Genomic DNA, 288358 nt, shown 5'->3' on the forward strand with positions numbered 1-288358 from the left:
TTCCAGAAGTAACTACGGCTGACTTTGTCAAAGGCTTTTGTCACACTGATACTGATTGTTATAGACAGGAACCTTAAATCGATTCAGCATAATGCTGGCATGGATTTTTCCTGATATTGACAGCATGGACATACACTGATGGCTGTCACAGTATTGTCTGTTGCCAATCCGTTTGTACAAGTGGACAATCATTGTACTCCTGGGGTATAGTACATTGAGCCTATTTTGAATGAAAGAGTTCAAACAGTTTATGTACCATCTACAAGACTTCAAATTTCTATACTTCTGCTGGTATAGTACCTGTTTCAGGTGCTTTGGTATTTTGACAGAAGGTCATTTGCTTTCTCACTTTCAGTTAACGTTGGCGGATCAAGGGATATATTGATCTGCACTTGGGGCAGTCGATCATTTGGATCTCCACTGATATATAATGTCGATTGAGGATGCTATTCAAGTGTTCTGCTCATCTTTGTGTTATATTTTCTTGGTCAGTGAACATCCTGATGCAGTCTGCACTCAGCAGAGGAGATCTGCATTGAGTTAGAACTGGAGAGTTCTCGTGATGCTGCAGAATTTAACCTTCATAGGTGATGAGGTATTAGCTTCTAAACATGACTTTTGGTGCTGACGTTTCTTGTTACATAGTATCTGCATGGCAGTATCGTTGTCATCAAACTAATCTTGATGTTTATGCGAGTTGGGAGTGAGTGTTTTCAATGCAGCTGAATACACATTGTCTCTGAAGGATGCATATTTTTCCATAGTGTTCTCGGAGTTCACATCAGTTGTTTCTAGTTGGTTATACAGTTCTTCAACAAATACCTGTTTCTCATTATCCAGTTTTAATTAGGACACATTGAGGTTTTACGGACACTTTTTTGCCTCCTGGTCGTCTGGAGCTGAATTCTATTAGTGAGCTCGGAGGCTATGAGCCTGTGGTAAGTTCAGCATTCTGTATTTCTCGTGACCTTCGCAACTCAAACATGCTGCCTGTCTATTCTTCTCACAACGATCTAGTCAGTGTGATGCCAGTGCTTCGAGCGTGGGTGCATCCAAGACTTCTTGTTGATGATCTACGCCAAATCTAGTACTGAATTCATAAATGATGATGAGCTTGTAATACTTCTTTGATATAAAAAACGCAGGGTCTTCATAAAGGTTATCCTTGATCTCCTCTGGATTGGTCGTGATGGGTGCATAGCCGCTGATGATAATTTCATGTCTTTTTCCTGGCGGTAGGATTCTGTGATTCACGCTCATTGGGACATTTGTCATCTTCTTGATTAGCTATAATTTGATGGCAAACCCAACATCAGCTTCATGCTGATTTTCTTTATTTTGGCCACTCCGGAAGAGGATGTAGCTGTCTCCTACTTCAGTGAGTTGTCCTCCTTCAGCTAAACGAGTTTTGCTCAGGAGTATTATCTAGATGTTGATTCTGGTCAGTTCTCTAGCAAATATATCTGTCTTTCTCTCAGGTCTCTGTAAATGTACAGTTTATTTGTATGCACATTCCAAACACCGACACTGAATGACATCACTTTTATCTTCTTATTATATTTTCAGCCTCTAAGTTGGGATCAACGTCATCCATGAGACGTTGAACAGAGTTAAGGTGAAACAATATTTAGGGCACCGTCTCTGGTCCCTTCCTTGTGCCACAGAGGTGAGCAGTACAATCCTAGATAGTGCTTCTCAGTCGCTCAGAGAGCTACCGAGTTCCTCTAAGGCTATTGGTCCAGCGAAAGCAAGCATATACATTGAACCTCCCTTGTGCAGGGCTTCAGCTGCTGCTCACGGTGTATCCAAAACTGCTGTTTTGCCGGTCCTCGCCACTGGATTTGATGGTATCTGGTGGTGGTGGTGAAGTTATAATGTAATGATTTGTGTGAAAGTTAGATTTAGTTGAAGGGAAATTGCATATTCACCATCCAGCTCTCATCCAAGCATGCCTGAATCCAGTGGCATCAGGTTGTACTACACCTGCAATGTCTACACAGCTCTTACTATTTACTTTCGCAGCCACTGATTCATCAGAGAATACTTTCCATAGTGAATCAAGTGTAGGTGCCCACTCTGGGTCACCATTCACAATTAGTACTGTCCACTGTTACTTAATTTTGATATTTGATGTTTAGAACGCCTCTTTGTATTTTTTATATAGACTCTTAAAATTGCATAAGATATCATAGTGAAAAAGATTCTAATCAGGTAGGGACTCCCATAGAATAGGGTATGACCTGTTATAATAATTCATTGTGTTGTTAGCTGATCAAAGAAAAAAATAAAAAGTTCATACACATAACAGAACCAGGATACCAAATCATTACTTTTCACAATTGTGATCAGTAGACTCTCATCCAGTGGTCCCTGCTTATGTCCGATGATATAATTACTTCCTCCATGTAGTATCTTAAAATCTACAGAACACACTGCATCCTCAGGATCTTTGCTGTTTTTAAATTCCCCTCTTAAAAAGTAAAATACATATTGAAGTGTTTCAGCTGAAACCATTTTATTTTGGCAGTCAGTCATTTGATCTTATCTCCCCATAAGGTTGGCCGATTTTTATTAGAAGACTCAAAACCATCATGCAGCAACTTTAATCCCTTTCTTACTTATAACACATAAAAAAAACTGCCTTTGGCTTTAAATTATCTTACTTAGAACCATATTTATTCACTTTACAGCTTCTTGTTTGTGCATGTAAATTGTTGAACAATTCGTAAACTGATTTCTAAGCATGTATGATTACACATCATTCCACTTGTGGAACAGTTTTGCTTCCCAGTAGACTGGTTTCTCTAATGCTGGATATAACGCAAAAAAATATAATTTTCTTTTTCTTTGATTAGTTTAATTTTAAATTTTTAATTTTTAAAAGCGGCTTATTAAAATTATAAAACAGTATGTGCAACAGATGGCATTTAAAACTGCATTTTTGTCGTTCAGATGGAAGAATAACCTGCACTAAAGTTTTCAGGCTTCAAAAACCCACAAATTGTCTCGGATTACATAGATGGATTTGCAGATCTCACAATATTAAAGCGTTTTTTATATTTACATTTGTAAATATTATACTGAATTATTGAAACTTTAGAACCATGATATTATCATTCAATATATATATATATGCTTTCATTATTGCTGCTATTGGCAGTCATTCACTCTTACTCTTACAGTTTATCATTTCTGTACCAATCAGGTATTGATATGATCTTAGTTTACTTTTATCAATCATATACTAAAATATATTGTTGCTGCTTTCTTAGATCATTTGAAATATTGTAATAACCAACTACAATATTATTTCTCTTGAATGAAATTGATAAATTGTTGTTTGTTGTTTTGGGTTTAACGCCATTTTTTCGGTGTATGTTAGGCTATACATGGTGGCTTGTGTATCTGGTGGAGGAAGAACCTAGGAAACCCCAGCAAAAACCATCAATCGCTGGGAAGTTACAGACGTGTTTTCTCACATAACCACACTGGCCAAGCCCGAGAATAGAACCCACATGGACAGATGGTAGTGATCAGTAAAGGTGAGCACTTTAGACGACATAGCCACCCTGGCGTCATTTAATTTATAATTTGCTATCTTTGTTATCAATGGGATTTTAAAAATATATTGCTTTCTCATAATGTTGTTCCACATTAATGGTATTATGTAACTTGGCTTCACCATTTATATAACAACAATCATTATTATACAATCCTGGCTTAAAGCATTAAATCTAGACAGATTAATTCGTTGAAGGATATTTTGGATTATATTATTGTGATAATTCAAGACTGCAGTCACATTAGAACATTCCAATTTATTGAATTAAATCCAAAATAGTCACAAATTGTTAAATCACAAGTCCAAAAGTATGCATTATTCTGAATGAATTCATAATGTCTTCTGAACAAATTCCAATTCTGAATGTGCTGATGTTTCAATAAGTTGGAATGTTCTTCAATGAATTCATAATAATTCCAAAGTAATTTTTAAGTCCTTAATCAATTAGCACTTTGTGATTCCAACAAATAATTTAAATAAATAAAATTAAATTCTCTCAAATGAACGCGACTAAAAGACTGATTCCTCTAGACAGATCTTAAGATCAGTAATGTGTAATTCTGAAGTAAACAACATTTATAGAAAATGGTATAACACAATAACAGGACCATGATGAAGTTCTGTTTCCATTACATTTGTAAACAATTTGCTTCTAGAACATCATTAATTTCTAAAAGCAAAAGAGACCTTGAACTCAATATTCATAAACAATCTATTTATAGTTTACAAACAAGACAAAAAGATGTCAGTAGTCAGGTGGGCCTCAACCACAATTACTAACCAAGCTCCACCACTCAGCATAGATACGCATATCATTAGGTGCTTTTTGTGAGAGAGATAACATATACTCCTGTAACAGCAACTGCACCAGCTATCAAGTAATAAATGGTGTAGCCTATTTTGACACCAAGTAAGTGATGTTAAGATTATGTTTTCTTCACAGTAGCTACACTTTTTCTGTTTTGGCTTTTTAAAATTCTTATAGTCATTTTCACAGATGTTTCAGCTTTACACAAATCTTTATTCTTTTGTGAAGTTACGTTTTCTGGCGATGTAGAAACCTTTTACTTTTCTTCAGTTTTACTTTCTTCATCTTCTGTTTTCTTGCAATAAAATTTTAGTTTGCTGTAAAGGTTATTTGAAGTTATTTTCAACTTCCTTCAAGACTTTTTTTTAGGATTAACTAGATTTTGGGATGAATGTGTGTGTGTGTGTAAAGTTTGATGGCAATCCTAGATTAAAACTTTTAGCAATAACAAACTTTTGCTAATGGATGGATATACCATGGACAACTTACCATCCCATTAACTCTTCTGGTCTATGACAAGTAGAGATACTAATTGTATCTTTGATGGTTCATACCTACTTACAAAGTCTCATTAAAATACATCCATAAACATGTCCAGCCAATCAGAGGCAAGACAAAGTAATAAATATGGGTGGATCAAGTTCATAATTTTACCTATCAAATGTCTTTGAAAAAAAAAAAACCCACTTGCCAAGTTAAAAAAATATCAGATCAGATATACGACCTCACAAGTCTCAAGAAGTTCAACCAATCAGATGGAAGATTACCCTGATATAGTAATATGTATGTATGTAGGGTTGGATGTATAATATTATATGATAAGGGGTTGCTAATGAAGTAGGGTTTACCTGTATGCATTGTATCATTAGACGTTGCTACAGAGCTTTGATATTATGTCTGCAATCATTGTTTGCAACATTACGACATCAGCATTATGAAACACACATACAATTCTATGAACAGAAAATCTGAACCAAAGAATCTTCATCAAAATGTCCCTATCCTAAACACTATGCTTTCTGCAACAAGGTAAGAAATGTTGTTGTTGTTGTTGTAGGGTTTAACGCCATTTTTCAGCACGTAATAGGCTATACATGGCAGCCAGTATTAATGGTGGAAGAAGAACGCAGGAAAACCCTGGAAAGAACCACAGAACCACGAGAAACTACTGGCAAGCCTTCTCACATACCCACATTAGCCGAAAGGTACGAAATGAAAATGATCACTGTTATTTTCAGAAATCAAATAAAGAACTAGCATAGTGCCTGAACAAATGAATTACTTTTTCTTTATGTGATTTGAATAATTTGAGGTAGCGATAAAGGCCCATGGAGGTTAGTTATGGCCTACAAGTACAAGCAGCTCCTTTGCAATGATCTACTGCTTCTCTAAACTACATTCTGCAATTGTCAGTCAAAAAGAAATACACAAAAGCGAACTTTATAAAATAATTTATTTTGTTGAAATATACTTCTTTCTCAAAATATCTATTTACAAATAAATATGAATTCAGATGCACCTGAAGTGAATAGCAGCACAAACAAATTCAAATGCTTAAGTTTGCATTTAAGAAATGAGGTGACAAAGGGCCTTCCTGCTGAACTGCTCTTCTGAAATGTAATTATGGTGACAAACAATTCTTCAAACCACACAGTATACATGTCACAGTGAAAAATCTTGTTAATAACACAATGAAACATGAACATTTATTTGTTACCAAAGTATAGTAGTCAGAAAAGAAAATGAAACTTGTTTCATGAATAAATTATATGTAAAGATGATTTTGCACCGAATGTAGTTACATATAACCCAATTGGATTAGGGTGAATAGACATGACACATGGAACATTAGTGACTTGTGAAATAAATAAATAACCTCTGAAGTCAATCTGATGTCACACCCACTGCCCGCATTTTTCCTATGTTCAATCAAATACAACTAAAAGTGCCATTGCCATAGTGTATTTCATGGTGAAGCCATGGATATGTGGGGACTTTTAAAAAAATTAGACTTGGGTAAAAGATGCAATAAAGTTGTCAACAGAGTATTTTTTATGTTAGAAACTTTCATCCATGCCATAGATAATGTTCTTCTAAATTCCGTGTCTTCTAACATGGCGAAAGTTTGCATAAAAACAACTGTTACAGGACAAATTCTAAATTTAGGTATTCTGTGCTGATCTCATACTGAGCAATCCTTTAGAAGATTTATCAAATTTCAGATCTTATTTTGTAGCACAGACCTTTATTATATGCCTAATTATGTTCTTCCTTTGATATAATTCAATCATGTGTTCTTGAAGAAAAATATATATACTCTCTTTTTATAAGTTTAGTCAAACTGCACACAACCAAGATCCTGACCTGCCACAGCATAATGCACCTGAAGATCTGTGTCTATGTTTGTTTTACTAAAACTCCCAACAAACTAAACAGACCCAAATCTGCTGATGCACCATACAATGACAGACCTGGTTCTGTGCAGTCTGCAGTTCAGCTTGACTTATAAGCGAGTATTTGCAGTACTTTGGTTGATTATTTAGGTATTTAGTATTTAAACCTCAATTTTTTTTTAAATTTTGTTTTTAAATTGTTGTGTGCCAAGCAGAAAAGACTGAATCAAATTAGGCATCCCTTGTAAGTGATCCAGCTAACAATGGCTGATAACATAACACAGCTGTACCAACAGCAGTAGCCATGGTTAACTTTTGATGAACAAAAGATACAAAACTGTTTTGCAACAAGTCAATAGATCAAGCATCTAACTGGACTTCAAAAGAGGCAAAACAATATAAATATAAATATAAAATAAATGAATAGGATTAAAATAATGCTTAATATGCTGCTCATTTTCATTTAACATCAATTTTACAAGAAGACATCCTAGAATATTGTAATAGTTCATACATTTGTCCACACTCCTCATGATGGGTTACCTCCCCTTTGGTAGGATAATAACACTGCCACAATGCTGTAAATTTGCTGATAAAATGCCTCCTGGATAAACCTTACTCTTTGATAACTTTAAGATATTTAAGAAAACAAACATTGTATAACATGCCAGATAAATAAATCTGAAGGTTTGTAACTTTCAATGGAATACAAGGTCACATGAACAAACATAATTTACCTCTGACATCACTATGTATAGACCGGTCAACTGTCATTCTTCGGCTAAAGTAGGGAGACACAGAAGTGTCAGAGACCAGGCTACACAATGTAATACATCTGAGTCACCATATTTAATCTGGTTCCACGTTCTTCATAAAACTTCAATTCATGGATAGGGAAGAACAGTAGGAACCAGTCAATCTTCTTTCAATGAACAGTCATGTCTAAAGCTCTTTAAGTGGAAAGTAGGTCACAATCTTTCCTTCTATGTGATATGTTTAAAAGAAAAAAACAACATAAAGGCAGCAAATCACACTACTGTGTGAAAATGAGTTTCAAAAACATTTAGCATACAAATATGAGTAGCTAATATAAAAAGCAAATTTTTCCTTTATAAGTACAAAACAGATGCAGCATTGCCTTTTCAAGAAGCGGTGAGAATAACTAGGAATGATGCCACAAATTCCACGAGTTCATTTATTTTCATGGGTATCAGTTTTAAATTGGTGCAAAAATGATTTTGTTTGCTCGGTAATTTATGGACTGAGAAAGGTGTCTTATTTGTTTTGTTAAAAGAACCACTTGCTTTTTAATTCTTTAATTTCATGGTTTGTAATGAAAATAGGTACCAAAGTGAAGAAAAAAATATGAATTCATTTAGGTTTCAATGCATGAAAGATTTTAAAATCCATTTTAGATATTGAATCCATCCTTTACTTTGTAAATTAAAGTAAAAGTAAAGATCTCATCACGGAACCAAGACTGTTATATGGCAAGAACTCACTAGATACCCCAACCTCTGGGGGTAACAGTAAGTCTTTCTAAGCTATTTTGTATGAACACTTAAAGAATGTCAAAGTTTTGGTGCATGACACATTTTGATTCCAAGACACACTCACATTGCAACTTTGGTGGGAAAACGTGAGAAATTTTGGAAACCCAAAGAAAAATATTAACACTGACAATATTCAAATCAGTGGACACAATTCTGAAGCTATTGTGAAATAAACCTCACAAGTAGGCTGTGATGATCTAGTTACAATGTAAAACACACCTCTACCCCAAAAGGGCAAACTTACAACCCTGAAAGGATGAGCTGACAGATGTATGAAGGGAATGGCAACAAGAATCATACATACCACTGGCCTATAGAAGTGGGGATATAGTTTATGAAGGATACATCACATGTGTTTAAAGTCCTTATGCCAGACTAACAACAAACACATGGTCAGATACAACCAGTTCATTTGATAAAATATATATTTCTACTGACAATTAGGAATTTTCTCCATGCAAAAAGGTATGCAAAATACAATACTCCCTCACTATAATGCCCCTCATTATAACATGGTTCCTTTATAATACATGTATGATCATGTGGTAGTAGAATAATCAGTATCATGTACTTCATTATAAGGCAATCTCACTATAAGACAGTATACTCTATGCCTCCCGTGGACAGTGTTATAATGATGGAGTATTGTATTTCTGTCAATATATATCACAGATTGCTTGTAACAAACAATTTAACAAGGATTTTATAAAAGAACTTAAAAAATATCATAAAATAAATCCAATGTGTACTTTTACATTAATCCTTTATCAAATTTTATCTAAATCTCCATGCAGGCTATTCTTGTAATAATTAAAAAAGAAAACAAGTTGTAACTTGTGTTTGACAAATCTTCATAATTACAGAAAATGACAATCACAAGAGATTCTATCACATCTAATACATTTCAATGACTGAAAACAGGGACAATTCATTTTGAAGCATGCAGTTTTTTTGTTGCTTTTAACCTGCAGTTTTAGTAAATTATACTTCTATATTGTGCTCAGGAAACGGAAGCTAAGTGCTGTTCTCAGAGAAAGACAGAAGCAGTCAACCTTGACTGGCCCGGGCAGGTATCGAACCTGTGATCCTTGGATTATGAATCGGACACTATACCAATGTGCTACTGCAGCTCTCTTGAGGTACGCAGACACTTGTCTTTACGAATCACCCGTGCATGAATTAAATTATGAAACTCAAAAGTTTGGATTTTAATCTACTAAAAGTCTATTTAAGACCAAAGGTTATTCAAACATTTTTAATACTGACCATTTATACTCATGTACAAGTTGGATTCAACTACAAACTGCACAGACCTAGATCTACTATCACATAATGCATCACAACATCTGGGTCTGCTGGTGCATAAGGGCCAATGTTAAAGGGTCAATGTTATTTGAAGTTAGACTGGACTTACTTAAATGAGTTTAGATTGTAAGTATGTGGAAGATTGGATCATAGTATGCTACGAATATAGTGGGGGTGGGGGGCTCTCAACTTGTTTTACTACTTTACATATCATTCTAATATGACCCTCTCGATCGGATTTTATTCAAGACTCAATGGGATTATGTACCGGCTTAAATCTTCTTGAAATTTTATCTCTTTAGGAGATATAAATTTTCAAATACTTTGCAGGGATATTTTAAATGACAGCTACTTTAAAAAATGAGAAAATTGACATATTACTGTGATTAAAATAAACCAGTCATAACTTTGTCTTGCAGGATCTAAAACAAAATGCACTGAATGCAAGAAGTTGAAAAAATCTCTTAACTGTGGCAGGTACACATGACCATGATTAATTATAAGTTAAAAATGAACCAACTTTGCAAATAAATTGGCAAACTGCCTCCATATGATTGGATAGTGAATACTTTTGTGTTAAATCAATGAATTAGTCTCAAACATACTCATTTTAGACCATTTTATGTTTGACTTGCCAATTAAATTCATGTTTAATATTGGTTAATACTTAATTTTAGTCTACAACAGCAGCCATGGGCAATGCTGCTTTAAAATGCACCATTATTTATGTGGTAAATAAATATGAATTAACTGAACTTCAAGGTGGAAAAACATACTGAAATACTGTATTTACTTGCTCACATGTTCAGTCTACAAAACACTGCACAGACCCAGGTCTGGGTTTGTGTAATTTGTTAGGAATAATTAGCATAACAAACAATATAGACCCTGAACTACTACTGCATTATGTGATATTTGATTAGGGTCAATGCTGTTTTTGCCATCTGCCTTGACTTGTGAGTACATAGTGGTTGATGTTGTTGTAGTTGTAGGGTTTACAACAACAACAAACATAATTAGCACCAGTTAATAGTAGCTTTACATCAGGAAACTGCACAATTAATTAGCCTCAATTAACAGCAGTTTTTCATTGGGAGACTACAAAATTAACATGTCTAAATTAAGAGTCTGAAACTGGGAAACTAAAAAATTCATTAACCTAAATTAACACTAGTTTTATAATTTAAAAATACAAAATTAATGAGCCTGGATGAATAGTAGTCTGACACTGGGAAACTACAAAATTAATGAGCCTGGATGAATAGTAGTCTGACACTGGAAACTACAAAATTAATGAGCCTAGATGAATAGCAGTCTGACACTGGGAAACTACAAAATTAATTTGCCTGAATTAACACTAGCTTAGACTGAAAAACTACAAAATTAAGTAGCCTCAAGTAATTTTTACAACATTCATGAAGAAATTTAGGCAATATTTAACCATTTTCATGATTTTTTTCTAAAAACACAAAAATCATTTTTAATTAGAAGCAGTATTGATTTATTCTGACAACAATGAATTTAAATCACACCTCTGTACCTAATTCTTCAGCCAGTTTATGCAAGATTGAAATGTAAAAGTTTGATTAAATCTCTTTTTCAAAGATGAGTTGTATGCTACAAATGGTATATAAAATGTACATGAGGATGAATACGGACAGAAGGAAACATGAAAGAAACATGCTCAATACATTCTCAATGAGTAAATATTTACTCATACACAAAAATTTACACTTTACAATAATAATCTCAAATAAATGCTTAATTAGGTAATATATTTTCTAAAATATGTGAAACACACTATACAGCAAATGTACGTGAGCACCAAAAAGAAAATTTCTTAAGAGTTCCACGGAATCTTGTTTCTCACCCACATCCATAAGAGTCTCAGTATTAACCCTGTATCCAACTTTTGTATACTTTCACACAACTCTTAAACACTGTTGATCGTAAAGCTTAATTTGGCAAGACAGGAACTCCTCACATATCAGTGCATAAACTTAGGGCCTACAGTAATAATAAACTCACGTTTCAGTTGAATACAGTAGCTAAGGTTTACGATATACAACTTCTAAAATAATTTAACACAATACAACACAAAAAAAATGTTTTCCACTTAAATAAGCATTTCAGTGTATAAACTTCAGACCAGTTGTAATAGTAGAACTAAATGTCAGTTGAATGCAGCAACAAATGTAGAAGACAATGACTGTCAAACGTTTAACACAAAAATTTAAAAGTGTTGACCATGAAGCTTAAGCAGGTGAAATAGGCACAACAGGAACTTCTAGAATAATGTTGCATAAATTTATACCTATATTTATATTATCAAAGTTTCATTTGAATCCAGCAATTAAAATGAAGCCAGATAGACTCTGAAAACCTGAATGCATATATTATAATATATTGCCATTCTTATGCAAGATAGACTAAAATGTAATTTGTTTGCGACTCCCGTAATACAACATGACGGCATGTCAGGCCCACCCACCCACCCCCGATATATTCCCAATCCAAAAAGGTAAAATAAAAGGATACTGAAATAAATGGAAAGCAAAAAACATCTAGAGTGTGGAAGGATGTATGGACATGAGGCCACTACTCCTTTAAATTATCAAGTTAATATGTGAAAATATGACTTAGCATAACTGCGGCTCTCCCTAAAAAAAAACTGAACAATGGTATAAATAATGGAAGACATAAACTGCTATGCCCATTCTGATATTTAACTGCTTAACTTCAAAATGCCTCACCACTACCAAAGTACCTTTAGTTGCCTTGATTACTGTGAATAAATGATTGTGGGTCGAAATTTAAGTAATGGATAATACTCCTCTGCATGATATTTATCTTTTTCCCCTTTTAGGTTCCAAAATATACTGCTGTAAGTAACGGATGAAAATTTATTGCATAATACATCAATATCTATTTGATTATTACCACAGAGAGTCAAATATAAACCGAGTTAAAGTGAGAAGAAAAAAAACCCCGAGAATCTGATGTACTATTTCAAAATGCAATGTCAGATCTGGGTCTATCTTGCTTATTCTCATTACTCCAAACATCTTGTACAGAGTCAGACTTACAATGAGTGCATATGGAGCAAAAAAGTTTTAACTAATGAAACAATTCTCAATGAAAATGATACAACAAGCAAATAACGAGTCATATTGTCCTATTTCCTCACCACACTTTTACATATAAATGATAAATTAATAAAAGCAGGTTCAGGAACCAAATTAGATAGAATAGATTTAAAGAAGAGGACAAAGTGGGCATGATTTTGCTCACCTAGCTTATTTAACTTAATATGCACAGTCTATTGCTCATAATCTAAGATCTTAAGGAGAATAAACAAAATGGATAGAAAATATGGCTTCAGGAATGGTAATAACCCCAGTCAGATGCAAGATCGCTGTTTTTAATATGCATCAATCTCACTCACTGATGATAAAGGCGTGTATTCCAAGTTTGATCAAAATCAGATCACAAAGCAGTAACAAGCTCAGTAAATTAGATGCAAGATGACCCCATTAATATACACTGAACTCATTACAGAACCAATCTGAGATCCTGATGAGATAATCATATATTCCAAAATTGAATTTTTTATAAAAAAATCTGGTCTCCAGAGTGGTAACAAAGTCAAACAATAATATGTGAGGATCTTGCTCATTATCCAGGAACTTAATGATATAAACCTGCATTGCAAGTTTGATCAAAGTTGGATCCAAAATGCTGCTTCCTGATGGTTAACAATCTGCCAGTTACATGCAGCATCCCCTTATTAGTATACATGAATCTCACTCATATTCAAACTTATCAGAGACCTTAATGATACAAGCAAACAATACAACTCTGATGAAAGTTGTATCAGATATAAGGCCTTCTGAGTGGTAACAGACACAGTAAATCAGATGCAAGATTCCCTAATTAATATGCATAGGTTGTGCTCATTATTAAACCCAACTATGATCTTAATGATATAAGCATGTATTCCAAGCATGATCAAAATTAGATCAGAATATGGCCCCCAGATTGGCAACAAGGTCAACAATCAGAATATGGCCCCCAGATTGGTAACAAGTCAACAGATCAGAATATGGCCCCCAGATTGGTAAGAAGGTCAACAGATCAGAATACGGCCCCCATAATAGTAACAAGGTCAGCAGATCAGAATATGGCCCCCAGATTGGTAACAAGGTCAACAGATCAGAATATGGCCCCCAGATTGGTAACAAGGTCAGCAGATCAGAAGCAAAATCACCTTATTATTATGCATGGATTGTTCTTAATTATCAAACTCATCCGAGACTATGATGATATAAACTCATATTTTAAGTTGGACTGAAATCGAAGCAGAAATATGGCCATTTAACAATGGATACAGGACCATACTAAAATCTTTCAGGCCTTATGGCAAGGTGAACTAAAAAATGTAAGGACGATCAATTTTCATGAAGAGATTAAATCTGTCCTAAAATTATTTCAGTCATGAACTAGGTCTGCCATCGACAAATAGTTTCTTTCTCTCAAGGCTTGTACAGTGTTGCCTAGAGTGTCACCGCGAGTTGCTCATGAACATGTGACAGCAGATCTGGGTCTGTGCATTTTGCAGTTGGACTCACAAGAATATACATACATATATTTTTTTGTTGGTCTGAACATATTAAAGCTAACCAACAACATTTGGTAATGTAGTACTATCATCTGCCATGTATCGCACTCCTTCAACTGTGAAATACATAGACCCAGATATGGTACTGAATGATGTGCCGGGAGACAAAGTTATGTGTTATTAGCTTCAAAATGAAATTAGAATGAATGACACAATCATTCATCCTCTGGCAAATAGAACAACACAGATTTGTGTGTATAACGTGCAAAAAGACACACATGATATAGCAGCAAAAAGGCTAGCTTCTCAAAAACGTTTCCTCCTGCTGATGTTATCATGTCAATTTTTAATTGGCTAAGTTGCTTAAATATAAGACTTGAATTTTTTTTCAAGTTTTCTGAAAAAAATATCCAATGTACTCTCTACTAAATGATTGCAAACTTGAACAATTTTAAAAGGTATTCTAATTCCATTAAACTAGGATTTTAATTTGAAGTTTAACAATAAATGTGACCAAATGCCACAATGTCAATGATAATATGGTACCAAATTATAGAACATCAATGGCAATATGGTGCAACTGGTGAACAGTGTTCCAAGTTAAACTGGGGCCATAACTCCCTAAAATTAGCCAGAAATCATCCAAAGTAAAATATGACCCATGTGTTGTTAATATAAATCCTTATATCAAATTTGGTTTCAATCCATTAAGTCCTTCAAAAATTACAGACTGGAAACTGATGAGCAGTTAGTTATAAGTCAAACTAGAAGCCATGCTGGAAAATGGTGAAATTGCTTGTCCATAGTTCTTTTGTTTTTAACTCAAGTCACATACTAAAACTGATTGAGTCTACTGAGTTCTGTAAAAGTTCCTGAGTGGGACCAGAACTGAAAAGCCAAGACTTAAAATTTGCCGAAAAATGTGATAACTGAGCCAGGTCTTCCTAAAGTAAAGCCTCATACCAATATGTACTTTAAATCCATACAATTCTGAAGTAGAAATGAAATTGAAGCTGCAAATCAAAAAGCAGCCAAATTTCCATTAAAGTTTGGCAGAAAAAGGTAAAATAAAACTTGATCTAGGTCTTTCTAATGCAAAGCCTAATATCAAATTTCATACTGATCCATTTAGACCATCAAAAGTTCTTGAAACAAGACAAATTTTACTTTTTAATGTGATCTGACAAGATATAATGTACATACTCACATACAAGTTGAGTCAAACTGCAAACAGCACAGACTCTGATCAGCAGGGTCATAAAAACATTACAAATATTACTTTCTATAATTATTACTAAGTTACACTTCACTGATTTAATGTGATGTAACTTGATGATGATCTGTGGTGTGTGTTGTTTTTTCCACTGATAACTCCTAACAAAATGCATAGTCCCCAACCTACTGGGACATTATGTGATGGCAGATCTGGGTCAATGCAGTTTGCAATTGGATCAAACTTATATGCAAGAATAACTGCTAACAGGACGCTAGGGACTGGGATGGACAGATGTGTAACAAACAATACATACATTGAATATAGATAGATATGACAGGCTCATAAAAACATTCATACCTTCTATATTCATTTGAAGGTCATAGTCCACTGATATATTTAAAAAATGTTCGATATTACAGCTTGTGTGAAGATAAAAATGTTGACATAATTTGGCTAAAACCTGATGTTTGTATGTGTGGTAGGGAATAAGGTCTGATATAATGAAGGGGGAGAAACAAACAAAATTAATATGGTATATATTAATGAACAAACTTAAGTTTTCACAATACCTGACAAATGGTAATTGTGAAATATGAAGTTACAACAGAAAAAATTCATAACAAAGCTGATTTTAGGTTAAAAATATATATGAGACTGACCAATTTTTAGACAAATGTTTTCTCACTTTTACACAAACCTGGTCAAATGCATATCATCAGATGTTGGCAATTATATGCCCCAGTGTACCTCTACCACAGTCATAACAAGCACCTGACAAAAGCCATGTGAGAAGAATGATATGTTTTAAAATATGGAATACAGTACAAAAGCCTTCAACTGTTAGTAGATTTTTCAACAAGATTTGTATTTTGCTTTGGTTAATACTTCTATTCAAGTTGTGTTGATTAACTCCCAACGATGTGTTACATCATCTGTGGAGGAATCTGACTCATTGCGGTCATGTGGTGAAACAGGGCTTACAAGGGGAGCATCTCCCTGTGGGGAAATAGGATTCGTTGTCAGATCCAGGGGACAGTCTTGAGATTTCTCATCAGGGTCCAGTCTAGCACCATCATGAACACTTCCCCCATTTCTATCTGTCCTTTGAGAATGGGGTGGTGGTGAATGGTGGCTGATCACAATGTCACCCTCAGTCTGTGTAGATATTGTCTGTGTTGGTACTGGTGTCAGCAACGCAGATGACAGGAGTGGATTTGATGTCAGTCCAGGCATGTGAATAATACTATTGATGCTTCCATTTAAAAGTGGGCTGGATGCAATTGTACTTAATAAACTTCCACTCCCTAACCCTCCTGGCATTGGGATCATGTGTGGATGGTGTAGTGGGAGAGTTGGTAAAGGGGATGGCATAGGTGGAGGATGAAATCCGTTTGGAGATGGCAACATCCTGGAACAAAATCCTGAATCTATACTGTGTGGGGAACTATGTGAGGAAATGGAAATAGTAGAATTCGTTCGAGTTTTACTGTCTGATGAACTCTCATGAAAGTAATGGCCATGTGTGCGGACATGTTTCCGTAGAGAACTTGGATCTGTATAACGTTTGTTACAGCCAGGCTTCTTACACACATAGGGCTTATCTTCCTGATGTGTCCTCACATGTTTAAACCTGTCACTGGAATTGGAATATGCCTTGCCACAACCATCAAATGGACATATATATGGTTTCTCTCCTGTAAAGAGGATAAACTAGTTAGTCAACTGTTAATCACCTTGTTTACATATCAACCAGAATTCTGCAGTTTACAAGAAAGGTAATCTATATTTTCAACAAAATCTTGTCGCAAATGAACTTATTTTGCTTTATCTAATGACTTAAAGTATTTAGAAAATAATATGAATTTCTGTGGCTATTTCCGGACACCGATAATCTGCTACCATTTACTTATCACACTTTCCAAATTAGATGTTGCTGTTTTGAGTTTTTAACACCATTTCTCAGCACAAGATAGGCTATACATGGTGGCCAGTATATATGGTGGAGAAAGAAGATGGATAAATCTGGGAAAAACCACCAACACATCAGAAGCTACTGCCAAGTTTTCTAACATATCCCCCATTATCTGAGCCCAAGACTCAAACCCACACAGACAGAGGTGTTGATAAAGGTGAGTGCTTTAGACCACTCGGCCACCTGGGGCCACCCTAGTTAGATGTGAGAAAAAACAACATAAGTGTTTGCATTTTTGTTGTTGTTGTAGGGTTTAATGCCATTTTTCAGCACATGATGGGCTATATATGGTGGCCAGTATAAATATTGGAGGAAGAACCTGGGAAAAGCCCCAGAAAGAACCACTGCCCCATGAGAAGCTACTGGCAAGCTTTCTCACATACCTTCATTGGCCAAACCTGAGACTTGAACCCACACAGACAGAGGTGAGATGGCAGTGACCATAACAGTAAGCACTTTAAACCACTTGGCCACTCGGGGCCCCAAGTGTTGGCATGTAATAGGGAAATCCCATCCTCTGATTCAGAATTTATGGACAGGAACTTAGCAAAGCCAGATTTTCATGTACCATATATACTTGTGCAAAAGTTGAATCAAACTTCTAACTGCATAGACCCAGATCTACTGTTGCATAAGGTGCCAGCAGATCTTGGTCTATGCAGTTTGTTAGAGTAATCAGTATATCAAACAAGCCAGACCCTGATCTACTGGCACATTAAGCAATGTCAGATCATGGTTTATGTTGTTTGCAGTTGGTCCAGTTATTAGCGAGTATATATGGTACCAATTTTTGGGGATCTCTGGTGGAATTTCCATATTACAGACAAGCAAGTATGAAAGATTCTATCAGTCACTCCAATACTAAAGCAGTTAAGATAATACACCTTTTACAGGTTTATAGTGCATTTGTTTCGAGTATGGTATGCAATATAATAATTACATCAATCCATGCATACTAATGCATTATGGTCAGTTCGACATTATACTCATATCCTACTTTCCAGGAAAGTACAGGTATAATAAGTAAATCAAACCATTTAAAGATGCTATAAGAAAAATCTGGTCTAATGTATAATATGTAAGAAACTGATACAATTAATTTTATTTATTACAGATGAATAATATTCATAAAATCAGCAAACCAGTTTAAGTTAAATCAGCTTTTAATTTCTTAGTTTTTACAATACAGCAGTTTCATCATTTTCTCTGAGAGAGCTGCATTCCAGTTAATGCTCTGTTAGTACTGTCAGTCTACTGAACATGACCTGATGAATGTGTGTGTGCATGTGTTCAAGAGAGACAGACAGACAGAAAAACAGAGGTGTGCATACTAGTATTGAAAGTGTGTGTAAGTGAGCTTGCTGCATTTTCATTCATAAATTATCGAATATATATGGTTTTATAAAATAAATGTGATTTAAATGAGCAACTGTTATCCACAAATTTCCCCTAATTCATAATGCATAGTCATTACAATTATTGCTCACCTGGGAAGTTGACATGTCATCTTGTGAATTCAAATTCAAACATGTATTCAAACTGTTGAGGGGAACACAAACCTTGGAGCACACAGTTGTCTAATATTGTTTGGTGACATTTATCTTCTTTCCTTGACTGTATATATATATATATATATATATATATATATATATATATATATATATATATATATATATATATATATATATATATATATATATATCCCTACCCTTGAAATATATACACATATTTGACATTACAAGGGAAATTAATCAGCAGAGGTCAGCATGGACTCCTGGGCTGTCATTATCCCCCCTTTGATCATAACTTGGAAACCACTGAGATCTGTACTCTTTCAGTGGTTAATTAAGTGGGTACATGACCATATGTTTTGCAGGTTTAAGTGCCACCAGCTCTTATTTAAGATCATGGTTTTCATTGTTCTACGTAACTATATCTGGAAGTGTTTCAGGAGGAAAATATTTAGGTATTGTAATGTTTTATTACTACATAAAAAATTTAAAAATCCAAAACATACAATAAATTTGTGAGTAATGGCAATGAATATATGAAATGCCTAAAAATAATACATTTGTATTAACCGTTTAAAAGACACAAAAGCTATGCTTTGTGAAATTTACAGTAAAAACATTTCCCAGTCTGGTCATAAGGGATAATACCAAAGGTATTCAAATAAGTGTGATGAAATGAAGGATTAGAACAATTATTAATGCTCAGTTTTCCCCCAAAAATAATTACATATGTAAAAATGAAACACTTAACAGTAAAAAGTAAAATATGTACAAAATATAAGGGCTCTTAAAGGGCTGTCAAAGCCCATTTAAGGCGTTTTCAAGGGCTGTTTAGACTTTTCCCAAGTTTCAAGGGTTATTCAAGACCAGTCATTACATTTAGGCAAGACCTGTGTGGACCGTGAATGACCTTGTAGCCAGTTGAACTAACAAGAGTTGCCAAATGCTGTCTCAACTACAAACAGCATTATAACAATGACCCCATCTGCCAACACAGACAAGAAACACAGAAAAGACACAAATCCTAGCATAACAGGTCTAGGGTGGCACTACAGATGACCAAAATGCCAACAGCAATCCAAATTCTTTGATAGAATTTCATTTTAATAACAAAAAGCTGGCAAAGGTCTCAATACTGAATCTGCCCCCACCCCCCGTTTTAGTTAACTGGTGCATTAGTTAACTGGTGCATTACACATTAAGACAAATGTATAGACTTGTGCTGTTGTCTTCTGCTTTTCACCTTTTCCACTTGCATCATGTACTATTAAGACTATACAAATTGGTCATCCCAGTGATATATTATGATAATAGATTTAAATATATAATATACTGGTTGATGCTGTTTAAACAAGGCTATTCCTTTTTTTCTAACGTTACAGTTGCATATAATAAGTGTTGTTATAGCTTTCATTGTTCTTGCTTTCTATGCATTTTGATCTTTCAAAAGCAAAATTGTGTCCATTTTTAGTGAGATCCATTTCTTGACATATGACCCTGACCTTTAATAACATCCAATGAAACATTGTTGAAGCAAAATGCAATAATTTCTGACAATTCAGCCCTGTCAAACACTATCTTTGGCAAAAGGACTGAGGGTTGAAATGCAGGAATGACTGTAATTACATTGTTTTAACTTCTAATGGGTGAATTTAATCAAAGGGGTGCACATTTTGGTTGGAAATCACAAAGATGGGTGGGTGGGTTTGTTGTTATGATTATGGTGTAAGACATTGGAACAGATAAAGCTTCACATTAAATTACCTGGAAACTTGGAACCAAAAGGAGTCAATAGAAGTTAGCAATGTATTAAAAAATTCGTCATCAGTATCATGTGACCATTTATATCCAATCAGATTGCAGAAAATTCAGTTGATTCATAACAATTGGAATTATTACCACTTAATGGAGTCATGACCATATAACAGGAAGCATGTGATACTGAGGGGCCTATCATTTAGTGACTGATGAACTAAGGTATCAACCTCTGTAATACTGAGCCAAAGTTGCAGTTGAACAGAGCAAATGATGTTGAAATTTAGCATACCTAGACCATTATTGCACCCACTGCCAGAAAATGACAACAAAAATGATGTTATTGCCATCTTCTAAATGCAGGAAATGTCCGACTATGACATTCTGTCAGTAATTTCTCATGATGCTAAAAAGGAGCGACTTGATGGTTAGTATGCCAGACTCCCAACCAGAAAGGATATGAGTTTGATCCGCCATGGGATCAATCTGAATCACTTGCTATGGCATGGTTTTGGACTAAACACTACCCAAATTGCCCAGCACTAAAAAAAAACCTGTGTTTGCTGCTGTGCTATACAATACCCATCCTCCCCAATACCCACTCACCCACCCCACAAAAAACCCCAATGAAATTACAACTCCAAATTATAGTATATAAATGCTTACAAGTCGGTTCTCCAACGCATAATGCATTGGCATATCAGGGTCTATGCTGATTGCACTCATGATTACTCATAACAAACTACATATACCTAGATGTACTGGTGCATTACGAAACAGCAAATCTGGGTCTATGTATTTTGCAGCTGGACATGACTTGTAGGCAAGTAGTTCTGGTTCATCAAATATTTACCAAAACATTACAGTAACAATAAGTAAAATATTAAAACTCTGACAAAGCATACCTGTGTGAGATCTGTTATGTATCTTTAAATTCTCCAGTCGAGAAAAAGATTTCCCACACAAGTTGCACTTATGGGGTTTCTCATTTGTATGTGTCCTGATGTGGATCAGCATTTTGTACCTGTAATTCAAACAGGATCACGTATGTAATTCAAATAAAAGCATGTAAAATCAATATATGGAATACCATAAACTAAAATCATTTTCAAAGATGTAACTAATTATCATGCTAGAATTCTTCTGTATCATATTTTAACTGACAACCATGGAATGCTTTGCCACAATGCAAAATGCAACGATCATTGAAAGCATGAAAAGTAGGTCACTAGGTCAAACTGTCTTTAGTGGATTGTACCCTACAAGATGGATACACTCATCAAGTATCATGACTGTACAGACTGTAGTGTCAGAAAAACTAAGCTAAATGCAAAGCTTAAACCTGATGTCTAACCAACAAAAAAATTAACTTAGAAGGCCAGTACATTAAAGAACCATACTTCTCTCATTAATATACATGAGCAATACACTTATCGCACCCTGTGTGTGCTCACTGACACCACCTATCCCACCCACGTGTGTACTCACTGACACCACCTATCCCACCCATGTGTGTGCTCAATGAACCACCTATCCCACCCCCATGTGCTTACTGACACCACCTATCCCACCCAATGTCCTCACTGACACCACCTATCCCACCCACAAGTGCTCACTGAACCACCTATCCCACCCACATGTGTGCTCACCGACACCACCTATCCCACCTGCATGTGTGCTCATTGACACCACCTATCCTACCCACATGTGCTCACTGAACCACCTATCCCACCCACATGTGTGCTCACTGACACCACCTATCCCACCTGCATGTATGCTCAATGACACCACCTATCCCACCCATGTGTGTACTCACTGACACCAAAGACGATGTCATTATGCTTATGATGCTAAGAACATAATTAATGTTTCTTGCATGTTTAGTGCTGAAAAATAAACCAAGACAAACTTTCCCTGAAAACAGCAATCCTTGTTTACAACGAATCTTATTTGTTGTAAACTAAACTTTTTATGCTCTTTCTAATGACATAAAATCTTTTAGAAAATACTCCATATTTCAAAAGCTTATATCTGAACTGATGATATGCCATCTTTCTTTTTCCGACACTATTTCCTAGTGAGAAATGAAAGCAAAGTAATCCATGATGTGTATTAGTGTGGGATTTCGGAATTTGTGGTCCTGAACAATGCCAAGGCAAAGTCTGACGTTGGGTGGGATTTCCGTATCCCACATCAATGCAAATGACTGATTCTCTCTCACCTATGCTTTCTAGGTGGGACAAAAAAGTCTCTAAAATGTACAACAGATTAAGTTAGAGATCTTCCTTATTAACTGTGAAAAAAATGAGTGTATTAGGATGGTAAGGAATTTGTACACATGCCAATTATAACAAGAGTCCTTCAAAGGGACTAATGCCCTAATGACTGAAATAATTTCCAAGAATCCAGAATAAGACCATTTCTTACTTGTCTTGTTAATAACAAGACCACCAAATCAGCTGATGTGGTGGACATACTGGACATCTGATTGGCACCATTTTTATTTAGAAGCAACAAAACATTATAATAAAGTCTCACTGTGGAAAACCCATACTGAGGTGACTGTTCATATTGGAGGAGTAATGGTAACAAGATTTTTAAGTTGGTTGCTATAATTTGTTTTCCAAATTTGCTTTGTAATAGCATTGCGTGTGTGTTGCCATGAGTCCTTCTCTATAATAATAAACAGAGGAGCTTCATTTGGAAAACAAAGTCTGGAGATGGGCAATCAGTGGATCTGGATTATGTCAAATGCTGGAAATCCAATTAATTCTATGTCTCATCAACATGTGTACAATAACTTTGGCTTATCATATACACTTGTTTATAAGATGTGTCCAACTGCAAACTGCACAGACAAGATCAGGCACTGCATAATGCGCTGATAGATCAGGGTCTGCATAGTTTATTAGGAGCAATCAGTTGAATAAACAATATTGACATTGATCTGTATTATGTTACAGTAATTTGCAGTTTGACTTGATTATTAGCGAGAACATATGGCAAATGTAATATTCCTTTGCAAGTTATGCCATGCAACACTTGAAATTTGAATTCATGGAAAGTCTGATCAGTACCAAGTCACATGCTAAATCTGGTTGAAATCCAACAAAGCTTAGTCAAATAATGCTGTTGAACCAAAGTCAGGATGATGACCAATCCTAACAAAACCTTCCTCGTAAGGCTTTCAATAATTTTTTTTAAGTTAGACTAACTTTCATTTTGCTGTAGTGAAATATGTATTGCCATTGTCAAACTGGAAAATATGTTTTTGAAAAGTTCAAAAGTGATCTGATACAACAAAGGCAACAATATGTTCAACGAATAGTTTGTAATATACACTCAGAAACTGCAGTTCCAAACTCCATGAAGGTTAATGTCTTCTTGCAAGACTTCTCAAGCCGATATAACATTCATTTTTTTGTTTAAATTTCATAAGGCAGCAGCAATCATCTCTCCCACCATGAGTAATACTCACAATGACAAGACATGATGCCTAATAAATATAACTGGGATAAGTGTTTTCTTTCCTGCTTTTTCCCCCCAACAAGCTGATTATTCCTTTTTACACACCTGTATTGATTGTTTGAACTTTTTAAGAAGCTGATTGTCCATTTCAGCATCAACATATTTTCCTTTGTTGGATGACATGTTTAGATTATGCTGTAAGTCAATGCCTGATCATGCAGGTATTCTGCATCAGAACATGGGCAGATTAAAACATATGATATAATCTACTTACTAGATTATGCTGCAAGTCAATGCCTGATCATGCAGGTATTCTGCATCAGAACATGGGCAGATTAAAACATATGATATAATCTACTTACTAGATTCCTGATCATGCAGGTATTCTGCATCAGAACATGGGCAGATTAAAACATATGATATAATCTCTTACTAGATTATGCTGTAAGTCAATGCCTGATCATGCAGGTATTCTGCATCAGAACATGGGCAGATTAAAACATATGATATAATCTACTTACTAGATTATGCTGTAAGTCAATGCCTGATCATGCAGGTATTCTGCATCAGAACATGGGCAGATTAAAACATATGATATAATCTACTTACTAGATTCCTGATCATGCAGGTATTCTGCATCAGAACATGGGCAGATTAAAACATATGATATAATCTACTTACTAGATTATGCTATAAGTCAATGCCTGATCATGCAGGTATTCTGCATCAGAACATGGGCAGATTAAAACATATGATATAATCTACTTACTAGATTCCTGATCATGCAGGTATTCTGCATCAGAACATGGGCAGATTAAAACATATGATATAATCTACTTACTAGATTATGCTGTAAGTCAATGCCTGATCATGCAGGTATTCTGCATCAGAACATGGGCAGATTAAAACATATGATATAATCTACTTACTAGATTATGCTGTAAGTCAATGCCTGATCATGCAGGTATTCTGCATCAGAACATGGGCAGATTAAAACATGATATAATCTACTTACTAGATTATGCTGTAAGTCAATGCCTGATCATGCAGGTATTCTGCATCAGAACATGGGCAGATTAAAACATATGATATAATCTACTTACTAGATTATGCTGCAAGTCAATGCCTGATCATGCAGGTATTCTGCATCAGAACATGGGCAGATTAAAACATGATATAATCTACTTACTAGATTATGCTGCAAGTCAATGCCTGATCATGCAGGTATTCTGCATCAGAACATGGGCAGATTAAAACATATGATATAATCTACTTACTAGATTATGCTATAAGTCAATGCCTGATCATGCAGGTATTCTGCATCAGAACATGGGCAGATTAAAACATATGATATAATCTACTTACTAGATTATGCTGTAAGTCAATGCCTGATCATGCAGGTATTCTGCATCAGAACATGGGCAGATTAAAACATATGATATAATCTACTTACTAGATTATGCTGTAAGTCAATGCCTGATCATGCAGGTATTCTGCATCAGAACATGGGCAGATTAAAACATACGATATAATCTACTTACTAGAAGTGTGATATCTGTGTTGTAATCAAGTCCATATTACTATTCACTGAAGTACATTAAGTTAGTCAAGGCCATTTTAATACAACTACAGTAGTCCCCCTCTTGAACGGCCCCCCGACCAGCGGCCACCCACTCCTTACGGCCAGAATCCGTTGGCACTGACGAGTTTGTGTTCAAAAGTACCCCTCGCGAAAGGCCACCCGGCTAATGCGACCAGCGGCCAGCATATTAGTGCAAAATTATAAAATTTACCTCTCACAAGTGGCCGCATTTTATATGAATATGTATCCAGAACCAGTATTTTATTCATAACGTGTGTTAAGTAATCCAATTTCTGTTTCCCGATGTCAGGTTTTCGTTACTGAAAGAAGTGTTGAGTAAAGTACATTTACCACTAAGGTTAATATTATATCATTTACGCCTCACGAGAAGCCAAATTTATTCCATAAAAACTGAGAAAGACTCAAATTTTAATCCATACAAAAGGGTATGTACATGTAATCCAATTAGCCTTACCGCTGTGTTATCATAAGATGTCCGGTTTAATCACTCTGATAATTGTTAAGATTACAATTATCGAACAGTAGTAACAGCTGAGAAGTGGCAGTATCGATGTACAATACCCAAGTCAGCAGGAAAATAGTTTAATAGCTTTTATGGCTTCCCTTAGTAAGATGTTGAGCTTGTTCACTTTGGTAATCAGTGGCTATTACTACTGACAATAATTGTCAAAATTACGAATACTAGTGGCTGCGAGGTCAAATCTGCGTGATGTTAATGGTACATATCGAAGCCATTTTGGCTTCTCTCACTTAGTTTCAAGAAATGTATAAAAACAATACGGTACCAGACTGCAACTAACGAATCACGTGCCAAGATCACTTCCTTTAAAAACACATGGCAATTTGTTTAGATGCATACAAGATTGTTTTATCAGTATTGTAGTTGGCAACATGAATAACTTACTGCAAAAAGATCAACGTCATTGAGGAAATTAAAAATTCTCAGTTTAGAGGAGAACGTGAAAGTAATTTAACTGACCGGGGTGTGTGTGTGTGTGTGTGTGTGTGTGTGTGTGTGGTTAGGGATCCTTGCAGAAACTAACGTCGGGAAGACTCAGATAAACAATATCGTGAAAGATAATGAAAATTCTGCAGAAGTGGAAAGGTGAAATGGACGGAGAAAGGAAGACTGTTTGAGCCAAGAGACGTTTGTATCCTGATTTGAAAGACAAGAAAAAGCAAAAAGTTTGTTTGTTGAACTGGGATATGACGACTTTACCGCAAGTAACGGATGGTTGCACAGATTTCAAGTGCGACACAATATCAAGTGTTCTGTCATCAGCGGCGAATCAGCTGATGTTAATAATGAAGTTGTCGAAGATTGGAACAAAAGACTAAACGATATATGCAGGGGATATGACAGCAAGGATATTTTTAATGTGACGAGACTGGTTTGTTTTTTTAGACTGTTACCAACAAATTGACAGATGATGTGAACTGTAACATAATTATAAAGACAGTTTTAAAACTATATCAATGGTTATTCATAGCATTCTTTTGAAAATGATGACAAAGTTTGTTTTACATTTATTTCACATCATGCATGTGATTTTTTAATTAAAATATTAAATATTTAAAATTAAATGTACTTGTGACTTTTTTCATATGTATTTACTATTCGCATTTGTCATCCTCCTCTAGAAAGACCACCTGCATTATAAGGCCACTTCCCTGCTGCAATAGGGGTGGCCTTATAAGAGGGGGACTACTGTATATCAACTACTCGCTAGAAGTTGGATTTCAGCATGGTGGTCAAACCCAGACAACTTCTAAACTTTTCTTTCAATGGACATTACTTGCAATTTTTTAAACTGCATCAGCATCTTTCTTTCTCCTGATTTTGCATGAGATACTTCATTTTACATCAATTTTTGACACCTCCCCCACAGAGCACTAGTGATACACTTAGGTAACCAATAAGATAATATTACTCATGTAATAATGTAATAGGCATATCATTTTGAGTAGAATAGTAAGCAGTTTGGCATATCATTTTGAGTAGAATAGTAAGCAGTTTGGCATATCATTTTGAGTAGAATAGTAAGCAGTTTGGCATATCATTTTGAGTAGAATAGTGAGCAGTTTGGCATATCATTTTAAGTAGAATAGTGAGCAGTTTGGCATATCATTTTGAGTAGAATAGTGTGCAGTTTGGCATATCATTTTTTGAGTAGAATAGTGTGCAGTTTGGCATATCATTTTGAGTAGAATAGTAAGCAGTTTGGCATATCATTTTGAGTAGAATAGTAAGCAGTTTGTAAAGTGAACATCCCTATAATATGCCAACTAAATCCTAATGTTGCAAAAACAGGCAACATTTATTAACAATTCACTTCAAATTTTATTACATACCTATTTAATCTTATATGCTTGGTCTGGCATTCAATCCATATTTCTGTATCACCCACCCAGATTCTAATTACCCAGGTGTCTTCTCTGATGTCTGTATGTTGATACTTTTAGACTCGAAGAATCAAACGTATATAAATCCTAGTTTGTTCTGAAGTTCATTCTTACAGTTGAGCTAAAATTATTTTAAAAGTGTAAAAGAGGGTGTTATGTAATATATACAAGATTACATTCAAGTGTTTTGTTCTGCAATGGGGAAAATAAATTGTTTGATATGGCTCGTGAATACGCCTCCCTTTGCCACAACCCATTCTTTCCACTGACTCGGAACAAAGCATATAATAAATGAAGTTAGACTGAGGAGACTGTAAACAGTTAAACTTTCCTATCATCCCACCTTGCATTGAATCCCTTCCCTCGTCTGGGACAGCCATTCCATTTACACTGATAGTCGACATCTGGTCGTTCCACCTTGACATGCTGGTCGTTAACATGATTGACTAGATCCTCCATGCTTACAAACTTCTGATCACAGTTCATCCAGCGACAGTCTTGAAGTTCAATCCCTGCAGACATGGCTCTCTCCTTCAGTTCACTAGGTAGCAGATGAAAATGTGACAGGCCTGAGCTGGACAAAAGAGTACGATGTCTTGTCTGGAAAAGGAAAAAAAAGTCTGAAGTTCCCCTGTCACGACTTTTCTACCTCACATGCCTTTCAGTGACTGTTAACATTTGCAACCAACAGATCACATGGTATGTCTCATGTCCCCTTCCAAATCAGAGTACAAATCCCAATAATGATTGCCAAACAAGACAGACTGTCATCTAAAACTTTAAACAAAAATAAAAACCCTAACCCAATACAATGTTGGCTAATGAGACCAAATTACACTGATGTGTACTTATATATCAGCACATACTTACAGCATCCAAAATTAACCATATTTAAGCATATTAAAAATGAACAAACATCGATTACAAGTTTTAGTATGTTTCTTACCTAGTTACAATGATTATGGCAGTGGTGTTGCTTTGTGCAGCTCACAGTTGTGTTTTTTATGTATACGTATTTCTGGAATTTTGAAATAATGAACCCTTTTTTTTGTTGGTTCTTATGGCACTTTTTACACATTGGCCATATTATGTTTAAAAAATGACATATATGTGCCCAGGCTAGCCTGGGCTGTGTTGAACCTGTGACTCGTGGATTAGTACCATTATTATTATTGTTATTATTATTATAAAATTAAATATCATGGTTGGGTATTTATCTATGTGTAAATTTTACTTAATCATTCACAAAGTAAATAAGTCCAGAGGACTTTATGTTAAGTTGGTGAGTCATTAGGTAATAATTTACAAACCGATAAATACCCATCCATGATCATTTAATTCTTACAATTCTGTCATCATATCAGTAGTTTTCATCCAAAAAACATTCACATTTAGGTAGCGTGAAGTTTTCTTTCATTAGCCTCCAAACTGTGACAGAATATGTAGCCCGATTTTCGCTAGCCAAGAGTCACCAATTCTTTACATAGTAATATAGGGTAGTGTCAGAGTGGATCATGCCAGTGATATAAGTAGCTTGTCATGAGCATTATATTAATAAATTAAAAAAATGATTGATGTTGTTTAATCCTTTTTTTCTAACATTATGCTTACAAATGGCACACATTATAGTATTCGTTGTTCTTTCTTTTCATGGATTTCGATCTTTCAAAAGCAAGATCGTGTACATTTTTAGTGAGATCCCTTTTGCGACATATGACCCTGACCTTTAATAACAGACTGCAAAACACTGTTCAAGTAAACTACAGTTCTGAAGATTAAATTGTCAGATGCTTTCTTTGGCAAAATAGCTGAGTGTTGGAATGCAGGAATGACTGTGCAATTACATTGTTTTAACTTTAAATGGGCAATTTTAATCAGAGGGTTGCACATTTTGATCGGAAATCACAATGACAGGTGGGTGGGACTTGTTGTTCTTATTATGTGTGAACCAGTGTATAGTGTGCCCTTGGCATAGGTAAGGTTTGTCTTAGTTATGCTGACTCCCTGCATAGTCTTGTATGAGTTGCATATAACGGAGAAAACAAGTCTGATGTATAATGGATGTTTTGGCTGAAAGTGGGAAAAATGAGACTTAGTCACTGGATGGCCAGGAGTGTATAAGAACTCACATGAGGCAAGAATATCAGTGACATGCTTAGATTCTTGGCACTGACTATACTGCAATGTAACAATGTTAAGTGGTGCATTTTTAATAACTTACCCTGAGCAATGGATAATCCAATATTTAAGATTTTAGTGGTCAAATTCTTAAGTCAACAATGCAGGAAGACTTATATTCATGAGTGAATTTTTTTACTTAGTTGTTCTTGAAAATTACTTGTTCATTTCTGATTATGTAAGAGTAAGGATCAAACATTGTGTACACAGTGCAACTGTCTGACGGTGACCTCGGGAATGACATCAAGTTTTCTCTTGTGCTCTGGCAAGCATTCCCACACAGCCAATCATCTACATTATTATATTAATCACAACCATTAGAAAGGATACTGCACATTATTGAGGTAATCTAGGCCTGTCACAATTACTCATAAGCATGTTTTATCTTCAGTAGCAATACTGTGGAGATTCCGACCTGTATCAATGCCTCTTCTGGAAGTCCTGATACATGGCTTCCCAAAATGCTGTGTGACAATAAGGGTGCTGTGGTGATGGTCTCAGAAAGGCAGACTGGGGGCAGGGTGAAGGTCAAGGCCTCTGTCACTCCAGGTATAGATCCGTGTGGTAGGCCATCTCTGTGAATGATAATGCTGTTACTAAAAGAAACGGGGAATGGGAGAGACACTTGGGCACCTGTGGGTAAAACTGGAGATGTTCCAAACGGCACATGAGTAATATGTTCCTCTGCATTGTTGTTCTCAGTATGGGTTTTTGTAGGAGAGTGTGTCATCGTTTTGTCTGGAATGTTTCAGAAAAATAGTATATGCATATAAAATTAAGGTAATCTTCCAGATGTGAACTATGTAAAAATGTGCATTATCAGCATTATATCAAACTGAACAATATCCGAGATACTTGTCAATCAGAAATACTACTGCAGAAATACTACAGTAAATGCATTCGCATACACATGAATCATGTGCACATATCAAACCATCATAACATTCATTACTGTGACTAAATTCAATCTACTGTTAACAAACAATGGGTCATGCATTCACAAGGCATTGAGATGACAGCATGGAAAATGACAATCACTGATTTGACATTTAGATGATGCACTGTTTCAAACTGTCACAAAAGAAATTGACTGCAGTTGACATTAAGACAGCCTGACATTCAATACACTGATAGATATGATTTTATGTACCTTTACACAGATCTATACTGGAAATAAAAAAAAAATTGAGTTGGAGACTTTTTGTCAGTCAATCACAAAAGGGCTTTAATTTTAGAACTTCTCTTTTGACTGGCTGAGAGTGACAACTCAAATCTCACACACACTTCAAGTTTTATAGCTATAATTTGAAATAGACCATATCATTTCACACCTGCCCACCTCCCAGACAATATTGGGGTGGGGGTGGGGATGGGAGCTAAAACAGTACATTCTAAGGTCCCAAGGGATTGTGTGTTAGATTGTGTGACCCCACAAATGTGACACTTTACAATGTGACACTGTACAATTGAGAAAAAGTTATCTACTCATATAAGCCTATAGAAATTGACTGGAAATTCAAATCTGAATAAAAGAAAATAATATATGTGTTTTTTGAAGCAATTAATACAATAGCAAACAACAAATAGCTGGTAAACATAGCTATGTCAAATATCAACACACACCTACACACATATGTACACACACTCACATAATCATAACCACGCTGTCATTAAATATAAAAAAATACAAAGTTTCTGTCCTTAAAATCCACTGGACTGTGGAATACAGTCTTATTAGATGCAGTCTGTACTGCTCTCATTAGTTCAGTAGATACTTTGAAGATAATGCATGTGTCATCTTTGTACTCATTTCAGACTGGACAGAACTGCTATCAAAATCGGTCTTTTCCTCAGGATTGTTAATAATCTTTTTGCATCTGATGCGAGGGAGTCTCATGTTGATCTGAAAAATGATCTTCAACTGCAAACGTCACATTGTTTTCTCTTGTGACTGGGACTGATTATCTGTGAAATGGTTTATCTCAGACTGCCTCTATCGCAATCAACTGAATCAACTGCCACTGTGTTTCAATTCTGTGATTGTGTCATCCATTGTTTTGTGGTACTGTGTCTTTAGCCTGACACATTTTAATCAATGAAAGTTTCAAATAACTGATTAGACATTTGACTTTGAATCTTTCATGAGTTTTTCTTATCCACTTTTCAGCAAGTAACTTCAAACAAAATTAATTAAACTGTGGTTATAAGGGGAAGCAACTACATAAGTCACTACTTTATAAAATCCAAAATGAAAATCTGAGTTATATCCCCTACACAAAGTTGCTATATTACCTTGTATGTGATATCACAGGCTACATACAGTATAGTACTAATACATTTTTTGGTTTCTGGAGGTTTTAAAGGCAATTTTAAAACCTTACTGGCTATATCATACCAAGGAAATGGGAGCTATAAAGCATCTTTCCAAAAGAGATGCCGGCAGCCGACCCAGGCTGGAAGCAACCATATGTGAAAATAAATACCAAAGGCATGGAAAGATAAAAAATTGCATTCACCAACTGTTAATATTTAGGAAGCTCACAAACTGAATAAATAATGTTATTAGATATCACTTCCTATTCTCAAACTATCTGTAAGGTCTTTCATTATTCTCAATTGGATCTCTGTAGAAAATGGACTGCATCTTAATTAGGTATTTAGTATTACATAAAAAATATTTTTATATTAAAACTCGTTTCTGTATCATTTGATTAATACTAATTAATTTTCTAATTATGAAAATCTTTTAACTTTTTCACCTATGATTTTCACTTTTAAAATGATACTCCTGTTACACTGTGGACTATATAGAAGCAAATAACATTTCCCTATCAGACAATTAAAAATCAACAGCAAGCAAGAGTATTTTTGTAAAGTTTCCTTAAGTTTGACTTTTTGGAGGCCAACAAATACAAATGCCATTCTGTCCATTTTCTTTTAAATAATACAGGGAAAATCAATGCACCTGTATCATAGAAATTTTGGAAACAAGTTAGCTTACTATGATTGTCTGGTTTGTCATGCAAAATTTACAAGTTATTTTGTGTGCTTGGAGGGATTGCACAATGTCTTTTTTAAGTGAATGTCAGTTTATCTCCCACATGAACTCAAAAGTTGATAAATCTTGCAAAAAAAAAGACAAGTCTTGATCATTATCATGTGCGTGCATGTACTGATGTGTCTCATTTAACTGCACGCCATGTTGAGAGAGCTTTATTTAAGGTCAAAAGTATGAAATATCATTTGTCATTAATTGAGAATATCCTTGTCAATCCAATCAAAACAGTATTTTTATCCTTACTTGTTTCTATTGCATAAGTCTGTTCCATTTAAACATACATGGTAACCAGGGAAGGCAGTTTTTCAAAAAAATATATGCCGTGGTACTTTGATTTCAAAGACTTCATTTTAAAATGATAAGAAAATTCTAAAATGTACTAATGAGTGAGTACCCCACATTAAAAGTGCCTTCCCTGGGTCCCAGGTATGTTTCAGTAGAAAAGCCTTAATTGCAAAGTCATCTAAACAAACAAGAGACCCTGGAAGAGACTGATGCTTTACTGCAGGCATGTGTAACATTCATCAGGCCATATACCTGACAGGCAATTTTAAAGTCAAACACTATGATGAAAATAAGCAAATAAAATCAGATCATGAGACAGATCTGGCCTGCAGGCTGTAGGTTGCACATGCCCCCTCTACTATCCAAAAAGAATGTCCAGAAATTTGACAGAAGAACAAATCCTTCTTTTTAACTAGTGAGAGTTGAATCCATCTAAGATATTCTTGAGTGATAGGCTTTTCAAGATTAGCCACTTCTGAAGCCATACTGGATGTAAGACTGATATCATTTTCATTTATGACAAACCAGACACCATTAGAAGATTTTCAATGAAAATTCCATGCCAGTAGGACCATTCATTTGAAGGAATTAGTGACAAGATTTTCAATATATTCATTGTGGCAGCCATATTGGATATCTGAGGGACACCATTTTCATTTAGGACCAGCCTGATATCACGAGAAGTCTTCTGGTGAAACACTATGTCAATATGACCAACAATTCTGAAGAAGTACCTGTACTGGGATTTTCAAGATGGCTGCTGTGATGGCCATACTGATGTCAGATGGGCATCATTTTCATTCTGGACCAGCTACACATTATAAAAGTCGTCTGGTGTAAGCGCTGTGTCAGGATGATTTTCCGTTTAGGAGTAGCAACAAGATTTTCAAGATGGCTGCCATCAGATTAGTACCATTTTCATTCAGGACCAACTAGATACCATAATTTGTCATCTGGTGAAACCCCAATGTCAATAAGATTTTCCATTTCGGAGGAGCAATGGCAAACTTTTCATGATGGCTGCCATTGTGGCTATCATACATAACAGATAGGTGCCATTTTCATGTACTAAAAACAAGACATCTTCTTCTGAGTCAATATGACTTTCCATCGAGAAGTAGTGACAAGATTTTCAAAATGGCAATGGCAGTGGCCATATGTAATATTAGATCAGTTCAACTGTAAAAAAGACCAATCAGACACGACAGGAAATTTTCTGGTGAAAAGTCTATGATGATTTTCAAGATGGCCACTATCTTCAATAGTGTCCAAACTGGATGAAAGATCTGCTCCACTCTCAAAAATATATTTTAAGAAGTTTTTTCATTAAAACCCCAAGGTGATATAAGGCCCATCCATTCAGGAGGAGTAGAGATAACTAGATTTCCAAGATGGCCACTGTGGTGGACAACACTGCATATCTGGGTACCATTTGCATTTAACATCAACTAGACAATATAAGTGGTCTTCTGGTAAAAATTCCATGTCAATATGACTTCTGTTCAGGATGAGTTGAGATTACCAGATTTTCATAAGGTCTGCCATGGCAGCCATACTGAAATCAGCACCATTTTCCTTCAAGACTAACTGACTATATAAAAAATAATAGGGCCATCCATACTGGAGAAGTAACAATACCAAGATTTCAAGAAACTGGATGTACCATTTTCAATCAGGACCAACTAGACCTTGGGATGAATGTGTGTGTAAAGTTTCAGTGGCAATCCTCCAGGTAATTTAAGAGATGTAGCAATAGCAATCTTGTATTAATGAATGGATAAACATAGGACTGACAACAGCAGATGGAAAACAGACCATCCCATTGTTTTAAGTCTATGATCAGTGGAGCTACAAACTGAAAGATAATGATTAACAAAATTAACAATATTTTGGAAATACTGATACCTACCATTTCTACCCAGCTTTTCTTTTACAGTCTGATTTATAAACTCTAAGGGAGACAACCTTTCCCTGGCTTCTTTGCTTTTTCTTTCTTCCTCTATTTTCCTTTCTTCTTCTTCTTTCTCTGCTTTGGCAGCCAATTTACGTGCAGAGATGTTGAGAATCACCTGTCATAATAACCAAAGAACAAATTAGGCATTGTAGTTATAAAAAAAATACAGTTCTAGGTCTTGTATACAGATCCAGAAAAAAAAATTGCCAATGAAATTGACTTTGCATCCTGTGAACAAATATTGTATCCCAAACTTCAGTATGCTGAATAACATACATATCAGGTTTACTCTTTATGAACAGTCGAAACTTTATCTTTCAAATCAGAAGATCAGAGATCACTGCCTGTAATTTCACTGAATATGCAACGAAAGCATAGCTACCTTGTCTTTTATAGAGTCAATGTTTTCACACCCTGTATTCCCATTATTAATTTTACGCCACAATATTCCAAGTACAATATCTGTTCTTGTGTCTTTTTTTCTAGTCACTTTGAAATGTAAAACAGTTTCTACACAGCATTTTTTGCTTTAAGTTTTTTGATCAAATGAAGGAGTTATGTTTGTGATTACATATTTACAAAATAAAGCTCAAAATTAAAAAAGGATGCTCAAAAATTGTGTAAAATTGTGCATAAAAAACCCCTTCTAACTCAATACATGTATCTGTCAAACATTTACAATAGAAACTTTTTTTTCAGGTTACAATCTTTAGAAATAATAAAGTCACAAAACAATTTTCCTGAAACAAACCAAGATTTTTTTTGGATATTATTAGAAAGCTGAATGAGTCTTTATCTTTTGTTATGTTTTATCTGAGTTTTAGTACAATGGCTGTTTTAAGCAACTGTTGTTAATATCATAAATTTGTATCACTCCACACTCAATATTCCTGATTTTCCAATGATTCTAGTGGAGGAGAACAATCAATTTGTTCACAAACTGAATTCCAGTGTGGAGAATGGACATCAATTATAAAATCAAAGACATAAGTTGTGTACATAAATAAAGAATTTAGCATGCACAGCATTTTCATAAAGTTTAAAGAAAATAAAATTATATTGTGAAAATGTAAACAGACAAATTCATATTCACTAACTACTCATGCCATGAATATGCTGAGTTGACAGTATTTGAAAACCTCAAACAAAGTTCAGATAGAATGATTGATACCACATGTATCTGATTTCAATAAGAAATACTGAAGTTTTGGTAATGAGTACAATCCAAAGAAAAAGACATACCTACAAAAACCCCAAAGTAATTACAGGTCCTGATCAGAGACTGCAGGAAGAATGAGTTTGGAATGGCATAGGGATATGTTGAGAGTGTAAGATTCAAACATATTCATACAGGTTATAAAAGTGAGTTCTATCCTTCAACTTTGAATAAAACATGAATGCTGTGTTGTGTTTATTAACTATATCTTGATTATGCTTTCCAAATAAACAGTGTGAATGGAATTCAAATCAAACTAAATGTGAAAAATACACAAATTCTGATTTGACACATCTCAGAATAGTGACACTTAGACATCAGTGGAAACAGTTCCAGCCTTGATGTGCTAAGAAGAAATATGGATTTAACATTCATAACAAATGCCACACCATCCATGTAAGATGAGAAATTATGGATTTATACCACCAAATGAGTCTAGATAAAGTAAATTGGTAGTGCTTTGTAAAAGGTGTGCAAAAAAAGGCTATATCATTTGTTTAAGCTCGTGCTCTGTTGCCCGGCTATTTGTAAAGTCCATATGTAATCAAGACCCTTGATTTTTTTAATTCATGCCATGTGGCAAGCTTCTCAGTGATTGTGATCACCTCATGCTCTTATGGAACTTTAAGCTGGCATCATAAAGAAGTGACGAATATCTGACTTTATCATGCATAATATTTTTTTAAGCCAGTGAAGATAATAATGACTGATGGTCTGACACAAATGCAAGTACAATAGATTTTGAGACTATGCAATGACTGATGGTCTGACACAAATGCAAGTACAATGGATTTTGAGACTGAGCTGAAACTAATGATGATGGCAGCATTGTAACAGAATCTGAAACCAGTAAGAAGTGATAGTTCAGAAAAGTGAAAAGAGCACATAATAAAAGGAAACATAAAAGCTTAATAATTTAATTTTAACAAGAAATGCTACTCAAATGATAAATGCAGTAATTTTCGGAAGTTTAATGCAAATATTCAACATTTTGGAGATGCAGTAGTTACATATATTCATTGTAAATGACAGGACATTTTTTATTCAAACAAATAAATAAATGTAAAAAACAATTCCAATTAATGAAGAAATTAATTTAATCTACAACCCTTGCTTAATGAAGTATGATAACAAAAACTGAACATAGTTTTAATTGTAATTTTCACCTTTTAGATAGGATAATGATTTTTATGTAAGACACACTCTATTACTTATACCTAAATAAAGGTTGGACCATAAATGTGGTAAGTCCTCCCCCCTGCCCCAACATGAGGTAAATGTATACTGATATTTACCTCATTTTTTCAATCCATTTAGAGTGGGCACATGGCAGCTAGTTGGTGTTTTATGGTACATTAACACATGAAGATTTATTTGTTCTAAGACACTAAGATTAATGGGCCTCGCCCAGGAACACTCCATGGCACCCAAGGTGGACTAATCCAATGGAAGGATTTGAACCCACACCCTTCTGGGTGCAAATCTGGTATGTTAACCAAATGGCATAAGGTCAGGGCCGGCGCTACCATATAGGCAAACTAGGCAGCCACCTACGGCGCTGATTTCAGGGGGTGCATTTCTCCAAATCAACAAGAGTTTTGAAAAATAAATAAATTTCAGTTTTATTGACGGTCATTTTTTTATCCTGGTTTATTTCATACAGGGACAAATAATCGGGTAGATTCAGTCTGACCAAAACACCAGGCTGACCGGAACAAGCAAAATGAGTGAAAATCGCGTGTATACGAAACTTTCTGGACGTAATTATGTTTGCGTGTTTTTATAGGTCACGAGTTTTTCCGTGGAATCACGCGTATACGAAACCTTCAGTTTGCCGCATAAACCAAATTGAGGGGGGTAACTCCTTATTTTAATGGTATAAACAAGGAAAGAAATGGCCTGTGTGGGGTGTGCTTCAGGAACTTGACAGGAAGAAAGGTCTGGGAACATTTGGTAAGTTTTGTATCATCATTTTGACCCCATTAAACTGTCCAAGTACTGTAAATTGCAGACTTATTTTGTCAAGCGTTTCACTGGTTAATAAAAGTCAGTAGCCAGAGAAAAGCCTGTCACAAGTACATGCATTGTGCTTAGCGAAGTCAGTGATGCCAAAATGATCATCTAATCACTTATCGTTAAAGCACCCTGCACAGTCGAGCATGTAAACATAGTTAATATGTTTCGGTCAGCTTGAATGTGGTAGAATCAGTGGAATTTATTGTTTATAAATTTTGAAATTGATATTTTCCAGGGGTGGGGTGGGGGGGCGCAAGAATCTAACCTTACCTAGGGCGCCAGATAGTCTGGCGCCAGCCCCGCATAAGGTAGACTAAAATGTATTAAGGGAGAGGGACTAATTTTAATTATGTACTAGTTACCCATTGCTACTGTGTAGCTGACTATTTTCCAAGTTGAAAGTGGAGAATTATCAATAAGACACAGTCCACTCATGCACCTCACATACTCTCATAGGCTTTTCATTTCTTGAAAGGTTTCTTTTATTAACTGATATGCTCTTTTGATGGCTGTGACAATCTATCAGGAGGTCTGGAAGACTGATGAACCACGATCATTGGCGTCACAGTGGGTAGTTCTCACCTTTGTAGAACTTTAGGTAGCAGTTAGAATGGTGGGAAGGAAAATATATGAACAGACTATCCCACCAGAAGTTGAATGCATCCATTGCCCATGCAGCGTAGAAACCATTCCATAAGCACAGTTTTGCCTGTCATGGACCAACTGTCCATTAATACATTCTTCTTTCCCTAAACTCACAGACTGGTGTTCTCAAAGGTTGTGGGTCCAGTAATCCATGGAGTCATAAAAGACCAATTATCAATTCCCTTGAGGCAGAGGGCCCAATATCCCATAAGTCAGTGCTGTCCAACCTTTTTGACATCATGGGCCACTGAAAAATGTTTTTCTTGAAGCCGAGGGCCACAGCAGAAAACTGAAAAGCAATGACTATATAGCTACTTGAGCTCTGGCGAGCCATTTAAAATCAGCAGGTTGAACAGCACTGCCATAAGGATTCACAGGGATAATAGAGAAGGGGTGGATGCTGATCAAATCCCCTTCCCTAATCAGACCAAGGTGGGCAGACTCTTTTCTTACATAAGATGTGATAGAAGAGTGAGGAACTTGATTTGAAACCTATCCCCATACTGTAAAGTCTCTGAATATGACCGATGAATAGTTGGAGATTGGAATGAGATGACCTGTGGCTAGTGACAGGCATGATCTGATTGGTCACGGGGATGAACTGACCAGTGACTGGTAGCCAGTCAAGAGACACTGAAAGGTTACCTAGTTGAACTGACCAGTGACCAGTACCATGTGCCTGGTCACCAGACATAGACCAGTGCCCCAACTGGTCACTGTCATGTGACTGGACTGGTCACAAGCCAGCAACCAGTTAAGAAACAGAGATGTGCCTAAATCTTGTTTGCCTGAGTTATCACTATAAAGGGTTCAGTACTGTTCCTGCCACTCAAGACGACCAGTGGCTGGTACAATCTGACCGGCCACTGGGATCAATTACCATCAAGTCTGATGAACTGACTGGTGCCCAGACAATGACCAGACACTGATCAGAGACTGGTCAGGAAACACAGATGTGTCAGAACCTTGTTCATCTAATTCATTATTATAAAGTTGCAGTGCTGCTCCTCCAACTCAGGAGGGCATGACATGGAAGTGCTCAATTCACTGCAGATCCTCGCTTGTAGGAGGAGGCTTGTAGGAGGAGGCTAACCAAAATATGAGGTGTGTGCTGCTTCTTTTCTCTCATGACAGGGTCAACATGCTACTTTGAAACTGAGATGTGTGATCTTGAAAATATGATGGAATGTGGTACCTGATAAATCCTCTAGTAGTGGTATGAAAACCTGGAGTCATGTCTCCATCTCAAAGGGTTTATGCTTTACAGAGTAGAATGGAGCAGTTACCTTGACATGTGATCTTGAGCTTGGAGGTAAGCTCCCAAATGTGACATGTCTCACACCTTTGATCAAGACACATTGAAGAACCAAGTTTCATCTCTCTCTCAAACAACTTTAATGTTATACAGTGGAAATGAAAGTGGTAGACAGAAGATTGATAGACAGATGGTGAGACAGACAAAAATTATATCTCCCATATATTTAGAAATGGTGTTGACAAAACATCTGCAGACGTAAATAGACCAAAAAATAAAAAACTGAGTTTACTGAATTTCACTTAATCTAAGCTTGATTTTTAACTAACTTAAAAAAAAGTGTTGACTGTCAGAAGGTCAGGAGCACAAATCTTACCTCAGATTTCATTGTTGCTACAGATGCTGAAGAGTGTACTCACATCCCAAGATTTATAGGTCTTTATGGAACTGCCATGTGGATCTACATCTTCGCAGACTGGTTATTTGCCAGAATCAAGGTTTCCCTAAAAATATATAGATATATAGTAATATTAGGATATTTTGAATTGGCCCTTGTACCACAGTAATACAGCATTGTTGTCTTTGTACTTCTGATGAATCACTGTCACTTCCTGTATTCTTTATGTTTCAACCTTGAAGCCACCATTTTAATGGGCTAGTTACCCTTCATGGACCTTTTTTGTTAAGCATGCACTGTGGTTTCCCTCAGCCCAAATACCGCTCCATACAAACATCAATTTCTCTGTAAACAAGTTAGTACAGCCATACTTTAAAAAAACCAAACAATATTTTATTTGCTATCTTCAATCTCAGATGTTTAAAAATGGGTAAAGTATAGACCAGAGAGGTTTTTCTGTTTGTTTAATTGTTTGCTTGCTGCATAATTTGAAACAAATTTAAACATTCTGCATTAGTGATTATGCACAAGTAAACCTCTAGAATTGAAGGGTGAAAAGTCAGACTACACAGTCACAGCAAGTTGTAGGAAGATGGCAAACAAATATTTTATTTAATGAATTATGTTAAGTTTCAGATGTAACTGAATTGATTCCATAAATGCTCTTCCAAGAACAGTATCCTTTTCATGATATACTTTAAGGTCTAATTAGGACCTAATCCCAATATAAACATATATACATGTATGTCAGAATCAGTGTTGTACATAGTATCCCAAGGGCACGGAACTATGTCATCCACCCTCCAAATATGGGGGACAGGTACAGGTACCATTTTAGAGGGACGAATGTTGTTGTTGTTGTTGTTCTAGGGTTTAACGCCATTTTTCAGCACAAGACAGGCTATACATGGCGGCCAGTATAACTGGTGGAGGAAGAACCCTGGAAAACCCAGGGAAGAACCACCAACCCACGAGAAGCTACTGGCAGGCTTTCCCACGTACCCACGCTAGCAGAGCACTGGACTAGAACCCACGCAGACAAAGGTGAGATGGCAGTGATCCGGAACGGTGAGCACCTTAGACCACTCAGCCACTCGGGGCCCCGAGGGACGAATGAAAACTGTACATAATTCACTCACAATGCTATAAATGAAATCATCTTGTTTGCTTCGACAGTTTTGCCATTTTAGCTGTGTCATCTTCACTGTATTAACATACTTTCCCCAAATACTTTCATTGTTGCAGACTGCTCCAGTGGCATATGTGGTTAAAGCATCTGCCTCAGATGTGGGAGGTTGCAAGTTTGAACCCCCACCAAGTCATACCAAAGATTTATTAAAACAAATGGTACAGGCAGCTGCCTCACTTGGTGCTAAGCATTAAGAAGTTAGTGTTAGGACTGGTCAACCTGGTGTCAGCAATATGTGACTGGGTCAGACATGCTGCTATGTCTGCGGCATGATGCCCCAGTGCTAGACATCACTATAAACTGTCACAATGCAGACATCATAGCAGTATGACTGAAATTTGGTTACAGATAGGTTAAAAATTCAAATAACACACACACTCACACAGACACACAAACAGACATACACACTCTCACACACACTGTTACAATAAAAGTTTAATCTTATTCTTAAGTAACTCATTAACCTTATGTGATCTGCACCATTTAATTTTCCATTCTGAATCCTGCCCACATTTAGTGTACACTCTTTATCTACCTGCATTTATTATAATACAAACTTTTGTATTTGTATAACTTTTTCTATTATCACCTCAACTTCAAAATATAGTAAATCTTCCTCATCATCGGGGTGACTTTAAACTAATCTTCCTCATCATCGGGGTGACTTTAAACTAATCTTCCTCATCATCAGGGTGACTTTAAACTAATCTTCCTCATTATCGGGGTAACTTTAAACTAATCTTCCTCGTCATCGGGGTGACTTTAAACTAATCTTCCTCATCATCGGGGTGACTTTAAACTAATCTTCCTCATCATCAGGACGACTTTAAACTAATCTTCCTCATTATCGGGGTAACTTTAAACTAATCTTCCTCGTCATCGGGGTGACTTTAAACTAAAAATTACACATACTTTACACTAACTGCTGTAAAATATCTTACACTGCAACACAGCTGACTACCACAAACCTTGAATATTTTCAATACCAGATGCATTTTTTTAAAATGGATATTCTCTGTCATCTTATAGTTTTATCTCAAGTGACTTTGGTCTTTCTTAGTCCCATATCATGTCATACACATGACACACCAGTATGATACTGCTGCCCCATATCATGTCACATACAACACACCCATTTTTTTTATTGAGGCCACATATCATGTTATGCACATAACACACCAATTTTGTATTGAGGCCACATATCATGCCATACACATAACACACCAATTCTGTATTGAGGCCACATATCATGCCATACACATAACACACCAATATTGTATTGCTGCCCCTTATTATGTCATGTGACACCAATACTGTATTGCTGCCACATATTGTGCCCTACAAATGACACACCATACAATATAAGACCGAAATTTAATTACCAATATGTAATTTTGTTATAATGTTTACACTTCCTCATAGATAAAGGTATTTAGTTTACACAGCAATTTATTTGTTTGTATCTTGCATTTTGGAAATCTATGTCTACTTCTTGCACGATTTATACAGCATAAACTTATTCCATCGACTGCAAGGTCTGTACTATCACTGCTATATAATAATAAACTGTAATGATAACGTCAAGCTCATAACAAGTGCCCATAAAGAAATTAGGGGTTGTATCACGATTCAAAGCATATAAAACTTCTGCATGTGGCTTGCAGAATACCAGAATTATACTATATCTAAAATATATGTACGGCTACCCTGCCCAACATTAAAATAGTATAATGTAGTATGGAGAAGGGGTGTCTCTCAAGAGGAGGACCATTACCGGTATACAACACAAATCTATACATTTTCAGGCAAGAGGACTATGTGGGTTTCATATTGCTCATGTGGCTTATATAACTCAACAGTACTGCAAGAATGCAGCCTATGCAAACTACCTACAAACTTTATAGCATGCCGATTTTTATCTATTTTAGCGGGTCTGAACAAAATTGTTTCCAAGATACAGGCATAAAAATATGAAAAACCTCTTCCTCATAATCAAACTCTTCCAAAATCTTGAAACCATTACAAACCTCTTTTTTTTATTGAAACTAGATGAGAAATATGTTCTCTACATCAAGAGAGGTGACAAGTTCAGTCAGACAGATGCAACATCATCTAACTGATATGCAGGTCTCACTTATTACAGAACCTAACACAATGATAAAATAAGCGTATTTACCAAGCTGGCACAAAATGCAATCAATAACTGGTCTTCGATGTAGTAAAAAGCCCAACCAAGCTAATACATGATTATCTCATAAATCTTACTCATAATGGACCTCTTCTACATTCTTATGATATAAGACTATTTAACAAGTCTGAAATCTAATCAGAACTATAGCTGCTAGTGTTGACAAACACAGCTAATCAAAATCAAGATCACCTCTTTAATAACCAATCATATTTAACATAGCTCCTGATGGTATAAACCTATCTACCAAGTTTGACCAAAATTCTCGAGAACGTAAGAAGCTTAGAAAATCAGATGGCCAGACCACTTCATAAATATACATAGGTCTCATTCATGATAAAACTTAAAGAGTTTGATTTCATTAGCCTATTTGCCAAATTTGCTACAATCTAATTAGAAATAGTGAATATATAGTATTTGTGGGTGTAAAACTTATTTTAATCATTTTGCACAGCTTTTACTTTTCGTGTCCAAAATCTTCTATGTTTGATAAGATTACACCCTCCCACAAAGTGCAAAATTGTCAACAAGCATGGTCCACTCATGCACCTCACATGCCCATGCAATGAAGTAATCTTTTCATACACTACAATTATGCCAGGACATCAGAGTGGGGTGGGTGGGGGGTGTAAGGAATTCAACATTTGCAATAGGTAAGTATTTGATAAGTAAAATTAGTTGTACATGTACACACCCAAAAAAATGCATTTCGATAGCAGAAATATCTTGCGCATCTTACTCATCACTGTTAGGTGGGTAGGCTGTTAAGTTAATTGATCCAAATCAGAGAAAAAAAAAACAGAATATACACGCCAGCAGAGGGAGATATCCACTCACAGCATATTGGTGTTCTTCAAGGTCCGAGGTTCTGCCACATCTATGGGTCCAAGAGACATAAAATGACTGCACTTTGGTGTGCTAACAAGCAGAGGCAGAAGAAGGTAGTATGGAACTGCCAAATTGCAGCTTTCATGATGATTTCAAATTAAATACATTCACTGTTCATATTAAACTGGTGACAGCCAGTGTCGACAGACGATGCATGCAGCTTGCTGTGTGTTCTTGCAGATGCACAAGTGAGAAAAAATAGTCTTGCAAGTGAGGTCCTGAAAAGAAGCCCCACTCAATAGTTCATACAGAGTTAAAGACCATCAAGAAACAAGATGGATTCAATATGGGTGTACGAGAGTTGAAGACAGGTCTCTGCACTCAAAATGCTAAAGGAGATCAGCAAGGTGTGAGTCTGAACTGATTGCCGTGCTCAGAGAGAATTTAAGTTCGTTGTAAATGGCAGCTCTACAGCCCTTAATACATGCAGTCAGTACAGAACATCTTTTGCTCTCAAATTGGAACAAAAAAGGAAATCAGCAGCGGAAGTTACAGAAAGGCAACTAGGATCGATGTGTTTCCTACTGCACCAACCATAGAAGATTCTCCACCTGGCATCAAAGACCTTGGTTGTTGGAGCCCTCCTGGCCTGAATGATGTAACTGGCAACCAGGCCTGAAAATTTGTTTCGGTGGGTAGGTGGGTAGATCGCTTGAGATGAGCCAAGAATGAAGGTGGCGAATGTTGTGTTGGAGGGAGTTCTGACTGAAGATCCCTCTTGTGAGGCAGAGATCTGGGTTGATCTACCAACAGGTCTAGGAAATCACTGCGCCATGATAGTTGGTGCTACAGTGGGGCTATAAGAATATAAGTTCTGACATCACCGGAACTGAGGCAGCATACAGAATGGTGGGAAGGCATATGCAAACAGATGGTCCCCCTGGAAGCTGAATACATCCACTGCCCATGTGCTCTAGTCCGGGAATGGAGAAACAAAAATGTGAAGTCTGCTGTTGCAAACAAGTCCACCAAAGACTTTCCCCAAAGTAAGACTCTTTACAAGAAGAGACCATTTCAAGAGGACTGTCTTTCTCGACTTGGACAAACTGTCTGCTAATATGTTCTTCCTCTGAAATGTCTTTTTTGAGGAATATGGCTGGTTCAGAGGGCAATTTCTTCCTAGGTACCCAGCAAAGAAGGTAACACAACCTCCAAAGAGAATGTGCATGTGAACCATCTTAATGTCAGAGATACAGTCGGACAAAATGGGTGGATGATGGACACATCAAGCCCTTCATCTCTTGATGCACTTTTGCAAAGCTAGAAATACACCCTCCATTTCTAGACTGTTGATGTGGAGGGACAATTTCATCAAAAGTCCAATGACCCTGGAGAATTCTGCCCTATGGCTTGAAGAGGTGCCCCAACCAGAATCTGATGGATCAGCAACAGATACGAGCTGGGGATTGGGTGCAAGCATGGGAACATCCTGTCAAGATTCTGTCCCAATTCATGCACCAGTGCAAATGGTGATGAAAATTTGGTCCTAGAGGAAAGAGAGCTGATAGAGAACATGTGTGGTTTCCACCTTGCAAGGAGAAACTGCAGATATCCTACAGGAACCAGATTGACTGAAGCCTTCAAGGTTCCCAGATAACTATGTTTTGCTAGTAGCACTTCTTATATTCAATCTATGAGATCCCATGGGACAAAGTTCTGGTTGATGAGGACATTCATTCCCAAATAAACAAATTCTTGAGAAGGAAAGAGCTCTGCCTTTTCGAGGTTGGGTCAGAGACCCAACTCATTACTGTTAACCAATAATGGAACAGATCCTGATGGAGAGCTTGAACCTGAACATTGTGGAGCAGTCAGTACCTGCGGTTTCCATTAATCAAAGGTAATGTGCTAATATTCCCATGATTCAGGTGATTACTCTGTGTGTGGAAGAGCAGTGCTTGGAATTTAAAACTTCCTGGTCCATGCAAAAGCAAAGCTATTTTGATGTGGAGGACATATTGAGATGTGCAAATAGTCAATGGAGATCCCTCAAACCAACAGACTAAATGAAGTCAGTCACCCTCACTCACAATACAAAGGACCCTCTCATTGTCCATGATGCTTGACCAAACCTTTGAAAAGAGACCTAGACAAGTATCTATTGGCGAATTCGGGACAGGAGTGCATGGCAGGAGAGGGTACAAGTCTCAAGGGCTGTCCTTCTTCCTGGTGAAAAGGAAGGTGGGTTAAGAGAACTTCCATCCAGTGAACCAGTCTGATGATGTCTCTTTTGATGTTACGCATTGGACTGCAGCTGCATCTGTTTGGAAATTTTTTGTGGATGGCCCCTGTGGGGTAATGTGCATTAGTATGCTTAGTGGCAGATTGTGATGGACCAGAAGTAGGTATAAAGGTGTGATGCTGATAATCTTTTAAATCTTGAAAATCCTTTGTAGGGATGAGCCCTCCTAAGATGATGTAGATAAGATCTTTACTGCAGTTAAGACCTTTGAGAAGTCCTGCACGTGTTAGCAGATCTGCAGAGGTTCCACTGATAAAACCATTGTGACTGAAAGTAAATGTTGGGACTTGGTCAAAGCTTTCATCATGTACTGTAAGATCTGCAGAAGTTCCACTGAAAAAACCATTGTGACTGAAAGTAAATGCGGGGACTTGGTCACAGCTTTCACCATGTACTGTAATGCAACTGGGTTCATAGTGGCCATCTCAAGCAGATTAAACAAAGTAGCTGAGAAGCAGTCAGCATGGGAAGCTATCATGACCAGAAGCTGTACTTTCTGCTCCATAGCATCAGTTGTTTTAAATGAGAAGGCATGCCTGGGCTCAAGCTCAAATACCTACTAGGGGCAAACCTGTGTCCAACTGCGGAGGTTTAATGGGCTACTTCAGGCAATGAACCTTGTAATGTGATGCTGAAAAAATATGTCTCAAGGTAGAGGGAGAAGCAAACCACCCTCTACACCACTAAGTAATGCCTTGGTCTGACCAAAATCTCTGTGATATGTCTTCAATTCTAGAGAGATGAGGAAGAAGCTGGAGATCTAGATGTGGCTGAGCCTCTGATATTTTTTTTCAAAATGGAAAATATCTTCTTGGTTTGCACACTGTTTGGTTTGCGGCACAATTCTGTGGTAATAGTCTGTAAACTTCATTTACCATGGGACCAGATCTCCTCCTACTCATCTAACTGAGAGGAGCTGGTATGCTGGGTAGGAGAAATCATTTAACTGTTTCTAACTCAATGACTCACTGAGTACATGAAGATAGATAAAGCAACACTCTGAGCAGGAAAGTGGCAGGACATTGGTTTTTTGGTGGAAATGACGTAGCAGCCATAACCTGCACTTGTTCATCATGATGAGTAGGGGCTCTATGCATTCTAGCAGTTCCAGAATGAAGACGAGTCTGTTTGTCTTTCCTGGATGATGCTATGCTTTCAGCCTTTGAAGTGAATGCCACCTGATGAGGAAGTGATGGTTGAACAGTGCCATAGCATCACCTCTACTCTGTACACAGGAACCAAGAGGGCATAAGGGACCAAATAAATTGAGGTGGAGGGCCCAACATCCTGTGTGGATTCGTTGTAATAATAAGAAAAAGACAGGAGGGCCAATCCAACCACTAACTCATGTCTGGACCCACACGAAATTCAAATGCTGGTATGTAGTGTGTGCTATATACACCCTAGTGTATTTGCACAAGGTAAACAAACATTGATTCACTCATAAGGCATTTGCTGTGGTTTCTAAAATAAGGAAGCTGTTCAATTGTTGAACTTTTACTCTTCTCTAGGAGCAAAGCAGACACACACATACAATAACAATAGAATGCGAGTCATGTGAATCATAGTACAATACAATGGTGAAATAGGGAAAACATCAAATTGATGTTTATTCAGTTACTTAATTAAAGGAATTATAAATTAAATGAGGTAGGGCCTATGCAGCATTTTACACTAAAGACTTACCCATAAACAACTGTATTTCTGAAAATAAGTATACCATAACCCCTAATGGGTGGGATGTAACCTATGGGTTTAGATAGAGGGGGTTACCAACATAACCCCTAATGGGTGGGATGTAACTAATGGGTTTAGATAGAGGGGATTACCAACATAACCCCTAATGGGTGGGATGTAACCTATGGGTTTAGATAGAGATGGTTACCAACATAACCCCTAATGGGTGGGATGTAATCTATGGGTTTAGATAGAGATGGTTACCATCATAACACCTAATGGGTGGGATGTAACCTATGGGTTCAGTAGAGATGGTTACCAACATAACCCCTAATGGGTGGGATGTAACCTATGGGTTTAGATAGAGAGGGTTACCAACAAACCCCAAATGGGTGGGATGTAACCTATGGGTTTAGTAGAGATGGTTACCAACATAACCCCTAATGGGTAGGATGGAACCTATGGGTTTAGAGGGGGTTACCAACATAACCCTTAATGGGTGGTATTTAACCTATGGGTTTAGATAGAGATGGTTACCAACATAACCCCTAATGGGTGGGATGGAACCTATGGGTTTAGAGGGGGTTACCAACATAACCCCTAATGGGTGGGATGGAACCTATGGGTTTAGATAGAGAGGGTTACCAACATAACCCCTAATGGGTGGGATGTAACCAATGGGTTTAGATAAAGGGGGTTAACAACATAACCCCTAATGGGTGGGATGTAACCAATGGGTTTAGATAGAGGGGGTTACCAACATAACCCCTAATGGGTGGGATGTAACCAATGGGTTTAGATAGAGGAGGTTACCAACATGTTAAATGGAGATGATACATTTAATATCATGAAAATGTTTGTTGAAGGAAAACCACAATGTGGTTAAGCATTAGCAACATCACTGATGATTCTCCACTCTTTGGGATGTATTTACATCAAATGGACAAGGTTTTTCAACATGAAAAACTGAAAGCTACACAACAGTAACAGGTAAGTTATTGCTGCTATTACAATGCCTAAAGGGGCCCCGAGTGGCCGAGTGGTCTAAAGAGCTCTCCGTTATGGATCACTGCCATCTCACCTTTGTCTGCATAGGTTCGAGTCTTGGATTCAGCCAATGTGGGTATGTGAGAAAGTTTGCCAGTAGCTTCTCATGGGTCAGTTGTTCTTTCCGGGGTTTTCCTGGGTTCTTCCTCCACCATTAATACTGGCTGCCATGTATAGCCTATTGTGTGCTCAAAAATGGCGTTAAACCCAACAACAACAATAACAACAACAACAATGCCTGGATCTTGGTCATTATTGGTGAGACCTTGATGAGTTAAGCCGATTTAGAAAGTTTTTTCAAAATCAGGTCAGAAATAGTTTCCAAGGTGATAATAAGCTCAGCCATTCAGACACAAGATCACATTATTAACGTTTCAATCTCACTCATTATCAAATTCATTTCAGATTTTGATGACACAAGCCCAAATTCCAAATCTGATCAACACTGGATCTGAAATATGGCTTCTAGAGTGGCATTAAAAAATATGGATAGGTGCATAATTGACGGATGACAATGGACCACACCTGACCTAAGCTCTCTTGACCTCATCGCCTGATGAGCTATATAAAATTTGCATAACTAATTACTGCCAGTGGTCCTAAACAAATTACAAAATTGAAACAACTTGGAAGAAGAAACCAATTCCTACAAACTGAAATGTTCTAATTATAAAAGATATAAAATTAAATCTTTCTTCATTACTTATTATAATATTGTATTGATAGATGAATGAAAAACCTGCTTAAATCTGATATGTATCATTTTCAATTAAGACTCATAAGCAAGAGTTATTCCAATGAGAAATGCATACTGCCTTTCGAAAAAATGTGATTCAAGAGAGACATAACAGTCTATCTATCTAGAAATCTAGAAAGAAAGAAAGAAAATGATAAAAAGATAAGAGAAAAATAATGACAGACAGACAGAAGCACAGACAGAACTGAGAACCTGGCCGAGAGAAAAAAATGAAAAAATGTTCAGATACCTTCAGTGAAGAAATACTGCATATCCCAAGTTTTCAGTACAGAATTATGGACAGGATGATCTTAGCACATTTATCATATACCAATCATTATTTACCAACTGATAACATCCAAAAATCACAAAATGCCTTGAATACACATATACACATCATTGACAAACTGTCACCTGCTTAATACATTGTAAAAGATATACAAACACACATACAATACATAATCAATACCCAATCCAACATATGGGATGTCCCTCTATTGTCCTAGCCTCAATTCATTAACCCTACTAAAATCACTAATGGTGCCTATATGATATGGGTGATAACTGCTTATTCCTGTGACGTTATCATGTAAAGAAGTGTGATCAAATAATAAAGATATCCTGATAACATCTCCCTGAGCTGTAAATGAACACCACCATACCTGACTTGTATGCAAAATAATCTATAGATTTCATTAGCTATTCGTTTTGCTGCCAGGATTATTACTTAAAATAATCATATCATTTATATCAAGGTAATTTTGTTCTTATGCTTCTGTGTTCTCCAGTTATTTTGTTTCACCAGAAAGAATGTGGTAAATTATTTGTTTTTCTGGACAAATATTTTCATGTATTTGCAAACAATGTTATTTTATTGGCACTTAAAGTGTGGATTGGAGAAGGGCTCCATAGAAGAACAAATGTCTGCTGGGAACTTACAGTCATGATTAAGAGCTACCGCAAACTCCAAGGGACCGATCCATCCCCCATCATGACAAAATAGTGAATTCAAAGTTTATCAGAAGGCATTGGAAATCAGACAATCCAGTGAAATAATGAAATTTTAAAAAGGAAACCATAACAAAACTATAAGATGACATGATTTTAAGACAACAACAGATTTTAGTCTGTACAGTGTCTACCCCTATCAACATCTAAATACAAGCACTATATTATTAAACTCTGCATGAAAATGAATCATTTCTTTAAACCATTAAAAAATTTTTTAACCCAACCTTCCACATCTTAATTTGAACTATATCATATATATTTCCACTCAAAGTAAATAGCTTGAATAATGTAAATGAATTTGAAGTATTACCAAAAATCAAGGTCACTTGTCAAGTTTTTGAAATTTCTGTACTTGTAAGAAATAACGAAATGCAATATTTTACTCAGGACTAAAGCGTTTCTCTCCTGAAGGTCAGGATCATTGATGTTACTTTTTGTTCTTTTTCTTCACCCCTGAACTACTCTGAAAACATGAGAGATACAGTAACACTTGATGCAATTTCATCTACATAGCAAAGGGCACTGCTACAAATGTAGAAACTTTGTCAAACAAATGGGAACATGTCCCATATTATGGGATTCTAATTCTATAAAATGAAGCAAATGATGGAAATCAAACTTGTGCAAGAGTCCAACAGTGTAAGATGCACACAAAATTTGCTTGAAATCTTGGATGACCCTGATGCAAAAAAAAAAAAAATATGGAAAAAATATGGACAATTATTCTGTTAACAAATGATTTCTGAACCAATAATTATTTAACAGGAAACAGATGCCGCAATTCGAGGTAAAGTTATGATGTACAGCTAAATGTTTCATAGGAAAAGTAAAGAAAGGCCATAATTCCTCTAAATGATCTCATGGAATGCTGGAAATTAATCATTCCTGATCTCATTAACATAGTGCTATATACCAAATTGAGTTGAACTCATACAATCCTTAATAAAAATTACCACAGATAAAGAACAAAATTGGCATAACGGGCAAGCAAAGGCTTTAACTCCTGTAAATGATGTGGAATGCTTGAAGTAAAACTCGTACAAAGCCACATCAATATAAGGCTGCATAAAAATAAAAAATAAAAAAAATGATATCTGACCTGGAGAGAGACAAATAAATGTTGTGAAATGCTGGAAACTGAACAGTTTCAAGTTCTCATTAATATATAGCTGAATGAAAAATTTGGTTAAAATCCAACCAGGATCTATAACTCCAATAAATGACATGCAATAATGACTTCTTTCAAGGCCTCGTTAATGAAACATTTTATCAAAATCTGTTCAAATTCCTAAGGAAATTGGTAAATTAATGGTGGCAAGACAATCTGGGTCTCTGCTACAAACCAAATTTGATTAAAACCAAACTATTCCCACTAAATCCTCAACTAGGAAGAAAAAAAATGCTGACTGCCAGATACCTGGCTGAATTCACAATGTGATCACTATATGGCTCCAAAACCTTAACAGAGCCACAGAGCATGAACTTAATTATAAGACATGGCTACATGAAAGTGCATATCAGATACCTGATTTTCAGTTGTATCTTTACAATCATTGCAACTCTGCTCAAGATAATGACATGCATGTACCATGAACTGCACATTCTATGCCCAGTTGTGTTTGCTGGTCCTCTGTGCAGATAAATTTGTGTGCAGAAACAATTTGACTTCTTTATTCTCCCAGAAGAAAGTCATCCACAAAGTCTCGTAGCTGTAAATGGTGAATAACTCAAGTTCTTTTGCAGGAATGATGTTTCTTCTTTCAGTCACAGTAACCCTGACCTTTGGAACCCAAAGATCTGTAGCATTCTTCCTACCCTAGTGTGAAACTCCTCCTAAGTTTGTCAGCTCTAGATGGCAGACAACTTGAGTTACTGAGCAGAAATGAAGCTGGTAACAGATGGATTGATGGACAGGCATCTTAACAAAATGCGCTTTGCCTCATGGCAGTGTAAAAGGTATATCCACCAAAAGAATGTCACACCCCACCCACCCCATCAATGACCAGAGCTATTACAGATGTAAAATTTTCATTATTTGGAATATTATGTCATATTACTTTGAACTTTAATATATCCATCACAAATAGGGAGCTGTGCTTTATCGAACATAATGCAATTATGAAGCTGATGAAAGTCTGGCTGAGGAAAACTTGGACTGACTTTTCATGTGGAACATTTGGGAACAGTAAAATTAAGTAGCCAAAAATAGCACTAAGTGCATTAACAGTATTTGAAAACTGAGTAGCTAAAAATAGCACTAAGTGCATTAACAGTATTTAAAAACTGAGTAGCTAAAAATAGCACTAAGTGCATTAACAGTATTTGAAAACTGAGTAGCTAAAAATAGCACTAAGTACATTAACAGTATTTGAAAACTGAATAGCTAAAAATAGCACTAAGCACATTAACAGGGATGTTCTTAAACATTTTGTGAACATAGACAAGCAAGAAAAAGTTAAACTAAATAAATATGGGATAAATGCCTTAAAATCTTGAGGACTTGGCGCATATACAAATCTATCAAGTTTGTCCAACCTTCCCTCCACAAAGCTCAAGCTTCAGTGTTTCAAAACTAACAAATATTCTTCAACGATCAAAATGAATCCAGAAAAGTCATAAAAGCTATCCGTTGTTGTTATGAGGTTTAACAACACTTTTCAGCACATGATATGTGCTATACATGACAGCCAGTATATTTGATGGAGAAAGAACCCAGGGAAACCTCAAGAAGAACCACATACCCAATGAAGCTATTTTCAGGCTTTCTCACATACCCATGTCAGCTGAGCCTGAGACTCAAACCCACAAGGACAGAAGTGAGATGTCAGTGATCTGTAAAGGCGAGTGCCACAGACCACTAGGCCACCCAGTGCCACAGACCACTAGGCCCTAGACCCAGAGCCCCTAAAAGCAATGTGAATTTTGAGTATTTGTTGTTAACTATGAAACAATAAACCAAAAAATCAACATTTTAAACAGAACTAAGATTCAGCAATTTTTGGAGCATATATATATATATATATATATATATATATATATATATATATATATATATATATATATATATATATATATATACACACACACACAGATAGAGAGAGAGAGAGATACACCAAACTGAGCAGAAAGTGCTATCCCTGGACTGCACAAGAGACTGCTAGATAACATGAACAGAATTTTGTTTATGATGGGTGTCTCATTGTATTTCTCTAAATGGACCTATGTATACCTTGATTTCTGTTGTAGGAAACTGGAGTGACTGTGTATTTAGACAAGAATTAATTTCAAGGTTCATATGTAAGTGTGTCTGCTATGTATGAATACCTATAACCAATGACTTTGTATCATCAGTTTTGGTGATGCATGCATGGTCGGTGCATGCAGGCAAAGCGAAAGGTGTTGCAACCCCATTACCCATTGATCAGTGTTTGAATCTCAGTGGAGTATTGACGGAAAGTTTTCTAACCTGTATAATATTTGTGTGTGTGTGTATGTGTGTGTGTGTATATATATATATATATATATATATATATATATAGAGAGAGAGAGAGAGAGAGAGAGATTGAGAGAAAATGTAGCCCCCAATAGAGCCTCAAAAATTCTTTGTAGGAGAGCATTTGATGATATTAAAGTAGGTATCAAGGACAATCATTAGCTTTGGGTAATCAAAAAAATGTGTCAAAACCATTCACCAATCTAATGCAATTTTCCAATAGAATTAGACTAAACACAGATTCTGCCATGTAGGGTTGCCCCTCCTTTAATACTAAAAACGTTTTGGAATGTCTAATGATAATTCCAATTCACACTGCTAACACTTTTTTTTATGTTCTGTATTGTACAACATTATCAAAAGTCAAATATCAATACAATAGGTGTGTCATGGTAAATACAATCTTCCCAAAATGTAGTAGTAATTAAAAAGTAAATATTTGATGTTTACAATATGTAGATCTGTGTGCACTAGAAAGCATGTATTACCTTACCTGAGATGGAATTCTATATAATTGCAACTTCACTCTGACATGATCAATTTTTCAGTCCAAATCCATGTTAATCATTTGAAACCAAATTAAAGTGAACATCATATATAACTTTTCCAGCCCATCAAAAACTTATTTAATCATAGTAGGGGACCCATGGAGAGTCTACTTAAATGCAGTTTAATTGTTTCTTATATATAAATGATCCCAAAAAGTTAGAACAACATTAGAAATCCTAAAGTCAATTAGCAATTAATGTCCCCCCCAGTCACTTATGTAATTGTCAAACTTACAAGACTGTTATTAAAGTATTTTGGTTTCTCTGATGAATACAGATACAGAGGAATGTCCAATCACAAAAACCATGTTCGAATCCTAAAATGTTTTGTTTTCAAGATAACTGATTACTAGTGAAGTTTAATAACATCGGGACAACTTTCCTTAGTCATGTATGTCATTTATATTCGTTTCATTTTTCATTCTCATGGCTCTTGTTGCATGGATAAATTAATATACTTCTATATGTAACATGATAGCTCATCTCTGTAAAATATTATATTGGTAAAGAGTTCAAGCGATTTATGTCAAAGGAAATTCCAAGCCCTTCAATTTAATCAGTGAAGACCTCTGAACATGATGACTCGGCACATTTAGTGTCTCTGATTGATAAACTAGATAGCTAAACTGATGTGTCACAATTAAAAACAAAAATATGAGATCATTAATAATTCCTTTTTATAATTTGTCCATACAAAGGATATACTAATGGTTATCATACTAACTACCATGATATATTTTTTTTTATTAGGTCTCACAACAACATTTTATTCTCATTTCCTACCGTTCCTGTTGGACTTAACTGAAAAACTTTATACTACTGTATGTAAGGAATGATACTGAGAGATGTCTACTTATCTGTCTGATTCCAACATATGATACAAGCATTTATGCCTATAAATAACTGACAGTACTCTTTTGGAAAATTATGCACAAACAACAACTTCTACATTTTACAATAATATGAAATGGATACAGTCATAATGGCAAAATGTATCCATCTTATGGATACAATAATATTGGCAGAATGTATCCACGTTACTGTTTAAAATGAATCTGAATATGCCACTCATTGGAGACAAATAACAGAATGTGTGTGCCTGATGTCATTACTCTATATCAAGGTTCGAGGCATTAATATTTAAAAAATGTCAGACTTGTTGCAAACACAAGGATTATCATATATACCTTATACCTTTAATGCCCAAAAGGAGCGTAATTCTAACATTATGTATCCGATAACAGAAAGAGATGTGCATGTTGACTTCATATCAATACTTCTGTATCTGTCAAGTTTTGAGACTGTCCATGAAAAAATGCAAGAATTGTGCGACATAATACAGTATACAGTAGAAAGACAGACATGCTGCATGCCACTCCCATATTCATACTCAGGACATAAATATTCAGGTTGCTTCACTCAACTGTACAATTATAAAGTTGCCAAGGCCATGATCTGCATGTCAAGCCAAGATTAAAACACTGCTGTAAAACACATGACCTTGATCCCATGATCAAAAGGTTGAGTACACATGTTGCTGTCCTTGTTATCATAATGATTCATTCCAAATTTACTATGTGACCTTGGTCTCAAGATCAAAGGGGTGGGTGAGCATTCTGCAGATGAAATTGTCTTAGCTACATAATGATTCATTGCAAGCATGAATAAAATTCATCAAGAAGTTTAGGAAATATAAGCAAATGAACAAACATTAAAACCTTCAAGAAAACAGGTTACCTTGACCCCCCAAGTCAAAGAGGCAAGTGAGTGCAGAATGAATTTTCTTAACTCCATAATGACTCGAATGTTAAAAGAAAATCCATAAAGGTGCTTAGGTAATATAAGCACATGAAAAGTTTTTTTTAACCAAAACCTTGAAGGCAAATGTTTTATGACTGACTTTCATCTAGATGTGAAAGTGGTGAGTGCAATTGTCCCTGATTGAATTGTCATAACTTCATGATGAACCATGCCTAGTATGGTACCTATCAAGGAAATATGCAAATAAAAAGCTTAACAAAATCTTCACAAACTACTGATGAGGATGATAATGCCAGCAGTAAAAAACTGATTGCTGTATCCTACTTGTAACTGGCCACCTTAACAATGATAACATGTACATTGCCAGTGTGTGTGTATATATATATATATATATATATATATATATATATATATATATATATATATATATATATATATATATATATATATATATATATATATATATATGCACACACACATGCATACACACACTGTATATAACTTTTCATGTTCAATGTGCAATGAATGCAAATTATTTAAACACTTTTGCATTTACACTTTGACATAATTATTCAAACAGCTTGTTGAGTATAATGCATTTTTTCCCCAAACTAAATGTCTTTTGTTTGGCTTTTATGTGTTTAATGTCATGTTTAAGTACATGATAGGCTATATTTATATATGGCAGCCACAATATTTGAGAGGAAGAACCCAGGAAGACCTTGGGAAGAACCACTGACCCATGGGAAGACACTGTCAAACTTTCTCAAAGTCACACTGGCGGTGCAAAGACTCAACCCACATGGAAAGAGGTGACTGTGTGAGTGATCAGCAAAACCACTCATCAACATGCTGCCCTTTTAATGACTTACCTACTACATATAATGTAAATGAATGTAAGTTGTACGTCTCTGAGAAACTGTTAGCTGGGGTACTTCGTACAAATTTTAACAACTTGTTAAAAAATGTTTACAATACTGTATTTTGCAGGTGTCTAAACCATAATTAACTGTAAAATCCTGACCCATGAAAAATCACCAGCAGATTGGGGTCTACACTGTTCACAAGAAGGCATTCATGGTTCTTATAACCCCAGAGTTTTTGTTCAAGAATTTTTCAACAAATATTCAAGAACTATCAGCTTTTCAAGATTTTTTTAAATACAAAAATAAAATTTTCTCCATCGTCCATGTTACTTTGTTTATCACTGCATTAATATGTACAGTACTAAAGTTGAAAAAACAAAATTTGCGTGCCACTTCAGGGAAGGGACACTACTTCATCTGGTAAATTACCACGTTGTGTGTCGTTTGATTCATCCAATTTGATCTCCCTTTATTTATTCATTATTTTGAAAAATATATAAATATAAAACATTCTGAATTAAAAAAAGCCATATATTTAATTCAGTTTTAAGTTTCTATATTCCATCGTAAAAATTCAAGGAACGTTTGGCAAAATTAACAGAACTGATGAACATTTCCAGGCAACTATTTAAATTCAAGGATTCAGAAGGTTACGCAAACTATGTCATTAGCAAAATGAACAGAACATATATGGGTGCAAGCAGTTCACACACCTGCACACAATTTATAGAAAGGCAAATACAGGCCCAACGCTGGAAATGTATAATCACAGAAATCTGGAGAATAACTTACATCAGCAACAAGAGAAATATAATAACTCTATCATGCCGAATCTTACTGAGGCTTATTTATTGTCATAATAAAAACAATTAGCAAGTCCACCATAATGTTAATAAATTAATAATTAATTACTGTTATAACTATTATGATTCTCTAGTATTATAGTATTATCACAGACATGGGGTATTCCAATTCTGGCATTTTTTGAGAAAAGAATAGACCTCCTCAAAGTAGCTTCAAAAAATGTGTGATAAATAACTTTTACTGAATCAAGATAAGATGTAGTTGTTTATTATCTTCATTATTGGCAGAGCAATTGAGATCATGTGTCATGACAATGGCACTACAATGCAAGCCTTAGAACCGCATGTAATAGCAAACAGAGACACTACCAATAAATACCAACAATTTCATGTCTGCCATTGCACAAACTCACAACACACTTTTAATAATTATATAACGAAAGTACTTGACTGCTCGATTGCCAAAAGTCACTTAGTTATCTTTTTATTAGAGCACTTACATTATCAGATTGTGTTTTTTAATATTAATATTTGATACAGGTTTCATTATGATTAAAGAAAATCAACTATGCAAAATTTCACCACTCTTGTTCACTTTCAAGGAAGGATTATCTTATTTACTCTTTTTTGGGGGGAAAATATTTATTTAAATAAAAATACAAATGTGCATCCAGGAGAAAACACTTTTAAAGCACAAATGAGTTGAGGTTTCCTCCACTGACGTAGAAAGTTACAGTAAATACGGTATTTTCTTTAACAGTTATGGAAGTCATTTTTTTTATTAATGTCTTTACTGGTGTCAAATGCCTGTATTATTAATAGGGACTGCAGGGGGTAATATCAGTTGTTAGATGACAGCAAAGAAAATCACCTGTATTACAGTGGTCCACCCCCCTGCAAACAAGATTTCAGACAGAATCAATTCCTTCAAGCTGATCCAGAAATGTCAAGTAGCTTAAATAGAAATCTTTGTTATGAAAGAAAATATGACCATAAATACAATACATAACCACTTTCTAAATATATGGAGACTTTGGCTCTCTACCCTGAAAGCCTAGATGAAAGAGATCTTTGAACATTGTGGCAAGTTATTCTTTTGGTTTGACAAAGGAATAGGTTATTCAATACATGAATGTCAAATGAAATCTACTGCTTTCACATAATACCACATTTTTGTATCAGAAAAAAATATCACATCATAGGCATAGAATTTTGTTCAAATAATTGGTACTGATGGCCAAAATAGAATTTAGCCTGTCTGTCTGTCTTCAAGCCTGTATCCATTTATATACCTACTGCATGCACCCACTCTGATGCTGGACTGTTGATCTTAGAGTGACAGGATATTATTTAATGTATGAACTGATAGTTGTTGTTGTTGTGGGGTTTAACGCCATTTTTCAGCACGATAGGCTATACATGGCGGCCAGTATTAATGGTGGAGGAAGAACCCGGAAAACCCCGGAAAGAACCACCGACCCATGAGAAGCTACTGGCAAGCTTTCTCACATGCCCACATTGGCTGAATCTTAGACTCGAACCGCCGCAGACAGAGGTGAGATGGCAGTGATCCGTAACGAAGAGCGCTTTAGACCACTCGGCCACTCGGGGCCCCGCTATATGAACTGATAGAGAGCATGTTTTATCAAAAATATTTGTAAGAATTACATACTTACCTAAAACTCTACTCATGTATCATGAGTGACCTTGCTGTGAGTTTTGAGAAACATATCTCAATATGGTGCATGACATTCAAAAAGCACCCCAACCCCCATGTGTGTGTCTGCAAACTGAGGGAATAAAAAAGGATAAGATAGTTGGATCCTTTTTTTTTACATTTTTATCTAATATTATTTCACAAAACAATCTAAAGTATTAAAGGTTATTATAACTGAGCAGATGACAGATTTTTTTATTGCATGCATTATAAAAAGTTCCAATCTAAAATTACCATTTTGGATGTGAAAAAACTGAGCACAGATGGTACAGATTTTTGCTTTCTTTTCTGCATCATACAAAGTTATAGGGTAGGTTGGGATACCGGAACAACGTATATTTTTTTCCCCTTATGATGAATGCCTTGTGTAAATTTTCATTAAATTATTGGCAAAGGTTAAAAAGTCACAGAACACACAACACTTGATCTCTGAGTACACCAGGTATATGATTGGTGTATGTAAGCGATTTTGATTGTTGTTGTTGTGGGGATTAACGCCATTTTCCAGCACAAGATAGGCTCTACATGGCAGCCAGTATTAATGGTGGAGGAAGAACCTGGAAAACTCCGGAAAGAACCACTGACCCACGAGAAGCTACTGGCAAACTTTCTCACGTACCCACATAGGCCGAATCTGAGACTCGAACCCACGCAGACAGAGGTGAGATGTCAGTGATCCGTAACGGAGAGCACTTTAAGACCACTCAGCCACTCGGGGCCTCCTAGTGATTTTGATGGATACCTTAGTAAACTTTCAAGAAAATATCAAATGTTTCACAGATAGACACATCATTAGCTAACATGTATCATCTTTGACCATTCTTTAACGCTGAAAATCCAAATGGGCATCCAATTTCGCACAAGACTCACCATGTAGTAATGATTTACAATGTATATGCTGGAGAAAATTTTCATTAAAATATAAAAATGGATTTGCGTCTTGAACTCATTGAGCTCCCAGCTGTATGAAATAGCACAACAGTAACTTAAAACCCAAGTATTGTTTAAAACATAATGAAACATTATACCTGACATGCAACAAAACACAATGCCAGAGGAGAATGTATAAATAATTTTATATCTGACATTAGAGTCATTATAATTACCACACACTTTGGCTAACAAACAAAGAAATATTTATACCTAGAATGACCCAGCTTCTATAATTTTTTTCACACACTGCACACCAGTAGTAGCCATTCCCACAGGGCATAAACTAAAAACAGAAGTGGTACCCAATGTATCCTCCTATAACTTAGGGAATTACTGTAAATAAGGCTACGTAGGGAATTACTGTAAATAAGGCTACTTAGGGAGTTACTGTAAATAAGGCTACGTAGGGAATTACTGTAAATAAGGCTACGTAGGGAATTACTGTAAATAAGGCTACTTAGGGAATTACTGTAAATAAGGCTACTTAGGGAGTTAATGTAAATAAGGCTACTTAGGGAGTTACTGTAAATAAGGCTAAATTGGTGACTCAGTGCCCCAAATAAAGGTGTAAAGCCACTCTGACGCTAATGAGATACAAAGACAATGGTGACACATAATAGGCTGTATCGGAATTCATTAAAATGAAATGATCACACATTTAGTCCATTCAAAAATAACTTATTTGCTGACAAACTTGTTCTTTTGTTTTCACCCCACAAATCATTGTATCTAATCTGATTTGATTATTTAATCATTTTACTCAAAGTGAAATTTTACTTAACATAAAGATAAAATATCTGTAAATAAATCATACATTTCACTTTTGTAACCTGCACATGGCTACTATTACAACAGTTAATCAACGGAGAGTGCATTCATATTGCCAGTCACATCAAAGACTATCATCACTGTCTTACTCAAAGCAATCAGCTTTCATTTCACATTTCCAAATTCCTTCTTTATTCCATTCCAGTCTTTGAATATCTACTTGCAGAACTGATAGAAAATCTAAATTTCTCATGGCAAACACCCCAATATTTTTCCTAAACATATTCATGCAACCCAAATTGATCAAACAGTCGATCAAGTTACGGCATAAAAACAGGATCTGACAAACAATGAAATGTAGAAAGTAAATGCTACATAACATGCCTGTAAGTCACAGCAGCTCAGCTGGTAGAGCATTGGAGTCATAATCCAAGAGTTGCGGGTTGAATACCCACCCTGGCCAGCTCAGGTCAGCAGCATTGATGAGTCCCTGAGGCAAGCACAAATAGCTCCCATTCCTCAGACAGAAATGTGTTAAAAGTGCCATTAAAACTCACAAAAACAATCAATATAACCTACCTTATCTGAGAAAAATATGCAACTGTCAAGAAGTACATCTCACGAATGCAAGATGACGTAGAATCGGCATTTCCAAGCATGGATTTGCAGAGATTTAATTTCCCCCCTACTGATTTCAATAATAAATCAAAAAGGTCATCTGGTAAGTACTCCATGGAGGTTTTCAATTAAAGATGATAATCTACAGATCAATTTAATACCGGGCACAAAATAGATGATAGGGTATGATATCAACTACCCCCTCCCCTCAACAAAGACCACCACAAAACTAGCACCTCTATTATGTTTTTAAAAAACCCACAGGTTATTATATTTCATCTACCCAAACAAAAGCAATATATAAATAAATAAATCCATTAATACCAGCAAACTGAGCTGCAAGGAACAGAATTCAAAAATTATCTACATCAAACAATAATTAATTATATGATATTGACAAATATTAAAGCAAATCTTTGTGAAAAATAAAATGGTACTACCAGTAACAATGAACAAGAAAAAATAAATCAAACTATTAATTTGAAAATCATTTTCAATTAGAAACTGATACAACCCTGCTGTACCTTCTGTACAAGCCACTGTTCATATAAAAAAGACCCCAATTATAACCTGTTTTAAATGCACAGTGTCAAAGGTCTGGAGAATTCATTGTTCACACCACAATCAGTCTGATAATTAACCCAGTGAAAATTTAAGGCCAAGAGAAATTCGATATTGAAAAGTAAGCCAAATGTTCATTATACCTGCACTGATATCAAATCCGTTCATTAGCAATTGTACAACCAAGCAAAATGTTATGAAAGGCTTAAAGAAAGGATAAGTGTTAGTTGATAAGGACGTTCTTTACAACTCTTTACAATACACACTTTATATTACATCAATGTATACTTTCTCTATCACTTGAGACCCTTGTATTCTACCATAGTGAAATGCTGCATTTTATGCCTATCTATGCTTTGGCTATGATAGGTAGGGGAAGCTACTGTATGTACTAGCTTTTAAGATGGGTCCAACTGCAAACTACACAGACCCAGATCTGCCATTGCATAATGCACCAGCAGATCTGGGTCTGTGCAGTTTGTAAGGAGTAATCAGTAGAAAAAAACCCTGATCTGCAGGCACATTATGATACGCAGATCAGTATCTATGTTAGTTTGCTGTTGTGGTACACAGGATTTTGCATTCAGTTTAAACTTGTTTCTCTGGCCAAGACTGTCACATCCTCTATTATCTTTCATCCCTCTTTTAACTTGTTTTTCTTTTTTTTTTTTTAAACAGGTATGGCAGAACCATTATTCCTTCATCAAGAAAGATCACATCCAAAGTAAGGGTGACAGAGTCAGTCTCAGTCAATTATCTGTTGCTCACGTTCACTTCTAAATGATTGGATCATAATTTTGGAGTTGATCCATATATGTATGACTCGCAAGTTTATCACCATGAAACTGATATGATGAAACTTGCCTACACCAGCCTCTTTGTAAACAATTTACCTCTGAAGACCAGACACAGCATTCCCTCACAATAATACACCACAGCACAACTCTACATTTCTGTGGCCTAAGTGCTTGGAGCATCTGCCTTGGATGTAATTGGTCATGGGTTCGAATCTGGCCAAGTCATACCAAAGACTTGTAAAAATGATAACAGCAGCTGCCTCTCTTGGCTCTCAGCATTAACAGGTTAGTGACAGAATTGATCGGTCATGTGTCAGGATAATGTGACTGGGTGGGAAACAATGTTACATGTCTGTGGCATGATGCCCCAGTGCTACACATCACTATAAACTGCCACTGCAGACATCATAGCAATATGACTGGAAAATTGTTAAAGCTATGTTAAAAGTCCAAGTCACACACACACACACACACACACACACATTTCTATGGATCCCATTTCATTATTTAATAGTAATATTACCGTAAGTACTCACTTATTAGTTGCGTCGAACTGAAAACAACAAAGATACTGATCATAATGTGCTTGCAGATCAGGGTCTATGTTACTTTTTATAGTTAATAATTCTATTAAAATGCACAGATCCAGATCAGCTGGCACACTGTGTGCCAGCAGAACTGGGTCTGTGCAGTTTGCAGTTGGACTCATACAGTATATATCAAATACCTCAGTTTTAGGTGACTTCACCAATTTGGCAGTCTACTTTAATGGCTTCCATGCATATTGTTATAGCAGTTTTAGGTGACTTCACCAATTTGGCAGTCTACTTTAATGGCTTCCATGCATATTGTTATAGCAGTTTTAGGTGACTTCACCAATTTGGCAGTCTACTTTAATGGCTTCCATGCATATTGTTATAGCAGTTTTAGGTGACTTCACCAATTTGGCAGTCTACTTTAATGGCTTCCATGCATATTGTTATAGCAGCGATTCTTAACCTTTTTGTCTGGCGACTCAGATTAGATTTGGTGTTAGCCTCGTGACCCATCAAACACCACAAATTCAAATCAGTAAGAGATTTCAAATTATTATGGTTGATCTCAGTGACCCGCTCAAAACAGGATGGTGACTCAGGTTTGGGTCATGACCCATGGGTTAAGAACCACTGAGTATTATATTTTAATCTCGGTATGGTCATTTTTTTTCTCGGTTCTACCTGAAACTTCACAAGTTTTCCAACAAAACATCTTAGGGCACACATGAAGTTTTCCTGGTGCCAGTTCACTAAATATCCCAGAACTTATTAAAATAATTGGCATTTTTTAATATCTTTCTTATTGTTTAGCTGGTAATGAAGCTTTTCTCACAAAACATTCAGCAAGGATCTGGGCTTAAATAATGTCAGAATATTACATTTTCCTTGAAAAAGTGTTGCATTATTATTGAGAAAAGTTTGACGATTTCCTCAACTTTTTTTCCTCAAGAATATAAACATTTCAATGTATAAACTTTTAAAACTAAACATAATTCTGAATCCTTTTCATTGTCTCAACCTTACAAAAATACTAAGAGTGTAGAGTATCATATAACACAAGTCATGACCTATAGCTGGCTAAAATTTCATGAAAATATCTCTTCTGTTTCAAACGTTTTAGCTTAATGAAGGAAATGGGTCAATGAGTAAAACTTTTCCTTGCCATGTCGTAGACTTCAAAGTAGGACAGGTAACTGGTGTGTGTGTGTCTATATATATATATATATATATATATATATATATATATATATATATATATATATATATATATATATATATATATATATATATATACACACACACACACACACACACACACACACACACTGGTAATTTGTAAATCAAAACATATCCAAGAGCAGATAAATTAAATGAGGACTATATTTTCTGCAAATATTTTTAACCTGACAACTTACTTGGTTTAATGGCAATATTTTCATACAATGTTTTACAAAATAATACATTAAGAAAATTTTCTTTTGCGAATTTTGAATGTTCAAATTAATCAATTCATGAAACCTGTATGATGCAAAAGATGTAAAATTTCACCATTTGTAAAATCCAAAATTGGTACTAAAGCTGACAAGGAAAGAAGTGCTATCCAAAATCAACACCCATACCTTGCCAAAGTAAAAGATTCATGGGCTGGACAAAAATACATGTACTTCTGTGAAAAAATGTCTATAAAAGTATCTTCCAAAATCTTAGGTTAAGTAAAGAATCAAGACCGACTGTTCTCTGCAAACGTAGCACAGAGATGACTGAACTTCTTGCACAGTATACTGTACATGTAATTTTCTAATTATATGCCAAAGATTAATGTTAATCCCATTCTTTCATAAAAATTTTGAAAATTTTCATTTTATGAAACACTGTCCAATGATAAATTAACCCCCAGCATTTCAATAAACTTACATGTGAGGTCCCCTGGTTTTTTCATGGGAGAAACCCATCTATGCACACCTATACTGCATTTACCATGCCTTTTCTGTACGTATCTTAAGACTTACCATCATTCCATGTCCTCAAGTAGTTCCATTTTGCCTCAACATTTATTTTTTCAACAACTAAATCTGTTAATAAGTACTCTGTTTCCTCATATGACCTGTATAATTGTACTAAGCTGCCTAATGGCTGAGAAATTGGGCAAGTAATGTCAGAATGGGGCCATTATTGGGTTACAATAGACGTCATACATCAATTTCTCATTCTTTGTGTGTATACTGCATTTGAATTTACCTCAATAAAATAAACCATTCTGATATTAACTTCAAGTATTACACCTTGAGTATACAATATGTATCGTATCCATGTCATAGCATCAATATATTAATCTCTACCAAGACATGTGCACAGTGACACTAATTTTGATCAATCGCAGACTTTATCTCTCTTACAAGACTGGACTCGAATAATCAAGACTTAAATTTAAGCGTGCAAGTTACATAGGAAAGGCAATCAAGGTGTTCACTGCAATGTATGGGTCTATATGCATGCCAATATATATGGTATAAGTGTAGGAAAGGCAATCAAGGTGTTCACTGCAATGTATGGGTCTATATGCATGCCAATATATAGGGTATAAGTGTAGGAAAGGCAATCAAGGTGTTCACTGCAATGTATGGGTCTATATGCATGCCAATATATATGGTATAAGTGTAGGAAAGGCAATCAAGGTGTTCACTGCAATGTATGTTTTCTATATGCATGCCAATATATAGGGTATAAGTGTAGGAAAGGCAATCAAGGTGTTCACTGCAATGTATGGGTCTATATGCATGCCAATATATATGGTATAAGTGTAGGAAAGGCAATCAAGGTGTTCACTGCAATGTATGGGTCTATATGCATGCCAATATATAGGGTATAAGTGTAGGAAAGGCAATCAAGGTGTTCACTGCAATGTATGGGTCTATATGCATGCCAATATATATGGTATAAGTGTAGGAAAGGCAATCAAGGTGTTCACTGCAATGTATGGGTCTATATGCATGCCAATATATACGGTATAAGTGTACTAATACACATACAATCTTGTTGAGACTTGCTTATCAAAAGTATGTAGTTGACAGAATGAACAATTAGCAGCACTTTTATTTTGCAAAGTTGAGGGTCTTGAGTCCAAAAGAAATTCATTTTTGATTAGCAGCATACAAATAGCACGTAAATCCATTTTAAATGAATAAAGCTTCCAATTGTAGTCTATCGTTCTCACAATTTTTTTTTTACAGGAGATAAAAGAAAAGTGAATTAAGTGCTGTGGTTGGTTATATATGGAGATTAATTGGCATCAAATACAACACACTATTTCTTGCATCTTTAGACAAAATATCCAGACCAATGAACTCGAGACTTTTTGGATTAAATGAGCTCTGCTCACAGATATTGAAGAAGACAAAAATAATACAAACCAAAAATGAAATGTATGTAAATATTGTCACTTGTTATGGTGCAGTTATTAGCTTTCTCAAATAAAGAGACTAAAGACAGATGGTATTACTCACCTAAATGTTCATTAGATGTACATGCAAAGATGGATACTGTACATCAAAGGGAACCAATTACATTACAGGAAATTAGCCTAATGGGATCAGACAGTCTGCAAGATAAGAAACTGAAGTTAATATTTCAAATGATTATATAAAAAGGTAGCTATGAGTAAGAACTCTTCTTTCTGACCCTCCCTTTCATTATTTCACTGTTATACTTTGTTTGCCAACTTCATTTGAATAAATAATGATTCAAGTTTGACATATTTGCATAAAGACACTTACACACATAGTAAATAAATACATAATGCTTGCTAAAGTCATGAAATTTCAACTTGTAAAACTTAATTTAAATTTATAAATTTTATCAATTTATGATGTCTTATTTCTAAATACCTTATCCAAGAATATGTATATACAAACTTGCACAAAAGCTTCAGTTATATGCAAGGCACAATTTAAAACTGTGAATTATAAAGTCCAACCTGTCTGACATAACACTGCTGCTATCTTTTGCAAAACTGAACTATAACTTACATTATCCTGAAGGTGTGGCTTTGTATAAAGAATGGAAGCAAATAACATACATGTAGTTCAAAATAAAAAGGCAGCTTTTTTTAATCTATCATTGCAAATCCAAGGAACATCAATGTCAAACATTAAGAATCAACACTGACAAGGAGTTTGCTCTCACTCTGAAATTCAAATGAGAATTTACACATTTTTAAATATGATTAAAAGATTTATTTGAGTGTGCACAAGGGTATTATTGTTTCATCAATTACCATACAGTATATACTCATTTATTACTTGAGTCAAACTGCAAACAACAAAAAGCCTAATCTGCTGCAGCATAATACACCTGCAGCTCTGGGTCTATGTTCTTTGTTCTACTGATTACCCCTAACAAACTGCACAAACCCAAAACTGCTGGCATATTATGCTCTGGCAGATCTGGGTCTGTGCAGTTTACAGTCAAGCTCAACTTAAAAACAAGTACTGACGGTATGTACAAGTGACTCCATGTTAAACATTTATTACATTTACCTCAAAGGAAAATCCTGCAAACTGCAATAGACTATAAAGAAGTATAGTTGTTAATTATGTTAGTAGGTCACTATTCACATTGTCTGCTTAGCAGGTACTTGTGAATGGGTGAAGAAAATGGTCACCTATTATGGATCGTTCAGGAGAATAAATATGGGTATTACGTTCTCCATTGTACTGGGATATCCCACATTTAAAATAATAGATTTGTCTTAAAAATAACTTGTGTGTGTGTGTGTGTGTGTGTGTCTGTGTGTGTGTGTGTGTGTGTGTGTGTGCATGTACATTAGATTTTTCAGTCATATTGCTATAATGTCTGCAGTGTGGCAGTTTATAGTGATGTATAAGCACCTGGGTATCATGGTGTAGACATGGTGTAGACATGTAGCATGATGTCCCACCCAGTCTCATTATCCTGACACCAAGCCAACTAGTCCTAACATTACCCTATTAATGCTGAGCACCAAATGAGGCAGCCCTGTTAATACCATTTGTGTAAGTCCTTTGGTATGACTTGGCTGAGGTTCGAACCAGCAACCTCCTGCATCAGAGGTGGAAGTGCTAACCACTTAGGCCACCAGAGTGGTTATTAAAACTAACAAACAAGCAAATTTCTCCATTTTACAAGGATATCCCATACTAATAAGATGATACTCATAAATGTATTAAACATAACATATAAGCAACACTTCTTTGCAAATTAAACCTGCACTAACATTCAACTTTGGTACTTAATTTCTGGAAACATTTGCATTTTCTAATGAATGTTCTTAATTCATGTCATTCTGCATTTTGGGGGTTTGAATTTAATTATTTCTGTTTCAGCCAAGAAAATTTTGAAAATTAAACTCATCATCCAAACTAATATCCATATACATACTTATCACTACAAAGCTGAAATCCAATTGTTTCAAGTTAAAATTAGGAAATCAAATCAATGATGGATGGGCAGACAAGTACAGCTATGATGTGATTATCATCAACAATAAAGTTCTTTTGCAATTATTAAATGGACACTATGCACTTGATATTGATCGTGTTTGCAATGTCCTAGCTTTTCTGTGTGCATCACATTGGTCATATTGATTCCTAATAATTGTGCAAAGTGAACATGGATATATTGTCACTAATATCCATCAATGGACTGTTGACTTAAACATGTACATCATTTCCTCCTCTTCAGATACGACTAATATAGATGTTTCGATATCACTGATCCATCAATATTTTTCTCTGGCGATGGTGTATCATGATAACCATTCAAAGAAAAATGAACTAACTGATACAAACTGTCTAAAAATTCAAATGTCCTTGTAATCTTCTCTCCTTTTAAATGAAGTAAATATAAAGTCAAACTATGTAAACCAGTCTCCTTATACCTATAATAAACTGCTACACAAACTTGTTTAAAATTCCATTTTGACTATCATGAGACAGCAGTAATCAGTCTAAGTTTCAAGATGTTTTGAAGTATTTTAAAAAAATACCATTTCTTGTTCTGGATAAACATGTATTTCATCTGTATTTTTATAGAGATTAGTACAACTGTGCTTTTCTGGGGGAAAGGCAAGAATTATGCAACACTGTCAACTTTTGTTTATTTGTAAGTACTGTATATACTCACTTATAAGACAAGTCCAACTGTAAACTGCACAGGCCCAGATCTGGTGGAAGATAATGCACCAGCAGATCTGGGTCTGTGCAGTTTGTTAAGAGTAATCAGGAGAACAAACAACACAGACTCAGATCTGCAGGTGCATTATGTTATGGAAGATCATGATCTTCATTGCAGTTTGACTCGACTTATAAGCTATTATATACTGTATGCATGCATGCATTTATTTATAATGTTATACAACTCTTCCTGCACTGTTCAGGATAGCCACTTCTGACTTTGGAAAATGATTGGGCATGTCTGTACAGCAGCTTTAGGATTTGATCCAACCCATGGTGGGGGGGGGGGGGGCTGGGGGGGGGAGGGAGGGATGATTTTACAAGCATTATAAAAAACCCAAATTATCAGACAAATATGTCTGAGAATGTTACTTACCCAAATGTTAACAAATGTCAGACGGGGTTAGAATAAGGACTCTGGGTCATACCTTGGGAGTACACAGTTGTGGACCCAGTGTCACAACTTACTAAACATTGACATCCAGACCCTGTGACCATACAGATACTTTTTGTGTATAATGAGATTAATTTAGACGTGCAATTAACAGTTGCCCTGGGGTCTGTTCTTAGACCATGGAAATGTAGCCCCAGGTACATAACACCTACTGAGATCCCCAATGTATACTTAGTGAGCATGAAAAAAGTAATTTTCACACTGACCCTAGGGTCTAACTCTATCCCTACAGACTTAGCCATATGTCATAACTTGGAAACTCCGTTACAAATGATGAGTAGCCTAAGTGGTATAAGTATCTGCCTCGGATGTGGAGGTCGCAGGTTCGAGCCCTGGCAAAAACGGTACTAGTAGCTGCCTCTCTTGGTGCTCAGCATTAAGGGGCTGGTGTTAGGAGTGATCAGCCTGGTGTCAGGATAATGTGACTGGGTGGGACATCATGCTACATGTCTGAAGCATGATGCCCCATTGCTAAACATCACTATAAACTGTCATTCTACAGACATCATAGCAACATGACCAAGATATTGTTACAGATACATTAAAAATCCAAATCACATACAAATATTGAGCAAATTTATATCTGCTAAATGACAAGTATATGTATACATGGTAAATGATTTGCCATATATATATATATATATATATATATATATATATATATATATATATATATATATATATATATATACATACATGTATATATACATGATAGCAGATCATAATCTTTGTTGTTTGACTCAGCATATAAATGAGTATATACAGTACTGTATAAACTCTCTGCTTTTTATTTATTACATACACCCTTCTCCCTTCCTTTTTATCAACAAAGTGTGAATAAAATTCAAACAAAATTAGAATTTACATGAGTCAGATTTGGTGCAACCAAGAATATCAAGGTAAGGACATTAGTGAAAACACGTGAAGAATTCCAGACTACCAATCAGAAATATGGCTCAAACATCTGTACTGGACACAAAAACAACCATGCAACATTAAAAAAGACCCGACTGTACATAACTTTCCAATCTACTTGAAGTAAAAAGCTTCATAATTATTTCCCTGCCAATCCCTATCTAATACCTTTAGGGTTGGTCTCTGATTCAAAACTAAAGCAACTGCAATATCTCACCACTGCAAATCCTCATGCTTTCCACTGTATATCCATCCCCTAAATCATGCTGATCCCCAGGGACTACAGGGAGACCAGGTCATAATGCAAACTACATCACATATCTGACACATCTACCAGTACTCAGGACTGCATATACATGTACAAAGTTTAGTTAGAAATTATTTTAAAATGTAATTTTAATTACAGTTTGTATATATCTAACCATCACTCCCTATCAGGAACCCCAGGGGAAGAAACCTGGGATGTTGCCCTTCTTACAGATAATCACAAGGGCAACATACATATACAATATAACAATAATACTTTGTGAAATTCCACCAGCTGGCTTTGGTGGTTTAGGAAATGTGGAACCTGTGAAACAGACAGACAGACAGAAAGAGGGTATCAAGTGTGTGTGTGTGTGTGTGTGATTAGGATATTTAATGTAGCTTTAACAATTTTTCAGTCATATCACTACAATGTCTGCAGTGTAGCAGTTTATAGTGATGTCCAGCACTGGGGCATCATGCCACATACACGTTGCACGATGTCCCACCCAGTCACATTATCCTGAGACCAGGCCGAAAAGTTCTAACACTAACCTCTTAATGCTCAGTGCCAAGCGAGGTAGCTGTCAGTACCATTTCTGTAAGTCTTTGGTATGACTCGGCCGGGGATCGAACCCACGGCCTCCCGCTTCAGAGGGTATCAATATAACCCCTATGTTTTCTTTACACAAATAGAAAACTAAAGTGTTTGTAAAATATTTACCACCTACCCCTCCTTTTGTTCCACTCCCTAGTCCATTGTTAGCTGCACATCTGAATGTATCTTTCCACGCACACACACACCCATGCATGCATATCAGTGATCCTTAAATTCTGAGGTTTCTTTGTTAAATCAGCTTATTCTGTCAAATATACAGGACACATGGCTTATTTGATTCTTTGGGGTTGAACACAGTTTTTCAGCACATGTTAGGCTATACTTAGCAGCCAGTATATCTGGTGGAGGAAAAAGCCTGGAAGAACCACTGACCCATGCAAAACTAATGAGAAATTTCTAACAAATTCACTTTAGCTGAGACACAGAGACATAGGTGAGATGTGAGAGTGATCTGTATGTAAAGGCTAGCACTTTAGACCACATGGCCACCCAGGGCCCCTAACATCTGGATTAGGCAAAATGTTATTATATATAAATCATTGTACTGAATCTGCATTCCATTAATGGGGTATATTTATTCTAAGATAACAATGTGAACCTAAATTGTAGAAAACAATCTTTGTTTATACCTCCTAAAGAGATGTGTAATTCTTTAAAATCTTTTATTTTCATGTTATCTACCAACAATACCTTTGACAGTTTAATTTATTAAAGACGTTAAATTTTTAAAACCCCTCTTGTAAGGGTGTGTATGACGAGTGCCATGTTAAACTAGCTATGTCAGATTAAGACAATACTTCACAACTACTTTGCCTCAAGTTTATTAACGCAGCTGTGTGTCACTGACAAGCATGTATATTTTACCTTTTACCTTATGTCACTTTGATCATGCTGTACAATTTCAATGTGAGTTTAGAAATGCCATTTGTTTTCATTATTTTTCTACCAAAACTGCATGGCCAGTATTTTGTTTTAATAGGCATAGAGTCTAGTTTGCTTCTTAATTTTATCTGGCAGTAGGGTTATCACTATTGAAACAAATGCATTTGTAAAGTCAATATTCAGTGTTTGTCCTTCAAAAAAAAAAAAATATCATGATCAACTCGACTACTTAATGAAAATATTTGTACCACATATATAAGGCCTTTTCTGGGTAAATACATTTAAATATGACATTTCAAAATATTGGGACAGGAACATAAAAACAGAAGATTTCACAAAATTACATTAATAAAATAAAAAAAGAAAGATTTTGTTTCTGCCGCAGTAGTTAACATGCCAGAATCATGACCGAAAAGGGTGCGAGTTTGAATCCTACCTTCAGACCAGCATGGATCAGCTATCAAGGTGTGTCATTGGGCATGGTACTTTATTCCAATAGCCTCAGCAAAAAAAAAAAAAACCTACTTGTGTTGCTGTGCTGCAAAAGCACCAAACCAACGATGAAACAGGAAACTTAATAATTTTCCAGGAGACTCCTGGAAGTTCAGGAGATATGAAAAGTATGTATGCAGGAAATGTATCTCAGTTGGTTAAATCAGTCTAAACAACAGTACAGTACCAAAAATACAAGATACCCTGTGGGATATAAGGTTAGCTGTCTATTCTTTGTATGCATAAAATATGTCTGAAGAAATATGTACTGTACTAACTATAACCCAAGGTCTGTTTTCAACCTTCTGGGATTTGTTCCTTTTGATTTCCAAACTATTATCCACTAAATACAGTAGCTGCAACACAAAATAACACAGACATTTTACCTGAGTTCTTTTGACTATGGGAATGGTTCAGAAAATATCAACAAAAACTTAAGTTATCATAGGAAAAACACAGTGTATCGCACAAGTCTATTCGTAGTCAAGCTGACCTTGAACTTGCTACCATCAAAATCAATAGCAGTATTCATTGAGCTAAACTGATCTCTCTCTCACCCACACACACACATGCACACACTGAAATCCATACACAAGAATTCACACACACACACTGAAATCCATACACATGAATTTCAGTTTCTGTATGATTCCAAGTGCAAAACCAGAAGTCTATACAAGTGATAGTGACCTTGAACTTCAAGTTATTGACTGAATAAATTCGATTCTTTCATAGGCTGAAAGGAATGTGTATCAGGTTTAACTTTAATACACAGAAATGGCTGAAAATATTGCACAGTGCAAGTATTGTTCAGAACTCAACATGTCCGAGTAGACATTCGCCCAAGATCACACTTTATTAATGCATAATAAAATATAAAATTATTGAAATATGATTGGTCAATTATGGAAGATATATAAAGTTATGAAGTAATTCTGTTAAAAATTATTCTAGCAGGGTTTCAGAATTCCAACAAATGCCATAAAAAGGTCATATGACTTGCATGCTGAGTGCCAATAAGTATCAAAATGAATGGCAACACAAAAAGTGGTAAAAGAAAATGGTGGATAGCCTCTACTCAAGAAGTTACAATGAAAATATAAAATTTATGATAAAAATACATGACATTATTATATATAAAAATTAGTTACTGTGTGGTATTCAACAAATAAGTTTATGAGGTAATAAATTACTGGAGTGTTCAGAATAATTTTATGACCATCTTGAACCTTTGGCTCCAAGTGTAAGGTGTTTGAGATTTTCATAACATTCTGTACACCCTGGAAACTAAGAGCTACCTAACAGCATGCATCTGTATATAAGGTGTACCCAACTGCCACCAGCAAAAGACCCAGACGTGCTATTACATCATGTGCTATCTGATCAGAGTTCATGTACTCTGCTAAAAACTGTGAGCTGTGCAAACAGGATAAACCCCAACTTGCTCGGATGTTATGCTACAACATATCCGAGTGACATTGGTGTTTGTAGTTACATCCATGTTATACAGTACTCTCTCATTATAAGTGTCTATGTGAGCCATGCAAGATACCATCTTATGATCAGACTGCCTTATACTGAAGCACATGATAACAATACTTCATTATAATGCTGTCCGAAATGACCATAGTGTACTTCCCTATTACAGTCAAACCCGGTTATCTCGATTACGTCGGGGGTGTAAAAAAATCGTTGACATAACCAGGTCCCGAGATATCCGGGTTCATAAAAACCGGTAATTTTAAAAATGTCCTTGAGCATTACTCCTGTCTCTTGCTGGTGTTTACTGGAATCCCCTCCCACTGCATGTTACAATAAAATAAACAAAACGCTTAACTGATAATAAAATGAAATGAACTAACCTGGTGTTGTTATCATTTATTCCTTTTTTATCATCATAAGTAATTTATTAAAGAAAAAATATATCTATGAACTCCTTATATCACATGTAGCGTATGCATCCATTACTGTAGTGTGCATCACTTATGTCAGATAACACACAACGCATTTTTATAATTGATGTGAATATTGAAAAACAAATCATGTTTGGTTGTACTCAGAGGTTTGAATATGTTATCAGATTGAAAAATGGATCAAAGAAAATCACAAACGAGAGAGTGAGAGAGAAACATCCACCGATTGCTTTCAGGCACCCGCCATTCACGCATAACGCAGTGTTAGGTGCAAAATAACCAAGATTGTATTATATCCAGGTTAATATATGACAGTATCTCGCAGATAAAGATCAATAAATGTTTTTGAAAATACATGTACATGTACATTGACTGTGAGTGCAAATGAGGAAAACCGATCCTATAAACCAACTCTGCTAGACGCCATCATGTATGCCCGTGCAGCTTGGAACAGTGTATCGCCGAAAACCATTCAAAACTGCTGGTTCCATTGTATTTTTCCGGAAATTTCTGATGAAGAATTTCACCAGCAGTGTTTAATTGCACAAGAAATTAAAGAGCCTCAATCAGAAATAGGTCTTGAAGCGATGGCTGATGAGATTGCGGACTCCATAGGCATTGCTCGGGATGAATTTTCTAATTATGTTCACGTGGATGATGATGCCAATGCCTATGGTGAACTTACTAATGAGGAAATAATCCAATCGGTGACAACGAAGCAGATACAATCATGCAAGCAAGATGATGATGATCAGCCTATCACTATCCCAAGCTACAGTGAAATGGCTGAATGCATTAAAAAAATGAAATTGTTTGTGGCAAGTGTCGACGGTGCCGAGCATATGTATGAAAACGTAAGTGCTTTTGAATCGTTCGTTACAGATCAGCACCGGAGTAAACAAAAGCAGACTGATATTACTTCATATTTTCTACAAATCGATCGCTTTTGCTGACTATTTCTTGTACAATTTCTGTGAGATTGACGTTAAAAAGTTGCATTTCGTCGAATTAAGTGGGTCCACATGTTACTTCGGACCGAAACTTATGCCCGACATAACCAGGTTATCGACTTAACAGAGGTCGAGATAAGCGGGTAAAAAATAGCATAACAAAGAAGAATTTTTTTGGGACCGGACCAAAACGCTCGACATAAGCGGGTTGTCGAGATAACCGAGGTCGAGATAAGTGGGTTTGACTGTAAGTACATGATCAGTACTCATTCATTATAACACTGTCCATGTGAGCCATGGAGGAAACACCTTATAATAAGGCTACCTTACATTGAAGTACATGATATAACACTTCCTTGTTATACTTTCCTATTAAGTACATGATACAGTACTCCCTCATTATAATATTATAACAGCCACGATGGACAGCACTCTCTCATTATAATGCAGTCCATGAGAGCCATGGAACATATCTCCTTATAGTGAATCACCTAATAATGAAGCACTATACACTTACAATACTCCATCTTTACAATTCTGCTCATGGGAGCCATTATTTACCACCTATAATAAAGTACTACAAACATACAGTACACCCTCATTAAAATGCTGTCCATAGTACCATAGTAAGACCACCTTTTATATATATATATATATATATATATATATATATATATATATATATATATATATACACACACATACACCCTCTTTATAATGCTATCCATGGCACCTATAAAGTATAATGCCTCATAGCAAGACCAACTTATAATTAAGTACATAATATATATATATAATTCAACTACAGAATATAATCAAATAGGATCAATCATCATACCGGTCTTATAACAAGAACCATATTATAATGAATTGCCCTATAGTGAGGGAGTGCCAAACTGATATATTACTGTAGGTGTACTATGATATCTCAGTAGATCAGTTGTTTGGCATGATGCCAACAAACCTGTGAGCTGGTTACACCAAAAACAGCAAGTCCATCAGCGATATTGAACTTGACATTTACAATGATCTGCGCTTCACAACTGAAAATTAGCATTAACGGATCTCTCCTAATTACTTTTAGAAATACGTTGCTATTATTCAAATGAATACACTCTTTTTCCTCTATCAAGCATTATTTAGTTTCATTCATGACGCAAATGATCATATCAGGGCAAACTGGATGACGTCATAATGTAAAAAGTTCTTTGATAATATATCATTACGCACATCTTTATCAGCAATGGATAAGCCAGCAGGCAACATATACATGAAACAGGATGATACTGGTACAAAATCAGAGGAAATAAAAAATATAACAATGATATTATACATCTCCAAAACTTTTAAGACTCTGAGAAATGTGAAATTTTGCAACAGCATTTATTTTATGAGAAAGAATGTTTACAAATTTGATATAATCAAAACTATGTACAAGCTAACTGCTTTCTATCCTGTACTCATTGTAATTTGATCATATTTGTACAGGAAGGCTTCATCCGCAAATTTGACACAACCAGCCAAGGATCAGGTCATTATATAAAGCAAACTAAACAAATTCACCTGGGCAAATTTCCAAGTGATTTCATGACCAGGCAGCTACAGGTGAGTAAAGTATACCTGGAGAATTTCAACCACACCTACCTGAACAAAGACCCCCTGTCATGCAAAAGTTGTCTGCTAACATATAGAATGAAATTGTTTTGTCAAGGCAGAGACCCCCAATGAACCCAAATCAATATCTGCATGAAGGAAAATACACATCCTTGAAACGGCCTAGAATTGGCCTAGGATTTTTATTTTAGATTGTTTTATCTGAACAAAATGTGAAGCTAATCTAAGTGAAACTTCTTAACTTGACCCCTCTGTAAAGCTGCATCCTCTGCATATGTTGATTCAAAATTGAGCCATTTTAATACTAATTCAACCTTATTAAACTGGCCACCTGCATAAAGTGGTCAAATCATAAAGTCTCATTACAGTATCCATTTTTGGGGAGTTTTAATGATCACATATTTAAGTATTTAAAAAAATAATTAAAGTGACTACTGTTCTAACGGCTGAAAAGGATTTTCAGAAATCCAATGTAAGACCAGGACTTTCTGAAGTTCAATACAAGACCAGGATTTTCAGAAATCCAATACAAGACCATTTCTTATTTTCACTAAAGAGTGCTAAACCACCTCTGGTATGTGTGACTGATTTTCAATATGACCGCTGTGGCAACCACATACGATGATGTCAGTACGATTGTCAGTTATGATCATGTAGACATCACTTGGAGTATTTTGGTAAAATCCTGTCAATAAGAAAACTCATTCATGAGGGAATGCTGTCATGGCAGCTGTTATGGATGTAAGGTTGGCACCATTTTCATAATACCAGCTAGGCATTCTTTTGGTGAAAACACCATGCATGTGCGGTTGGTCATCCATGTAGGAGGAATAGAAATGAGATTTTAAAGCTGGCAGCTGTAGCAACCATATTGGACACCAAGTAGATATAAGTATCAGTGATAATAAGATATTCAAGATGACAAACTAGATGTCTGAGTGGTACTATTTTCATTTAGGACTAACTATACCTTGAGACGAATGCATGTTTAAAGTTTAATGGAAATCCTCACAGTAGTTTAGGAAAAGCAATAAAACTAATGCAGTGCTAACGGATGGATGAAAGATGATGGACAACAGGTCATCCCATCATTTGGTTTTTGACCAGCAGTGCTAAAAACAGCTACTTTTTTGTCACAAGAAGCCATCGTTCCCACTCCAAACTCTCTGAATAATATGATGATCAAAATGAAAGTTAAATAGGGATTCAAGTTTACTTTTCATGAGATTTTTAAAAAATTTGCATTTGATTAATATTTTTTTAGTGATCAATATAAAAATGCCAAGTTGAAGCATTATATGGCAGGTATATGGTAACTTAAACACCTTGCCTATATTAACAAAACTCAACTTGAGTGCCAACTCAAATTCAAAATTACCTTTACTAAAGTGATATATTTGTTATGCAAATTTATAGTGTTCACTTGTCATGAGATTTAAAAAAATGTATTTGATTGCTTTTTTACAAAAAACTGGTCCATAAAAAATACCATGCTGCAAAAAATATATTAAACACCTTGCCTTTATTCGTAAAACTCAACCTGAGTGCTAACACAAATTCAAAATAACCTTTGTCAAAGGTACATATATTTGTCAGATTGATACAATATAAAATATACACATTAGACAGACATCTGTATCTAAATGCATTACTACTTTCAAGTCTTGTATTTCAATTAATTTATTAATTGTAAGATATATAAATATAAGCTTGAGTATGCCCTAAAATTGAGGAATTTTGCAAATACAGGGCCTGTATGACGTCTCTATCTGAAATAGACTGGTATTGTGTTCTACAGTAATAGACTGGTATTGTGTTCTACAGCACAGCAACGTAAGTAGGTTATTCAGTTTCAAGGCAATTGGTAGCTGACCCAGACTGATTCAATGGTAGGTGTGTGTGTGTGTGTGTGTGTGTGTGTGATTTGGAGTTTTAACATAGCTTTAACAATTTTTCAGTCATATCGCTATGATGTCTGCAATGTGGCAGTTTATAGTGATGTCTACCACTGGGGCATCATGCTGCAGACATGTAACATGATGTCCCACCCAGTCAAATTATCTGACAACGGGCCAACCAGTTCTAACACTAACCTCTTAATGCTGAGCACCAAGCGAGGCAGCTGTTAGTACCATTTTTGTAGGTCTTTGGTATGACTCTGCCAGGGATCGAACCCATGACCTCCCGCATCCGAGGCGGACGCTTTAGCCACTAAGCCACTGGAGCGGTCGATCCAATGGTTGGATCAGAACCTTTTGCAATATGGTCACGAGTCATTTATGCTAACCATTGTACCACTGTGACAGCCGAGTCTGGAGCAACATTCGCTAAACAGGCAACAAACATCTTTTGCTGTAGCTGACTGTGGAACTAGACTTTCTGTCAAACAAGTGCTTTTATGAATTCAATTTATATTTAAAACTGTGTCACTTCCTTCAAAATGCAAATGAAATTGATGAATCACCAAATCCGAGATAACATCACCTACAAATCAGCATAGAAATTTCTATAAAATGAGAGATTTTCTATCAGAAATAACCACTTTATTACAAAGTGATTCTCAGTGAAACTTTCTTGAAATTTGGTTCAAAGATAGTGAAGTTCTTACAGTGTGAATTTGTACATATTATACAGTAATATCAGTCATGGTGACATACTACTATGTAATCAGGCCACAATATGGAATTGGGTCACAATTATTAATTCTGGGTAAGCATCCTCGCCTGTAATCGATGTCTATTTTTAACTGATATTTTTTTCTCATTTAGATGGCAACAGAAGAGGTAGATTTAGGCATTCTTGGTATTAATCTAAAGGTAAATGTTTATGGTGTGGTTGTCTATGTGTATTTTTGGTAACAGTGCACAGTGAGTAGTGGGGCATTGTTGCTTGTCCAGAAATGAAATCTGACCTACTGCATGTTGTTTTGTTTCCAGTCCAACCTCTCAAACAAATACTGGATAACCTACAAGAATTTCAGCTCAAGTTCACCTCTGAATATTTGGTAGATTAACATATGATATATAAGGGTTGGGACACAATGTCAAGTTCAGTACTGAATGGAGAGAAAACATAGGAAAAAACAATTGTTCTGTCATTGTTTGGACATAAAAATTTAAATTGAAATCCCAAGTTTATTATTAAGGACAGACACATGAAATTTTTAAACTTTGTGTGTACTGACTTTAAAAATAGAACATTCAAATTAAAAATGTTTCTCCTAAATATATTAACATTAAAATTTGTTAAATTTTACAAGTATGTTTATATTTATAGTCTCTTTGGGGTCGATGCTCATTATCATCACCATTCCTGTATTACTAAACCATATCAAAGTTAAAATTCTGGATAATGCTCAACTTCTATCAGAGAAACTAGCTTCCCATGTCAAAGTGAGGACTATTAAAAACACAGAAAGACATCCTTCTAGTTGATATTGTACCTTCGATTCATTTACAGTATCTAATCAGTCCAATCAGTTAACTGATGTGCTTATGATGGGAGTCATTATATAAGTAACACATATTTACTTGTATGGCTTTCAGTAATTGCTTATAAACATATTTATATAATACCGAATGAGATGAAAACTCTACAGTACAACCCACACAGGCTGTCTACCTAAGCCATTTTAAACTTTCAGAGAATGTAAAATGTCAAAAGAAATACAGATCAAATGGATAAAATATACCTTCTCCAGGTCTGTTTATCCTGGATGTAGGAAAACAGCAAATGAAGCAAGTCTAACACAAAATGCATTCCTTTTTATCTGTAATTGTGGTTAGGACACTGACTGACAATGTGCAGCCGTGTAGCATAAGCTGAAATTCCATTCTTACGAACCAAATTATTTTTGCATTATTAATTACCAATAATAATTTTTAACCGACATTGATCATTACACCAGAAATGTTCAAACATAATCATTTGAACTTTGTACAACTGATCTTAACAAATGGCCAATTTTTTTTAATAGAATGTTTGTGAGCAGAATTTCACATTCAATAAATACATCATAAATAGGATATACCTGTATCCCAGAGCTGATCTGTCTGGCATCTGTTTGACTGTATGCACTTTAAATAATCCAAAACGTGCGTGATTTGGATTTTGAACATACCTTTAACAATTTTTCAGTCATATCGCTATCATGTCTGCAGTGCGGCAGTTTATAACACTGAGGCATCATGCTGCAGACATGTAGCATGATGTCCCACCAAGTCACATTATCCTGACACCAGGCCAACCAGTCCTAACACTAACCTCTTTTACTGCTGCCTAGTGAGGCAGCTGTTAGTACCTTTTTTATAAATCTTTGGTAAGACTCGGCCAGGATTCTAACCCGCGACTTCCCAAATCCGAGAAAGATACTCTAACCACTAGGCCACTGAAGCAGTCATTCCAAAATGTTATTCGCATCATGAATTTGTTTATGTATGGCAATATATCTGAATGTAGTACTTTGACAGAGTGCAGCATGGTAGATATCACATTCTAATAAAACATTCTACTTAATAATTGTTAACCGACATTCTTTTAACAATAAATCTGAAATGTTCAATCAGAATTATGTTTGTACAGTTGATTTTAATAAGTACATGGTACATGTCCCACATGGGCAAATCTCAATCCTAGTTTACAAGTTTTGGGGATTAGAATTTTACATCTAGTTGATGATATAGAGTCTGTTTGCACCTATAACTGACCACAACTGGCTGTATGAGCTTGAAACACAGAGAAATAAAAATTATTTATATCTCTGAATTTAGCATATATATATTGTTACCAGTCTTCCCTATATACTGGTATGTACTAAATTTTGCACCAATAATGAAACATCACCATCCGTACAACAATGCCTTGAACTTTATGACAGCCAATGTAATTTATTAGTTATTTATCCTGTAAATTGCTAAATATTATCTGATAATCATACTTCTAGAAGCCTCTTAAATTTTGGGATAATCAATGGAATACATGTCCATTGCTACACAATTCTGACTGTCATAATGTCAGGCTTAATGGTTTTTTTTTCCTGTGCCTGCATCCTTATTGTCATTTTGCAAACTCCATATCTAGCACATTTCACTTCAGGTGGAAGAGTTGAATTATCTTGGAAGTTCTCAAGCAATAAGATGGTGATACCAAGATCTCATTAAGATATGTCCAATGTACCAGCCATAAGTTACCTGGATTAGTTCATACTACCATACAGATATTATGTACCTCAAAGACCTGGCTCAAGTCTTCACAAGAGAGATCAGCACCAAGGTTCAGTAAGGTAGAGCCTCCCTGGAGTTGTATTTTCCTATTACACTGTTGCCATTTGTGATTACTGAGATTGAAACACAATCTAGATTTGCTATAAAACATGGTTCTGGTCCCATAAAAATGGGAAATTTGAGCTTTGCTATTATTTATATTCCAATCTGCTGCAAAAATCACTGAGAGCTACCTTGGTGAACTATACCTGGACAAAATGTTATAAGATGTACAGAACCAAGCTGTCAACTGTTTCAAATCTCATTCACTGGTCAACTTTGTTGTCTAAAGTTTAGTCAGAGATAAACTCACAGTAAATATCTTTTCATTGATTCTTAACTTAAAAATGTAATGTTTTTTATTTGAACCATTAAAGGAAAACAGTGTGCAATGGGGTGTCACCAATTTCAGTTCCAGACCAGCACAGTGCCTCATTACTCACTGTGTCACTGTTGCCAAACAGTGAGTAATGAGGCACTGTTGCTGGTCTGGAACTGAAATTGGTGACCCATTGCACACTGTTTTCTTTATGGTTCAGTCTCTCAAAAGATAATCAATGAAAAGATATTTACTGTGAGTTTATCTCTGACTAAACTTTAGATTGACATATGATTTATTTGGATTGGAACACAGCAGTAAGTACAGAACTGACAAACAAATGTAGGGACTATGAATGAAAAATAATCATAATCAGAGTCCATATAGTCTCCCTAGCTTATCAACTTCGATTATAATTAGATAATAAATGAAACAAAGCAGGCTTGAGAGTAGATGGGGACTGAACAGAATGTTGAATAAACAACACTTGTGTGACAGCTGGTGGTAGGTGAGCTTGGGGCATCATCAATTCAGATGAATTATATTTCATAAATTGGCACGGCTAAGAGGAATTTTATTTAATGTTCAGAGTAGAAATAGGTTTTTGCTAATGTTTCACAGCATAAAGTGAGATGGATATTTCTTCACTCATACCTGTATCTGCTTACCTTAAAGGTACTGCATATACCTGCATACAAGTGGAGGCCAAGTACAAACAACACAGACCCTCATTTTCCATTGCATCATGTGCTGACAGATCAGCATATATATATATATATATATATATATATATATATATATATATATATATATATATATATATATATATATATATATATAGTTTAATCTACAGATTATTATTAATAAACTTCATAGACCTAGATCTGCTTCTGCATTACGTGACAGATCTGAAATCTGAAGTTATAGTCAAGAAAGGCATTTTTAGTATATATACTGGAGCTGAAAGGGGATACAACTCTGAAGAATGGACAGGTAATCAAGACAGCATTCAAAAACCCTATGTATTTTATCAGAGTAGGTTGCATAGGAAATCACATACAAAAAATGTAATTTTTAACATAAAGGCATCAACTCTGCAACAATGGCAGCCAAACTTAAAAAGATCTTTAACTTACACATCAAAATATTAATGTAAATGAAAAAATGTTTGAAGTAATGGCTGTAACCTGTGGGGTGCCTTAGAGCAGCATTCTGGGACCCCTTCTCTTTCTTTGTTACATAAATGATATGATTATAAGCATCAAGTCTGACTGTACATTATGTTTCTATGCATAGGATAATTTAATGCTATTTTCACACCATGATCCTAATCCTGTCATATCTCAAAGGCTGGGATAAGAGCTCCTTCATTTACAGTGCTTGGCTGATAATAAGCCTTCACTTCCTTGTGGTAAAACACTTTCTTTTGGTTAAAATACAAACTTCAAAAGATCCAATACTTCATTGCTGAATAAAATGGTCAAATCATTGAATAAAAAAAAATCAGTAAAATATTAGGTCTTTTTTATAATTGAAACTTGTCTGGAGAGGTTATAACAAACAGCATTGCACAGAAAGTTGATAATACATCTAAGGTTTCATAATAGACAAAGTAATATTCAGAATGAAACTACTGAAAAATCTCTGTGCTCTTCATTAATTCAATGTCATTAAGACTATTCATGTTCCTCATGATTTTCTAGACTGGATATTGGAAAACAAAATATAAAAGATTTGTAACAATTACCGTATTTCATACAATACATATGCATGCCTTAACAATCACATACTCAGTTTTTGGCAAAAATTACTATTATATCTTGATCTGGAAATGTCTTTCAGAATGAAACTGGCTAATAAAACCTTACATGAACATCATTATTTTCATGAAACATATGACCAATATACCCTAACACTCTAATCCATATTGTGACAATTACCTACCCATTAACAGTTTAATCCACACTGTGACAATTACTTGCTCAATTTACACTATAATCCACACTGTGTCAATTACATACCCAGTTAACACCATAATCCACATTGTTACAATTAATTACACAATTAATACCATAATACACCTTGTGACAATTACTTACCCAATTAATACTTTAATCCACATTGTAATAATTACTTACCCAATTAACACTATAATCCACACTGGGACAATGACCCAATTAACACTACAATCCACATCATGACAATTACCTGCTCAATTACACTACAATCCACATTGTGAAAATTACTCACCCAATTAACACTACAATCCACATAGTGACAATTAATTACCCAATTAACACTATAATCCACATTATGACAATTACTTACCCACTTAACTCTATAATCCACACTGTGAAATTACTTACCCAGTTAAAACCATAATCAACATAATTACTCACCCACTTAACTCTATGATCCACATTGTGACAATTACTCACCCAATTAACACTACAATCCATACTGTGACAATTACTTACCCAATTAACACTACAATCCATATTGGGACAATTACTTACCCACTTAACTCTATAATCCACAGTGTGACAATTACTTACTCAATTAACACTATAATCCATATTTCATACTATCACATCAAATAGTTCATGTGGTTTAACTGTGTAACCTGTTCTGAGCTATGTACTTGATTATCAGGAATTATGTATCTTGTTTATATGATTTGTAATCTTTTAAGTACAGTGTCGATGTAACTTATTCTTTTAATCTGCTTATTTTCTTACATATTGATCTTAAAGTTTTTACTCCCCAAATATTGAACTGCAAGCTAGGAAGCCATATTATGGGTAATCCCAGGTTTAATCAACATGTCTTGTCTTGACATTGAGAGCAAGTGGGAGAGAAAGTGAAATATACTTAAAATTAAGTCATCGCCTTTCTTAGTGGACAGAAATGTTTAACTACAAATATAGCTTTATTAAATCTTTGTTTCATACATTTATGGTCAAGAAAGAGCAACAAGCAGAACATTGTGAAACATTATGTTCAGAGAAAAGGAGTTGCATTTAAAGGGGGTGGGTAATCCATAGTTTTACTGCATGGATCATCCTATTTTCTGTTAGTGAAAATATCTGTTTACTTGGACCTTATCCCACATCTTGTACAATGTATTCAAAAATCAAACTCAATATCAATTTCTAATTTTTTAATCCATGAATAATGCCAATGACATAATTATTGTAAACAATGCAACAAAAATGTGTAGTAACAACGAAAGAGGTTTTCAAGTATAGAAGATTGCAAAATATATTTAAACAGAAACTTTCATATTTCACCTTCAAAAAGGAGTACATGAGACACCACCTTCAAACAGGAGTACAAGATACACCACCTCTCCCAAGTTTAATGCTCTTCTGTCAAACAAGCAATTTTTCTTCTTTCTGTCAGAGCTACCTTAACCTTTGCCCTTAGGACTCCAAAGTCAATTGACTTTCTTCTGACTCTAAATGCATGCCATCCACAAAGCTTGGTTAAGTCCATGACCTTGACCTTTGAATCCACAAATCAATAGCATCCTCCTAACCCTAAGTGCAGGCAATGCATAAATTTTGTTGAGGTACATCAAACTAATATCACTGTACATAAATAGTTTGTTATTATTTCAGTCACAATGACCTTGACCTTTACCTTTTGACTGAAAAAAATCATTAGGGTTCTTCCTTATACCAACTGTAAACCATCTACAAAGTTTGGTAACAACAGATAATGGAGAACTGTTCCATGGAGACCATTTTTCTTCTCTCAGTCAGAATGACTTTGACTTCATCTTTTTAACCCGAAATCAATATTACTTTCTTGGGCCAGTTGGATTTTACAAAGATAACTTATATGTAATGACCTTCCATGGTTGATAATTACAGCCGAGTATAACTCTCATCAGCTGCTTGACTTGCTCATAGACAGGAAATGAGAATATAGTTTTTTTTAAAAAGCAGTGGTATTTTATGTGAGGAACTGTGATTTTCTATCAATTCTTGAACATCAACTTGCGTGTGATAAAGAAGGGATATAAAAAATTAGAATTGTTTAAATGGAAAAGTCATTGCCTAAAGAAAACGTAAGAAATACAGAATGATCATCATATTTGAAACTTGCAATATACTGTATAAATCTAAGTTTGTCTTCCACTGCTCTCAGACAGTGGTCTCACATCTTGAACCTTGTTTTTGATACATGGCTAGCATAGGAGACAACTCTTGGTTAGCACAAGAGATAACTCTTACATGTAATTCTGAAAAGGATCGATTAATCTTGAAAGCTGTAACTTCATCCAAGTGCCAAGTTGTTGACAATGACCATAATCTGTGACAGTATATGTGCCAGGATATTAGCCTATTGTTCATAATGGCCATAATCTGTGCCAGTGTATGTGCCAGACTATGTTGATAATGGCCATAATTTGTGCCAGAGTATATGCCAAGCTATTATCCTATTGCTGACACTGGCCAACATATGTGCCAGGCTATCATGACTGACCATTTTGAAGATATGGACCAATGTCTAACACTATGCTTGGTAAATTTTGAAGAATATATTCTAAAGCAAGCTAATGAATGCTTGAAAACACTGAAATTACATTATGACTGACCATTTTGAAGATATGGATCAAAGAACCTTTCCTTTATGTTCAGTTGCCTACATTATTGAGTTGTCAGTTGTCTACTACTGTCACTGCTGCTCCCTTCAGTTTGGCTTCTTTCCAAAGTAAGCCATCTACAAAGCACAACTAAGGAATGTGATGAAGAACTAATGTTACTGTGCAAAAGTAATTCTTTTCTTTCAGTCACAGTGACCTTGGCTTTTGACTTCTGACATGAATATCAACAGGTTTCCTTCTGACCCCAAGTGCAAGCCATCCATGAAGTTTGGTCCAGGTATGTGATCCCCAAGTACAAGCCACCCACGAAGTTTGATCCAGGTATGTGATGTAGAACAAATAAATACTGTGCTGAAATCATTATTACTAACTCAAAGTTAACTTGATCTTTGACCTTTTAACCCTGAAAATGATTTGCATCTTCCTTACTCCATATATATTCCATCCACAAAGTTTGGCAACTGCAAATGATGGAGAACTCAAGTTATTGTGCAGAAACCATTTTTCTTCTTTCAGTCACTTTGACAATGAACTCAGACCATTTGAAAATCAAATTGATAGGATCTTTTCTCATCTCAAGTGCAAGCCACCCCTAATTTTTTCAGTTGTAAATGGTATTGTCTGGAAACCATGTTTCTTCTTTCAGTTACAGTGACCTTGACCTCAGATCTTTAAATTTCAAAATCGACTGGCTTCTTCACTTCATGCGCAAGCCTGTACATGGTCGTAAACTAGTCACTACACAGAAACCATTTTTCTTCAACCAGTCACAGAGATCCTGACTTTTGAGCTTTTCTTGCTAAAATTGACTGGGATATTTCCTATCCCAAGAGCAAGCAATTCACAAAGTCAGCAAACTGTAGATGCAAAACAACACAAATTATTATATGGTAACAAAAAGCTGGAAACGGACTAAAGAATGTACAGAGAACAGACACCAAAATATGCTCCACCTTATAACATCATATAAAAAGGATCCCTCTATTTTAAATCAAAATATCAGGACCAGTGATTTTGAAACTCCTTATATAAAAATTAATTCAACTGATTATGAATTCACTATTACTTGCAGGGTTCTAGTTTTTACAGACTTTGTGGCTCTTATAAGCCACAAATTTGAAGATTCAACCAACAACAAACTTCTTGCAGAAATAAAAGGACTTCATTCCCACTCCACAAATTTAAGTACTAATGAAATGTCACATTCTGAAAAAAAAATGACTGCTGATAAGCATGAAAATAAATGAATTCACAGTAATTCTCTAAGCTAAGTGGAATATCGATATACCATATTTCAACACATTCTATTCTCTAGAATTACATTCTTTTGAGAAAAATGAAATTCAGAAGCAAAATCAATATTTAATAACAGTGACCTTTACTTCAAGTGAAAAGGCTTTCAATGGCAGAGGATAATTATCAAAGTTACATTAAAACCTGTCCACACTATTAGGCAAACACGCAAAGGACATGTACAAAGTGATTCTGTAAATTCCTTGCCTGTTATAGTTTCAAGAGTTCAATAGAAACCCCACACACCTTTCCAGTAAGAAGAACCCAGCTATGCTTGTGGAGGCTGTCCCCCAATCCCCCAGTGGTTTTGATAATGACAGCATTGATTTAGCTAGAAAATACATCACATACTTCGTACAAGCCAAGACTCTATCATCTTCCCAAAGGCCAACCACTGATACTCATATGTGATAGAAATGTCACTGATGCATGAAATACAGGTTCAAATAACCAACTTTTTCCATAATGTTGGTGATCTCACTCAAGTGCATGCTCAACTTAAGTTGCATGGCACTGTAACAAAAGCTGACTTAAAACTGACAGAAGTCAAAGAACCATGAAGTATAGGTCATATAGACCTACTTTTAGTGGAAAGGTGTTGTAACCACCAAGACATACTGGCATTAATTTCCATTACTTGTGGCTAACAGTAACAAGAAAGTGACCAAAATGCAAAACTTAACTCAATGAAAAATGAAATCTGGGTTAAACAGACCTACTTTTGATGATTTTGTATTTTACCCAAGATGTATCCACAAAATTGAATGACTCCCTAACCTACAGTGCAAAAGAAACTGTTTAGTGAAAAACTTTACACAAGTCAGAAAAATGTGAAATGCTGGTCCCGCTGACCAACTTTTGGAAAACAGATGTGTCCATGTAAAAAGTAACATTACTCTGACCAACTGTATCTGACCACATTACTGAAGTAACAAAAAACAAACTTAGAAGCTTTAACATGAGGATTAATTGGAATTCAAAATGAAACTTGTTTGTCTGGAGTACTGTAGTTATCAAACAGCTTCCCTATAGCTAACTGTGCATCCTGCCACCATCAAACCCAACCATATTTTGTTCATCTGTGTGATAACCCACCATTTAAACAAAATAACATGGTAACATCACTGACATGTGAAACGGCTAATTTGAATGTGAGACTGTCTTCTACCAGTTTTGAAATGCGAGTTGACAACCTAACTACTGGAAAAACAAAAAAATCTTCCTTAGTAGCTGAGAACAGGAGCTGACCAGTCACATGACCTATTCATCATCTCATGTGGTCCCTTACTGTACAAAAGGTTCAATGAAATTCAGCATTTATTTTGGGGGTATCACTCATTACACATTACTACCACTGCTGACAAAACAAGATTTCCTGACTTGCCCAACAGCATGCTGAATGGCACTAAATTGACAAGACATCAAGACATATTTAAACCTTGATCATACAAATTTTAACATCTTGAACAAAACACAACAATGGATGAATCTATTCAGGAACTACTTCTGCTTGGGACTGGCTTAAGCCTTCTATACCTGACATACTACAGCCGTATTGTCATTCTAATAATATAAAATTTGGAAACACGACCCAGATCTGTTGGCACCTTATGTGACGGCTGATCTCTGGGTCTGAACAGTTTGCAGCTGGATTTATCTTATTGGTGAGTATATATGGTAACACACATTCTTCCATTAACTGTCAAATATGGAGGTTTCTGTTCAGACTTAGTTTTTAATTTTCAATACTCGAAAACACAGTATTCATTGCTATTATAAATTTCTATTGCATCATTTACAAATGCTAGTAAAAGTATAACCCTCACAAAAATTGACAGATGCATTACCTGCCCTGGATATATATATATATGCAGAAATACATATCACCAGAACATAAAGTGTGTTAATGTAGAGACTACTGTGTAGGGAATTTTTGTAGACTACTGTATAGGGAATTTGCAATAAAGTATGTCAATGTAGAGACTACTGTGTAGGGAATTTGCAATGAAGTATGTTAATGTAGAGACTACTGTGTAGGGAATTTGCAATGAAGTATGTTAATGTAGAGACTACTGTGTAGGGAATTTGCAATAAAGTATGTTAACATAGAGACTACTGTGTAAGGAATTTGTAAAGACTACTGTGTATGAAATTTGTGTAAACTACTGTGTAGGGAATTTGTGTAGACTACTGTGTAGGGAATTTGCAATAAATTATGAAATGAGCACTAATCCTGTGGGAATTTAACAAACTGAAACAACAAATGCTACAGGTATGGTCAACATGTCTATCTAGCAACAAAAAAAAGAAAACATAATGACTTTTGAGCATACTGTACATGAAAATATAGAAGCATGATCTTGGGTGTGTTTTGCCGCTCTGAAAAAATAAATAATGACATCCTAATTTTCTGTCACAATTAGCAACACTACTCTCTGAGAATAATTACAGTTCTTTAACATGGGTGACCCTGACCTCCCTCCTTTTTATTAAATGGAACACCTTATCCCCTAATATCTTTAATCATGTTTGATGAAGATTTGTGCTTGCCATTAGAATTTTCTGTATCCTAGGAAACATTCTTCTTCTTTACCCCATCTGTCTCTTATTTCCCCAAATAGCTGCCTAAATGATATCTCAAAAAATTTCTTCTTCTATCTTTAGATAGATTTGCAATGATATGTTATAACTGCTAATGGCTTGGAAAATAATTTAGAACCAGCACTGGAATCTCCCAATACTTCCTGGTTTGACAAACTATAATTAGGATATCTCTATTTTTGGCATTATTCCTCATTTACAAATTAAAACAAAGAAAAGCAATATCTTTTTACTGTTTTTTTATCACAATTTGTGACTGAATACTGCACAAAATCCATTATATTGACTTGAAATGACCATTCAATCTGTAGACATTGGCATTAGTGCCTTATAGGGCTTATTCTACAGTGATGTCAAAACATAATACCAAACTGTGCCTGAAGTCAAAAAAGGTTAATACAAGATTATCAGTCTAACTCTTCTATTACAGTATTTAAAAGTATATGGTTTGGACAACTCAAGTGGAGTAAAGTTTCCCGGTGAAAATGACTTTTAATCAACATATGATTTTGGGAACTCAACTGAAGTAAAGTTTCCCAGTGAACATGATTTTTGATCAACATATGATTTTGGGAACTCAAATGGAATAAATTTTCGCAGTGAAAATAATTTTTGATCTTCACATAATGTACTACAAAAAGCATGAAAAATTAACATTTTGAAGATTTTTCTTTTATTACAACATATCAAATTTTATTCCTTGTACCTAGATTATAATGGAAAATTTGATCTTTATGAATATTAAATGTATTTCTTGCTACATGTAATATATTTAGTTACCTATTTATTTGCTGCCAAAAAATTTAAAATGACATGGACTTTTCAAAGAGCTTATAAAATGACTGACTAAAGTACATGTATTATCTATGATTTCTGAAATATGAAATTTCAAAACCAACAACAAAATTCAAATGTTAAACATACTCATAGGTCTCATATATATATATATATATATATATATATATATATATATATATATATATATATATATATATATATATATATATATATATATATATATATATATTTCCATTTTGATTTTCTTAATATATTATTGAAAATATACAATACAATTTTGGTTGCTACATAAAACACATTGCCAAAATCACAATATGTGACTTGTTCACATTTCTGCATTATGATGGACATTTGGTTTGTAGATTTTTAATCTTTCTAAAGCTATAATAAATTATTAATATTGGTATTTTGCTCTTTTCAAAACTTTCCATCAAACTCTTAAGATAACATTTAGAACACATAACCCTATTTTTCCAAGTTAACAAATCCAAATAAACAGATGTCTACAAGTCACAATACATGATTTTGTATTTGTTAACCCTCATGCATGATGGATTAAGAAAGTTTTTCAAGTTGAGGCCATTACATATTTGTTCCTGGAAATAAAAGGACCTAGTACCTATTTGTCTGTATTGACATCACACAGGGTCAATCAAGTCATCATTTAAATAAAATACAAATGTCTTACCTGGAAGAGAATGAACTTAGAATCAGAGAAAGAGGCAATTGTTCTTTTACCTGTGCTGTCCGATCGTCTACATCAATATGGAAATCTTTCCCACTTGCTTCCGGTGCCTGCAGATCAAGTTTGTGTGGGCGATGTCATAATAACCTATAAATACATAAACACCAATCAATTCTAGCAAGTTAAAGCTTGAACACTATTAAGAGTCAGACCTGACAAAATGACAACACAATACACTAGTGGGCTGAAGTCGAATGTTCACTCTTACTGACGTAGATTTTAATTAAAGTAGCTCTACAATCTGGGTTCAAATAAGAACTGAAAACAATAGATGCCTTGTGATAGGTGGGTATAAATTTCATGGGTTGATGACCTTGAAAAAGACAAGAATGCACTTATCGCCATGCATAATTTGCCTCATTTATGAGGTCAGCATTACTTTATACAGCAAAATCCTATCAGCCCTTCCATCATTATCAGTAACATACCAGTGTATTGGTGTAAAACTACTCATAATAATACTGCTTATCAAGTCAACATATAGTCAACTAAGGTAATAACTAACACACATGCACACACACACACAAAACATAACAGACTGAGGAAAGACCCTAACCAGTTGGCAGGAAAAACTTACAAGTTGTTATCTTAGCTGTCCATACAGTTTATATCTCTTGTATACATGTAGTTTAAATAGTTTAAGAATGGTTTCAATATTATATTAAATAATGCATTAAAAAAAATTGTTCACAAGGATGAACGAAGACTGTGGAATTGAAAGAAATTTATTTTACGTCAAGGTGCATGCAGAAAATATACATTATGTGATGGCCTACAATCCCCAATCTCCTAAAGCCTTTGAAATAAAATGAAAGTAAATGTTTATCAAGGATAATCAACAGTGACTGTACAATACAGAGGTAAGTTCTATTGGACTTGGAGCACAAAGAAGTATTCATGCAACTTTTCTACTCAATCTAAAATCAATACTTCAAGTCACCAAAGAAGGATCTCATTATAAATAACTTATTTTTACTTCTTCTTCTGGAATTATGTAAGAGTATTACAATTTAGTTTATTTTAATTCTATAAAATAATTAGAGAAATAAACCTGAAGCATTCAAAACATGAAATATGAATGTAATCCATCCATCCATCCATCCATCCAATCTAAATGCACCCAATAAGTTTCAAGACTGTACTTGCCACACAAAAAGTAACAGCACCAATGAAGTATGTGGAATAGGCCATTGTGACATACTTTCCTAACAGTGAGAAGCAATCAACAAGGTAATGGCAAAAATGTTTCATGCCTGCACATATAACAGTGTCAGAGAAATCGAGCTTTAAAAAACACAGACTCAAGAAAAACATTGCCAGACTTGTTATATTGATGTTGTGTCCGATTTCTCTGCAAGCAAGAATAAGAAAAATAAGACATGAGTATCATGACAGGGATCCTTCATAGTACAGTGGCCTTACTTCTTTTTTGGTGGGATTTTTTCCATAAGAAAACTGGGGCTTGCAGTTCCGGAAAAATGAACCACTGTCAAACTAACTCTTACATATGATTCTAATGTTATTTAGATCTTTTGGAAATTAAATCTTTTATAATTTGACTTGAAGGGTTCTAGAAAAATTCCTGGCTTTGGCAATAAGTGGACAAATCAATTAATAATTGATCAATAATCCCATGCAGCTCTGGATTGTAGTATAGGCTCAGTAAGATGAGGCAGAAATCATAGTATCTTGGTGGTTTGCATGCCAGACTTGCAACCAAAAGGGTGTGGGTTTGAATCCTACAATCCAATCAGCCTGGGTCAGCTACAATGGTGTGTCCTTGCACAGGGCACATCACTGAAACATCTGCATGGGCACTAAATAACCTACTTGTGTTGCTGCACGATAAAACACCAAACCAAACCTGATCAGTAAGCACCATAAAACACCAACCCAAACCTGACCATTATGCACCATAAAACACCAAACCAAACCTGATCAGTAAGCACCATAAAACACCGACCCAAACCTGACCATTATGCACCATAAAACACCAAACCAAACCTGACCATTATGCACCATAAAACACCAACCCAAACCTGGCCATTATGCACCATAAAACACCAATCCATACCTGACCATTATGCACCATAAAACACCAACCCAAACCTGATCGGTAAGCACAATAAAATACCAACCCAAACCTGACCATTATGCACCATAAAACACCAAACCAAACCAACTATTAATCAATCATTAATCATTTAGAAGAACTAATCAATGATTATGTACTCTTAACAGATTCCTGACTCCAACACACACACACACACACACACACACACACACACGCACACCAATGGACAGTCTGGATAAAAAAAATCCCATAATACATTAAATAAAGCATGTGCAGGAAATGACAAAAATACTGTAACCCAGCAATATCGTTCATCCTCATGAATAGCCTTATTAAATTTTATCTACATTAGGATAAAACTGATGTCAGTGAGTACAAAAATTTTAAAGTCTGACTTTATACACTAAAAAAAATGGACTATGGATCACAAAACTATTAATTTACAATACCTTATAAACTTGCTAATACATGTTTGTCAAGTCCAACTGCAAACTGCACTGACCCTGATCTGCTTCTGCATAATTAGCCTGCAGCTCGGATCTACAAAATTTTTGTAGCAACCAATAGAAATAGCAACATAAATCCTTCCTGGTGCATGATCTGACGGCAGACCAGGGTCTATGTTCTTTGCAGCTGGACTCAACTTGTAAGCCAATATATGTGGTACCTTCAAATTTATCTTGAAGGAGATACACTTTACGATTTAATCTAAAGATATATATGGACTTCCTTAATGTCTCTCATCTAAGCTATATATAAAAGGCAAACTATGGGTGGAGTACCCTGCTGAAATACTTGTCCCTCCTTATCAAGATTTGATCTGATTTCAAATTTGATTTGAAGAAAAAAAAAGCCTGTTTAACTCTGAGACATACAAGCAGGTTGGCACAGTGTAAATGATGTATTGATATAGAGAATCTTCAACAAGTGCTCATTTGAAATGGAATTTATAAGTAGGAATAATTTTGATCTTCTGAAAGCCTTGTTGGAGAAAAGTCTGAAATTATTCTATGAGTTTCATAAATTAGATTTGAAACATACATGAAATGTTAGATTCTAGTTATCGCATGATGAAAACTACCTACAGATTTTATTTTACTAATGCAGAAAAGTATAATGAAAAGATTTTGAAATAAATTTGGATGCCAGTCATTACACCTTTCCTTTGCATAATGTTATGATGTTATGATGTCATGGGCTTTTGTTATTACATGTTGCGTGTAAGAAAATTATGACAAGTACGTTGACATAAACAACATTGCAGTCATGTGATAAATATACCCATGAACACAGTACAGTACTAGCAATCTAACTGTAAAAAAGTCAATTGTTTTTAATTTGGTACTATCCGAGTTTTCATCGATTAATATCCATATAATATTTCAAGGCATTTCACTGTACAGAAAACAAATGTCCTTTTCAAAGTTTGCACATTTTCTTACCCAAAATGAGCTGAAAATAATAATTAATTTTAATAATTTGACTTTTTACACCCAAATTATTAATGAGATGTGCAGATAATATTATAAATATTGTCCTGAAAGGTGAACCTGAATTGGGGTTTTATAACTTAATACAGTCCTGCATCAGAAAGAAGTGTGGTGGAGCAGTGGTTAGAACTCTAAACCCCATATCTAATTAGGTGTGGATTAGAATCCTACCATCGGCTCAGTCCTGGCCAGCTACCTTAGTGTGTCCCTGACTATTGCATAACTAAACAACCTACCTGAGTTGTTGTGCTGTACAACACCAAACCAAACCAATCTTAAAGTGACAAAGTCACTAAAAGCATAATAAACTGCTTCAAGATGGTTTTGTATTAAAAATCTAACAATATTTCCATCAATAAAAAACTCGAAACTGTCCGTTTTTTTCATTTAAAGTACTTATTTGTAAAAACAAACAAACACGAACAGACTTTTCTTGCAACAAACAAACACTCTTTACTTGATCTCTGCCATCTAGGCTTGTAGCAATTACGGATAGCATGACAACAATATATAAAACAAACACTATAACAACCACATGCATAAAAAAACAATTATAAACTCAAATACGACTGGTTATATATATATATATATATATATATATATATATATATATATATATATATATATATATATATGCACACAAACATACATGTATACAAAATATCATATCTTCACAAAGGCACTTCTAGCTTCAAGTGCCCCAAGTAGTTACATATACAAAGGTATACACGTATATGTGTGTGTTTGTGTGTAGGGGGGTAGGTACACTATGTATGTGTGTGGGGGGGGTAGGTTCACTATGTATGTTGGGGGGGGTAGGTACACTATGTATGTGGGGGGTAGGTTCACTATGTATGTGGGGGGGTAGGTACACTATGTATGTGGGGGGTAGGTACACTATGTCTGTATTAGATGTATTAAAGCTCGGTACCACTACAAGTTTGTACTGCAATATTTTTGAAAGTACAATATGTCAATATGTATGAAGGTATACAGCAATTATATATATATCAGGGAATATTCTTGAGCAGGGGTATGACACTTTTCTGTTTAATTTTCTGTCTGTTAGAAGCTGGAAAAATATCTTAACTCTTAAGACAAAATTAAAACACTATATTATATCCATGATATTTGGAAAAATATTAATTCCTCGAGATAAAAAAAGAAAATATTTCAGCTCAGAAGAAAATCACATCCCCTCCCACCCCTAAAAATTAAATGGCCAGTGCCTTATAGTAAATGATATTGCTAAGTTTATGTAAAAATTTGTTGTTTTATAAGCTGCAATCTAAAAGCTGTAACTAATGTGGGATTATTAAGCTTACACTATAGTCTATTTAGTGGTTCCTTGACTTACGAGTTTAATTCGTTCCGTGACGGAGCTCGTGACTTAAATTACTTGTATGTCAAATCAATTTTCCCCATTGAAATGAATTGAAATGCCATTAATCCGTTCCGGATCCCCCAAAAACACCGCAATTTTTTTGTTACATGTTTTTAAATAAGAAAAATGTACTTATAAATAATAAATATTGTATAAAAACACAATGCAATAGAATGTACTGCAATAAACTGGTTTTATTAAGTATAATGTACAGCATTTACCTTGGAGATCAGACGAAGATACTGACGGAGGTGGAGGAGAAAGGCTGAAGTGAATAACTGAATCTTATTCGCTGATATTTGCCCTTTTTGCCACGCTTTTCTCACTTTCATCTGCAGGGGTTTTCGATAAAAACCTGTCCAATGAGGTCTGTTTCATCTTCTGTTTCATAATGTTTCTGAAATGAGTTAGGCAAGTGTCATTAAACAGCGCCGTTGCACGCCCAGTTGCAACTGTTTCTGGGTGTTTCTTTTGAATAAAGTCTGAAAGTTTCTCCCACATTCCCAACATTTCCTTTATCTCACTTGTAGAGATAACCTCCTCCACGTCACCTATTTCCTGCAAAACCTCCGTGAGCTGCTGCATCTGTAGCTCCTTTAGCTCCTCCGTTGTCAGTCCGTCGGAGTGCTCCTCGATGAGCTCGTTGATGTCACCTTCATCCATGTCCAGGCCCATGGACTTGCTGAGGGATACAATCTCCTCCACCACTGCCGCTTCGGGTTCGAGTCTTTCAAAGTCCGTTTCAGACACAACCTCAGGCCACAGCTTCTTCCACGCAGAGGTCAAGGTCCTCTTTGTAACACCCTGCCAGGCCATATTGATAATTCTGAGGCATATCACGATGTTATAGTGGTCCTTCCAAAACTCTCGAAGGGTGAGGTTTGTGCTCTCCATCACCTCAAAACAGCGGCAGAACAGGTGTTTGGTGAAGAGCTTCTTGAAATTAGAAATCACCTGCTGGTCCATGGGCTGCAGGATAGGGGTGGTGTTGGGTGGAAGGTAGAGAACCTTTATAAACTTGAACTCTTCGAGGATGTCATCTTCGAGGTTTGGTGGGTGAGCAGGTACATTGTCCAGGATGAGAAGGGCTTGCAGGGGTAGGTTATTTTCCTGGAGATATTTCTTAATGTCAGGACTAAAGACCAAATTCACCCACTCCACAAAGAACTGCCTGGTGACCTACGCCCTCGGGTTTGCCCTCCACATAACCTGCAGTTTTTCTTTCAGGACCTTATGTGACTTAAAGTCTCTGGGGTTTTCCGAATGATAAACAAGCAGCGGCTTAATCTTGCAGTCGCCGCTCGCATTGGCACACAGTGCGAGGGTTAGCCTATCCTTCATGGGTTTGTGGCCTGGCATCCTCTTCTCCTCTGCCGTTATATAAGTCCTCCTTGGCATCTTCTTCCAGAAGAGTCCTGTCTCGTCACAGTTGAAGACTTGCTGGGGGATGTATCCTTCTACTGCTATAATTCCAGCAAAAGTTTTGAGGTAATCCTCAGCTGCCTTCATATCCACGCTCGCTGCCTCACCATGCCTGACAACGGAGTGAATACCGGTCCTCTTTTTAAAATTCTCAAACCAGCCCCAACTAGCTTTAAACGGCTTGCCTGATGCCTCGTCTGTCGAAGTGCCTGGGGTCTGCTGCAGCAAATCAGCATAAATAGCTCGTGCCTTCTCGCAGATTATAGCCTCCGTCACGGTATCTCCTACAAGCTGTTTCTCCGTCAGCCACACCATCAGCAGCTTCTCCATATTTTCATGGATAGATGTCCGCTGTTTAGAAATTATTTTAACACCCTTGGCTGGCGTTATAGCCTTTATCGACTCCTTTTGCTTCAGTATGGTGCAGATCGTAGAAGTGCTCGCTCGTACTGCTTCGCCAAGTCGACTACACGCACACCTTGGTCATATTTTTCGATAATTTCTTTCTTTAATTCAATGCACATCATCCACTTCTTCTTCTCAGCACTGTCCTTCGCACTCACTTTCTTTGGATCCATGGTTGGAAAAACGAAGTTTTGCAAAATAACTGCAAGCACAACACTGATGCTTCCACTGCGAGCTAACTGCTTAAAGTGAATGAGTGAGACACGAAATGCTGGGTGGGTGTTGCCATGTTCACTGTGGCGTTCGCTGCGCCAACTAGCGGTGGGGTATCTGAAGCTGGCTCGTAACCCAAATTTTTGCTCTCAACTCAAAGCAAAAAATCGGCCGAGAGACAGCTCATATCTCGAAAAACTCGTTAGTTGGGACACTCGTAAGTCAAGGAACCACTGTATTGTGAAAACATCATGCTGCCATTAGAGAAGCTTTTAATGCAAACAGGAAGTGTTGATACAAACTACAAGCCTACAATTCTCTTACAAGCCTAATTCTCTTACAAGCCTACAATTCTCTAGCTACACTATTGATATAATAAGCATAGAAAATCTTAATGAGATGCCAACACCCAGGCAAGATATTTATCAGAGAGGTCCAGTAAACATAAAATACATTTCCTCAACTCTCAAGAAAATATTGAGTGGAATTAAGAAATAACATAAAATTTGGACAGAAAACATGTGCAGTCTCTAAAAGGTAAACATAAACTTAACAAATTCACATACTCTAGATAAAATAATTAAAATATTGTATGTGTTTGGTGGTGGTGGGGTGTCTTTTTATTTTTAATAATCCCAAAAATTTCTGAAAGTTGAATTTGGCCCAAATATGTTTCACAACATTCCATTTCACCACCGCTTTGGCATATATACAAATCTGACACATGTAATATTCACCATCATTTGTGAAAAATACAATCGTTTCGTAAAAACATGGAATCTTTTGAACTATTTTGTCATGAATAATGAAAACAATCTGTTACTATCATTAAAGTCATAACAAAATTTCTTGGGAATTTCTGTACATTCCTTACTAAAGGAAAACACCAATATACAGGTACAGGTATAGGTGGGTGGGTGGGTAGTTTTGTATGTATGTATGTATGTATGTATGTTGTTGTTGCTATTGTGGGGTTTAACGCCATTTTTCAGCACAAGATAGGCTATGCATGCCGGCCAGTATTAATGGTGGAGGAAGAACCCAGGAAAACCACAGGAAGAACCACTGACTCACGAGAAGCTACTGGCAAGCTTTCTCACATACCCACATTAGCTGAATCCTAGACTCGAACCCACGCAGACAGAGGTGAGATGGCAGTGATCCGTAACAGAGAGCTCTTTAGACCACTCGGGGCTATGTATGTATGTATGTATGTATGTATGTATGTATGTATGTATGTATGTATGTACGTACGTATAGGTTTCAATGGCAAATGAGCATAATACTAAGTTCAAGTATCACAAAAAGGCACAAAACAAGAATAAAAGCAAACCAAAGGTAAAGAAGATCCTTAAAATACAAAGTCAATTTTTAAATGTGACCAGCAGGGGGACAAAATTTAAAAAGCTTACTCAATAGACAACTTCTACATAAAGTTAAGAATTCACCCTAACTTGCTGACAAAAAGGGTGAGAAAGAGATTGGTACATTTTATCCTGGCCCTTTCTGCAGGATGTACATGTTACTTTAAGGCACAGAATTTAATCAATTCCCATAGAGTATAATGTTAATGTATGACAAAATTACCATACTTCTGTGGCAAGACCGGCATATCATACCTACATCCTATGAACACTCACTCTAAGACAAAACTTTTAAAATCATGAAAATTATGTGCTGCACATACTGATTTTGAGTCTACTATTGCAAACAATTTACCCATATGCAAGTTTCTTCAGAACAATTTATATTTTTTCTCCAATTATTTTCAGCCAATCTCTTATATATAATTATCACACATATGCTCTTCCGTAACTCAAAAATAATTGGACCACATTTGATGCCACTAGAACAGTTTTCTGATAGATTTTACCAAAATATATACAAACATGGGACCCAAGTGGGCCAAAGATTGCTCATCCATCTGCTATATGCTTAATACCAATATGTACAAGCTATATGCTTAATACCAATATGTACAAGCCATTAACCAAGAAACCTAAGTCAGTTGAATATTGACTTTAGAAGTTTCTTCCAATTCTATTGAAAGCATGTCATAAAAAGAAATGTTTTAAAGTTTCTCTATTTTTTTTTTACCTTCATCCATAATTTGTTGGCATATCAGTATCATTTGTTTAGTACTGACAACCATATTTTCATTACAAATAATTATCACTTGTACAAATTTAAAAGGCAATGAAACTAATGGGCTCTTTTTCAATTTGGTCAAATTATGCTGAATGATTTCTGTGATCAGGTCATTAGACGGTTTTACCATTTTCAATAAAAGCAGCCTTATTTGAGAATTCAAAAAGCTTGATTTGCAAAATCCTGAAGGAACCTCATGACTGAGTGTATTGTTGTTGTTGTTGTAGGGTTTAATGACATTTTTCACCACATGATAGGCTATACATGGCGGCCAGTATTAATGGTGGAGGAAGAACCCAGGAAAACCCCGGAAAGAACCACTGACCCACGAGAAGATACTGGCAAGCTTTCTCACATACCCACATTAGCCAAATCTGAGACTCGAACCCACGCAGACAGAGGTGAGATGGCAGTGATCCATAACGGAGAGCGCATTAGACCACTCGGCCACTGAGTGCATTGTTGTCAAATTTGGTCAAGTTCTTTTTCAAGATTTTCAAGAGGAATGTTTTTAAAAAAATTTGAAATTTTGTAATGATGACCATATTTATTAGTAGACTGGAATCATTTATATAAACATGAAGGCCTCGTGCCATTGGTTCTGTCAAATTTATTTAAATCTTGTTCTGAGGGAATATTTTGGAAGTCCTTTACTGGTCTATTTTTAGTAAGACCCACCATATCTGAACATAGATTTGCAACACTTATAAAATAAAAAAATGAAAGGCCTTTGTTCCACAATTCTTCCTGTCAAATTTGGTCAACATTTGTTGACCAGATCTTGAGAAGGAATTGTTTCAAGATTTTTCTATTTTTAGAAATGGCACTCAAATTGGATGAAAGACTGGATTTCTTTGTATCCAGGACCAGCCTGACCATATAGGCAAACTAAGCAGTCACCAGGGGCACCAAGATTTAAAGAATGCCAAAAATTGGATGGAAATTAATTTTTTCTCTCTATGGAGGTAGGACCAAAGTGATAGTCTGCCTAGGCTGTTAAAGGCTGGCCCTGAGCTGTTACTGTTTGTATCAAAAAAAAAGGTCTCACAGTCCTCCTTCCTGGACGCTTTCTGTCATATCTGGTCTACTTCTGTTCATTAGTTTTTGAGAAGTCTTTTTAATTTTTAGTAATGGCAACCATATTTGTAACACAGCCTTTAAAAAATAGCCTACATGCTTTCTGTCTAATCTGACTGAGATTGGTCCAATGGCTTTTGAGAAGTCAGCAAAAGCAATTACTGACAGATATATCAAACACAATGGACAACTCGTAATGGATGCTGGGCCATACCACAAGGCCAGGCGAGCTAAAAAATAAGGAAAAATCTGATTAATTTTGACCAAATTTCCAGTTTTCTTATTTTTTCCACCAAAACTTTAGTCTGAATCAATATGTTTCCATGACAATCAGGTAAGTAAGAGTTTATAATTAATAGACAATCAAGGAAAAGTTGCAAGACAAAAATAATTTATCCAACAATCGTCCGACACTAACCACAGGAACACAGGACTTCGTCAAAAAAGATGCAAATATAAATCTTATTGGTTCTAAACATGTGTTCCCTAAAATGAATGAAATGTAAAAGATCTGTAAAAGAAGGTCACATCTCATTTAAATCTATCAGTGAAAACTTTAACAATGATTATACCTGCATTTTCCAATCTGTACTGTCCACTGATATGTTAAGTGTGAACAGACACTATAATACCTATGTATATACCTGTAATGATATGTTCATAAAACACTTATCACCTACATAAGATTGCCAAGTTTTGCCAAGCCACACCTTCAGTAGACATTTCAATACCTACCTTTACTTATGTACCAAATACAGGTGAGCAACAGCTGATTACTTGTAGACTTCACAAACCCTGCAGTATCAGGCAAGCCTTACCCGACACAGTAAGGTTCATTCTATTAATAACACGGGCTAGAAATGTCTTTTAGCATTCAGACCAAGCTGCAGAGTAACTACAAGAGGCCTTAGTGGGTCTTATCTCACTTATCTGTTCATTTTGAGGTGAAGCATTCAGCTACATCCATCATGATCAAAGTAAATAAGGATTCCAAGCAACACTATTATACAACCTGCATGAAATTCTATGCATAATTTATGTTGGAAACAATTGTGTACACCACTGCTGCCATTGATATTACTGTAGTAAAAGCAAAACCCTTGGGTCATACAAATATGTCATGTCCTTACTGAAGATTTTTCAAGGACTTGCTTAAAATTACTTGCCCACTTTTATAGTCAAATTCTAAACTTTTCTTATTGCATATGTGTTTAGTCCATCTTCCAAAATATAAATTAAAATGTAAAACTTTTGTGTCCTGAAATATAAACATCAACACAAATATATATAATAATGGCAGTGTCACCCATAGTTACACATTACTAACTTTCATTTGCATGTGTACTTTATTATATCATTGTATTTTATATGCCAAATATAAGTTTAATCTACACATCTGACTTCCTTGATTTTACCATATTATCATAGATACTCACTTATAAGTCAAGTCAAAATGCAAACAACAAAGATCCTGATCTGCCATAGCATAATGTGCCTGCAGATCAGGGTCTATGTTGCCTGTTCTACTGATTACTCCTAACAAATTGCACAGACCCAGATCTGCCAGAGCATTATGTAATGACAGATATGGGTCTACGCAGTTTGTAGTTGGATTTGTCATATAAGCGAGCACATATGGTATTCACTTTTCTTTGAAATCCTGGGCTTTATCTTAAGGTCGTTTCTTAAGACAGTTTGACTGTTCATCAAATGTTTGTTGCCCTGTGACTTTTGCCTTCCAACTTAGGTTGTGGGCATTAACTGTAATTGCTTGAGAGGGAGCTTTGGCCATAATATGGTTTATTACCCACCAGCTATATCAGGAAAGGAAAAGGGGTGTGGTCATAGCTGACTGAAGTAAATGTCTGTTTTATAATCCATCTTTAAAAGGGTTATCAATGATTATTGAGGGGATTCCAAAGTACTTGCTAACAACTGGGAATTTTTCACTTCTAATAGTGAAGGAAATGGCATATTCCATCATTTTTCCACAAATCTATTAGTTTCTTACCCAAGGCATACATTGCTATGGACTTGTCTCTTTGAAGTATCTAATCCATCATCCATTTTCAACTGAACATGCATGACCCGATCACTAAAGCAGACAACAAAGCTGACATTCACCATGCTTCACCCAACATCTGCACTGCCTGGATTACAGAGACACCTAAACTATGCTTTGGGAAAACTAAGTATATGTGTATGTGTGTGTGTGATTCGGATTTTTAACGTAGCTTTAAAAATTTTTAACTCATATTGCTACGATGTCTGCAGTGTGACACTTTATAGTGATTTCTAGCACTGGGGCATCATGCCGCAGACATGTAGCATGATGACCCACCCAGTCACATTATCCTGACACCAGGCTGACCAGTCCTAACACTAACCTCTTAATGCTGAGCGCCAAGCGAGGCAGCTGTTAGCACAATTTTTGTAACTCTCTGGTATGACTTGGTCAGGGAATGGAACCCACAACATCCCGCATCCGAGGCAGACGCTCTAATCACTAGGCCACCGAGGCGGTCAAAGAAGTAAAAACATCTCACAGTCTAGCCATTAGACATGGGATAATGCCAAAGGTTTAAGAATAAACAATGAGTGGTTAAATGTAGGATCAGAATGAAAGTTAAGTCTCCCTTTTTCCAGCCGAAGAATTTTTAATGGGTAAAATAAAATAATAAGCAAATCTGTAACAAAATTCATGGGCTTTTAAAGGGATGTCAATGCAAATTTAAGGACTTTTCAAGAGCTTTTACCACTTTTTCCAACTTTCTGGGATTTTTCAAGACCTGAAATCCAATTCAAGGATTTTTTTTTTAAAAACATATGCTAACCAAAGATGCCTACATGAGACAATAATACACCAGATGTAACAGACACAAACAGGTCTCAACACATTCATGTGTGGAATTATGGTGGGTATAACAGTCAAATATAACAGAAATCTGGTCAAGCGATTGAGATGAATTAAATCAAATATCTTCTCTTAGCAAACTGTATGATTTTGAGTGGAATCTCAGCCTGAAGTAAAATGAGAAAAAAAACCCCACCAATTTAGGTGTTCAAATCTAACCAGTGAGGACTTCGATAAAGAAGCAGTATGTGTAATGATTTAAAGATACTTTGCAATGTGACTGGTCAGCGGTTCACTAAGATGAATAATAATTTATCAACCAAAAGATGGAAATTAAGTATAATTGACAAAAATGTGAATCTACATGATTGTGTGTGTACGTGCATGCACACACTTGTGTGCATGCATGTGTATTAGACCGGTATCATATTAAATTTTGTCACCTTTGTTTTAGGAAGAAATATATGGTTCCTTCTCGGCTACAACAGATCAGATATGGCTTCTTCATACTTCTACATAATTTGCACAAATTCAAATGACCACATCTCGTGGAACAGGAGGAAAAATGTTTAACTTTTCCCAAAACTCCTAAAAATTATACTGACCAGCATGCCTAATGTTGCACCCAATATGGAAGCAATTCTTCAAACATTAATCAGAATGTTATCATTCCCTTTATGGCTCATTTTTACTTTATGCATTTGTACAAATAAATCCAAAGGAATCGATAAAAGATCAAAATTGTGGTCTTCTCACTGATGCAGATATCTCAGTAACTCGGCTTTCCAATATTATGCTTAGAAAATATTTACTCTAAAGTGATATATAAATTTAAAGTAGGTCACTTTGTGAGTTGAAAAAGTTGTTGAGTGTTGATTGACATGTTTATGGCAGTTACTACTCTGCAGGCCATGTCAGTAAATGTCCTTCTTATTGTTTAAGAGACATTTTCATTGATATAAGCAGTCTTGATTACATACAGTATATGAGTAATGCAACAGAATTTTCCTGCCTTATTTTCTCTCTCTAGCTGATAAAATACAATCAAGTTTTTTACTTAAATAGTCACTGTGCATTTAATATAAGTATGCTTAGTTGGATGGGAAACCCTAATGTTTACTCAACCATTGGATGGGAATTTCGGTCCAGCAGTTCCAAAAATCCCATTTTTGCAGAGTAACAGAGGAAACTATATCGAATTGGACTAAAGCATAAGCTAAAAATGTCCCTAAAACCAGCAGAGTGCTCTACCACATGAACTATGTAAACTGACAACTATCCAGTTCCATTAACATATTCCCATAAACACAAGAACTGTTGAGAAACAGTAAAAGTTGATCAGTTATATAGTGGTATATCAAGGGTCTATAAAATTTAGTTTCTTTGGTGGAGGGTAAAACCAAAATTTTGACTAGGCAAAACTTACTGTATATACTCGATTATAAATCTAGTCAAATTGCAAACAACAACAATCCTGATCTGCCATAGCATAATGTGCCTGTAGATTAGGGTCTATGTTTGTTCTATTGATTACTCCTAACAAACTGCATAATGCACAAGCAGGTCTGGGTCTGTGCAGTTTGCCTCATCTTGTAAGTGAGTATATATAGTACCTGTCGCTGCTGCACAGATTTACTTTTTCTTACCAAAAGGCCACAGTCGGATTGATGCAACTATATCCTCCCACATAATGGATGATTGTCAGTATGATGCAATCCACTTGTGCACCTGGCATGGCACATGCATAGAATGGTCATCTTTTTCATAGACAATGATGGGTGGGAGGAGGGCATTCAGCAATAGTAACAAGTATTGCATAATTAAAATTAGTTTACTCCCGAAAAACAAGATTTTACAGAAGCAATAACTTAACCACTGCTATCGAGCAGGCGAGCAGGCTTAATTTGTCAGGTAGGTATGTAGGCTATAGCTAATAAGAAATTGGAATATACTCACTCTTAAGGGAGAGGCCAATAATATTGGCATCTCTTTACCACGTTGTATAGGTCCCAGAGAAAAAATGCATGCTATCTGTTGTGCTAACAAGTGGAAATCTAAGAAGGTAGTATGGTAACACCAAAATGCTTCTTTATGATGTCCTCCAATAAGGAGTGATTAAGGTCAATCCTTGAGTCAGCAATGGTTCAAACTTCATAGGTTCTTAGTTTCATAAAGAGGAGATCTTGATCAGTAAGCATATGATATCCTCTTTTGATTATGATTACAATCCACTGTGAGATAACGACAGCTGAAATGTCTATGCAGCCATTAAGAACAAATGTTTCATACCCTTCCCTTTTCTTATGGAGGCCTTAACTCATTAACCCTGTGTGCCATTTTTACACATCATGAGGTTATACCCTACTTATGAGCTATGTACTGTCAACATCATTTAAGATACACCAAAAAGTGTGTCGTATTACAGAACAGTAGACAGATTTAGCTCTATGTCTTTTATATACCTAGGCATATGGCTAAATGAAAATTTATTGGAAGCAGATGCATTTCAGTGTATTCTGCAGTAAACCCCACAAAATGCATTTCCTACCCCCATTTCTGGCAAAAATGAAAAGAGTCTCCAGGGGTTAATTAGTGATGATAGAAACAGAGGGTCCCCACCGGGCATACGAGTCTATCCTGCTTATCTCCAGAACATATTTGACTGAGACTGGGAATCTCTATAGGTAGTGAAACTAATAAAGGTAATTAATTTTTAGCTAAAAAATCCCATTTGACAAAGAGAGACAGACAGACAGACAGAATCATAATATCCATTCAACTGGAGACAACCAGTGTGAACAGACATTGCAAGTATCTCACTGTCTTCTTGTATACGCTAGAATGGCTAAAAACTGTCTTGAGCGCGAGTCCCTCGCTCAATAGTACATAGGGTGTTTTGGGTAAAGACCATTAAAACAAATGAAAGATTCAATCTGGGCATAACAGAGTGGAAGACAGCTCATAATACTTAATAAGTATCATGAAAGTATGAATCTCAACCAATTACCATGCTCGCAGAATTTAAGTGTGTTGGAAATATCACCTCCATAACTCTTAATAGAGGATACTGAATGTTTTTCTTAAAAAGGAACAAGAAAAATTAGCAACATAACTGTTATTTATGTTTAGTTTGTATTGTGTGTTTAACCTTTGTTAATGATTGAGGATATAGTTTTAGTGTGTACCTAATTTTTGTCTTGTTTGCAAGTTATGAAAAGATGTTTATTTGGGTTTGAGTTCAAGAGCTAGCCTTGATTATGGCCTTGGAAGTTTCATGAAGTGAAGCTGTTTACAGTTTGGGGTAATTTTCCTTTCAGATGAGTTTTTTTTTTCCTTCAGAAAATGCTATTGCAACTTATGTTAAATGAGAATGTATATACAGTTCAGATCAACAAGATTGTTCATTCCTCCTTTAATTTCAGTCTGTAAAACTATTTAATGTTGTGTTCAGATATTATTTGAAAGGAATCATTTTTGTAAAAATTTTATTCACTGCAATCTAAAACACTATTTTGGGATTAATGAGGACTCATTTCAAGATATTCTGGATAATATCATTGTGATACATCAAGACCATTGGTACATCAACACATTCAAGATTAAATTACATTCGAAACAACCCTGGAATTCATTCAGAACACTCCAAACTTTTTGACTTGTGATAGAACTTTTAGGACTATTTGGGACTTAACTCCAAATACTGCAAGTCCCTTTTAAATGTTCACTTTTTTATTCTAGGAAATAAATCATTTTGTTGAATTTTACTAAAATTATTAGTTTTATCTGTTTCTTAGTTCAAGACCACAGAGTCATAACAAATGATAGAAAGGTACAGACCTTAGTTGATTGATCATTTGAACCATGATTGCTGGGGTGACAGCTGGGCAATGAGAATCAAAGCAGTGGATGTTCTGACTTAATGCAGAACTTCTGGAAGCAAAGAGAATGGTGGGATTGGTAAAGATGAGCAAGAAACCTTTGCTATTAATGCCAGAACTTGATCTACCAGATCAGACCAAACAAGAGAACAGATCCTGATGAATGAACCTGAATACTATGGATCAGAGAGTCATCAAAATATCGACAGATAGCTGAGAGCAATTCACATTAACACATTTCATGGCTGATTGTGATGGGCCAAGAGGGGTTGTGAAGGATTGATGCTGATGATCCTCCAAGTCTTAAGAAACTACTTCAGGGACAAATCCCCCATAGATGGTCTTGGCTACTAATGGTGCAGCCCTTGGAAGATTTTCATTGCGGTAAAGAAAGACCTTCGAGGAATCCAATACAACAGCATGGCAGATGTGCAGTAATTTCACAAATAATGCCATTTTGACAGAAAGTACATGTTGGGAGGTCTTGGTCACAGCTTCCAGCATGTTAAACATAGTGGTTGAGACTGAGGTCAGTATGAGAGGTCTGGTTCAGGTTATGTCAGAGATATTTACCAAAAGGATCTTCTTTGTGCACCAGATGGTTTCTGACACGTCTAGTGGTGACAGGTGGCAGACATTGTTACTGCCTTATCAAAGTTGTGGTGGGGTCATAGAAGAACTCTACGCCATAGGCTGTAATTAGGTGAGGTAAGTAGATGCCATAATGCCATGAGTTGAAGAGGGCAACAAGAGTGTCTGTCTGTCCTGAATGATGTGATGCCTCTTGCCTTCTGGGCTGATGTCCCCTGTTGCGGAGGTTATTGTGGGATGTGAGCATTGTCATCAAATCTACACTGTGAGCATGGTTCAGTAGCACACAGGGGCATAGAGGACCAAGGACCCTTAGGTAAAGGATTCCACATCCCATAATGTTTCGTTGGGATTACAGGGAGGGGGTACCAATTTGAACACCTTCCATAACCTGCGCCTGGTTTGCAGACCCACAATCCGAAACAGGCTCGGAATATTGGCCTTGCACCACCTCTCATGTGGGAGGAAGCAACATACTTCCCTGGACATGAGATGTGTGGTGCACCACCTCCCTGATGAGAAGTAGCAAAACGCTGCCATGGGCACAAAGTGTGCAATACATACCAACTCAAACAGTAGGGAGCATCACCGCCCTGAACATGAGTAGTCTCCAACTTCTTTCATGTGGGGTGGGGTGGGGGAGTGAGAGGCAATCATCTTGAAATCCCAGTCCCTCCATCTTGAGGGGTCTCACGGGATACGGAAGAGGTTGGTCAAATAAACTCCTGGACCCTTAAGTGGTCTTCTGAGCTGAAGAGCTAAGCCTCATGCAAAGCCTTGTGGGGTCTACAAGAGTAAAAAACTGAAATTATGAAGATGAGATGGAGGGAAGATTGGAAATTTACAGTGCCCCCCATAGGTGAAGCTGGAATCATCCAGATTCCAAATTTCAGAAGGTCGTAATCTGCAATGTACACAATAATTTTTCATCAGCATTAAAAAAAATAGATGTAGTATCAGCATGCATCTTGTGGCATTTTGTGATGATAGATCGCAATCTGTGCTATACACCTCTCCCTCGATAACTCACACACAACGGGGTCCACATACACCGCACTTTAAGCGAGGTGCAAGTTACAGAGGGACCTCCAAAAATCAAAACAAAAAAAATCACGCTGACATCGAGAAAACTGTAGTGAGCAACGTTAAGGAACTGGGCCATTTACTGACTGAATCCTAATTTTACAATCACGTCGATAATAATTTTTAATAACGTTCTTTTTCTAATAAGTTGTTCATTATTCTGTTTAAATAACATTTATTTTCAAACTGTCCAACATACGAAAGATTGTTCCAACTGATTTCAACAACCATCACATGTACATGTAAAAAAATATGTCTATTACATCACTGCTTTTTGTTTTCTTGATGTGTCTGGTTCCTGTAATGGTGTTTAACATTAACCTGCAAAATCGGGAGTCCCCACAGCAGGGAACTAGGCTAACTGTTGATACACCACCAAACAAGATTCCTTTCTTGTTAAAAACAGGTGACATTTATTTCGTGAGACAATCGTCTACGTTGAAACTCAATTTTTGTATTGCTTAGTAAGTACAGTATTGATGTCATGAATTAAATTAATTGTTATTAAAAATGAAACTTCTTATCATCCTTGAGGATATCTCCAAGTGTCAGTTCAAGAATTCTCTGAAACTCGCTTGCCATCAATGGTCCATATTTGTGAAATCAAACTCTTTATTTTACGAAGTATTCATTTCACTTGGCTGCCCTATTATCTTTGATCACAGTTGTGAAAGAGTCAGTTAATTTAAGGTAGTTTATGTTACATACACAATCACATTTATAAGTGTTCGATTGAATAAATGAAGTGAGTTCACCCAACATACGACAGGAGCCGCTAGATTTTAAGTTTGTATGATTTTCATGCCTTTTAACTTTTCTTTTATTCTACCTCCTTTATTTGATTCAAAAGATATAATTAGCGTGATAATACAAAGGAGGCCAGCTTTTAATTCAATGCAACAATACAACCAATACTTCTGGTAGTCAGTTATCAAAACACGGTATGCACCTAATTAGTTTCTCAGCGAAACGCTCGCGGACATAGCTGTTATGGTAGATTGATGCATTTTACGTTTAATTCAAAGAGGACACATTGCATTTTTGATGATTACACTTAAAAGGAACTAAAAGATAGAACTAGAACACAAATTTCAATTGATAATTTTTTTTATTTAATTTGTACTTATTTATTAAAGTACTGCCTCCACTCGGTGTGAGTGACATTTTCATTGATTGAAATTTCCATACATATCGTTAATTGCGGTGTACTAGGAATGTCGTTTGAAAATAAAATGTAAAAAAATTGTATGACCTATTTTTAAATTTTGATATTTCAAAGTGTTATTAAAATGTCCAGGTCCTATCTACCATTTTCGATGATAAAACGAACAATACATCAAAGTTTCAATTACCAATTTTGATTGTGATTTTCTTAAAGTTCAACAAATAGGGATCAATTTTTTGGGTATTTCCTGGTTTAAAAGATGGGATCCATGCCTGACCCCACATTATAAGCGGGTTTACGAGTGATCAGGGCGCGAGTTATCAAGAGAGTGGTGTACACAATTGGTTGGTATTCTACAGGGATAAATATGGTCTTCAAAGATGCACCTACACTTGACAAAATGGCCAGTAAATGCAGGACCACAAGACTACGGCCCTTTGGCCTGATAAGCTTACAACAGATATCTTCTTGCATATCAATTGACTGATTACCGTACATACTCGCCTGTAAGTCAAGCTCAACTGCACAGACCCAGATCCATCAACATAAAAAGCACCTGCAGATTAAGTCTGTGTAGTGTGATAGGATTAATCAGTAGAACAAACAACATAGACGCAGATCGGCAGGTGCACTATGCTACAGAACTTGATCTTTGTTGACTGCAGTCCGACTAGAGTTATAAGCAAGTACAATTATATATGTTTGTTATTTGAATGAACAGTATTTTCACTACTTATTGTAAAAGTAGACTTTATTGCTGTTTATATAAGAATACATAACTTTGTATTTTATGAATTATATCCATTGTCTCATTGTTTCTTAAAACTTTTTTGAATACTTAAAATTACACAGCACTAAATAGCATGGATTCTTCAGATGTGCTAGTAAATCATATACATGCATGCATCTATACATACATACATACTAGCAGCTTCTTTATTAGAAAACATGTATGCTAGTTCTTCTACCACCTAACTGCCACAATACAAACCTGGCCCAAATCTGTTAAATATCAGCTAATCTCAACTTATCAGCTCCCTGATCAGATAATATGATAGCTCTATTTTTTCCACCCCCCACCATAGCAGACCAACCAAGTAGACCCCCTGTTATTGAAGATTCTTGACCATTATTTAGCAGTAGGATTAATGCTTTGAAATAAAATCATTCAACAGCTCACATTCTTGTTAACCAATGTAAATGCAGTGCATGATAAATTGTCCATTTTTAGCAACTGTAAATCTGAAAAGCAGATTTGTAAAATACTGTATATACATGTGTACCAGGCAAATCCAACTGTAAATCTGAAAAGCAGATTTGTAAAATACTGTATAAACATGTGTACAATGCAAATCCAACTGCAAACTGCACATACCTAGAAGTGTTGTCACATAGTTCACAGGCAGATCTGGGTCTGTGTAGTTAGGAGTAACCAGCAGAACAAACAACATAGACCCTGATCAGCAGGCTACTACTGATCAGGATCTGTTTTTTTTAGTCTGAACTAACCTTTAAACGTGTATATACAGTAGTTTTTCTTTAAAACATGTACTAGATACATACATACATACATACATACACACACACACATACATACATAAACACACACATACAAAAGCACACACACACATACATATGTACATACACAAACACACACACATACATATCATTGGTGTTAAATCAACAAATTTAATATTTAGTCCCTCAACAAGAATTTGAACAAATTTGACACTGTTTACTGCATATCTCACACACACACACACACATTCCCAACTCATCCAATTCTGACAGCAACCCAAAGACTGAAATGCAAAATCTGCCACATACATGATGCATCTACCTCCTATGACGAAAATAAAACAAAACTGTTTCAGACTTAAATTTGTGTACCTCTGAATTCTAATCCCCTTCAAAGCCAACAATGATACCCATCTTACTGATTGCTACCACCATGGCAACAAAACTAGTCTCCACTCAATGTCAACAGAAAGACAGATAGTTTGGTTGGTACCATAATAATACCCAATAACGTTTTAAAATAGCACTGGGATAAAAACATTTCAATACCAGAACCAGTGGAAGCCTATGTCATAGGGTCAGGCTGGTTGCATCTATCTAGTTCAGATAACATCACCGGCAAAGGATCCATGAGGAGTTATGCGGTACATGGTTTTAACCTGACTGGTTACACATTTTTATCACTATAACATATGACTTATTCTGTGGAACCAAGTATCAACCAGAAGGCACAAACGGAGTTTGATTCTTTGGAGGTCTGTATGGAGAATCAATGAGAAGTCAGGACACAACTTTAAAGCAGGTGGGAGTAGGGAACAACATCAACATGTTTCTATCCACCAAGGGAAACATCTATGAGATCAGATGATGTTATCATAATCATGCATAAACCTTTTGGGACTGAAACTTAATCTTTTTTGTTACTTACATTTCTTTGTATGTGGAGAAACACGCAAAATGCTAAATCCTACTGTCTATTTTTTTTAAATAAAAATGTTATTGGACCTGTACTGTAATACCATTACAACTTTCAAAATAAAAAGAAACTACTTTTCTTTCAATAAAATTTGATATCATTTCATGAACAAAATGCTAAAGGTGCATGTGAATTGTTTGTTTATTACATGTACATGTACTAGGGTCTGATTACACATGCAAAAGTTCATATATTTTAACATTGAAAGGTGATCGGAAATCAATGGACAATAAAATATTCCACTAAAATGCAGCTTCAGCAACATTTAAATTAGTTAAGAGCCACTTTGTTTTCAGGAGTCAGTCAGTATAGTATTCCATACAAATATCTGAGACTGACCATCCTTAAAAAAAAATACAAACATTACAAGTCTTGAAAATAGACAATTTCTCTAACAACCAATTATGCCTACAAGCAGGTATTATTTTATGCTCATCTTTTTCTCCGTTAACTTTACATTATCAGAATCATTAAATATTTCATGGTATTGCACACCTTCATATTGCTACCATGCGCAGGACATGTGTGCCCCATAGTGTATTAGGAACTACTTTGTAAACAAATCATGTACATTCGCATAGTAGGCGCAATACGTTTTGGTTGATTAATTTTGTTTCTGAATGAACAAAGCAGATCTTTCGTGGACTGCAACATAACAACTGTTTTGCTACATTCCACGTTAACTTTTTGATACACTGGTTCAGATTTTGTGATAGACACCAGATTTCATAAAATTGCTTGGTACCTACAAATAACATGCAAGCTATAAAGGCATCAACCATTTCCTTTAGCTGTAATGGCAAACAAATATACATACTTAACAGTTTTACATCCAGAATTTCCTCAAAATGTACTTTCTTAGTTCTGCAAATCCGAATTACATAAGCCATGTCATGAGTTCTCAAGCTTGATTACACATTTCGGAATTGTACTGTAATTTTGACTATATTCCAAGTGCAATTACATCTTCCTTACTGTCCTCAAAATGAAATAAACATTAAATTCAGAAAGGTATTTTGATAATTGCAATTGAAACACTTCATATTTTTCCCACATTATGATTTCAAATAGTCAATGACAGAACAAACACACTTGCAGATGTAAACAAGCTTCTCCCGCGCCACTTCAATCTGATGTATATCATGTACAATTTGCACAGATGAATCCAGTCCAAAATCACAAACTTTTGTCGAATCGAAACAAAATACCAAAATCTATTCATTCTAGATCAATGGAAAAGTTGTTGCAATGCGCATTCATTCACAATATGACTGCAAATTTAAATTTCAACTAAACGCGCCATTTTCTTTCGAAAGTTATGTTGAGCACGCAACGAAGTTCAAATTTTTCTGGGCGGAGTTATGTGCGCATTAATAATGTTCTTGTGTAATAATAATAATAATAATGAGGACTTTGTATAGCGCCTAATCTTTAGAAGCTCTAAGCGCTTTACAACATTAGACAACACCTATAACATAAAAAACATATAATGATATTACAAAAACAAACACCATGAAATTAGAAAACATACAAAACAGGCTGAGAACATTTTAGGTAGGAAACATTATTAGGTCTTTAAGTTTGTTCTTGCAGTCAGAATAAGTGAGTTTTGAGAGCACTCTTGAATGTGATCACTGTGTCTTTGTGTCTAAGTTCAGTGAGCAATTCATTCCATGTTGCTGGGCCCTGGTATGCAAAAGAACTCTGTCCATATGACTTTGTTTTTATAGTAGGAATAATGAGTATATGAATGTCGTAAGAGGAGCGTAAGTATCTTGCTGGTGTGTACACATTGGTGAGGTCGAATAGGTATATTGGACTAGAGTCCGTCAGTGAAACATAGCACAAATTTTGTGTTTGATTCTGGATCGAATGGATAGCCAGTGTAGGGTACAAAGCAGTGGGGAGGTGTGCTCTGATCAGCTGTGTTTTGAACTTCTTGAAGTTTCTGAAGTAGATATTGAGATGAACCAGACAGAACTGAGTAAGAGTTACAATAGTCCAGTCTAGAAAGTACTAATGAATACATGTGTTTTAGTGGCATCAACTGAAAGATATTTGCAAATGGAGCTGATGCGTCTCAGCTCAAGATACGCAGCCTTGCATATATTCATGACATGTTGGTGCGGTGTGAGAGTACTATCCAGAGTAACACCTAGGTTTCGTACTGATTGTGTGAATTTAATGTTGGTGTTGCTGATATTTATTGTTTGAGGTAAAGGATGTGAATGAGAAAGTCTTTGTGTTGTGATCAGAATGACCTCAGTTTTATCATCATTCATCTGCAGCTTGTTACATGTCAGCCATGATTTCACATCAGAAATGCACCTCTACACCTTGGATGGTAGCATCAACTTCAGTTGGGAGGGGCTAGATTTGTATATTTGGGTGTCATCAGCATACAAGTGGTGAGACACTGGATGATGATCTATGACACTTGAGAGTGGCTGAGTGTATAGAATGAAGAGAACAGGTCCAATAACCGACCCCTGTGGAACACCACAACATTGATCAACTGGGCTGGAGTGTATTCCATTTGCAGACACAATTTGTGTCCTGTTGGCTAAGTAGGACTTGAACCACAGTAAGGCAGTATCATGAATGCCAAATACATGCTGGAGATGGTGAAGTAATAAATCATGGTCTATTGTGTCAAATGCTGCAGACAAATCAAGGAGGGTGAGGACTGTAATCTTTCCGCTATCCAAAGCAGAGAGAATGTCATTAACTACTTTTAGAAGGGTAGTTTCAGTACTGTAGCAAGGGCGATATACAGAATGTACACTGCTAAAAAGACTGTTTGAATTCAGATGAGATATAAGCTGGGATAGAACAACCTTTTCTTAGATTTTTTATATGAATGGGAGATTAGAAACTGGGCGATAGTTCTTTAAATCGTTATAGTAGTTAATGGGGATCTTATAGGGTCTATGGGATTTATCATTACAGACCCCCTTGGGAACATATAGGGTCTATGTAAATTTAACATGGAGAAAAATCGTGGGAACATATAGGGTCTATGGGAATTAACATGGCCAAAAACCCTGGGACAATATAGGGTCTATGTAAATTTAACATGGAGAAAAATCATGGGAACATATAGGGTCTATGGGAATTAACATGGCCAAAAACCCTGGGACAATATAGGGTCTATGTAAATTTAACATGGACATAAACCCTTGGGACTGTATAGGGTCTATGTAAAATTGAAACAGGGAGGGTCTCTATTTTTTTTTAAAAAAAATAAAATAAAAAAAGGGGTAGGCAATTCAAAGACTATCTCTTTTCGAGAAATATGGCTGGCCCTGAAAAGGGCCTTTGGTTTATGTTAATATGCCCTTAACATAAAGGGCATTTGCGACATCTTCTTGTCCTCAAACTTCGTCTTACAGCAGGGCCATACATCAGAGTCCTCTTGAGGCAACCTTGTCTCTCTATATAGACTCTTCTTATCCACAGGCTGCTGCTGGTCCTGTGGACAACGGTCCACTTGGATCGGACATACATGAGCATGTCCGTCCTGAACATCATTGTTGACACAAGGGTTGAAGATTCAACGTCGGTCCACATGTTGAGGCTCCGAGAATAGGTGAATCAATGCACTGAACTGCGCTTATTTATAGGGACAGGTAGGATTGAAACGGATTGAGTTCATTCACCAATCCGAACACGCGTTACAAAATTCAGCCAGCTGCATCCAATCCGAAGAGAGCAGTCTGTGACGTCACGTAGTCAATATAGATCTGCTAGCGCTTGTGTGCAGTCAATCTATGCGACAGTCATTCAACATGACGGAAACTCAGAAAACGATCCAATGGGGTGCACCAGCAGCGGAGACCGCCCAAGGGAACCCGGACTTACTTTCAGAAGAGGTGAATTGGGATTTTGTGGATTTTCTCTCCTCGCAAGAATTTGTTCCGGAACCTTCGTTACCTTCTTCATTACCGCAAGTGGAGAATTTTAGACAGAGACAGAAAGAAGAATTGGAGAAATTTATGCAACGACAAAAAGAAGCGGAACAGGCTTTTCTCCTACAGCAACAGCAACAAGAAGAAGAGGTAAGAAAAAAACAACAGCAAGAAGAAGTAGCAGCAAAGAAACAAGAGGGTGAGAATCAAATGGTCACGGTACTGTTGGATATTTTAGCGGAGTTAAGAAGTCTGAAACAAATGTATCAGACTTCTTTATCACGACCGAAGAGAATACGACCTTCCCGAGCTAAACACGTCAACCCTGTGACTAAGCCTACCGTACCACCCTTAGTGATTTCAACCCAATCATTATCATCATCATCAACATTACGCAGTCCAGAAGTAGGCCTTGGCCGTGGCAAAGGCATAAGGCAGTTAAAGTTGATTGCTTAAACTCACCCCTACATCGTAAAGAAAAAAGGCCCTTTTCAGGGCCACCCACATATCTCGAAAAGAAATACAATTTCAATTTGCCAATAACTCAAAAAAAAAAATAAACCCCACCCATTTTTACCCTTATAGTACGTGTCTTTGTATGAGTGCGTGAGTGTAGCTTCTTATTTTAAAATCAAAACTCAAAGACTCTTACCTTATATCATTCATTTATTCTTTTCTCCATTTTTTACAATCCAATTCACAATTCACAACACAACACTTTAATAAAAAGTTCATTGATTTCTTCTTTTCTCCTTGTTTAGTCTCTCTGTTTTTTGAATTTCTTCACCGTCACACTCTTTTCCTCTTCTTCCTCCTCGCTTTCTTCCCTTCTTTTTTTCGTCTCCTGTTTCTTTTTCTTCACCTGTCTGCTTTCTTCCTCTGAAGAATCCCTCTCTTCTTCTGAAGAATCCTTCTTTTCTTCTGACTCCTCTTGTTTCTTTTTTGGGCAATCTGGAGACCAATGTCCTTTTTCTTTACAATAATAACAGGTATCTTGACTTTTGTCTTTTTTAGCTCCTGTTTTTTGACGGTCTGGACACTCTGAAGACCAATGCCCTTTCTTCTGACAGATATAGCAAGTATCTTGACTTTTATCTCGAAAGGAAGGAGAGTAGTCCGTAGGATGGTCTGAAGAGAATTTTCTAATGACCCCTCGCAAAGCTCTGACGAAACGTTCCATCTGGTTAGTCTCTTCCATCGTTGTGCTCGGCTTGAGAGTGAAATGAATAGTGAAAGGACAAGACACACACCCTTTTATATACGCTGGTCTGCTATGACTATAAAGTAGTTCATGGTGTTTGAACTTGAGTCATTTGACTTTTTGCTTTCAAGATGAAACGATCCCATTCATTCGAGAAGAAAGAAGAAGAAAGTAAGAGGCAGAAACGTGATCTATCGCCTCGTACCAGGGCTGAAATATTGACACAAATTCATGCCAGTGATTTTGAAGAGGACATGAGTGAACCAGAATCCGAACCCTCTAAACCAAGTCCACCACCCTTTGTCAACCCTGAAAAGTACTATTCCATTCGAGAGACGGAAAAGCGCTCCTCTAGAAAATTTAGAACCACGGCTTACAAATACACGGTGAAGTTTAAAGATTTCAAGTCCGAAGTACCGTTAGAGAAAGCAGAAGGGTTCATCACCGGAGTGTGGGATTCTCTGCTCACTGCACTCAAGCGACAATGTCAACCCAAAGAAGACGATCGCTTGAGACTTTCCATACAACACGACGGTTTGAAATCCCCTGTTTGGATCGAGTTTAGCACCCCTGCAGAATTGACCGCTTCCAAAGTCATAGACAAGATTCAACACGTGCAACAATCTAATGACCAGTTTGACATCACCGATGGAAAAGCCACATTGGACATGACCCACGTCTCTCCTCCTCAAGGGACCGGACGCAAAAAGATGTTATTGGTGAACGACCTTCGCAGCATTAAGCGTAGCCTTGTCCAAATTCACAATCCTCATGACCAGATGTGTTTAGCCCGTGCCATCGTGGTGGGACGAACCTATGCCAACAAGAACGACACGGTAGAATGGAAAAGAGACTGGGAGAACATTCGACAATCGGACCGAGCCAAACAACGAAGTGAAGCAGAACTCCTGTTACGAAAAGCTGGCATGTCCAAAGACAGACCCTGTGGCATTCCTGAGATGCAAAAATTGCAAGATGCCCTAGCTCCACGATACACTTTGAAAGTGCACCCTCAAGAAGTGCGCGGGTCTCTGTTGTTTCGAGGGCAAGATTTTAAGGACGGAAAATACATTCACGTTTATCATCACGATGACCATTTCGATACCATTACCAGTATCACCGGATTCCTGGGATACGGTTATTACTGTGAGAAATGTGACCATGGTTATAATAATCGAGAGCAACACAAGCATTGTGGATCGAAATGCTCAGGATGTTTGGCCTCTTCACCCTGTCTGAGCGAAGAACCAGTGCCTTGTTCAACTTGTCTGCGCACGTTTGTCAGCCCTACCTGTTACCAACAACATCTGAAAACGCAAGGTTCACAGCAGAAATGTGCTTGTCAACTCCTGAGATTGTGCCCTACGTGTGGACAAGGCATACGTACCAATAGTACCAAGGCACACGTATGTTCAGGAAAAAAGAAATGTCACATTTGTCACCACATCGTGGACTTGGAACACCAATGTTACGTGCAAAAATACCAACCCCTACCAGAGAAAGAGGACGGTCACAAGAAGAAAGGCAATTTCATCTTTTTCGATTTCGAATGCATGCAAGAGACTGGCATTCACATTCCTAATTTCTGCGTGGCTCATCGAGCGTGCGAGAAGTGCATTCAAGAACCTATCTTCAGTCATTGCCCTCACTGCAGCAAGATTCCTGGAGGGCGTGAAAAAATCTTTCGGGGGCCAAACACGTTAGCCGATTTTGCCCAATGGGTCTTAGACCCCATCGACAAGACGTGGAGCCAAGAGGACATCGGACTTTACGGAGATTGTCATCGTCATGCCACGGTGATGGCTCACAATTTCTCCGGATACGATGGACAGTTTCTTCTCAGATACTATACGGAACATGGCACCGAACGTCCTAAAGTGACTTTGAACGGAGCCAAAATCATTTTCATGCAAGTGGGACAAGTACAGTTTAAAGATTCGATGAGCTATTTGGCCATGCCTTTGAGTCGAATGCCTAAAACGTTTGGAATGACAGAAATGGCTAAAGGGTACTTTCCACACTTTTTCAATACGGAAGCCAATCAACACGCCGTTCTACCCCATTTACCTGAGGCTCACTATTACGACCCCGACAACATGCGTACCGAACAACGAGAAGCTTTCTACGCTTGGTACCAGGCTCATGCCTCTGACCCCTTCGACTTTCAGGAAGAAATGCTAAAGTATTGTCGTTCCGACGTGGACATTTTACGGCGTTGCTGTGGAAAATTTCGAGAACTGTTCATGGAACACGGAGGGGTCGATCCTTTGAAAGAAGCTTGCACCATTGCCAAAGCGTGTTCCTTAGTGTATCGACAACGATTCATGCCTGAAAACACCGTGGCTGTCATCAGTCCTCAAACGACCCACTATGTCAAGCGTCAATACTCGGTCAAAGCCCTACGTTGGTTACATTACTTGTGCGACAAGGAAGACAAGTGGATTCAGCATGCCCGCAACGGAGGGGGCGAAAAGACCATCGGAACGTATTCGGTCGATGGCTGGGACTTAGAAAACCCCAAGATCGTGTACGAGTTTAACGGTTGCTTATTTCACGGATGTCCCGTTTGTTATCCTGACCGTGGCACTAAAAATCAGTTTTTGCAACGAACCATGGAAGACTTGTACCAGGACACTTGTCAGCGACGCCTAAAGTTAGAACAGCAAGGATACCAAGTGGTGGAAATGTGGGAACACGAGTACGATCACCGTATGAAAACCGATCCCGAGTTTAAACGCCTCGTGGAAAGTTACCAGTTCATGGACCCGCTGAACCCGAGGGATAGTTTGTACGGAGGAAGGACCAATGCCACCTGTTTGCTGTACCAAGCCGACGAAGAGAACGGAGAAGAAATCAAATACTTGGACGTGTGTTCGCTGTATCCCTACGTGTGCAAATATTGTCGCTTTCCTGTAGGGCACCCGCAATTGTTCACGGAACACATCGACCTGGTCAACATTCGACAATACGAAGGCTTGATCAAGTGTAAAGTTTTGCCTCCCACGAACCTATACCATCCCGTCTTACCTCACCATTGTCAAGGCAAACTGATGTTTCCTTTGTGCCGTACTTGTGCCGAAACGTGCAACCAAGACCAGCCTTGTCATCACAGCCAGGAAGAACGGGTCTTGACGGGAACCTGGGTCAGCGTAGAATTGTTCAAAGCTATGGACATGGGATACCAACTGTTAGAAGTGTACGAAATTTGCCACTTTCCCAAGACACAACAATACCACAAGGGTGACCCTACTCAGAAAAGCATTTTCGCAGACTACGTGGATGCCTTTTTGAAACTGAAGCAAGAAGCCAGCGGCTATCCTTCCTGGTGTCACACTTCCGAAGACCAAATACAATTCAAAGAGAAATACTACGAACAAGAAGGCATCACTTTAGACCACATCGAGAAAAACGAAGGCAGGCGATCGTTTGCCAAAGTGATGTTAAATTGCTTGTGGGGTAAAATGGCACAACGACCGTGTTTACCCAAGACGGAATATTTGACAGAACCTTCCCGCTACTTTCAGATGATTCACGACAAAACCAAATTCATGAAACATGTGGACGTCGTTCGCGAGGATTTGATCTTAGTCAATTACGAAGAAGATCTGGACTTTGTACAAGACGACCCCTTTGGAAATGTCATCATTGCGGCTTACGTGACAGCCCATGCTCGCTTAAAATTGTACGAAGCTTTAGAACTGTTAGAAGAACGCGTCCTGTACTTTGACACGGACAGTTGCATTTACATCCATCACCCGAGTCAACATCACCCTGACATCGAAGGAGACCGTTTAGGAGCCTGGACAGACGAGCATCCCGATGACAAGATTCTAAGTTTCGTCAGTGGCGGTCCCAAAAATTACGGCTACGAATACCGGGACAAACAAGGAGAAGTGCACACGACGTGCAAAGTGAAAGGACTGACTCTGAATCATCGTACCAGTCGTGTGGTCAACTTTGGGGTATTGAAAGAAGCCTTGCAATCGGAAGAGGATGGAAACTTTAAAGTGACCACTTACCAACCGAACAAGATTGTACGTTTACCCACTCACCACATCGTCAGTCGACCTTTGGAAAAAGTTTATCAAATCGTGTACCAGAAGCGAGTTCGACTTCCCAATCATTTCACCTTACCGTACGGTCACGTCGGTATTGGTCTGTATATAAAAAGGAACCCTAGGCAAGATCGATAGTTCATTGTGACTACCAAGACCGAGCAAACAAGATGAATACTTTGAAAGAGACATCGTTCCAGTTTGGGGATTGTAAAAAAGTTGTATCTTCCTCTAGTGTGACTAATACTGGATGGATAAGACCCAGGCATTGCGACGGAAAATGTCCGGAAGGAAACTGCGATTGTCCATGTGGTTACCATTGTAATTGTGTAACGGAGTTTGCAGACGAGTGCGATTGTGAGCCTTGCGATGGATACGATGCTGTACGTTGTGACCTGAGCGATGCCGTAAAGCATCATGGGAACTTTAGTGCCCCTACCCCTATCATGGAAAGTGATGCTGTGCGTGTCAAACCTGTCGGATGCGAAAGTGATGCCGCTCGTCCTCTTGGACATTTTACTGGGTTTCGTTTTAAAGGGGAATGTTCACCTTCACGTCTACCCCCCTACGGATGTCATCCAGCCTTGAGCAAACTCCTACCCATGTCACTCAACCCTCATCGAAACGAACCTGTGAAAAACGAATATTCGTTTCCTGTGCGTTTGTCGGAATACTGCGACTTTGAAAATCGTCTTCAATCGTTCAAAGGAAAATGGCCAAAGTATCTGGGAGGACCGACCCCCGAAGAATTAGCCAGAGCCGGATTTTTCTACTTGGGCGAAGGAGATAAAGTCAGGTGCTTCAGTTGCGATGTGACACTTCACCACTGGGAACCGCAAGATTCGGCCTACGTAGAACATGCTCGATGGTCACCGAATTGTCATTACTTACCCTTAGTGGGACCGAGACATTGAAGTAACTTCTTACCATAATAATCTGTTCATGGATACTTTACAAGAGAACATTCGTGCTTTGCCTGTGGAGTTGAGAGAACGCATTTACCGAGAGCTGGTCAAAATACAAGTGAAACGTAAAGAACAATTGCATCCGTTACGTCACCGGTGTTTGAACCACTGGTACCTGAAGGCTATACAAGGATTGATTCAATTGAAAGTGTTCCATCGGACAGACATTGATCAACGATCCTCTAGTTTTAAAAAGGATTGGTTTGGTATGGACGATTCTACCTACATCATTGTAAACGTACTGCATCGAATTCCAGAGGAAGAGTTAACGAATTACCAACATCTTGAACACAATGTCAACTTAGTGAAAGAGGAAACTTCTGAACGAATTGTCATGTGTAGATTAGTGACTCAACGATTTAAATTTGACACTGAAGTGAAACCATGTTTGTGCAAAGAGTACATTTCTTGTGTCAGACCAAAGAGGATTTAGTATGACCTATTCATGGATACTTTGCTAGAGAACATTCGTGCTTTGCCTGTGGAGTTGAGAGAACGCATTTACCGAGAGCTGGTGAAAATACAAGTCAAACGTAAAGAACAATTGCATCCGTTACGTCACCAGATCTTTAACCACTGGTACCTGAATGGTATAAGAGAACTGATTCGTCAGAAATTGTTTCAGTGGTCAGACCTTGTTCAACACTTTGAGTTAGTGAATGATCGAAATGTTCATTATTTTGGTTACTTCGAGACTCACCTACAGCAATACATTGAGGAAGACAAGTTAAAGGATTATCAACATATTTTACGTGGAATCTACTTAGAGGAAGAGGAAACTTCTAAACGAACTCTGAAGTTTCGGTTACAGTATGCAAGATTTAGATTCCCTACTGGAGAACGAAGATCTCTGGCTAGAAAGTACGTGTATTGTTTCCGAAACAAAGAGACTATAAAAACAGGCTGCCATGCCACGACTTATGTCACATGTCATCCAACAGATTCCGTGGAAGGAACTCAATGACCATATTCAAACCGTGGATCATTACCATCGATTATTACAAGAACTGTATCCATTCAATTTGGGACGACAAGTGGTGTGTGTCTTAGTGACTTGTTTTTTGGGATTTCGTTTACCAGCCGATTCTTTGTGGACTCTTTACGATCAGTACTTACCACCTCCATGGCCTTAAATGGTCACGAAAAACTCCTTTTGCTCAAAGCCTTGCGTTTTCATCTGGATACTTCTCGACCTCTACGGGAAAAAAAGATTCGTCAACTTTTAGCTACCCAAGACGTGTATGACGATGTGTGTGTAGCTTGTGACTTACATCCCCATTGGACAGATGTCCGTGCCTGGAAAGAATGGGATTTTGAGGCTTGGACCCAAGAAGTGGCCCAGTATGCACGAGAGTTGTTCAAGGAAAAAAGTTACTTTTCAACCCGTGTTAGTGACGGTGCCAGAAGAACCCGTCACCCAGGACAGGACTGTCGTGGACAGACCTGAAAGACCCTTTCGGGAGGACACTTGTGTGACCTTACCCCCTGTTGAACTGGTTAGAACATTACCCAAAAGATGTGATTGTTGTACAGACACTTGTGTTTATTCCACGTTCATCGTTATCATGTGCCTTTTATCCTTGTACTTAAGCCTTTGGCTTTTATGTATTTTTGTCTTTCGTATTCATGTTTGATAAAAAACATTCAATAAACGTGTTCTGAAAAAGTATATAAACTCTTGTCTTGTTCGTTTTCGTGTCACAAGTGACATTTCTCACACCATGGCTACCTCTGCTGTCTCTGCTCCCTCTTCCTCTACTGTCAAAGTCATCGACGAACACTTAGATCGTGCCAGTTGGGAGGCTTTGTATCTTCGCCATCCCTTTAACATGCTCATTGCTGGACCTAGCGGTTCAGGCAAAACCGAATTCGTCAAACGTTTGATCGAACATAAACATCATTTGATCGATCGGCCACCTCAACGGATCGTGTGGTGTTACAAAGAGTGGCAATCGGCGTACAGCCTCTTGCGAGAAAGTCAAGGCGATTCCATCGTGTTTGTGGAAGGCATTCCTAAAGAAGACGACGGCATCGTCTCTGACTCCCGTCAAACCCATTTGGTCATTTTCGACGACATGTTAGGAGAAGACGAAGAAGAAATTAAATTGTGGTTCACGCGCAAAGGGCATCACCGTAATGCCAGTGTCATTTACATCACCCAAAATTTGTTTCAACAAAGTAAAGCCCATCGCACCATCAGTCTCAATGCGCATTACGTGGTCTTGTTTAAAAGCCCTCGAGATAAATCGCAAGTGCAAGTCTTAGCCAAACAGTTAGGAACGCCTTGGCTGACTCAGGCGTACGACGATGCCACTCAAACGCCACACGCCTATTTACTCGTCGATTTGAAACCTACGACCCCCGAGGATTTGCGATTTCGTACCCACTTGTTTCACCATTGGTGCCAAGATGGAGGGCCTGTCCTGTACACGTCTCCGTCCTCGACTTCATTTCACTCCCCATCAAAAAATCTATAAAAACCTCAGACCCTTTTTCGTCTGTCTCACACAGTGTGAACATGACGTCCCTTCAGTCGCATCTTCCCGTCAAATTGATTCGTGCCTTGTATGGCATCAGTCGAGAAAAAAATCCACAAACACGAGCCCGTGTCTTAGAAGCTAGTCTCAAAGAAGTCTTACGATGGTTCACGGTGACGGCACGTCAATTACTCCAAGGAATCATTCAGATTCCTCATCAAACCCAACGCTTTTTCGATCGAAACAAAGTCGCTTTGGTCCAACTGGCCGATCCCCGCATCGACACTCAAACCAAAAAACAAATCATTTTGAAACCTGGAGGGAGCGGTACTCTAGGAGGGGTCATCATTCGCTCACTCTTAAGATGGGATCCTAATGCCCCCAAAGTTATCCCCAAGACAAAAGTCCAACGAAGTCCCAAGAAGAAAAAGAAAAAGACCAGGTCCCCAAGAAGAATAACTTCTCCAGTGGCAGGACCCTCCTCTTACCAGACACCACCACCCCGGAAAAAGAAAAGAAGCCCCCAGAAAAAGAAACAGAGAAAAAGCCCCCAGAAAAAGAAAAGTCCACAGAAGAAAACTAGTCGCAAGAGAGGCACTTCGGCCAGGACGCAACCTTACACTCGCAAACCACGACCTGCCACGGCAGTGACTGCGTCTCCGGCATCCTCACGTTCATCCACTTCTCCGTTGATGACACCCAGAACTGAAGAGTACTTGGAGACGTTGATCACACCAAGAACTTCTCCGTTGATGACCCCCAAAAGAACTTCCCCAGTGGCAGGACCCTCCAATTTAGTGGCAGTGGCTGCTGCTCACAAAGTACCTTCTCCCAAAATCAAAGTCCAAGAAAGATCGGGCATGTTACAAAGTTTACTGGATTTGTCCAAGCAAGAACTGGCTCGATTTAGTCCGTTGCGTACCCCTGCACGACGTGTCATGCCTGTCCTCAAACTGATAAAACGTAAAGACAATCAGTGGCGACGCGTTCCAGTATAAAAAGAGCCTGTGACCAAGTCGGGGTATCAGTGAACTTGTAAAAAAGATGTCACCTCCAAGAAGCCACAAAAGAAAGAGACAAAGGCAGACGCGTCATCCGACAAAGCGCTTAGCCAAGCATCGACATTACCCTAAGAAAAGACACAGTCGTTCCAAGAAAAAGAGGCGTCAACAAAGGGGAGGATTCCTTGGTGATTTTGGGAAAAACATTGTCACCTTTATGACAAAGCGATAGTCCCAAAAAAAAGATAAAAGGGTGTGCGTTAAGTCATCGATGTTAGTGTCTGTTCGGTGAATGTCCCGGAACCACAAGCAAAAAATGTCACCCTCCAGAAAACCCCAAGGAAAGAAAAGGAAAGGACTGCCACCACGTTTAGCTAAACATGGGGACATGTTATCTGTCCTGTCCAAAGCTTCTTCACCCCTACGAAAAAAACTCATTCAAACGGCCTCCAAAGAGGTCATCGATACCGTGTGCGAATGTTGTTTGAACGTTTTGAAAGGCACGATCCCTTTGTCCAAACACCAGAAACAATGCTTAGGAAAACATCGTCACGTTCTTCGCCAAATGGTTCGAAAGAAAATTCCCATTCGTCAAAAAAAGAAGATGTTGGTCCAACGTGGAGGCATTTTACCTCTCTTGTTAGGCCCCATACTGAAAGGAGTCTTGGGGACCATGTTGGGAGGACTGGTGGGAGCAAGATAAAAAGGCCTTCGGAAGTCCCAAGATCTCAGAATCAACCCCTGACAACCCCATGGAAGGACGAAAACTAGCTTTAGTGCCTTACAAACGATGGATGGAATACCATCGGTGGCAAGAACAACGCACCCCTCATTTACCTCCCAATCCCCATTTGAGCGAGATGTCCCAGTTACAACACGAATTGCAATCCTTGATGGATCGCCAAGATTTGTCCGAAACAGAAAAATCGCAAAAGTACGGTCAACTCTTGCAACGACTACAACTCTTTCACCAGAAAGCTTTAGACGAAACAGCTCTACCCACTTTGAAAGATTTTAAGGCCTTGATGAAAAGTCCAGCACCATCACCAGTACCGGTACCAGTTCCACCACTACCCGTGACCAAGACAGAAAAAGGAAAAGAAGAAGAAGAAGAAGGGTTTCAAACTCCACCAGAAAAAGTACGCAAGTTAACAACACCACCTACCTCCAGAATTGGATGGATTAAAAAGATGATGGCCACCCCTTCTTCCTCACAAGAGAAAAAGAAAGTGAAGACAGAAGTGAAACAAGAACCGATATCCCCTGCTCAGACATCCTCCTCTTCAACACCTATTGCCGGTCGCACACGCAAAGCCTTGCAATCCAAGAAAATACCCCAAGAGAAAAAGAGTAGCCTCTTCCAAGAGTGGGTGCCTTATTAAGACACCAATCAACACAAAAAAATGGAAAAAGTCTTAGCTAGCATTTACTACGATCCCTCGCATCCTGCAGGTTACGCAGGAGTTCAAAAATTGTATCGTGCTGCCAAAACGCGACTGAAAAGTCTCCGTTTACCTCAAGTGCAACGATGGTTACAAGAACAAGCTACCTACACTTTGCACAAACCCATTCGACGCAAGTTTGCCAGAAGTCGCACCCGAGTGGAAGGCATCGATCATCAATGGCAAGCCGATTTAGCCGATGTCTCTCATTTGGCCAGCTACAATCGTGGCTACAAATATCTGTTTTGTGTCATCGACGTCTTTTCCAAATTTGCCTGGGTCGTGCCCTTGACTTCCAAATCCAGCAGCGAGTTAGTGCGAGCCCTGCAACGAGTGTTGAAACAAAGTGGCCGTCACCCTCTTCGATGGCAAACGGACAAAGGCACCGAATTTCTGAACCAAGCTTTCCAAAAAGAATTAAAGAAACGTGACATTCATTTTTTTACCACCGAGAATCCCGAAACCAAAGCCAGCATCGTGGAGCGTTTTCAACGCACTTTGAAAGAACGCATGTGGAAATATTTTACGCATCACCACACTCTGAAGTACATCGACATCTTACCGCACCTGGTGCAAGCGTACAACCAATCTTACCATCGAAGCATCGGACGTGCCCCGCAAGACGTGACTCCCGACAATGAAGTGTTGGTGTTTGAGCGTCTGTTCGGTACGTCCCCGACGAGGGCTGTCCCCAAGAAAAGTGGAGAGTTGGCCGTATGAGATTGGGTGCGCATTGGCAAAACCAAACGCACTTTCGACAAAGGTTACTTACCTAACTGGACGACCGAATTGTTTCGCGTCACTGGACGAGTGCATGGCCGTCATCCTGCCGTCTATAAATTGGAAGACATGAACGGAGAAGTGCTCAAAGGAACGTTTTATTTGCCCGAGTTACAACGTGTCACCAAAAAAGAAGACGACGTGTACGACATCGAAAGCATTCTCGAACGCAGAACCCGTAAAGTGGGCAAACGACATGTCAAAGAAGTCAAAGTACGTTGGAAAGGATATCCACCCAGTTTCGATTCTTGGATCGACGCTTCGCAAGTCATCGACTATAAAAAGAAGTGACCATCATGCCCTTTCACACATCAGACGCAGCTACGTCGACCAATCCTCCTTCACCTAGTTCTTCTGTGCAAGATTTACAAAAACAACCCTTGTGGGTGTGGTGTGGAGAACGTGTGCCTAAAACGCAAATCGTCTTTTTCTGCCAAATCTTCGTGGTGTATTGTGTCATCGGGGCAGCCATCGCCAATTTGAGTTTGCAACAAGGAGACAAACAATTGTGGACCATTTTATTGAGCAGTTGCATCGGTTACCTGCTTCCCAATCCCTCCCTGAAATTCTCCTCGAACGGGAACGTTGTGTCCAGTGCCAGTGCCAGTCACCACTCCAACAACAACCACAACCAGAACCCCATTTTGGGCGGAGACACACCTCTGACGTCCAGTAATATCCCCTCGGACAGCCACAGAACTCTGGAATTATGAGTCACCAAAACCAATTTTACTTGACCTTACCCAGTGACAGTTCCATGGAGGTGTTTCCCAATAACACATTGTGCTGTTACACGGCCAAATTACCTCAAGCCATCCCCTTAGATCACGAAGCCCATTGGGAAGTGGCTTTAGTAGAAATGATTCACCCTACACAAATCCAAAACATCACCGAAAAACAAAACTTTTTTGAGGTCGAAATCCTGAACCAACAATTACAAGAAGCCATGACTGACATCGGGTTTTCAGGGATCACAAGACCAGCCAGCAAACCAGCCTTCAGTATCTACACCTTGAAAATTCCAGCAGGGTTTTATTTTAGTGGCCAACATTTGGTGGACACTATTGTGGACAGGTTCGAGTTCGCCTTTGGCAAAGCCCTGAACAGAGCCAAAAAAAGTGTCACCCTGGAGTACCATAAAGTGGCTCGTCGCTTACTGATGAAATTTTCAGATACGGACACATTGTCCTTCAGGTTCAATGGTAGTTTGTTTGAAATTTTGGGTGGACATTCAACAATGGTCACAAACAATTGGAGCCCCAAGATCAACAGTAATATGGATTTTTACAGAGCTTTTGGAAAACCGGTAGAACTGAACCAAGGACTGAATTTAATGTTCGTGTACTCCGATGTGGTGGAGTACAACGTGGTGGGACACACCTCTGTGCCATTACTGCGTGTCATTCCTTTCAAAGTGGATTCTACCACGAACACTGACGAGGAAGGTGGAAACACTTACCACGTCCACCGCGAATTTGTACATCCTCATTATTTACCCGTCAGCAAGTCGTATTTGGACACGGTCAACATTACTATAAAAGGAGATTTGGGACAAAATATTCCATTCACCAAAGGAAAAGTCACGGTGAAACTCCATTTTCGAAAACGGTTCTCTCACGACTCGTAAGTAAGTCATGTATCCAGTGTACCGAGGGGTTGCACGACAGCGAGGACACGGTTTAGGAGATATGTTAAAATCGGCCTTTCGTTCGGTGGTCCCGGTGTTGAAACCGATGGTGACACACGGATTGCACGCCTTGAAAGATGCGGCACTGACGCAAGGCAAAGAATTTCTCCAAAATGTCATCATCGACAAACAAAACCCTAAAGAAGCCTTCATGAGGGCAGGCAAAAATGTCTTGATGCAAACGGGCAAAGACATTTTAGGCCGATGAGACACACCTATAAATGCCCTGCACGCTACCGAGTCAGGCATTCAGCAAGGACAAGGCAGAAAGAGACGACGAAGAAAACACCCTTTCACCAGACTTCAAGCAAGAAAGGCCAAGAAAAGAAGAACCGTTCGAGACTTAGACGTTTTCGATTATTGAAACACAGAAAAAATGATGCACCGAGAGTCTTGCGCCTGTTCCAAGACGGAACTGGATCTGTTTGCCATGCCCCCCACCATGATGACGATGCAAGAATCCCAGTGGGTGGAATTTCATCCCGTCTCCTCATTGGCCGATTCCGCTCCCATCGAGTTTGAAATCAAAGGACAACCCGAAGATTACATCGATCTGAATAGCAGTTACTTGTACTTGAAAGTCAAAGTTCTAGATAAGGATGGAAATGATATAGACACTGAGCCAGTAGCTCCCGTCAACAATTTCATGCATTCCTTGTTCAGCTCAGTGGACTTGTACTTGAATAACAAACTAGTCAGTAGCAGCATGGATACTTACCCTTACCGTGCCTACCTGGAAAATCTCTTGACGTACGGAATAGATGCCAAGGATAGTCATCTCAATGCTTGCGTGCTATGGAAACCTGACGAAGCGGGCGAATTTGATAAAACAGGTCTTGAAGCTGACCCCAAATCAAAAACAACCACCAATGAGGGATTTGTAGAACGAAGAAAGAGAATCATGGGAGTCAACCAAAGTTTAGAACTGATGGATCGTTTGCATTTGGACATGTGGTTGCAAGAAAAATATTTGCTGAACGGGGTGAATGTTCGCCTGAGACTGAATCGTAGCAGTACCGCTTTCCATTTAATAGCTGACAGTGCCGATTACAAAACCAAAATCGAAGAAGCCAGACTCTACGTACGCCGTGTGGAAGTGTTACCTAAAGTAGGTAACGACATCAGTCAGACGTTGAGCAGAACGACCGCCTGTATGCAGAATTTGATAATACCATAGAAATCAACAGTTTGAGAGAAGTCATTCTAGATTATTAGAAACCATGGAAGACTGTTATCCCTCTTTACAAAGTGGAGAAACTTTGGAGACAGAATGTGAGGAGATCGTGGAAGAAGGATCCCAAGACAAAGACTAAGAAGTTGTCATGATGAAGTCAAGATGGCCAGAACAAGAAGCCCATTTAGTCTCCTGTTTTGCCAAACACTTGGTCGACAAAATGACGGAATTGATCAAGAAAAATTGCTATGGATGTCAAAACGATCATCCCAGTCAAATTCAACACGATAAATGCCTGATGTTAAGTCAAGAAGAAAAATTAGACGAGTATCTGGACGAAGCTTGGAGTCTCATCTCAAACAAAGACGTGTTGCACCAGTGGTATAAAGACTTGCGTGAGCATTCTTGTCCACCATTAACCACTCAAGAGATCCATCGTATCGAAGCTCTCCTGAATCAGAGTGAGGAAACAGAACGAATAACCGTTTATTCGTCAGACATTTTCAAGCAAAAAGTCAGGATCGAATTGACGACTTATTATTACCTGTGAAGAAGAAAAAACACAAATAAATGGATACCTGGGAACTTTATTACCTTTTGAACCACAGTTCGTATACGGCTTCTTGGAATCCTGTCGTCTGTGCTAAAGATGAACTCCCTCATCGCAAACCTAAAGACCATCAAGCTTACGTGATCAACACGGACGACAGTCATCTCCCAGGAACCCACTGGGTAGCCGTCTACTTTCCTCAAGAAGGCTGTGTGGAATATTTTGATTCGTACGGATTGCCCCCTTTGGAAGACGATATCATCGACTTTATGAGAAGAAATGCTCAAACCACCCGATTCAATAATGTGAAATTACAAGGCACAGATTCCTTGGTGTGTGGACAGTACTGTGTGTATTTTCTGCATCATCGCAGCCTGGGCTATTCCTTAGAACATTTAGTGACTCATTTCGATCCTCGTTCTTCTGCTAGAAACGATGTGAAAGTAGATCGATGGTTTTGTGACCATTATGCTTATCTTTTGTCTCAAGCTAGGAAACGTAGTGTCCATCAATGGCCTAATGATTTCCAACAGTGGAAATCACAATTTCATTCACAACGTTGTCAACCCTGTTTAAAGTAGATTGTTAATTGAGAAAAAAATGTTAGTGATTTGAAAAAATATGGTTTGATGTTATAGTGTTGGATTATTGTTAAAAATGTTAGAGTTGTTGTTTAGTGTTAAGTGATTTTTGAATAAAAAATGTTGTGTTTTGAAAAAATGCTTTTGTCTTTTGTTTAGCTATAAGAATGTTGAATTGATGCTCTTTCATTTCTTACTATCCCTCTCATGACAATCACTGAACGTTGCGAATCGAAAATCGTGTTATTAGGGGGATGTTTTCCTTCACGTCCGCGCTTTCACTATAATAACCGGGGTTGTTTCAAGTCTAGCCATCCATTGTCGACTCATCCTCCTAAGAAGATGTGCTCCAAACTAGCTAAGCTCAACGAAGCCTACGTGAATTTGCATAGGGTCAGACACAGTCTGATACCGAAGCCAGAAGAAATAGAGAATGTGAGAATGTTAAAAATCACTGAAGACCTGATAGAAGAGCTCTTCAGAGAAGAAGTGAACAGGGAAAAAGAAGAATGGACGGAGAAGTACAGACTTCAGAGACAGCAGCAACAGCAGCAACAACAGCAACAGCAGCAACAACCTGAAGCTGACAGAGGCTTTGTCGATTGTCGTATCGACACCAAAGAGTTCTTCTTCTCTTTCCGAAGAAGCAGACCTATCGCCAGAAAGTCTATCCTCAGAGGACATCGCATTCTTAGAAACTAAAAAAGAATGCCATAGCAAACAAAAAAACAGCCCTTTTCAGGGCTACCCCAATACTCTAGAAAAGAAGTAACGATCGATTTGCCAATGTGTGTGTAGGTAGAGTAGTGTGAAAATAAACACTAACTCTTTATTGATAGTGAAAGTGTATGTGTTGGTGTGTTAGTGTTTGTAAGAGCTCAAGTAAGTTGGTGTGGATAGTAGATTAAAATGATATCTTTTCTTAGTGTTTGAGGTGTATATTTGGAGTTAGATTGAATTGCTTTGCGTATGTGGATAGTCTATTGAAGTGATTTATAAAAAATTTTAAAATAGTGATGGGTAGCATAAAAAGTGAGTGAGTGTTTCTTTTAGGTCCGCGCGTTGTTGTTTTTTTTGGTCATGATCAAGGTAAGATGAATTTTATGTTATTAGGGGGATGTTTTCCTTCATGTCCGCGCTTTCAGTATAAATTGAAACTCGTTCGGCAGTCCAGCTACCCTTGTTGATTGATCAACACCAAAAAATGAACACGAGACTTGAGAAACTGTTGGAGCTTCATGTGCATCTGGAATATGCCAGGCGCATATTAAATGAACTGGCCGCGGAAGCCATTGTCGAGGAGGGAAGGATAAGAGAGGAGGAAAGAAGAAACAAAGAAGAGGAGGAGAGAAGATATAAAGAAGAAGAAGAAAGAAGATATAAAGAGGAAAGAAGAAACAAAGAAGAGGAGGAGGAAAAGGAGAGAAGAAATTTCAAAATCCCAGAGAGCGAAAATTGGGATTCTGAAGCGACATATCCTGTCTCTGCTCTCTCCCCCCAAAAGGTAAAAAGTAACTGGGGGATAAGATGTGTATGTGGCGCCAGGCCTGGAAGGTGCCACCATTAACCAGGTGTCCATGAAGTTCCAAACAAAACAGCCCTTTTCAGGGCTACCCAATACTCTAGAAAAGAAATAACGATCGATTTGCCAATGTGTGTAGGTAGAGTAGTGTGAAAATAAACACTAACTCTTTATTAATAGTGGGAGTGTATGTGATTGTGTGTTTGTGTTAGTAACTAATAAAGTAAGTTTGTGTGAATAGTAGATTATGGGTTTCTTTATTGTTTCTTAGCGTATGTGGAGAGTATAGTTTGGGTTATATTATATGAAATGAGAAAAGTGGGGATGTTTTCCTTCACGTTCGCGCGTTGTTGGGTCATGATCTAGGTAAGATCGATTTTATGTTTTTTAGGGGGATGTTTTCCATCACGTCCGCGCTTTCACTATAATAACCCACAGTGTTCGTTGTTCAAACCATTCTGCAAAGAATAAAAAGAAGATGGCGTCAAACCAAATCGACAAAATTCAAACCTTGCAAGACGTTTTAGACAACTTAGGAATAATGGAACAGATGCTATTAAGACTGGTTGAAGACCATTATTCCTATAGTCCCCATCGTGTGAAGATGGAAATTAATAACTTAAGGAAAGCAAAGGACAAGATTAGTGGTGTCATGAAAGAGATCAAGGAGGAGAAGGAGGATGAAGAGGAAAGAATAAGAATACGCAAATGGAACGAAAAGATTGAAAAAGAAGAAGAAAATGAAAAGAGGAAGAAAGAAGAGGAGGAAGAGAAGAAGAAAGAAGAGGAGGAGAAGAAAAAAAAGAAAGAGAAGAAGAGTGTAGGAGATAAAATAAGAACTTGGTGGAGGAAAAGAAGAAATTAGAAGAAGAAGAAGAAGAAGAAGAAAACCCAAAGGCCCTTTTCAGGGCCAGCCATATTTCTCGAAAAGAGATAGTCTTTGAATTGCCTACCCCTTTTTTTATTTTATTTTTTTTAAAAAAAAATAGAGACCCTCCCTGTTTCAATTTTACATAGACCCTATACAGTCCCAAGGGTTTATGTCCATGTTAAATTTACATAGACCCTATATTGTCCCAGGGTTTTTGGCCATGTTAATTCCCATAGACCCTATATGTTCCCACGATTTTTCTCCATGTTAAATTTACATAGACCCTATATTGTCCCAGGGTTTTTGGCCATGTTAATTCCCATAGACCCTATATGTTCCCACGATTTTTCTCCATGTTAAATTTACATAGACCCTATATGTTCCCAAGGGGGTCTGTAATGATAAATCCCATAGACCCTATAAGATCCCCATTAACTACTCGTTATGGTCTAGTGTTGGTAATGATAAATCTGCGCGTGTGTATTTAGTTTGGAATACAGCATACATTCATTTACGTTGTTTCTTGTAGTGCATTTTGTTTATATAATTAAGCCTTAGGTAGAATAAGAACATGAGCATATAATAAAAAGTTTACTGCATTTGTATGGGAAAATATGAACTCGTTTTTCGGATGGATATACTGCACTCCCAAGGTCGTGCATTATTCCATCCCAAAAACTCATTCATATTTTCCCATACAAATGCAGTAGCCTATAAATATTTAAGAAATAATTTCAAATTTGGTGAATGAAAGGATTTGACATGCAAGAGATAAGGATGCACCTTAAAAATAAAATGGATTTAGCCTGGTCCACTCACTAATTGCTACAGTAACAGTGAAAGAACAATGCATTTAATGGATGGATTTCACTAAAAAGGAATCAATGCAAAAATAAGCTTTCTTTTAGGCTGTAGAATTACACAAGTTTTTGCTGAAATATTGGATACTTTTGCATAAAAAAGCAAGAGCTTAAAATTTCACCTAGCATTATCCATAATTAACATACATTTTGTGAGTATGGCATTATTAAATTCGAGTCCCACCTTTGTTGCACCATACCAACATTGAGACTTGACCTGTAAATAAATCATGAGGCACAAGAGGGACTTTAATTGCTCACCTGAATTACATAACAAATAACCATTTATCAACAGAGTTGTATATACAGCAGTAAAAACACAACCTTCATCTATCTCCCAAACATTATATTAAGTTGATTTTGTCTGAGGTAGCCTGATACAATTTTTTCCCACATATACACATATATACATTCTCTTGCACATAACTAAACTCGTTCAAGACCATCACATTATAAATGTACTTTACCGAGTTTTACTGAAACTGGATAATAAATAAAGCCTCTTGATCAAGGGAGATAACATCAGCTGATCAGATGCATGATCATTCCATTAGTATGATGGAAAATAAGTATTAATTGTTGGTTTCTGAAAGAGTTGCTATGTAAGCACAAAAAGAAAACTTTATGAAGTTTCTAGTTCTAACAAAATAGTATGATGCTATGAAATCTACAAGTACGGTCTGGTCTTTGTGAATTAGTGAGTATCATTGACTATAATACTATTGATGGTTGTTAAATTTTTTAGTTCAAGGTCTTCTCTAACTCTGTCTTGTTTAAAAATCAAGCTATTTCCAAACCCTTTTATATCTATCCATTTACCTGTCTGTATAGATGTACATGTCTGTTTCAGATAACAAGAAAACAAAAATTGCAATAAATATGACACCACTCTGATGGCCTAGTGGTTAGAGCATCCGCCTCAGGTGCAGGGGATCGTGGATTCAAACCCCGGTGATACCAAAAACTAACAGCTGCCTCTCTAGGTGTTAGGACTGGTTGGCCTGGTGTCATGATAATGTGGCTGGGTGGAACATGATGCTACATGTCTGCGGCATGATGCCCTAGTGCTAGACATCATGATAAACTGCCACGCTGCAGACATTGTAGCTTTATGACTGAAAAATTGTTAAAGCTATGTTAAAATTCCAAATCAAACACACACACAACAAATATGATTTCCATAATATATAACATATCTTTTTTTTTATTCATGCTGGGATATTATGTTTGTGACAAGAACAAATTTCCCTGGGACAAATTCAATTTTCCTGCCTGGAGAAGCTGACATTGATTAACTCTGTAAATCCCTACTAAGCTACAGTACATATTGTGACCGTAGACAGCCATTCTGACCTTAGACAGCCATTCTCACCATAGTGATATGAAAAACTTAACCTTCATGACACAATCTGACCTTAGATAGCCATTTTCTAGCCATTCATATCTTAGGGATAGGAGCATGTAAAATGTAACCCTCTTGACCCAATGTGACCTTAGACAGGCATTCACACCTTAGGGACAAGAGCAAGTAAAACTTAAACTTAAAAATCCAATCTGACCTTATACAGTCATTTACATGATAGTGATAAGTGAGTGTAAAATTTAAACTGGTATGTGTAATAGCAATTAAGAATTATTTCAATTTTGGCTGGTTTTCTGTGCCATTTTATTTACAAATATCTGTTAATACTTCCTCACATATGTCCAACTCATATCTGATTCATTAATAAAGGTGGGAAACCAACAGCAGAGATAACACCTACAGACAACAGCTGACTTGCATTGTAAGATGTCACGTAATAATGTGAGAGTTGTTGCAATATGGCATGTATGCAATCTAAGGAATACTTAGAGTGACTGGGTTCTTTCTTTTTCTCCAAGTGACTTGCTTCTCTTGGCTAAACAGGTTTCCAAAAGCAGTTGTAAAACATCAGGGGTTTTTTTCTCCCTAAAACACAGCAATATTTTGGAAATGTTTCTTGATTTTCATCACATTCTGAGCCACCTATCATTCAATCATTTTGTTTCAAATCAACGTTTTGAAATTGTATATTCATATTCTGATCATTTGTAAATGCGTGATCATTTTAAACACAGTGGTCTGCATACTTACAAGTAATTTTATGCTACACCTACATTTATGACAATCTAATGAATGATGCCATTGGTAACTGTTCCGATTTTGGGAAAATGTAAACAGATATAGCACATCACAGCAGCAACTAGCTTTGCCATACCCCCAGCAGCCTCTGACATGTGATTTGACACAGAAAATTGCTATTTTTCAGGTTACTTTGATAAAACTATAAAGTAAAAACAGGAAAAGCTTGTAGGGACATACATGATAGACTGCATCTATGCTGTGAAATTTGGTTTGATGTTTAATGGCAATGCAACACGTGATCGTTCATTACTGCCAAAACAATTCAGCTGATACAATGGTAGGATTCAAACCTGTTCCCTTTCAATCATGAGTCCAGCACTCTAACCATAGCACCACTGTAGCTACCTCTATGAGTCAATAAACAATTGGGTGTACTGCTTCAAAATGCACTATCATGTGTTCTTAGAGTTGCCACATACAGGGACAAATCCATACAATCAAAAGTTATATACATTTTTTTGTCCACAAATGCCAAAACCCTCTAAATGGTTGATGTACATGTATATTTATCATTCAGTTTTTAAAGTATTAATAAAGGTATTTATTGTTCAAAATGTTGCCATAACAATACAATTAGGCAGTAATCAGAAATTAATTGTAGAACTGAGCCATTTCGCAGAGTGGTACTATTCTATAATTACCACCATGTTGTCCTATTCTGTGTGTCGGGTAACTCTTCAAACAATATGTCATTTCTGTAAACACTGGATCACATGTTATTTTTGGACGAAAATCCAGTTTGAACCAAGAAAGAACAATCGTCCTTTAATTAAGGAAAGTGATATTCACAAAATGTACAAAAATATCCTACATTTCTACTCTAAATGCATATAAAAATGTGATTTCTAAATGTCAACATGAAGACCCACTCCATGACCTTCTTGAACTTGTAATCCAGAAAAACCTATTTAATATTTATTTTAGAATCATACAAATAAATACATTATTTAAAAGACAGAAATGTTCACCTTAGAACAATACTGCATCTTAATCCAAGTTTCTAATTTTGCAAGAAGTTGTCCCACACCTACTTTATCATCTGCTATCCAACATGTCAACTTGCCACTAGAACAGGATTCTCAAGAAATCTAAATTTTAGCAATTTTTTCCTCATAAACGAGATGTTGTAAACATATTACATCCAATTCATTGTTGTTTCTCTTCTACATAATTCTTTATTTTTATAAAATGTTGAACTTTTACTAAATATTTTTACAGGATCAGTTTAATTTGCTTAATATCTCTTGCCATTTAGTGGCATTGTGACATTGAATTTTGTAAAACCAGCATAATCCTAATTACTTGACTGAAATGCTGACAAAGTTCAAAGTAACGTATTTCATTTCCATAACCTGATGCATAAATATAGAATAGGATAACATATTGTGAGTCATGAATAAACAGGGGTGGTATCCCCCCCCATGTCCAAAATTAATATTATTTTGAACAGAATAGTCTGCTTACAACTGCTTCTTCTCAAACGGTAAGCACTGCTGTATTTTACTTTTGTCAATATGTCAAATTCGGTATACGTTCTACGTAAGTATTGGTGACAGAAGCCTTACATGTGCAGAAAAGCTCGACAGCAGTGTAGTACAACGCTGTTAGGCATTTCTGCACACTTAAGGTTTCTGTCACCAATAATTGAAGCAAAACGCACACCGAATTCGAATGATTAGCAAAAATAAAATACTGCAATGCTTACCATTCGAAAAGAGGCAATTGTCACCAGAATATTGTTTTAACAAATATTAATTTTGGACACACGGGATAACACCCCTGTGTTTTCATGACTTGTGATATGTTAGCCTATTCTGTGCATAGCTTTGAAAATATGTAGTACTTATCCACAAGGCTATGGAAATTAAATACTTTATTTTGGACTGTTTCTGTCAGCATTTCAGTCAAGTAAGAAAGTCAGGTTTATAGCTAGTTTTACAAAATTTAACGTAACAATGTCAATAAATGGCAAGAGATAATAAGCAAACTAAACTGATCTTGTAAAAAATTTAGTAAAGTTCAACATTTTTTAAAAAAAGAAGCTATTATGTTGAAGAGAAACAACAATGAATAGGATGTAATAAGTTTACAACATCTGGTTTATGGGAAAAAAAATACCAGAAAATTTAGAAACTGACTATATGCACTGGAATTTCTTGAGAATCCCATTCTAGCGGCAAGTTGACATTTTGAACAGTAGATGATTTTGTATGTGTGTGGCAACTGCTTGCAAATTTGGAAATTTGGATTAAAATGCAGTTTTGTTTTAAGGTAAATATTTCCATCTTTTATATAATATATTTATCTGTACGATTCTAATAGATATATAGCAAATAGGATTTTCTGGGTTAAAAGTTCAAAAAGGTCATGGAGTGGGTCTTCATGTTGACATTTAGAACTTATATTTCATATGCGTATTAGTCCGATAAATCAACCCAACAAATCTGTGTCGATACTGATGGATGATCTTGTGGGTATGATGTCACCTGTTCATTAAAATATGCAATTCTGCTGCATGCAAATCATTCCGGAACAAACCCATGTACACTTTAGACACATATCGGTAACTAGTAACAGCCATATCAAGCGCAAAATTCAAAATAGCCACAGGACAGATGGTTGTGCTATTCCAGGTGGACTTACAAGTCACCAAACATATGATTTGCTAAGGAAATATAATCTACATGTCACCAAAAGAACCCTTCAACCAACAGTAGATCCACAGCCGCGAGAATTACCGGTAAGTGTATAAAATATACATCGATGTGTGCAGCCAAATTTGAATGCAGATAATTGCAGCTTTTAATGAATAGGTGATATCAGCCCCTCACCCGAAAATAAAACTATCATGGGTGAAGGGTAGTCCTACATGTAAGACCTCGACACCGATATTTATGTTGTGGGCGTCAAGGGCTTACAGCCTAACTAACGGCAATGTGTAGCGTGTTTTGATGTCAACTAACATCGTTATGAAAGTCAAATTTTCAGGAATATTTCACACAACTGACAACCAATATAGCGATGCTTTTCTACAAAGTAATGTCATAATGTTTTAGTCAGACTTTACTTACTCTGATGTCTTTTCTCTAATAAATTCAAATTCTCACAAAAGAAGTGGACCTGTTTTCAAGTTTCGTTGGGTTAAGTTGAAATATTATTCTTTAACGAAACCAATAAAAATATATAATACCTATTGGAACTGTAAGCAATGGTTCGTTTCGTTCAAGAAACTTACTTCGGCATACCTCAACTACTGTCGCATTGCAACAAATTCAAATGTATGTCAACAGAACATGAAAATGCGTCCATTTGCTAGTATCATATTTTCATTCCCCCAGGATAAAGACAGCACAGTAAGTATATTAATTACACAAAAATTAGTAGAAGTGTGTCGATATAGGCTGCCAAGTGTGTGAGATGTTCCTGAAACTTTGATTACTCATTCCAATGTTAACGGCATCGGAACATGTTATACAAGGCCGTTATTTGGATGTAAGACATAGCACTAAAACAAAAACAACATGTGCTGTGTCTTACATTGTAGGACTAGGGTGAAGGACTGATTTATCGGCCTAATGCGTTTAGGGTAGAAATGTGGGATATTTTTGTAAAATTTATGAAAAACATTTTCCTGGATTAGAGGACGATCGTTCTTTCTTGGTACGAACTGGATTTTCGACCAGAACCAACACGTGGTCCAATGTTTACAGTTATGTAGTATCGTTGCGCAGAATTACCCGACGCGCAGATTTGGCCGACATGGTGGTATATTTGTGTTATCTTTCAAAAAGATCCTAAACAAAGCATAAAAGAAACCTGAAGATTTGTAAAACTCATTTCCAAATTGTTATTGTGACTTTCGATTTTAAAAAAGGAAAAATACAAACGCTGGTAGATGGTAGGCACATCCTGAGCGTACTAAAACTGTCTAGGTATACAAAATAGTGGATACCCGAGTTGTAGGTCTACCCGGCAGTGCTCTTCGCATTACATGTTCGTGCCAAGATAGTTCTCCAGTGACTTTCAGCATTGTATTGGTCATGACAATATTATTATCTTCTAACTCACACCTGTCAAAATAGAAGGAATTTTGAACAAGCATATAAAACCTACTATTTTGAAGTTTAAAGTTGCTTTCACATCGAGACGTGCACATGCTGGACCCCCTGCAAGCCAAATAAATGACGTCAAATCCTTATTTGCCAATGGCCGAAGAAAGCAAATTGATTCCGAATCTATGTTCTGGATCTTTGTGGAAAATATAGGCAGTTTTCCGAGTTTTCGACCCACGGGACATAACTCGTAAACGTTCCGCAAACACAAACTACATTTTCCTATCTATTTGAACAAATTATGTAAGATGATGCGATGCTACCATTCTCATGGACCTTTTCGTGCATGAAGATCAAAAAGCATATGACATCTGCAACAAAAACACGAAACGCAATATTTTTTTCTTTTCTACCCGAATATGTAGTTTGTCCACATCGGGTATAGCTCATAGCTCGTGCGTTGATATTTTAGTCTTAGAATCGTTTGGAATTTCGTTTTCGCATGCACACGTTACATGAGCATGAAGAAGAGTGATAGACAGACAGACAGCTTTTGCACTGAGCAAAATATTTATGGGATCTTGATTTAATCACAAGAGGGCTCGTATCGTTGTTTACAATTTAACTGTCACTCGTACATATAGTATAAAATAATACTGGCAGTTAAATTGTAAGCAACGATACGAGCCCCTGTGGATTTAATAATGTATAAATCTTATAAGACAATCAACTTGTTTTATATTCCATTGAAAAAGTATAAGTAGTGAATGGGGATCCTATAGGGTCTATGGGACTTATCATTAAAAACACCCTTGGGAACATATAGGGTCTATGTAAATTTAACATGGAGAAAAATCGTGGGACAATATAGGGTCTATGGGAATTAACATGGACAAAAACCCTGGGACAATATAGGGTCTATGGGAATTAACATGGCCAAAAACCCTGGGACAATATAGGGTCTATGTAAATTTAACATGGCCAAAAACCCCTGGGACTGTATAGGGTCTATGTAAAATTGAAACAGGGAGGGTCTCTATTTTTTTTTAAAAAAAAATAAAAAAAGGGGTAGGCAATTCAAAGGCTATCTCTTTTCGAGAAATATGGGGGGCCCTGAAAAGGGCCTTTGGGTTTTCTTCTTCTTCTAATTTCTTCTTTTTCTCCACCAAGTTCTTATTTTATCTCCTACACTCTTCTTCCCTTTCTTTTTTTTCTTCTCCTCCTCTTCTTTCTTCTTCTCTTCCTCCTCTTCTTTCTTCCTCTTTTCATTTTCTTCTTCTTTTTCAATTTTTTCGTTCCATTTGCGTATTCTTATTCTTTCCTCTTCATCCTCCTTCTCCTCCTTTATCTCTTTCATGACACCACTAATCTTGTCCTTTGCTTTTCTTAAGTTATTAATTTCCATCTTTACACGATGGGGACTATAGGAATAATGGTCTTCAACGAGTCTTATTAGCATCTGTTCCATTATTCCTAAGTTGTCTAAAACGTCTTGCAAGGTTTGTATTTTGTCCATTTGGTTTGACGCCATCTTCTTTGCAGAATGGTTTGAACAACGAACACTGTGGGTTCTTATAGTGAAAGCGCGGACGTGAAGGAAAACATCCCCCTAAAAAACATAAAATGGATCTTACCTAGATCATGACCAAACATCGCGCGTACGTGAAGGAAAACATCCCCCTACTTTCTCATTTCATATAATATAACCCTAACTATACTCTCTACATACACTAAGAATCAATAAATAAACCCTTAATCTACTATTCACACAAACTTACTTCAGCATTTACAAACACAAACACACACTTCCACTATTCATAAAGAGTTAGTGTTTATATTCACACTACTCTACCTACACACATTGGCAAATCGATAGTTATTTCTTTTCTAGAGTATTGGGTAGCCCTTAAAAGGGCTGTTTTTTTAACTCCTGATGCACCTATCTAATGGTTGCACCTTCCTGGCCTGGCGCCACACACGCATCTTCTTCCCCAGTCTTCTTTCACCTTTCTTCTGGGGAGCGCAGAGGGAGGATGATTCGCTTCAACACCCCAATCCTCTGTCTCGGGAATATTGAACGACATCCTCTCTTCTCTTTTCTTTTCCTCTTCTTCCCTCTCTCTTCTCTCCTCCTCTTCTTTTTTCATTCTTGCTTCTTCTATGATAGCCTCCGCTGATAGTTCGTTTACTATGCGCCTGGCATATTCCAGGTGCATCTGGAGTTCTAACAGTTTCACTATTCTGCTATTCATTCTTCTCGCTGTGTTGATCAATCAACAAGGGTAGCTAGACTGCCCAGTGAGTTTCAATTTATAGTGAAAGCGCGGACGTGAAGGAAAACATCCCCCAATAACATAAAATTGATCTTACCTAGATCATGACCAAAAAAACAACGCGCGGACCTAAAAGAAACACTCACTTACTTTTTTATGCTACCCATCACTATTGTAAAATTTTTATAAATCACTTCAATAGACTATCCACATACGCAAAGCAATCCAATCTAACTCCAAATATACACCTCAAACACCAAAAAAACAAACATCATTTTAATCTACTATCCATACCAACTTACCTAAGCACTTACAAACACTATCACACAAACACATACCCTCACATTTTTTTTATAAAAGAGTTAGTGTTTATTTTCACACTACTCTACCTACACACACACACACATTGGCAAATTAATAGTTATTTCTTTTCTAGAGTATTGGGTAGCCCTGAAAAGGGCTGTTTTTTGTTTGCTATGGCATTCTTTTTTTAGTTTCTAAGAATGCGATGTCCTCTGAGGATAGACTTTCTGGCGATAGGTCTGCTTCTTCGGAAAGAGAAGAAGAACTCTTTGGTGTCGATACGACAATCGACAAAGCCTCTGTCAGCTTCAGGTTGTTGCTGCTGCTGCTGCTGCTGTTGCTATTGTTGCTGCTGTTGCTGCTGTCTCTGAAGTCTGTACTTCTCTGTCCATTCTTCTTTTTCCCTGTTCATTTCTTCTCTGAAGAGCTCTTCTATCAGGTCTTCAGTGATTTTTAACATTCTCAATCCAACATTCTTATAGCTAAACAAAAGACAAAGGCATTTTTTTTCTAAACACAACATTTTTTATTCAAAAATCACTTAACACTAAACAACAACATTTCTAACATTTTTTAACAATAATCCAAGACTATAACATCAAACATTTTTTCAAATCACAAACATTTTTTTCTCAATGGACAATCTACTTTAAACAGGGCTGACAACGTTGTGAATGAAATTGTGATTTCCACTGTTGGAAATCATTAGGCCATTGATGGACACTACGTTTCCTAGCTTGAGACAAAAGATAAGCATAATGGTCACAAAACCATCGATCTACTTTCACATCGTTTCTTGAAGAAGAACGAGGATCGAAATGAGTCACTAAATGTTCTAAGGAATAGCCCAGGCTGCGATGATGCAGAAAATACACACAGTACTGTCCACACACCAAGGAATCTGTGCCTTGTAATTTCACATTATTGAATCGGGTGGTCTGAGCATTTCTTCTCATAAAGTCAATGATATCGTCTTCCAAAGGGGGCAATCCGTACGAATCGAAATATTCCACACATCCTTCTCGAGGAAAGTAGACGGCTACCCAGTGGGTTCCTGGGAGATGACTGTCGTCCGTGTTGATCACGTAAGCTTGATGGTCTTTAGGTTTGCGATGAGGGAGTTCATCTTTAGCACAGACGACAGGATTCCAAGAAGCCGTATACGAACTGTGGTTCAAAAGGTAATAAAGTTCCCAGGTATCCATGTTTTTTTCTTCTTCACAGGTAATAATAAGTCGTCAATTCGATCCTGACTTTTTGCTTGAAAATGTCTGACGAATAAATGGTTATTCGTTTTGTTTCCTCACTCTGATTCAGGAGAGCGTCGATACGATGGATCTCTTGAGTGGTTAATGGTGGACAAGAATGTTCACGCAAGTCTTTATACCACTGGTGCAACACGTCTTTGTTCGAGATGAGACTCCAAGCTTCGTCCAGATACTCGTCCAATTTTTCTTCTTGACTTAACATCATGCATTTATCGTGTTGAATTTGACTGGGATGATCGTTTTGACATCCATAACAATTTTTCTTGATCAATTCCGTCATTTTGTCGACCAAGTGTTTGGCAAAACAGGAGACCAAATGGGCTTCTTGTTCTGGCCATCTCGACTTCATCACGATCACTTCTTCGTCTTTGTCTTGAGATTCTTCTCCTTCCACGGTCTCCTCACATTCCATGTCCAAAGTTTCTCCACTAGGTAAAGAGGGATAACAATCTTCCATGGTTTCTAGTAATCTAGAATGACTTCTCTCAAACTGTTGATTTCTATGGTATTATCGAATTCTGCATACAGGATGACGTTCAACGTTGGATTAGCATTAGCGGGGTCTGGTTGGATTGTAAACTGAATTTCCACACGAATCTGGCCGGATTTTATAGGGTGGAAATGTCCCTCGTCGCTGCCTTGGTCTGGAGTGAAATCGAAAGCCCACAAAGCGTAGCCTCCTGCATAATCGTCGTACGTAATGCCGTGACTGGTGTTGGTTCCTAACTGTCCCGTGGCTTCGTACAGGGACAAGTACGATCTCAAGTAATTCTTGTTTTTAAAGTCAGGTTCAAAAGGTCGGGTACACAAGGTCTTGCCATCGCGACTGACTTCGATCTTGGTCACGTCAAAGTGTTTAAAGTTAAACGGATTTTTATTGATAGCTCCGTTGAAGGCTTCATTCTCGACGATACCAAGGATTAAACGTTTGGGTAGCTGTCCTTGGAACAGATGATCTTGGATCATGGATCACTTCCACGCGTCGTATGGGATACTTGGCAGTTGTTCTGCTCAACGTCTGACTGATGTCGTTTCCCACTTTAGGTAACACTTCCACACGGCGTACGTAGAGTCTGGCTTCTAGGATTTTGGTTTTGTACTCGTCAGCATTAGCCAATAAGTGGAAAGTGGTACTGCTTCGATTCAGTCTCAGGCGGACATCCACTCCGTTCAGCAAATACTTTTCTTGCAACCACATGTCCAAATGCAAACGATCCATCAGTTCTAAACTCTGTCCATCTTTGATTCTGTTTCTTCGTTCTGTAAATCCCTCATTGTATGGTTTATCTTTTTTAGTTGTATCAATTTCGAAATTTTCAAACTCGTTAGCATCGTCAGCTTCCCATACCACACAGGCATTGAGATGAGTGTTCTTGGCGTCTATTCCGTACGTCAAGAGATTTTCCAGGTAGGCACGATAAGGGTAAGTATCCATGCTGCTGCTGACCAGTTTGTTATTCAAGTACAAGTCCACTCCACTGAACAAGGAATGCATGAAATTGTTGACGGGAGTTACCGGCTCAGTGTCTATAGCACCTCCAGTCTTATCTTGAACTTGGACTTTCAGGTACAAGTAACTGCTATTCAGATCGATGTAATCTTCGGGTTGTCCTTTGATTTAAAACTCGATGGGAGCGGAATCGGTCAATGAGGAGACGGGATGAAATTCCACCCACTGGGATTCTTGCATGGTCATCATGGTGGGGGGCATGGCAAACAGATCCAGTTCCGTCTTGGAACAAGCGCAAGACTCTCGGTGCATCATTTTGTTCTGTTCTTTCTCAATAATCGAAAACGTCTAAGTCTCGAACGGTTCTTTTTCTTTTCTTGGCCTTTCTCGCTTGAAGTCTGGTGAAAGGGTGTTTTCTTCGTCGTCGTCTCTTTCTGCCTTGTCCTTGCTGAATGCTTGACTCGGTAGCGTGCAGGGCATTTATAGGTGTCTCTCGTCGGCCCAAAAGGTCTTTGCCCGTTTGCAGCAAGACATTTTTGCCAGCCCTCATGAAGGCTTCTTTAGGGTTTTGTTTGTCGATGATGACATTTTGGAGAAATTCTTTGCCTTGCGTCAATGCCGCATCTTTCAAGGCGTGCAATCCGCGTGTCACCATCGGTTTCAACACCGGGGCCACCGAACGAAAGGCTGATTTTAACATGTCTCCTAAACCGTGTCCTCGCTGTCGTGCAACCCCTCGGTACACTGGATACATGACTTACTTACTTACGAGTCGTGAGAGAACCGTTTTCGAAAATGGAGTTTCACCGTGACTTTTCCTTTGGTGAATGGAATATTTTGTCCCAGATCTCCTTTTATAGCAATGTTGACCGTGTCCAAATACGACTTGCTGACAGGTAAATAGTGAGGATGGACAAATTCGCGGTGGACGTGGTAAGTGTTTCCACCTTCCTCGTCAGTGACCGTGGCAGAATTTACTTTGAAAGGAATGACACGCAGTAATGGTACGGAGGTGTGTCCCACCACGTTGTACTCCACCACATCGGAGTACACGAAGATCAAATTCAGTCCTTGGTTCAGTTCTACCGGGTAACGAAAATACCTTGCAAAATGCATGTCGTTGTCAATCTCTGCCCTTTTAATCTTTTTGGTGTCCTTATCCGTGACCATTTTGAGGTCTCCACCCAAAATGTCATACAATTCAGGGCAAAATTTAATACGTATACTTCTTTCCTCACTTTCAAATCTGATGAGTAGACGGTGAGACTGTTTGTGGTACTCGATGGTGACACGTTTTTTTGCTGCGGTCAGAACTTTGTCAAAGGTTGCATAGAATTTGTCAGCGATGGCTTCCACCAGATGTTGACCACTAAAATAATGGCCTGAGTTAATTTTAAAGTGATAAACGAAAAGAGGAGGAGGAGGAGGAGAAGAAGAGTCACTGCTGCGGGGTAATAGGTCCTTTGCAGAATCTGAGGTATGTTGGGGACTGCCCGTCATCTTTTGCTGCAGTGCTGGGTCCAGAATTTCGACGTCAAAAGTGTTTTGACCTTCAATGATGTTTTGGATTTGTGTTGGGTGAATCATTTCTACCAAAGCCACTTCCCAATGGGCTTCGTGATCTAAGGGGATGGCCTGAGGTAATTTGGCCGTGTAACAGCACAACGTGTTGTGGGGAAACACCTCCATGGAACTGTCACTGGGTAAAGTTAAGTAAAATTGGTTTTGGTGACTCATAATTCCAGAGTTCTGTGGCTGTCCGAGGGGTTAGTGGATGTCAGAGGCGTGTCTCCGTCTAAAATGGGGTTCTGATTGTTGGAGTGGTGACTGACACTGGCACTGGACACAAGGTTCCCGTTCGGGGAGAATTTTAGGGAGGGATTAGGAAGCAGGTAACCGATGCAACTGCTCAATAAAATGGTCCACAATTGTTTGTCTCCTTGTTGCAAACTCAGATTGGCGATGGCTGCCCCGATGACACAATACACCACGAAGATTTGGCAGAAAAAGACGATTTGCGTTTTAGGCACACGTTCTCCACACCACACCCACAAGGGTTGTTTTTGTAAATCTTGCACAGAAGAACTGGGTGAAGAAGGAGTGGTCGACGTAGCTGCGTCTGATGTGTGAAAGGGCATGATGGTCACTTCTTCTTTTTATAGTCGATGACTTGCGAAGCGTCGATCCAAGAATCAAAACTGGGTGGATATCCTTTCCAACGTACTTTGACTTCTTTGACACGTCGTTTACCCACTTTACGGGTTCTGCGTTCGAGAATGCTTTCGATGTCGTACACGTCGTCTTCTTTTTTGGTCACACGTTGTAACTCGGGAAAATAAAACGTTCCTTTGAGTACTTCTCCGTTCATGTCTTCCAATTTATAGACGGCAGGATGACGGCCATGCACTCGTCCAGTGACGCGAAACAATTCGGTCGTCCAGTTAGGTAAGTAACCTTTGTCGAAAGTGCGTTTGGTTTTGCCAATGCGCACCCAATCTCCTACGACCAACTCTCCACTTTTCTTGGGGACAGCCCTCGTCGGGGACGTACCGAACAGGCGCTCAAACACAAGCACTTCGTTCTCGGGAGTCACGTCTTGCGGGGCACGTCCGATGCTTCGATGGTAAGATTGGTTGTACGCTTGCACCAGGTGCGGTAAGATGTCGATGTACTTCAGAGTGTGGTGATGCGTAAAATATTTCCACATGCGTTCTTTCAAAGTGCGTTGAAAACGTTCCACGATGCTGGCTTTGGTTTCGGGATTCTCGGTGGTAAAAAAATGAATGTCACGTTTCTTTAATTCTTTTTGGAAAGCTTGGTTCAGAAATTCGGTGCCTTTGTCCGTTTGCCATCGAAGAGGGTGACGACCACTTTGTTTCAACACCCGTTGTAAGGCTCGCACTAACTCGCTGCTCGATTTGGAAGTCAAGGGCACGACCCAGGCAAATTTGGAAAAGACGTCGATGACACAAAACAAATATTTGTAGCCACGATTGTAGCTGGCCAAATGAGAGACATCGGCTAAATCGGCTTGCCATTGATGATCGATGCCTTCCACTCGGGTGCGACTTCTGGCAAACTTGCGTCGAATGGGTTTGTGTAAAGTGTAGGTAGCTTGTTCTTGTAACCATCGTTGCACTTGAGGTAAACGGAGACTTTTCAGTCGCGTTTTGGCAGCACGATACAATTTTTGAACTCCTGCGTAACCTGCAGGATGCGAGGGATCGTAGTAAATGCTGGCTAAGACTTTTTCCATTTTTTTGTGTTTATGTGTTAATAAGGCACCCACTCTTGGAAGAGGCTACTCTTTTTCTCTTGGGGTATTTTCTTGGATTGCAATGCTTTGCGTGTGCGGCCAGCAATAGGTGTTGAAGAGGAGGAGGATGTCTGAGCGGGGGATATCGGTTCTTGTTTCACTTCTGTCTTCACTTCTGTCTTCACTTTCTTTATCTCTTGTGAGGAAGAAGGGGTGGCCATCATCTTTTTAATCCATCCAATTCTGGAGGTAGGTGGTGTTGTTAACTTGCGTACTTTTTCTGGTGGAGTTTGAAACCCTTCCTCTTCTTCTTCTCCTTTTCCTTTTTCTGTCTTGGTCACGGGTACTGGTGGTACTGGTACTGGTACTGGTGATGGTGCTGGACTTTTCATCAAGGTCTTAAAATCTTTCAGAGTGGGTAGAGCTGTTTCGTCTAAAGCTTTCTGGTGAAAGAGTTGTAGTCGTTGCTAGAGTTGACCGTACTTTTGCGATTTTTCTGTTTCGGACAAATCTTGGCGATCCATCAAGGACTGCAATTCGTGTTGTAACTGGGACACCTCGCTCAAATTGGGATTGGGAGGTAAATGCGGGGTGCGTTGTTCTTGCCACCGATGGTATTCCATCCATCGTTTGTAAGGCACTAAAGCTAGTTTTCGTCCTTCCATGGGGTTGTCAGGGGTCAATTCTGAGATCTTGGGACTTCCGAAGGCCTTTTTATCTTGCTCCCACCAGTCCTCCCAACATGGTTCCCAAGACTCCTTTCAGTATGGGACCTAACAAGAGAGGCAAAATGCCTCCACGTTGGACCAACATCTTTTTTTGACGAATGGGAATTTTCTTTCGAACCATTTGGCGAAGAACGTGAGGATGCTTGCTTAAGCATTGTTTCTGGTGTTTGGACAAAGGGATCGTGCCTTTCAAGACGTTCAAACAACATTCGCACACGGTATCGATGACCTCTTTGGAGGCCGTTTGAATGAGTTTTTTTCGTAGGGGTGGAGAAGCTTTGGACAGGACAGATAACAGGTCCCCATGTTTGGCTAAACGTGGTGGCAGTCCTTTCCTTTTCTTTCCTTGGGGTTTTCTGGAGGGTGACATCTTTGAGTCTTTAGGAGCACCTAAAAACACTGATACCCTACTCGGTCACAGGCCTTTTTTATACTGGAACGCGTCGCCACTGATTGTCTTTACGGCGTATCAGTTTGAGGACAGGCATGACACGTCGTGCAGGGGTACGTAACGGACTAAATCGAGCCAGTTCTTGCTTGGACAAATCCAGTAAACTTTGTAACATGCCCGATCTTTCATGGACTTTGATTTTGGGAGAAGGTACTTTGTGAGCAGCAGCCACTGCCGCTAAATTGGAGGGTCCTGCCACTGGGGAAGTTCTTTTGGGAGTCATCAACGGAGAAGTTCTTGGTGTGATCAACGTCTCCAAGTACTCTTCAGTTCCTGGTGACATCAACGGAGAAGTGGATAAACGTGAGGTTGCCGGAGACGCAGTCACTGCCGTGGCAGGTCGTGGTTTGCGAGTGTAAGGTTGCGTCCTGGCCGAAGTGCCTCTCTTGCGACTAGTTTTCTTCTGTGGACTTTTCTTTTTCTGGGGACTTTTTTCTGTTTCTTTTTCTGGGGGCTTCTTTTCTTTTTCCGGGGTGGTGGTGTCTGGTCAGAGGAGGGTCCTGCCACTGGAGAAGTTCTTTTTGGGGACCTGGTCTTTTTCTTTTTCTTCTTGGGGCTTCGTTGGACTTTCGTCTTGGGGATAACTTTGGGGGCATTAGGATCCCATCTTAAGAGAGAGCGAATGATGACCCCTCCTAAAGTACCGCTCCCTCCAGGTTTCAAAATGATTTGTTTTTTGGTTTGAGTGTCGATGCGGGGATCGGCCAGTTGGACCAAAGCGACTTTGTTTCGATCGAAAAAGCGTTTGGTTTGATGAGGAATCTGAATGATTCCTTGGAGTAATTGACGTGCCGTCACGGTGAACCATCGTAAGACTTCTTTGAGACTAGCTTCTAAGACACGAGCTCGTGTTTGTGGATCTTTTTCTCGACTGATGCCATACAAGGCACGAATCAATTTGACGGGAAGATGCGACTGAAGGGACGTCATGTTCACACTGTGAGTGAGACAGACGAAAAAGGGTCTGAGGTTTTTATAGATTTTTTTTCATTGGGAGTGAAATGAAGTCGAGGACGGAGACGTGTACAGGACAGGCCCTCCGTCTTGGCACCAGTGGTGAAACAAGTGGGTACGAAATCGCAAATCCTCGGGGGTCGTAGGTTTCAAATCGACGAGTAAATAGGCGTGTGGCGTTTGAGTGGCATCGTCGTACGCCTGAGTTAGCCAAGGCGTTCCTAACTGTTTGGCTAAGACTTGCACTTGCGATTTATCTCGAGGGCTTTTAAACAAGACCACGTAATGCGCATTGAGACTGATGGTACGATGGGCTTTACTTTGTTGAAACAAATTTTGGGTGATGTAAACGACACTGGCATTACGGTGATGCCCTTTGCGCGTGAACCACAGTTTAATTTCTTCTTCGTCTTCTCCTAACATGTCGTCGAAAATGACCAAATGGGTTTGACGGGAGTCAGAGACGATGCCATCGTCTTCTTTAGGAATGTCTTCCACAAACACGATGGAATCGCCTTGACTTTCTCGCAAGAGGTTGTACGCCGATTGCCACTCTTTGTAACACCACACGATCCGTTGAGGTGGCCGATCGATCAAATGATGTTTATGTTCGATCAAACGTTTGACGAATTCGGTTTTGCCTGAACCGCTAGGTCCGGCAATGAGCATGTTAAAGGGATGGCGAAGATACAAAGCCTCCCAACTGGCACGATCTAAGTGTTCGTCGATGACTTTGACAGTAGAGGAAGAGGGAGCAGAGACAGTAGAGGTAGCCATGGTGTGAGAAATGTCACTTGTGACACGAAAACAAACAAGACAAGAGTTTATATACTTTTTCAGAACACGTTTATTAAATGTTTTTTTTCAAACATGAATACGAAAGACAAAAATACATAAAAGCCAAAGGCTTAAGTACAAGGATAAAAGGCACATGATAACTATGAACGTGGAATAAACACAAGTGTCTGTACAACAGCCACATGTTTTGGGTAATGTTCTAACCAGTTCTATAGTAGGGGGTAAGGTCACACAAGTGTCCTCCCGAAAGGGTCTTTCAGGTCTGTCCACGACAGTCCTGTCCTGGGTGACGGGTTCTTCTGGCACCGTCACTAACACGGGTTGAAAAGTAACTTTTTTTCCTTGAACAACTCTCGTGCATACTGGGCCACTTCTTGGGTCCAAGCCTCAAAACCCCATTCTTTCCAGGCACGGACATCTGTCCAATGGGGATGTAAGTCACAAGCTACACACACATCGTCATACACGTCTTGGGTAGCTAAAAGTTGACGAATCTTTTTTTCCTGTTGAGGTCGAGAAGTATCCAGATGAAAACGCAAGGCTTTGAGCAAAAGGAGTTTTTCGTGACCATTTAAGGCCATGGAGGTGGTAAGTACTGATCGTAAAGAGTCCACAAAGAATCGGCTGGTAAACGAAATCCCAAAAAACAAGTCACTAAGACACACACCACTTGTCGTCCCAAATTGAATGGATAAAATTCTTGTAATAATTGATGGTAATGATCCACGGTTTGAATATGGTCATTGAGTTCCTTCCACGGAATCTGTTGGATGATATGTGACATAAGTCGTGGCATAGCAGCCTGTTTTTATATTTTCTTTTTTTCGGAAGCAATACACGTACTTTCTAGCCAGTGATGTTCGTTTTCCAGTTGGGAATGTAAATCTTGCATACTGTAACCTGAACTTCAGATTTCGATTAGAAGTTTCCTCTTCCGCTAAGTAGATTCCACGTAACAAATGTTGGTAATCCTTTACCTCGTCTTCCTCAATGCGTTGCTCTAGGTGAATCTCGAAGTAACCAAAATGATCAACACGTGGATCATCGGGGGCTTGGAAGTATTGAACAAGGTCTGACCACTGAAACAATTTCTGACGAATCAGTTCTCTTATACCATTCAGGTACCAGTGCTTAAAGATCTGGTGACGTAACGGATGCAATTGTTCTTTACGTTTCACTTGTATTTTGACCAGCTCTCGGTAAATCCTTTCTCTCAACTCCACAGGCAAGCACGAATGTTCTCTTGTAAAGTATTCATGAATAGGTCAGTCCGTACAATTCACAAAAGTAATCCACATAGTGAGTAATTTCTGACCACTGCCATTCAGGGTAACGTCCAAGAATGTCACTGAACTCTTTTGATGTAAACGGTCTAAAGCGATACAATAGGAGGAATGCACCCTTGACCCAAAGAAATCTAATACACTGGTTGACTTTTTTCACTTTCCTCTTATGAATTTCTCGACACAAAAGTTCTACAGTGACCCATTGAGATTTCACTCTGGCAAACCCCTGCCAAACTTCCTTGTAAATCTTCTCTTGTAGTTCTTTAGGTAATGATTCAATATCGTTTTTGAAATGAAGTTTAAATACTGGTCTCGGTGATGTCCAACATTTGACTCCTAACCAGTCTGGTTTCTTCGTCAACGACATGGTAAGTTACTTCAATGTCTCGGTCCCACTAAGAGTAAGTAATGACAATTCGGTGACCATCGAGCATGTTCTACGTAGGCCGAATCTTGCGGTTCCCAGTGGTGAAGTGACACACCGCAACTGAAGCACTTGACTTTATCTCCTTCGCCCAAGTAGAAAAATCCGGCTCTGGCTAATTCTTCGGGGGTCGGTCCTCCCAGATACTTAGGCCATTTTCCTTTGAACGATTGAAGACGATTTTCAAAGTCGCAGTATTCCGACAAACGCACAGGAAACGAATATTCGTTTTTCACAGGTTCGTTTCGATGAGGGTTGGGTGACATGAACAGGAGTTTGCTCAGGGCTGGATGACATCCGTAGGGGGGTAGACGTGAAGGTGAACATTCCCCTTTAAAACGAAACCCAGTAAAATGTCCAAGAGGACGAGCGGCATCACTTTCGCATCCCACAGGTTTGACACGCACAGCATCACTTTCCATAATAGGGGTAGGGACACTAAAGTTCCCATGATGCTTTACGGCATCGCTCAGGTCACAACGTACAGCATCGTACCCATCGCAAGGCTCACAATCGCACTCGTCTGCAAACTCCGTTACGCAATTACAATGGTAACCACATGGACAATCGCAGTTTCCTTCCGGACATTTTCCGTTGCAATGCATGGGTCTTATCCATCCAATATTAGTCACACTAGAGGAAGATACAACTTTTTTACAATCCCCAAACTGGAACGATGCCTCTTTCAAAGTATTCATCTTGTTCGCTCGGTCTTGGTAGTCACAATGAACTATCGATCTTGCCTAGGGTTCCTTTTTTATATACAGACCAATACCGACCTGACCGTACGGTAAGGTGAAATGATTGGGAAGTCGAACTCGCTTCTGGTATACGATTTGATAGACTTTTTCCAAGGGTCGACTGACGATGTGGTGAGTGGGTAAACGTACAATCTTGTTCGGTTGGTAGGTGGTCACTTTAAAGTTTCCATCCTCTCCCGATTGCAAGGCTTCTTTCAATACCCCAAAGCTGACCACTCGACTGGTACGATAATTCAGAGTCAGTCCTTTCACTTTGCACGTCGTGTGCACTTCTCCTTGTTTGTCACGGTATTCGTAGCCGTAATTTTTGGGACCACCACTGACGAAACTTAGAATCTTGTCGTCGGGATGCTCGTCTGTCCAGGCTCCTAAACGGTCTCCTTCGATGTCAGGGTGATGTTGAATCGGGTGATGGATGTAGATGCAACTGTCCGTGTCAAAGTACAGGACGCGTTCCCCTAACAGTTCTAAAGCTTCGTACAATTTTAAGCGAGCATGGGCTGTCACGTAAGCCGCAATGATGACATTTCCAAAAGGATCGTCTTGTACAAAGTCCAGATCTTCTTCGTAATTCACCAAGATCAAATTCTCTCGAACGACGTCCACGTGTTTCATGTATTTGGTTTTGTCGTGAATCATCTGGAAGTAGCGGGAAGGTTCTGTCAAATGTTCCGTCTTGGGTAAACACGGTCGTTGTGCCATTTTACCCCACAAGCAATTTAACATCACTTTGGCAAACGATCGCCTGCCTTCGTTTTTCTCGATGTGGTCTAAAGTGATGCCTTCTTGTTCGTAGTATTTCTCTTTGAATTTTATTTGGTCTTCGGGAGTGTGACACCAGGAAGGATAGCCGCTGGCTTCTTGCTTCAGTTTCAAAAAGGCATCCACGTAGTCTGCGAAAATGCCTTTCTGCGTGGGGTCACCCTTGTGGTATTGTTGTGTCTTGGGAAAGTGGCAAATTTCGTACACTTCTAACAGTTGGTATCCCATGTCCAGAGCTTTGAACAATTCTACGCTGACCCAGGTTCCCGTCAAGGCCCGTTCTTCCTGGCTGTGATGGCAAGGTTGGTCTTGGTTGCACGTTTCGGCACAAGTACGGCACAAGGGAAACATCAGTTTGCCTTGACAATGGTGAGGTAAGACGGGATGGTAGAGGTTCGTGGGAGGCAAAACTTTACACTTGATCAAGTCTTCGTATTGTCGAATGTTTTTCAGGTCGATGTGTTCCGTCAGCAATTGCGGGTTCCCTACAGGAAAGCGACAATATTTGCACACGTAGGGATACAGCGAACACACGTCCAAATATTTGATTTCTTCTCCTTTCTCTTCGTCGGCTTGGTACAGCAAACAGGTGGCATTGGTCCTTCCTCCGTACAAACTATCCCTCGGGTTCAGCGGGTCCATGAACTGGTAACTTTCCACGAGGCGTTTAAACTCGGGATCGGTTTTCATACGGTGATCGTACTCGTGTTCCCACATTTCCACCACTTGGTATCCTTGCTGTTCTAACTTTAGGCGCCGCTGACAAGTGTCCTGGTACAAGTCTTCCATGGTTCGTTGCAAAAACTGATTTTTAGTGCCACGGTCAGGGTAACAGACGGGACATCCGTGAAATAAGCAACCGTTAAACTCGTACACGATCTTGGGGTTTTCTAAGTCCCATCCATCGACCGAATACGTTCCGATGGTCTTTTCGCCCCCTCCGTTGCGGGCATGCTGAATCCACTTGTCTTCCTTGTCGCACACGTAATGTAACCAACGTAGGGCTTTGACCGAGTATTGACGTTTGACAAAGTGGGTCGTTTGAGGACTGATGACAGCCACGGTGTTTTCAGGCATGAATCGTTGTCGATACACTAAGGAACACGCTTTGGCAATGGTGCAAGCTTCTTTCAAAGGATCGACCCCTCCGTGTTCCATGAACAGTTCTCGAAATTTTCCATAGCAACGTCGTAAAATGTCCACGTCGGAACGACAATACTTTAACATTTCTTCCTGAAAGTCGAAAGGGTCCGAGGCGTGAGCCTGGTACCAAGCGTAGAAAGCTTCTCGTTGTTCGGTACGCATGTTGTCGGGGTCGTAATAGTGAGCCCCGGGCAAATGGGGTAGAACGGCGTGTTGATTAGCTTCCGTATTGAAAAAGTGTGGAAAGTACCCTTTAGCCATTTCTGTCATTCCAAACGTTTTAGGCATTCGACTCAAAGGCATGGCCAAATAGCTCATCGAATCTTTAAACTGTACTTGTCCCACTTGCATGAAAATGATTTTGGCTCCGTTCAAAGTCACTTTAGGACGTTCGGTGCCTTGTTCCGTATAGTACCTCAAAAGAAACTGTCCATCGTATCCGGAGAAATTGTGAGCCATCACCGTGGCATGACGATGACAATCTCCGTAAAGTTCGATGTCCTCTTGGCTCCACGTCTTGTCGATGGGGTCTAAGACCCATTGGGCAAAATCGGCTAACGTGTTCGGTCCCCGAAAGATTTTTTCACGCCCTCCAGGAATCTTGCTACAGTGAGGGCAATGACTGAAGATAGGTTCTTGAATGCACTTCTCGCACGCTCGATGAGCCACGCAGAAATTAGGAATGTGAATGCCGGTCTCTTGCATGCATTCGAAATCGAAAAAGATGAAATTGCCTTTCTTCTTGTGACCATCCTCTTTCTCTGGTGGGGGTTGGTATTTTTGCACGTAACATTGGTGTTCCAAGTCCACGATGTGGTGACAAATGTGACATTTTTTCTTTCCTCGACATACGTGTGCCTTGGTACTATTGGTACGTATGACTTGTTCACACGTAGGGCACAATCTCAGGAGTTGACAAGCACATTTCTTCTGTGAACCTTGCGTTTTCAGATGTTGTTGGTAACAGGTAGGGCTAACAAACGTGCGCAGACAAGTTGAACAAGGCACTGGTTCTTCGCTCAGACAGGGTGAAGAGGCCAAACATCCTGAGCATTTCGATCCACAATGCTTGTGTTGCTCTCGATTATTATAACCATGGTCACATTTCTCACAGTAATAACCGTATCCCAGGAATCCGGTGATACTGGTAATGGTATCGAAATGGTCATCGTGATGATAAACGTGAATGTATTTTCCGTCCTTAAAATCTTGCCCTCGAAACAACAGAGACCCGCGCACTTCTTGAGGGTACACTTTCAAGGTGTATCGTGGAGCTAGGGCATCTTGCAATTTTTGCATCTCAGGAATGCCACAGGGTGTGTCTTTGGACATGCCAGCTTGTCGTAACTTGAGTTCTGCTTCACTTCGTTGTTTGGCTCGGTCCGATTGTCGAATGTTCTCCCAGTCTCTTTTCCATTCTACCGTGTCGTTCTTGTTGGCATAGGTTCGTCCCACCACGATGGCACGGGCTAAACACATCTGGTCATGAGGATTGTGAATTTGGACAAGGCTACGCTTAATGCTGCGAAGGTCGTTCACCAATAACATCTTTTTGCGTCCGGTCCCTTGAGGAGGAGAGACGTGAGTCATGTCCAATGTGGCTTTTCCATCGGTGATGTCAAACTGGTCATTAGATTGTTGCACGTGTTGAATCTTGTCCATGACTTTGGAAGCGGTCAATTCTGCAGGGGTGCTAAACTCGATCCAAACAGGGGATTTCAAACCGTCGTGTTGTATGGAAAGTCTCAAGCGATCGTCTTCTTTGGGTTGACATTGTCGCTTGAGTGCAGTGAGCAGAGAATCCCACACTCCGGTGATGAACCCTTCTGCTTTCTCTAACGGTACTTCGGACTTGAAATCTTTAAACTTCACCGTGTATTTGTAAGCCGTGGTTCTAAATTTTCTAGAGGAGCGCTTTTCCGTCTCTCGAATGGAATAGTATTTTTCAGGGTTGACTAAGGGTGGTGAACTTGGTTTAGAGGTTTCAAATTCTGGTTCACTCATGTCCTCTTCAAAATCACTGGCATGAATTTGTGCCAAGATTTCAGCCCTGGTGCGAGGCGATAGATCACGTTTCTGCCTCTTACTTTCTTCTTCTTCTTTCTTCTCGAATGAATTAGATTGTTTCATCTTGAAAGCAAAAAGTCAAATGACTCAAGTTCAAACACCATGAGCTACTTTATAGTCATAACAGACCAGCGTATATAAAAGGGTGTGTGTCTTGTCCTTTCACTATTCATTTCACTCTCAAGCCGAGCACAACGATGGAAGAGACTAACCAGATGGAACGTTTCGTCAGAGCTTTGCGAGGGGTCATTAGAAAATTCTCTTCAGACCAGCCTACGGACTATTCTCCTTCCTTTCGAGATAAAAGTCAAGATACTTGCTATATCTGTCAGAAGAAAGGGCATTGGTCTTCAAAGTGTCCAGACCGTCAAAAAAGAACAAAAACAGGGACTAAAAAAGACAAAAGTCAAGATACCTGTTATTATTGTAAAGAAAAAGGACATTGGTCTCCAGATTGCCCAAAAAAGAAACAAGAGGAGTCAGAAGAAAAGAGGGATTCTTCAGAAGAAGAGAGGGATTCTTCGGAAGAAGAGAGGGATTCTTCAGAGGGAGAAGAGGAAGAAAAAAGACAATTCTATTTACAAGAGGCAAAGAAACAGGAGAAGAAGAAAAGAAGAAGGGAAGAAAATGAGGAAAAGACGGTGAAGAAATTTAAAAAACAGAGAGACTAAACAAGGAGAAAGAAGAAGTCAATGAACTTTTTATTAAAGTGTTGTGTTATGAATTGTGAATTGGATTGTAAAAAAATGGAGAAAAGAATAAATGAATGATATAAGGTAAGTGTCTTTGAGTTGTGATTTTAAAATAAGAACGTACACTCACGCACTCATACACAGACACGTACTATAAGGGTAAAATGGGTGGGGTTTATTTTTGAGTTATTGGCAAATTGAAATTGTATATCTTTTCGAGAAATGTGGCTGGCCCTGAAAAGGGCCTTTTTTATTTCGGTGCAGGGGTGAGTTTAACCAATCAACTTTAACTGCCTTATGCCTTTGCCACGGCCAAGGCCTACTTCTGAACTGCGTAATGTTGATGATTGGGTTGAAATCACTAAGGGTGGTACGGTAGGCTTAGTCACAGGGTTGACGTGTTTAGCTCGGGAAGGTCGTATTCTCTTTGGTCGTGATAAAGAAGTCTGATACATTTGTTTCAGACTTCTTAACTCCGCTAAAATGTCCAACAGTACCGTGACCGTTTGATTTTCACCCTCTTGTTTCTTTGCTGCTACTTCTTCTTGCTGTTGCTGCTGTTGTTTTTTTCTTACCTCTTCTTCTTGCTGCTGTTGCTGTAGGAGAAAAACTTGTTCGGCTTCCTTTTGTCGTTGCATAAATTTCTCCAATTCTTCTTTCTGTCTCTGTCTAAAATTCTCCACTTGCGGTAATGAAGAAGGTAACACAGGTTCCGGAACAAATTCTTGCGAGGAGAGAAAATCCACAAAATACCAATTCACCTCTTCTGAAAGTAAGTCCGGGTTCCCTTGGGCGGTCTCCCCTGCTGGTGCACCCCATTGGATCGTTTTCTGAGTTTCCGTCATGTTGAATCACTGTCGCATAGATTGACTGCACACAAGCGCTAGCGAATCTATATTGACTACGTGACGTCACAGACTGCTCTCTTCGGATTGGATGCGGGCTGACTGAATTCTGTAACGCGTGTTCGGATTGGTGAATGAACTCAATCCGTTTCAATCCTTTCTGTCCCTATAAATAAGCGCAGTTCACTGCATTGATTCACCTATTCTCGGAGCCTCAACATGTGGACCGACGTTGAATCTTCAACCCTTGTGTCCACAATGATGTTCAGGACGGACATGCTCATGTATGTCCGATCCAAGTGGACCGTTGTCCACAGGACCAGCAGCAGCCTGTGGATAAGAAGAGTCTATATAGAGAGACAAGGTTGCCTCAAGAGGACTCTGATGTATGGCCCTGCTGTAAGACGAAGTTTGAGGACAAGAAGATGTCGCAAATGCCCTTTATGTTAAGGGCATATTAACATAAACCAAAGGCCCTTTTCAGGGCCCCCATATTTCTCGAAAAGAGATAGCCTTTGAATTGCCTACCCCTTTTTTTATTTTTAAAAAAAAAAATAGAGACCCTCCCTGTTTCAATTTTACATAGACCCTATACAGTCCCAGGGGTTTTTGGCCATGTTAAATTTACATAGACCCTATATTGTCCCAGGGTTTTTGGCCATGTTAATTCCCATAGACCCTATATTGTCCCAGGGTTTTTGTCCATGTTAATTCCCATAGACCCTATATTGTCCCACGATTTTTCTCCATGTTAAATTTACATAGACCCTATATGTTCCCAAGGGTGTTTTTAATGATAAGTCCCATAGACCCTATAGGATCCCCATTCACTACTAGTATATCCTAGAATTTTAAGCCATACCAATACTAGTCCCATAAATCAACACCCCTTCCACCCCCCAATTTGTGTGATTCAGATTGACGATATTTAGGTCTGATGTCATGCGTTCATTAAATGTGCAATTTTGCTGCATGCATTTCTTTCTGGAACACACCTGCGTACTCTTTAGACACTAAACCGTATTTGATGAGAGCCATATCTAGCGCGAAATTCAAAATAGCCACAGGGCAGATGGTGTTCCTTACAAGTCGCCAAACATAGGATTTGTTCGGGAAATATAATGTACATGTCACCAAAAGTAACCATTGACCCATCGGTATCTCCATAGCCGCAAGAAATATCAGTAAGTGTATAAATTGTACACTGAGTGTGCAGACAAGATTGATTGAAGATTATTGCAGGTCTTAATGAGTAGGCGATATCATCCCCGAAACCGCCAGCCAATATCATCACCGTTGTGGAGCTGATTTATCGGCCTATAACAATACTATATTGAGGAGTTATCGGAAATAAAATTCCCTTTCTGTTTAAAACTGATGTTCTCAGAGATTAAAAAATATTCAGCATAACTTTTGCTTGATATGGCAGACAACCTGATTTAAACAATTGTAGATACATACATAGTCTTAAACTAAGTAACAAAAATGAGTGAAAACCAGCAAGTTTTGTATTATTCAAAATATAATTTATTTCCCTAAAATACAATGTGAAAAATTAAAAATAACCTACAGTATGGTGAACGAAATTATAAATAGTCCTCGATGATATATCAAGTCCAAAAGTATTGAGTACTCCAAATGATTTCCAATAGTATTATGAATGAAGTTCACTATTCTACTGATGTGCTAATAATATCGATGAATCACGTTGATATAATCCAAAACGTCTTTAAATGAGTTCACAGTAATTCCGAAAGAGCTACTAGATTTGAATAGTCCATGCACATTGTAATTCCAATGAATGATTGAATCAAATAGATGAATCCTTTCAAGAAAACACAACTAAACGTCTTCCAAGACTAATATTAATACTAAGAATATATAACATTCAAGTAAACATATATTTTATAGACAAATAAGACGCAATATTAATGAGCGGCATTTTCATTCTAAACAATGTCAGGTGTTTATCACTAGCCAATCAAGAATTATGTCAGCATGTATAGTTCTGACAAGGTCAGTACGATAGCAGGTTTACTCCCTTCCCTTATAATCCAGAAGTCAATGAAATAATATCCAGGATCGAGGCGATTGCGGATTCCGATCCTGATAAAATAAAGTTTTACAAAATCTTCTTTGATGGATAAGCAATAAGGAAAACAATTATTGTTCTAAGTATGCACACCATGACTAGCTCAAACAATTCGTCCGAGACTGTGGAATAAGAATACCAAGAGGCGCAAGAAAAGCAGATTTACTTACACTATTAGATTTCAAGGACGAGCCACAACAGGTTTCGAGGCAACTTCCCCCAGATTAACTTTTTGTGGTCCAAGGCAAACTGTGAACCAGTTCAAACCATCCGCACGCGTCTCTGGAAAAAGAATAGCAAAGTGCGCACGAAATGCCGACATACTAGCGTTATTAGAAACTGCCCATGAGCCGCATTCAACAGTGAGGCAGCTTCATGCAACATACACGTCAAGATTTGTTCAAGGGCCATGAGAGGTAAACAAGACCGCCCCCGTTTTGCAGCTACGGCTTATGTATATCAACGAGCCAAAGTCCCCGAATTGAAGTTGTACAAACGCGATGGTGACTTAGAATATTATTGGGTAACGGTCCCATATCAATAAAAGCAATGCAACGATGCTGTGAAGCTGTTCTCAGAGATGAGTTTTGAATTATCCTATTAAAATTTCAGCACATGGGCAGAACAGAGCTGCAGTCCGAGTCCAAGGGAAACATTAATTCGCAAACTAAGTGTTTTTGTGACTTGTTAATTTCCGTTGACCAGGATACTTAATTGATCGGGGTTGTAGGAATGGAGCCACTACAATCCCGCGTTTATGTGTGAGTGTCACACTTCTTAATCATGATGTCTGGAGGAGGCAAAGGATGAGAGACATCTTCAGAACAAGCGAGACGTCACCAGAAAGCTTAAAACACCAAGACTTATTTTAACCAAATTTAGCCCAATTATACGATTGGACAATAAAGATATGCTCCAGTTGTGTGTGAGCTACTCGTGTAATTAACCTAATCAACTGAGTTTTATAATTGTGCTTATCATTATTTATAGTAGTTGAAATTTTGTGTACAGAGTGTACTCAGGTTTCGAAATACTACGCCAATCAGCTGGGTGTTAGTAGCCCGATTATTTTTTAGTCTCGCATGTTGAGCTGGAGTTGTTAATTTTGAGGGCGGTTTGGAAAGGGCAATGTCTGATTAGGGCCACATAAGATAGAGTTATCCAAAAGAGGTCTTCAATAGCCAAAGGAAGAGCCCCATGTTTTCAGGCAATTGTGGAATCGTTGTTCTTGTTCTTTCTTCTATTCTTTGTTGATCTTTGGGTTGTTAATTCGTCCGGAGTTAGGTTGACTGCTGTTGACTTGACTTCCGGGTCGCTTCAGGCTTGATGATTGACGACCTTTATTCCTTTGATAGTGTGCTCTTCTTTGCTGATTGTTGCCACGATAATGATATTTTATTTTTTATTTTGTTTCAAATAGAACATTGTGCCCCTTTTTGTGTTTTTTTGTGAGCAACTGGTCTGAGATAATTAAGGAGTGGCCATTACGTGTGATGTGTTAATAGATTATCGTCTTTGTGTATGTTTCTTTTGGTTCCGCCTTGTGCAGAGGGGCCTGATGACTGGGCTTGAGTCACCTTGTAACTCTTAAATATAGAGGGGATATTAGTGTTTACTAGTTGTTGTAATTTATTTCCCATGGGGCCTGGTGGTGGGGTTAGCTACCTTATAAGCTTTAATTTATGGGGCGGTTGTAATGTTCTGATGTTCTGTTCAGACCAGGGCTAGTGCAAATGTTGTTACGGTTAGTTTGTTAGCCACATGCATCAGTATGGGGGGAAGAGAGAGCGTGAAGAAAGCTTTTTCTCTCTCTTTTTCTTTCTTTCTTCTTCCCCTAGTTTCTGTTATGTATATGCTTGTTCTACTGGGTTATGATTCTATTGGGTTTAATTTCTCCTCTCTTTTTCCCTTCTTGTTTTCTTTTTTATTTATTTATTTATTATTTATTTGAGAATACGGGCCTCTTTCCTGAGTACTCAGGTCCTGATAGACTTGTCAAAGACGCCAGGTCTCGTTGGTTAAGACGTAGGTTAGGCGGTCATTCATCCGGGTAACCCAGGGTGCTACAGTGGGTGATAGGTGCAGGTGCAGCATCAGACCGCGCTTGGCGGTACACACCCCTACTTGAGCGATAAACCGTAAATTACCCCCTCACCTAATGCCCCACACAGTTACACCAAGAGGAGAGTCCGGCGGTGAAGTAACCAGCTGTAGAAAACCGGCCCGATCCCACTAGGTTTGCTCTTTAGCTAGCAGCATCCTGTTTTTATCTTGCTGCTTTAACTCCAGGGCTCGAGCGCGGCTTTCATCCTCTTATGGATAGTCAGATGCTGTTGTCAAATTTTGCTGTATTTGTCAATTTGTTTTAAGTATAATATTATATTTTTATATGTTGTTTCTATGTTGGTGTTTAGCTTGGTATCTAGGAAGTCTGTGTATTTAAGGGGGGATTCAATCCTTTTTTGGTATGTCTGAAATTCAATTCTGTTGGCTTGGTATCTGGGACAGTTGTTGAAGACGTGTTCGAGAGTTTCTTTTGCAGTGCAGTGAGGGAAGTTCGTATTGTTTTTGGTTAATTACTGAGATGTTTCCCAAAACGTCCCTTTAGTAAGTTTTTTTTTTCCGGTTCTTATTCTATTAATAAGTTTAATGTCAGAACTTTCAAGGTTATTTGAAAACGTGAAGTTCCTAGTGACATTTTTGCCATCGATACAGGTGGCTGCTTTGGTGGTATTATCCCATAATTGTTGCCATTTGTTGTTGATTTTATGGGTGATTTGACTATATATCTCCTGCACACTATACTGTATGGGCACATTTCTGTTATTCATGAGGCTGGTTTTTGCGTTTAGATCTGCTTTATCATTTCCTGGTAAGCTGATATGTGATGCAACCCAGAGGAAGTCGTTTATTTGTTGTCTAGTTTCAATTTCCTTGATGGTTTGTAGTGCCTCTTCCATTAGATTCCCCTGCTTTTGAATGTGCCGGATTCCGATGATCTTAACACACTTAGGGATTCGGTTATGATAGAAAAATGGTGTGCAGTTTGGGTTTTTATCCATCTGAGTGCCTCATTATTGCCAGAATTCAGCCGTGTAGATTGAGTACTCATCTGGGAGCCTATCCCGCAATTCAGTATGGTGCTACGGGATGACCACTACCGCTTCCGTTCTGTTTAGCTCTGGATTTGGATCCATGCGTATAGATTTTTATGTGTATTGGGTTCGTTTCGGCGATGATCTTTTGAACTTCTGTTAGAATTCCTATTGGGTTCTGAAGCTCGGATCCAAGCTTTTGGGCGGCTATGTTGATGTTTGGGGTGCTGTTTTTCCAAGGAGTGGGATCATTTAGTTGGAGTTGTTCTGCTTGTATCCCAGTTTGACCTAGTTCCTCGCATAGTGTGTGAATGATTTTAGATCCAGGGGGTTTTGAGACAAGTTTTGTCCTACATGGGCTCTTGCATTTATTAATCATGATTTTTGTCGAGTTATTTTCCTTGTGGATTGAATTCCTAGTGGCATACCTGAGGAGGTGTTCTTCCCGTCTTAGGTGTAGGGGAAGATCCCCTGTTAGAAGCTGTAGTTCTTCTGTTGAGATGTTGGGCAGGGTTCCTGTGCAAAGCCTTAGCGTTTTATATTGGATGTTGCCTAATTTTTGGAGTAGAGTATTATTTGCCGACTCACATACTTGGCAGCCGTTGTCAAGTTTGGTCCTAATTATTGTCCCGCAGAGCATTAGCATAGCATTTTTTTTATAAGACTGGTTAGATGTGGTTCCTAGCATCCCCCAAAAGTCAGTTTCTTTGACAAAGATTATTGGGGTATTTTGTAGGTATAGCTTGGGGTATACTTTGTTGCGTTTGTTGGGTGGAGAGAAAAGCATTCCTACTGTTTTAGTATTTGATATTTTGAATCCCCAGTTGTCTTCCCATGTGCCGACAGCATTTAGGCTTTGTCGCAGTTGATTAATGTGTTCTGGCTGTTTGGGTTGCCCGCTTTCCAAATTCCATTATCATTCGCGAACTGTGATATTTCTATCTGTATAGTATCGATACATTTTCTGAGTTCATTAATCATGATGTTGAACAGAGTGGGGCTAATCACACTTCCCTGTGGTGTTGCATTGTCCAATGTATATGTTTCGGAGTGTGCGTCCCTTACTCTGGATTTAATTTGTCTCCCTGTTAGAAAGTTGGAGATCCAACGATGCATGCGCCCTGTTATACCGTACTGGTTTAGTATAGAGATTAGACTATTGGTCCAAATAAGGCCAAAGGCTTTTACATAAACATTTCATCAAAGAATGCCATTTTCTTGCACGCTACAGTAAATGTTCATTTTTAAGAAGCTCAAACAAACAAGAAACAAACAAATAGGATAAAGTTCATGTTTCTCTCTTTATCCGTCACACACGTTGCTTAGAACCTGGTCAGCTACCACCATTGTTCGAACGTAGATGTTTCTATCATGTACATCTTTTCAGTGTTCGTTTAACCAACAAGCTACACACATCGTCTTCAGCATCCAAAGTCACTAACGTTTTACGAATCTTTTCTTCATGTAGAAAGTGAGATGTATCGAGATTAAATCGTAAAGCACTGAACAGAATGAGTGTCTTGTGCATATTTAAAAGAGCCACCATAAGTACTGTTCGTAAAGAGTCCACAAGGAATCGGCTGGTAAACGAAATCTCAGAAAGGAAGTCACATAGACACACACCACACATCGACCCCAATTCATGGGGTACAGTTATCGCATAAAGAACCGTTTGAAATCTCTCATTGATTTCCTTCCACGGAATCTGTTGTATCACCACTAATAAAGGCCGTGGCATGGTAGTCAGTTTTTATACCCTTTTTTGTCGGAGTCAGTAAGCGTACTTTCTGCACAGAGATGATTGTAGTCCAGTAGCGAATCTAAATGGTTTAGTCACTAACTTACACATCACACTCCGTTTAAAAGTTTCTTCTTGAACTAAGTTTACATTGTGTAAAAGATTTTGGTAGTCCTCTAACCTTTCCTCTGGAACTGTTGCGGTAAGTTTCCCTTGTAGTACATAAAATGAGTAACAAACCAATTATTCTCGCCCACTTGTAGCTAATGAACGTCTGACCACTGGAACACCTTCATCTGAATCAGTCCTCTTATAGCATTCAGTTACTAGTGGTTTAAATGGATGGAATTGTTCTTTGCATTGAACTTGTATTTTGACCAGATCTCGGCAAATGCCTTCTCTGAACTCCGCAGGCAAACCACGAATGTTCTTGTAAAGTGTCAATGATCATGTCAGTCAGTATTTATACTCATGTCGCTTCTAATTATCTGTATTTTATTTAATATCTTCTCCTAGAGCGAACGTAATGGACATAGTGAGTAATTATTGACCATTTACATTCATGGTAATGGTCAAGAATGGTAATAAAATCTGCTGATGTAAACAGTCTAAAGCGGAATAATCGGATCAATGCAGACTCGATCCAGAAAAATCTGACGAGTTTGTTGAATTTTTGTCAATTTCTTCTTGTGAATATCGCGATATAAACATTCCTCGGTCAACAATTGAGATTTTGTTCTGGCAAGTCTCTGCCAAACTTCCTTGTAGATCTTCTCTTGCAATTCCTTTGGTAATCCTTGAATATTATTTTCTAAATGGGATATAAATACTTGCCTAGGTGTTGTCCAACATTTGACTCCTAGCCAAGCTGGAACCTTAAACCACATGGTATGCCACTTATATGACCAGGGTCCCACTAATAGTAGGTAGTGACAATGCGGAGACCATCGAACATGTTCCAGGTAAGCCGATTTTTGTCTACTCCCACTCGCGAAGTGACACACCGCAACTAAAGCACTTGACTTTTATCCCCATCTCCCAAGTAGAAAAATCTGGCTAATTCTTGTGGGGCATGTCCTGTCAGATATTTAGGAGACATTCCTTGGAAGGTTTGGAATCGACTTTCAAAGTCGCAGTATTCAGGCAAACGCACAGGGGACGAATATTCGTCTTTCACAGGTTCATTTCGACGAGGTTACGGTGAAATCAGCAGGAGTTTACGTAGGGTTGGATGGTATCCGTAGGTTGGTAGACGCATGGTTTCACGTGGAGGATGACATTGACAACGAAAACCAGTAAAGAGTCCACGATAACGAGTGGAATCGCTTTCGCATCCGTCAGGTTTGACACGCACAGCATCACATTCAGTGGTAGGTATGGTAGTATTAGTAGTCATAGCAATGTTCCCATGATATGGTACTGAATCGCTGAGGTCACAGTGTACGATTTCACTGCAATCGCAATTCACAGCATCGCAATCCACTGGATAATCCCCGAATTTGAATAATGTCAGTTTAAAAGTATTCTTCTTTCTAGATTGGCTTTTGTAGTTACAATGAAATTATCGGTCTTAGACGTTTTCCCCTTTATATGCTGACCAATGTCGGCGTGTCAGTACGGCAAAGTGAAGTGGTTGGGAAGACGTACTCGCTTCTGATACACGATTTCATCCACTTTTTCCAAAGGTTGATTAACGGTTTAGTGTGTTGGTAAACGTACAACCTTGTACTGTTCGTAGGTGGTTATTGTAAAATGTTCATCCTATCCAGACTACAAGGCTTCATTCAGTACGCCAAAGTTCACCACTCGACTGGTGCGATGACTGAGAGTCAATTCTTTGACTTTACACTCGGTGTGCACTTCTCCTCATTGGTATTCATAGCCGTAATTTTTAGGACCGCCACAGGCAAAACTTAGAATATTGTCGTCGGAGTGCTCGTCCATCCATTCTCCTAAATTGTCTCCTTCGATGTGAGGGTGAGGTTGACCCAGGCGATGGATGTAGATGCAACTGTCCGTGTCAAAGTACAGGACGCGACCTCCTGACAATTCTAAAGCTTCGTACAATTTTAAGCGAGCATGGGCTGTCAAGTAAGCCGCAATGATGACATTTCCAAATTCGTCGGTTTCTACAAAGTCCAGTTCTTCTTAATAATTGACTAAGATCAAGTCCTCATGTACTTAGTTTTGTCGTGAATCATCTGGAAGTAGTGAGATGGTTCTGTCGCATACTCCGTCTTGGGTAAAGACGGTCGTTGTGCCAATTTCCCCACAAGCAATTTAACATCACTTTTGCAAACGATCGCCTTCCTTCGTTTTTCTCCACGTGGTCTAAAATGATGCCTTCCTCCTCCCAATACTTCCATTTGAATTTATTTTGGTCTTCGGGAGAGTGACACCAGGAAGGATAGACGCTGACTTCTTGTTTCAGTTTCCAAAAGGCATCCACGTAGTCTACGAAATGGCCTTTCTGAGTCTCATTGTCCTGGTGGTATTTTTGCGTCTTAGGAAAGTGGTAAATTTCGTACACTTATAACAGTTCGCATCCCAGGTCCAGAGCTTTAAACAATTCCACACTGACCCACGTTCCCGTCAAGGCGCGTTCTTCCTGGGTGTGCTGACAAGGTTGGTTTTGGTTGCACATTTCGGCACAAGATCATCACAAGGGAAACATTAGTTTTACTTGGCAATGGTGAGGTAAAGCAGGATGGTACAAGTCCGTGGGAGGCAAGAGTTTGCATTTAATTAATTCCTTGTATTGTCCAGTGTTGTCCAGGTCGATGTGTTCCGTAAGCAATTGTGAGTGCCCTGCGGGAACGTGACTATATTTGCACACGTAAGGATACAGCGAACACACATCCAAGTACTTGATTTCTTCTCCTTTTCCCTCGTCGGCTTGGTAAAGCAAACACGTGGCATTCGTCGGTCTTCCGTACAAACTATCCCGCAGATTCAGTGGGTCCACCAGCTTGTAGCTTTACACGATACGTTTAAACTCGGGATCTGTTTTCAAACGGTCATTGTACTCGTCTTCTCACATTTCCACCACTTAGTATCCTTGCTGTTCTATCTTCAAGCGTCGCTGACAAGTACGTTGTAAAGACTGATTTTTCGTGTCACGTTCAAGGTAGCAGAGAGGACATCCGTGAAATAATCATCAGTTAATCATCCCAGCCATCCACCGAATACGGTCTGATGGACTTTTCGCCTCCTCCGTTTCGGGCATGTTAAATCCATTTGTCATCCTTGTCGCACAAGTAATGTAGCCAGCGTAGGGCTTTGACTGAATATCAACGTTTGACAAAGTTCGTCCTCTGAGGGCTGATGACAGCCAGCGTGTTTTCAGGCATGAATCGTTGGCGGTATACTAAAGAACACGCTTTGGCGATGGTGTAGACTTTTCTCAAAGGATCGATCCCTCCGTGTTCCATGAACAGTTCTCGAACTTTTCCACAGCAACGCCGTAAAATGTTCACGTCGGAACGATAGTACTGTAACATTTCTTATTGGAAGTCAATGGGGTCCCAGACGTGAGTCTGGTACCAAGCGTAGGAAGCTGCATGTTGTCAGGGTCGTAGTAGTAAGCCTCTGTCAAATGGGTTAGAATGGCATGTTGATTGGCCTCGGTATTGAAAAAGTGCAGAAATAACCATTGTCCGTTTCTGTCATTCCAAACGATTTAGGCATTCGACTCAATGCATGGGGAAGTAAGCTCATCGAATCTTTAAAGAGCACGTGTCCCACTTGCATGGAAATGATTTTGACTCCGTTGAGAGTCATTTTCGGACGTTCGGTACTTTTTTTCGTATTGTATATCAAAAGAAGCTGTCCATCGAATCCCGAGAATTGTGAGCCATTACCGCGACATGGCGATGAAAATCTCCTTAACGTTCGATTTCCTCTTGGCTGCACGTCTTGTCGATGGGGTCTAAGATCCATCGGGCGAAATCGGCCAGCGTGTTAGGTCCCCGAAAGATTTTTTTTCACGTCCTCCAGGAACTTTGATGCAGTGATGGCAATGGCGAAAGATAGGCTTTTGCGTGCACTTCTCGCTCGCTCGATGAGACACAAAGAAAGTAGTAATGTGAATGTCGGTCTCTTGCATGCTATCGAAATCGAAAAAGATGAAACTGCCTTTCTTCTGGTAATCGTCTTCCTCTTGATGTTTGTAATGGTATTGTTGAATGTAGGGTTCGCGTTCCAAGTCTACGATCTGGCGACAAATGTGACATCGTTTCTTTCCTGGACATATGCGTGTCTTGGTATTATTGGTACGTATGCCTTGTCCACAAGTAGGGCACAATCTCAAGAGTTGATAAAGCACTTTTCTGCTGTGAACCTTGCGTCTTCAGATGTTGTTGGTCACAGGTAGGACTGACAAACGTGCGCTGACAAGCAGAACAATGCACTCGTGGTTGTCCTTCGTCCAGACAGGGTTGAGAGGACAAACACCCCGAGCATTTCGATCCACAATGCTTCTGTTGCTGTCGAAAGTTATAACCATTGTCACATTTCTCACAGTAATAACTGTATCCTCAAGAATGCGGCGATAATTATAATGGCATCGAAATGTTCATCGTGATGATAGACGTGAATGTATTTTCCGTCTTTGATATTTTTGCCTCGGAACAACACAGGACCGCGCACTTCTTGAGGATGCACTTTCAAGATGAAGCGTGGAACCAAGACGTCTTGCAATTTTTGAATTTCAGGAATGCCACAGGGTATGTATTTGGATAGCCCCGCTTGCTGTAAAAGAGTTCTGCTTTTCTTCGTTGTTTGGCTCGATCAGATTTTTGAATGGTTTTCCAGGCCCTTTTCCATTCTGCCGTGTCGTTCTTGTCGGTATACGTTCGTCCAACAACGATGGCACGGGCTAAACGCATCTTGTCTTGAGGGTTATTAATTCAGATGAAGCTCGTTTTGGTGTCACGAAGGTCATCCACCAATATCACCTTGTTGTGTCCGGTCCCTTAGGGAAGAGACACGTGGGTCACGAACAGTGTCGCGTTTCCAACGGTGATGTGAAACTTGTCGGTCGATTGTTGCACGCGTTGAATCTTGTCGATGACTTTGGAAGGTGTCAATTCTGCTGGGCTGCTAAACTCGATCCAAACGGGGAACTTCAGACTGTCATGATGAATGGAAAGTCTCAAGCGATCGTCTTCCATGGCTTCACATTGCCATTTTAGTGTGGTTAGCAAAGAATCCCACATCTCGGTGATGAACCTCTCTGGTTTCTCGTCTGGATTCTGGCTCATTCATGTCATATTCAAAATCGCTGGCATGAGTTTGAGCCAAGACTTCGGCTACTATGCGAGGTGATAAATCACATTTTCGCCTCTTACTTTCTTTTCCTTTCTTAACGAAATGTTGCGATCATTTCATCTTGACTGAAAAAGGTCAAATGACTACATTTGAAATGCTTTGGGATCCTATATCCATGTCAGACTGGTGTCTTCCCGATATAAAAGGTCAGTGTCTTCCCTGTCAGTATTCATTTCACTTTCAAACTGACAAGAACGATGGAAGAACCCACACAGAGCGAACTTCTGATCAGAGCTTTGAGAGGTGTCATACGAAAGTTTTCTTCAGACAAGCCGACGGACTATTCCCCGCCCTTTCGAGATAAAAGTCAAGATACTTGCTATATCTGTCAGAAGAGAGGGCATCGGGCTACGGAATGTCCAGACAATCAAAAAAGCAATACAGGCGTCAGAAGAGACAAAAGTCAAAATACTTGTTACCATTGTCAAGAGAAAGGACATTGGTCTTCGGTGTGTCCTAAGAAACAACAGGAGCAAAAGGAAGAGAGGGGTTCAAAAAACAAAACAAAGAGGTACTCTCAAAAGGAAGAACCCCGACACGTCCAGAAAGAGAAAAAAAGAGAAGAAAAGAAAACGAGACGAAATTGAGGAAGAAGAGGAGGAATAACCTGTTAAAGTGAACAAAGACACAGAAGAAGTATATGTACAGAAGTCGTACGTGTCTCTTCGTCTTGATTTTTATAATCATAATAAGAACCTACACTCAAGCACTCACTCATATACGCACACACACACACAGACACACACACACACACGTACATCATGGGGCAAAAAAGTGATTTTTAGTTTTAATGGTTACTGGCAAAATGAATACTATCTCTTTTTGAGAGAAGTGAGTGTCCCTGAAAAGGACCTTTGGGTGTTTGTTATTTAGTTTTTATTTAAAAAAACTCAGGAACGGGATTAAGCTGATTGAAGTAATCAGCTTTTTATGCCTTAAGCCTTTGCCACGGCCTATGTGTACTTTTGGACTTGTTCCTGTCTATGATGATTTGGTAGAAATCACTAGGGTGGGTATAGCAGGCGTAGTAACAAGGTTGGGTTGTTTGGCTCGGGAAGGTCGTTTTCTCTTGGGTCGTATTAAAGAAGTCTGATACATTTGTTTCAGACTCCTTAATTCTGCCAAAATGTCTAAGAGTGCCGTTACCGTTTGACCCTCACTGTTCTCCTTCTCTCCTAAACCTTGTTTCTTCTCTGCTGCTGCTGATTCTTCCTCTTGTCGTTTCCTTCTTCTTACCTCTTCCTCTCGTTGTTGCTGAAGGAGAAAAGCTTGTTCTGCTTCTTTCTGCTGCTTTAAAAATTTCTCTAATTCTTCTTTTTCAGATTTTTTGAGACATCAACATGCTTATTGACAAGAAGAAGCTTCTCAAGCACAAAATATCAACAATGTTAAACAGGAACATGTTTATAAGGATGACATCGTTGTGGAGTCAAACTCGACTTAAAATGATTGGCGTCCTTTGACCATCGATGCACACTACGTTTCTTACCGAAAACAACCATAATGTTCACATAAACATCTATCTACTTTATCGTTGTTTCTATAGTACTCACGATCAAAACTAATCATACACTTTTAATGGATATTTAAGAATACGTTAATGAAGAAATTACACCCAATAATGTCCACACAATGGAATCAGTTAATTGTAATCTCTCATTACTGGATTCGGTTGATACGGCAATTCTTCTCATAAAAAATCGATCATGTCGTCTTTCAAAGGTTGTGATCCAAACAAATCAAAATAGTCCACACTGTGATCGTTGGGAACGTAAACGGCGACCCAGTGATTTCCTGATTGATGACTGTTGTCCGTGTTGATGATATAGGCTTGAATGTTGTTAGATTTTGCGATAAGGAAGTTCCCAGGTATCCATTATTGTTGTTTGTTTCTCCTTTTGTTCTCATGACAAGTAAGTTAGCTGCGGCTAATCTCTGTATTCCGTGGCATGAGAATTTCGATGTTTTGGATCTCCAAAGATTTCAGTGGAGAGAAGAAATGGTCAGGTAAGTTTTTGTACCATTTCTTCAACACTTTCCCTTCGGAGATGAGATTCCAGATACTCTTCCAATTTGTCTACTTGGCTCATCATCATCATACATTGATATTGCTGAATCTGACTGGGATGGTCGTTTGGACATCCAAAACAATGTTCATGGGTCAGAACTGTCATTCTTTCAGCTAGGTCCTTAGCAAAAGACGGAAACTAAATCTTGGTCTTGTTCTGGCCATCTCAACACCATGACTGTCTCTTTGTCAGTTTCTTTTGTAATTTCTTACTATTGTTCTGGCTCGAAACATCTTCATCAGTTATCGCCTCATATTTTATTTCCAGTGATTGGTTCTAATAGTCTAGAATTACTTACATCAAACTGATCATTTCAGCTGTTACGAGTCTATACAGAAAAGAATGAAAGACAAAAAGCTTTGTAATATTTAACAAATACTGGTAATTTATCTCCCTAGAATACAAAGTAAAAATAAGAAAAAAGGACTTACGGTATTCCGAATTAAATCCTAAGATAATCAAAGAATTACATATAATACAACTTAAAAGTGCTAGATGTTAAAGCAAAAATTGCCAAGTCCTCATAATTACAAAATTATATAGTTTTCTCCTTGACCTTGGGTCACAATTTGCAATTTCTGAACAAAAACATTACCTAATGGGGAAAAAAACCTTCTAGAATGATCCTGATGTTTACAAAATGAAAACCATATCCTATAAAATTAATTTAGGAAAGTCGAAAGCCCTGACCTCAATAAATAGTTACTTCTTCGATTAATATTCTCATATAACGTCCATACACATAACGAATGATTTAGCTATGTATTAGTTAAAAGTAAATCAGGTCAGGCAGAAATGAACTCAGTTTTGGTTAAGGTCAAGTGAAGCATACAATGTTACATTACAATAACACCGTAGTATTGTCAAATTTTGCATACTGACGTTCCACGCGAAGTTGACCAGATTTATAGAGTGGAAAGGACCCTCGTTGCTGCCTTGGTCAGGTGTGAAATCAAAGGTTCACAAAGCATATCCTCCTGTATGATCGTCCCACGAAATACCGTGACCGCTGTAGGTACCTAACTGTCCTGTGGCTTCATACATGGATAAGTAAGATCTTAAGTAATTTTTCTGGGCAAAGTTAGGTTCGAAGGGCCTGGTACACAAGGTCTTGCCATCTCGACTTATTTCTGCCTTGTACACTTTGTTGAAGTGTTGAAACCCCAAAGGATTTTGTTTTATGTCTCCGTTGAGGGTGGCATTGGTAAGGACGTTGATGAATAAACGTTTGAACAACTGTCATCGGAAAAGATGATATTCGATCTTGGATCTGAGGCCAGATGTAATGGCGATGGTTTTCACTTCCACTCGTCGTATCAAATACTTGGCTGTCGATCTGCTCAAAGTGTGACTGATTTTGTTTCCCACTTTATGTAAAACTTCGACACGGTGTACGCTGAGTCCGACTTCTTTGATGATGGCTTTGTACTCGTCAACATCGGTCTCTCACATGGAAAACGGTACTACTTCGATTCCGTCTTATTTTCCTTACGTAAAGTGATTTTCATGGTATTCCTGGTAAGGATAAGTACCCATGCTGTTGCTGACCAGTTTGTTATTATCCATGAACACGTTCACTTCACTGAACAACGAACGCATAAAATTGTTGACGGAAGCTATTTCAGCATCAGCATCTGGAGGCGCGTTTTTGGTTTTGAGAACGTTGAGTTTCAAATACAAGTATCTGTTATTCAGATCGATGTAATCTCTGGTTTGACCTTTCATTTCAAATTCGAAAGTTAGAAATATCCAGAGATAACAGGAGACCAAATTCTACCCATTTGGATTCACGCATCGTCATCATGATAGGTAGCATGGCAAATAGATCGAGTTCTGACTTGTAGCATTCGCACGATTCACGGTTCATCATTTTCTTAAATATCAAAGATGTCAAATTCTCTGGCTGTTCTAATTTTCTTATTGCTTCTCGAAGCGTGTTCATGATCCCTAAATGGGGTTCAACGTCTCTTTTTGCGGTGATCGACGAGGCAAAAGGTCCTTTCCAGTTTAATGTAAAATAACACATGTTTACATACTCTCGCGAAGGCTTGTGGGGAGGGTTTCTTTGTTTGTTGATGATGCCATTTTGGAGAAATTTGTTTCCTTGCATCAAAGTGTGCAATCATTGAACCATCGTCGGTTTTAAGATGGGGACTACACACGAAAGCTGATTTGTGCATATCTCTTAAACCATGTCCTCGTTGTCGAGCGCCCCCCTTTTTTTATTAACTCGCTATAACAAATGCAAGCAAAAGGTTCCTTTTAACACTTCGTCATTCATGTACAGTGACATCAAACAATTCGGTGGTCCATTTAGGCAAATACCTTTGTCGACATTTGCGTGTATTTTTTCCAATGCAGACCCAATTTTGTTAACAGTCTGCGTTTCTTGGGGCCTGTAAGGGACGTTCCAAACAACAGATCAAACACGGTTACATCGATGTCGTGGTTGACTTCCTCTGGTGCACATCCAATGGTAAGATTGGTTGTAAGCTTTGACCATCGATAACACGTCGATGTGCTTGATAGTGTGTTGATCTTTAAAATATTTCCATATGCGTTCCTTAAAAGTGCGTTATTTTCTGAAAGCTTAGTTACGAAATTAGCTGCCTTTGTCTGTTTGCCGTCGGTTTTAACACCTCCTTTAAAGCTCATACTAACTCGGAACACGTTTTAGAAAGCAAAGGAACGACCCACGCGTATTTGGAGAAGACGTCGATGGCAGAAGACAAATAACTGTAACCTCGATTTTACGTTGTCAGATGAGGGGCATCAGTTAAGTCGGCTTGCCATAGATGATTGATGCTCTTCACTTTGGTTTGACTTATAAAAACTTTCGTCAAATGGGTTTATGTAATGTGTATGTCGCTTATTCTTGTAACCATCATTGCACCGGGGGTAAACGTACACTTTTAGGTTTAGTTTTATCAGCACGACAGGATTTTTGAACTCATCTGTATGGTTTCAGTAAATGCATTAAATGCTAGCTAAAAGGTTCTCCTTAAGGGCTGTCTTCAAATAGTCACCAACTTTTCACCCATGCTACTCTTCGTCTCGTGGGGTTTGGAGAAGTTTGACGTGTCCGAAGAGTACAGGAGTAGGATCAAGTGATCACTTTTTTCTTGATTTTGTTCTCACTTCTATGTTTCCTTCTTTTATGGACCTTAGCCAAAGGAAGGGCTGATATCATCTTTTTGACCCTAGCTTTTATTTCTTCTCGTCGGGGAGTATGGGGAAGGGTAAACAAGGAAGCTGGAGTTTGTGACCTTCATCTTGCATTCGTGTGCTCTCCTCAGTTTATCTGTTTCGCCTAAAGCTTTCATGTGAAAGAGTTGAAGATGTGCAAGATTCTCAATACTGTTGCGATTTTTTCCCTTTCTGACGAAATCGGGGCGATCCATCAACGCTTGTAATTCTTGTTGTAATTGTAACATCTCGATTATATTAGGATTCAGAGGTAAATACGGGATCTATTGTTCGTGGCAGCGATGGAATTCTATCCATAGTTTGTAGGGTGCTTAAGACCGCTTTCATCATTCAACGAGATTGCAAGATAACGGTTTGTGGTCTTTCCAGAAGAAGGATACTTTGTATCTTCTCCTGAAAGTCGTCTAGCAATCGGTCCAAGCAATGGAGCAGCCACTTTGAGCAAGCCTCCTATCAGCATGGGTGTAAATCTTTGATCATTTGGCGAAAATCGTTCCGATGTTTCCCTAAGCGTTGATTCTGTACCTTGGACAAAGGTGCCTTTCCTTTCAAGATGTTCAAACAATATTTACACAAAGTATCGATGATTTCTTTAGGTGTTGTTTAAACGAGTTGATTTGCATGGGTTTATTGGATTTCGTCAATACCGACAACACATCCCAATGTTTGGCTAAACGAGTTGCAGCCCCTTTTATTTTCCTTTTTGGGCGTCTTACGAGAAGAATGGTGGTGCGCACATCTTGGAGATGATATATTTTCCTTTCAGGAGGAAAACTACTGAACTGATGTCGCTGGCCCATTTCTTTTGTATACTGGAATTCTTCTCCACTGATGGTCGGTAGGTCTCAGCCTTGAAGTGTTTTCAAAGGAAAATAATCGTGACAGTTCTTCTTTGGATAAATCCAGTAAACTTTGTAACACTCTCTTCTTCACTTTGATCTTGGGTGAGGGCACTATGTACACGGCAACATCTGCAGCTAAGAAGGAGAAGATGCTTCCAGAGAAGATCCTTTAGAAATGGGTTTTCATTTTTTCATCAAATTAGAAAAGATGTGTGTTAACTCGGGTTTTGGCGGCATCATGGGCAACGATAAAGTCGAAGAGTCTGGAGACACTGTCACCGAAGGACTTTTTTTTGGGGGGGGGTCACAGTTGCATTCTATCAGCAGTGTTTCTCTTTCTGGTAGTTATTTTATTGGCATTTTTCTTCTTCTTGGAGCTTTTCTTTTTCTTGGGACGCGCACTGACCGTGATACCACCGCTTGGGTCAGGCCAAAGGAAAGTAGTGACGGCGCGGAGAATATCGGGCATGTTCAAGGTAAGCCGAGTCTTTATATACCCATTCGTAAAGTGACACCATAACTGAAACACTTGACTTTATCTCCTTCTACCAGACAGACAAATCCAGCTTTAGCCAATTGTTTGGGTGTAGATCGATCTAGATATCCAGGCTTTTTCCATCTGAATGTTTGGAATCGATCTTTAAAGTCACTGTAGCCAATCAAAGCCAGAGGCAACGTGTATTCTTCTTTCGCTGGTTCATTTCTATGTGGTGGCGGTGTTGACTGGATTTGTTTGCACATGCATTGATGAGATCCTTAGGTTGATATAGGCACAACATCACGTTGATCAGTAAAGCTGAATGGTCGTATTGCATCCACTAGTAAAGAAGCGAGGTTCACGGTAATAAACCTCACCGCTTTCGCTAATAGAACGGCAAGGTACACACACGGCATCAATTTCCGTGGTAGCAGTAGTAGGAGAGACACTACCATGCCGTGCTTCATCGATGATCTCGCAGGGTACAGCTTCAATGTGATAGCAAGGCAAAGCATCTCACTCGAGTTTATCTCTGAACTTGGGCCCCTCGCTCGCTTGTTTCTGTATGCAATGATTCATTTTTCTAGCTCTGCGTTTGTAGTCGTATTGAAGTGTCGCTCTTGGACGACTTCCCTTTTTATACTGAAGCTCGGCATGTCCTTATGGTAAAATGTTGTGGTCTGGAAGCCACATTCATTTATTGTACACAATGTGATAGATTGTTTTCAAAAGGGCGACTTATGATTTCGTGATATTATAACCGTAAACTTTTGTGTTGCTCCACCGTGGTCACGTGAAGGTGTTGATCCTCTCTGGACTGTAGATGCAGAACTTCTTTAAGGATGTCAAAGTACACCACTTGACACGATCGATATTTCAAAGTCCATCCTTTGTCGTTGTTGTTTGTATGCATTTCCCGCCAATGGTCTCGAGATTTGTAGCTTCAATGTTTGGAACCACCTCTAGCAAAACTCAAAATCTTGTCTTCGTGGTGCCCATCCGTCCATGCCCATAAACGGTCCCCTTATATTTCTGGGTGAGGTTTATAGGGTGATGAATATAGATGCAACTGTCCGTGTCAAAGTATCAGACACTCCGTAAAGGTCTAAGGCTTTGTACAATTTTTTGCGAGCTTTGGCTGTTACGTAGGCTGCAATGATGATATTTCCAAGCTCGTCGGGAGATACAACTCTGGCTCTTTTCTGGAACTAACCAAGACCAAATCTTTACGAATGACTTCCACGTGTTTCATTCGCTTTCATTTGTCGTTCATCGGTTTGAGCTAGTGGTATGGATTTGCCAAGTACTCCGCCTTGGGTATGCACTTAGTGCTAATTTTCCCCACAAGCAATTCAATATGACTTTGCCAAACAAGTTACTTCCTTCGTTCTTTTCTAGTTAGTCTAAAGTGATACCTTTGATGGCACGGTACCTTTCCTTGAATGTCGCTGTGTCTTCTTTTTGTTAGAGTTCAGTGATTGGAATTGGTAAATTTCGAAGACTTTTAACAAGCGGTATCCCAGCTCTAGCGCATGAAACAATTCTACGCTGTCGCAAGGTCCTGCCAAAGCGTGTTCTTTCTTGGTGTGATGACAAATTTTGTCTTGGTCACAGATTTCGGCATAAAGGAAACATCTATTTTCATTGACAATGGTTTGATACTACGGAATGGTACAAGCTGGAGAGAGGTAAACTTGGCATTTGATCTAACCTTGGTATCGATGAATGTTTTCCACGTCGATGTTCTGTCAATATATAATCGTTTCCTGTAGGACATCGACAATTGTACACCATAGGGTACAAAGTACACACCTCTACGTATTTGTCTTCGTCTCCATGAGATTCGTCCATGTCGTGCAGGAAGTGTGTGGCATGCGTCCTCCAAACAAACTGTCGCTTGGGCCCAAAGGATCAACGTCCATCACGTCGTTACTTTCGACAATGCGTCTAAACTAAGGATTGGTTTTGAGACATCGGTTGTAGTAGTGTTCCCACATTTCTACATTTCTACCACTCGGTGTCCTTTTTTTTCTTCTTCTAATTTCAGGCATCATTCATGGGTTTTCTCGTACAATTCTTTGTAGGCCATGTCTGAGAAGTGACCTTTGAAGTGTCGTTGAGGATAACAGGTAGGTCATTCGTGAAATAAGCATCCATGAAATTAGTACACGATCTGGAGGTCTTATAAATCACAACCATTGACCTAAATATTTCCAATTCTCTTTTGGCATCCATTTATGGCATATTGGATCCATTTGACTTCACTTTCGAAAGTAATGTAACCAACGCTGGGAATTGGCAGAGTATCGACGTCGGATGGACTGGGAAGTTTGAAAGTTTTTGTATGGCTAGAATGTTCATGGGCACGAACTTGTGCACGAACACCCTTTGACGATCGTATACGCTTTCTTCAGGCAAATGTGGGAGGACAGCATATCGATTGTCTTTTGGTATTGAAAAAGTGTGGAAATACGCTTTGTCCATTTCTGTCATTACAAACGTTTTTTTGCAATCGATTCAAAGGCATGGCAAAGTAAGTAATGAAATCTTTAAATTGTACTTATCCCAATTTCATATAGACAAGTTTGGCTCCGTTCATGGTGCCTTGTTCTGAATATCGTTTCAAAAAAGTGTCCATCTTATCCCAAGAAATTGTGAGCCATCGCCGCAGCATAGCGATAGCAATCTCCTTAATGTTGGGTTTCCTCTTCGCTCCAAGATTCTTCTAAAGAGTCTAAGATCCATTGGGCAAAATTGGAAAGAGTGTTTTGTCCTCGAAAGATTTTTCCCATCCTACTAGAATCTTGCTACAATGAGGACAATTATAAAAGATAGGCCCTTTTGATGCACTTCTTGCAAGTTCTATGAACGACGTATAGATTAGGTATGTGAATGCCAGACTCTTCCTTTCATTCGAAATTATAAAAGATGAAATCAAACTCTGTCTTTTGTTCTTGTGCTTTTCGTACCCCTCTTCAGGTTTGTATTTTGAATGCAAGATCGATGTGTAAAGTTTACGACTTAGTGACGAAAACTGTATCGTTTCTTTCCTGGACAAACGTGTTCCTTTGTGTTGCTGATGCGAATTAGATGTCCTCAGGCGGAGCACAATCGCAATAATTGGCAACCACTTCTCTTATGTAAAACTGACAAAGGTTCTCTTGCAAGAAGAGCAGTGCATTCGTTATTTTCCTTCGGGAATGCAGGGTTTAGACACTAAACAGCACTGGCATCTTCCTCCGCAAATATTGTACTGAATCCGATCCCAAAACCCTTGGTTACTTTCATCACAGTAATAACCGAATCCGAGAAATCCGGTGATACTGGTAATGGCATTGAAATGTTCCTGATGATGATTGACGTGAATATATTTTCAGTCTGGGAAATCGGATCCTCGAACCACCAATATGCATCTCTGTCGTAACTGGAGTTCTGCTTCTTTTCGTTGTTTGGCTCTGTCCGAGTTTAGAATGCTCTCCCTGGCCCATTTCCATTCTGCGGTTTAATGTCTTATCTGAATATGTTCGAGCCAAAACGATCGCCCGGGCTAAACGCATATGGTCTTGGGAGTTGTTAATTTGGACGAATCTCAGATGGCTGCGAATGTATTCCACCAATAAAACTTTTCTACGTTGCCCGGTTCCTTTTGAAGGTGAAACGTGTACAAATTGTAGCTCTTCAATCATCGATGTATTGCTGAACGTGTTGAATTTTGTCGTTTCATCCTGACTGCAGTCGTTTCATCCAGATTGCAAAATTTCATTTGTCATGGTTTTACAGGCAGCAGACCCTATATATATAAGGTTAGTGTGTCGTACCCTACGAATGTTCACTCAGCTCTCATATGGTCAGCATGGAAGAGTCAACACAACTTGCCCTTCTTGTCCAAGATTTACAGGGAGTCCTATGAATGTATGCTTTATGGAAAACGAAGGACCATCCCTCTCGAGATAAAAGGTAAGATACTTGCTGAATATGACGGGAGAAAGGACGCTGCACCCCAAAATGACCAAAACATTAAAGCTATTGAGCGACATAAGAAAAGAGAGACAAAGACCAAGATACGTGTGATCATTGTCTTGAAAAAGGACACTGGTCTTCATACTGTCCTAAAACGAAATAGCACAAACAAGAGAGAACAAGCAAGAGGAGGAGAGGTCTTCCGAAAATGAAGAAGGACCCATTCCCCTCAAGAAAGGCAAGAAATCCAGACCACGAGAAAAAAGTGAAGACAAAAAAGAGCATATATCATTGATGAAATTCAAAACAAAGAAATAGACAGTGAAAAAAGAAAATGGACTTTTGTGATGTTTTGTGAAATTTTATGATTTCAGAAAATGAGAATATGCCGAAAAGAAAACGTAAGTGTCTCTTTGTCTTTATTTTTTATACAATGGATAATCACACACACGCACACCCACACACCTTTCCATCATAGGTAAAAGGGGCTTCAGCTCTACTTGATTTTGTAATCTTTGAGTAGGACCTCTTTTCTAGAGATGCTGGTGGTCTTGTAAAGGACCGTTGGGCGTTTGTTTCTGATAAACTTGTATACTTCAGATGATGAGCTTTAACTGTCTTAACCCCTTACCACGACAAAGTCCTACTTCTTCTCTTACAACAGTTAATGCTTTGGTAGTCACTGTGCTGATGGCGACTCATTGATAGCGAGCGTAAATGGTATCACTATAGAAAGCGGCGAATGCAGTGATACCAGTAAAGCAAATTCTTGCGAGGAAAGAAAATCCGCTAAATTAAAATTGTCCTCCTGGAAGCATGACCGTGGTTTTGTATTCGTCATACTGTTACCCCTCGTATCCGTTGCAGGCGCGCCCCAGTACATCGTCTTCCTAGTTCAGCCATACTTATTTTAAAACCTTCACAACAGAAGAGAGATGACAAACATATTTAATGGCAAACCTACGAGAGGGAGCACAAGAAATACATTTGAAAGGGGAGAAGCCCCAACCCGATGACGTCATAGCAGCAATCATAGCAAAAGGAACCAAGAGAGAAAACATACGAACATTCACGATGTACTAGTGAGCGTTAAAAGGAAAAACGCCAAGCTCTTAAATTACAATCAGATAGATGTAAAATGAAAGAAAGGTGCAAATAAACTCAAGACCATCAGTACAAAGGTGCATAAAACCAGATCACACAGGTGTGCATATTAAATGAACATATGACATTCCGTTAGAAGTTGCATCAAATGTTTTGAACAGTAGAAAAATCTGAAAAGAGACACAAAAATCAGAAAGAAAGAAAATAGAAGAGAAGAAAATATTACAAGCAGAAAAAGACAAACAGCAAAAAAAAAAAATTAAAGAAAGAAAACTATTTTAAAAAATAGAAAACATGAGAAAAAGAGAGAAATGGAATAAAGCGAAAGAAACAAAAGAAAAAGACTAATAGAATAAAAAGAAAAAACAGAAGAAGGCGAAACCGAAAACAAAACAGAAGAGAAAGAACAAATACATTTGAAGCAAAGAAGAAAATAACTCAAACAATTCACTTTCAAGGAAAGAAACCTAAAAACGATGTATTAACAGCCATAGTTCCAAGTGAAATAAAATGAGAAGAGATGGAAGCGAAGTATGCTGAGTAAAACCATAAACACGCGTTCCATCACAAGGGGAAAAATAAACATGTGAACCACACCTACATTAATAAAAACGAAAAACAAAAAGAGAAAAAAAGGCAAAATCAAATCAAGTGGAATAGCAATATCTTTCCTTTGGAGAAGGTTCGCAAAAGCTAGGCTGTATAACACTAAAACTGAAATAGAAATATTAACTTGAAAATACCATAAATATTCGACTAAAATAAACATAAATATTTTTTTAAAACCTATTTTGAAAGGTATCCAAATCTGCAAGCTCAACTTAATTTAATCATAAATACACATAAACATTTTTGAAGGTACTTTAGAATGAAATGTGTTATCATTTGGACACAAAGGAAAGTTCAGTACTGAGAAACAAATGTGGGGAATACATAGTAAAATTAATTGTGTTCTGATTCCATCTGGAAAAGAAAGACGTATGAGGAAAGACAGAGGTGCCTGAAGAGGGTCTTGCTATTTGGCACCCCTGTGAGACGAAGTTTGAGGAAAGAAGAATCACTGTGAGATGCTGATTATGTTTGATTTGATTAACAAACCCAAACGGCCCTTTCCTGGGCCACTCACAGGCTAAGAAAAGATACTAATCCAATATTGCCCTATGTGTTTTGTCTATGTGTTGTGTATATATTTGTTTCTTTGTTTGACAACTAAAATTTAACACTCGTTACCATTACCCTTCACGTTTGACCCCATAAACACATTTAAGGCTATAACGCTTGTATCATTCACGTGTCCCACGCATGTTAAACCTATGGACTCTTTTCACCTAGAATTTCCCATTGTTCCCCAAGTGCATTTTTGTCCCTCAAGTGTCCCCCGCATATTAAACGTATAGACCCATTTCACACTGGATTTTCCATTACACCCCATAGTGAATCTTTTACCCCATAGATCCTCAAATTACTTCTCTGTCCTGATACGAGTATAAGTTCTTACAAAAAGTAATAGAAAAGGGTGAAGACAACAAGCTTTGTAAAATTTAACAAATAATTTATTTCCCTAGAATATCAAGTAAAAAATGGGAAAAAAGAACTTGCAGTTTTACGAATCAAATCCAAAAATAATCCAAAAATTAAAAAATAAAGTTCTAGTAATAAAAAGTCCAGAATGAGACTGAGTTCGAATCCCGATGAAATCCAAAATGGAAGACGGTGACGTCTATTGTAACATGCGAAGTGCTGTTATGTCAACAGTTTCTAGTTGAATCACAGAAAATATTATTCCAGTTTTGAATTCAGTATAAATTTTAGTGCATGTATTTGTCCAAGACTTTTGTACGAGAACTTATGTACTTCGAGGGAAAAGTATCACTTGAATTAAAAATAAATTGAAGAAAATAAAATAATTGGCCCAAAATGGACAACACATAAACAACTTGACTTTTCAAGTGTTAAGGCACGACTGACTAAATTCTTATTATCACATGAATTATAAGACTAACTAAAACGCAAAACAGATGCCCGGATGGGGGATCGAGAGTTCATCTTTCTAGAAGGAACAGAAGTTTCTCACATGATAATTATCACGTCGTCCAGGTATTGCCTTGACTTAAATTAATTCTTAATCTGCGAAAAAATAATTTTTTGAATAACATGTTGCTTACCAAAACTGTCACTGGTTCTGAATCAAGATCAGAAACTAGATAGTGTTTCTATAATTAGTTGTTTGTCGATGAAGTAAACAAAAGTCAGGTCAAACAGAACTAAACTCAATTTTGGACAAGATCAAATCCAGTAAACAAATTTATGTATGAATAGCATGAAATGGAATTTTAAAAAATTAAAACTGACAAGCAAATAGTTGAATTACATATACATAACACTTCCACCGTGAACGAAAAATAAAGATTTATATAATGAAGCTTTCTTTTTACCATAGGTCAATTATATATGAGGTTTATAAAAAAAATAACATAAGGAGAAATCTTATGAATGATACAAAAGATACATGAAATAATACATTTCTCTACACGGGAAAGTGTCTCTGCTATTAAGTTGTCTGTTCTCTTAATGTGCCTGATGTCAATATTATATTTCTGTAACAACAAACTTAACCTTAATAATCTCTGATTTTTGTTTTTCATCTTGCCTATGAACGTAAGGGGGTTATGATCACAAAACACAATAATCAGAGAAGGAGCTGAACTAATGTAAACCTAAAAGTGTTGTAATGTCAATATCAAAGTCAAACAATCCTTCTCGATTGTAGAATAATTTCTTTGGTGCTTATTTAATTTCTTAGAAAAATAGCACACTGGATAATCAACACCATTTTTATCTTCTTGAATCAATATAGATGCAACCCCAACATCACTTGCATCAACAAGCAGTTTAAATGATTGACTGAAATTTGGAGTATGATCTTTAACTTATCAAAAGCCTCCTGACATTTTTCAGTCCAATGAAACTTGGTTTTCTTGCTTAATAAATTTGTCAGGGGTTCAGCAATTGAACAAATTGGAACAAAATTTACTATAGTAGCCAGCCATACCTAAAATTCACAGCAGTTTCTTTTACTGGTAGGCACAGGGAATACAGAGATAGCCTTGACCTTAGCATCTATAGGTTTAACTTGTCCATGCCCCATGATATGTCCTAGAAACGTTGCACAAGCACGGCAGAACTCACTTTTGGAAAAATTAATTGTCAAACCTGCATCATTGATTCTGTCAAAGAATTTTTGAGTTGTTGCTAAATGTTCTTTCCAGGTGTCGTTGTAAATAATGACATCATCGATGTAAGCATCACGATTATCTAGATAAGAGTTAATCATGTTCATTAGACGTTGAAAAGTACTTGGCGAACCCTTCATCCCAAATGTCATCACTTTATATTGATAAAGTCCATCTGGATTCACGAATGCCGAAATTTCCTGTGCCCTTTCCGTCAGTGGAATTTGCCAAAATCCTTTCAGAAGATTCAATCTGGTGACATACTTTGCATTTCCGATTGTATCAATGCAGTCATCGATTCTTGGTAATGGAAATGAATCTGTTTTAGTAACACTGTTCACCTTCCTATAATCAGTTCAAATGCGGAAAGTTTTATATGGTTTCGGAAGAAGTATACATGGTGAACTCCAGACACTGTTAATGGGTTTTATGAAATTATTCTCCAGCAGATATTGAATTTCTTTTTTCAAGTATTGCTGTTTGAGAGGGTACATCCTGCACTGGTGCTGTTTCACAGGTTTGGAATTTACAATTTCAACGTGATGGTAAATTTTGTTTGTTCTTGTAGGAACATCTGGAAATAAGTGCTCATATTCAAGCAATAACTGTTTAAGTTCATTCCTTTCTTGTTGTTGCAAATGTGAAAGTTTCTGGTCCAGATTATTCATAATTTCTAAATTCCGAAGATTTGTCACTCCAAAATCAATAGAGTGTGATTGTATTAATTCGCTTGAATCCTCGCCGCTTGGGACAGGTACAACTAAATTAACTGCATGATTTAAATAGCTATCTCTCTCAAGATTCTGGTACTCCTTTTAATTATTTACATCCCATGAGTACTATTATTATAATGTAACTCACTAATTTTCTTCTTAACTTTGCAAGGGCCGTAATCTGAATACAATTTTGATGAATGAGCAAGAGAGACATAACTCAAGCACAAGTCTCAGAAGTTCTCTCCATTGTAGTTCTGTTAAACCATAATATCACTTTTGACTCGAATTCTGAATGCCAAATTTAAGCATAATTGGCTGGAAAATTCCAGAGATAAAATTTGACCCTTGATCAGATTGGACATATTTGGGAAGGCCAGAGTGAGTATGGTTTTAGATTTAATATTCCTCAAAGGAATTGCCCCTGGGATTGGTTACCTGACTTGGTCTATGGTAAGGGACCAACACTATCTACTATTATTTTGCTAAATGGTTCGTCAAATGCAGGAATAGGTTGCAGATGAGCCTTGGGTATCTTCTGATTGGGATTTCATACCATTTGACAAGTATGACAAGATTTGCAGTATTTACAAACATTACTTTTGATTTTTCTTGGCCAATAAAAGTGATTCAAGATCTTGTGATAAGTCTTTTTAACCCCTAAATGACCAGCCAAAGGAGTTTCGTCTATTTTCAGCAACTGTTTCAAAATGAGGATAATATTTGTCTACTTCTTTTTCTCTAAAAGGTTCACTAACCTAAACTACTTAGTAGTATCAAAACTTGAATTTGTATGTGAAGTGGGAACATGCATTTCACTAGCCAGCTCTATATTTTTTATTCTAACTTGAGATTCGCTCTCGTCCTTCTCTTGTTGCATTTCATTTCCATACCACTCTCTCTCTCTCTCTCTCTCTCTCTCTCTCTCTCTCTCTCACCAACAGCATTTGTTTTTCTTCTTTCGATAAATGCATTTCTTCTATCTGTAACTGCATTTGTTCTTTCTGAAACTGCATTTGTCTATCTCTCCTCTTTCAGCGCTTGTAACTGCATTTGTTTTTCTTCTTTATCTTTCTAAAGTTCCAGCTTTCTTAACTCCTAATCCCATCTGTTATTTAAATTTAATTCCTTTACTTTTATACCAGAGTCTGATACAGACTTACTGATCGAAACCAAAACACTTTTATTCAAAACATTCTTTTCCACCAAATATGAAATCCAAAATGGAAGACGATGACATATGTTGTAACCTGCGTGGTGCTGTTATGTCAACAGTTTCTTGTTGAATCACAGAAAATATTATTCCAGTTTTTAATTCAGTATAAATTTCTGTTAATGTTTTTGTCCAAGCATTTTGTACGATCACTTATGTATTTCCAGTGAAAAGAATCACTTGAATTCAAAATAATTTGAAGAAAATACAATAATTAGCCCAAACTGGACACAACATAAGACAACATGACTTTTCAAGAGTTAAAGCACAACTGATTAAATTCTTATCATGACATGAGTTATAAGACTAACTAAAACGCAAAACAGATACCCGAATGGGGGTCAATGGTTCATCTTTCCAGAAGGAATAGAAATTTATTACATGATAATTATCACGTCGTCCAGGTATGGCCTTGAATTAACTTAGTTTTCTTACTCTGAGAAAGAATTAAAAATAAATTTTAAAAGTTGTTTACCAAAACTGTCGCTTGTTCTGAATCAAGATCAGAAACTAGATACAGCGTTTCTATTATTAGATGTTTATCAATGAAATAAAAAAGTCAGGTCAAACAGAACTAAACTCAATTCTGGACGATATCAAATCCGGTAAATCAAGATACATTACAATAGCATTAAATGGAATTTAAAACATGTAAAACTAACATGCAAATAATTAAATTACATATACATAACAGTCCCCCATCTCCTAATATACTCTTTCGTTGTGGTATTCATAGTCGTTGTCTCCATTTCTCCATTATTTATATTTAAATTTAAAAAAGAAAAAAAAGTGGGAAAATATTAACCTGCTTTCAATGTACATTTCTGTACTTAGAAAAGGGAAGACTTATTTACCATACTCTCTCTCTCTCTCTCTCTCTCTCTCTCTCTCTCAATGTTGCCTACATTTCATATGTGAATCTTTTTACATGTTTGGAAAGACTTGTGATAATTGTATTGCTTTTAATATACTTTAGACGACGATTTAGAATTAACAGCAATCTCTCTTTACGGCACTTCCCACTTGGACACATTACAATTATCTACAACTTGTCCCCTTTCTTATGCTGCAAATATTTTATTTTTAACAGAAGAACTGTGGATCGCGAGACAAAAAGTTATTTTATTTCAAATGGTCATTTAATTAAACGCATCTACATTAATACATAGCAGGCTCATCTTAGATGACGTCAACAGGGCCGACAAGAGGGGGTCAACCGGGGATATATATGTGGGTCCCGTAAGGGGGCCCAGGCCCAACACCACTTTTTAATTTTATAAAAGACAAATTTTGTTTTAACTAACGAGAGAGAGAGAGAGAGAGAGAGAGAGAGAGAGAGAGAGATTAACTCAAGGGAGGTAATGCAGTCGTAATTTGAATACAATCGATTTCTCTATTGATTATTGTGGTGGTTAGAATCAATAAATCGGCATCCGCTGATTTTACTGGAGATGATGATTTTTAGTATTCACATTTTCTTCTACAAATAGCTATGACAGAGCTATTTACAACAGATTTTCTCCAAATTTACCTTTTAAATGTGAAAATTTGGATTGAAATGCAATACATTTGAGTTACCTCCCTTGCACTGAGTCGTAGTAAACGCAGTTGTTAATCCAAAATATTAGCCGATTAGGCCAGTAATTTTAGATTTTCAGATTTTTATTCTTACTTCGACATAGGGACAAATTTGTATTCATATTTTGTAATGCGAACAAATTTACAAACCCCTTGAGTCTTAAGTTTCGATAATTAGTTATTTCTGTAAAAGGAAATTATATATAGAACCAGTGTGTGTGTGTGTGTGTGTGTGTGTGTGTGCCATTCAGAAGAGACAGATATAGGATTACGTGAACATGAAGATAATATCTTCTCAAACTACCTGCCACAAACTGTGATTTTAACTTCAAAATGACACGTGTCACACGAGATACAACATAAGATGTAAGATAATGAAAAAGAAAAAAAAATAAATTTCCTTTCCAAACATGACATTTTCGGGAACAATTTTTCTTTTATATCTTATATATACTTCATAAATTAAGATTTTAATATTTTAAATCCATAATGCGCCAAGACTTGATTTGATGCTCTTTCACGGTTCATTCATTTCTTTTATTAGGTTTAGGTAATTAATTAGGCTGGTAATTAATTAAGTTCACTTTAAAATTGTAATAGTTTGCATAATACTTTAAACATTAAAGAGTTAAATTTTATTTCGGCACATGCCTCTCTTATATATATATATATATATATATATATATATATATATATATATATATATATATATATATATATATTCTTTGTCTCTCATTACAAATTGATTTGATACACCTTCGTTTTATGTCTCGTCAACGTGAGCATATGAGCTGATTACAACGTCCATGATTGTATATCTGCTGATTTTTCAAAACATGTTGATCACCTTCGTGGTTTTAACTTTTATTTATTTCATTTATTCTTAGAAATTCTCCTCAAAGCGATATTTTACACTTTAATTATCAGAATTTTATCCACAAAAGTGGTATTTTACATCTTCTTCACAACATGTTATTTTACATTTTCTCCACAAAAGTGATGCTTAACATTTTCTCCACAAAATTATATTTCCATTATCTCCACAAAATATTTTACATTATCTCCACAAAATTATATTTTACATTATCTTGCATATGAAACGTAAGATAAATATATTTTTGTCAGACGTAGATCTAGTAGAAAGTTGAACGATCAATGTTAAGTTTTAAAAATTTACAACATGGAAACCTTTATAGTCATGAAAAGACAGCTCATGGAAAAAATAAAATTATATTTCTTTTAGGAAAATAAACAATCTTGTAGACTATTTTAATCTCTATTTAATGCTGAAAGATGAGGAAGAAATTCTTAGATCTGTAGTGAAACTTGGGTCTGATATCAATGTCACCTTCACGACCTAATGCGGGAAATAGTGCTCATGTAAGTGGTCTTGAGTTAAAGAAACAATTCTACACCTTCATACCAAAAGCAAACTCTTGCCCTAACCAGGTCAGGGTTTAGCGACTGTACTAAGATCAACTCTATGAGCCTTGATTTGTCCTTCGCTCCCCCTCGGCTGATTGACAAACTAATTATAGAAACAGCGTATAAGGCAATGTCGTAGTCTTTTCTGTCTGCATTCCAGACATCGAGGTCAAATTTGAGATTTCGTCTACGTAGCTGTACAATTTTTCTCAGTTTTAATCAAAATAATGTATTTTCTGAAAATTTTGCGACTGCTTTCGTGTATAATAATAAAAGTTTACTCAGAATTGTAAGTGTGTTTCTAAATTGTCAAGATATACGGAATAATGTTGCAAATAGTTATATCAACATGTACAAATTCTCCCAAAGCCTAATATCTGGCAACTTGCCAAGCAGCTGTTGATTTGTTTGGCTAGTCCTTCCCGCGTCTTGCCAACAGACCTCTGAGCCGCCCTGGGAAAAATTGAAATCTACGCAATAGAATATAGTGCACAGAATTTTGTGCCATGATAAATCCTTTCTGAAGGTAATATATTGATGTAAAGAAACGAATGTATATTATTTATTACTTTTTATACCATTTTCTGCTGAATTTTTATGTTTTTCTACATCAAAAGAAAGAGCGGCAAAAGTTAACGGGCACCGAGGTTAGTGGTGAATCGGAGAACAGCTGTTTCCCGCCAATTACTACTCATTCTGTCTTAGGCCACGGCAACCTCGTAGTAAGGTTAAATTACTATCAAGTATTATCGTAAATATTGCGGATTTTTCGACTTCAAAATTTACCCAGTGTGAAAAGGATGTCTGTTTATTCAAAAGGAAGTGATAAACGGAGAATAATGCAGGAATATCCCGTTCGTGAAGAAGAAATTGCTGATGTTTTAGGAAGGTGAGTAGTAGTAAAATTACTGAGCACGCCGTCTGAACATAAACATTGTAGTACGCATGTACAACGTGTTTCTATTTCAGTGAATTTGAAAATTTTGAAAGTCGCTACGTATCATGTTTTGTCTGAAATTATTATTTTATACATAAATTATCATATAAGAAACAATTTATGATTGCTAGATGTGAATTTATTTGTTTTTTAGCTGTTTTTATGACCGGCTTTTAACGGCTGTGAATCACATGGTCAGAATGAAAACAAAAGGGCACGCAACTCGTGTCGATGTACTTCCTTACTCGTGCTTAAGTTAGTAATATAGATTCTAGAACTGCATTTTGATTTTGTAATTTTTTTTATAAAGAATGTTTAAGAAACATAGTCATATTTAAGAATATTTGAAATATTTTAAATTAATGATACAGTGAGTTTTGCATTAATGTTTTAGCTATTCTTGCGATGCGGATGCATACTTTGACATTTTTTGCCGATGATGTTTTCAAGTATCGCTTATCTTTGTTCAGAACCTTAAATTGCTTGATGTACCATTCTTTCATTAAAAGATGCAGATCACATTTTGTAAATATGTATATTGCTATATAAAGGTGTTGCAAGTTCACCGGATAAGGTCATGTAATTTGAAACAGCTGATGTGCGGGGAGAATCAGCTGACTTGAGACCATGTGTGTAATGAGTTTTGCCAACGTGTCATTACGTATGACGCTTCCGATATTTTTCAGTTTCCAATCGAATAATTATTAATATTTTTTATAAATAAAAAACAACAATATTTCTTTCTTTTTTAAATATTCAAAATGTTATTATTTTGAAACATTTAAATACTAGAAGAAAAAAATTGTGAACAATTTTACGGATCAAAACATTCGAAATAATGTTTTATTTTTTGTTGTTACGGGAAATATTGTACATATGAGATTTTTTATTCTGAGTAAAACGAAATTTAATAAAACGTAAAATAGAAGGTCACGCGCTTTTCCTTTTGGCATCGTGCCAGCTCTGGGGGCGTTATAACGACGTTCGTTCTTAATACTTATTCTTGTCCATTCTTTACGCTAAAGTGTTTGTTTTGGTTTTTAAAACTTAGTTTATTTTATTAAATTAAGTGTACTTTGTAAAACGTTGCTCAAATTCTTCATGGGAATTTGCCAAACGGCATGTCCATGTGGCAGTAATTTTTTACTTGGCAACTTGCCAACAGACGCCTAATATCGACTATTGTGACTGGTGATTTTGCTGTTTGAATTAAGAAACATTCTCACGCGCCAGTGAAGGGAAGTTTCATTCAATCTGTACACGGGCTCTGTTATAAATATTTAATAGTGAGGGATATGAATCATTGTTCGTTTAAATACTAATGATTAAAGTTGGTTTAATCTTCGACAGAAGTAATGAATCATATTGTCGGATACCTGTATAGTCGCTTCACATTTTTGGTTTGGTTGTAGTTAACAAAATGTGTGCGGGTTTTGTTCATTAATTATTTCATGCACAAAAAAAGGGCATTTCATAATCTGGCCATGCAATAAATAAATTGTCATTTATAATTTTTAGTTTCTGTCTTTCATTGCAAACTTGTTTGATGCTCTTCAAAACATTATATTAACATTAGCTTGAGGTGTTATTCTTTAAGCCAGAAAGTGTTAAAATATCAACAGCAGTCCACACTGATCATACATGGCATAAATTAGCTACGATGTCGTAGCCTCAACTTGATTTGTTGTGGTTGAGGTACGAGTAAGGGTACTAATATTAGTACTAGGCATAAATGAGATTAAGTAGACAATGGTCACAACAGTAAAACGTTTTCTATGTTTTTGTGTTGATAATGAATATTTGCTGAATTAATGACATCAAATATTGTATATTTTTTACATTTTTTTCCCCACATACAGTCCAGCAACATCATCTCCTAAATCTCAGCTGGATCAGGACAAAAAGTTAAGGAGAGAGATTGCCAACAGCAATGAACGAAGACGCATGCAGAGCATTAATGCAGGCTTTCAGTCTCTGCGGACTTTGATTCCCCATCATGAAGGAGAAAAATTAAGCAAGGTAATCTTGATTATCATTTAGAAAATGTACAAAATTTTGCCGGTAACTGCATTGTCATTGAAGTTGATTTATTCACTTTTCTCTTTTACTATTGTTCTCTTTTGAGTAAATCAGCCAAAACATGGTATTGTTTTATATTCTTTCATTAAGAGGGCTTGAGAATGGAAAACTTCAAAACATTATAATGCAGTGGAAATGAGCTGTCTCAGCATGGGAGAAATTTCATACTGTCGATCAAGAAGTGGGCAATAAAATTAGCGAGTTCAAATTTTTTTAATTCCACTGGGGACAAGAAAAAAAAAAGAAGAATTGGACTTACTTAAAATATATTGATGTAACAGGCAACAAGCATGCAGCTGGCACGTTGCCCAATATAATAAAAATATCTTAGTGCCTATTTTGGTGGCATCCATCAAGGATGTAGCAAGCTGTAAGAGGGGATTGCATTGCTCAGTCTTGGCTGATCTGTGCCTGGGGTGTTTGGATTTTTTATATACATCTTTAGTAGTGTGTGTCATGATCAGTGGGGGGGGGGGGGTGTTGAAAGATCTTGTGATGTCAGCTGCCTGCTGGAGTAGGACGTGATCCAACTCCACTTGATAGGTGTTTTTCTTTCCACATAGGCCTGTGTCACGCTTCTTGCAAGATTTGTAGTGGAAGGCTGCCATCTATACTCGTTGACAGCAATCCCATAAAAGACTTTTTACAGTGTAATTACTAACTTTTGTTCTGAAAATCAAGAGCTTATAGGGAAAAGAATTCCTAAGACAAATGTTCAGTCCAAGAAGGTATTTTAATTATTACAGATGTTAACTTTGCTTTAGAGATGTAAAGACGTGCTTCGTTTACCTGAATGGTAATGGGCTTTTTTATTACCGCTCACAAATGTGTCGCCAAGTGCATTAGGCAATTGTGCATAATTTTAGGAGGCATGTTTTAAAAACATACAACCTATACTTGCCTTGTCAACCTCTTGCACGAGTTAAGTAATGAGTATGATACTATTAATTAGGTTCTCGTGCATCTGATCAAGCTTGTAGTACTGGTCTGATTTGAGCAAACGTTAAATGTGGGCTTACATCGCCATGCTCATGGATTCATCCGATAATGAACAAGAGCAATGCATATCATAACGAGGTGATTTTGAATCAGATTGACTTTTTAATACTCTGGAACCTATATTTCTGATTTTCATTAAATGTAAATACAGAGTTTCTTAATGAGCGAGCTCTAATTGTATTAAGGTGATCTAAATTGACTGTGATGACAGATCTGGGTGTTTGCAGTAGAAATTGTCTTACAAGCAAGTATATATCGTAGTTTGCAGTAGAAATTGTCTTACAGGCAAGTATATATGGTAGTTAGATTAATTTTTATATTTTATGCTTTTAAATTAAAGTAAGGGAAGTGACCCATGATACTGTAGATAATGACAAATTAGGAGTAAAAGAGTCCAGGATATAAATTAATTAGACCAGCTTTTTAAAAAAAATTATATTTAAATACATATGTAAAATGCAGTAGAAAGATTACCCCCCAAAAAGTTGCAAAACAAATCACCTGTGGGGTTAAAATGAATATTATTTTTTTCAAACCAAAATAAATGTGTATAAAGGAAACTTTTAAGACAAAATGTAGAATTGAAGGTTAGCATAAACAATATAGTGTAGTATTTAAGGGGTCAGAATTCCTTTACACAGTTATGGTTGTTTGTTTGCAATGTCTTTTTCTAAAAATTATATTTTTTTGCTCTAATAAGAACAGGTTTTAATAAAAATGATGCTATGGTTTAATTATTAAATATTTTAGATGCCTCTTGGCATTGGTACAACAGATGACAGCTAACAGTATTGCCATGTTAAAGTATTTGAAACGTCATTTGTGTGTTAACACTTATTATTATATGGGATTTTATATATTCAGTGTAACTGATTTAAATTAAATTCAGGATGTGAAGGATGATTATTTTTATTTGTTCATGCTTTATTTAAATCCATCCAGAATGTAAAAAAACGCAATTAAAACACCATTGTACCTACCTACCTACCTACCCTGATATTTATTCTCATTGTTACCAGAAACACCTATTTTATTTGGCCTTGTAAATTAGTTATGATTAACATCTCGTGTGTGTGTGTGTATGTGTGTGTGTGTGTATATGTATATGTATATATATATATATATATAAATAATTTTCTCCTAAAACACTTCTATTCAATTACCAAGAGTAATGAAACCAATGGAGAAACAAATATTTCGGGGTTTTTTTTAAAGAGAAATGCGAGATTTTGTTGACCTCAAATGAAAGCCTTGTCTGTAAACTAATCTTTGCATGATTATGCCTTGGGAAATAATTTTTATCAGATAATAGTAAAAGATGTAATGGTGATGGTGTACATATATTGTGCTCTTACTAAAGCTTGCTTAGTGAACTGGTTATCTGGTAAGTGATGTAAGCTGGGTGAGTGGGGTTAAAATTGAGATTTGATATCTAATGGCAAGTTTGGACAGACCTTCAATCAGGGCCTTGAAACATGTGTGTGCTTGGCTTAATAAGGACAGGGGACTTCCTGGTAACAACTTAGCAGAGATAGATCTGTCATTAAAGCTTGTTATAAATGTTTACAAGTGACCTACTTTGATTCCAAGTGGGTAAAGAAAGTGCACTGGGTGTGCTATGTTTGGTTAGGCTGGCTGTATGTAGGGAGCTGGAGTGTCAGACACTCCCTCATTCCAAAGATCTGTACAGCCAACTTGATTCATTAGACCATGCTGACTGACGGGCCTCCTTGTGGGTGATAATGTTTCTGTGTGTGCCTGTAAGCTTGTGACCACCAACACATAGCTTGTGTGGCAATCATCCACCAAGCTATTATGTGTGTGTGTGTGTATATATATATATATATATATATATATATATATATATATATATATATATAGTCGTGTTAGTTAAAAACATAATGCCTGCAGAAAGAAATTACATGTCAGTATAGTCAGACAAGGGAAAAACAACAGTTCTTCAATCAAATATACCAGTACATGTATACATCCATGCTTGGTCATCTCACACTCTTAACCAATGCTCTCTGGATATTTTGCAGTCTAACCCTATATTTGAAGAATCTAACTTTAAAGAGACTGTTCACATATTTTATGTGTGAATATTGAATGGAAAGTTTGATCGCCAAAAGCAGGTCGCCCTTACACGGGTCCATTTGTCAACGAAATTAATGGCCAATACACAGTTGTAATGTTTACTGTGGCAAAGATGGTCAGTACACAGTTGCAATGTTTATTGTGGCAAAGATCAGGTATTGACATTTTAAATTTTTTTTAAAAAATCCCATCAACCAAAGCAGCATATTTGTCTCAACTTAATTTGCAAGCATAGATTGTGTCATGGGGGCACTGGAAAAGAATGAACCAGAAACAGTTGAGGCTGTCACTGGACAGGTGTAAATAGAGGTCATTTTGTGTTAACCCAGTAAATGTAATGTACCTCATCCTGCTCAGATTTATTTATACATGTTGTGTTTGTTGTACTATAAAAATTCTATCAGGTTAATAGTCCTACCTTTCCAATCAATATCTGTAATGAAAACAACTCAATTTGCCAAAAATTGTCAGTTCTGGTATGCAAGTAAATTGTGTTTAAAGGACCTTTTTTGTGTTCTAATGGTATAGTAAACTTTTTTTTAAATAAAATTTATTTGATTTTTTTTGTTTTAAAGATGCAAGTCCTACATACTTAATACATGATCATTACTACCATACACGGGGATTTACAGGAATACGAGATTTTGTGTACTGGATGTTGAACAGCCTCTCTCTGTGTGTGTGTGTGTGTGCACAGCCTAAGGCCCACGAAAAATATCAGTTTCCTGTTGCACTGGTTTTAAGATTAGGGTAGGAAGGCAGTGTTTTTATTTAATGTTGCATATACTTAGCACTTCATGCACTGGGTAAAAATTTTCACCCTTAGGGAAAAGTTCTAGGTTGGGCAGTTGATCAAACGTATTTGGTGGAGCTTTCTGTGGGATAAAACAGTAGGATACTCGTACTCACACTCCAAATGCTTAATGATTTTTGGAAAATGGTCTTTTTATTTTAACTAATGCCATAAAGCATACTGGAATAGATATAACAGTTCTTTGTCGATCATTATTTTGGCAAATACATTTGCATAATTAGTACTCTTCCATTCTTCTATAAAACATTTCACGTTTTTGACTAAGCCACTACTATTTATGAACTTGTATAATATATTATCATTAGGTATAAGAAATGAGCCCAGTGTGGTAGGCTTGCATGCTTCAGTAAGTGTTTTCTGGGGAGACTGAAAAAGATACAAGATCAAAAAGATCTGCTTTCAGAAAAGTAGTTCTGAATTTATGAATGACCATTCATAAAGTGTTCACTCTTGATTTGTGTTCTAAGTTCTATTAATGGAAGGATGAGTGTGAATAGAACCCCAGTACAGTATAAGCAGGATATGTTGAAAGGCTGGAGAATTAATGATAGATCCTACTGGGGAAATAGCTGGTGACAAAAGAACTGTTGTCTTCTTTTTCACAGGTGGGGGAACAAGGATTGGTTTGTGATCTGGGGATGATAAATGGCAATTGAGAAATCTGTTTGTTGGACAGGTGAACAAGTTCTGCCTTAGTACCTGCCCACACAGGATAGAACAGTATCTCGAGTCTGATAAAACAACCATTGTGACTACTATATTCTCAGTGATTGTCCCCAATTTTCATCTGCTACTCAATTTTTTGAAATAATCCATTTTGGCCTGGGCATTTTCAGAGCCTACAAAGCTTATGTGCCAATAGCTTAATTATGTTTACTGCCTGGAAATGTTCACAAATATTAAAATCTGTTTAAACAAACATGTATGCTCATGGCAGGCCTACCTATATAGTAAATTGGATAAATGGCTACATCATTTTAAGATTTTAGTAATATTGTGAGGATTCTTTTTTTTTCTTCTTTTTTTTTGATGTGTATTATTATTACATTGAATATGGCATTACTGGGAAGATGCTGATGTTAAGAATTTACTGATATGGCCAACTAAAAATGTGGTTCTGGTTACAGTGAGAGAAAAATTAAGTTGGTTATGACAGATGGTACAGCTTTTTTTCTTCTCTTTTTGGGTCAGGATGGATTTAAATGAAGCATAAACTAGAGAAAAAAGTGTCATGCACACCTGATTTTAGCTTCATTGTTTCATCTCTTACCACTCCGGTGGCCCAGTGGTTAGAGCGTCCACCTCGGATGGGGGGTCGTGGGTTCAATCTCCGGCTGAGTCATACCAAAGACTTATAAAAATGGTACTAATAGCTGCCTGGTGTCAGGATAATGTGACTGGATGGGACATCATACTACATGTCTGTGGCATGATGTCCCAGTGCTGGACATGACTATAAACTGCCACATTGCAGACATAATAGTGATATGACTGAAAAATTGTTAAAGTTAGGTTAAAAATTCAAATTGCAACACAAAACACGTTTCATCCCTTTATTAAAATGTTTGTCTTGAAATTCTATTTTTCTTTTTAAAATTTTTTGTTTTTTTATAGGGTCAGCAGAATAAAACCAAGTTTTTATTTTGGTGTAATGTTGACACAAATTACATTTGTACAGTCATTATTTACCTTTTAAAACATGTTCCTTAATGTAATCTTTTTGTTTTTAATTTTGATTTTGGGGTGTGTTTTTTTTTTTTGTTAAATCATTGTAGATCCTACAAGAGTAGCAGTGCACACTCTGGGAATGGAAAAAGTGGAGCCCAAGGGAAAAGTGGGATCATGGGGGTGACAAATGTCCATAACTGCTTCTTTATTCAAGAAAATTGAAGCATTTTTACTCCATGGACACTGACCATGTGCTCTCAACTGGTGTTGGAGCCAATCAAAATCTCTGACATTTCTGTGAGCAAAATGTAGTAAGTCGTCTTGTGCTGCTTCATTGAGTAAAAAAGGGCAGCAACTAATTCAGACTAATTATCAAAGTAACAACATGGATGTCATCTTATCTGCACGACATGTACAAAGTTTTATGGCGATACATAGAAGACAGTTGCATTCACATTATTATTATGCGCTGTATCCCTCTCAGAGTAATTTGTGGATTTATGGATCTTCAAAACTGGTTTCAAGAATCCTATGTGTGGTTATATAAAATTTACACACATAGAGGTTTCCACTTAACGCACACACTATCCAGTATCTTTCATCCGTCAATCCTTTTTGCACACTATATAGTCAAAGTCTGTGTCTTGTAATCAGCGTCAAGGGGAGTCTTAAATTTCTGACACAGACATGAATATTTACTTTTTAAAGCAGGCGTGTCCAGTGTGATTTGGCTAGGGGAGCAAAAACTGATAAATGCTTATGGTCATGGGCCAGATGTGCAAGAATGGTTTAATAATCTTATTACATGGTTGTAATACTACTGTTAGGGACAATCCATTTAGTACGTATGCATGGTGGGGGGGATATCCCAGATGCCTACACTTCCATATGGGGGTGTCTACTGATATGTATGTACACATAGGAAACTGGGGTGGGTGGTGCAACCTCGATAATAATTTGTCTAATATGTAACCTGTTCGATAGGGTTTATTTGGCGTTTGAATTTTAGCAGACACTAGACAAGCTTTTTAAACTTATGCCATTTATTTCTTTGATGCAGCCAGACATTCAACATCGGTAGACTATCTCTTTCATTAAACACGCTAGTATTATTAATCCTTGGATTAAATATAGACCGGGGGGGGGGGGCATCAAGCAGGTGGGAGTTGTATTAAAAAGTATGCATGTGTACAGGGAGGGGTCAAGCGTTGCCAGATTTTTGCATATATACTAAATGGATAGCCCCTTAAATTAAGATATTCACATGTTGTGGTTGATATATAAAACATTAAAAAAAGCATTACAAGAAAAATGGAAAAAGTACTAATTAAAATGCATATTTCCCAAATTACTGCCTGCATTGCAGTCTGCTGCACAATAAAAAGGACTGGGTTATATAAGCACCACAGGTTACACGTCCCTGATTTAAAGCAAATTTTGGCAAATAGCAAATAAATATGTTGATCATAATATTTATAAAGATACATTCACTGACTTTTATAATAAAAAAATTTATAAAGCTCTATTTAACTGTCTGTCCTGCCATACTTCACTTGGCACAAATAGACACATTTTGATTGCTTTCTTACCAGGAAAATTCCAGTAGTTGTCAAGTCCATTGTTGTGTTCTTATGTTGTGTGTGCAAATTGAAAGAACTAGCTCTATTGGTATGTGAAATATGTGGTATTTTTATATTGCAACTTTTCCATTAATTTTAAATTTGACACCCACATGAAGTTTTCAGAAAATATGAAAGTGGGGTCTGTGACGTTTGAATTCAGAGACTATTGTAAAACTTGAGAATTAGGGGGAAATTCTCCACTTGATTTGATGAAGAAAAATAAAGGTAGGCCTTTAAACACAATTTATCCGCTTTTATTTGATTTTTCTGCATGGTTTTCAAAAATAATTGGCAATAGCACATTTTATATCTATAGAATGTGAAAAAATTTGGTCATAAGCTATATTGGAGAATTTTTTGAATAGAAGAAAGACAACATTTTGACTAGGATGTGATAGTGGGATTAATGTAAATTTCATTCTTTTTTATTGCACTTCAGCTGAATATGAAAATTACAGATTTTATCTTCAAGCCTACCAGAATTTTTTCATCCTCTGTTTAGAAAATTGCTCCCCTTTTTTCCAAGAGGGAGTTTCCCCAGATTCATAAAGCATTTAGTATTATTTGTAAAGTGGGCCGATTTTATGCTAAGGAGTTGAGCAGTGTCATACAATCCAATGTGGCAACAACAAAAAAAATCTACTTTCCCATAGAATGATGGATAGAGATTTTTGTCAGAATTTTTTTTGTACTAAGGAATGCAAGAACAAAACAAAGAGTTGCTTTGTTTTTGTTCTTGTTTTTACTTGATATCTGGATCTTCAGCCTAGTTCCTCGGTTTGTAATTTTCAAGTCAAGATTGGAACAATATATGTATTTGGATTGGGGATGGAACTTCTGCCCAGAAAAGATTATCACTTTATAAAGCTTAAATAGCTATGGATGGGGGACTTTCCAGTCTGGTGTTTTAGTGTCCTTAATATCAATGTGATGTTGTATTGATGGGGGACTTTCCAGTCTGGTGTTTTAGTGTCCTTAATATCAATGTGATGTTGTATTGATGTGTGTATAACAAATAAACAGTCTGTGTAATTAAACTGACAATGATGTTTTATTAGGTGCTGGATTATTGTCAGATTTATTGGCAGTGACCAAGTTTCCACATTGATAGGGACATGTTCAGTGATGCTTTATGATATATAGGACCACTTGTAAGGTTTTTTGTACTGTCTTTCCAGGATGTTTTCATTCTGTGCAGGAGGGACAGCTAATAACACTTTTGTCAGAATAGGTCTCATGTTCACTGTCAATATCAATATAAACTTACAGCGCTGTTGATAAGTAAATGTGTGTTAGTCATGTGGCGGGAGAATTATAATGTATCCGGTAGATAAGTGAGAGCTAGTTGCAGTATTGCACTTTAAGACCTGGATTCAGGTTTCGTGCAATTTTTTTTTTTTTGTCAGATGTCCATGATATCTTGACCAATGTGCTGCCCCCTTGGCACACTTAAATATTTGTAAAGAAAATAAAACAAAACCTTCTAACTAAATTTCTTTAGTGCATGTCCTTCTGTGGCTATTTTGGCAGTGGCCAAATGTACTTTTACTTCTGTTGTCATAGTGCTTAAAAAATCATTTTGTATGACAATGGCAATAGATCATGAATCAGCGAAGTCCAGAAAAATCCTTGTGAAGTACCCATTTGTGTTGCTTTTACAGACCAATAACTTTTGTACTAGTCAAGAGAGGTATATCATTTGATTCCGACAACGAATCTTTTTTCCACAAGATTTCACTATTATATTTTTATATTTTCAGGCTGCCATTCTTCAGCAGACAACGGAGTATATCCACAAGTTAGAGCAAGAGAAAACCAAACTTCTCGCCCAGAATGAGCACTTGAAACGACTTCTGAGCGAGTTGAGTAGTCAAAACAATATGGTAGAGTGTGAGTTGAGCCTCTATGGGTCGTCACCACCAACCAAGCGAAAAAAGAGGGACACTGGTAATTAACAGTACTTCTCATTTTAATTCATTAATTCAAACTCAGTTGAGTAGCAAAATGAGTTTAAGTCCAAACTATGTATTCTTGTTTCTGACAAGTTTTCCAGGTCCCATTTGAAGTAATTTCTTGGTTGTACATGATATGGGGTAGAACAAATATATTGCATTAAAGTTGAACCATTTTTGGAAGATCACTCTTCTGTCAAACTATTGTATTTCAAGACATGATTTCTCATGACAGGTCATACTAGTATTGTTTGATAAATTTGCAATAAGAATATGGTCTCTCGCAACAGGTGGTCTCATGGCACTTGTCCTTCAAGACATGTTTTGCTATATCATCAGTGGGTGTACACCTTTTATAATTTGGTCAGTGTATTTGCAGGCACGTTTTGCCATCTGCTGAAGGCTCCAGTTAAATTTGGTTTGCATGAAAATAACTGGCTTGATGTTGTTTTCAGAATCTTCCGATGAGGGGATAGCAGCTGATTATGATGATTATAGTATTGATGAAGTTCGGCGAGAGATGATTGACCTGCGACATCAGCTAGATCGTGAGCGGCGACATCGCATGTTGCTAGAAGATAAAGCTCGGCATCTAGAGGCAAGACTTTACCCAGAAAGACTGCCAGAAGTTGTTAACCAAGGTCATGATCAAGCAAATGGACAGGAAAGCAGACAGACTGTAAGATTTTTTTTTTTTTTTAGTTTTTCAATTACATGAATATGTTTTGTTGTCTGATGTCGAACATGTATCTGTTAGTAGAGCTTGTTATCATTGCACCTCCAAAAGTACTTGGAGTATAGCCTTGAAACTTGACACACGTTCAGTTTTATAATATCTACAAAATTCTTTAGGGTTAAAATTACGAGATATAATCGATCCACAATTAGGCAAAGATTTGTCATTTATTAGCATTTTTCAGACCGATATCTTCAAATTCTAGAGACAGACCAAGAATGCACATTAGCCTTTGATGGTACATTGTTGCATTTGTCCATTTTTTTTTTTTTTTTACAGTCAGTGTTCTATGTTATGCTTGCAGGCAAGTTAAAGGTAAGAATTTTGACAATAATTTTCCTCTTTCTTTTAGATGTACATGGATTCCTTGCAAGAGCAGGTAAAAGAAATTCACTCTGAGCTTGATCACCAGCTTCCCCCATCTCCTCCACCCAAATCCGAAACCTTCAAATATGCTGGGGTAGCAAGGTCATCAATGTCACGACGTAATCTGCAAACAATTGTTGAAGCTATTCGCCACTTGGAAGGTGACAAACTTCCACTTAATGAGACTCATTACGAGGAAGTGAGCAGGGTGATTCCAAACAGTGAGGAAAGTGAGAAAGAAAGCAGTATTACGACAAGTGACGCGGAGGACGTTCGTTCTGAAAGTTCTGGTCGTGACTCACCTGTTCAGTATGTACAAGACAGACCGACATTGTCATCGCAGATAGGCCATAACAATTTCCATGAAAAATATCCCATTGCCACAAACTTGTTACATGGTCCTGTGCACCAGCAACAATACTTCTACAGACCAGGTGTGATAGTTCAGAAGTTGTAATTTAACAGAAGTCATAGCTCTTGTCATTACCATTATATTTATGAATTTCATTATCATCAACATTTTCATCATCAAGAATCATTTCATGTTCATCATCAGATTAGAGTGTGTGGATAGCATGCTTGGCTACACCATTGTCAAATCTGTCATGAATTGGACCACACCATCATTAAGTTGTACTGTTATTTATACTGATGTATTCAGCCATTGTTCATTGTTAGTATTTTAACGCTAAAACTCACTGCCGACAGATTTTTGTTCCCACTCCATCCCTAAGATAGTGCGTTTTTGTTACATTTCATTTCAGAACTGTTGATCGTGATGTATGATCGACCATGTGATTATATGTTGTTTTGGAGTTCCTTACAGGAAGTAAGGACTCCTTTTTGTGGGTTATGCTGTAAATAAATGACAATTTTTTTATGTTGGTGCAAGAATCAATTGTTATTATTTGTTCATGTTTATATCAGTTTGTTTCTTAGATTACTGGTAGAGAGTGAGAATGCTTCATTATTTTCATCAAGTGCTAAAACAATTCTCTGTCCAACGATTGTCTCAAGGTTGCTAATTATCTGTTCTTAAATCTGACTTGTTGACTGAATTGTAACTTTACAAAACAGATGAATGAAAGGACTTTTTTGCATTCTGAAATTTACTGCTATTTATATCTTTGGAAGTTTCCACTCCAAAAAAAATGGGTCATTTTGTAATTTATATTTGATTACTTCTACTTCTATACAGTTGAATGTACATTCTGTAATTAATAATTTACAGTTTTGATCTTGTGTTTGTATGCGTGTGTCTGATGTATTTCATTTATCTCCAGTGGAACTGGTAAAACAATCAAGCATTTTGGAGTGGTTGCAGTACTTGAATTGTTCACACAAAACGCTGAAATGAACTGACTCTTTTTTCCCCATATTTGTAGCAAGACTTCGTCATCCATTGCAAAAATCCGCTATGCTTTTTTTTCTCACCTATGGCTGTTTGCAACAAAATTCTCATTTGTTGTGATGGCTTTTTTTAATGATCTACTAGAGTTGCTGTGCAGTAAAGCATCAAAGTGAAACAGCAGAAAAGCAGTGGTCGTCTTTATGACCTCCATTATTATGATATCTTGATAGTATTAGGTCCATACTGTCCATTTTTAACAAGACAAATTGTTGCAAGTCTGCGATTAATGAACTGTAGATGTAACTCGAGACTGGAATAAGGTGAAATCAGAGGTAGGTGAGAAACAAGGGCATAAGATGTGGATGTCAGCCACAGTGTTCAGATTCCTAGTTTATGTTGACCATCACACAAGTGACTTGCCACCCAATTAGTTGATTGTCTTTAAAGTTACCCTGGAAAAGCATGCACACAACAATGCAAACAGACCCGATTCTGTATGCAGAACTTGCAAAACATTGCTTGCAGATCTGTATACAAATCCAGTCATCTGTTAGGTGTTATTGATGTATAGATAATGTTTGTTGCCAACATGAGCTGAATAGTTTTTCCGAGTTTGCCATTTGAAACACTTTTTTGTCCAAGAATGCTTTTTTGCTATGTATGCCTTAAAATTACTGAAATCTTGCGCTGTTTTGAAAGAAAACATTGTGATGGGGTATTTTTATAGTTCATTCAGGAGTAGGAATGGGGTGGGGGATATGGTGTTGATGATATTTTATGTGTCCAGCTATTTAATGTTTTCTGTCGGATGTGGCTTCTGCAGGCAACTGTCAGCTGGATTGGGTGGGTGGGGTGGAATGGTTGCAAGATGCTTGATAGTGTGGTCTGAAAGTGTAACTGTCTTTCAAGAATTTAGTCAAGTGATGTGTTACCAGTAAAATCGTTTACATTTTTACCAACCAATATTTAATCAGACATTTATATAATTGCTGCTCGATTTAATTGCTGTATGGGATAATGTACCTGTTCTGTCCTTCAGTCATCTGTTCCAGTCTTTATTTGCAGAAGAATGTCGCTGATTAGTTAGGCTGAAAGTTGAACAGAAGTCTTAGTGAATCGTGTTTAAGATTATTTCAGCAGTATTTATTTGAGCATTGAGCCTGAACAGCATAGACATGAGTTAGATCAGGTTATTGCGAAGCCCAACTTTGTGGAAGGACAACCTTGCATTCACTTTGTCATCCATGTGTACAGTTCATGTTATTTGGGTTAATGAATGCGCTGTTGGGGTGGAGTGGGGGAGAGACTTAATCATACTCAACATACAGGTCATAACCAGTCAGCTTCTTGATGCAGTTTGTCGGAAATTCAAAGCAAAACAATCAACAGAGACCCTAATCTGTTTGTACATTATCCAGGGACAAATCTATATCTTTCCTGTTTGCAGCTTGGTATGCATTCACACCAGATAAGATTTGTATTTATTATTTACATTTATTGACACAGTTTCCAGTTGAATTATAAACTGCTAACAACTTGCATCTCTCTTGTTGAAGGAAGTAGCATGTAACCCCATCATGGAGTTTTACTATTTGTAATCTTGATCATAACATTTGAATGAATTTGAAATATGACTGATGTTTGTTGACCAGAATTACGTAATCAGTCTTATTTGGCAAACACTTGAACTAGATGTACAAGGTGGGAACTGTTTTGTTGTAAGTTAATTGTACGTGGGAAATATGAAAAATTTAGTTCTTACACAATGAAGTTGAATGATGAGCCAACGATATGATCAAAAGGGGAATTAAACTTTTTTCTATTTAAAATAAAAATTATATTTTATTATTCCATTTCAGCTTTTTGTGAGAGTAATGGAGAATTCTTACAAGTTCTTGGGTGAAAACCTTTCTACATTAGGTTGGAAACAGTGCACTTGTACCATGCATTGATAAATATTACAGTACAAAGTCTCAAAACTTGTTGATACACATAAAGAATAGAGAGGCAGATGCTACTAATTTTTAATGACCATTGAAGTTAAAACGAACTTTTGTATGTATATGTTGTCTTCTATGTCGACATGTGTATAAAAATGACAAAAATTACTGTTGCATCAATTATCAATTAATTGCCTCGCCCCTATTACGCATTAGCATTTTGATCCCCAAACCTTGAAAAGAGTCCTTGATTTTGTAACCATTTACTTTTCTTTTTTTTTTATTGTTTCATGATTGTCATTCATTTTTTCTTCTTTGTATATACAGCAAATTATCACCAACCTTATTTATGATCTTGTTGAAAAAAGCTGGTTCAAGTTGTTTTATATTAAAATCTGTAATTTATAGTTTAAACTGTTATATGTAGTCATGTCAGAAGTAGTACAATCTGAATAAATTTAAACTAATATTCACCTGTGTAGTAAACATGCATCACTATTAATTAGAGGGTTGCCACACAGGTCTGAAATTTTGGAAAAGACCTAAAAATTTGAAAGTTGCTTTTCCATGTCATGAAAAAAAAAATTAAATGACTAAAACGTCTTGAAAAAGTCGTATATTCGTTGGAACAGCCGTCATGTAAACCAAGAATGTGACAGCTCTTTTATGTTTGGGAGAAGATTTAGTACCTACCTGTATGTGGATTTGGAGCTCTTCAGATGGTATGGACATTTATATTTTTGGGTCTGGAAAAAAGTCTGGAATCATTTTTTAATTTTGTGGCAGAAACCCTTTAATTAAACTCTACTTGGTTTGTTGCCTCAAAATGCTACCATATCCATTGCAGATGATCTATGTTGACATCTGTTGTTTGTTACAACATGTGTAGTCATCCAGACAACAATTAACTTGGAGCAAAAATTAGTGGAACTGTCTTTACTCGCTTATAAGACAAGTCCAACTGCAAATTGCACAGATCCAGATCTGCTGAAGTAGCTCTGGGTCTGTGCACTTTGTTAGGAGTAATCGGTAGAATAAACATCATACACCCTAACCTGCAGTGTAATTATGACAAAGCAGATCAGGAGCTCTGTTGTTTGCAGTTTGACTCTTCTTTTTATGCAAATATATATACGATAATTGGATGGAGATGTGGAAATGTTCATCAGAAACTGCAGTACATTGTTTAAAGTAAATTGCATGGCCGAATTACATGTACATGATATCGCTCAAGATGCTTTGGTAGCAAATTGTTAACAACACTCAACAAGCCAAGTAAGGAATGCTGGCATTGAATTGGACTCCATGGAATGTCCTTTTCAAGCCGTCATTTTTAAATTATTAGATTTTGGTCCGACTTGCTGTTTGCATAGTAGTATCACTAACTTCCCAGGCATGCGGTTAAATCAAATAGGTCTGTACCCACTTACTGTCTTCTGTACAAGCTGCTATGTATAGTTTGAATGTACTGTCCATACATACAAGTTGAGACAAACTGCAAACACTTGATATGCCAGCATGTTATGTGAAGGCCAATATTGGTGTATATACAGTTTGCAGTTTGACTCAACTTTTATTGTGGGTATACAGTACATTTAATTCCATCATGGCATCACTACTGTGCTGGTTACCAAAAGTGAACCAGTTTTCTCTCAGCACCTATGACTTGTCAAGGAAACAACTTTAAATGAAAGCTATTTACAGGTCGAAATTGACTTGAAGGGGTGGGATTGGGTTAATTTTAAAAATTGGAAATAATACTGAAGTGTATATAAACCACACAGGAACCATAATGCTGTGAAGGGTCATTGAGATAAAATGTACATCATAATTGGCATGTGAAATTGTTTCCTTTTCATTGCCAACGCAACCTTTTCGATACCAGTCTCTTTTACCATGGGTGATTGAGAAGAGAAGTGTGTGGAAACAGACTTAACATTGATTCTTCAGCAGTGTATCTGAGTGTATATCTATATATTAAAGCTGTACTAGATACCACTTATCACCGGGATTGGGCTCTGCCACCATTGATGTGGAGAGTTCCTTTTCGGGTCAATAAATGTTGTGAATAACCAACCGTACATGTCTTTCATTTGTACTTTTTGATTATACATGGTGTTTTCTCTTGCACGTGCATACACAGTTGCAAAATCTATGTACTTTCTATCTGACATAGCTTTGCAAGCACACACCTCATCATATCATACAGACATAATGTACAACTTTCGTTCCTTGCCCTGGTTTGCTTACTAGGAAATAACATACAACAAAGTTGATGGTCAAAATGGAAATACCAGCATGCTGATGAAAAATAATGAGAAGCATAGTGTGTGACATTCATATGAAACCAAGAAAAAAGTCGAATTCTTATGAACTTCAGGATGCATTTGAGAGTATTATCCATGTCATATATAAAATAAATTCACTTTTCTGTTTAAATTGATATTAAAATGGTTAACGAATTCCCATGTCCTTAGTTGGATTGCAGCAGTCGTAAGTAACATGAGCAAACATTGATCCACAAGTGCATATCGAAGGCACGACATCTCGAGATCATTGTTTGATGTGTTTTACCTGAAAGGTTGCGGATTTATTAGCTAATCAGGCAGTAAGGCTAAATAAGTTTATAGTATGGTCGTTGTGAGTCATATGTTAAGTTATTTACAAAAACCGTTTACCAATTTGTTAATGATATTGCCATGAGCAGTTGGGCATCTAGGACTTTCAAACTTGTTCAACTGATGCCTCTATTATCGCTGCTTAAAATAGAGACAAACCTTTAAAGAACTAGTTTAAAACAGCTTGACGGAATTTTACAATTTTTTAAACTAGACAATGCTTGCATTAGGGTCTTTCAAATGAGTCCAATCCGTCATGAAATATGGCAGCCATTACTAAAAAACAGAAAACCCTATAAGTGACATACTTACAAACTGCTCAAGAGAATTTGACTGAATTTGAAACAGTTTTCAGGCGTAAAGGGTTTGCAAATGATGTACAAATGTTGCTGATCAAACATAAATGATAAAGTTACTAAAACATACATATATAAAATTAAATTTCTAGACAAATGGGCAAATTTACACAAATAATTCTAGCATAAACCGCTTCTAAATTTGTCCAAATGATAACGGTCCATCTCAAGATGCCCTACTTGAACGACTTTTTTGTCTCAAAATGCAAGAAAACAATTTGAGATGGCATAAAGGTGTCGATTTTTATCTTTATTCAAATGATGATGATGTGCCATGATATACGGCCGCTGTTACTAAAAATATAAAACTTGGTGGGCTTTTTTTTTTTTTTTTTTTTACAGAATAGCTTAACAGCATTGTATTTAATTTGACAGAAAGCATCATGGCATATGACGATTTTGACCAAATTTTTGAGAAGTAAAGGCTTTCAAAATTGTGCCAATCTGCCATTATACTGGCTGTCATATAGGCTATCATCTTGCGCAGAGAATGACGTTAAACCCATAACATTAACTAAAAGTAGAAAATCTATTACACACAACAAAAACATCCTGGCATGAGAAACTAAATTTTATACACAAAAATAAGTCACGGAGGTTTTTTTATTTTTTTTCTTTTGTGTTTTTGGGAGGTGTGTTTGTTTTGTTTTCTTGTTAGAAAATTAAAAACGCATAAACTATTTTTTAAAGTCGATAGAATTGGACAAAACTTTATAAACAGCACCCTTCCTTTTAAAGGGCTTCCAAATTTCGCCGCTGTACAAAAAGTTCGCTATTACTAAAACGAGAAAAAAAACAAATACTGATGAAGAGAAAGTGTTAGAACGTATACTCGCTTATATATAGGCCTTTCGACGTTTGACAGTATGGACAAAGATGCACAAAATAGAGAAACCGTGAACAATTGTTTTCAATCCATGCGAGCATCGGCATTGCAAAATAGAATCCACAGAAAGCAGCTTACGGACCCAGGTTTTTTGACCAACTGCTCTTGCATTTGTGTATTACGTAAGCAGATGTCGGACAAGTGAACGGTCTCAGCCTCAGTTGTGGCTGGTTATTATTGCAATATCAAAATAAAATGGATAAATAGTTTAAATTTTACTACTAAAAGCGACGTTTGCCCTAGATGATGGCCTTGTGCATAACAAATGTATGAGTTGGCGACAAATTTCATTCAAGTCTGACTTATTAATATACGTATGTACAGTCCTTAATATACCGAGTAATGAAGTGGATTCACTGACAAAAATGCTGTTTTAAAACAAAATACTGCATTGCTAATTAACACGATTTTTTTAAAATGGTAATTTAATTTTTTATAAATAAAAAACAGCAAAACGGGTAATATTCCCCAAAACAGAATCAATCTTTTATATGCCTTACCCATTGTCAACATTTTAACTAAGATGAAACTCGTTGCACAATTTACTCCAAATGAAAAATTTCAATATTTTTTACCACGTATTAAGTCTGAATAATTTAATCAATGGCCTATTCATCTTCCTATTATCACTATTTTCTCGTCAGACAGGAAATATGCCGAAAACATCAAATCTAAATAATACAAGCCTTATCTCCCCCCCCCCCTTCTATTTTCATGACACGCCATTTACAAGATTCCCGAAAACCTACTGCACCAATATGTTAAAGCAATATGTCCCTCCTGCACGTAAGATATGCATAGATAGCATTCTGCATGTTTGTACAGGTTTGTTTATATGTTTATTCGTTTGTTCATTTCAACATGTTACGTACGAGATGACACCTTACTTAAAGAAAACGCGCAAACACTTAAAAGTCCGCGGTAGCCCGCACTATCATGTAAAAATGACAGCGACGGAGGATACATTATACAGGATGTTTGAACGTCTGTCGTTTGATGTACATTTTTAGTCTTCTTTGCTCTCATAAATAAAACACGACAGCATAACTGCACTTTGGGTCCCTTTGACATTTTGTTCAAAGGGTCTGAATGAGCAGTCTTTGGAATTATTATGGCTTAGACAGAATAGACCTTTACAAGGTGGCGACAAAGCTATGGCTTTGTTCAGAAGTCAAAGCCCTCCGAGCTAATTCGAATTCTAGAGCTGTTATGCAAGAATACCATTGTTGAGGAACGTGGCGAAACATCGGAAATTGATTCGCCAGCTAGATTTCTTGCTAGGTGTCAAAACGTCACCCAGACCTTGTTGGTACTGGTCAGTAAGTGACCCAGGTCAAACATGCCCGGTAGGTTCAATGCTCTGGAATGCCCACTTCCACGGCGGAGAGCAGGCTACAATGGCAGATGATACCATTTATATCCATGAGAATAACCGTACGTACTCGCTTATAAATCGAGTCCAACTGCAAACAACAAACATCCTAATCTTGCAGTTGGACTCGACTTATACACAAGTACAATTGGCACCAAATATAACTCATTCTATTATAGAATGGAACTGAAACATTAACATATATAGCATGATGCATTTTTGCTAGGGCGATCTGTCTTCTCAACGCAAGTTATACTAGTCTTATATCTTTTGGTAGTACATTATGAGCGACTGGCTAATTAGGACCTGCTGGAACTACTTTTTGGCGGATTGTGCCATGCACTGTTTGATACAGTTCAGGCTACTGGTCCAACAAGAGCGAGGTTAACCCATATGCTATTAAATAAAGCTATAGATTTAGACCCTCGTTTTCTTTGCCCTCCGTTCTATATTGAAGTAACACCCGAGCGACCTTCCCTCTTGTTATCCGTATGCCCCAGAGAAACCTTAAACCGGCTTTAGGTCCAACCAAAATTTCCTAAATGAATGTTTTAATGCTTGCGCATTCACCACCCCTGTAAATTGCATGTATTTAATTTCGCAGCAGAACTTGAGCAACTTCGACGTTGGGTCCACATTAAGAGAGCGCGATTTATTGTGTGTGTGTGGTTTGTAAAACTTTCAAACGGATCCAGAGAATATGTTTTACTTTTTGTGTATTTTATCATGGTTGACAAACATGGACGGGTTCATTTCAATGCAAATAAGTAGGGAACTGATTGTTTAACAATTAATTCAATGCAGCATTCTCCTTTACGATGCTTTCATGAAGCGGCTTTTCATTCATTTGTATTCTATACAAACGGCTCTCTCAAAGGATAGTTTTGTAAAATGCTATTCATTTAAATGTAATTACGTGGGCTCGAACCCCCAAATTCCAGATCTATTTGAATGTTTTGATGTATACACACATGACAGTGTCAATTACCGTGTCGTTAGCGATATTTGCATTCGATCAAAATGATAACAGAAGAGAATTCGGCTGATAACGGTACGCATTTTAATCGGTGGCGGTACGCGCTGTCTGTCGTGCTCGATAGACTAATCGATATGATGGTTGTTCAAATAAAATAGAATGAGGTCTGTTGAGTATGCTTTTCCTTTACAATTTAGGTTGAATGCGTATTTATCTCTCTCGACTATACTATTGACTGATAGACACATAAACAAGCTAATGACTGACTGAATATTTGTAACAGCACTTTTAAGCATACGAGGTAAAGTAAATGGTAGCAAAAGCCTTAGGACTCACCGAGGCTACCAACCCAGACTGGCCTAGGTGGTTATCGAACCGGCAACCCTTGGATTGCGAGTCAAACACTCTGTCGAGTTGCATCTAAAGGGAATAAGCTTTTCATGTTTTTAATTAATTGTGTATATAAATTGAAACACCTCAGACTAGAAAACCATTGGGACCAAATTGAATTTTCAGTTTTGAGAGGTTTCCGAAAACAATTGGTTTTTTTTATATAAAAGTGGATGTACTGGCATCAATATAGATACACGTGTGTACAAGATGTGCTTAAATCTATATTATCATCAATGCAGCCTTAGTTAAAAAAGAAAGAAAAACCCATCACGTTTTTTAATATAATTTGAGCGAGGAAGAGAAACAAGTTTGATCACGCGCGTGAAAAAAGGAAAGTGCTTGAAACTTGAACCGGTTGTTTTAACATCCCATGCAAATAAAATAAAATAATACTATTTACGGTTATCTAACTGTGCGCATGTAATGACGTTTCTCCCTCAAAACTCAGTTGAGATAATCTGACTTTGTCGTAAGGCAAGGACGCGTGGTTGGTTATTAAACCCTGAGTATTTAGTTTTTAAAAAAAAATTTGATCATTTATACAAACGAATAGTATCAATCACGATTAGATAATAAGAAGACAAACATAATCTTTTTTAAACCAAATCTTAGTCTACAAGTGTATATATTAATAATCTACCTTGAAAGCTGTCCTTTCTTTAAGATGCAGATATTTCGGATGAGTCTATTATCGGCCCTAAACAATGTCGCGAACGTCAAGTATTGTTTCAACTTCGCTTGTCTGTTGGACAGTTCCTGCGACTCACTGACAAGCCTACAGCAGTATTCGCTAACCGTACATAATCTGGCTCAGTTGGTGTCAGACGTGTCATAGTGGATGACCACGGGCTATTTGTGGATTAATATATCAATATTTTACGGAATGTCAAAGGCTCAAGGGGATGGGACGGTGCACAAATGAAATTTGGGACCGAAAATTTGTTTTTGTTTTCAGAGTAGATAGGTTTTGGCTTATTAAAATAATGATGACGATGTTAATGGGTTTCACTCTATGTAGAAATAATATTGTTTTATGCTAACTTTGCCCTTCCAATGCAGGCACAGCATGGTTTAGTTGTATTTTAGTCATAAGATAAACAGATTCTATTTAATATTTGAATTAATTGGTAGGCAACCAATGTTTACCTTTTCCTTTCTAAGGTTTAATATGCCAAAAGTATTAAAGGCCAAAATTAGCGGAGAGTTGAACGAAAATGACAGATTATTTTCTATACATTCCCTTGGTTATATCTTGATTGGTCGAACTTAACGTAGTAGCCTTTAAATATTGCATTACAAGTTCTCCATTTTTGTGATAGAAAATTCTGTGTTTACGAATTTATCATACTGTCTTCATACCACTGCAATACAAAAGCTGCAAATATAAACATGACCATCTTTTTTTTGTTCATTTTTTCCAACCTCAATTGTTTTTAAATTTAAATTCATTACAGGTAATAGTAACTCCACGTTATCGTTGGTATGAGGGTTAAACTAATTATTATTGATGTCAAATAGAGCGAAAATTTTGTTGAAATTTTTTGACAAGTTTTCCTTTTTCCAAAATAAACATTGAAATACCAGCTTTTACTTTAGTGCGTCATAATTTTTTTTTTATATACTTGAGTCTAAATGAGTAACATATAAAGGAATACAACGCAATCTTTGCATTACGCTCAAAAGTTGCCTTGGTGTAAAAACTTCACGTTTTTGTTCAGGAGCTGAAAGAAGTTTGGTTTTGAATTATGCTCGAGAATGTCAAGTTTACACCCTACAACCTTGCACAGAGAAGCCTTTGACAGGTCCACATCGTAAATTGATAAAGGCTTTTTCAGGCAACAAGACGGGGAACTATTTGACATTGTTATTTATCTTCTAATACGAATGTTAATGAGCCATTATGCTATATACATTTTTGAAATGTGCTTTCGCTGTATTGGCATACTTTTACGTTAGCTGATAAATCGATAAATGAGCGTGCAAGGTGCGGAGAAGAATTATGGATCGCACCTGAAAAGAACTTAGTGAACTAGGTGCAAATTGTACACTGAATCAAGTCTTTTATAGAAACTACTGTGTAATCAAATCAGTTTAGACCTGGACTGAATTTCTACCGCAGAACATGAGTATAGACAAATTTACGTTAGGATCCAGAGATCTGATTGGCTTAAATTTAATCCTGACTTAAAGTTGATCCATCAGATATCTTAAGTCTTGTCTTAAGACTTATATGGGTGATATTGAGGCCAGGTTTAAGAATCCCAAATCTAAAATGCGCATGTCAACCAATGATCCATCAGTTTAAAAGACACCTTATGACATCTCTGGACCCCTTTTCCTTTCTTCAAAAACATGATTTATGCTAGTTATTGTTCAAATGTAGTCGAATATAAAAATATTTCTTTGTGGAGAGTAAAAAGATGGGAAACCAAGGAAAGATTTAGAAGACATTGTTTGTTGGTGAAAATCAAAAATTTACTAACTTCTGATGTTGGTGAATCTAGACACTATTACACAGTTTAACGAATTAGGATGGTACATGTATCTTACCTTCACTAAAAAGAACATGATTTAAATAAGGTCATTTCCACAAAAGAATAAGTCACCTTCTAAATACATATCCACTTATCTTAAAATTACTTTATTTTGCATTCACGCTTTTTTCTTTTCTTTAATAATTATTATTTTGTAAATTAACATATTTTGACAAATTTATAAGAACGATATTCTTAAGTACAAGAATTTCCTTTACGAGTAAATTGAAATGAATATAAAAACAGTAATATTAGGATTGCGTACAGACCTTAAACACAGTAGAATGCCAAAGGAAAAGTGACGTTAGAGTAAACTTAGAATACCTGCAACGAATAGAATATTACAAAAGGCGAGAAACTGGAGTTAATTGATCTTTCAGGCAAAGAGTACCGAAAATCTACCCGTTTAAAAACGAAGTTAAGGCTTCGGTGACTTTTTAGTGTCTTCATGACTTCTGATGATATAGTGAATCAAAACTAGAGTTAGACAAGCCATTTTCATAATTTACACTGAAATGTATTCTGCAAGAAACTATGTTACAGTCTTTTGCGATTTTATTGTTGTAGTTTCTTAGAAAATAACAAATTTTCATTACTCCACCTAATCCCACTTCCATAAATATGTGCTTCTCCATGAGGAATGTAACACATATTCATTACATAGCATCATCACAGCCCAACCAAAAATGAAGACGAAAATATTACTGAGCTCATCCTACTGAATTTTGCGAAGGATAATGAAGCAAATGGATGAGATTCCGCTTTGAAACTCGTTTGCGAATGATTACACTCACGAAAAGATATAGTAGTTTCATCAAATACAACTAATTCCAACAAATTTCACGTAAAATATGCTGATTTTTTAAAACTTATACATTAGTGAAAATTAATGAGATTTTCTTGCTGGGAATGAATATGTATTTTCTTGCTTGGAATGAATATATAACTTTTGAATTAGATTTAAATCAAGCTAAATAAGCATAAATAAACATGCTGCATCACAAATTCGTGTAGCGAGGTTATATCTTAAACACGCACGGTCTATATAAACCATTGAAGTAATCCTCTCCTATCGCAAGATCTAAACTGACCGCGCCTACTACTGAATTTAAATGGCAAGTTAGCTGAATGAAAGTTTTTTTTTCTTCTTCTCTATATCACAGGCATTACATTGCAAATATTTGTTGAAAATGTAATTAAAAAAATGGTAATAAAAGGTTATTTCAGTGTGTATATAATGTATTGTGCAATTGAATATTTAGTGACAGTCCGCTAGTCGTAGCTTTATCACCGAACCTTCCAAGGTCGAGACGAACTTTTAATAACCGTATACTTCACACTGAGTTGTTGTTGTTGTTGTTGGGTTTAACGCCATTTTTCAGCACACGATAGACAGTCAGAGATTGTATTTGTCAGCTATTATGCATGTTAAAATTGACCTATCGCCGGAGCAGAGATAACAATGCCTATATCATTAACATGAGCCTGACAAAGCAAAGTATTTTTTGTTGACATTTAGCCCATGTTGCTTTGATCATGTGACTCGATTTAAATAAAATCACCCGCCATTTTTTGCTTTTTTTTTCTTCTTTCCAAGCCATGACATTCGAAGTTATGATAGTTTGTAGGGTTGTATTATTCCGTGTAGATTTACAAGTTGTCAAACATATGATTTGCTGTACATAACGCCAAAATGGCCCTTCGAAAGACAGCAAGTCAAGAGCCGTGAGAAATACAAGAAAGTGACAAAAATGTACTAAGGTGATGTTATCAGTTTTGTCTGAACAAGTGGAAGATTTAATGAACAGGTGAGATCATACCCAAACTGTCCATCAGTATCAGTACAGGTTTGTTGGGTCCTTCTCGACTTGATGGAAATGGCAGAGCGAATTTCTGATTGTATGGTTTTGAACATACGAAGATATTTGTTCACATGCTTACGTATACTTTATATGGGGTTGTTTCAAAGTAGTTTTGAAATGTTTTATATTTGGTCATTTTCTGGTAAAATTTTAGAAATTAAAATAAAATGAATTGCATGTTTGAATAACTACCCTAATCCAGGTACTCGTAGCTGAGCACATATAACTTAATAACCGGGCATTTTGCACCCCACCCCGCAAACAAATTGTGTATCAAATTCTATTGACAGTCCGACTACTTTGAGTGATCTGTTGTCTCTACCAGGTCAACCAGTCCTAACACTAACCTCTCAATGCTGAGCGCTAAGCGAAGATACTACCATTTTTATAGGTCTTTTGTATGACCTGGCCGGGGTTCAAACCCGCGACCGCCTTCATCCGCTCTAACCACTTTGACCATGATAATGCGACTGGGTGGGACATGATGAGATACTAGATATCATTATAAAGTGTCACACGGTAGACATCTCATCGATATAGCTAAAATAGTTAAAGCTACATTTAAAATAAACACATCAAATGGCTATAATTATGGAATGTACAGCTATTTCACCCATCACAAAGGTGTACATTGTCGATATGATCTATCTTTATACCCTTCATGTTTCAACTTTTGTTTCGTATTTTATTTTATAGATCTATGTATAATTTTTGTGGGAGACTTCAATCAGTTCCTGAAGGTAAAAGAAACAATCAAGATTAATTATAAAATTTCAATATTTCTATTATATACGACATTCTTTGCCACATACTATTAATACTTTATTCAATTATTTTTAACATAAATCCTAAAGATCGCTAATTTTAAGAAGGTCTTTTCCGTGCGCCTAATTAGTTTGTAAACGTTTAAACATATTTTGAGAGTGCAATTTCGAACAATAACCATTGAAAGGCTCCCTTGCATTCATATTATCATTCTATCCCAACCCTTCTTCGGAAGTCAAAATCTTCATGGACCGACATTAACGTTAATAGATTACATCGACCAATCAGAAAATTATTGTATAACAGGATTCGGACCTAAATATCAAAACATAATCCCTGGATTACACGTTGTCATCGTAGTCAATACGTCTATACAAACGTATTTCAGTGACTTCAGAAAAGATTTCCACAAATTAAATTTTCTTTTATATTCGAGTTCTTAACATGTCACAGCAATAAAACAGCGGGCCTTTTAGAAAGAGCGTTCAGTGAGTTAAAGAATTTCCCAAGTTCGTTGCTAACTGTATTTTGTTGGAAATTCTTTCCAAAATAGAACGTGAAACGTCAACATCAATTATAGTAGATAATAAATTAACTCATTTATAATTTTCTCATCGAAGTCTAAATGAGTCGCAAATAATAGAGCCTGTCACAGTCATGACAAAATGTATAAACGTTATTTATGTGCAAAAGCCGCGTGCTGTTTTGAAAGCGCTGAGGGGAAATATGGTTTTGTATTAGTCAGTTTTCACCTAGCCAACCCACGGATGCTTTACGTTGCACTAAATGGGGCTTTAGACATTGAACGTGTTCTTTGCTGCAGTGATCTGTTTTTTACACTCGTCAAGGAAAACGACACCGAGGCCAGCCTAACCGGCAAATAAGAATAAAGACTTAATCCACTGTATGCGTTTGTATATTAAGGTCATGAAACCAAAATAATAATAATATTTATTTATAAAAAAACAGATCTTCCGTCGCATAATTTTTTGGTGGATCTGGGTATATGCTTAAGTTCTACCTCCAGTTTTTAGCAAGATCCTGAACAGCCGGGAATGTATTTTTAGATTTGATCAAAGTTCGGAACGCATTCGTGATAATGAAACGAGTGCCTTTAACACAAATAATATGACTTTAAAATAGATTTCTTCTTCTTTTTCTATTCAGATGAAGCGAATAACATGTTCTATTAATTCACCCGTCTTTTATGCTTTCACTGTCTATTTATGTAGCGACTTTTTAAAAAAAATTCAAAATACTATATGGATCCAAAATTTACATGCATGCCTGAACAGCAACAGCGATTTGATTGTATACTGAAAACACTTTGCACCAAAACGCCGAAAGGTGTTACGTGACGATAACAGCAATGCACACAGCTGTAACTACGTGTTCAAATTTCCCATGATATCTTTCTTGGACATTTTCAGGAGTGTGTGTTGATCTGTTCAGAATTTAACTTATTCAGTTAGAAAGCAGTACAAGAACTCAAACAAAACGGAACACTTTTACGGAGTTCAGCTGCTGGGCTTTCTGTAAGATAACAAAGTTGAAAACCGATACAGCTTTGGAACCGTTCCAGAAAGACCACACTCAACAAATAAAGACAATTTGATTCAAATGGAATTACCGTTTTATTTATAATACTGTTTGTAAATTATTTGTTTTAGGTATACAGCAATTATTGGTAAAAAGAATTAAATGTCATTACTATATATAAGTATAATTTGCAAAGTTTTCATGACATGAACAGGCACTGAAATGTTCAAGGTTTACTTAAATGTTACCTCTTAAACTACATCTGTCTGAAATGGACAAAGAGAGAACAACAAGTACGTTATCAGGACACTGCACTGGTACAGTGACGTCTAGATGAAGCATATCTTTCGCGGACCGTTTTTCTATAATAAACTGCGTTAATGTCAGTGGGATCGTCAAGGTCTTCATTCACGTACCGAATATACACGCCTATAAGTCGAATTAAACTGCAAGCAATAAAGATCGTGGTCTGCCATATCGTAAGGTACCTGCAGATCACGGTCTATGTTGTTTGTTTTACTGATTAATCCTAACAAACTGCACAAACCCAGATCTGCCAGTGCATTATGCGACGGTATATCTGAGTTTGTGCATTTTGCAGTTGGACTCGACTTATAAGCAAGTGCGAACGATACTTTTGCTGAATAGTCAACTAATAAATTAAACGCTTTTTGATATTCCATGCACGAATGTACATTTGTGATTTTTTTGTATTTAAAACTTAGTGCTTGATGCATCAAGCTTGGCGACATTGAAGCTATACCTTCCTAAATGTGTTCACAAATAACAAGCAATGTCAAGAAGAATGTATCGGAAAGTTTATACATGCTAGATTTAAAATAAAAAAAAACCAACAAATAAAATCGCCCAAGTGTAGAGAAGAATTTTAATGTTGACATCGTGTGCCTTAATCATCGCAAAATCCACGTTGTGAACAAATTAGTTTTCCGAGCGATAACTTCAGTTTTGCGTCAGTTACCTTCACAAGAATTTGCAAGTAGGTTGTTCTGTCGGAGACAACGCTCTTTGATTAAGGCCGAAAAGGTGAAAGAGAGAGGTCATTGTAACCGACCATAGAATGCTTTATGAGAAACAATCCGAATTTGGATTCATGATATATTTACCTAACTTTGCAAGAGGGCTGCCTTGTAGGGACTATGATAAGCCTGTTGATTTGGGGTGTGAAGATCAAAGGCCAAGGTCACAATGGTCTTAGAGTATAATGATTAAAGCGCAATATTGCCATTGATGATAGAAAATTATTAATATATTCTGTCAATAATTTAACTGTAAAGACCACTTTGACCTCACAAATGGAATGGTTTTATTGTCATAATAACTTTGGTCACACTCGACTAAAACCTTTTTTAAAAAACAATTTCCCGGATTGGTTGCACTTGATGAAGCAATAAAGCCCAGTTATTTCAGGATTAAAACAAACCAAGATCAAGATAACAACGATCATTAAGAAGACAGGCTGCATCCGTATACTTACGATTTGTTATGATCTTATTTATTGAATCTTAACACCAAACTTTTCATTTAAAATTAATATTTTGAATAGTCTTGAATAGAGAATCATTTAATGGAATGAAAACTTAATGAAAAATTCATGAAGTATCTCTTTTCTCATTTCAAGGATTAAAATTGCCATATGGTCAGATTAATTTACCTTTATTCTTTGCACAATCTTCACCTCTAAGAAAATCTATATAATGTCAGAACTATCATTAGCTTAATAATGTATATATATATATATATATATATATATATATATATATATATATATATATATATATATATATTTGTATGAAAAAGGAAGTCAAACCGAGGTCAGATCTGTCAATGCCATGCACTTTATCAAATATTCTCGGACTTGTCCACGGCCCTAAGTAAGTCGATAGTGATCTGATATGCTAAATCTAGAGTTTGTACTAAGATCTATCGTTGCATTGACCCATGATAGATTTAGATCTACACTTTATTAAACTGGCAAACATCCTCCTCCTTCTTGTAATCTGAAGCGGATCTTACTGAAAGTGCTGAATTAAGGCCTACCCCCACCCCGCTCAAATGTGAAACTCAAAAAAGTACCAAAAGCTAAAAAGGTGGGAAAACACCATTGTTGCCATATTTCCAAAATCAAAATACTCGTATATGCAAATAAAAATGGTCATATATAACTCATTCATTTTTATCACAGACAATTAATTTGAATTTTCTCTGGTGCCCCTGTGGGGCTAACCGGTGCCCAACGTGCGTGCTCAGTGTAGTTAAAGGGTAATAAGGCACTGCTTACAGAGGAACGAAACGCTCATAGAAAATCGGATACTGACAGATATTAAAATTCACGATTGACTCTTTGGTACTTCTCCTTTGTGTCTGAAGTGACTCTGAAAATGAGTAACGATTTGCTTATGCTGTGAGATCGATGCATTATTTGTTACTTAATCACAAATACATGGACGCAGTTATTATTACCATCAGCTTTAATTTTATCAGCCAATCAGATGAAGTATTATATCTTCGCATTTGGAGACTAATCAGTGTAATTGAGAGCGTACATGGGTGCTAAACGGTCTGATTCACTTTAAAAGTTTTGAAAGATGCATTTCCAGTGGCTAATTCAAAGGTCACCAGAACATGACTCCCAAGTGGTCGCTGTCAGATCTTCATGTAGGACAGTGGAGATCCGATTTTGATCAGTTTGTTAAAGTTAAAAGCAATTTTAATAAATTAAACTGTTTGATTGTTCAAATCCATTTTTTCAGGGCATGATGGTCTATATATGGTGGCTAGTATATATGGTGGAGAAAGAAAACCCGGGGATAAAACACAGACCCGCGGGAAGCTGCAGGCAAGCTTTCTCGCATACCCACGTTGACTAAGCCTGAGACGAGTCCACGCGGACAGCTGTTAATGATCTGCTAAGGCAAACGGCTTTCCACTCGGTCACCCTTGACCTCCTCGTCAAGCTGTTATATAATAACAATTGTATTCCAATAAAGTTTAATGCATTTCTGCTTTGTAAATATTACTTATATGGCAGTGTTCTATGTATTTCTGACTACCATACAAGGAAATATTTTAAGAACCCCCAGAACTCGCCCTGATTATTCCGCATTTGAAAAGAAAATAAAGAAAACAAATTTTACCGACGGTAACGGTTCGATAGCGAAACCAGAACTTATCTTCTCAACGATTAATATCTTCGCTGTAATTGTTGTTACTTTCATAGAAACGAAAGCTTTAATTTGATTAGTGAATTGAAAGGTCAAAAGAACATGACCTCTAAACGGTATCAGTCAGATCTCATAGATCTCGATTTTAATTAGAACTGATGGGGGAGATTAAGTCATGCGTACACGAGGCGCCTGATTATCTGGGACATTTAAGCACAATATTATCTTGGACGCTCAACTGTAACGGTAATAATTCTGCTTCAAACTTTCGAGTCCTGCGGAACACAGACTAGTGATTATTGCTTTCCGAGACCAATAAGAGATTTTGAAATTGTTAAAAGGAACCAGTCAGTCAGTTACTTCAGTGCACATTCTTTAGAAAATTAGTCAGTTGTTATTCGCAGTCAATTAACTGTATTTTATTAACAACAATGTACGCTACTATGAGCAGAGGGGGTAGGGGGTTTCGTGGTTTAGTAAAAGTGTTTGTTATGTCTAATGATATAATATTTCATTAATAATTGTAAATATAAGGGAGGGGCTATATCACATGATTAGGTTATAATAACATAATGATGTCTACAACGAAAGCAGTTTATTAATTATGTCTAATTTTTGTTCAGTTAAATTCGGCGGCCAAAAGCTTTATCTCATTTTTACAAGACCGCAAAAATGGCAATTTCAAATTTTCGATCTTAAATACAGCGATTTTTCTTCTTGTCCAAGATTTAACAAATTTAGGCTATGCTTTAGTTTATTTAACACCCCCACCCACCCCCAAAAATCAGTGTTACACCTTCACCCTTCCCCTTCCGGGGATGTAAAGGAGTTTTTACATACTAAAACTGGTGAGGGGTGGGTGTCAATGATTTTTTTTGCGGGTTTTTTCCATAATGGGAAGCCCGTCGAATTTTCAATTATTTTATACACAAACCATTTAAATGCATACAATTTTTACATGGGGGGTGGGGTTGGGGTGGGTAGCGGAGGAGGAATGGTACTTTGCCACACTATGTGCAAGTAACGTGGACTACAATTGGTTGCTAAAGAAGAGGGCACGGAGTAAGGGGTATATATAACAACATTTAGTACATATGGCAAGATATTATTAGTTTGGTAAATGTATTGCCATTGTTATAAAGAAAGTAAATTTGACAGCATTAAACTTACTAATGTACAGTGGTCTAGTGGTCAGAAAGTCTGCTTCGGATGCGGGAGGTCGCCGGTTCGAACATTTGCGGAGTCATATCAAGGACATAAAAATGGTACTAGCAGTTGCATAGCTTGGCGCTCAGCTTTAAGAGGTTAATGTTAGGACTGGTCGGCCTAGTGTAAGGATAATGTGAATGGGTAGGAAATCATACTACATGTCTGCGGCACGATGCCCCAGTGCTAGACATCACTATAAACTGCCACACTGCAGACATCGTATCGATATGACTGAAAATTTGTTAAAGCTACTTAAAAATCCAAATCACACACACACACACACACACACACACACACACATGTACTTGTTTGGAATGTGTTATTTTTTCATCTATTGATTGCAAAAGGGGCATGTATAAATATTATGGAATTCATCGTGTAATCGTCCAAGCTACAAAAGAAACATTTTTTAATTAGCTCTCTCAATGTTGATGAAACGAACATGCTCTGTTTATTACGTGATTCATTCAACTGAATCTACATTGGTATACACTAGATGACTATCGTAATAGTGAACATACCTTTGTGTTTCCTTAAGCCCCGAAAGTGACTATCAGCGCACCATTTAGTGAAGGTTCCCCAAAAAAGCAAGCATACAAACAAGGAAAAAAAACAAACAAACAACGGAACAACTCGAACAAGTACGTATTGAAAGATGGGCTCATGGTACCTCGTAGTTGGCTCGAAGGTGTCTTAAAGACACAAGAGCTAGAGATCAAATTCATCCAAAGTTTTGATTTCGATAACAAAAGTTTGCTATCACTTATAAAAATGCGCAACAATATCTCAAAATACTAAATTGGAACAATTATTCTATTCTTTTTTCTATTAAAAAAAAGATAGAGAACAACTCTTAATCCAACCAATGTTGCACCGCCCAAGAATATTGGAAGCAACCTGAGTGTGCAGATTTACAACAACGTAGGTGGTAACTCGAAATAAGAAATTCATGAGATACTTCAACTTCTGTGCACACTTTAAACTCAGATTTGTGTCACCTGTGATAAATAAACTAACTGGAGTGCAAAAGGCTTCAAGTTTTCAAGGTAGTGCTGTATTTATATACAGATGTTTTGTAAATATGTACAGTTAATGTAAGACATATGACAAAGATAATTTCGAGACTGAGTGAACATTCAAATTGAAGAGTTTCGTGAATGAGAGAACTGATCTTCAAACGGGTTTAAAAACCCCAAAATGTGTGAACATACAACAAGAAATAGAAGAATCACATGTGAGAAAAAAATTATAACAGGTAGCCATATATAAATTGTGTAGGCATTTCTTTGCTTTCAATAGCGAGTTGATTCCATTCTTATGTTTTCCACGAGTTAAACACAGTTCTTTAGATCTTCGCTGGAGCCCAACCTAAATTGGCAAGTCAGTGTCAGCCGCTGGCAAAACACAAAAAAAAAACAAAACAAAAAAAAACCAACGTCTTCCGATTAGTTTGTCGTGTAGTAGAGAGCATACGAAGCAGGAAACCATACTGATGGCGCGGTGCATCGTTGAACATTTTTTATATTTACACAAATTCATTGATCTCATGTTCTCCGCGGTCTTACGAGCACCGGAAGCGTGTCGTACGTGTCAGCGAATTGGCTACACGTTGCACACTAAATATTTTCTCTTTTTGATGATGCCAAGGTGGAGAAACATATCAGAGATGGACTAGACGCACATTTTTTTAATTACTTGCACGGAATATTAGCTATTCGCTCAGCACGTGATGGGCCCTTTTATGGGTCGTGTGTGTATGTCGTGCTACACGCATTTTCAAGAACTGATCATAATGATTTTGGTAGTTAACGGGGTTTAAATATTACATATTTATATTTTCTGAGTTAAATTGTCCTCAGCTGTTCATTCAAATTCGCATCGCTTCGATTTACTCCGAAATACAAGTATGATCCAGTCGCATCAAAGAAAATAAATGCGTGTTACTATTCATTGTTTCCATCTCAAGCGTTCTTGCACCTGAAAACAATGTAGTCGTTAAACCTGGAGTCAATACCTAACAACACTTCTCAATATGGCGAAAACGTTGAAAGTTATCATCTTCAATAGAAATGATTATTGAATCGATATATTGCGCTTAGTAAATAATAAATTGATCTTTTTACTACCAGTTCAACGTCATCATAAGTGTCTAATAAGTACACAATGTTGTGATGAATTTAAAGTAGGAATTGTATACAGTGTAATTTACCAAGGATATGTAACATACAGAGGTTAATACCTATGGTATACCTACCTCTAGGGCGTGATTGTAATGACAGTCACGCTTGAGAATTACGTTCATAAAATTAAGGCTACATACCATAAAATATTCTTGCAACATGTACGCATTTTAAATTCCTCTTGCGAAGATTATGAAGAAATAGCTGTTGTTTCAGTGATATTTATTGGATATATACATTAAATTGTTTTAACCAAACTATTTTACCGACTCCAAAACTCAAAAGTGTGTGGCGTCCCTATCAACACAGCCTATTTGGAAAGTTGAAATACCTTGTTTTTTTTTAATGTGACAGCGTAATGGGTTGTTTTTCACTTTTCCATTTAGTGATACATTAATAAAGACTAAATAGCATTTGTTTTCAACAAACATTATTCAAAGCTATTGTAATCGGCGCTGCAACTAGTACAAACCCGTAGTGAAAATGTGTGGGTGGGTGTGGTGCTACGTTTCTGAATTTAATGTTTACAAACATTTAAACACGGGGGAGGGGGGGAAACAGGACAGTGTCAACATGCTGTTGGTCAGTATCATAAAGATCGTATCAGCTTTGCCTTAGACGTCAAATAACACAGCTGTAGTGCTTCGTTGCTCTAGACAAAGATGGTACGTAATTGTTGTGCTTGTAATTAGTAATTACCGTCTATATATGTATAGCTTGGGAGCACGTGAGAAACAACATAAACCCAAACAATGGTAGCATAATGCGTTGGCAGATCAAGGTGCACGCTTTTAATTTTTATTAAAATTTCAAGCATGCGTCATAGGCCATTGATAAACCGGCACATTATGCGACAATCGATCTCGGTCTGTGGTATCTGCAGTTGACTGGGTGTCATACGTGCGTACAGACGGTATCTACGTAGGAGATTCTTTGGATCATACGATGACACCTAGGTAAATATCAGTAAGACCAGACCAATTTAGTGTGTTACCACCTGCAGAGGTGCAAACTGGCTTCATGAACACATTTTGTAATATCGTCTGCCATATGTGCACATTTTTGAGAGATTCAAGTCGCACGTACATACGTTTTGAGTAACGTCTTTACTTAAAATACGACCGCTCCGGTGTCCGAGCCATACCAAATAAAAATAAAAATGGTGCTAATAGGTTCCTGGCAAAGCGCTCAGCATGAAGAGGTTAGTGCTAGGACTGGTAGGTCTGGTATCAGGTTGATGTGACTGGGTGAGACATCATGCTACATGTCTGTGGCATGATGCCAAACTGCCACAGTGCAGACATCGTAGCGATATGACTGAACAATTGTTATTAAAACAAATCCAAACCACACACACACGCACACACACATGCACGTACACACAATCTTAAAATAACATTTTTAAAGCAACTTTATCACGTCTTTGGCCATTACAAAGATTTTAAAGTTGATTTTTTTATAAATCTGATTAATCAGTGTGTAGTTTTTCGAGGTTGAGAAACTGCAAGTCATTTGTGACTCAGTTATGAAGCTATGATTTCATATACTGTATCAGGCAATCGCGTTGTTGTGGTAACATTAGTTGATGATCATATTTTGATATACTATGTTGAGATAAAAACGATTGTCCTTGACTGGACGTCGCACTCTCGTGTTTTCCCGGGAGTGTAGACTTAGCCTTGAAACAAAGCTTCTGAACCAGTGTGCAGCTGCTAATAAACTTGATTCACACAGCGCAAGCATATGTGCAGGTGGCATCACCTGATCACAGAACGGCACCCATCTAGCTCTGCTAAACACATAAACCCTTGCAAATCAGAATCCGATCTACTGATTCATCAGAATTATAAACATAATTGTTCGGGATCACATTCATTGCCTCGTGATCTGTCGCAACGTATTATATATCACAGCCTTCGTTTCTATAAAATTGTTTCAGCGATGATGGAATTAGGTCCCTATTCATATGTACATCTGCGGCGGTAGGGCAAGATTATGTGAATTTATATCCGTTATCAGGTATTTTTACATTCTAATAATTATTATATTCAATTTTTATTATATTCTAATTATTATTATATTATATATATTATTATATTTTATATATTATTATATTCTATATATTATTTTATTCTATATATTGCTATATTTTTTATATTATAATAATTGTATATATTATTATATTCTATGTATTATTATATTTTATATATTATTATATTCTATAGAAACATCCGCGTATGGGAAAACTAAAGTAAAGAATTTATAAAGAAGAACGAAGCTCTCGTAATGTTTATTTTGCCGTGATACGATAAATGTTCTGAAATACGTTTGCTAACCACCCATCCATACCACCATACTAACTATACCACCATACTAACCATACCACCATACTAATTATACCACCATACCACCATACTAATCATACCACGATTCTAACTATACCACCATACTAACCATACCACCATACTAACCATACCACCATACTAACCATACCACCATGCTAACTATACCACCATACTAATTATACCACCATACCACCATACCAACCATCCCACCATACTAACCATACCACCATACTAATTATGCCACCATACTAATTATACCACCATACCACCATCTAATCATACCACGATTCTAACCATACCACCATACTAACCATCCCACCATACTAACTATACCACCATACTAACCATACCACCATACTAATTATACCACCATACCACCATACTAATCATACCACGATTCTAACCATACCACCATACTAACCATCCCACCATACTAACTATACCACCATACTAACCATACCACCATACTAATTATACCACCATACCACCATACTAATCATACCACGATTCTAACTATACCACCATACTAACCATCCCACCATACTAACTATACCACCATACTAACCATACCACCATACTAATTATACCACCATACCACCATACTAATCATACCACGATTCTAACCATACCACCATACTAACCATCCCACCATACTAACTATACCACCATACTAACCATACCACCATACTAATTATACCACCATACCACCATCTAATCATACCACGATTCTAACCATACCACCATACTAACCATCCCACCATACTAACTATACCACCATACTAACCATACCACCATACTAATTATACCACCATACTAATCATACCACGATTCTAACTATACCACCATACTAACCATACCACCATACTAACCATACCACCATGCTAACTATACCACCATACTAATTATACCACCATACCACCATACCAACCATCCCACCATACTAACCATACCACCATACTAATTATGCCACCATATTAATTATACCACCATACCACCATCTAATCATACCACGATTCTAACCATACCACCATACTAACCATACCACCATACTAACCATAACACCATACTAACCATAACACCACACTAAACATACTACCATACTAACCATACCACCATACTAACCATAACACCACACTAAACATACTACCATACTAAACATACCACCATACTAAAGAATGTCCGTTCTGAATAAGAACACGCTCTAATCATGTCTCAGAATTATAAACGGAATTGCTATGTTCAATTTCCTGGAGCCATAGGTCCATGAATTATCAATTTTTAAATTGTTCTCATATTATGTTTTTTTTAAATTTACATGGTGCAGATTCCTCATGGATGGATAAAGATATATGCAAACTAAACTCAGCGGAACATGTCTTGTTGCTTGGCATCTTCTCTTGCTATATCTGATTGTTATAATATCACATGTCCATTGGCTTTTAAAATGATACTGAATAAGTTCCTGAACGCTTCGTCTTTCTCCTCATCGTCCTCTTCTTCTTTTTCTAGAAATGAATACTTAATTTGCAGTCAGGAAATGCCAGCTTGCATGCAGCGAATACTAGTCGAAAACTAGTCAACGTCATCACAGAGGAAATCTCGTGGTTTTAAATTTAGTGTAACAAACTTCCAATGATTCTCATTACCAAAAATAAAACGTTCTCGTTCAAAGTTATTGAAACGGGCCAATTGTATCTATAAAAACAGTATTTCATAACTTGGAGACATTAACGAAAGTGAAATTCCTCGACAAATAGAAATTTCATTTTTCAGATATTCATATTCTCGTAGCAGCTTTTACTGATATGCTAATTACTTTCAATAAATAAAGATAAACGATTGGCCGTGGATCTGACTATCTAACCATTTCGATTGGCCGTGTTAGTAGAACTGATCTTGAAATAAGCTCATTGAACTTCTCTTCTAAACAAAATTCCCCATTGATAATTTTTTTCTTTTCTTTGTAACGGCACTTTTAAGACATTATTCAGACGTGTGTAACATTCTCAAGGACGCAGGCTGCACAGCGAGAATTTTATGCTGGAAAAATAAAAAAAATAAAAAAATAAAAACCAAGATAAAACCAGGTCGATAGTTGCACTTACCTGCATAATTGGTTATATAATGCAGAGTAAATGGGAGCTAAGTGCCTGTCCTAAGGCAGTAGACCCGGGCTGGCCTGGGCAGCTTTCGAAACCACTACTTTTGGATTACGAGTCCATCGCTTTTAGAAGAACTACTTATTTGTTTCGCATTAGTGTCACATGGGTTGACGGTAAAAGCATATATAGCCTACAACATTGATAACTTAGAGGCTTTAAGTTACAAAAGTACTACTCAGTATATTATACGACTATCTCGTGCCCTTTTCCCTACCAATTACATTTATCTTAGAGCTAAAATCCTACCAGCAGGATAAAATCTGAAGATGGATATCATCAAAATATATTAAGTAGTTTTTAAAAAAAATGACACCTTGATAAAGAAGCATGACAACGACTTTCTTGTTTTTATTTTACCTTAACTATCGGGACATAAGATATGTTTATCAATTTTAAGAGGCACTGTCTAGCCTAGATATACAGCGGGAAAACATTGTATGATAATAATACCTTAATTGGTTCAAACGTTATGCTTACAGATGGACAGTGGTTGCTGATTAATATTTTCTGTCTCTCCCCTTAAGCTTGAAGCTGAAATCATTGCTATGTTATCTCTAAATATGATATATAATCATTTAAAGTTTTATTAAAATATTCCCAGTAGTTTAAAAGCTATCTTCCAGAAAATATACAAAATCACATAATTACATCCTCCCTTGCCTTTCTGTGAACTTAACATAGTGGCAGGCGCCCTGCGACACACGACTATTAATGATATATACATGGGTAGAGTTTCATGAAATTTCTCCAATTGTCACAGAGTTATGGGCTTGACAAGCAAATCTTCACAGTGTTAACAGAAGGATGGGCATACAATGTATTAACATAACATGCCTACTTTAAGATGGCTGTAAAAAAAAAATGCATCAGTAAAAGTCAAATCATAATTAAACATGACACCACAAGTATCCTTGACTTGAGCTTGACCTTGAGAAATGACAGAACATGGTATGAAATACTCTGTATCTTTATATGTCCTAATATCTTAAACGGCTTTCGAGCTACAGGCTGGATACAAATATTTAAGATGCTTACATTTAATAAAGAACTATGAAAGTGGTATATGAAGCAATCTCAGGTTATGATGGATATAAGCAAATTCAGTTTCATCTATCTAAATATGGGGTTTAAGTTCATGATTTGGCAAGAAATATATGCATATTGGCATGTGAGCATAATTTTGACAGATAATAAGACTGTCAAAGTCATAATCAGTCTAGACGTAAAATTGTACCATGTTGGACAATACTAGTTTTAATGGCTTTAAGTAACAGCTGAAACATCAGATGAGGGCCGCTGTGTACATTATAATACATCATCCAGCCATTAGGTTAGTTTCAATAAACCTTCCAAGCAGAATAATTTTGAAAGATTTTGTACAAAAATTAAATAAGCATCCGTAGAAACTGATTCCACATTTTCGTCAAGAAATTTGTGAATATTGTCCCTTGTATAGTTTTTACACTCAATGATTGTGTAGGTAACCATTAAAGTCTGTGTAATCGTAAGTAAGATACGGGAAGAAGAAAAAAAAAGGAATTGGGTAAACATCGTGACATTTCATATTACCACGCTTATAATCTATACAGGTACGGGTAAGGTGTGATCCAGGGGCAACGTTTTAAATGCTGCAAATGTATATATATAAAATGTATATATATATCATTCCAGTCAGGTGTGTGAATATATATATATATATATATATATATATATATATATATATATATATATATATATATATATATATATATATATACAGTTCTAGGATGAAGATCTTAACTGCTGCAATGGTATGAGCCAGGGTCAAGTTCACAACCCTTAATGCTTAATGTCTAATAATGTTTCTCCATGCTCTTCAAACGTATATATAATAATAAGCTGGGGACGATTAACACAGACCCAGATCTACAGGTGCATTGTGCTATGCCAGATCGGATCTCTACAGTTTCGAAGTGAGTACCCGAGAGTAAGTTTCCTTCCTCACGCACTTCACTGGAAACCTGTCTGATTTCTTATCATGTCCTTCTACCATTATATGTTTAGAAGGTGTGCGTCTCGGCTGTTCGCAAGATGAGTTATTTATGAAAAATGTTGCTGTGATTTGGCAGGCATTGATTGGAAATCGTGATATCATTACTAATTCACCGTTTGCATAATGCTTTTGAGACGACCATCATTTTCTCATATATTACTTATTTGAAACCATTATTCATATATGTTGGAAGCATCCTGCTCTACTGTACATTTTGTACAGTCTTCTATTGCTTCCTTCTCCGTCGTCTTGGTCAGACTAATCCCATCTGTGCAGTCGGAGTTTCCTCAACGCACATATCTTCTTGGATGCGTGTCTGTTCCACTGTCATTATTATACAGAATCATCGACGGTAATAGTTGCAGTTGTTCCAATATATATACATTATTCATGCGCGCTATTTTTCTTTTAGCAGTACAAGCTACAACGTCTTCACTTTTCATATCTAGAAGTTTGTCTTAGATTTTCTATGCAAGTCCAAATATTTGGCACGTATTTCATATACGAAAGACATTTAGGGATACTTTGAATTATCTGTTGTTCACTTTCGTCTTCTTCTGCTGCTTGAATGATTGAGGATACAGTTTGCAATCAGAGAATTTGTTTCGCACATAAACAATACTATACGACAGAATGAAGCAGTGTCGACGAAGGTTTTTGCAAATGAAGCGATTTTTCTTAAACTCAGGTAGTTGTTGTGTTGGGTTTAACGCCATTTCTTAGCACAATATAGGCTATTCATGGCGACCAGAATAGCTGGTGGAAAAAGAATCCAGAAAAGTCCCTGGTAAGACCCACCGACCCACGGGAAGCTACTGGCAACTTTCTCACGTACCACCATTGGCCCTGCCTGAAACTCAACCCCACGCGGACAGAGGTGAGATGGCAGTGCGAACGCTTTAGATCACTTAGCCGCCCAGGGCCCCAAAATTCATAAAATTACCGAAATGCGAACGTTCTTCACTTAAGTAAATACTATAGTCCTATCGTCTTCTGTAATAGTTTCATGAATGGTTTACCTTTTGCGGGCTCTGGTTGAAGGATAGACAAGACGTGACCACTCCCTTCACGTGAGAGGCGATTAATAGAGACATGAGCAGCGGAGGCTCAGTGGTTAGCATGCCAGACTCGTGGCCGAAAGGGTGCAAATTCAAACCCTACCATGAGATAAACGCCGGTCGGCTATTGTGATACGTTCTTCAGCATCATCACAGATGGGGGGGGGGGTGTTGGGGTTGGGGGGGTGTATAAGTAATCTTTTGTTTTGTTTTGCTGTAAACACAAACAAATCAAATCATCTCATTAGTTGTTTGCAGGGCTAAGGTGTGAGCTCCCAGACGAGATCATATTTTGCACTGAAAAAATAACATTATCGCTTATATACAGTATAATTTTACAACAAAGGTGCATCAGTGTTTTGCACAGTTAAAACGATTTTAATACAAGTTTTATAATTATCATTACCGAAAGGAAATTCTATATCTGAACGGGCAAACCAAGACCATTTTTTAAGATTGTTTCATAACTGATTTAAAACTACGCAGGATTGTCTTCCTAGACATAAAGACGTCTGACTGCCCTTGACCGGACATGACGCTCTCATACCAGTTTTATTAGCTGCGTGTTCAGAGCAGGCCTCGAAATGACGTTGGTGGAAAGACAAAGTTTCATCCATCCAGTCCTGATTGAAAAAAGCAGCACGCATTATAATCTGACAAACTGACTGTTCTTGATCTGTTTTCGTGAGCCATTGACCCATCGATCGTCAATACGTGTCTCGTTTGCTTCTTCCTTTCTTACAAGCTACATTTACCGAACGCAGCAAAAACGCAAACTTAATCCACATGAGCTCTACTTAGTGTTGCTGTCTCTGACAATTTATCACACAATCTAATTAATGTCATACAGAAGTTCTTTCGTTTTGCGTATTTTCTTCTTTTCTTTCACTTGGAAAAGTAAGAACAGAATTTTCACTCACATAATACTATTGTTGCATGTAGAAGGTACAAATTCACAAAAAAGGAAGAATCACTGAGAATGGTTTGTGCAATTTAATCAGGTGTAACATTAAATGTTCTCTTTCAAAGTGTATTAAACGGGACTACCCGTCCTATTCAATAAAGCCCAGAACGTTGTTTCCAGTATATAAACAACAACAAAATATGTAGCTATTTTCGGTTCTTATCCCTATTCCCTTCTTACATTTCAAATTTATTTTTCTATGAATAGAAAAGAAATAAGACGTAACATTAATGGAATAAATATTTGTATCTTTTTGACGATACTTTAAAAGAATAAAGCGCTCCTCTTCCAGTGAATAAACAAAGAAAAGGGTTGATGTTGAATATATTAAAATATGGTTGTTTCTTGAAAACTGACTCATCACCAAAATATGAGGGAAAAGTTCCCAGACGATTAAAAAAATCTAGCATCAGGCGGGCAGCACAGCAAGGAGAAACTTGGCCGTTGTCCATGTCTAACTCTAGTTCTTAAACCGAATATATTTTTCATTAGTGAGATACAATATATGAAATATTTTATATAAGTGTCCTGTATCTGCGGTCTGATATAAACATCATGATCGCCGTTATAATGGAGATCTCACGGACACCGATGCGAGGTCACGTTCTTTTAACCTTTCCATTTACCAATCAAATTACAGCTTTCACATGTAATGAAATTTAAAAAATCATCAGAACGATTGTATCGTCTCTAACAATACATTTCTAAACACGAAATGTAACGGCTATTCTTATTCGGATATATTACTAACATACATGGAGCGGTAATTCCAATGTCGAGAAAACCCGAGCCTTTATCGGTGCCTGTCCGATCGACTTTGTGGAGGCAAATGCTCTTCAAGAAGATGTCTATGGGAATTTGTTCAATCACAAACTATATCAGAGACCTGGATTCTTTTTCAGTTTTTACAAAAATGAATTAATATTTCATGTAATATATTTTCTGACAGGAACAATATCTCAAAAGCATTCACATGTGTATCAAACGAACAGATCAAACCAAATGTTAGAACAGTTAGAAGATTAAAATTATACTAAATTTATGCTTAAAATAGTTTTAACTAAAACGGTCTGAAATATGTCAGGAAAAATGGAGCCAACAACCTCGGTCAGATAAAGATTTGTCGTATACAGTGGAAGATGCACGGTATGGCTGCGAGGAGCTGGAATGTACAACAACATAAGTGTCGGCTCTGCAACAAACATTAATCAGTGCAAGGGAGGAGAATTAATTTTGTATACCTGTTTTCTGAGACTAACACGCTCTGCGTATTAATTTCTAGGCCGCTTAGCAAGCTATTTGCACGTCTGAGTCCCACAGAGAGCATTTTAGAGGGGAGTGCTAATAGACTTGGTTAGGTTATAAGTAAAGGGAGGTTAGGGACGGTCCTCCTTATTGTACAATAAACTTGTAAATCTTAACCCGTATGGTGCCAGTATTAAGCGGCTCAAAACTAAATAGCACAATGGAGAGGAGACAGCTAAATATATTGGCTTTGGATTTCTGTCAGAAGTTCGTATTTTATATTTCTGTCGGAATTTCGTATTTTAGATTTATATCCTTTGCTATACGATATTCATTCCTTTCTATCCTTAAGTATTTAGAAAATATACTGACTCCAAATACCAAGTATAAGAAGAAAAAGAAAAGAAAATTAAGACAGTTTTATGAAGTAAAAACATTTCTGAAACTGATCAGGTAACTACAGTCGAATTGTATCAAAATATTATAAATCTTAGCGCTAAGAGGGCGGGGGAAAAGGTCGCCAATAAAGTGCGTCATTTCAATTAGGTTCTAATAAGAAAGAGTGACATATATCAGCAAGGATATACTGATCAGAGTCTTAGGCATAAAGCAAGCAAGAAAAAGAGTTATCTTTATAAACAGAGTTCTGAAACGGACACAGGAGATACAATGTGTCAAAGATTATTTGTCGCCTTCAAATTGCGGGTCAGAGCAGTTCAGTGAGCGTTAGTAGGAAGTTCCCCCGGAAGGAGACAGCGATAATGAACATAACAGTCTGTGAAGTTTAAAACCATATCGAAAAGCCACACCAACCTTTAATCCAAGTTTCCAATGACCTTTCCCACACCATTTTTGATATTTGGACATTTCCACTGTGGTGCGGGATCAGAGTCTTTTGCCTATCGAAAAGTTGAATTCGCCGACACCATTTGGTGTCGGCATAGGGTAGGGTAATCGCTTAATTGACGGCCAGCAAACTTTAACGACCTTTCATCAAGATATACCTGCACGAAATCGATAGGAATATGATTTATTTTCTGAGAAATTGTGAGTGTAGCATTCGTTCTGAGAAATTGTGAGTGTAGCATTCGTTGTCTTTATTTGCTGACAGACGAGACGAAACTACAGTGCTGATGAAATCTGACCTGAAACTCGCCATTTGCATTCCTAGTCATATGACTACACAAATATCACAAATTTCGCAGCCTACATGTCAGTGACATCAGACGTCCAATAGTCACGTGATATCAACAATACACTATTTCCGACGTTGTTGTACATATAATCTGAAAATATTAAATAAAAGTCACGTAATGCTTGTAAATACATAAGCACACATAATTCTAAATATATTTATTCTGAGAACAACGACCAGAAACCTGTCGGCTTCTCATCAAGGTGGAGAAAACCAGATTCATGAAGTACTGAACACGTGTCAGCGATGTTTGATGTTGGTATCACGTGACTCCCGCATTGACATGCGCTTCTCTGCTTGGTGAATCTGGTTTTCTCCAAGTTGCTGCAACATTTATAGATTTCTGGTCGTGGTTTTTTTAGAACAAATATTTTGAAAAGTTTATGTTCTTTCATTTTTCTATAAAGATTACGTGGCTTTCATTTATGTGTTCGACATGTTTTCATACAGCAACATTGTTAATTGTTTTATTATTGTTATCACGTGACTATTTGTCCTCTGATATCATTGACGTGTAAGTTGAAACGTGGTCTGTATCTCACTAGATTTTTGTTTCCCTATTGCACTGAATGCTTCTTCGAATCTGTTCTTTGACCAAGGCGATTCAATAGAAATTAAGACAGATAGGAAATATATTTTGAAATGTACCGATACATAACGAGGAATAAAAGATCCATGCTGAAGAAAGTTTGCTCCTTTTTTTTAAATTTGCGCGTGTGCAAGTGTCAGTGCTGGATCAGGTCAAGTATTGTGTGTGTGTGGGGGGGTATGTCCACAATTTCAAAAGGGCCCTGACTTTCCTGGAAAAGTCTATGCGTCTATTTACTAAAAGTGTGCATAATATCGAATAAACGATGGTCAAATTTCAAGTGACAAGTGACTTTACGATTGTGTGTGTGTATGTTTTGGGGGTTTCTTTGGGGTTTTTTTTAGCCGTGGGGTGCGTCCGGAAACGAGAGACACCCCCCTCCCATCCGGCCCTGCGAATGAATTTGTATTTGTCTGTGTGTGCAAACGGTGTTCTGAAATATGATAACGCTTGCGCAATTTACGTCAAATATCGACAACTCCGGTGGCCTAGTGGTTAGAGCGTCCGCCTCAAAAGCGGGAGGTCGTGGGTTCTATCCACGCCCGAGTCATACCAAAGACTTACATAACTAGTACTAACAGCTGCATCGCTAGGCTCTCAGCATTAAGAGGTTAGTGTTAGGACTGGTGTCAGGATAGTGTGGCTGGGTGGGACATCATGCTACATGTCTGCGGCATGATGCCCCGGTGCTAGACATCACTATAAACTGCCACACTGCAGACATTGTAGCAATATGACTGAAAAATTGTTAAAGCTACGTTAAATATCATAATCACATACACACACACACACACGTCAAATATCCTTCTTGACCCAGTCCAATAACGCATTGATTGAACGATGTAAATGGATGCAAGAAAGCGAATGACATGCAAATTATTCAATAAAAATTCATATAACCCTTTATATGCAATGTAGCGTAGTTATTCATGTTCGGAACGACTAACAACTGTCATGTTTTAAAGAAGGCCCCATATAATTTGACAACCAGCGCACACTATATAAATGGCTGGGCGAGATTTTAAAATTTTCGTTTTACAGTAAATTATATGCAAAACTTATAAATGTAAAACAAAAGACCGAGAACAGAAGAGAGTGAGGAACATTTAAAACGTTTGGAGTAAGATTAACCATTTAATTTCTAATTTCATCATTTTTTATAATAGATGATTTTTTATCAAGAAATTTAACTGATTGTACGAAATGCGAACAATAAAATGTTTACTCCATGCTTATTATATTTACATATGTCTCTACTCTAGGCGTTTCCTTTGCGATATCTTTAATAACAATGTGCCGATTTGTTTTGGTATTTGTTTGAGAATTATTTAAGGAAGATTATCAATAATACGCTTGTAATCCAGACAAGAAAACTGTATTTATTGTTTGCACTGTGATCTTTGCCATTATCCATTATTTCCCATTGTAATCCGAAGGGAAAATATATGTTGTTAACACATCCAGCGTGAAACTGAAATATCAAGTAGAAATATGCTGTACAACTTACGCACGCAAACAAACTGAACCAATCCTTATTTTTCATACTATATATATATATATATATATATATATATATATATATATATATATATATATAGAGAGAGAGAGAGAGAGAGAGAGAGAGAGAGAGAGAGAGAGAGAGAGGGGGGGGAGAGGGGGGGGGAGGGTCTCTTTACATAGAAGCTGTATTGTGTAAGTGGCATGCAAATGACGTATCAATAATCTTCTTGTTACATTGTTTGCTCTCTGATAGAATCGATAAAATGTCAGGAAGCTTACAAATTACTATGAAGTCGTTTGCTCTCTGCTGAATCCATACTTCATGTTGTTCAACACGTGCCGTTCAATTCCCTACAAAGAAGGACGGCTTTACAAAGAGTTCCTCAGAAATTATTTTCATTGTTCAAACACTAAGGTAAATTAAATTAATTGTAAAATTTTAATATTCTATGGCATGAATAGACTTCCATTTGCTTGCCCATGTTTTGGTTGGAACCGACTCCATGCTTCTTATAAAGGAAGCTTCTGAAATGGCACATAGGGATTCTAAACAAAACATGGAATCACACAAAATAATGTGACTTCGTTTCTGCATCGGTAATTTGTGTAAAACAATTTTGAAATGTAACTGGACTGAATCGTGGTTACGTACTATTTCCAGCCTTTGTCCAATATTGACAGAAACATCAACTCGCTCATGTTCGAAAAAAAAAGTTTCGAATCTGTGTATCCCAACATATCGTATTTCTTGTATTCATATTATGCCAAGAATCCTTATTCGAGTGGACTTAAATTTCGTTAATTTTACGTCATTCTTAAAGTTTTTTTAATTTTTACTGGGCGCAGAAAACACTGATGTGAGGTGATGTTTTGAAGTGGAGGAAAATAGAAACATAACAGAAAGCCACCGACTATAAGTACCAGCTCAAAGGTTACCCTATCTGAACTTTCAAAAAAAAGGACACTCCCCTGACTTGTCCTGGAAAAAGAGGACCCTTACCAACTCTGGTTATCGAATCTGAGACATTTCCTGTAGAAAGAAATAAGATTGCAGAGGCCCAGAACACGCATTAAGTATGGATATGTTATTAGGGTTGAGGTACTAATATCAATCTCGATATTTACGAAGCATATTACATCTGAAACTGTACGTACTACATACAATTCACCACGTGCTACTATTATTCATGACTGGAAATGGGGTTTGTTAAACTTTCATTCAGGCTCATAGCTGCATTGTTTTCATTATTCTCAGTTCTGTTTATATACTGACGTTTTTAAAACGTGTTCCTTTATAAGCTTCCAACTGAAAAGGCCATTTATTCTGTCATGTCTCGACATTCAAATATTTTTTGTTGTCCAGACGGCACGGTTTCAGATCTAGATCAAACGGATGTAACTTGACTTATAATTACATCTTAAGTTGCAAAATAAACATTTACTCGAATCCTTCAAAAGGAATATGAATTTTTACATTTCTCTTGCATTTGTAGGAAAGAGTGGGAACGTCTTGTGCTCAAGGGAGCAAATTTCGTCCACCGATTCAATACAATATGATACACAGCCCCGAATAGAGCACGCCATGACAGCACAATCTAAAACACTTTCCTTAAAAACAAAAGAAAACATTTTTTAAAATTTAAATATTGCATACTATTTCTTTCGAATGTCGCAGTCAATCAGATCCTGGAACTTTGCCACAATACAGATGAAATATTATTGATCCAGAGTTATTTAAGGAAAACATGACCTTTGCGGAAACGCGCGATTTTCTTTCAACAACACTCATTGATTTGCTTGGCGGCAGAAAACAAATTAGAATTGACGGAAGCTGAGCCAAGTCTAGACTAGCGTTGCCTGAAAGACCATCTTCAAGGTGATTTATTGTTTCCATCCACTTGTTGCGATAATTTCATGAGATCAAAGAATTCTTAAGGTAATGCTTGTATCACTTGCTTTGTGCGAATACGGGGTCTTTCTGCCAAAGTTTCGTTTGCATCGAAATTTCTTTTCGATAAAGAACAGCAAATAATTTTTAAAAAGAAGCTGCCTTAATCGCCATCACTGAATTATTAGTGCAGTATGATTTAGGTTGACGTTTCGTTGCTATCATTTTGAGATACGCCTCCAAGAAAACATAATATGTAACTGTATTTGTGCATATAAATTTATTTGCATCGACTAGTTAAAATTAATAGACCTGAAGACACCCGCAAATTTAGAATAAAAAATTATTTATAAAATTAGGGGGTATTTTGTGCAAATCAGAGTAAGAATATTTTTTGCAGCAATTTGAGTGACAGCATTTTTTCATTAAAAAACAACCAAGAACATCTGCCTGAAAGTTAAATGGTCTTCCTATACAACTTAGTAAACCAAATGTTTTTGCACAAGTGTGTGCAACAAAACGGTCAAGGTCAAGTATTCCGATTGCAAGTTTGATCAGTATGAATAACATGCTCTTTTACCAATTATAGATACAATGGGATCCAAAAGTACCCAAGAGCGCATTTGATTGTTAGCGTGAGGTGTACTCGATTAAACAGTATTTACAATATGAACCGAAGCAATATCAGAATGAATTGTTGAATACGCCCATTTAGATGTTACCCATTCTTAGCTGTATTGAACGATCTGAACGTTTTATGAATCTACTGGAGTTAGCTGACACTATACGTCATATATGTATTAAGGGGTAACGTTTCGATGTAATGGTGCTTTGGCTTTGGTTGAGGTACCTACTTTGCGAGACAGCAGTCAATGTTCGATTACTGAGCTCTAAAACTTCTTCGCGGTTCATTTCTTTTTTAGGATGTGGCGAGTATTACAAATGTACGAAACACCATTTTTTGCGTCAGAATGTAAGAACTATCATCAAGGTAATGTGTAACTGTTGTTGTTTCGATAAGCTATCGTTTTGACGAATTCTGACACTTGCGTGATTTGTGTAGTTTCACTGCCTTCTTTTCAAGCGTAGAGGTAATTTTACGACATACGTAGAGATGTCAGTTCCGATTGTGGGACAAAAATCATAGCGCAAGCATGCATGGAACGTTTATGTCAGCACATATGTTCATAGTGGACTGTCTCTACCGTAATTTGTATAATGCAGCCGAGGATACATATCTTCTGTTATGTAAAGATAATCTTTGAAGATGATAAAATCGATGACGGAAAGTTCATCACTGTTGTTCCATGATTTTTGGATAACTTGGTGACAGTCTTTTTGCTTTTCTGGCCATTCATTAAGACTCACATGGTTCTGACAATAGTAAATTGAGGTGAGAAATTTCCTGCAACTTTCTGCCAATAATGTATTAGTTAGACACGACTGTGTGGACTGTACGTCCACGCCTTCTGCAAGTTCTAACGGTCTTGCTTTCATCTTACAAATCTGTGAATTCCTTAATAAATTTCAAATTTAATTCAAAGAGCTATATTTTCTTTTTTGCTAGATACACTCTTACCACGAGATTGCAAGAGAATGTAAAATGAGATGAACGGTACTAGTGTTCGGTATTCGGGCAAATTTTAAGACTGGGTGGGGTGGGGTGGGGGGCAAATAAAGACCAGGAGATGTTTGTTCCAGTTAATAATAATTTATTTACTTCACTTTGCCTCGGATGCTTATGTCCTGTTCCTAATGACACTAAATGAACAGTACTCAATCCTGACAGGTTGACTTGTTCAGGAATGAATCCCAACAATGTTGGACGAGGATCCCTTGAAATGGTCGAAAGATCAGCAGTACACGTTTCCACTCCTTGCACAAGTAACCAGGAAAAAGCCTGTGGATTCCTGCAACTTACATGCCGTCAGATAGAGTCCTTAGTATAGCAGGAGACATTGCTGCCGCACAGAGGAAGGCTTTGAGTTCAGACGTTGTCGATATGTTAATTTTCCTCAAGTAAAACGTGCAGTGACTTATTTAGCGGCTTGCTACAAAAATGGGGGGGGGGGTATTACGAGAGTACAGGGTATGGGCTCTGTGTAATGACCTCTTTCACTTTACATGAAGCATCATACTGCGGTCTGTCCCATACAAATTCAACATCGCTCGACAGTAGATGACTTTTTTGGGCTAGTAAATTCTGACAGATTTGCTGGAAGCTTTGCCACATATTTGATCATACATAGCATGGTTTCAAGTTCTTCACGATTACGAGGATCTTCCATATTCTGTACAAGCGAGATATTTTCGGATATGGTCGAAGTACTCTTAAGAACATTCTATGCCTGAAGCAGTTTATCTCAGTGAAGCCAACTCTAAGTTTACCCGAGTTAAGTCGAACCCTGAACCTGAAGGTATTTTCAGTTCATTATTGAAAGTATTAATTCGACAATTTCCAAATCCAAAATATTACGTCCAAATTTCAAACATTATATGGGTGTTGTTTTGGTGTCTACTATAGAAAAGGCACTATACGACTTTGAATGTGTACGATGTAGGTCACATTAACCGACAATTTTCACCATGTCACCCGTAAATGCAAACAGTTGCTTGTCGGGCTTCTTAAGATTATATAGGACTTCAGTCTTTAGGTATACGTTTTTAGAAATGGTGTTAGCCTGAGCCAAGCTTAGATATAGTAGGTACTCGTTTCAGTCCGATACTGATTTCTGTAAATATTCCGTCGAGTCGATACTGTCAACAAAGAAATCGGAATCGGTAGATTTATTACCTGAACGTGTGATCTTGTAATCAGCAAGCACTAGCAAAATTTTTAATATTTTTTAGAAAGACGATCAGATATGTTTGTTGACACAATGATGCACAGGGGCGGCCCTAGAATAGCTGACAGTAACTGGCACCCTTGGGGAAACATGCAATCGCCCACCCCCACCCCATATTTTCTCTTCAAATTTGGCGCTCCATTTGACTTGGTTCCCTTGGCATATATGGAAGGACCGCCTCCAAGTACATGAACGAAAACAGTACAGGTAAGTGTTCCTACTTGCATGTTTATTCAATATGTACATCACACACTGATATCTGGTGTACATACTGAAGTACTCAGGTGCTCGTCCTCCAATCCCCCGAAAATAAATAGTTGGTCCCTTATGTGCTATTATTAATCAGGTAGAGGAGGAACAAAGAAACAATGAAACTTAAGTTTATGTTTATATAGAATAGCAGAAAAAGCTCTTTGGACATGGCTGGGTGGGGTGAATGGGTATGACTAAAAACTCTGTAAGAAAAGGAACAACAGCGACTCGGTTTAAACAACAGTGTTACTTAGGTTAATACTTATAACGAATGGAACATTAGAGTCATTGATAAAGCATATAATACCTTCACCAGCATTCAACTTACTTATCAACAGATAAATAAAATACAGCAGAAATTGCAATAAAATTGAGACAAATCAGAAAGTATGTGTATTATTGAAAACTCTGCATGATAAATTCGATGAAAGTACTTCAGTTTCTTCAAAGTTATTTTAAGTTTGTAGAATTTAAAAGTATGTCGAATTTAAGTGTGTCATGACTTTTATAACAAAATGGGGACATGCAAATCATTCAGACATGTAGTAAGTGCCTTGTTCCCCACTTTCAGAGTACGCATATTTGAAAAGTAAGTTTTATCCCATTGAGCTCCTTCCCTTTCAGTGGATTCACTGGGTAATCAGTATCCATATAAACAAGTGCACATAATAGTAACGATCATGTGATAACTGCTTCCCTAGGTGATGTATAGCCGTACAAACGGATAAGCTTAATCGTCTCGATCATAACCAAGGAAGATCCAAGGCCCTTTACTTACAATCCCATTTCATTGTCATATTTTCCGCTCGACTGTTTTCTGTGGGGTACAGGAAGGATCGAATTTCTTAAAATCCATTAACGAATGCTTGTAGCCATTCATGATATGATTGCCAAACTACTACTACTATTACTAAAACACTACTACTATCGCCAATGTTACATCATCATCAACACCACCCATTATTAAGACTATTTACACCCCCACACCAAGGATAAGAAAATTGCGTGCACAGTGATTTTGATGAAAAGGTAAACCGGTGCACCGCTTCGCGTGTGGCACTGCGATTTGATCCGCTATACGTATAGTGGAACAGATGGCTCTGCAGCACAAGGCAAGGTCACAGAGTAAGGAAAGAAATGAATTTCTAGCATCATTTTAAAACACGTAACGATCAGAATAGGCACGTGGTTATCAAAAGCATAATTGTGTTTTGTTAAACTAGCTGTAAATGAACTCAAAAGCCTATAACATTATTCAATTTTCCATGGTAAAAAATCCCAATTCCTGTTCACAGTCTATTGTATATATTGTCGTCTGCACTCAACCAGTCGTGAAATTCAGGTTAGGGTGCCAGACATCTTAGGCTGCATTTTTAACTGTATTTTATTTTTTAACATTAGGCTGCAATATATCAATACCTTTGTGCCTTAAACGAAAAACTGACACTACTGCCCCACATAATGGTGATGTTAGCTACAGAATAGCTTCTACGTTTTCAGATCAAGGGGTTACCCGGGGATGGATTTGGAGAAATGGCGGCAACCTGTAATTTAACTTTTCAAACGTTACATGTGTTGTCCCTCTGTTAAACTGTTTGCATTATCTTATGAGAAGGTGTAAAAATTTAGGACATTCGATCGAGAAAGAGAGCATTTTGTGTATACAGAATATATATTCCGTAAGATTTTACCATACTACGTAATTTCGTAGAGGAACCTGGCTGTGAAGTGGGTATGACATTGTTTTACAATTATACGGTGTCCGCATTTGAACAAAAGACACGAGTTAAACTTCATTTCTTAATCTAATTAGCACAGACCGCTTGTTTTACTCGAACAAATAACTGAATGACTTTCTATTCAGTTATAGTAAACTCGATTCGCGGGTTTATTATCCTTCACTGGATTTTGCTTTGTAGCGCCCGTCTTTCAGTTCTGGATGCACTTATCATATCTTAAAGCAATTAAATGTTCTTCGGCATTTGTTTGTATTTATGTGCCTAAGTCCGTAAAAGAGCTATTAAGGAGATCCTGAGAGCGGAACCCTATTAATTCGGGGATACATTTTCTTTCATCGCTACAAACAGGTCAGTGCAAGGAGATTTGACATACAAGTCAGTGCTTCAATTTTAAACTTTAATGACCTTTTCGCTCTCTGTGAATATAAACGATTATCATCTCATTGTGATAACAAACAATCCTTTTTGAATCATACGTTGGGAAAGACTAGTTTTAAAATATGGTGGCTGATATATATATATATATATATATATATATATATATATATATATATATATATATATATATTGTATTTGATGATGCCCATTACATTCCAATTTTCATGCAAAGATATTTCATAGAGATTGATTATAAACGAAACAGGAGGTGAAATTATGCGTCTCACACATCAGCTTAATAAATATGTTTGATACAGGAAACTTATTCTTTGCAAAGAATTATCGGATTCTTTGTTTTCGAAGCATAGAGATTATTACAAGAGCATTCGATTGATTAAATGTGTTCCAAGAGTAGAACTTACAGGGCAAACTGATAAAGAGCAACAGCCCTATGAGATAAAGTTACAGAAAAACAGTATGCACACACGCACGCACACAAACACCTAGGTAATATTTTCCTCACCCGGATACGAACTTTACATTGTTTCTTTCATTTTAAAATAAATGAGTTAGGAACTATTGGCTGCAGCTATCAATAACAATTGTCAAATATTTTTGACACTGTACATCAGTTACTCAATGCATTTAATATACTTTAATGATGGGGTATTTTCTGTACCCATAAGACATGTGTGAGTTTAATACTTGTATATAAAACTATATTAACGTCATAATTGTATGCGAACTTTAGAGTCTAATTGAATCTATGTTTGATTTCCAGCCTTTTATCAAACCGTGAGTCCTTGGTCTTTTCCTAGAAATGCTAAATGTTTTCCCTCTTGAAATTTAAATATATCATGAGTACAGTTTTCAGAGACATGCATCTTTAACTACTATAGGATAACAAAATATAGAACAAAAAAAAACCAACAAAAAATAAAAAACAAACAAGCGGTGAAATTGACCCCATATTTTGGAGTCTAGGTATTAAAGGCGGTAAATATGTTTCATCCTGATTGGTTACGCTAAATTGGGGCGCGTTTCCCACACAAATTTCCTAGCTGTAAATATTCCCCCATCAAAAAATCTAATTAGTCTAAACTTTGCTGCAAGAGTAAAGAGACAGGGGACTGCGAGAGTTAATCTGAAAGAAATTCTCTCGTAAAGCATTCATCCAAGGGACCGGATGTCTAGAAGGTAGACGGACACAATTTTGGCGGTAGAAACGAGAAACGCTTGAAAACACAAAAGGAGAAAATTGCTCTTGAGACGTATCCTCAAATGTACCTACGCACTGACCTATCCAAGTAGTTGTGTATCAACATGCTTAATTATCCACCTACCCACACAAAGTTTGAAGGCCGAATGGAGGCTAAACAGTAGGAAGGTTGGAGACGAAAAGGAAGGAAAAGAAAAGGCGGAAGGACAGAAAACAGCTACAGTGAAATTGGAGTGAACCAGAGCTAAGCAGGTTAGGCATTTATACAAGGCAATATCTTAGATTGTTCACTCGATCGTAAGATGAACTAATTCTATCATTAAACAGATAGGCGATAGTTTTTACAAATATATTTGAGTTTTGAAATATGGTGAAAGATTAATTTCAAGAGGAAGTGGTTCTACCTAATGTATTGTATTATCACCATTGTGTATGTAATTGATTAAATTTTGATTTTTACGTACGGGTGCTCGAGTCATTCTGTTCGATATATCTGCTCAGATCTCTATTCATTCTTCCTATAAGTTGACTCGTTCCGGGAAATAACACCGAAGGCGATCATCTCCTAGATAACGAGAACCGAATAAAGCGGACACATTGAAAGAAGGTACAATCCGCCAATCAACCAACACCCGTTACACAGGGTGGGTGTGCGTTTACCCGTATTAAGCCTTCAATGTCTGGAACCCTCTCATACCATCTTGTCACCCCCATTTTCCTCAGGTGTTCCCTTGTGAAAATGTTTCTGTCTCTTACCTTGGCGTCTATCAACCACCCAGGTTTCGCAAGCATACAGCAGGATCGGCAACATAATGGCTTTGTAGACCTTAAATTATGCTTTTAGACTGTGCTCCCACACGTAAGAACTTTGCTTGCCAAAGGCTACAGTTGCTTTAGCAATTCTGGCGTCGGTTTCACCATGGACTGCACGAAACAGTGTTCTGCCGAGATAGGCGAACTTTTCCACTGCCAGTAAGGGGTAGCCATTCACTGTGATGGCAGGCTGTACCTAAGGCTCTCTGGTACAGGCTCGTGTATCGTCTCGGTCTTCTTGATACTGACTGTATGACTGGAAATGTCAAAAGCTTAATAAAAATTGTCCATAAACTGTAGCATGTCTGATTCATATTTGGCATTCAGGGAATAGTCGTCAACAAATAGGAGGTCACGAACAGTCACTTCCTGCAGCGTCGTCTTCACCTGTTGACTCGTCAGATGAAGAGCTTGCCGTCAGTCCGGTATCTGATGTCGAACCTAATGTCATGGTCTAGGAAGAAACAACAATAATGGTAGCAGACATCATACTGAAGAGGGTTGGTGCCAACTTGGAGCCTTATTTGATTCCATTGGTGGCTGGGAATTGTTCAGGTGATTGACCGAGATCCACGACACCAGCAAGCATGCCATCCATCACGGAATTGCCGAACCAACGATGAATTGCTGTGACATGATCTTCAAAAGGCCTTAATTTCTGAATGTGTTAGAGGCTTTTGTTAGGTCGATGAATGTTGTGTATGAGTTTGAGTTCTGCTCCTGGCATTAATTCGGAGTTGACTAGCTCCAAACACTATGTATGTGGTGCCTCGTCTTTTCCCGAAGCTCCTGAAGTAATCACCATTGATAGATATGATGCACAGGCAGATTCTAACGAGGATTTTGCAGGCTATTGACAACAAGGAGATGGTCGTCGCATGATTGCCTGTTGCCTTGTAACAGTGGACGATGGATGCATCATTGTCTTCTTGGGTATAGTTTTGTGAGTACCTTCTCATGATCATAGATGACCGTTAATTGAAGATGTTGTTGAAGCGTTTTGCCCATCTTTGAAGTATCTTCATCGTGGTGCTGTCAGATCTCAGTATTGGATATGTTCTTGATTTTGTGTCAAGTAGATTGTCTTCAAATCATCACAGAAATTCCTCCTGTCATTCCTGTCGACGTAAGACTGGATGTCATACACGAGCTTGAAACTCTCTGAATTTGGGTTGGACCATCCTCCTGGTGTTATTGAAGGCTGCATTTTTATACCATAAAGTTTGAGATTTTAAACGTTATGGTATCATTGTTCTCATCGAGCCAGTCTTGATGTTTACGTCTGGTGTGACGAAGGATTTGGATGCAGTTGTGTACACAGAATTTCAGAAAGATGCCCAGTTTGCCTCGACTTTCATTTAGTTTATATCGATTGTATATAGTTGACTGTAACGTTCTTCGGGTAATGAGTGTTTCACATGTTCCTGTTCCTATTATATCAAACGTTTGGCCACATTTGTGCCTTTTGGTTGTTTGCTACACTGAATCTGGATGTTGAGCTCTGCATTTTGCATGACCTTCATCACTCGGAAATAATGATTGCCTCTTCTCACGAAAACGTAGTCAGTAAGATGTCAGTATGGGTTTGGAGCGGGGGTTCATCAAAGACATATGGTTTTAGTTAGGTGGGATAAATGCTTTGTTGGTGATCAGAAGATGCGTTCAGTTCTCAATAGGATGAGTCCGTTGTTGTTGCATTGTCAAAGCAATTTTTTCCAGTAATTCCTGGCTGTGCCTGGTTATGTGTGCCAACTCAAGCATTGAAGTCACCGAGGTTGACCTGTTTGTCTGACTTTAGTAGTATATTGATGTTAAATCTGTACAGCTCTCTATCATCTAGTGTTGTTCTGCACTCTGGTCTGGCTGCTAATGTACTGTCTAGTAGTGTGCGCATGATCCAGACACCAATAGTGAGTTACGTCACCTTTAACTTCCTGTTAGCTTTTCGACCGCTGAGGTGGGATTCCCATCAGCAGCGGTATTATGGCCAGGGTTAAAGTGAATTAAGTCATGTTTAGGACACCTTTCTAACCCCTGCCTCATGCTGAGGAGCTAAACAGTGTGATCCTAAAAGGGGCCGCACAGTCACAATGAAGGCTGCTGAGTTCCACTGCTGCTTCAGTTCAGTGAGAAGCGACCCTATGTCTGCAGCTACAGCTCCCAGTTGTTCAATGACTACAGCTTTGCCGTTCGCCCATCGTCACAGAACTTGATGTTATCTGGTGATCGTGGTAGGTAATAATCTCATGAGTTGGATTTAAGTGAGGGAAAGTTGCGCAGAGTAAACCTTACTGTCTCGTCCAGGCCCGTATGAAACCTGTGGCACGACAATGTAGAGACATCTTTGACGATTCGGGTTGCAATGGATGGCCACCAGTTCCTACTGCAAATGAGCTGATGTTATGTGTTGTCCACACAGTCGTTGATATCCGTTTTCAAAGCAGTGGAATGAGCATATTATATCGGCTGCCTGATCTACCAGGAATGATTTTCCAGAGGAGCTAATTGCAGCTGTCCACTCTGGGTCAACAGTCACAGTTAGTATGATCTACTCTTACTTAAGATATCAGGTGTAGTTTGACCTGACATGTGGTACAACAAACCAAATTCGTATTTGGTGATACAGAGTAAGTGAATACAAACTCTTATATCTGATCGGCTGACATCATCGAGCTGTGTGAGAAAAGACTGTTGAAAACATGTTAAGGGGGTTCTCTACCGATATTATGTTCTTTTGAGAGAGTGACGAGTTTATAGTGAAACTGTTCGCGTTTGCAACGTGCACATTGGATATAATGTTGCCATACCCCTATGCTACTTTCATGTACTACGGCAAAAGATTCTTTGGACATTGTACTTGTAGAAATTGTACATGATCTAAGCACAAAGTTAACCAACATGGCTGCTTCCATTTGCTCGAAAAATCAGCCCGAATTATTATATAGTACACTATCTTTAGCTACTATTAAAATAGTAAAATTGATTTAGACGGACTAGGCAAAACAACTTTGAAAATGCAATGAATGTTGTTGTTGTTGTTGTTATAGGGTTTAACGCCATTTTTCAGCACAAGATAGGCTATACATGGCGGCCAGTATTAATGGTGGAGGAAGAACCCAGGAAAACCCCAGACAGAACCACCGACCCACGAGAAGTTACTGGCAAGCTTTCTCACATACCCACATTGGCCGAGCCCGAGACTGCATTACCCAATAAACAAAAAGCATTAAAATTCATGGGCTCTTTTTATAATTTACATTTAAAGTCCAGAAAGTGAAAATGACCAAGCGGAGTTTGCAGTTTTTGATAGGTGTTAGCATTCATTGTATGCATGAAAATATGCTAATTGTGGTTGTTTTGCTATTGCTCACACAGTATGTCTTGTGGCAGTATTCTGTGTATACTGACCTTAATTATAGCGAAATTACAAGTATTGTAACACATGATTGAACTCATCTTAAATTTTAACCTCTTCTTTACGTTAAATATAAATACGGAAAATGTTTATTTTGATTCTTTTGTAATGAAATTAAGGAAATAATGGTGACAATATAGATTTGCTTCCTTCCATATACTAGTGTTAGACGAATAAGCAAACATTTTTCCATCCAATCACACACATCAATCATACACCAACATAAAGGGGAATTAAAACTTGTTTTTAAGAATAAATAAGATATACAGAGTCGTTCTGAAATGGCCAGGATAACCAGTGAGGAAAACCAGGGAAACGTTTACAAATCTAAACTGTAGAGCACCATTTAAAGACCAGAAACTACTTAATTGATTATGCAAAGTTAGCGAATAGAACAATCTTTTATCTAACTTACCTGCATGTTTTGAGATGGCTGATAAATACACTTAACAAGGTTTACAAAAGACATAACGAATAATAAATTTTATTTATTGTCGGATACTGCAACGAAGAACTATCGTGCGCCATTCAAGTAACTAAATGTATATACAAACAGAGCAATAGGAGTGTTTTGGACGTAAAGATGTACACAAAATACACGTTATTTTAATCCCATATAATGGTTATATATATATATATATATATATATATATATATATATATATATATATATATATATATATGCATACAGTTCAATGATAATTACGTGCTCGTACAAAACACCAACACATATATAAATATGCTACAAACATGCATGCATATCAGTATTATTAGCATACGTACATAGCTTTTAAATTAACAAATCCAAATTTCACTGGATGCAAATTAGTGTAGGAAATCAAGGATCTTAAAGCATGTCATGCAGGAACAGATTACCACTGCATAAAAGACAAAATCTACACGAACACCACCATCAGCATCATCAGCAGCAGAAACAACAACAAATCAACAACGACAGCAGAGAGAAAAACCCGTAGAACTAAAACTAACAAGCATGGTTCCATGCACAGTAACTAGAAACTGTAGCAAAATGCACGAAATACTGTATTGCTGGTAAGATGCACGTGAATTAAAATCTTTTAACCTGATTGTCTGAGAGCTTAAAACCATGTGATCAATGCATTTAAAAGGATGCAGACAACCACAGACTAAATTCCTGGTACAAAGGAGGTGAATGAATTTAATTGGACTGGTTTTACACCGTTAGCTGTGTAATACATTACATTAAAAATGGAACACAGACCACCAAAGACTGAATTACTGGTTTTTTTTTGTGTTTTTAAAAACATATATATAATAAGTATATAATAACTGAACTGCACGCAATGTCATCGATTCAACATTTGTGAGGGAAAGTCATAACGCCGCATTTCGGGGGGGGGGGGGGGATAATTTGACTATTCATCTGTTGCCTTGCGTTTATCCGTCCGGAACCCGGCGTGAGTATAATAACTCCGTCCATTAATAGACACAGCCCTACCTATATCACATTCCTAACATAGCAGATTAATGAATACAAAATACAAAGATCTAAATCTGAGTCAGCGAGTAGTATATATACATAACGTAGACATATAAGTAGATACATGCATGAATGAATGTAACACCAATAAGGGGCACTCAGCTGGAACATGGAGGACTACATTAAAGGTAGAAAAATTAAGACATGATATGAAATACCTATTAAATAAGGAAGAGTCACATGGTCTTTATTAATCGAACTACAATGAACACGTGATAACTTATCTATATATTTGAAATTTGTTTTCCGTTAGGTCTGTTATATAAGACGCTAACTGGCAAATTTCCAATTTACACAGGTAAAAAATATACTGTTTTGACTGCTTGTGGTATGGGGCGGAATGTTTTGTTTTAAATAAAATCCGATGGTCTAGACGTCTGCAAAATTATACGGTAAATAACAACAGATAGGTTCAATAATACGTTTTCATGGACGTGGTGTCTTACTCACTTATTTCAAAGGCTGGTTATACAAATTATACAAAACAGAAAGACAAACGTAATGCAGGAACTTGTCAGGGCCCGATTGGCGGTTGGGGTGGTGTTCGCGCAATCCCCCCTCCTAACCCCTCCCCCACAAAAAAAATACACCAAAAACGTACACACAGAGTACAGTCATTTGTCACTTAAAATCTGACTGAAGTTTTATTCTTGCGCACGTTTATTGTATAGTATGCACACTTTGAGTATATAGACACAATGCCTTTTGCTTTAATGCCCTTTCGAGCAAAGTCACGGCTTTTTTTTGAAATTTTGGACACTCCCACCGCCAACACTTGACCTGATTCAGCCCTGTTTGTGATATGTATTACAGAAATTTATTGTGTTCCTTTCTGCATCGCTTTTGACACTTACTAGTTATGGGAATCCTGTTTATGGAATGTACACAAATATTTGTCTCAAATTTAAAATATTCTCAATGGTTGTGACTTCATTCGAGTTATCGCTTCACTCGAGTTATCACTTCATTCGAGTTGTGACTTCATTCTAGATGTGAAACTTGGTGCAATAGAGAAACCATTATTTATGCATTTTAATGATGTACTGCAAGGCCATGGTATAATTTTTTGGGGTGGGTGGGTGATATTGGGGTGCTGGTGGAAATTGTTTGTTTTCAATTTTGTTTTTTAAGCTCAAGATGAAACAATCTGGACTGAGATTATAATTAAATTCCTTTGTAACTCTTACTGTACACATAACATTGCTGGTGACAGTGGTGATATTATATCGGTAAGAATTCAAGCTTATTTCCGGAACATTTGCAGTGGTATATTTCTGTATCTCTCACACTCCCATATCAGAAGAAAGAAAATAAATTATAATCCATTCGACATCCTTGAAAATATAACATTTTTCAAAGACATGAGGGTTTATTTTGGGTGCTGATTTTAACTCTCGCAACGGCGCACTTCTTGAATATGTACACTACACTAGTAGGACTCAGATCTCAGCACCCAACCTTCAAACAAATGAATCACAAATTCTTTGCAAGAAACAATGGCGATCGATATGTAAATACGTTTGATAAGTTCTAGTACAGATGTTTAAAAGTCCTAAAGTGTGTTTTAATTGGGCATACCTAAGGTAAATAATACGAGAACACTGATTACCACAATTTACTTCGGTTCCGAACTGTTGACGATGTGATTATTGACAGGTCTTTACCGCCCTATATAATATCATTTTCAGTACAACCTTTTACACACCTGTCTGATAACCGTCGGCTATCATTAAACTTCAAATCTCCAATCTGCACATCTCATTCCAGTGCACCGAGAGTTACCAGTAGAATGAAAAGTTACCAAAAGAATACATGCCACAAATGATAAAACGTATGATGTATGCTTCGTACCATGAAATTGAAAAGCACGTTTTGACTTCAGTATCACACCTATATCTGAAATCCAACATAGGACCAACAAAGGGGTAGACCCTTTCACTTGCATGGCATCAACAACGGGTAGACACGTTCACTGGCATTGCATCAACAAAGGGTAGACTTCTTCACTAATATGGTATCAACAAAGGGTAGACTCATTTTCAAGCATGGCATAAACAAAGGGTGGACTTCTTCACTACCATGGTATCAACAAAGGGTAGACTCCTTCACTAGCATTGCATCTACAAAGGGTAGACTCCTTCACTAGCATTGCATCTACAAAGGGTAGACTCCTTCACTAGCATTGCATCTACAAAGGGTTGACACGTTTACTCTCATGACATCAAACAAAGGGTGGACTTTTTCACTCTCATGGCATCAACAAAGTGGTAAATTCCATCACTATCATATCATCAACAAAGAGGTAGACTCCGTCATTAACTTCACAAGAAATGCTACAAACAAATCCCCTTCGATTTGCGACTGGTTAAGCCATTGGACGTTCTTATCGGCTTGACCAGCTGGTATATTCTCTAAATTCTGTACTGGGTTCAACCTGGGGATTCTCCTACCTAAATCCGACTCCAAAATAAGATGATTTTCAGGATTCGAATAACTATCCTGGAATTTATATTAGCAGCAGTCTTGGAAAGTCCGTTCGTTATGCAGTTAACCATGTTATATGTAACCACCGGTATCTTTAAGGACAGTTGCAAAATGGATTCCGTATTTTCATGCTTTATCAACTTCAGTAAAGTGTTCTATGCTGTTTGGAGAGTTTTTCTCTATCATGGCATACAGAGAAAGGTTTATAAGGAAATTATAAACATGTATCACAACATTATCTTCAACTGTCAAAACTAATAAAGGACTCTTAGTCACATTTCTCTACAACACCGAAGTTAAACAGGATGTGATGTCACTCTTTTTAACACCGACTTGAACATCAGAAAGATTCTGAAGAATTGTATACATACTTCTCCCCAAACTGTTAACGGAACATATGTAATCAACCGCTTATTTGCTCATGACAGGACTTTGTGCTGACCGAAAACTTAATTTAATGTTCTAAAAACTGAAAGAATAGCGTTGAACAGTTATCCAGCGGAGAATTAGAAGATATTTTCCTTTGATATGTAGATCATTGAAGTCATTGAGCTGTACACATAATAACATCGCAATGGCAGCATAAAATCGACGATTTTTAAGACTTAACATTTGAAGGACTCTGGAGCTGGTTTAAAATCAAACAATATATTTGTACTTTAAGTGATTAGGCTACAAAGTGTAACAAAACACATTTGTCTGTAAGGATATACAGATAGGGGAAATGATATGGTCATTGGACTTCGAATTCGTATAATCCGAGCACAATCTAAATTGCTAAATGAAGCATTAATCAAACTAAACATTGCAGTAACATAGGCGAATGTATAGAACTAGGCTGTTTCGCATTTGACATTGTTATTTATTGATACAGTTCAACTAAAGCTTTTATGAGACAGATAGTACACAATTAGTTTTCCAAAATTCCACTAAAAACTTTCCGATATGGATAGATGCGATTAGTTTATAAAATTTCACTGAAGATGTTCAGAGAAGACAGTATAAAATTAGTTTATAAAATTCCACTAAACATGCTCCGAGACGGATAGTACACAATTAGTTTCTAAGCATTTATGGAAATGTTCATCTGTATAGTTGTATATCATCGCCATTAAATATATCGGCTTCTCGTTTATTACAATTTGTCAACATTGTAACACAGAGCTTTCATCTCAATTACCGGATATAATTAATTTATATTAAATATTTCAACAGCAAAACATTGATTGATGTTTTCACCAAGAACAGCCTTCTTTTAAATCCATTAACTGGGATATCCAATCAACTATGTCTCTTTGGAGACATTATCTAATTATTGCCTCCTATCTACCCATAATCCACAAAAATAGAAAATATAAAAAAGTCCTTCTTTTATGTTAGATGCAAAACCTTGAACACTGAAGACAGAACTTTTAACGTTTTCCCGACAAGGTCGAATTTAGACCTACGTCTATTTTGAAATATGATGCGCATTCCTTTATATTAACCAGTTTCACCGACGAAGTAAACACCATTACTGACCCAGCTGAAATAATACTAATTCAGACTGTCAGTTTTATGTCGTCTCTAATTAATTAAAGAAAGTCCAGTCTTATACCCTTGAGATGTGCTTCCTCTGGAGACGGTAATGTTAATGACATTTAATTGACATCTCTTCCAGTATTTTCCGAGTGTGGACAGCGTACCAATGTATTAACTCTGTAATTGTCATGTTTGTAAATGCAATATACACCGTCTTGCAAAAGCTGTTTTCTATAATAGATTGTTAGTGTTTCAGTTTGCACATCAGAGTAAGCGTCAGTTCCTCAAGAAATTCTTTTGACCGGGATGTCCAGTGTTACATCTGTGTCAATTATCACATCTGCTTTTGCGTGCTCTTGAAAATATTGAATTCTTTTAAGTTCATAGCCAGTCTTAGTAATGTATATGTTTCGTTTGGCCCATTCCCAAAAATCTGCCAATTGCATGTTACGCAGAGGTGCAACGAATACCAAAAGTTTACTTTTCAAATATTACTTGAATGTATTCGAATATGAATCGAACATTCGTCGAAGTTAATAAAGGTATAAATCCATTCTCGTTTCTTTGTCTACGTTAGGATTTTTTGACAAACGTACCCTCTGTTGCCAAGCTGCATTGAAAACGAGATAAACGGAGTCTTAGAAATACAAATAAATTCCATTTTAGAAAAAGCCCCATGAGTATGGTCTTAAAAGAGTGTTGAAGTCGGACAGTACAGAACTACAGAAACTAGATTACAATTGTATGGGAGGTGATTTGTTCACAACCAACGTCTCACAGACAAGTGGCTAATTTTATTTTATTAAATATGGATATGTTACTTGCACGAATACAACGTGTTATATATGACACATATACCCGAAGGGTCTGACGTTTCGATTAAATATAAAATTGAACTATGGGGTGTTCCATCTTAACTATCACTCACTTATCCCTAGTTGTGCCTCGGGTGCACATAAGGCTTTGACGAGAGAGCGCCACTTCTGATAGTCTGCAGCCCTTATGTGACGGCGTTCCATGTCTAGCCGAAGTCCTTCATTTCTTTATTGTCGTCCTCCAAATCTCTTCGGGCGGAAGCCCCCTTTCCTCTTCCATCCGACATCCATCCAAGGGTTTTCATGGGCGGTACATCAAGTGACATTCAGCTTACATGCCCCGGCCATTTCCATCTTCTTTTCTTAAAATTCTGGACAATATATGTTGATTCTGTTCTTTTATGAAGATCTCGAGTTCTGATTTTGTCTGGTCAGAAGACGTCATGAATCTGAGACACTTTGTTTGGAAGACTTCAAGCGTTTGTGCTATATTTCATGTTAGATTCCATCATTCATAACCGCACAGTAGCACGTCGGTGACATTGCTTCGGCAAATCCTCAGTTTCATTTAGAATCTAAGTTGTTTGGAATTCGATATGTGCTTCAGTGTACAGAGGGTTTAATTTACTTTATCTAATTCTGGTTGCTGCTTCTATCTTCAAGTCTCCATCTGTGAACATTCTGATTCCAAGGTATGTGAATTCCTTTACCTATACTCTAGTTCGTTATTAACAGTTGATTTTATGGGTTTATCCTCTTTACTTTGGTTCTCGTTCCATTCACTTTCAGTCCCGTCTTTATGGCTGTCTCGCTGAGCGTATCTGTCTATTCCTGCTTATATATACACCGACTTGAATGCAGTCCCATGTCATCGGCGTAATAGAAGTCTTACCTAATTTCTATTTTGCCGTCCCCAGTTGTCTCTTTTATCAGCCAATCGATGGCAATAATGCAGCCTTGTTTCACGCTGAAGCAGTCTGTAGATGGGTTTTGCAGATGACTTGGAAGTCTTGGCGCAGAAGTTTGATTCTGTATACAATCCTCAATGGAATAACATAGAAACGTAGTATTTTCCACAGACAGTCAATATGAGAGCTGTTGAAATCTGGTTCCGTAGTCTATAGAGCTGACGTATACGGCACATTTCGTTCCGTTGCCTGCTCTAGAATATGTCAGAGTGTGAATCTAGTCAGTCCAGGATTTTCTGTTCCTGAAACCAGCTTGTTCCTTTCGGACATGGTCATCAGCTACGATGGTGATCATCTTGAGGACGATTCTGCTGAAGACCTTGCTATGAGGTATAACAGGGGGTGCTTGTCCAGTTGTTACAGTCCCAAATATCACCATCTTTTTGTAACTTGACGATGATTCCAGTTTTCCATTCGGCCCGGCGGGATTTTCTGCTCTCTCCCATATCAGTTGGAATATTTCTCTGAGGACTCTCTGGAGTTTACGTATCTTCCGACTTCGGCATTTCTGGAAAGGTGTTGTCCTCACCAGGCATTTTTGTGGGCATTGATGGCTTCTCTGACTTCGGTCTCAGTGATGTCCAACAGCTTATGTTACGGTTTCTCGATTGCTTGTTATGCTTATGAAGCGAGCTGTTCAATATATTGCAGCTTGTCACTTCTTGCTCTCTGTTTTTCACTTTCTGTCCTTGCCCGAATACTTTCGGAAATCCTATCTTTCAGTCAGGGTAATTATGCCTTTAGCATGCATTTCTCAGTCAGTTTATATCATGCCTTTAGCATGCATTTCTCAATCAATTTATATCATTCGAGCTTAATTTGGAGCTGAATTCCTCTTTACAATGCATTTCTCTAACTGTGTACCTAATCTCCATTTTCTCTCATGACTCTTGAAACAATGATAGTAATTTCCGTCTCATCGTGAAGTACTTTGAGATTGTTCTCGAGGGTAAGGTTGGAATGATGCCTGACCTTGAGATCTTTTAGTCTGGCAATGATGAAACGTTGTCGTTTCTCATCCCGAATTTGGACTTTATTAGGTTAAGGACAAGCTTGGCTACTAAAAAACATGATCGCAAGCCTATATCAGCTGGCATCTTGACAAGTACATCTTACACAGAGTGTCTCCACGTGCCGATGATTTATCTGACTTTCTGTTTTGTCATCAGGAAACTTCTACGTCATCTTGTTGATTTTCAATTTCTGGAAAAGAGTCCCTCCTGTAACATGGTCGTTGTCTTTGTAGATTTCACATAGTCTTTCAGTAATGTCATTTATTGGTCCCATTGTGTGACTACCCATGAGATGTTCCCTGTCTGTGTTGTGTGAGCCTGTTCGTGCGTTAAAATCGCCGACAAAGAGTAGAAAGTCCTGCCTTTGTACTGCTTCAACAACTGTGTGCAAGCTGTCACTTAAAAGATCTTTCTCCGTATGTTCGATATGTTTTGAGTTGAATCTGGGATATATCATTCGTATATTGATGGGTTTTCATTGTTTAAGTGTGTTCAATCGTTTCTTTATGACCAGGGTTACACCTTCTCTGTGTTGGTCATCCTGGCTGATTGACCACAGTAGAGTGTCTCCTGAGGCCAATATTTTATTTCCTGCTCTTTTCCATCTGGCTTCTGTGTTGTATAGTAGGCTCAACTTGTACTATTGTATTTCATGGGGAAACTGCTAGTTTTGCAATATGATACAAGGTCTTAACATTCCAGCACCAGTAGTTTTGGGTGTCAGGAGATCTCCTATCGGATTAGAGGCTTCCTTGCTGGTTTGGTCTCCATTTATTATAGCACCAATTTCCTGGTCTGCTTTACTTCATCCAAGCGTTGCATTGTTTTGTCTCGTTTCCGTTTCGATGACTAGATGTAACTGAATCCCACACAATGGTATTGACTTAAAATGTATGTTGCAATATATATTAAATTCCCTTTTGACTTCTGTAACAGTATAATGTAACCTCTACTAGAGTCATGCATTCGGAAACTAGTTCCTTAACTCAACCAAATCTAGGAGTAGACCATTGGTTTCATGGGTAAAGAGGGGTTCCAACAAACAGTTGAAGTTAATTTCCAAAAGGAATAGAAAAGTTAACATACTGATATGAAGCCGATATCTGCATTACAGACTTTTTAAAAATAATCAAAAAGGATAGTGCAAGATTTTAAGCATATAGATTTGGTTTGGGTTTGATTTTGATGCATTAAGGCACATAAACACAAGTAGATCATTTACTGCCGAGATAATTGGAGTCAATTGCCTTGCCAATGAACCCGCCATGGCAGTGGGCATATTGATAATTGCACAGCCGTGTACTGACTTCAAAATTTGAATAAAAGACCAAACGTGGAAAACGTTAACTTTATTGTCAGATTGATTTGGGTAGGGATGGTAGTAGGAGAAGTATCTGAGATTGACAACAATATCTAAGTAGAACGAACGTCCAATAACAGTTCAAGACGTTTTCTTACTGATTGATACGTAAATGCTTTTTTAAATATGACAGTCTTGTGAGTTTTGAGTTTCAGTTGAATTAGCCAAGTTTTAAAGTGTTGCCTTTTAAACCAAAATCAACGTTGTTTACCTTTCGCTTTCTTTCTTTTACAAAATGCTGCCAAACTCGAAAGGGAACTAAAATGAATATCTGAATACCATTTGTATATCTGAATATTTACATAATAGTATTTTGAGGTCTGAGGTACGGTTACTCGCTTCAGCTCTAATGTTACATATGTAGGAAAGAATATGTACGTAAATATAAAAAGGGTCACGAGGCTCAACTGAATACAGGTTTTATGTTCTATTTAGGCTTGGAAGCACATAACCTTCCCTGATTATTAAAAATCCAGGAAAAATCAGTGGTAAATTACTAACGATTTTTCGGTGGGGCTACAAGAGGATGCAGTGGTAGCTGGCTGAATTAATGGCGTGCTACTTTTAAGCATTCTGTTATCTTAATATACCGGATGTACATCGTGGAAATTCTTTAATTTAAGCAATTTCAATACAACATTCGTAAACTTTACCTATACATTAATCTTGTAATATTTAACTCATATATCTGCATCTAAAGCATTAATTTCATATATCAGTGAGAACGGATAACTGAAATGCTTAAAAAACTCTTTCGAGATTTCCGAGTATTTCTTGATTCACTCGTGTCTACTATTTTAACTGACATTTATCATCGAGCAAATGTAACCCTTTAACATACCCCGCCCCGTTTTGTATCTTCCTGACGTAAAAATGTTTTCAAACATAAAAAGGGACGTGTACTATTTCTTTATAGAGTCTACTAAAGTTGAGAGAAACCGAGAAGATACTGAACTATGTAGATAGTTGTTTTCGTGAAAGAGTACGATGTAAATATGGTTTTGTTGAAAGAGTGCTATGGAAATATGGTTTTCGTGAAAGAGTGCTCTGTAAATACGGTTTTCGCGAAAGAGTACTTTGGAAATACGGTTTTCGTGAAAGAGTGCTATGGAAATACGGTTTTCGTGAAAGAGTGCTATGGAAATACGGTTTTCGTGAAGGAGTGCTAAGGAAATATGGTTTTCGGGAAATAGTACTATATAAATATGGTTTTCATGAAAGAGTATTATGTAAATGTTTTCATGACAGAGTACTATGTAAATACGGTTTTCATGAAAGAATACTGTGTAAATATGCTTTTCATAAACGAGTTCTATGTAAATAAGGTTTTCACGTAAGATTACTGTGTAAATATGGTATTTATGAAAGAATACCACGTAAATACAGTTTTCATAAAAGAGTACTATGTAAATATGTTTCATGAAATGAAAGCGTACCTTGTAAATACAATTTTATGAAAGAGTACTATGTAAATGTGGTTTCTTCTGATCATACTTATGTATATATTTCAATGTTGCAGACCCAGTAATACACATTTTTATTTTCCAATGCCAGAAAAAAATGTTTCTTTCACTCATATACCTAGTACGTGTTTTGACGCCGAATAATGAGATTGGGTTGTCTTTGTATAAAACGATTAGCTCCTCGTAATCTAAAACGTTTGCAATTGTTAGCATTTCTATGAACATTTCAGCTATTACTGAATTGTACAATGTTGTTTCTATAGTGCACTTATTTTCTTCTATCACTCTAAGACATCTTATTTTTAAATTTTGATGCAGGATCTTGGGACCGTAATTTTATGTATTTAAAAATCCGAATTGCATTCCTTCTGACTTCATTTTCAAGTTGCTTTTTAAAGACCTTCGTTATGCCTACAAAATGTTCAAGCAAAGATTTTATGTATCTCAATTAATTTAGGAAACCTGTGTTTATAATATGTAACAGCTTTTAATAAAATAAACCCCCACTGTAAATACTGCAATAAAAGATTGAATGAAACAATGATGCAAAAGCTTATACATCCAATCAATTATGCGAAACCTACGGATTGAACGTAAACCAGACACCAAGACTGGAAGATGCTTATAAATGTGACTTTGACTTTTTTACATTGTTTACCATTGCAGTATCATGCTACCACTAACATTTTCGTTTTGTTTTTATTTAAAAATATTTTTGTTATTCACGTCATTAAGACAATTTTAAATGTTGCAAATTTGTTAGTTTTGTGCTGAGTAAGGACACAGAAACCTTGATTCAAAGCAAAGGTGGGGGTGGGGGTGAAACAAAGTTTCATCTTTGTAGACGGGAAGACAATTCGTCTAAAACTGACATTTCATGTATAACAAAGAAACAACTGGATTGAAAATAAAATCAACAGATTGTATCCTTTTTCTTACAGTTCATTTTACAACAGCTATTTATTGTATGGTGAAAGCCGCAGTCGAATTTTCCTTGCCTTTGTTTTTGTCGACTAAGTCTTTTCAACGCGTACACAAGAATTTATAAACGTCAGCTGCAATATGTTTACTCCACATGGCATAGCTTGAAATTTGAAATACCATACATTCTCCCTGCCTCTATAGCCCCCCAAACCCCCCATTCCTTGGCAGTTCAGCGGAGGATTATTAGTTGAAATTAGACACCCACAAACTCCCACGCGTCTGGCTGATACTGCTCCAAATTATGTGTACATGTATAAAATACAACAGCTGACAGTAACCCACATGCAGCTGTTCTACCGCTATGATCCAGAGCAGACAAATCAGTCGACATCAGAGAGAAGGGCCAGTAGCGTACTAACGGTTGAGCGGACAGGGTGGTAGCCAACAAAACCAAGGACGCCTTCATAGTAAGCCAATAAGAAGGATTTATACATTTTTTTATACTCTGTACTTAAGAAGAATACAATCTAATTAAACACGAAATCTCTGACGTATCATAAGCAGCTCAATATTTTAATCAGACTGGCTTAGGGTCTTACGCCAGTGTTTTGGATGAGATTACACTCCACTTACATCATTAGTTTCTAATAAATAATGAACACAGTCTCTCAACCAATCGCATGTTATGTGAATATAATACCGTAATTATGGATTTAGTAAATTAATCAAATTTAAAAAACACTTTTGGAAGATAAAACAGAGACAGAGAGAGAGAGAGAGATACAAGAGAAAAAAAGAACAAAAGAAGAAAGGAGGAAAAGAAAACAGAAAATGAAGATACTGATGATATTCACAATATCTGTCACATTATATCCATGGGTAGTTCTACCTGGCTATCACGTTTAAAAACTCTTCCATTCTCCGCCATATTTTCTCAGTGTGTACTATTGCCGGTATCATGACTATTTTAGCTTCGGTATTGTTTTCTTCCTTTGTTTTCTTCTTCCCATTATGAATGGATCACTTTTGTAACACAGACTCTTGACTTTCCAAGATTTTAAAATGGCTTTGTTGATATTCGATTTAAAGCCGTAATTCCCCTCCTTATTAACCCATTCACCAAAATGACAGTTAAATAAACATATGGGACATTAAAAACCGCAAGTATTACAAGGGATTTTGTTGCACTTGTTTAGTTAAACGTTAATGTGTTATATCTTTAGTTTAATTGATTGGAACATTCAAGATCATTTAATTATCGGAGTCAATTATGGCCTATTGTCACTCTCATGGTCGCTCTCATGGTCACTCATTAATACAAGACATGAACAAATTCAACTTATTCATGTGACCTGTTACATCTCACTATATTTTATCATAATATCCTAACATTTCAATCAGAAGGAAATTTAATGCAGATTGTAAGAATGGGTTATTTTATCGTTGTGTCTGCTTGACGCATCTGTTACACATTTTTTTGCACGTGCTATATACAACAGTTGAGATAATACCGTTACATTTGTTTAAAACATGCATTCATCCAGATCAGCTTGATTCTTAGTATTCGTTCCTACCCAGGTTCAAAAAGCCTAATTCGCTCTAATTTCCATAACTACATCCAGATCTAAATAGATGATTCGGGCCGGCTTTAATTGAATTCCTCTCCTTGATGTTTTACAAGACCAGTCTGGACTACATAATCGAGTGCTGGACAATCACAGGTCAATTAACAGTCACAAAGCAGTGCTAAATACTGGACAGGGAGTTGACTGGCTTGGTAAATCAAACAAACACATTAATGACTGGAAATGGTCCGTCATCAAATATGGCATTGTTTCAGATGAAGAGTCACATACATAATTAAATATCCATTGCTAGTAAAATACGAAACAAATTCTTGAACATTGCTGTTCTTAACTAAGTAACAGAGAGAAGAGAAAACCAACAACTTTAGTAAAATTCAACAGATAATTTATTTCCCAATCATACAAAGCGAAAATTAAAAATTAACATACAGTATTCTAAATTAAATCCCAAATAGCCCGAAGAGTTATATCACGAATCCAAAAGTATAGAGTTTTCCGAATGAATTCCAGTTGGGTTCCGAATTAATTTTTAATCTTGAATGTGCTGATGTACAAATTGTCTGGAATATTGCTGATGTGCTAATTAATTCACAATTATCCCAAAATAGTATTTTAGTTCCAAGTCAAAGAGCATTTTATATAATTCCAATGATTAACGTAAATAAATAAATACTCTCCAGTTAAAACTGAACAAACTAATAAAAGCTGATTCCTCTAGTCAGACATTAAAGTAGGAAAGAGTAATTCTAATATAAACAACCCTAATATGAAAACCTAAGTCACAATAAAATGACCAGGATGAGGATCAAAATTTAATTAATAGAATGTTCTAAATTGCTAACAAGATTACATCTATAGCTGAAAGTTTAGTAAAGAACATGGCAAAATCAGGTACATCAGGAATTCCTGAGTGGAAAACCAGTGTCCTGAATTCAAATCCAAGCAAACGTGTTTACCTCAAAATAACAACAATCTTAATATATAATCTACAATCATAGACAAAAATAGCAATGTAATATGGTGTTTATAAAAAGAAAAAGTATTTAAGGTACGATGACATATCTCTAAAGATAAAAAGAACTTGGGTAAAAGACAATGGACAGATGGTACAGCTGTATAATATTTAAGTGCCTTCAAAATTTGAAGAACAAGAATGTGCCAGAATACAATGTAAGATAATAATAATAATAATAATAGAGGATAAAAGATAATGCGAGTAAGAGAATAAAAGGGATGCTATAACGATGATTAGACGGGCAAAATGATTACAGCATCTAAACAATAAACAACGCTAGAGCTAATTTGCAACTACGATACCAACACTGCAAGAGCAGAACTACAGACCCTCTCTCTTGCCAGCTTATAAGTCTGTGTGCGTGAGTGCGTGCATGTGCTTGCGTGTGTGATTTGGATTTGTAACGTAGCTTTAACAATTTTCGCTGCGATGTCTGCAGTGTAACAGTTTATAGCGATGTCTATGGCATAATGCCGCAGGCATGTAGCATCTTGCCCTGCTTGGTTACATTATCCTGACACCATGCCGACCAGTCCTATTACTAACCTCCAAATGCTGAGCGCCAATCCAGGCAGCTGCTAGTATCATTTTTATGTCTTTGCAAACGCTCCAACCACTTAGGCCACCGGAACGGTAGTTTCGAATTTAAAAGATCGCTGTAATTTTTCCATTTCCATAACGTAACTGGTTAGTGCATATTTTGTAAATACGTTTGAGGAAACTGATAAAAGAAAGGCAGTTTGCAATATGGTAAAATGAAGCGGTAAAAATGAGTTCAATCAAGCTGACACCAAAAATTATATTGTTTTATCAGTCGATGCATTAATCATTTCATGTCTTTCAACGGTGTCATTAAACAAATTAGAAGAAAAAAATCAAAAAAGTTTTCTACCAGAATTTGCAACTTTTTAAAATTTAGGATGCATGTATATACTACTTAAATTGCGAATGAAATTATACCAAAGTAAAATGATTATAGGATAAGAATGAAAGGAAATATTTTTTTTTTAAAGTTTGAATAAGAAATGATCGATGATGATGATGATGATGATGGTGGTGGTTGTGGTAGTCGTAGTGGTGGAGGGGGTACCGGAGGAGAAGGAAAGTTTTCGAGGGGCGGAAACGAAACAAGAAGGAAGAACCTTAAGGGGAGGTAAAAATTAGGAAAGAGAGACGGTATAAACATTTGAAACCTTCATATGCTTTATTGCATTCTGCTTTTATTTTTGCATTTCGGTATGATTGCCACTGATCCCTAGTTTGTAGTTTATTTCTTAGTCCAGAATTTGACCTCCAGAATTAGTATATGTGACCTCCCAGTATGTTTGTGCTTGTTTTCATCAGAATGTATCAAGGGATCGACGAGACACCTCGAGAATTCGTTAGTTAGTATGGAATCCCTCAGAGCATTGGTTTGACTTGTGTTTTTTGACAGGGTGCATAATAAGATATGCCATTTGTGTGTCCTTTTGCGTCTGGGCATGGGATTGCACGAACTTCCTGGGACTAGATAATTTAATCAAGCTAAATATACGAAACAAAATTGTAAACTTTTTTGATCTACAGTCAATTTTTGGGCTTCCTCTCAGAGGGTTCATGACTACGGTTCTGCAACATCTTACTGATTAATACACCCTGATCTTTCCGATAGTGATCGAAAACATTTCCCACAAAAACAAACCCCAAAACACCTCGGAAATTTTTCAGTGGCCACTGCTGTATATAAACACTTTGTATAACCAAAGGACGGCATGTGTACCTCACATTCCATCATAGGATTCATTAAAGCATTCTTGGATAAAGTTTCTTTATTTAAGCATAAAAGACTAGAAAACGTATTTTTAACGACTTGTGCAAATAATTCCTTAAAGGAATCAGAATTCTTTTTACATGGCTCTATTTTGCCAAGTACTTTATTGTGTGACCGAGTTCCGTGCCATTTTCTGGCGATGTTAATCATTTTGAAATTTATCAATCCATTTCTGTCTTTCCGAGCAAAATGATGATATGTTAACCGTGACATTGCTTAAGTTACTGGATAATTCTTAACATCCTGTGTTTTGAGAATTCTTTTTAAAAAATCAGGAAGAAATTATCTGATTTCAACTCGTGATGGCAGTGGCGTTTCGAGCAAAGCGAAATCACCACCCGGAGAGAAGTTTGTATTTCAGATCTAGTGTTTGGTAGAAAAGTTACGAGGTGTTCCAATTATACATTAGTTGTCAAATATTGGTCTCGCGGTTGTTTTCACCCTGTCAACAAGGTTAAGCTGGAATCTGTAATTATCTGATATTCGAATCTTTCCTCTTTATGTCTCTGTATATAATATTTCACATTACTGTGCAATTATGCAAGACTATTAACGTCTTAAATGCGCACAAGTGACAATATTTCACATTATTGTGTAATTATGCAAGAATAATAACGTCTTAAATGCGCACAGGTGACAATATTACACATAACTGTCAAATTATGCAAAACTTATCCAACTTCGTAAATACGGAGAAATGACAACAGATAAATAATATAAGCACGCGATGAATGGTGATGTTAATTTAAGTATTCCATTCTTTCAAATAGCAGTCTTAATTAAGGTATGTCTTTCTTTCAAACTGTAATTTTAATTAAGGTATGTCTATTCCTTTACAGGGCGATTTTAATTAAGTTAAGATATTCCATTATTTCAAATATGAACATAAGAGCTGGCGCATATCCCAGCCTGGTCTTTCATCTGGCGGATGAGTGTAACATAGTTCAGTTATTTATGGCTCGTAACCATCAGCTTCGTTATGCTAATTACCTAACAATGATTGATCAACCTTTAAATACATCATATGCAGTCTGTTCATGGCTACAATTACACTTTTTTCATGATGTCAGAAATATATATATATATATATATATATATATATATATATATATATATATACACACACACACATAGCTTCTCTAATGAAAGGTAAGCCTTCGCATTCGTCTAGGAAACATGTTATTTACATACTCAGTGTTTGATTTGTGAACAGTCAAAAGCACAACTTTCCATTTCTACATGCGTAATGAATGTGAGAGTCAGTTGAATGAACTTGCAATACATTGGATACGTAATCCACTGACACATATCGTCGTAAACATTGTCCAAAGAAAATAATAATTTAATTTCCATTTGTACACGTGTAATGTCTTTATGCATCAAATGAATGAACTTCCTATGAAAGATTTGGGTACGTAATCCACTGACACATATCGTCTTAATAATCTAGAATAGACACAATTAAAGTCACAGAGCAATTTGGGTCATAGCACAATGCACGTTTGGTCATATGACTTTAACGATGCAAAGGAGAAACTATTCATTGTAACTAATCCAAACTGATAGGAGTACATAGATTACATTAATATAATTATAAATGAGTCACAACAATGTGCATACCGTCACTACTAACAAAAAATTTGGGTGGGGTGGGGTTTAAAACTTCACCATAAATTGGCCATTTTCAAAATATTTAAATTCATTTTTGAGTTCACCCCCGGAATCATGTAGTTGTAAAGTTCAGACTGCCTACTCATACGTCAGTGACCACCATGTAGGGAACTCCAAAGCTTTCTAAAGTGGTCTGTTTTGGATACATTCAAAATATACATACACGATATTCATTTATTATTGTGATGTACATTGCTTATTATCTGATGTGCATTTCTTACTATATGGTGTGCTTTTCTTACTATATGATGTACATTTCTTACTATATGATGTACATTTCTTACTAATATGATGTACATTTCTTGCTATATGATCTGTATTTCTTACTATATGATGTACATTTCTTACTATATGATGTACATTTCTTACTATATGATGTGCTTTTCTTTCTATATGATCTGTATTTCTTACTATATGATCTGTATTTCTTACTATATGATCTGTATTGCTTACTATATGATCTGTATTTCTTACTATATGATGTACATTTCTTACTATATGATGTACATTTCTTACTGTATGATGTGCTTTTCTTACTATGATATGTATTTCTTACTATATGATGTACATTTCTTACTATATGATGTGCTTTTCTTACTATATGATCTGTATTTCTTACTATATGATGTACATTTCTTACTGTATGATGTACATTTCTTACCATATGATGTACATTTCTTACTGTATGATTTGTATTTCTTACTATATGATGTGCTTTTCTTACTATATGATGTACATTTCTTAATATATGATGTACATTTCTTACTATATGATTTTTATTTCTTACTATATGATTTTTATTTCTTACTATATGATTTTTATTTCTTGCTATATGATGTACATTTCTTACTATATGATGTACATTTCTTACTGTATGATCTGTATTTCTTACTATATGACAGACCCGGTCCTAGAATGTTCGGGGCCCAAGGCAGCAAACGAAGAGCGCAGCCGCAAGCCAAAAAAAAAAAAAATTGCATTTGATTTCCTCAAAGCGCGGGTCCCAAGGCGTTTGCCTCGTTCGGCTTGCCATAGGGCCGGGCCTGTCCGTAGATAGGGTTAGGGTAGGATTATTTACCAGACAACCCAATCATCTGCTGACTGTAAATGGACGAAATTTGGTAAACTGGTCAGTCATTGTGTCCTCTCCGATATTCCCAAGGCGGTGGGTGGGCAACTGTCAATAAATACGAATGTGGGTCAAGGTCACAGTAATAGAATATACGAAACGAACTTTCAAGATAAATTAAACTTGGTTATATCATTGTCGACAAAAGCACGTGATTAATTGGACTTTCTTCTGGAACTTTTCTCTTCAAAGGATACATCTCTGATGATGGAAATGGATTGGTCATAGTTGTTATTTTCTTGGGTTTTCTACTTTCAATATATTGGTGTTCAACTCAGAAAGTAAGTTGCAAGCGTACATATATAGTTTCTCCCAAAGTTCAACTTCAAGATCCTTTTAAATAATCATTGACGACATACAGTATTAGTTTGTTCACTGCTAGCGGAGGTTATTTTTATTCTACTAGTCTATGGCACTCAAAAACTGTCCGTTTTAAATACATGCAGTTGAAACAAATCGATAGTAATCGAAAATAAACGGCTGCAAGCTGTAGGTTGCTGATTTGCACGTCTGATAGCAAGGGAATAGTAGAAAAATAAGGCTGTTGTTTAATGCATAAGTAACGCTTATTTTATTAAAATCGATACAGAAAATATCATACAGCCAGGCTCAATTGCTTTAGTGCCAAGAATGGCAAATCAATTGAAAATGTATAGTCTGTTTGATGTTTTTTATATATAAAGTATCCGCCATAAAGCATTTTCAGTAAAGCAGACGATCTTTAGCTTCGCTGGTCACACATGTACCTGCATTAAGGGTTAGGTGGCAAAGAGTTCTCACTAAGTCAACCAAAATTTGCCATTTTCGACACGAGAAACCGAGACCTAGAAAGTACACAAATGACTAAGACCCCGTCAGAAACCATATTTTCGGTCGGTATTATTGATGGATACTTTATAATTTTCAGATGATATTAAAACAAATTTAATTCAAATGTTGAAACCCCTTATATATTTCGTACTAAAATCTATCATTTGTCTTCCAGGATATATAAGTAAAATAGCATGGGACTTGTAGATCCAGACTAGTGATACCATGTATATATAAATCATCCAATATAACATACTATATTTGGCAAATGTTGCAAAGCATTTTCCGGTGCATTCGTAAGTTCTCAGTCTTTGTCGATTGATCCTCATCATGATGAGTTTGCACATCATTTCATTCAAGCCGCATATCATATAATAAAACATCCGCATCACAAACTGAGTTTGCACATCGTCCGATTCAAGCCGCATATCGTATAATAAAACGTCTGCATCACAAAATGCAGTCTGCACATCATATTGATTCACAGATTCATTTGTTTGCCAAATGCAGATTTATTTAACCTGACACATCATGCCTAACCAATTGTCCATAATAGATGATCAGAACAATACTTCCTTTCTTTATATTATTTTAAATACCTGTGTTGGCTGTCTGAGGGATGTAAATTTAGAGGTAAGTTATCACTACATTATGCATTATGTTCAAGTTTTAACCAGTTAGTCACGAGTACTATTTAATATATTTACGTTTTAAAGTAACTTCTAGTTGTGTCAATCAGTTTTTAGGTCAAGCAAGCAAACCAAAAATACTTTGCACGCCCATTTGGCCGTCCCTCCTTTTCTTCCTGTGAACAATTTAATTATTTCACTCACTGATGTAATTGCAACGGTCCAAAACAGCATTTTATTGAGATTGAAAGACTATTGGAAACATCTTATTCGACGAAGGTTGCTGAAAGAATGGGATTTGTGTGCCCTTTTTTTAGTTAAAGAAATTACAACGTGGCAAGTGTTTGACCTGGCTGTTTTTTTTAAAAGTACAATGCCGCAAACCTATCAGATTCTTTACGGAACACCAGAGTAGTTTTAGACTGAGGTCGATAAACAGATATGATGATTTTTGTCACAAAATATAGAAATAAGGAACCGGTTAGAATTCTTTCATTTTATCTCGCACCGTTCTCTGTCTGTCTGTCTGTCTGTCTCTCTCTCTATCTATCTATCTATCTATCTATCTATATATATATATATATATATATATATATATATATATATATATATATCCACGTATCAATCTATATGTAACTTTACAATTTTGGACATACAACGCACATACTTTTTCTTACAGTCTACTTATTTCAAAATTTGTATATTTATAAGTTAATACTTTTTTTTCCAGTTAATATGAGGTGTTGGTTACAATGACTGGGACATCTGAAAGGTCATTCTATTGCAGCGTTGTAGGGGAATAAGTGGACACTAGATAAACACTCTCTGACATCTTTCCTTTGATACACTATCTTTCAATCTAGATTTGAATATCGCTTTTTCCGCAGAAAGAGGCGGTTGATTAGACACAAGGAATCCGCCACTCTCATGAATATTTTGTTTGATCAAAATTGTAATGGACAGTCATGAACAAAGGGAGAGAAAATATCTTCACAGGGATAGATTTTTTTCCTGATAATGCATCCTAATATAGGTAATAAAGATGTGGATGGGTCTAAATATTGATCCAGTTTATTTGTTCAGACGTTGGTATGACGAGTTTTTGAAAATAATTACAGATCGCCAATTTTTAGTATTTGTTCATTTTGAGACTCATTAGTAACAATAGTGTTTATGTTTCAGAGAGATTCTGCTTAAAATTCATCTGGAAGCACGTTCGTCTGGAGTCCAGCCGCAGCATAGAGGACTCCAGTTGAAGCATAGGGCATCCGCAACAATATCTAAATCAAGCCATAACCTTCACTGCTTGAAATATGGTTACTTTTTACTGTGTACACAAAAATATTACACATTTGACCCAGATGACTATCGTCCAAGTCTTGTTTTATGATAACGTATGATCTGATGCTTCTGTAAACCAGTAGTAGATAACCTTAACCTTAAAAACAAAAACAGGTTATGGTTTTATAGGGCATAACTTGGTAATTGGTGTCAGAACCCGACTTCTGATCCCGCCTAGTACGATCAAAATGTTTCTGATACAACGCATATTTCACTGTCGATGGCTACTCCAGTCGCAACGAGTAAATTTCCAGGCGTGTAAAAGCTGGTGTTTGAGTGAAATGGCTCGTTTTCCAAAACCTACTTTTTCTTGTTCCAGATTCAGGACGGACTCGCAATTAGGGATTCCAGTATATATCTTTGGAGCAATAATGGCCCGATGACTGATTAATCGTTTTACCCATTTCAAATGTTTGAAACAGTCAAAATCTTACATCTTTTATCTACTTGTTTATTGTGGTTTATTTTCCTAAATATTTGTATATTTATTGATTTAATTTGACTATTTTTAACGCTGGAACTGCGCTTCATTCAATTAAAGAACCTACAGGTATGCACCAAGACATTTTCCGCACCATGAATGATCTAATAAAGAAACTTGAAAGAGGAAAATAATTGTTAAAGGACTCCAAATTTTTTAAACATTTTGTGCCCTATTAACCTCTCTCTTACCGACGATACAGTTTTCCTCGATAAGAAAACATCAAAAGTCTTGTTTCTGTGTCTGATGTCAATTTTTTCATTTGTTGTGGTGGCTGCAATTCAGATACAAGCCAGTGGAATTTCCAACCATTCTAAGTAAGCTTGTATGCACCATAATTTGAATAGCTGGTTAATATGATGTGGCATTTAGGTCAATAAAAGTCAAGTTATTTGCATATTGGGAACCATGGGGGTCGGCCACTAACATTAAATCGTCTCTATATACTAACTCTTTTGATCAAAGATCCACTGTAACTACTGTGAATTATCGTTTCATTTGTGCTCCAAAATTCTTGAGCATGATTTTAAGTCAGTGCATTTATATTTGAACTGAACTGTGTGCATGAATCATTTTTTACCATGCTTAAAACAAGGGGCCATAACTCCTCTAACTTTTGCGAGGGAGAGGCGTCTCGGAACTGACTAATTAATTTAGCATTAAAGTATCGTACGTCTGCGAGCTACAGTTTGGACTTTTCGAGGATGCACAAAGGAGAAGAGGAAAAATGCCGTTACGTGAACGACTTTAAAATTAAACCTTGTCTGGATATCATGCAATTTTGAGCTCGAGTCTGATAACGAGTTTTCAGTCTTAGCCAATCACAAGTGACATTTCAAAGCGAAAGATCCATGCGACTGGTTCACACAATGTGTCACGTTCAAAATTTGTATACACACTTCGCTCCTATTCTCAGATTATCTACAACACGAATCTTTAAGTCCAAGCTTTTTTTTACAACACTGATATATGAGCAAGGTGGGTGGGTTTGGGGGACGGGGACTACAGGTATATCAGTGTTATGAAACATATCTTGCTATTAAAGGCAACCAAAAGATTCTAACTTTTACAGTAATTTAAGTTTCAGACAGGAGGCTTCGTGCTAAAAGTAAACTCGATAATACGTGACCGGACCGGACGATGGATAGTACAAAATAACGCAAAGTATCTGAATCGTAACAGCAACAAGATACATACATTTGCGCTTCGAGTTGTATTCGAACGACACAGTCCAAATTGTAGCGTACGGACTAACGATAATTTCACGTCCGATAAATTTATTACCGTATACACTCGTTATAAGAAGAGTGCAACTGCAAACTGCACATATCCAAATCTGCCGGTGCATAATGCAGTTTGTTAGGAGTAATCAGTAGAACGAACAACATATACCCTGCTCTGCAAGCGCATTATGCTACGTCAGACTGAGATCATTGGTGCTTGTAGTTTGACTCAACTTATAAGAGTGTATACGGCAGTCACAAGGTAGATTTTCCTCGCGAGATTTCAATATGTTTGATCAGCGGAGATTAGTTTCGGCGTGGGTCCTGGCTTTACCATTGACATTACTACGAACAGCTACTATTATCAACGCCTTTGTTTGTTATCACCATCGGAAAGATATCATGCATGAAATGTCGAACATGAATGAGTTTGAATCGGAGTTGTGTTCAATCTAATTAGCTCATGATAATGATCTGATAAGGGGCGGGAAGTACGATACGATACTATATCGAAAGAAAATAATATTTTTAAGCCTTTATTGTCTTTTATATGTCAAATTATTGTCCTGTAAGCATTGTACTAAACGCATCAGTAACGTGATCGTCTGCTTTCTGGAGTCTTCGCATTAAAATGTATTTTCGAGCAGTTTCAGAAGTTTTGAAAAGTGAGTCAAATGTTTCTATTTGAGTCAAGGGTTTTAATGAATTTTTCATAGATGACTGCCTATCTTATCGCTTGAATGTTGTTGTTATTGTTATTATTATTGTTGTTATTGTTATTATTATTATTTCTGCTGTTGAAGTACTGCCTTGGTCATTCAGTAGCAACGGCTAATAAACCTATATGCAGACTCTTCAGGTATGTTAAACATAAGGAGGAATCGCTTGCACTGAGTTGTGATTAGTCGGAGGCTTTGAAAATCTCTCTTTCTTTGGAATGCGCTATTTTCGAAACGTACGCAGAAGAGTTGTGCTGCGTTGACAAGCGGTTCCGTTATGCTCTCTCCAAATCTACAGTATAACTAGCTCATGCTCTGGGACTCGAATATCTTTGCATTTTTGCATTTTGCTTCTTTCTTTTAGTTCTGTGACTTTTCATTCCTTATCCTATGTCCGTCCGTTTTTCAAATTTCTAATTAACCAGTACCACGATGGTTCAAACCTTTAATACAACTGATGGCAGGAGGACTTTTCGTCCTTCGAATACTTTCATAGATTTCCTCTTTGGTGGCCTTTCGTTTCCTGAAATCTTTGTCATATAGACATTATGTCATTGTTATTTATCTACCATTATTAATAATGCTGTATTACATGCACTTCAATATTGTAATTAAACTGATTACTAGTTAAAACTGTGCATGTTAGGGATTTAGTATTTTATTAAGAAGGATATACATGTCATCTTTTGATTCCGCATATCTCGTTGTTTTAAATGAACCACTTTTTCATTTAAAATTTCCATTAAAAATGAAAAATGAAACAAACTTTACAGCAAAATCTTGCGCTATATGAAGCCGGCTGTGTGGGTTTAAATAAATTTTGCTGGCACTGTTGGCTTTTAACATCTCTACCGTGTGCGCAGTTTGCATTGTAGTTTAGGAACGATGTCATGCGGAAGTAGGACAATTAGAGATAAAGTTGAACCTGAAATATTAAAGAACTGGGACAAAAAGTATCAGACCGGTTTCCGATTAGTCGCTCTGCTATTGAGCTGGACTGATTTACAGTTAATAAAGTCTATTTGCTCGAGTTCTTCAATTACTTACGCTATGTGTCAAACTGCTCTTGTGTTCCGGAAGCAAGGGGATTATGTATTACTCTGACACACTGTCTTTGGCTTCTTTTGTCTCAAAACAAGCGGAAGGCGTTCATTAAAAAAAGAGGCATTTATTAAATAATTTAATACCCTGAATGGTAAGGCGATACCATTTGACAAAGCACAAAGCCCAGTACAAGTCGAATGGATACTATTAAGGACTGCATAGACCCATAGTGCAACAACCCCAACAACTTCGTAAGTGGTTGTAGCTCAAACCAAAGTGATGCCACCAGGCTTCGGCTTAAGTTAGGTTACTCTGGACGTACCTGGCTATTTTAATTACAGTGGAAACTTTAGCTACTAGTTCCAAGCAGCTTCGAGCATGGGCGGCCAAGAAGCAAACATTATGTCTTTTTCCCACATGGTGGTTTAGCGGCTAGAGCGTCCGCCTAGGATGCGGGAGGTCGTGGGTTCGAACCCCAGTCGGGTGATACGAAAGACTTATAAAAATGGTACTAGCAGCACACACACACACACACACACACACACACACACACACACACCCTTTTAAAACGATAGTAAAAAATTAATGAAAATCGCAGATTGGTTCAATGATAATTAAAATGTGAAACGAGGACATACTTTTCACTTGATAAATAAACATTAATATCCAAGAATAGACAAAAATGTGATAGGGCCTGTCCATCACAATGAACGTCAGTAAAAATGAACAATGATAGTCATTCGTAAATTGGTGTTAAGTAATTAATACGATGACTTTCTTTTATAATAGGAAATGTGAAAATAAGAATATAATTAATGTTTTCTGTAATACGTTTTTTCTTCTTCTTCAATAATTATAATAATTCTAGGTTTTTGTTTTAGCTATCCATTAACATATAGATTGAAAAAATTAGATTTTGCACATTTATTGCACAGTATGATATATATGAAGATATATTTTAATCCGAAAGTGAAGAAATACGTATTGCAATAACATATAAACTATTTCTCTTTATTGGACTGATTTATTTGAATGTATTTTTCTGATTTTGTTTTTATATATAAAACGAAGTTCAAATACTTTGACGTTGAATCAAATGTAACATTGATAATATTGTTGCTCGTGGATTTCCAGTATGTTCTAATACCCACCAATGTAACATTTCACATGCAGAAATATTATGCCCGGTTGACTTAAGTCACTGTGTACGTTAAAAAAGGTGACCTATAATTCAGTGATAGATGGGGTGGGGGCATGGTACAAATTATACCAATATTTAGAACCACTCAGTAAATGGGTTGATACAAAAGAGGGGATAAACAGGTTTGGGATGCCATTATTGGTTGATAATGAAATGTAAAATTGAAATGAAAACAATAACAATGCTGATCCTAACATGAACTAAAATGAGATGGAGAAAAGGTTTTAGTCATGCACTGTCAATTTTGATTTCTTCACATATTAATTTCGGGAACTCAAGAAAAGAAAGTGGTTGTTGTTATTTAGGTGCGGAATGGATAATACATGTTTCATGCACATGTAGTTCATAAAACTGCATTGTCTCTTATTGTTTGCTCACCAGATAGATATACATAGAGAATATATATAGACATATTAGAATTTTAAAGTTACTGCATGATATTTCCATGGGTTTACTACACTGTAAAGTGCCTAATTTTGAATTGTATTGAACTTCAAAGTTGAATGCATTGAGCATTAACATTTTATCACATTTAAGCCAGAAAAGTCTTTGTGAATGGTCACTTCGACCTTTATTCCACCCCACCCCACCCCCGTGTCAGTGTTAAAACTTGAAAGGCTAGAATTTATGTCTGAGTGAGATTGACTAGGGCATTGCTCCGCTGTCCTGTGAAAGTAAACATTTGAACTACCAACCATAACCGCTTGATAGAAACCCATGTCAAATTATCATTTTCAAAGGAAAATTGATATGCCGTACTTCAAAGATTATATGCTGATTGAATTCTGACGAAAGAAATGATCATATTGGGATAATTTAGGAACCGTTGCCAGAGTAAATTAAGGCGTAGACTTTGAAAGTAATGTGAATTTAAAGTGACGGCCTTGGACGAAATTCTTTAGTCTTAAAATTCCTGAAAGGAGAAGTGTGAGTCAGAGGACGCCTAAAAGATTAGTGCTTTCCTCGTTAAACTTGAAAA

The 288358-nt window shown here is 37.2% G+C and overlaps 2 protein-coding genes across 4 annotated transcripts; one reads left to right on the forward strand and one right to left on the reverse strand.

The window, feature by feature from the left end:
- Positions 1-12133: 12133 nt before the first annotated feature.
- LOC149798167 (uncharacterized) lies at positions 12134-147188 on the reverse strand. Of its 3 annotated transcripts, XM_089963277.1 has the most exons (9): positions 147103-147188; positions 95467-95560; positions 69054-69148; positions 41151-41277; positions 35598-35757; positions 30761-31083; positions 28511-28767; positions 21599-21717; positions 12134-17149 (listed from the first exon to the last, which is right to left on the reverse strand). In XM_089963277.1, the coding sequence occupies exons 4-9, from the start codon at positions 41160-41162 to the stop codon at positions 16347-16349; spliced, it is 1674 nt and encodes a 557-aa protein (XP_089819403.1). In that variant the 5' UTR covers positions 41163-41277; positions 69054-69148; positions 95467-95560; positions 147103-147188; the 3' UTR covers positions 12134-16346. The 3 variants fall into 3 exon arrangements, with proteins under 3 accessions (XP_089819403.1, XP_089819404.1, XP_089819405.1); XM_089963278.1 differs by lacking the exon at positions 69054-69148; XM_089963279.1 differs by lacking the exons at positions 69054-69148; positions 95467-95560; positions 147103-147188 and adding an exon at positions 67560-67665.
- A 51918-nt stretch (positions 147189-199106) lies between these two features.
- Positions 199107-217219, forward strand: LOC149798168 (transcription factor AP-4-like). Its single transcript, XM_089963280.1, has 5 exons — positions 199107-199466; positions 201374-201533; positions 210554-210740; positions 211201-211424; positions 211834-217219. Exons 1-5 carry the CDS (start codon positions 199378-199380, stop codon positions 212302-212304), a joined length of 1131 nt encoding a protein of 376 aa, XP_089819406.1. The 5' UTR covers positions 199107-199377; the 3' UTR covers positions 212305-217219.
- The last annotated feature ends 71139 nt before the right edge of the window (positions 217220-288358 follow it).

The sequence above is a fragment of the Sinohyriopsis cumingii genome, chromosome 6 (assembly GCF_028554795.1).
Source record: "Sinohyriopsis cumingii isolate HCF-2022 chromosome 6, ASM2855479v2, whole genome shotgun sequence".
Taxonomy (NCBI): domain Eukaryota; kingdom Metazoa; phylum Mollusca; class Bivalvia; order Unionida; family Unionidae; genus Sinohyriopsis; species Sinohyriopsis cumingii.

Coding starts and splice junctions, on each gene's coding strand:
- LOC149798167 (XM_089963278.1), bottom strand. Junction 28,768..30,760: donor CAGAAGAGGCATTGATACAG/GTCGGAATCTCC, acceptor TTCCTTTTCCAG/ACAAGACATCGTACTCTTTT. Junction 21,718..28,510: donor GGGAAGGGATTCAATGCAAG/GTGGGATGATAG, acceptor TTTGAATTACAG/GTACAAAATGCTGATCCACA.
- LOC149798168 (XM_089963280.1), top strand. CDS start 199,378: ATGTCTGTTTATTCAAAAGGAAGTGATAAACGGAGAATAATGCAGGAA. Junction 201,534..210,553: donor AAGGAGAAAAATTAAGCAAG/GTAATCTTGATT, acceptor TTATATTTTCAG/GCTGCCATTCTTCAGCAGAC. Junction 211,425..211,833: donor GACAGGAAAGCAGACAGACT/GTAAGATTTTTT, acceptor TCTTTCTTTTAG/ATGTACATGGATTCCTTGCA.